General features: G+C 58.0%; 4 protein-coding genes across 10 annotated transcripts; 2 read left to right on the top strand and 2 right to left on the bottom strand.

Annotated features, from left to right (window-relative positions):
• The first annotated feature begins 6,106 nt into the window (after window positions 1–6,106).
• LOC112546280 (uncharacterized) lies at window positions 6,107–156,991 on the top strand. Of its 4 annotated transcripts, none has more exons than XM_075900788.1 (6): window positions 6,107–6,315; window positions 6,838–6,975; window positions 9,486–9,623; window positions 30,937–31,074; window positions 31,945–32,082; window positions 156,612–156,991. In XM_075900788.1, the coding sequence occupies exons 1-6, from the start codon at window positions 6,243–6,245 to the stop codon at window positions 156,641–156,643; spliced, it is 657 nt and encodes a 218-aa protein (XP_075756903.1). In that variant the 5' UTR covers window positions 6,107–6,242; the 3' UTR covers window positions 156,644–156,991. The 4 variants fall into 4 exon arrangements, with proteins under 4 accessions (XP_075756903.1, XP_075756902.1, XP_075756905.1 ...); XM_075900787.1 differs by lacking the exon at window positions 156,612–156,991 and adding an exon at window positions 32,863–33,229 and having other exon boundaries at window positions 6,108–6,315; XM_075900790.1 differs by lacking the exons at window positions 30,937–31,074; window positions 31,945–32,082 and adding an exon at window positions 10,516–10,653 and having other exon boundaries at window positions 6,109–6,315; window positions 156,612–156,988.
• LOC102448272 (actinia tenebrosa protease inhibitors-like) lies at window positions 46,987–72,720 on the bottom strand. 4 transcript variants are annotated; one of them, XM_075900783.1, is made up of 9 exons: window positions 71,314–72,720; window positions 63,655–63,828; window positions 59,666–59,833; window positions 58,904–59,077; window positions 54,412–54,579; window positions 53,651–53,824; window positions 51,914–51,979; window positions 51,327–51,500; window positions 46,987–47,935 (listed from the first exon to the last, which is right to left on the bottom strand). In XM_075900783.1, exons 1-9 carry the CDS (start codon window positions 71,609–71,611, stop codon window positions 47,898–47,900), a joined length of 1,434 nt encoding a protein of 477 aa, XP_075756898.1. In that variant the 5' UTR covers window positions 71,612–72,720; the 3' UTR covers window positions 46,987–47,897. The 4 variants fall into 4 exon arrangements, with proteins under 4 accessions (XP_075756898.1, XP_075756899.1, XP_075756900.1 ...); XM_075900784.1 differs by lacking the exon at window positions 51,914–51,979; XM_075900785.1 differs by lacking the exon at window positions 54,412–54,579.
• Window positions 72,735–132,793, bottom strand: LOC102448987 (papilin-like). The gene is made up of 18 exons (XM_075901107.1): window positions 132,354–132,793; window positions 131,378–131,551; window positions 129,842–130,015; window positions 126,960–127,133; window positions 121,054–121,392; window positions 118,545–118,718; window positions 116,989–117,162; window positions 113,854–114,008; window positions 99,919–100,381; window positions 94,577–94,750; window positions 92,215–92,388; window positions 90,276–90,443; window positions 89,390–89,563; window positions 82,613–82,786; window positions 78,382–78,555; window positions 75,405–75,578; window positions 74,008–74,138; window positions 72,735–73,848 (listed from the first exon to the last, which is right to left on the bottom strand). The coding sequence occupies exons 1-18, from the start codon at window positions 132,649–132,651 to the stop codon at window positions 73,843–73,845; spliced, it is 3,474 nt and encodes a 1,157-aa protein (XP_075757222.1). The 5' UTR covers window positions 132,652–132,793; the 3' UTR covers window positions 72,735–73,842.
• Window positions 156,992–195,776: 38,785 nt separating the features above from the next.
• On the top strand, window positions 195,777–207,699 carry WFDC2 (WAP four-disulfide core domain 2). Its single transcript, XM_075900791.1, has 4 exons — window positions 195,777–195,933; window positions 197,694–197,828; window positions 205,822–205,972; window positions 206,345–207,699. Exons 1-3 carry the CDS (start codon window positions 195,846–195,848, stop codon window positions 205,968–205,970), a joined length of 372 nt encoding a protein of 123 aa, XP_075756906.1. The 5' UTR covers window positions 195,777–195,845; the 3' UTR covers window positions 205,971–205,972; window positions 206,345–207,699.
• Window positions 207,700–214,865: the final 7,166 nt, after the last annotated feature.

The following is a 214,865-nucleotide window of genomic DNA, read 5'->3' as shown; positions in this document are numbered from 1 at the left end:
GAGGGGGCCCAGGCTGGCAGGTGGGTTGGGGTGCAGGAGGGGGTTCTAACCTGGGGCAGTGGGTTCACGCTTTGCCAGGGCATTGTCTTTTTTCCTGCATTTTATGGTGAAATTGACTAAAACGCCAGGAAGGAACGCGGTGTTAAAACGGTAACTCACGATCCCCCCCCCCCCCAACGTGCACGTTAAGCAAAGCACTGACGCCCGGCCCAGGAGTCGGGCTTTACCACTGGGCTGCGCCCCGCTCCCTGGCTGCCAGGACACACCAGCCTGTGCAGCGGGGGCGCGGGAGGGCCAAGGGCTGCCCTCTCATCCCAGCACAGAGCCGCCTCCCTCCCGGGGCAGCCGTTTGTTCCGTTGGACGCAGGAGAAGGGAGCCGTTGCTTCAGCTCCCACCAGTCTCCGGAAGGGGCCGGCCAGTTCTAACGCAAAATGTAGCAACAGGGGAACAACCTGGCCATGTGGCAACCAGCTCGGCTCAGTGTGTGATGGGGAACTAGGGGCCACCAAACAAACTGAACAGGTAGCAGGTTTAAAACAAACACAAGGAAGTTTTCCTTCATGCAGCGCAGTCAACCTGTGGAACTCCTCGCCAGAGGATGTTGTGAAGACCAGGACTTCAACAGGGTTCAAAAAAGAGCTAGATAAATCTACGGAGGAGAGGTGCAGCAATGGCTAGTAGCCAGGATGGGCCGGGGGGGTGTCCCTGGCCCTGTTTGCCAGAGGCTGGGAATGGGCGATGGGAGGGATCATGTGAGGATTCCCTGATCTGGTCACACCCTCTGGAAAATCTGGCAGTGGCCCCTGTCAGCAGCCAGGACTCTGGGCTAGATAGGCCTTTGGTCTGACCCGGTCTGGCCACTCTCATGTTAAAGGCAAGTTGGCGTGTGTGACGGCACGTTGGGGGTTTTCCCGTCTCCTGCACCCCCGTAGTGGCACTGACAGACTCCCCCAGCCAGTAGAACAGAGGGAGTTTATTGCTTCTCCAGGATACAGCCCAGCACAGATGGAATCTGGTTACAGGGCAGGCCTAGGATGCCTCAGCCCTTGAGATGGGGAGACTGGGCCCCTAAATTCCAGCCCCTTCCCCTAGGCTGTCTCCTCCATGCTCCCAGACAGAAACTAACTCTCTCCCAGCCCTGCCCCCTGCCAGGCTGGCTAATGCCTGCCCCAGCTGCTGTGGGCTCCGCTCTCTCAGCCCTCTCCCAGGGCTGGGGTTTAAACCCTAAGGCTGTGTCCACACTGCACCCCTTTTCCTCTTAAAATCAGGAATAAGGGACCTTTCGGAAAAGGCTTTATTTTCCGAAAGATCCCCGTCTAGACTGGCGCTTTTTTCCAGCAAAGCCCCGAGCTGGAAAAAAGCAGCAGCCATGTTTATACAAATGAAGCGGGGAAAATGTAAATCCCCGCTTCATTTGCAATTCCGACTTGTCTCATCTGCATCCCTTTTCCAGAAAAGGGGTGCAGTGCGGACACAGCCTATGGCTGCGTCTAGACTGGCATGATTTTGCGGAAATACTTTTAACAGAAACGTTTTTCCGTTAAAAGTATTTCTGCAAAAGCGCATCTAGATTGGCACAGATGCTTTTGCGCAAAAGCATCCATGGCCAGTCTAGACGCGATTTTGTGCAAGAAAACCCCGATCGCCATTTTAGCCATCGGGGCTTTTTTGTGCAAAACAGTTCTTCCCGTCTACACTGGCCCTCTTGCGCAACTATTCTTGCACAAGAGGGCTTTTTCCCGAGCGGGAGCGTGAAAGTATTTGCGCAAGAAGCACTGATTTTGTACATTACAAAGTCAGTGCTCTTGCGCAAATTCAAGCAGCCAGTATAGACAGCTGGCAAAATCTAGGATTGGCGTGAGCGCCAAGGTACCGTTTGCCTGGGAAAATGCCCAGCCCTTTGGTCCTGGCAGGAGGCGAATATTGCTGTGGTTGGTGGAGTAAGGAGCCAGCCCTCCCAAGTACGAGCCAGTGGCATAGGCAGACCATGCCATCTGGGTGGGCCCCGATTTACAGTGGGAGGGGACAGTGACAGGAGGGTGGGATGGTAGGAACCTTCGGGGCACCTCTCCTTCCCCTGCGGGTGGTAGATGCTCTGGACAGGAGCCCTGGAAAATAGAGGAGAAGGGGCTGAAGAGATGTGCACCCCCATCTGCCCCGCCTGGCACTCCAGCTGAGGAATGGGGTCAAAGACTTGCCCTGGGGAGCAGGAGGGATGGGGGCTTGCCCTGCAGCAGTGCTCCAGCTGGATGGTGGGGGTCAGGGGCTCACAAGCCCCCATGTGTCAATCCCAGTCCGCAGGAAGAGCGCCACGTGGACAGAGCGAGGTAAGGCCTGGGCCCTGTCCTCGCCTGGAGAGCCGGAGTGGGGCAAGCGCCCCGCTGTGCCCGCTGTGGCCAGGACGTTCAGCTCGGCTGCTCTGCGGGTGCACAGCAAAAGCCCTGGCTACGCGTGTGGCCAGCGTGGCGAGCAGGCAGCACCGAGCAGCACACCTGGCCGGGAGTGCCCAGGCTCCCCGACGAGCACCAGCGTGGAGCAAGCAGGAGGTCCCGGGCCCCAGTGCTGCCTGGGGAGAGGACTCGGTTCTCGCAGACTACGAAGCAGCACGAGAAACGCAGCTCTCTGACGTGGAATCCTGCTACCAGCGGGTGAGGGCGATTGGTGTGATCCGTGGCGGGCTGCGCGGCGGGGGCTCCCGGGACAGCTTGTCACCATGTCTGCAGATGGCGCGGGAATCTTCCCTGCACAGCCCATCACGCTCTCCGAGGAACTCGGTCACACTTCCCACAAGGTTGCTGGGGAGGCAGCCTGATGCCCTCCTCCCCGGTAGGCCGCCTTCCCGCGGCGAGCCAGCCACGAGGCCCCTGGCATCAGCGCAGCGCAAAGCATCAGTGTCAGAGCCAGGGCTCCGGCCACCTTCAGTCGGCATCGGCTCTGAGTCGAAGGAAATGGGCATCGTGCACGGCGACCCGGCTGAAGCGGGGGGAGCGACCGTGTCTGATACACCCGCAGGACACGGGTGGCTCATTCCCGACAGGGCGCCAATTGGGACCCTGCCTCGCTGCAACACCCAGACCAGCTTCCCCTCCCGCCTGCAGGTTCCCGTGGCAGGGGAAAGTTGCACTCTTCCAGCGAACGGGGTTGCCAGACACGTGGTCCTGCCCTGCTGCCACCGTGCCCCCGTTGCAGACGCTGACACTTGTCTAGCTGAGCAGCTGCTATTTGCATGCACTGTGTGGTGCATCCCTTCATAGCAGAAGCAAAAGAGGGATCCCCGACCTGTCCCTGCCACCAAACTACGTCTGGCTGTTCCCAGGTCTCTGTGCTCTACCGGCTGCACAGGGGGCCCTTGAAAGCATAACCTTGTTCAAGCCTGTTGTCTTGGACAGATGTCCCTGTATGTTACGAGATCGGGTTTTCTGCTCCCCAAGGTATCTCCTGTAGCGCCTGCCCTTCACTTTTCCGTGTCCGGCTCCTCCAGCTGTTTGGCCGTCACCCATCGGCAAGCGAAAGCGTACTCGCCATGACAATCAATGAGCAAAGGCGATCCGTCCCTCTGGACATGGCGCCATTCAGAGAGTGGAGGAAAACGCTGCTGCAGGCGATGTGAGCAGGGTGTGGGGAGAGAAAAGTGACCAGGAATTGCAAAGTAAAGACACAGGAGAATGTCTCGACGGTCCCGGGGGCGGGGGGCAGGGGAGAGTCAAGGGCGGTCTCACACTCAACCCCAGGGATGTGTCCCAGAACAAAAGGCTGTCACTCTCACACCTGTGCGATTGCTGAACGGGGGCGTAATGAGCCGCTTTCTCTTCTCCCCTCGCCCCCGAAGCTCCTGCCCTGAGCGTCTTTTCTGTCCCTGCTTCCTTGTGTCCCTAAATAAAAACTCAGGCTCTCGACCACCTGGCCTTTACTGCTCATGTTGCATGGGGAGGCGGGTGTGACTGCGCATCGGGATTTTCCCATCTCCTGCACCCCCGAAATGGCATGAACAGACTCCACCAGCCAGTAGAATGGAGGTTGTTTATTGCCCCTCCAGGATATAGCACAGCACAGATGTAATCTGGTTACAGGAACTGGGGGCTAAGAGGCCTCAGTGCTCCCCTTGAAATAGTCCCAGCCCCCTCCCCAGCTCCTTCTCCCGTGCTTTCCAGCCAGGAACCAACTCCCCCTCTCCAAGCCCTGCCCCCAGCCAGGGCAGCATTCCACCTTCCTTAGTTTCTACCAATGGGGGGTGGCTGGTTCAACAGGTTTGGAGTCACCTTTGCATAATGAGGTTTTCCCTGCTGGGTCTTGCTCCAGACAGCAGAGGTCACCACCGCCCAGCAAGTGCCCCCACTACGTCACAGGGGGTTCCAGGCAAGCACACTTATGGCAGGGTGCACTGCAATGAGGGGCAGGATGCATGGGGGTCAGATCGCTGTCTGGCCATTCTCAGATTAGCGCTGCCCCTCGATGTGCTCTGTATTGCCGTGTCTGCTCACAATGAGTGGCTAAGCGCTGTGCCTCGGCCACCCGCCCTGGGCCTGCGTGTCACAGACGTTATGGCGCACGCAGCAGGCTGCCACAACAATGCGAACAATCAGCAGACAGCGAAACCTTCCCTTGAATCCCCCAGCAGCCTGCTCTACCACCATGCGGTTCTGCCACTGACCGGCCCCTTGCCTGTGTACGGCTCCGTGAGCTGCGGGAGCAAGGGGCGGGCTGGCTCTCACTATTGGCCTCTCCACACCTCCCATGGGCTTTTTCTGGTTGGGGAAGGAAGTTCCATCATGCACCGTTCCCAGCCTCCTGGGGTCAGCAACGTGGCTGCTGTGGCCCCCCAGCGCCTGCCACACGCTGGAGAAGTCCCACTGGAGCTGTACATGTGCTGGCGGGTGCCAAGGTACTGAGGTGTGTGCCATGTATCGCCCCCCAGCGAGGGAACCCCATTGCGGCACAGCCCCCCGCTATGTCCTGCACATTCCCCAGAGGGAGCGCCTTGGCTACCTGCATCACAGCAACCCCCCCGGCTCCCACCCCATAGATTGCCCCACTGTGGGCTGATTCCAACTGACCGGTAGCGGTCCAGTGCTGCGTGCTTCCACAGTGCGTTACAGGACGCTGATGACGTGCACCCCGAACCAGCCGCTGCACGGTTTGGGTCCTATTGGGCACTGGGAAGGCGAAGGGCAGTAGGAATGATGGGACAGCTACCCACTGTGCATCGCTGTTGCGGCTGATGGCAGCACCCCCTGGTCACACTTCTGCAGCCCGGGGGAAGTGAGGGAGGGTGGGGGAGAGCAAGCGATGGAGGTAGGGGCAGGAGGGAGCAGGATGGGCCTGGCAGAAGAGGGCGGGTCTAGGCTGTTTGGGTTTGTGTGATTCGACCATTGGCAGCACTCCCTTCCAGGCAGAGCGACTGATCGGGGGAGAAAGGTGCCTCCCCCCCACCCTGAGTTGCTTCCCTCTCGGCTGCCACACACGGCATTGTGCACAAATAGCACGAGACGCTCCAGCCCCTGAGCCAAACAGTCCATGGGCTCCAGCTGGGGATAGGCCCGGCCTGGGGGGCAGGAGGCCAGCTGGGGGAGCTGAGGACCCACGTTCTCTCTCAGGTGGAGCTGGGGGTGGTTCCCAGCTCTCTCACATGCGCACGCCAGCTCTGGGGTGCTGGACGTGCAGCGCAGCCGGAGCCCGGTAGGGGTGAGGCCCCGGGTAGGGCCGTGGCTGTGTCCCCGGGTCAGCGCGCCCATGTCACCCCTCACCACAGCCCCACCACGGTTCTTGTCTCACGAGCTGGGTGAGGCCTGTCCAACGAGCCGGCATCGCCCCTCGAGCACCAAGTGTGGATGGAGCCGGTGGATCTGAGCTGCCAATCCAGGCACCAGCCCACCCCAGGGGGCATTTACACGCTGTGGGGCTGGGCAGAGCATGGCCTGGGGTGCGCCCCACTGAGCTGCTCCACGTGTGTGTGCTGCAGCCTCCCGCTCCAGGATCCCATCCCGCACGGCCTGGGCGTTTGCTGCCCACAAACAGGTTTTTGCTCCCCGCCTTCCAAGGGGATTTCTCAACAGCCGGCCCTGCCCAGAGGGGAGGGGCCTGCCCCTGGGGGCCAGGAGACGGGTTCTGTGGGGAAACGGGTCAGGAGGAGATTAGGTCCCTGTTGTTGAGCTGTGAGCCAGCCCCGCCCTCCCCCACCTGGGCAGGGTATAAATCCCAGCCCGGCTCAGCGCTGGGCAGAGACCTGGCTCCTGGCAGCAGCATGAAGTCAGGGACCATCTTCCTCCTCCTGGGGCTCCTGGCCCTCTGGGCCGAGCTGCCGCCTGCGGCTGGACGTGAGTGGAGAGCGCGGGGTCAGCAGAGAGGAGCCGCCGGCCCGCCCAGCCCAGGGTGCCGCGGCAGCGCCCTCCCCTGCCCTGCTCTGTTCTGTGGGGCGGGGGGCCTGCACTGGTGAGCAGGGGGCCTCCTGGCCGGGGCCTGGCCAGTGCAGGTGGGAGGAGAGGGGGCCGGGCAGGGCTCTCCCCACTAGACACTGTGACCCTCCTCTCTCAGGGCGCCCACGGCTCCCACCTCCTTGGCGGTGCCGGGTGAGGTTGGCCAGGGGCTGACCTGCCGAGCCCAGCAGCCCTCCCACCTCGTGCAGGCTCAGCAGCAGGGTCCCGCTGCGGGGGAAGGGACGGAGGGGCAGAGTCTCGCCCGGCGGGTGGACGCTCTGGGCACCGGGTCTCTCCCTGCGGAGCAGGACGCCAGGCGGGCAGAGGCCTGTCCTAGGCAGAAGCTGAGCAGCCAGGGGGGGACGGAGCCAGGGCGGGGTTAGGACACTAGACTGACGGCCTCGTGCCTGCTCTGCATTGCAGGGAGACCTGGGGTCTGCCCCACGGTCAAAGGCCCGGGACTCTGTGTGGAGATGTGCAACGGAGACGATTCCTGTCCTCCAGGGCAAAAGTGCTGCAGTAACGGGTGTGGCCATGTGTGCAGAGGAGTGATAACCAGAGGTGAGACCCGGGTCCCTGGGCAAGACCCAGCCCCAGGACAGGCACCTGGCCCCAGGCCCCAGCCGTGACCCCACAGAGGGGCCAGCTCTGCAAGCCCAGGCAGAATTTGCCTCCCGCTCAGAGCCCCCTGGGCCTGGCTGGACCAGCCCCTCCCCCACGCTGGAAATCAAAGTACCCCTGTGAGCATCCTGGGGAGGATCAGTTGGGGGTCCTGCTGGGACACCAGGGGGCTCTGTCGGGGCTCCCCGCACTCCCGGGAACTGCCCCGCGCTGACCGCGCCATTCCCGCCCCTCCTGGCGCACGCTCTGCTCCCGCTCTGGGCAGTTTCCCATCAGCTGTCCCCTGTGGCCTGGACGGCAGGAAGCCGCTTTCTTGGGAAGCCCAATTTTCCCATTTTACCAGGAGTCTCCCGCCATCGGGCTCCGTCCCCCAGCAGCCACCGCAGCCAAACTGGGTACTGTGAGGACGCTAGGAATCCTGCGGGACCACAGGGCTGAGCGGGGCTCCCAGTCTGCTCTGGCCTGGCACCGCTCCTGTCCGGAGCCCATGTCTGCGGCCCCTGAGAAAGCTGCGGGTCCCTGTCCTGCCACCCGCCCCCACACCGGCTCCGCAGCTCTAAGTGGCTAGGCAGGGGGCACTGCGGCCAGGGGAGCTGCAGGGGGGCGCAGCTCCAGGGTTGCAGCACGTGCCAGCCACTCCCAGAAGTGCTGGGGGACCAGGGCAGGCAGGGGGCGGCCTTAGCCCGTAACACCGCCGATTGGGAACCGCCCGAGGGAAGCTCAGCCCTTTTCTCAGCCCAGCCCCAGACCTGAGCCCCTCCCAGAACTGGCACCATAACCCCCCTGCCTCACCCAGAACCCCTGCCCCAGCCCTGAGTCCTTCCTTCCCCGATCTCCCTCCCTGAGCCCACAGCCTGCACCCCCACCTGTCCCCCAACCCTCTGCCCAGCCTCTGCTTGGAGCCCCCTCCCACAGTCTGAACCCCACTGCCTTCGTGTGACAGACCGGGCCGTGTCTGGGCACAGCTGAGGGCATCCACTCAGGGCGAATTGCTCAAATTTCGGGCTCCTTACAGCCCCCAGACTAGAGACCTCTCGAAACAGGCCACAAACCAGTCCCACAAAGCGCTTCAGCTGCCTGCCTGAAGCCTCACGAGCAAAACTCCTCCGACATCCCAGCAATATCCGTGCCCCAGATGGCCCCGGGCCTCATACACAGGTGGGGGGTCCTAGCACCCAATCCCACCTACCCCGAACAAGTTCTGTCCGGTTCCAAGAAACCAGCCACAGATCCCTGGTCAATTTACCCTCTGGACCTTACCCACAAATCACGCTGGGCCAATCCTTTAGCATCTAACAACTAAAGGTTTATTTTTACGAGAAAGTAAAGCCTGAGAGTGAGGTTGATAAATTATCATACATTACATGCACTGAATCTCCCAGTCTCAATGCAGGCTCCAGCAGCTGGCTTAAAAGTCCTTGTTGTACATTCTATGCCAGGATGGGTCCACAGTTCTTTCCGCCTCGTGATTCCCTGCGAAGCCGCATCTGGGGTTAAGAGCAGATCTGGAGACCAAGATGAAGTCGGCCACATGGCCTACTTATCCCCCCTCCTGGCTTCTTGCAAGCTGGAGGGAGTCACATGGCCAGTGGCCAGGGGTGTCTTTGGCCTCCAGAGGCCCATTGTTCCCGGGAGCTTTGCTCATTACCATGTCCATGGGCAAACATTCCCGGCCCATTGCTCTGCCTCAGACAGAGAATCTTTCAGCATCGACCCAGAGCACATCTTCATAACTCCACGCACAGACATCACACAGGTATATGAAGAGCATGTACAGAGTCAGTAGAAGGCAAGCTTTCATTTGACACCTCACGTGCCCCCTTTTACCACTTTTGGGGCAAAGAACGCCCCCCCCCCCATGGGTGCAGCAGTGATCTGGCTGCTTCCCTAAAATCCAATAATGTAACACCTCGCCCAGAGCCCGCACCCGTCCCACACCGGAACCTCCTACCCCAGCCAGGGGAAAGTGAGGGAGGGTGGGGCAGGAAGCGAGGGAGATCAAGCAGGCAGAGGGGGCAGTGGGTGGGGCTTCAGGGAAGGGGCTGGGTCCAGAGTGTTTGGGTTTGGACTCCAGCCAGGGATAGACCTGGCCTGGAGGGCAGGAGGCCGGCTGGGGGAGCTAAGAGCCACGTTCTCTCACCCGTGGAGCTGGGGGTGGTTCCGAGCTCGCACACGCCCATGCCAGCTGTGGGGTGCTGGACGTGCAGCGCAGCCGGAGCCCGGTATGGCTGAGTGTCCCGTGTATGGACGTGTCTGCGCCCCGCGGCTCTGCCCCACCACACTCCTTCCCAAAGCCTGTGGCGGTGTGGGTGCGGGGGAGGATGGAGGAGGTTGGATGGGGGAGGGGCGCAGGTGCTGGGCATCCTCGGCGGAAGAAAGGCAGTGAGGGGGGGCACAGTCAGGGCAGCTTTGGGACACGGCTTCCCTGCCTGAGCCTGTCTGTATTGCAGAGAGACCTGGGACCTGCCCCACACCCACGGGCCAGGGGGTCTGTGTGGAGAGCTGCCGAGGAGATGATTCCTGTCCTCCAGGGCAAAAGTGCTGCAGTAACGGGTGCGGACACGACTGCATGGGAGTGATACCCAGAGGTGAGACCTGGAGCCCTGGGCAAGACCCAGCCCCAGGACAGGCACCTGGCCCCAGGAGCCAGCCGTGACCCCACAGAGGGGCCAGCCCTGCAGCCCAGGCAGAATTTGCCTCCTGCTCACCCCAGCCCCCTGCCCCAGCCCTGAGCCCCTCCTCGAGCTGGCGCCCTAACCCCCCTGCCACACCCAGAACCCCTGACCCAGCCCTGAGACCTTCCTTCCCAGAGCCAACATCCTGCACCCCCACCTGTCCCCCAATCCCTTGCCCAGCCTCTGCTTGGAGCCCCACCCACAGTCTGAACCCCTCTGCCCTCGCTCGGAGCCCGCACCGTGTTCCACATCACAATCCCCTACCCCAGCCAGGGGAAAGTGAGGGAGGGTGGGGCAGGATGTGAGGGGGATCAAGCAGGCAGAGGGGGCAGTGGGCGGGGCTTTGGGGAAGGGGCTGGGTTCAGGGTGTTTGGGTTTGGGCTCCATCCAGAGATGGGCTTGGCCTGGGGGGCAGGAGGTCGGCTGAGGGAGCTCAGAGCCACATTCTCTCATCCCGGGGAGCTGGGGGTGTTTCCCAGCTCGCACAGACGTCCACGCCAGCTCTGGGGCGCTGGACGTGCAGCGCAGTCAGAGCCCGGTAGGGGTGAGTGTCCCGCGTATGGACGTGTCTGCGCCCCGCGGCTCTGCCCCACCACACTCCTTCCCAAAGCCTGCGGTGGGGGTGGGATGGAGGAGGTTGGACGGGGGAGGGGGACAGGCTCCAGGCATTCTGGGCACCATCGACATCTCCAAAAGCTGCCGACCCTGCCCCCCCTCGGCGGAAGCTGGGCAGCGAGGGGGTGGGGGGCACTGTCAGGGCAGCTTTAGGACATGGCTTCCCTGCCTGGACCTGTCTGTATTGCAGAGAGACCTGGATTCTGCCCCATACCCAGGGGTCAGGGGGCCTGTGTGGAGAGATGCCGAGGAGACGATTCCTGTCCTCCAGGGCAAAAGTGCTGCGGTAACGGGTGCGGCTTCGTCTGCAAGCGCCCGATACCCAGAGGTGAGACCCGGATCCCTGGGCAAGACCCAGCCCCAGGACAGGCACCTGGCACCAGGCCCCAGCCGTGACCCCACAGAGGGGCCAGCCCTGCAAGCCCAGGCAGAATTTGTCTCCCACTCAGAGCCCCCTGGGCCTGGCTGGACCCGCCGCCCCCAGCTGGAAATCAAAGTACCCTCGTGAACATCCCGGGGAGGATCAGTCGGGGGTCCTGCTGGGACACCAGGGGGCTCTGTCGGGGCTCCCTGCGCTCCCGGGAACTGCCCTGCGCTGACGCCGCCATTCCCGCCCCTCCTGGCGCACGCTCTGCTCCCGCTCTGGGCAGTTTCCCATCAGCTGTCCCCTCCGGCCGGGGCGGCAGGAAGCCGCTCCCTGGGGAAGCCCCAACTCCTGGATTTCCCAGGAGTCTACCGCCATCGGGCCCCATCCCCCAGCAGCCACCGCAGCCAGACTGGGCGCTGTGAGGCCGGTAGGAGTCCCGCGGGGCCGCAGGGCTGAGGGGGGCTCCCTGTCTGCTCTGGGCACCCGGCCCTGCGCTCGGACAAAGGGGTCTGAAAGGGGCCAACGTATCCCAGAGAACCAATGGCTGGAAGGTGCAGCCGGTCAGCAGGGTAGCTGCATGCCGTGCTAGGGAACGGCTCTCAGGCTACTCCGGTGTAACGTCGCTGAGCAACAGAGCTGGGTCAGCCAGACTCTAGAACGAAGGCTTTAGGAGCCCCAGCTCTGATGTCACGCTCTTCTGCTGGCCCAGGGCTAGTAGATTTTGTGGGGCTCCTCTAGGCTCTGGGGTGGGCTCAGAAATGAGGCATTCAGTGACTGGGAGGAGGTGCTGGGGAGTAGAATATGGATAAGGGGTCCAAGGTGGAAGTGGGGTGCAGGAGCAGGGTGGTGCTACAGGGTCTGGGGGCAGGTGGGGGTGCAGGAACAGGATGGGGGTGCAGGAACAGGGTGGGGAGGCAGCATGCAGGAGCTGGCTGAGGGTGTAGGCAGGCAGGGGAGTGCAGAAGTGGGCTGAGGTGGGGTCTGGCAGGAGGGGGTTGTGGAAAGGGGTTGGGGGCATCGGGTCACGTTGGGAGGGGATGGGGCGCGTACCTGGCACAGCTCCCAGGGGGTCAAAGGTGACTCCAGGCCACCTGCGCTGGCAGGCACCACACCTGCCACTCCTATTGGCTGGGAGTCCTGGCCAATGGGAGCGATGGGGGTGGACCCCGCACGCCAGCACGGACCATGGAGTGGCACAGAGCCACTTCCTTCCCCGGCCGGCAGAGCGCGTGGGATGGGTGCGGCACAGCTTGCCTGGACGTGTCCTGTGATGCTTGGAGCTCCGTCCCCCCAGCCATAGGGAGCCAGTGCAGGTGCCCCAGCCATGCCGGGCGGGGACCCTGAACCTCAGTGCCCCATGTGGCTGGAGTGCCAGAGCCGGCTCACCCTCTGTGGGGAAGGGGGAGCCCCGAGCCTCGTGAGCCGGATCCATGCAAGCGGCAGCCTCAGCCATCGATTCCCTGCCCCGTCTCTAACTCATGTCCCTTCTTCCTCTCTAGGGCATAAGTTCCCGCCTCTGCCCCAGGCCTAGGGGACCTGGGACCTCTCTGCTGGCCTCCCCATCCAGCCTGCCTGACGCCGGGGCCAGGCTGAGGGTCCTTCTGCTACGGATCGGGCTGGGAAGGATGCTCCTCACCCAGTCGCTCTCCCCTTCCGGTAGCTGCTCTCCCAAGCCCGCCCCTCCCCCCTGCATTAGCCACTTTGGGGTGCCCTGCTGAGGGACTGCTCTGTGTCCTGACTCTGGGGCCCCGGCCAGGGAGCCAGGAGCTGGTGCTGCAGCTTCAGGGTGTGTCCCTCTCTGGCCAGCTCAGCCCAGGCCACTGCGCTGGCAAAGAACCTTTTCTCTCAATAAACGTGTGATGCATGAACCCGCCTCTGCCCTTTCACTGCCGACTCGCAGCTCCCAGGCTCTGCCCGACTTGCAGCTCCATGTGGCCCCTGGGGACGCCCATATGCTGCGCGCAGGAGCTGGCAGTGCCTATGCGTCACACGCCTGCGGCCAGCGCCCATCCTGTGCCATGTGCCCAGGGGCGGGGACGCCCAATGCCACACGCCTGGGGCCAGCACAGCCCATGTACCGTGTGCCCGGGGGCAGAGCCACCCATATGCTGTGTGCCCGGGGCTGGCGCCGACCCTGTGCCACGCACCCGGGGACAGGGACATGGCCGGCCCCAATCACTCGGTGGGCGCACAGAAATGGCCTGGTGGGCGCCATGGCGCCCGCGGGCACCGTGTTGAGGACCACTGGTCTAGACGGTGCTTGGTCCTACCGGGAGGGCAGGGGACTGGACTCGGTGCTCTCAGGGTCCCTTCCAGTGCTGGTCTTCTGTGATTCTTTGATTCCATGATTCGAAGCCGACGAGAGAGTTTGCTCCTGTTGGCCTCCCACGGTGGAGACGTCGCGGAAGTTCAAGTTAAGACACGTTGACTCCAGCTACACAATGAATGTAATTAGCTGGAGTTGTGGATCTGAATTGGATCTTCTGCCTAAGTGTAGACAAGGCCTCCAGGGCCGGCCCCACCCGAGAACAGCCCCAGGGCCCCGAGCTAAGGCAGCCTATGAGCAGCTGCACAATCCCATTCCAGGCCCTTGTAGACAAATGGTGCGTCTCTTGTCCAGGGGCTCTCTAGGGCCGAGATGCAACATTGCCACCTCAGCGCGCCCCCTTATGGCAGATGCAGCAACTCGGCCTCAGTTTCCCCCACAGGCCTTTGGCCTGTCCAGCCTTGGAGCCCCTGGCCCTCTGGAGGAGCTAGTGGAGGGAGAGGTACATAGATTTTCTAGGACACCGTAGAACGGTCCCACCTCCGGTCAGCTGCCCCTGCGCTGTTGAGGAGGGGGAAAGGCTCAGGGAATGAGAACACCCATTGGGAGCAGAGGGAAATGATCCAGATGTGGGGACCTCCCTGCAGTTGAAACCTTGCACTGAGGCTCTCTCTCCAAGGGAGGGAACTCCCGTTGTTAGGAGGAAACAGGTGTTCCTAACAGGGTATCTAATCATTAGAGACACAGACAGCTGGGTTTGCGGTGAGCAAAAGAACCACATCTAGACAGACTTGTGTGTAGTGCTAGGGAGGAGCCGGTGGTGGTGGTAGGTGTGGGTACCAGTGACACAGGGGAGGAGAGGGGAGAGGTTCTGGAGGCCAAACTGAGGCTGTGAGGTGAGAGATTGAAATCCAGGATCTCTACGGTGGCATTCTCTGCAATGCTTCCAGTTTCACGCACAGGGCCGGGTAGGCAGGCCCAGCTGTGGGGTCTCAATGCGAGGACGAGATGATGGTGTAGAGAGGAGGGGTTCAGATCTACTAGGAGTTGGGGGAACTTTTGGGAAAGGAGGGGTATAGACGGGTATCCACCTAAACCAGAATGGAACCAGAGTGCTGGTACTTAACATTAAAAAGGCTGTTAGAGCAGATTTTAAACTAAGGGTTGGGAGAAAGCCAAGAGGCGCAGAGGAGCACATGGATTGGACAGAGACATCCCTTAGGGGCGAGTCTATTCCTAGAGATTCTCTCTGCCCTACTAAAGAGGAGAGGATAAATATGATAAAATACAGGTAAGATGTGAAGAGAAACAGTCCCTTTCAATCACATCTTGGAGTGGCAGACAGCTAAAAAGTGAAAAGGACATCTAGTGTTCATACACAAACGCTAAAAGAACAAATAAGAAGATGGGTGAACTAGAGTGACTCATGTTAAAGGGGGAAATTGACAGAGCACACAACACAGAAACTTGGTGGAATGAGGAAAATCAATGGGACAGTCATACCAAGGTGTAAGATTTCAGCTATCTCCACACTGACAAGGCACCTCCGGACGGGATGCAGAGCTATAGCTTCTTAACACCTTAAATGGCTGCTTCTTGGGGCAGCTGGTTCTGGAACCCACAAGAGGAGAGGCCATTCTTGATTTAATCCTAAGTAGAGTGCAGGATCTGGTCCAAGAGGTGACTATAGCTGGGCCACTTTGTAATAGTGACCATAATAGAATTACGTTTAACTTCCCTCTGGCAGGGAAAACACCACAGCAGCCCAACACTGGAGTATGAATTGCAGAAAAAGGGACAGCACAAACATCAGGAGATTAGTGAACAGAAATGAAAAGGTACAGTACCGTAAGTGACATCCTTACAAGCTTCATGGAAACTTTTTAAAGACACTAAAATAGAGACTCAAATTAAATGTAAACCCTAATTTAAAAAACATAATAAGAGAAGCAAAAAGGTGTCACTTTGGCTCAAGAACCAAGTCAAAGGGCTGGCAGGTGGGTTGGGGTGCTGGAGAGGGCTCAGGGCTGGGAGGTGGATTGGGGTGCAGGAGGGGTGTCACGTTACTGGAATTTGAGGGAAGCAGCCAGATCATGGCTGCACCCATAGGTGGGGATGTTGGCCCCAACAATGGTATAAAAAGGGACCATGTGGGGTATTGAATGGGAGCTTGTTGTTTTCTGATCCTGTGTACGCTAGTTATGTGAGTGTATAATGTCTGTGTGTGTAGGTAGGAATCTGTAATCTGTGTGGAAGCTGAATATTTCTGTGAATGTGGTTAAGCATTGCTATGGACAGGCTGATTAGCGAGGCCCTGTGGGACAATGGCACTCGATGGGCCAAGGACACACCTAAAGCATGAGGGCGGAGACCTAAGAGCTGCCAGCAGAGAGAGGCTGAGGACCAGGTGACCGGCTGAGACCAGAAGAGGCCAGGAAGGAGTATAAAGAGGCTATGTGGTCGATGCCATTTTGTTCTCAGCTCAGCACTTCATCCCAGAGGCAGCACTGCAGGGATTGAAGAGCCCGGAAGACCTGTGAACCCATCCTGGTGCTAGGATGCGCAACAAGGACTTTTAAACCAGCAGCTGTAACATCTCTGCTAGAGCCTGCATCGAGAACTGGGAGATTCGATGCACGTAATGTACTATCCTTTAACAAACTTGCTCTCCTGCTTTTCTTTCTTGTGATAATAAACCTTTAGATATAGATTCTAAAGGATTGGCCCAGCGTGATTTGTGGGTAAGATCCAGAGGATAAATTGACCAGGGATCTGTGGCTGGTTTCTTGGAACCGGACAGAACTTGTTCGGGGTAGGTGGGATTGGGTGCTAAGACCCCCCACCTGTATATGAGGCCCGGGGCCATCTGGGGCACGGATATTGCTGGGGTGCCAGAGGGGTTTTGCTCGGGAGGCTTCAGGCAGGCAGCTGAAGCGCTCTGTGGGACTGGTGTGTGGCCTGTTTGGAGAGGTCACCAGTCGGGGGCTGTAAGGAGCCCCGGATTGGAGCGATTCGCCCTGAGTGGAGGCCCTCAGCTGTGCCCAGACATGGCCCGGTCCGTCACAAGGGGGCTCAGGGCTGGGAGGTGGGTTAGGGTGCAGGAGGGGGCTCTGGGCTGGCAGGGGGGTTGGGATGCAGGAGGGGGCTCAGGGCTGGCAGAGGGGTTGGGGTGCAGGAGGGGCCCAGGCTGGCAGGGGGGTTGGGGTGCAGGAGGGGCTCAGGGCTGGCAGGGGGGTTGGGGTTGTGACGTAGTGGGGGTACCTGGCTGGTTTCTATGCTGCTGGCTCTGGGGGAACCCCCACTGGCTGCTGTGGGTACCACGACCCAGCAAAACAGGATGAGTCACTATGCAAACCAGTGGCCAGACACCCCCCATGGAGAGGAACAAAGGAAGGTGGAATGCTGCCTTGGCTGGGGGGCAGGGCTGGAAGTTAGGGAGTTGGTTGCTGGCTGTCGGAGGGCATGGATGAGACAGCCTAGGGAGAGGAGCTGGAGTTTAGGGGCCCAGTCTCCCCCATCTCAAGGGGGCCTGAGGCATCCTAGCCCAGTTCCTGTGACCAGATTACATCTGTGCTGCGCTGTGCTGGAGGAGCAATAAACCACCCTCAATTCCACTGGCTGGTGCAGTCTGTTTGTGCCATTTCGGGGTGCAGGAGACGGGGAACCCCCAACGTGCCGTCACACTGGTGTCAGGAGCGGGATGCACTGCACCCCGTGGATGAAGCTCCCAGCGGCAAGCGACAAGGCGCAGTAGAAGCAAGAGCCCTGGAGCCAGGCGTGCTGGAGACAGAGCGAAGCGGTTCCTGGGAATCGTGGGGCGCTGCAGCACTAGACTGGTGAGTCTGCACCGAGGGGCCCAGCGGGCAGATGGCCTACGCCCGACTCTTGAAGGCAGAGCTGGTGGGGCTGTGCAGAGAGAGGGGCTTGCCTGTGCGGAAAGCAACCAAGGCCCAGCTGATTACCCAGCTGGAAGAGAATGACCAGCCACAGGGCCAGGATCTTGTCCCCAGGGGAAGCAGCCAGACCCCCCCTGAGAGTGTGTCAGGCTCAGAGAGGGGGAGGAGCGCTGGAACCCAACGGAGAGATGAGACAGCGTCTCCCGGGAGGCCTGCAAGCCGTAGCCCATCTAGGGCAGGGGCCAGCCCAGCGGAGCTGCGGCGGCTGGAGATCCAGCTGCGGATCAGGGAATTGGAAGTAGAGGACCGAGAGAAGGAGCGCCAAGATCGAGAGAGGCAGCGACAGCATGAGCTGGCCATGGCAGAGCGGAGAACCGGCGGGGCACCGGCTGCGCCAAGTGCGGATGGGCCCCAAGGTCCCAGGGCTGCCAGCCACTTGGAGAGGCTCGTGGTGGCCCAATTGAAGGACATGGGTGACATAGACGGGTTCCTCAGCTCCTTTGAGAGGGCCTGTGGACTGCAACGGGTTCCCCCAGCTGACTGGCTGCAGGAGCTCATCCCCGCACTGAGCCAGGAGGCGGCCGGAGTGCTCAGTCAGCTGGAGGACCTACAGCCAGGGGATTACAACCGAGTCAAGGAGGCCCTGCTGCACAAGTTCGGGCTGACCCCCGAGATATACAGGAAGAAGTTCCGGGGGGTACAGAAAGGGCCACGGGAGACCTATGTGGACCTGGCCTCCCGCCTGGCGCAATACTGCCGCAAGTGGGTGTCTGGAGTCGGAGCCCAGACCGCAGAGGAGCTGCTCAAGCTGGTCATGATGGAGCAGTTCTATGAAGCGTGCCCACCCAAACGGAGGCTGTGGCTCAAGGACCGGAGACCAGAGAACCCCCAGGAGGCCGGGAGACTGGCGGATGAGTTCACGGAGAGCCGGTCCGGGTGTGAACGGGAGTCCCGGAGAGAAAGGGAACCGCGCAGAGACCGGATCTCGGCTGAGCGACGGAGGGAGTCAACTACGGGGCGAGACCAAGGAACAGGTCGTCTGCGCCCCAGAGAACCAGCCAGGGCCTGGACAGAGACAGCCCAAAGCCTAACTTGCCATCGCTGTGGGCAAAAAGGCCACAAGAGGGCTCAGTGCACCAGGTCCCAGGACCGGGGACTGTCCAGGGTTAACTGGCTGGGGCGGGAGGAAGGGCAGGCTGCCCCAGAGGCAGGGGCTGGCAGGCAAACCTCAGCTCAGAGAGAGGGGAAGGATGCTCAGTGCACCTCCCCTGGGAGGTCTGATTCTCAGGAGGCGGATTCCTCCGTGTACCGGGTGGGGGCAGGACGGCCCCTGCGGAGCGAGTGCCTCATACCCCTGGAGGTGGATGGTAGGAAGGTGACGGGCTTCTGGGACACGGGGGCGGAGGTGACTCTGGCCCGATCTGACATAGTGGCCCAGGAGCGGATACTACCCCACGCGCAGCTGACCCTGAAGGGCATAGACGGGTCCCCGTTTAAGGTGCCTGTAGCCAGGGTGCATCTGAAATGGGGGGCGAAGGAAGGCCTCAAGGAAGTGGGGGTGCACCCGCACTTGCCCACCGAGGTGCTGATGGGGAACAACCTAGAGGAGTGGCCCCATGAATCCCAGCGGGCTCTAGTCACTACCCGGAGCCAGAGCCAGCGGGGGGCTGACAACGTGGGTCCAGGGAAGGACTCCTGGCAGCGTCCTCAGGGTCCCATCCCAGTGGACACGGGGTCCAGCCAGGCTGGGACTCCGGACCTAGGCAGAGGTGGGGGACAGGTCCCGATCCCTGCCTCAGCAGCTGAATTCCAGGCTGAGGTGCAGGCAGACCCCTCCTTGCAGAGGCTGAGGGACCAGGCTGGCCTCCGTGCAGCTCAGCCCCGGGGGAGAGGTGGCCAGGAGAGATTCCTGCGGGAGCGTGGGCTCCTGTTCCGTGAGTGGCTCCCCCCCAGGAAGGCAAGGGCATGGGGTGTCCAGCGGCAGCTGGTCGTCCCCCGAAAGTATCGCCTCAAGCTGCTGTATTTGGCCCACGATTCCCCCGTTGGAGGCCACCGGGGGATCCGGAGCACCCGGCTGAAGCTGCTCCAGCACTTCTATTGGCCGGGAATCTTTACAGCCGTGCAGCGGTACTGCCGGTCCTGTGACTCCTGCCAGAGGGGCGGGAAGGCCCAAGACAGGAGGAACGCGGCTTGGGGGTCTCTACCCCAGATAGAGGACCCTCTGGGCTTGCTGAGAGAGTTATGGGAGGGGAAGTCCTCCCTGGATGGAGCATCGGGGGTGGAAGCCGCCCTGGCTGTCCAGAGAAGGCTCGCTGGGCTCATGGCCCTGGCCCGAGAGACCCCGGCCAGAGATCAAGGCCAGCGGAAGGGTGGGTGTGACCCCCGAGGACAGGCCTGGGCCAGTCACCCTGGAGCGGGGCGGCGAGTGGACAGAGGGAAGCCAATTCATGTGGGGCCTCGCCACGGCCGGCCCGAGTCAAGGGGAGCACCCATGTCCCCAGGGCGGGTTCCCACGCAGAGGACCCGAACTTCCCTAGGTCACGAGCGGAGTGACCCTGCTCAGTTCGCTCTCGGAGGGGGGAGAACTGTGACGTAGTGGGGGTACCTGGCTGGTTTCTATGCTGCTGGCTCTGGGGGAACCCCCACTGGCTGCTGTGGGTACCACGACCCAGCAAAACAGGATGAGTCACTATGCAAACCAGTGGCCAGACACCCCCCATGGAGAGGAACAAAGGAAGGTGGAATGCTGCCTTGGCTGGGGGGCAGGGCTGGAAGTTAGGGAGTTGGTTGCTGGCTGTCGGAGGGCATGGATGAGACAGCCTAGGGAGAGGAGCTGGAGTTTAGGGGCCCAGTCTCCCCCATCTCAAGGGGGCCTGAGGCATCCTAGCCCAGTTCCTGTGACCAGATTACATCTGTGCTGCGCTGTGCTGGAGGAGCAATAAACCACCCTCAATTCCACTGGCTGGTGCAGTCTGTTTGTGCCATTTCGGGGTGCAGGAGACGGGGAACCCCCAACGTGCCGTCACAGGGGTGCAGGAGGGGCCCAGGCTGGCAGGGGGGTTGGGGTGCAGGAGGGGCCCAGGCTGGCAGGGGGGTTGGGGTACAGGAGGGGCCCAGGCTGGCAGGTGGGTTGGGGTGCAGGAGGGGGTTCTGACGTGGGGCTGTGGGTTCACGCTTTGCCAGGGCATTGTCTGTGGGGGCGAGTTCAGGGCAGGGGCTGGGGTGGGTCTGGGCATGGGGAGGGCGTAGGAGGGAGTGGAAGGCGAGGGGTCTGGCCGGGCTCTACTTAGGGTGAGGGTCAGGCAGGTCCCAGGCTAACAGGGGCCGCGGGGGCAGGGCACAGACTCGGCGCTTCGCTGCTCGCCCATCGCTGCGCCTCGGGCAGTGCCACAGCCGACCAGCTTCCCCCTGCAGTGGGACGGGAGGGCGCCCGTGGCTCCAGCCCCACGCAGGGCACCGAGGCTCATGGCTTCCGGCCGCCGCGTGGAGATTTGCGGCAGTCCGGATCAAATTCCGCAGGGGCCAGATGCGGCCTGCAGCTCAGAGGATCCCTGCCTGGCCGGACACAGGCTGGCAGCATCACCCGGGTCTGGCCAGTCTGTGCATGGCGGCGGAGGCCAGGCCGGGCGGTGCTGCAAGCCGCAGTGCTGGGATGGGGAGCCGGGCCCACCCCGCAGCGCAGACTCTGCTGCTGAAGGGATGAGGGGCGCGGGGGCACCCCCCTCCCCCAGGGCTGATCTTTTTTCCAGCATCTTATGGTGAAATTGACTAAAACGCCAGGAAGGAACGCGGTGCTAAAACGGTAACTCAAGACCCCCCGCCCCTCCCACCAACGTGCACATTAAGCAAAGCACTGACGCCCGGCCCGGGAGTCGGGCTTTACCACTGGGCTGCGCCCCGCTCCCTGGCTGCCAGGACACACCAGCCTGTGCAGCGTGTGCAGCGGGGGCGCGGGAGGGCCAAGGGCTGCCCTCTCATCCCAGCACAGAGCCGCCTCCCTCCCGGGGCAGCCGTTTGTTCCGTTGGACGCAGGAGAAGGGAGCCGTTGCTTGAGCTCCCACCAGTCTCCGGAAGGGGCCGGCCAGTTCTAATGCAAAATGTAGCAACAGGAGAGCAACCTAGCCATGTGGCAACCAGCTCAGCTCAGCGCGTGATGGGGAACTAGGGGCCACCAAACAAAATGAACAGGTAGCAGGTTTAAAACAAACACAAGGAAGTTTTCCTTCATGCAGCGCAGTTAACCTGTGGAACTCCTCGCCGGAGGATGTTGTGAAGACCAGGACTTTAACAGGGTTCAAAAAAGAGCCAGATAAATCCACGGACGAGAGGTGCAGCAATGGCTAGAAGCCAGGATGGGCCGGGGGGGTGTCCCTGGCCCCTGTTTGCCAGAGGCTGGGAATGGGCGATGGGAGGTATCACGTGAGGATTCCCTGATCTGGTCACACCCTCTGGAAAATCTGGCAGTGGCCCCTGTCAGCAGCCAGGACTCTGGGCTAGATGGGCCTTTGGTCTGACCCGGTCTGGCCGCTCTCATGTTAAAGGCAGGTTGGCGTGTGTGACGGCGCGTTGGGGTTTTCCCGTCTCCTGCACCCCCATAGTGGCACGGACAGACTCCCCCAGCCAGTAGAACAGAGGGAGTTTATTGCTTCTCCAGGATACAGCCCAGCACAGATGGAATCTGGTTACAGGGCAGGCCGAGGATGCCTCAGCCCCCTTCAGATGGGGAGACTGGGCCCCTAAATTCCAGCCCCTTCCCCTGGCTGTCTCCTCCATCCTCCCAGACAGAAACTAACTCACTTCCAGCCCTGCCCCCTGCCGGGGGGGCATTCCCCCTTCCTTTGTTCCTCTCCCTGGGGGTAGCTGGTCGGACAGGTTGAGAGACCCTGGCCTAGTGACTCATCCCCTGTCCTGCTGGGCCGTGCTACAGACAGCAGCCAGTGGGGGTCCCCACAGCCCCAGCCTAGCACCCAGCAAGGTACCCGCACTGCGTCACAGCGTGGCCCTGGCACTCCAGGTCTAGCACATGGCAGAGTCCCACGTCTCTGGACCCGTGACAGACACGTGGCAGGAATCCGTCTGGCTCCCGTGTGCGCTAGTTCTGTTAACGCAGGCATCGGAACCGTAGGGTCTGTTCCGTGTTCAGAGTGCTGGGTGCTGGGTGTGTGCCTGCCTTCATCTCCCCGCTCGCCCCTGCGCCCGGAGCACAGGGTCATACTGGACCGGTGGTGGGCTCAGCCTGGGTGACGACCTCACCCCAATTAGCGGGAAGGGCGGCTCTCCTGCCGAGTGCTATGCCCGGCCCATTGCCACCAGGCCGGCTGTCGTGGGACAGGAACGGGGACAACAGACGTTTGTTGCTCTGCCCTGCCCACCCCGGGGAAGACGAGCTGTGTGGTGGATGCCTCGCCCCCCCCCCCCGCCCCGCCCCACTGTCCCCACACTCTGGGTCCTCCCCCTCTGGGAACCCCCAACCCCTACGCCCACCTTGCCTCAGTGTCCCACTGCCAGTCGGCATCCAGCCCCTGCCACGGGCAAACTGCAGCCTGAGGTGGCTGCTCAGCATTGGCAGGGGGTGTGGGCCAGCTGCCTTTGCCTGCCCCAGCTTCCTCCCCATAGCCCAAGGACCCGCAAGCCCTGCAGCCTGGACTTGCCCGGCCAGAGCTCCCCAGCCCTGCTCTACGTCAAGAAGCCTCCAGCTTCCCTGGCAGCCCATTCCCACCTGCTCCCCAGCCAGAGCAATTCTGAGTCTCCATCTCCTCCCCTCCAGGAGCCCTTATTATACAGTCTCAGCTGGGCCCTGGCTGGCTAATGCCTGCCCCAGCTGCTGTGGGCTCCGCTCTCTCAGCCCTCTCCCAGGGCTGGGGTTTAAACCCTAAGGCTGTGTCCACACTGCACCCCTTTTCCTCTTAAAATCAGGAATAAGGGACCTTTCGGAAAAGGCTTTATTTTCCGAAAGATCCCCGTCTAGACTGGCGCTTTTTTCCAGCAAAGCCCCGAGCCGGAAAAAAGCGGCAGCCATGTTTATACAAATGAAGCGGGGAAAATGTAAATCCCTGCTTCATTTGCAATTCCGACTTGTCTCATCTGCATCCCTTTTCCAGAAAAGGGGTGCAGTGCGGACACAGCCTATGGCTGCGTCTAGACTGGCATGATTTTGCGGAAATACTTTTAACAGAAACGTTTTTCCGTTAAAAGTATTTCTGCAAAAGCGCATCTAGATTGGCACAGATGCTTTTGCACAAAAGCATCCGTGGCCAGTCAAGACGCGATTTTGTGCAAGAAAGCCCCGATCGCCATTTTAGCCATTTTAGCCATCAGGGCTTTTTTGTGCAAAACAGTTCTTCCCGTCTACACTGGCCCTCTTGCGCAACTATTCTTGCACAAGAGGGCTTTTTCCCGAGCGGGAGCGTGAAAGTATTTGCGCAAGAAGCACTGATTTTGTACATTACAAAGTCAGTGCTCTTGCGCAAATTCAAGCAGCCAGTGTAGACAGCTGGCAAAATCGTGCCAGTCTAGTCGCACCCTAAGGGGCCCGTGCGGGGCAGACGCCCATCATAGGCATACAGAGCTTGCTCATGGTAGAAACCTCTAATTCCTCGTGGAAGCAGAGATTGTAACTCGCTTGTGTTTCTAGGTTACCTGCTTTAACCAAGTAAATAACTCGCTGGTTTCCGGTTCCTACTGAATACATCTTTAGCTAGTTTATTATAGGATTGGCGTGAGCGCCAAGGTACCGTTTGCCTGGGAAAATGCCCAGCCCTTTGGTCCTGGCAGGAGGCGAATATTGCTGTGGTTGGTGGAGTAAGGAGCCAGCCCTCCCAAGTACGAGCCAGTGGCATAGGCAGACCATGCCATCTGGGTGGGCCCCGATTTACAGTGGGAGGGGACAGTGACAGGAGGGTGGGATGGTAGGAACCTTCGGGGCACCTCTCCTTCCCCTGCGGGTGGTAGATGCTCTGGACAGGAGCCCTGGAAAATAGAGGAGGAGGGGCTGAAGAGATGTGCACCCCCATCTGCCCCGCCTGGCACTCCAGCTGAGGAGTGGGGTCAAAGACTTGCCCTGGGGAGCAGGAGGAATGGGGGCTTGCCCTGCAGCAGTGCTCCAGCTGGATGGTGGGGGTCAGGGGCTCACAAGCCCCCATGTGCCAATCCCAGTCCCCAGGAAGAGCGCCACGTGGACAGAGCGAGGTAAGGCCTGGGCCCTGTCCTCGCCTGGAGAGCCGGAGTGGGGCAAGCGCCCCGCTGTGCCCGCTGTGGCCAGGACGTTCAGCTCGGCTGCTCTGCGGGTGCACAGCAAAAGCCCTGGCTACGCGTGTGGCCAGCGTGGCGAGCAGGCAGCACCGAGCAGCACACCTGGCCGGGAGTGCCCAGGCTCCCCGACGAGCACCAGCGTGGAGCAAGCAGGAGGTCTCGGGCCCCAGTGCTGCCTGGGGAGAGGACTCGGTTCTCGCAGACTACGAAGCAGCACGAGAAACGCAGCTCTCTGTGCCAAGATCGCAAGGGGCCCAGTGGAGCCAGGCTACGCCAGGGACCCCAGCAGCACCCAGTGCAAGCCAAGGCGCCGGGGCAGGCATAGCAGAAGACAAAGGAGGCAAACAAAAGCTCTGGGTCACGGGTGCAAACGTGCCGCTTCTGTGAGCAGCTCCATGGGATTCTAGGGGGTGGGGAGGGACCTCTGGGGAGCTGACGTGGAATCCTGCTACCAGCGGGTGAGGGCGATTGGTGTGATCCGTGGCGGGCTGCGCGGCGGGGGCTCCCGGGACAGCTTGTCACCATGTCTGCAGATGGCGCGGGAATCCTCCCTGCACAGCCTGTCACGCTCTCCGAGGAACTCGGTCACACTTCCCACAAGGTTGCTGGGGAGGCGGCCTGATGCCCTCCTCCCCGGTAGGCCGCCTTCCCGCGGCGAGCCAGCCACGAGGCCCCTGGCATCAGCGCAGCGCAAAGCATCAGTGTCAGAGCCAGGGCTCCGGCCACCTTCAGTCGGCATCGGCTCTGTGAGTCGAAGGAAATGGGCATCGTGCACGGCGACCCGGCTGAAGTGCGGGGAGCGACCGTGTCTGATACACCCGCAGGACACGGGTGGCTCATTCCCGACAGGGCGCCGATTGGGACCCTGCCTCGCTGCAACACCCAGACCAGCTTCCCCTCCCGCCTGCAGGTTCCCGTGGAAGGGGAAAGTTGCACTCTTCCAGCGAACGGGGTTGCCAGACACGTGGTCCTGCCCTGCTGCCACCGTGCCCCCGTTGCAGACGCTGACACTTGTCTAGCTGAGCAGCTGCTATTTGCATGCACTGTGTGGTGCATCCCTTCACAGCAGAAGCAAAAGAGGGATCCCCGACCTGTCCCTGCCCCCAAACTACGTCTGGCTGTTCCCAGGTCTCTGTGCTCTACCGGCTGCACAGGGGGCCCTTGAAAGCATAACCTTGTTCAAGCCTGTTGTCTTGGACAGATGTCCCTGTATGTTACGAGATCGGGTTTTCTGCTCCCCAAGGTATCTCCTGTAGCGCCTGCCCTTCACTTTTCCTTGCAGCAGGTGCAACAGAGAGCCCGCGGCACAATCCGCCGTGTCCGGCTCCTCCAGCTGTTTGGCCGTCACCCATCGGCAAGCGAAAGCGTACTCGCCATGACAATCAATGAGCAAAGGCGATCCGTCCCTCTGGACATGGCGCCATTCAGAGAGTGGAGGAAAACGCTGCTGCAGGCGATGTGAGCGGGGTGTGGGGAGAGAAAAGTGACCAGGAATTGCAAAGTAAAGACACAGGAGAATGTCTCAACGGTCCGGAGGGGGGGGAGGGAGGCGGCAGGGCAGAGGCAAGGGCAGTCTCACACTCAACCCCAGGGATGTGTCCCAGAACAAAAGGCTGTCACTCTCACACCTGTGCGATTGCTGAACGGGGGCGTAATGAGCCGCTTTCTCTTCTCCCCTTGCCCCCGAAGCTCCTGCCCTGAGCGTCTTTTCTGTCCCTGCTTCCTTGTGTCCCTAAATAAAAACTCAGGCTCTCGACCACCTGGCCTTTACTGCTCATGTTGCATGGGGAGGGGGATTGCAAGCAAGCACACTTATGGCAGGGTGCACTGCAATGAGGGGCAGGATGCATGGGGGTCAGATCGCTGTCTGGCCATTCTCAGATTAGCGCTGCCCCTCGATGTGCTCTGTATTGCCGTGTCTGCTCACAATGAGTGGCTAAGCGCTGTGCCTCGGCCACCCGCCCTGGGCCTGCGTGTCACAGACGTTATGGCGCACGCAGCAGGCTGTCACAACAATGGGAACAATCAGCAGACAGCGAAACCTTCCCTTGAATCCCCCAGCAGCCTGCTCTACCACCATGCGGTTCTGCCACTGACCGGCCCCTTGCCTGTGTACGGCTCCGTGAGCTGCGGGAGCAAGGGGCGGGCTGGCTCTCACTATTGGCCTCTCCACACCTCCCATGGGCTTTTTCTGGTTGGGGAAGGAAATTCCATCATGCACCGTTCCCAGCCTCCTGGGGTCAGCAACGTGGCTGCTGTGGCCCCCCAGCGCCTGCCACACGTTGGAGAAGTCCCAGTACCGAGGTGTGTGCCATCTATCGCCCCCCAGCGAGGGAACCCCATTGCGGCACAGCCCCCCGCTATGTCCTGCACATTCCCCAGAGGGAGTGCCTTGGCTACCTGCATCACAGCAACCCCCCCGACCCCCACCCCATAGATTGCCCACTGTGGGCTGATTCCAACTGACCGGTAGCGGTCCAGTGCTGCGTGCTTCCACAGTGCGTTACGGGACGCTGATGACGTGCACCCCGAAGCAGCCGCTGCACGGTTTGGGTCCTATTGGGCACTGGGAAGGCGAAGGGCAGTAGGAATGCTGGGACAGCTACCCACTGTGCATCGCTGTTGCGGCTGATGGCAGCACCCCCTGGTCACACTTCTGCAGCCCGGGGGAAGTGAGGGAGGGTGGGGGAGAGCAAGCGATGGAGGTAGGGGCAGGAGGGAGCAGGATGGGCCTGGCAGAAGAGGGCGGGTTTAGGCTGTTTGGGTTTGTGCGATTCGACCGTTGGCCGCGCTGCCCTCCAGGCAGAGCGACTGATCGGGGGGAGAAGGTGCCTCCCCCCCACCCCGAGTTGCTTCCCTCTCGGCTGCCAAACACGGCATTGTGCACAAATCGCATGAGACGCTCCAGCCCGTGAGCCAAACAGTCCATGGGCTCCAGCTGGGGATAGGCCCGGCCTGGGGGGCAGGAGGCCGGCTGGGGGAGCTGAGGACCCACGTTCTCTCACACGTGGAGCTGGGGGTGGTTCCCAGCTCTCTCACATGCGCACGCCAGCTCTGGGGTGCTGGACATGCAGCGCAGCCGGAGCCCGGTAGGGGTGAGGCCCCGGTTAGGGCCGTGGCTCTGTCCCCGAGGCAGCGCGCCCATGTCACCACTCACCACGGCCCTTGTCTCACGAGCTGGGTGAGGCCTGTCCATGCGAGCCGGCATCGCCCCCCGAGCACCAAGTGTGGATGGAGCCGGTGGATCTGAGCTGCCAATCCAGGCACCAGCCCACCCCAGGGGGCATTTACACGCTGTGGGGCTGGGCAGAGCATGGCCAGGGGCAGGCCCCACTGAGCTGCTCCACGTGTGTGTGCTGCAGCCTCCCGCTCCGGGATCCCATCCCACACGGCCTGGGCGTTTGCTGCCCACAAACAGGTTTTTGCTCCCCGCCTTCCAAGGGGATTTCTCAACAGCCGGCCCTGCCCAGAGGGGAGGGGCCTGCCCCTGGGGGCCAGGAGACGGGTTCTGTGGAGAAACGGGTCAGGAGGAGATTAGGTCCCTGTTGTTGAGCTGTGAGCCAGCCCCGCCCTCCCCCACCTGGGCAGGGTATAAATCCCAGCCCGGCTCAGCGCTGGGCAGAGACCTGGCTCCTGGCAGCAGCATGAAGTCAGGGACCATCTTCCTCCTCCTGGGGCTCCTGGCCGTCTGGGCCGAGCTGCCACCTGCGGCTGGACGTGAGTGGAGAGCGCGGGGTCAGCAGAGAGGAGCCGCTGGCCCGCCCAGCCCAGGGTGCCGCGGCAGCGCCCTCCCCTGCCCTGCTCTGTTCCGTGGGGCGGGGGGTCTGCCCTGGGGAGCAGGGGGGCTCCTGGCAGGGGCCCGGCTAGTGCAGGTGGGAGGAGAAGGGGCCGGGCAAGGCTCTCCCCACTGGACACTGTGACCCTCCTCTCCCAGGGCGCCCGCGGCTCCCACCTCCTTGGTGGTGCCGGGTGAGGTCGGCCAGGGGCTGATCCGCCGAGCCCAGCAGCCCTCCCACCTCGTGCAGGCTCAGCAGCAGGGTCCCGCTGCGGGGGAAGGGACGGGGGGGCAGAGTCTCGCCCGGCGGGTGGACGCTCTGGCACCGGGTCTCTCCCTGCGGAGCAGGACGCCAGGCGGGCAGAGGCCTGTCCTAGGCAGAAGCTGTGCAGCTGGGGGGGACGGAGCCAGGGCGGGGTTAGGACACTGGACTGACGGCCTCGTGCCTGCTCTGCATTGCAGGGAGACCTGGGGTCTGTCCCTCGGTCAAAGGGGTTGTGGGGATCTGTTTGGAGAGGTGCAACGGAGATGAGTCCTGTCCTCCAGGGCAAAAGTGCTGCAGTAACGGGTGTGGCAATGAGTGCAGAGGAGTGATAACTGGAGGTGAGACCCCTGGGCAAGACCCAGCCCCAGGACAGGAGCCAGTCGTGACCCCACAGAGGGGCCAGCCCTGCAACCCCAGACGGAATTTGCCTCCCGCTCAGAGCCCCCTGGACCCACCCCCAGCTGGAAATCAAACTACCCCTGTGAGCATCCCGGGGAGGATCAGTCGGGGGTCCTCCTGGGACACCAGGGGGCTTTGTCGGGGCTCCTTGCGCTCCCGGGAACTGCCCCGCGCTGACCACGCCATTCCCACCCCTCCTGGCACACACTCTGCTCCCATTCTGGGCAATTTCTCATCAGCTGTCCCCTCTGGCCGTGGTGGCAGGAAGCCGCTCGCTGGGGAATCCCAAATTTCCCGTTTTGCCAAGAGTCTCCCGCCATCGGGCCCCGTCCCCCAGCAGCCACCGGAGCCAAAATGGGTACTGTGAGGCCTCTAGGAGTCCCAGGGGGCCGCAGGGCTGAGGGGGGCTCCCTGTCTGCTCTGGCCTGGCACCGCGCCCAGCCGGGGCCCATGTCTGCGGCCCCTAGGAGAGCTGCGGGGCCCCGTCCTGCCACCCGCCCCCACACCGGCTCCGCAGCTCTAAGTGGCTAGGCAGGGGGCACTGCGGCCAGGGGAGCTGCAGGGGGGCGCAGCCCCAGGGTTGCAGCACGTGCCAGCCACTCCCAGAAGTGCTGGGGGACCAGGGCAGGCAGGGGGGGCCTTAGCCCGTAACACCGCCGATTGGGAACCGCCCGAGGGAAGCTCAGCCCTTTTCTCAGCCCAGCCCCAGCCCTGAGCCCCTCCCGGAGCTGGAACCATAACCCCCGTGCCAAACCCAGAACCCCTGCCCCAGCCCTGAGTCCTTCCTTCCCCGATCTCCCTCCCAGAGCCCACAGCCTGTACCCCCACCTGTTCCCTAACCCCCTGTCTAGCCTCTGCTTGGAACCGCCACCCACAGTCTGAACCCCTCTGCCCTCGTGTGATGGACCGGGCCAGGTCTGGGCACAGCTGAGGGCATCTACTCAGGGCGAATTGCTCAAATTTCGGGCTCCTTACAGCCCCCAGACTGGAGACCTCTCCAAACAGGCCACAAACCAGTCCCACAGAGCACTTCAGCAGCCTGCCTGAAGCCTCTTGAGCAAAACCCCTCCGACACCCCAGCAATATCCGTGCCCCAGATGGGCGCGGACCACATACACAGGTGGGGGGTCCTAGCACCCAATCCCACCTACCCCGAACAAGTTCTGTCCGGTTCCAAGAAACCAGCCACAGATCCCAGGTAAATTTACCCTCTGGACCTTACCCACAAATCACGCTGAGCCAATTTATTTATTACTACGAGAAAGTAAAGCCTGAGAGTGAGGTTGCTAAAGTATCGTACGTTACATGCACCGAATCTCCCAGTCTCAATACAGGCTCCAGCAGAGATGTTATAGCTGTGGCTTAAAAGTCCTTGTTGCACATCCTATGCCAGGATGGGTCCACAGTTCTTTCCCCCTGTGATTCCCTGCGAAGCCGCATCTGGGGTTAAGAGCAGATCTGGAGACCAAGATGAAGTCGGCCACGTGGTCTATATACACCCCCTCCTGGCTTCTTCCAAGCTGGAGGGAGTCACATGGCCAGTGGCCAGGTGTGTCTTTGGCCTCCAGAGGCCCATTGTTCCCGGGAGCTTTGCTCATTACCATGTCCATGGGCAAACATTCCCGGCCCATTGCTCTGCCTCAGACAGAGAATCTTTCAGCATCGACCCAGAGCACATATTCATAACTCCACGCACAGACATCACACAGGTATATGAAGAGCATGTACAGAGTCAGTAGAAGGCAAGCTTTCATTTGACACCTCACGTGCCCCCTTTGTACCACTTTTGGGGCAAAGAACGCCCCCCCCCCCATGGGTGCAGCAGTGATCTGGCTGCTTCCCTAAAATCCAATAATGTAACACCTCGCCCAGAGCCCGCACCCGTCCCACACCGGAACCTCCTACCCCAGCCAGGGGAAAGTGAGGGAGGGTGGGGCAGGAAGCGAGGGAGATCAGGCAGGCAGAGAGTGCAGTGGGCGGGGCTTCGGGGAAGGGTCCAGTGTGTTTGGGTTTAGGCTGCAGCCAGGGATAGACGTGGCCTGGGGGGCAGGAGGCCGGCTGGGGGAGCTAAGGGCCCACGTTCTCTCACCTGTTGAGCTGGGGGTGGTTCCAAGCTCTAGCACGTGCCCACGCCAGCTCTGGGGTGCTGGACATGCAGCGCAACCGGAGCCCGGTAGGGGTTATTGTCCCATGTACGGAGGTGTCTGCGCCCCGCGGCTCTGCCCCCACCAAACTCCTTCCCAAGGCCTGAGGCGGGGGCGGGATGGAGGAGGTTGGATGGGGGAGGGGAGCAGGTGCTGGGCATCCTCGGCGGAAGCTTGGCAGCGAGTGGGGGCGCAGTCAGGGCAGCTTTGGGACACGGCTTCCCTGCCTGGGCCTGTCTGTATTGCAGAGAGACCTGGGACCTGCCCCACGCCCATTGCCCAGGGGACCTGTGTGGAGAGATGCCGAGGAGATGATTCCTGTCCTCCAAGGCAAAAGTGCTGCAGTAACGGGTGTGGACACGTCTGCATGGGAGTGATACCCAGAGGTGAGACCCGGATCCCTGGGTAAGACCCAGCCCCAGGAGCCAGCCGTGACCCCACAGAGGGGCCAGCCCTGCAACCCCAGGCAGAATTTGCCTCCTGCTCACCCCAGCCCCCTGCCCCAGCCCTGAGCCCCTCCTCGAGCTGGCGCCCTAACCCCCCTGCCACACCCAGAACCCCTGACCCAGCCCTGAGACCTTCCTTCCCAGAGCCAACATCCTGCACCCCCACCTGTCCCCCAATCCTTTGCCCAGCCTCTGCTTGGAGCCCCACCCACAGTCTGAACCCCTCTGCCCTCGCTTGGAGCCCGCACCGTGTTCCACACCGGAACCCCCTACCCCAGCCAGGGGAAAGTGAGGGAGGGTGGGGCAGGATGTGAGGGGGATCAAGCAGGCAGAGGGGGCAGTGGGCGGGGCTTCGGGGAAGGGGCTGGGTCCAGGGTGTTTGGGTTTGGGCTCCATCCAGGGATGGGCTTGGCCTGGGGGGCAGGAGGCTGGCTAAGGGAGCTAAGAGCCACATTCTCTCATCCCGGGGAGCTGGGGGTGTTTCCCAGCTCGCACAGACGCCCACACCAGCTCTGGGGCGTTGGACGTGCAGCGCAGCCAGAGCCCGGTAGGGGTGAGTGTCCCGCGTATGGACGTGTCTGCGCCCCGCGGCTCTGCCCCACCACACTCCTTCCCAAAGCCTGCGGTGAGGGCGGGATGGAGGAGGTGGGATGGGGGAGGGAGACAGGCTCCGGGCATTCTGGGCACCATCGACCTCTCCAAAAGCTGCCGACCCTGCCCCCCCTCTGCGGAAGCTGGGCAGCGAGGGGGGGGCACTGTCAGGGCAGCTTTGGGACACAGCTTAACTGCCCGGGCCTGACTGTATTGCAGAGAGACCTGGGTTCTGCCCCACGCCCAGGGGCCAGGGGGCCTGTGTGGAGAGATGCAGAGGAGATGATTCCTGTCCTCCAAGGCAAAAGTGCTGCAGTAACGGGTGCGGCCGTGTCTGCATGCGACCGATACCCAGAGGTGAGACCCGGATCCCTGGGAAAGACCCAGCCCCAGGACTGCCCCAGGACAGTGACTGGGAGGAGGTGCTGGGGAGTAGAATATGGATAAGGGGTTCAAGGTGGAAGTGGGGTGCAGGAGCAGGGTGGTGTACAGGGTCTGGGGGCAGGTGGGGGTGCAGGAACAGGATGGGGGTGCAGGGTTTGGGGGGGAGGCAGCATGCAGGAGCCAGCTGAGGGTGTAGGCAGGCAGGGGAGTGCAAAACTGGGCTAAGGTGGGTTCTGGCAGGAGGGGGTTGTAGAAAGGGGTTGGGCGCATGGGGTCAGGATGGGAGGGGATGGGGCACGTACCTGGCACAGGTCCCAGGGGGTCAAAGGTGACTCCAGGCCACCCTGCGCTGGCAGGCACCACACCTGCCACTCCTATTGGCTGGGAGTCCTGGCCAATGGGAGCGATGGGGGTGGACCCCGCACGCCAGCACGGACCATGGAGTGGCACAGAGCCACTTCCTTCCCCGGCCGGCAGAGCGCGTGGGATGGGTGCGGCACAGCTTGCCTGGACGTGTCCTGTGATGCTTGGAGCTCCGTCCCCCCAGCCATAGGGAGCCAGTGCAGGTGCCCCAGCCATGCCAGGCGGGGGACCCTGAACCTCAGTGCCCCATGTGGCTGGAGTGCCAGAGCTGGCTCACCCTCTGTGGGGAAGGGGGAGCCCCGAGCCTCGTGAGCCGGATCCATGCAAGCGGCAGCCTCAGCCATCGATTCCCTGCCCCGTCTCTAACTCATGTCCCTTCTTCCTCTCTAGGGCATAAGTTCCCGCCTCTGCCCCAGGCCTAGGGGACCTGGGACCTCTCTGCTGGCCTCCCCATCCAGCCTGCCTGACGCCGGGGCCAGGCTGAGGGTCCTTCTGCTACGGATCGGGCTGGGGAGGATGCTCCTCACCCAGTCGCTCTCCCCTTCCGGTAGCTGCTCTCCCAAGCCTGCCCCTCCCCCCTGCATTAGCCGCTTTGGGGTGCCCTGCTGAGGGACTGCTCTGTGTCCTGTCTGGGGCCCCGGCCAGGGAGCCAGGAGCTGGTGCTGCAGCTTCGGGGTGTGTCCCTCTCTGGCCAGCTCAGCCCAGGCCACTGCGCTGGCAAAGAACCTTTTCTCTCAATAAACGTGTGATGCATGAACCCGCCTCTGCCCTTTCACTGCCGACTCGCAGCTCCCAGGCTCTGCCCGACTTGCAGCTCCATGTGGCCCCTGGGGACGCCCATATGCTGCGCGCAGGAGCTGGCAGTGCCTATGTGTCACATGCCTGCGGCCAGCGCCCATCCTGTGCCATGTGCCCAGGGACGGGGACGCCCAACGCCACGCGCCTGGGGCCAGCACAGCCCATGTACCGTGTGCCCGGGGGCAGAGCCACCCATATGCTGTGTGCCCGGGGCTGGCGCCGACCCTGTGCCACGCACCCGGGGACAGGGACATGGCCGGCCCCGATCACTTGGTGGGCGCACAGAAATGGCCTGGTGGGCGCCATGGCACCCTCGGGCACTGCGTTGAGGACCACTGGTCTAGACGGTGCTTGGTCCTGCCGGGAGGGCAGGGGACTGGACTCGGTGCTCTCAGGGTCCCTTCCAGTGCTGGTCTTCTGTGATTCTTTGATTCCATGATTCGAAGCCGACGAGAGAGTTTGCTCCTGTTGGCCTCCCACGGTGGAGACGTCGCGGAAGTTCGAGTTAAGACACGTTGACTCCAGCTACACAATGAATGTAATTAGCTGGAGTTGTGGATCTGAATTGGATCTTCTGCCTAAGTGTAGACAAGGCCTCCAGGGCCGGCCCCACCCGAGAACAGCCCCAGGGCCCCGAGCTAAGCCAGCCTATGAGCAGCTGCACAATCCCATTCCAGGCCTTGTAGACAAATGGTGCGTCTCTTGTCCAGGGGCTCTCTAGGGCCGAGATGCAACATTGCCACCTCAGCGCGCCCCCTTATGGCAGATGCAGCAACTCGGCCTCAGTTTCCCCCACAGGCCTTTGGCCTGTCCAGCCTTGGAGCCCCTGGCCCTCTGGAGGAGCTAGTGGAGGGAGAGGTACATAGATTTTCTAGGACACCGTAGAACGGTCCCACCTCCGGTCAGCTGCCCCTGCGCTGTTGAGGAGGGGGAAAGGCTCAGGGAATGAGAACACCCATTGGGAGCAGAGGGAAATGATCCAGATGTGGGGACCTCCCTGCAGTTGAAACCTTGCACTGAGGCTCTCTCTCCAAGGGAGGGAACTCCCGTTGTTAGGAGGAAACAGGTGTTCCTAACAGGGTATCTAATCATTAGAGACACAGACAGCTGGGTTTGCGGTGAGCAAAAGAACCACATCTGGACAGACTTGTGTGTAGTGCTAGGGAGGAGCCGGTGGTGGTGGTAGGTGTGGGTACCAGTGACACAGGGGAGGAGAGGGGAGAGGTTCTGGAGGCCAAACTGAGGCTGTGAGGTGAGAGATTGAAATCCAGGATCTCTACGGTGGCATTCTCTGCAATGCTTCCAGTTTCACGCACAGGGCCGGGTAGGCAGGCCCAGCTGTGGGGTCTCAATGCGAGGACGAGATGATGGTGTAGAGAGGAGGGGTTCAGATCTACTAGGAGTTGGGGGAACTTTTGGGAAAGGAGGGGTATAGACGGGTATCCACCTAAACCAGAATGGAACCAGAGTGCTGGTACTTAACATTAAAAAGGCTGTTAGAGCAGTTTTTAAACTAAGGGTTGGGAGAAAGCCAAGAGGCGCAGAGGAGCACATGGATTGGACAGAGACATCCCTTAGGGGCGAGTCTATTCCTAGAGATTCTCTCTGCCCTACTAAAGAGGAGAGGATAAATATGATAAAATACAGGTAAGATGTGAAGAGAAACAGTCCCTTTCAATCACATCTTGGAGTGGCAGACAGCTAAAAAGTGAAAAGGACATCTAGTGTTCATACACAAACGCTAAAAGAACAAATAAGAAGATGGGTGAACTAGAGTGACTCATGTTAAAGGGGGAAATTGACAGAGCACACAACACAGAAACTTGGTGGAATGAGGAAAATCAATGGGACAGTCATACCAAGGTGTAAGATTTCAGCTATCTCCACACTGACAAGGCACCTCCGGACGGGATGCAGAGCTATAGCTTCTTAACACCTTAAATGGCTGCTTCTTGGGGCAGCTGGTTCTGGAACCCACAAGAGGAGAGGCCATTCTTGATTTAATCCTAAGTAGAGTGCAGGATCTGGTCCAAGAGGTGACTATAGCTGGGCCACTTTGTAATAGTGACCATAATAGAATTACGTTTAACTTCCCTCTGGCAGGGAAAACACCACAGCAGCCCAACACTGGAGTATGAATTGCAGGAAAAGGGACAGCACAAACATCAGGAGATTAGTGAACAGAAATGAAAAGGTACAGTACCGTAAGTGACATCCTTACAAGCTTCATGGAAACTTTTTAAAGACACTAAAATAGAGACTCAAATTAAATGTAAACCCTAATTTAAAAAACATAATAAGAGAAGCAAAAAGGTGTCACCTTGGCTCAAGAACCAAGTCAAAGAAGCAGTGAGCGAGAAAAGGGCAGCATTTTTAAAGTGGAAGTTAAACCCTAGTGAGGAAAATAGAAAGGAGCATAAACTCTGGCAGATAAAGTGTAAAAATATAATTAGGGAGGCCAAAGGTAATTTGAAGAGCAGCTAGACAAAGACTCAACAAGTAATAACTAATTTTCTTTTAAGTACGTCAGAAGCGGGAGCCCTGCTAAAACACCAGTGAGGCCCCTGGGCAATTGAGATTCAGTTTCTCATTGCGGAGAAACGTAATGTCTTTTTTGCATCGGTCTTCACAGTTGATGATGGGAGGGAGATTCCCAAACTTGAGCCATTTTTTTAAGGTTGCCAATCTGAGGAAGTGTCCCAGATAAAGGTGTCATTAGAGGAGATTTTGGAACAAATTGATAAACTGAACTGAAACAAGTCACCAGGACCAAATGAAAGAACGCCAATGTGAACTTGCAGAATTACTAACTGTGGTCTACAACCTATCATTTACATCAGCTTCTCTGTCAAATGACTGGAGGGTAGCTAATGTGACATCAATTCTTAAAAAGGGCTCCAGAGGAGATCCAGTAATTACAGGAAGGTAAGTCTAACTTCAGTATCAGGCAAACAGGCTGAAACTATGGAAAAGAACGGCATTGTCAGGCACATAGATAAACAGAATTTATTGCGGACAAGTCAACATGCTTTTTATAAAGGCAAATCGTGCCTCACCAATCTACTAGTATTCTTTGAGGGGACAAGGGGGATCCAGTGGATACAGTATACTTAGATTTCCAGAAAGCCTTTGACAAGACTCTTAGTCAAAGTAAGCTGTCATAGGGTAAGAGGAAAGGTCATCCCATGGCTTGGGAACCGGTTACAAGACAAGAAACAAAGGGTAGGAATAAATGGTCAGTTTTCAGAATGGAGAGAGGCAACTAGTAGTGTTCCTCAGAGACCAATCCTATTCTACATATTCACGAATGACCTGGAGAAAGTAGCAATCATTGAGGTGGCAAAATTTGCAGATGATACAAAATTGCTCACGATAAAATTCAATATTGATAAATGAAAAGTAGTGCATATTGGAAACCATAATCCCAGATAGACGTATAAAATGATGGGGACTAAATTAGCTATTACCTCTCGAGAGAGAGATCTCGGTGTCCTTGTGGATAGTTCTCGGGAATTATCTACTCAAAATAGCAAACAGATTGTTGGAATCATTAAGAGATACATAATAATACAGAAAATGCCACATTGCCTTTCTATAAATCCATGGCATGCCCACAGCTTGAATACAGTGTGCAGATGCGGTCACTTCTTCTCAAAAATGATATATTTGAATTGGAAAATGTTCAGAAAAGGACAACAGAAATGGTGAGGGGTATGGAACAGGTGCCATATCAGGAGACACTAAAAAGACTGAGATGTTTCAGCTTGGATAAGAGACAGCTAAAGGAAGATATGAGAGTAGTCTATAAAAGCATGACTAGTGCTGAGAAAGTAAATGAAGAAGAGTTATTTACTCCTTTCCATAACACAAGAACTAGGGACCACCAAAGGAAATGAATAGGTATCAGGGTTAAAAGAAAGCAAAGGAAATATTTCTTCACACAGCGCACAGTCAACTAGATACATTCATGGAGGACAGGTCACCAATTAATTGGGATGGGCAGGGATGGTGTCCGAAGCCTCTTCATTGCCAGAAGCTAGGAATGGACAACAGGGGAGAGATCACTTGATGATTGTCTGTTATGTTCCCCAATGCTTTGGGGCACCTGGCATTGGCCACTGGGCTAGATGGGCCTTTTGCCAGACCCAGTCTGGTTGTTCTTATGAGATTCATGCAGGGAGCAACGCCCCAGCATTCAATACAGTCTGAACACTGAACAGATCCCTACAATTCTGATGCCTGTTTTAACAAAACTAGCGTGCACGTGAGCTAGACAGATTCCTGCCATGTGTCTGTCACGGGTCCACGGGCATGTGCCAGACCTGGATTGCCAGGGTCACAGCAACCTGCTTTTGTCAGCGAGGGGCAATATAAAGCGCTGAGCCGAGCTGGTTGCCACATGGCTAGGTTGCTCTCCTGTTGCTACATTTTGCGTTAGAACTGGCCGGCCCCTTCCGGAGACTGGTGGGAGCTGAAGCAACGGCTCCCTTCTCCTGCTGTCCAACGGAATAAACGGCTGCCCTGGGAGGCGGCTCTTTGCTGGGATGAGAGAGCAGCTGTGAGGCGCCCTTGGCCCTCCCGCCCCCCCGGCTGCCCTGACAGCCAGAGGAGCCGGGCGCAGCCCAGCTCTAGGGAGAGGAGTCTCAGAGAAGGGGGCAGATGTTCCCTCCTGCGGGTTGGCCGGCCCCTCAGCCTCTCCCTGTGCCCCCCTCAGTGCCCTGTTTATCCAGCCTGCCCTAGCTGGAGCCCTGCGGCAGAATCCCTCACCCTGCCGAGCGTGGCTGCAGCAGGAAGTGGCTGTTTCTCTCCTGAAGGGCCCTCCTCCCTCCCCTGAGCTCTCACTGTCCCTGGGCCTGGCAAGGGAGCTCTGGCTCACCAGGCAAGAAGCCAGCGCTGCCCAGAGTGCAGCTGTGGGGAGGAAGGTTGTTTTCGATCAGATATCTAATCTCACATTAATTAGTGCGAGGGGCTGATCGTCAGCAGTGAGTGTTCCGGCCTTTCCAAAAGGCACAGTCCATTTCTGCCAGGCAGAGGCGTGGGGGGCTGTGGGAAGTTTTCTGCACAGAATCAACAAGAGGGATAAGAGTTGGGGGATTGTTGATTCTCAGCTCCATGGGGAGTTGTGCAGCGGACGCCTCCCAACAGGCAAGCGTTGCAGCTGCAAGCGTGTGGGCAGGAGAGAACAAACCCCACGGGCAAGAGGGAACTGAGGAGTGTCACCATCACCTTGCGAAATTTACGATGGTAACTCATGTGCAGATGTACGTTTAGCCACATTCCCCTTGTAAATAACGGTCTGGTTCCCCAGCCTAGTTAATACGTCTGGGAAGAATTTATTACAGGATTGGCCACAAGCGTCTCTGGTGGGAGAGCTGAGTGACAATTGTTCGTGAGAGCATCAGAACAGCCAAAGGTCCATCCAGCTCTCCCTGTGTGGGGCCGACCGTCTGTGGGATGCAGGGACCTGCCCAAACTGCCCCTCGCACGCCCCAGCCTGGCACCAGGGGGCCCTGCTCTGGCAGTGCCCACACACCCTCAGGCACCCGACCCCATGTCCCCATCTGGTCACGAGCCTCCCAGCCCAGCCTGCGAGGCCTTATGCCTGGGGCGTGTGGCAGTGCTGAGCCCCCACGTGCCTCCTACCAGCCACGGCACCCAGTTACAGATGGCCCCAGCCGCAGCCCTGCCCCATAGCATCTCCCCCCATAGCCACAGCTCAGCCCTGCCCCATAGCATCTCCCCCCATAGCCACAGCTCAGCCCTACCCCATAGCTTCTCCCCCATAGCCACAGCTCAGCCCTGCCCCATAGCATCTCCCCTCCCAGCCACAGCTCAGCCTGCCCCATAGCATCTCCCCTCCCAGCCACAGCTCAGCCCTGCCCCATAGCATCTCCCCTCCCAGCCACAGCTCAGCCCTGCCCCATAGCATCTCCCCCCATAGCCACAGCTCAGCCCTGCCCCATAGCATCTCCCCCCAGCCACAGCTCAGCCCTACCCCATAGCATTTCCCCCCATAGCCACATCTCAGCCCTACCCCATAGCTTCTCCCCCCATAGCCACAGCTCAGCCCTGCCCCATAGCATCTCCCCCCAGCCACAGCTCAGCCCTGCCCCATAGCATCTCCCCTCCCAGCCACAGCTCAGCCTGCCCCATAGCATCTCCCCTCCCAGCCACAGCTCAGCCCTGCCCCATAGCATCTCCCCCCATAGCCACAGCTCAGCCCTGCCCCATAGCATCTCCCCCCCATAGCCACAGCTCAGCCCTGTCCCATAGCATCTCCCCCATAGCCACAGCTCAGCCCTGCCCCATAGCATCTCCCCCCATAGCCACAACTCAGCCCTGCCCCATAGCATCTCCCCCCCCAGCCACAGCTCAGCCCTGCCCCATAGCATCTCCCCCATAGCCACAGCTCAGCCCTGCCCCATAGCATCTCCCCTCCCAGCCACAGCTCAACCTGCCCCATAGCATCTCCCCCCATAGCCACAGCTCAGCCCTGCCCCATAGCATCTCCCCCCATAGCCACAGCTCAGCCCTGCCCCATAGCATCTCCCTCCAGCCACAGCTCAGCCCAGCCCCATAACATCTCCCCTCCCAGCCACAGCTCAGCCCTGCCCCATAGCATCTCCCCTCCCAGCCACAGCTCAGCCTGCCCCATAGCATCTCCCCCCATAGCCACAGCTCAGCCCTGCCCCATAGCATCTCCCCCCCATAGCCACAGCTCAGCCTGCCCCATAGCATCTCCCCCCATAGCCACAACTCAGCCCTGCCCCATAGCATCTCCCTCCAGCCACAGCTCAGCCCTGCCCCATAGCATCTCCCCCCATAGCCACAGCTCAGCCTGCCCCATAGCATCTCCCTCCAGCCACAGCTCAGCCCTGCCCCATAGCATCTCCCCCCATAGCCACAGCTCAGCCCTACCCCATAGCATCTCCCCCCATAGCCACAGCTCAGCCCTGCCCCATAGCATCTCCCCCCATAGCCACAGCTCAGCCCTGCCCCCAGTTCCTGGCCCCCCAGCTCTGACTTCTGCCCCCTCAGACTCTGCCCTTAGCTCAGCCCCTCTGGCCCGGGCAGCCTCCCCTCACACGGAGGACGGGACCCCGGCTCCTGCCTGCCCCATTGGCCTGCCTGCCCTGTCAATCAGCCTGCCCTGGAACGCTGGCCCCTCCTGATTGGTCGTAGCGCCTGCCAGTCTTAGGACTCCCCTTTCCCTGGGCTCGCCCCTTTTCCAGACTAGACACTGGGGGGGTCAGCAGCTCCCCACTCGCCCTGGCGGGCCCCACTGAGCGGTGCCTGGGGGTGGGGCCGGGCTGCTCCCCAGGGCTTGGGGGGTCACCCCCCCGCTCCTCTCCCCCAGGCTGGGCAGGGAGGGCACAAGCTGGCCAGGAGCCGCTGCGGGGCCCTGCCTGCCTGGGGGTCAGCCCCCAGCCCCACTCCTGAGCCTTGGCCCCCGGCTGGGCCATTTCCGAAACCCTCCGGCCAGAGCCAGGGAACGGGGGGGTGTTGCCTGGGGACGGACTGTCCCTGCTGGGACAATCCCATCCCTCGCCGCTGATCAGGGGGACCCAGAGTGAAACCAGCCCAGCAACTTGGGGGGACCCCGGCTGGGGGGCCGTGGGGTGATGGGCCCCTGCGTGTGTCTCAGCGACCCCACACACTCCACGCGGCGTCACGCCAAGGGCGTCTGCACACCTGGCTCGTCATACAGCCAGAGGGCGGCTGCTGCGTCGGCTCCACGGAGAGCAGGGTCCCTGGGCCGAGGCAAACTGGGCTCCTGGGGCTCTCCCAGGGCTGGAGGGGAAATGCCCAGCTCCCAGGGAACTGTGAGAGCCATTCCCCAGTGTCTAGTCTGGGACACGCCTGCCCGTGAGCCCCGCCCCCGCTGTGCCCCAGACCAATAAGGCTGGGTTCAATACCTAGTGGTTCCTTGTTAACAATCCCAGCTCAGAGCAGTAACCCGGGAACGAACACACACACACACACACACACACACACACACCACACACACACACACACACACACACCCCTCTCCTCCAGTGCCGGGGAGAGGCAATGCTTCCCCACACACTAGCACAGGGCCAGTGTGGAAGAGAAATGTTTAATGAAAGCAGGCAAGTCACCGGGCAGTAATTAGAGAAAATGCCACAAGCAGTTTCACAATCGTAAACCAGTGAGCAGGACACACCCCCAGCATTCATGGGGCAGTGTCACCCGCCTCCTGGTCAGTTCTGCAACCAAAAGTTCCTTTTTTGAGCCCCTCTCTGCCCTCATTTGCAGGGGTTATCCTTGGTCAGTGGACGCAGGGGCCAGAGGTGCGTCAGTGTGAGTTCGTCTCCCACCAACGTTCCCTCGTTTTTTCCATGCATGTGCCGATTGACTTTTGGTACGTGCACCACCACCACCACCATGTGCGTTATCAGTACCAAAATCCCAGCCTGTGGTATATTTTTTAAAAGTTCATAGCTATGGAAGAATAGATTAAAACACGTGACAATTGACAAAGTGCACTGTGTATGATAGTTAATATGAAATCAAATTAGAAGAAAATTAACAATGCTTTTGGAATATCTGTATTTTATCATAGTTTCTAACAACTCAAGCTAGTAAAAACCCCAAAATGTGGCAGACTGAAAACAGCTACATAAATAAAACAGAGACATGGCCATTATGTGAATGCCTAAAAAGAATATGTACTGGAGGCCTAATGTAATAACCTGTTCCTATCAGAGATCCACTAGATCGTCAGGGAAAGCTGCCCCCCAAAAGCACTACTGGACCCCGCAACCCTGGAGCAGGGGCTTGGACATGAGAGGTTAGAAAACACAAGAGTGATACTGCAAATCACGCTTTCAAGCCACGATTCATGATCCCAGGTGTAAGGGGACTGTTAGCCCCTTACTAAAACTCTGTGGGAGTTTTTCGTTCGCCAGCTCCCAGTGTCAAAAGGGGAAGGGTCCATGAGAAACCAGGGCCCTGAGACTGACAGACCCCAGTGACAATGGAAAGCAGCCAACACTCCAGCTCGGCCTGATTGACAGGTTGGACAGGCCAGTGAGGAAAGTGAGAGGCCAGGCCCCGTCCTCCCTGTGAGCTGGGATTCTTCTCGGTCTCTCTGAGCAAGGAGAGAGCTGAGAGACAGCTAAAAGGAGCAAGCTGTGCTGAGGGGCAGTCCTGCAGCAACAGAGCCAGGCACACACAGCCCAAGGAGCGCAGACCCGGTGTTGAGCAGCAGACTGGCAGTGCTCAGAGAGCCAAAAGGGACAGAGAGCTGGAGACTGGCAAAGCAGCACAGCCTGCAGCTGGGTGTGGTGAGCAGCTGGGACCAGCAAAGTGTGGGGAGAGGCTCTGGGCAGGGAGATATCACCAGCCAAGAGGCCCAGCAGGCCAGACTGGGAGAGGGGTCTGGCCACTTAGAGCGTGAGGCTGTGTGGTCACTGCCAGAGCAAGCGTGTCCAGCCTGCAGCCCCCCTGCAGCACATCCGGGGCCTCTAAGGGGCCTATAAGGAAGAGACTGTGAACTGTCCTTACACTCTGCAGACTGCTGTTTTGATGTCCCCGTGCCACAGAGCAGGGCTGTGTGTTCTCATTTAACCATTCTCATTTTTTCTTATTCTTTTCTCTTTAATCAGTTGATGTTTAATAAATCGTATTTGCTTTGAACCTTATGAAATGATCACGGGGCCAAGAAGGCCTGCAGTGTAAAGAGAGCACCTCGGAGTGGGGACACCCTAACTCCTGCCCCTAGTGACTACAAGGTCGGGGATTAAGCCCCAGGAAACCTGGGCCCAGCCTTGTTGGGGTTTCGAGGGCTCTGCTACTCAGGAGAGTGGAGGGGGAGCCCTCAGGATCAGGGAGGCCGTGGGGTAAAGGAAGTGGGAGCGGGGACTCAGATCCTTTCGCTGGTTCATTTCACCGGGGTGTATAGAAGCCAGGAAAGTTCCCCACAATAGTGGGACCATTCCCCCGCTTACACAGGCAAAACTAAATGCAAATATTTTAAGGAGCTGGCCTTCGTGTTAGGAACTAAATGAATTAACCTGTGCACCAGTCAAGCAGTTCTGAAATGCCACCCAACGGCAAAGCGAGGCAGAAATATTCCTTGTCACTTTGTGATCATACAGGAGTTACGAAGTGCCATTTCCCATGGCAGGTCGGGGAAGGAGAGAGGGTTTATTTGGGTTCCTTGTTGTCAGGGACTCCAGCCCAGAAGACTCGGTTCATTGTCTGACCTCAAAGAGACAGTCAACACCAGCAAAGTCCAATCCCAAGCTCTTTATTGAAGAGTGCGCACAACAATAGAGAGCGGCCCATCTCCAAAGAGAACCAGCCCCGATTTTAGTAACAGGTAGGCTTATAAAGACAGTTCCGTCGCGTCATTAGCTCTTCACCCAAGCCACTTACCCACCTTTCTAAAACTTTTAATATCTATGCATATCTTGGCCAACCATTGATTGTGGCCAGAAGCGCTTCATGATGCATCAGCAACTTTCTTATCAATCACAAAATGCAGGTACCAGGAACAAGGAGACAAAGGAGTCGGGCACAAACAAAGGGCAAAACTAGGGAGGTAAGATTAGTGAAGGGGAACAGAAACAGGGAGGTTCTGACCAGCTCCCAAAGCAAGCCGCAGTAGGTACAAATCTGTCATTTAGCACTTATCTTACTTCTATAACCTAAGCCAGCATGGAGAGCGCCTCTGTTTGAACCACATCCCTGGTTCTGCTCAAGAATCCTCAGAGGCCTATGAAATGAGCCTTTGTTGGCTTTCCTTAGCATAAGGTTGACCGGCCTTGTTTTTCTGGGCCCCACATTGTTAAAGCAGTATCGGAGGGGAGCCGTGTTAGTCTGGATCTGCACAAGCAGCGAGGAGTCCTGTGGCACCTTACCACTAACCAAAGAGCAGGATCCCTGCTTCCCCTCCTGCACAATTCTCTCCCAGCCCCACAGCCCAGCTAGGGCTGAGATAGACCAAGAGCCTGACTCCCCACTCGGCCTCCCAGCGACCACCCACGGGGAGAGGAGTCAGTGGAACCCTCCTTCCCCCACTCGTCAGCAGGCTCACCAAGCTTTCCCTGTTGCCAAACGGGCTCCTCCCTTTCTTAAATTAATCCCCCTATTCCCAGTGACTCTCCCCCAGGGCTCTGCCACATTCAGCATCCGGCGGGGCTGTGAGCTGGCTGGTTTTATGCTCTCCCTAGGCCTCCCCCAGCTGAGCCATGGGGATTTAGCTTTTCTGTCCGCCAGTACCTGGGGCCCAGACCGGCAGCTGCTGCCTCAATACAGCACAGAGGGAGGCAGACTGTGGAGCAATTAGTCCTTTCCCCCCAGCCCAGCAGTTGGGTTTGTTCTCAGCCCCCTCTCAGCTGCAGCCACTGGAGCCTGAATGCTGGTACCACTCAGGCTAAGGGAGGGCACCTGAGCCATCCAGGAGCCACGCTTATAAGTGAGCTCAGCTGCCAGCCATTTTCAGTTGTGCAGGGGCCAGTGTGAACAGGAAAGGGTGTTCCCATCTCCTCGCAGGGGGATGTCTGTGCGGCTCCACTGCTTAGGGCAAGGCCCTGCGTTCCCTGGTGCACAGCTGTGCACCCGAGAGGGACACATGGCTCCCTGCTGGAAGAAGGCACCTTCTTCCTCCACCCTCTGAGCACTTGCCGTGGCTGGCTGCCCCACAAGCTACAGTTCCTCTCTGCTGGCTGCTCTTTCTGCACAAGGGTGCCATTGTGGGGGAGGGGCTAGGGAGCAGTAGCCCTTCTTTAAAATTTGAACCCCGGGATTTCAGACTTGTCAGGGAAAGCTGCTTTAAGCTTGTCTCTAGGGGCAGGGAGTTTGTTATAAAAAGAAGGAGGCCGGTGTAACAAAAGGCTGGGCATGCCAGCCACTGAAGGGTCCTTAGAGCATCAAGAAAACATTGCCAGGTACTTAAAAGATGGGGGGGGGGTGGGAAGAGTAGCCATGAGTGTTGTGCTGCTACACTTTGAATTTGGACCAGTGCTGTTAAACTTATAAGTGTTCTTGAAAAGGGGGTAAATAGGGAGGTGGCAAAATTTGCAGATACCACAAATTACTCCAAATAGTTTAGTCCAAAGCTGAGTGTGAAGAGTTACTGAGGGATCTCATAGAACTGGGTGACTGGGCAACACAAGGGAGATGGAATTCGGCATTGACAAATGCAAAGCAATGTCCATGGGAAAACAGAATCCCAACTATAGGTCAATATGTTGGGGTCTAAAGTAGCTGTGACCGCTCGAGAAAGAGATCTTGGAATCCTGGTGGATAGTTCCCTGGAAACATCTGCTCAGTGCGCAGGGGCTGTCTGAAAACTAAAAAACCTAACAGAATACTGGGAATGGAATAGATAAGACAGAAAATACTCTGTTGCCTCTCTCTAAAGTCATGGCACAGCGACAGCTTGAATACTGCAGGCAGATTTGGTCACCCCATCTAAAAAAAAGATAAATTGGATTTGGAAAAAGTACAGAAAAGGCAACTGAAATGATAAGGGGTAAGGAACAGCTTCCAGACGGGGAGAGATTAACAAGACGGGGACTTTTCAGCTTGGAAAAGAAATGACTAAAAGGTGGGGAGATATGTTGGAGGTCTAGAAAATCATGAACGGTGCGGGAAAATCCAGTAGGGAAATGTTATTTACTCCTTCGCTGACATAACTCTAGAAGCTCCTCCAAGTACATTTATAGGCAGCAGATTTAAAACAAATTATTTCTTTACCGTCAACCTGTGGAACTCCCTGCCGGGAGTTGGTGGAAAGGCCCACACTGTAACATGATTCCAATAACAACCAAATAAGTCCCACGGAGGTTCGGTCCATCAGTGGCGACTGGCCAGGACGGGCAGGGATGCTGTCCATGGCCTCTGTTTGCCAGAAGTGGGGAATGGGCAACAGGGGATGGATCATGTGATGATGCCTCTTTTGTTGATGCCTTCTGAAGCACCTGGCACTGGCCACTGTTGGGAGGCAGGACACTGGGCTAGGCAGGCCATTGGTGTGACTCAGTCTGGCCGCTCTGATCTTATATCAAGCCCAAATGTATCTGTCCCCTGCTGTAACCCCCTAGCCCCTCCCCTCCCAGAGCTGAGACAGGGCCCAGGAGTCCTGCCGGGGTCTCTCTCTGCAGTTAGTAAGGAAGTAAGACTAGACATTAACATGTTAAGGCTACGCAGGATCCCTTGTGACTTGCCACAATGTTAACATCAGAGCTGGGCTCCGGACCCCAGGGACTACATGGCAACTCACACTCTGGTGACACTGCCCGATGTCTGCCACCCCTGGGAGATGGTGTTTCACCAGGAACATTAGCCTGCGCACAGGATCCAGCTGGAGGGGGGTGTCCCAGAGAGGTCAGCTGAGCTGAGCTTGTGACAGGGTGGATCACAGAGATCCCCTTGGGACTGTGACCCAGTGTGCTGATGATGCCACTGAGCCTGCTGGGCCAGAAGCTCTGGTCTCCCCCAGGCAAGGCACAAAGTTGGGGTAACAGCCCCCCAGCATAGCAACATGGACACTGAACCACCTCCGCTCTGAGGGGGCTCAGATATAAGCTCATTGACAGCACCTAGGAGCACCCCCCAAGAGATCCAAACCCCCAAATAAATCCGTCCGACTTTTTACACAGAGCAAGCCCCTAAGATATTTGGTGTCTTTAACCGTGAAAAAGAGATGCACAGTGGTTGCTCCTCCCTCAGGTAACAATTATTTATACTGGGTTTGATATCAAACAGGTGTTTTTATTAAGCACAACAAGTAGGATTCAAGAGATTGCAAGTGAAAACAGACAGATCAAAGGAAGTTACTAAGACAAAATAAACAAAGTATGCCAGCTAAGCCTTATACACGAGGAGAAATTGCTTCAAAGTTTATGTCTCACCCTTGTCTCTATTTCAGGTAAAATCCTTCAAGACAAAAGTTGATCTTTTTCTCTGGCCTGGGTCTACCACTTCTCAGGGTTCTTTAGAATTCTTTGTTTTCAGGTTTCTTCATGTGTATCCTCTTAAAGTGGGGTGGCAATTTCAAAAGCCAGCTTCAGACAAAAGACTGATTGTTTTCCCTTCATAAAGAGACTTTCCTCAGGGCTGGAATCATTTGGCTAAAACGCTCCCCATGGAAAAATACCAGATTCAAGATGGATTCCTGTACCAGTTGACATAGTCACGTGTCTTTCTAAAACCAACCACAGTTTGGGCATGTAGGAAAAACAAACCAATTTGCAGATCATTGTCTTGAGCACTGGGCCATTAAGTTTCCATAAATACCACTCATGACTTTCGCTAGAAGACGTGGATTAATAAAACACATCTAACCTTCATATTTCTAACCTCACATACAAGGCCGATAGATGCAGAGAAACAGAATATACACATCCAGCAGATTGTCACTTTAAAATGATATGTCACATGATACATTTGGCCTAAAGCATTGTTGTGTTATGCATATTCATAAGCCCATTTTCATAAGCATGGGGGGCAGCCCATGACAGAGCGCTGTACTACACAGCCCTGGTGCTGGGGGAGATCAGGCCCCCAGGCGAGCCGGGTGGGACTCAGGTGTGGGCCATATTGGAGGTTCCCGTCCCATGTTAGCGCTGGCCCATCTGTCACACTCTTGGCTTTTCTCAGTCCATCTCTGGTTGGCCCTGTGGAAAGGGGGGCCCTGTGGAAAAGAGGGAGGTAATAGCAGCAAGGGCCTGTAACCCTGGCCTGCCTCACGCACAGGGGCAAGGCACAGAGATCCTGGCACCCAGGGCTCAGTGCTCCCCAGCGCTCAGCTGAGTTAGTCCCCCCTCGGTGTCAGGTGCAGTCAGAGCTAGGGATGGGAGCATGGAACCATGTACACGGTTAACCAATAAGCCTGGGCTTAGCAGTGAGCATTCATGGTTACACACAGGCTCCTGCCCCACTCCTGGGAGCCGGCTGCCATCCTCACAGCCTCTGTAGCGTGAGGCAGCAGCCAGCTCCTGCACACACTGGCTCCCGGAATGCTGCAGGGACATGGGGGCACAGACCCTCAGCTGATGCAGCTACACCAATCCCTTCCTGGGCAGTGGCTGTTCTGGCAGCAGGGCCAAGGGCTAGGGGCTGTGTGACCTCGGGACATAAGAACAGCCAGACGGGGTCAGACCAAAGGTCCATCCAGCCCAGGGTCCTGTCTGCCCATAGTGGCCAGCGCCAGGTGCCCCAGAGGGAGTGAATCAAACAGGGAATGATTAAGCCATCTCTCTGCTGCCATCCATCTCCACCCTCTGACACACAGAGACCAGGGACACCATCCCTCACCCAGCCTGGGTAACAGCCATTGATGGACTTAACCTCCATGAATTTATCTAGTTCTCTTTAAACCCTGTTCTAGTCCTAGCCTTCACAGCCTCCTCAGGCGAGGAGTTCCACAGGTTGACTCTGCGCTGTGTGAAGAAGAACTTCCTTTTATTTGTTGTAAACCTGCTGCCCATCAGTTTCATTTGGTGGCCCCTAGTTCTTATATTATGGGAACAAGTAAATAACTTTTCCTTATTCATTTTCTCCACACCACTCATGATTTTATAGACCTCAATCCTATCCCCCCTTAGTCTCCTCTTTTTTGAAAGCTGAAAGTCCCAGTCTCTTTAATCTCTCCTCATATGGGACCCGTTCCAAACCCCTCAGCATTTTAGTTGCCCTTCTCTGAACCTTCTCTAATGCAGTATATCCTTTTTGAGATGAGGAGACCTCATCTGTACGCAGTATTCCAGATGTGGGCGTTCCATGGATTTATATAAGGGCAAAAGATATTCTCCATCTTATTCTCTATCCCTTTTTTAATGATTCCTAACTTCCTGTTTGCTTTTTTGACTGCCACTGCACACTGCGTGGACGTCTTCAGAGAACTATCCACGATGACTCCAAGGTCTCTTTCCTGATTAGTTGGAGCTAAATTAGCCCCCATCATATTCTATGTATAGTTGGGGTTATCTTTCCCAATGTGCGTTACTTTACATTACATTACATTACTTTACATCCACATTACATTTCATTTGCCATTTTGTTGCCCAATCACTCAGTTTGGTGAGATCTTCTTGGAGTCCCTCACAGTCTGCTTCTGTCTTGACTATCCTAAACAGTTTGGTATCATCCGCAAACTTTACCACCTCCCTGCTTACCCCTTTCTCCAGAACATTTATGAACATGTTGAATAGGAAGATGGTCCAGAGCAGCCCCGGGAGGCGGCTGGAAACCCAGTTGGCAAGGCCGGCTGCGCAGATAACATGCCTGAGCCCTCCCCTCCCTGTCTGCTCGCCAGCTTCCCCCAGCCCTTCCCCTCCTCCCCAAAGAGCTGTGGGCTCACTCTAGAGAGTCCCTGCACGACGCTGAACCTCACGTGCGTGGGGGCAAGGCACATTTGGCAACACCCAACGCTGCAGCACTTCTGTGCTCCAGGGCAGTCATTGTCACTGGAGCACAACAGGGCGCAGATCCCAATGGTGTCTGGGGGGAACACAGGGCAGAGCCCAGGTTTCTCTGGAAGACAGAGCGTCCCAGGGTAGTGAGACACCTGGCTGATAAATCCCTGTCCCCACCCCGCTCCAAGTGGGGCAGGGCGGGGAGGGGCGGGAGAGACAGCAGTGAGAGATTAGCTACCAGATGGGACACTGGGCTCCCTCTGCAGGCCCAGAGTCCGGAGAGCTCAGGGTAGGGAGGAGGGAGAGAAACAGCCACTTCCGCCTGCAGCTCTGGGCCAGGTGAGGGATTCTGCCCCAGGGCTCCAGCCAGGGCAGGCTGGATAAACAGGGCAGAGGGAGGTGCCACGGGGCTGGCTGGCCCACAGGAGGGAACATCTGCCCCCTTCCTGTGACTCCTCTCCACAGAGCTGGTGTCTCACAGCTGGGCTGATGGGAGACCCTGGGCGGGCCGTGCCCGGCTCCTCTGGCTGTCAGGGCGGGAGGGCCACGGGCACCTCACAGCTGCTCTCTTACCCCAGCAAAGAGCCGCCTCCAAGGGCAGCCGTTTGGCAACTGGAGAAGGGAGCCGTTGCTGCATCACCCAACAGCCTTCGCCATGGCCTGTAAGTTCCTGTTCCAAAGGGAAATGCAGCAACAGGCTGGCGCTGTGACAAAGTGGGGGATTTGTGGGGGTGACATGGAGAGGGGAACTATGACAGCAGCGTGTGGCACTCTGTACTCACACCAGCGCCCTGACCCCCCCCCCCCCCCCAACGTAATTACTGTCTGTTGCATGCAAAGTGCCAGGTAAGCTAGCGAATGAAAGGTCATGATGTGTCCAGCCGGGCAGTTCTTGTCATTAGCGCCCCAGCCAGGACTCAGGGACCTTCCCTTTCTGATGTACTTAAAAACAGTTTGCTATTACTTTTGAGTGTTTGGCTAGCTGTTCTTCAAACTCCTTTTGGCTTTTCTTATTATAGTTTTACACTTAATTTGACAAAGTTTATACTCCTTTCTATTTTCCTCTCTAGGATTTGACTTCCACTTTTTAACAGATGTCTTTTTATCTGTCACTGCTTCTTTTACCTGGTTGTTAAGCCATAGTGTCACTTTTTTGTTCTCTTCCTGTGTTTTTTAATTTGGTTTATCCATTTAAGTTGGCCCTCTATTATGGTGTCTTTGAAAAGCTTCCATGCAGCTTGCAGAGATTTTATTTTTGTCACTGTACTTTTTAATTTCTGTTTAACTAATCTCCTCATTTTTGTCTACTCTGGAAATATACTGCACTGAAACTTTCTCACTCGGAGGTGTGAAAAACAAGCCCCTGAACACAGGACGTTTTTGTGCAGGAACTTCCAGCACTGGGCGCTACGCCCCTTGTGGAGATGGGTTCCCCAGAGTGCCCAGAGAGCTCGTCCAGCGCCGACATCACAACAACACTGTTGTGTTAAAGCTTCAATGTTGAAAGAGTAGACAAAGCCTTACTCTGTGTCTGTGCAGTGCGTGGGCAATGGGGCCATGGGCTGTGGTGGATGTTCTAGGGCTCTGTGGCCCCAAATCTTTGCAGAAAGGTCTCTATTACCGGGGCAGATGGGGACGCAACTCGCTGAGTCTCCCTCAGTCTCTTACCAGTCTGTCCACATGCCCGGAGACATTCCTCTTCAGTGGCAAACCTGTTCCCATTGCCCCCGCAGCCGCCATAAATGAACCTCTTACAGCTCTTGGAGGCTGGGTTGTAGAAGTAGTGGGGCATGTAGGCCTCACAAGGGCCAGGGTTTGCAGGGAGCTGGCAGACGTCTCCAGCTGCAGAACAAAGAGAAACAAGTGAGGGGAAAGGGAGGGATTCTGCAGAAGAGTGCTGGAGGTGGGGGTCTGGGCATGAGAGGGATAGAGAGTGCTTACCTGGGTCAGTGCCTCCTGCCGCTCCCAGGCACCACACCCTGCTGCTCCCATTGCCCGTGATTCCAGCCAATGGGAGCAGCAGGGAAAGCCTCCAGGTGAGTGGTTTCCTCTCTCCTGTACCCCTAGCGAGGAGGGGGGGAGCAGCAGCACATAGAGCTACTTTCTACTCCCACGACCCGGATCCAGCCCGTGAGGTGCAACCCCCACCCCACAGTAGGAAGTCAGTGCTGGTGCGTCAACCTCGTGGGGTTAGGTGCATAAAGGGGCAGGCTGAGCATTCTGGGGACTGGGATCCAAGTGCAAACATGACTGACCTTTGCCGGCGCCGTTCATGTTGTGTCTCTGGCCTGATTCTGTCCAGGGCACTCCCACTGGCTCCCCTGGGGATGATTAAAGTCAATGAACCCCAAGCCAGAGGGACACTCAGTGCAGAGGCAGGGCGTGCCCTGCTGGGCGAGGGGCGGGTGCAGCTGTGAAATCCTGAGGTGCTGAGCCAGGGAAAGGCCTGGCAGCTGCAGTGGGAGACCTGCCTGAGGAGGGACTGCTGGAGTTTTCCCCCGATATTGACAATCCCTTTCATTGCCGTGGACTGAAATCAGCCCAGCGACTTGAGGGGATCCCAGCTGGGGGGCCACAGGGTGACGGGCCCCTGCGTGTGTCTCAGCGACCCCACACACTCCACGTGGCGTCACGCCAAGGGCGTCTGCACACCTGGCTCGTCATGAAGCCAGACGACGGCTGCTGCGTCGGCTCTATGGAGAGCAGGGTCCCTGGGCCGAGGCAAACTGGGCTCCAGGGCTGGAGGGGAAATGCCCAGGTGCCAGGGCAGCTGTGTGAGCCATTACCCAGTGTCTGAGTCTGGGACACGCCTGCCCGTGAACCCCGCCCCCGCTGTGCCAGAGACAAGGGTGAGTCCCTGCGGCAGCCAGCGGGCAGGGCTGGAGACGTGTCCAGCCGGGCAGTTCTTGTCATTAGCTCCCCAGCCGGGGCGCCCAAAGGGGCTGGGACGCAGCTGCCAGGACTCAGGGACCTTCCCTTTCGTTTCAGCTCCAGCACGAGCTGCACCGTGGACCCCGCTCGCCGGCTCCTCCTCAGCCCCCTGCCCCTCCTCTGGCCAGGGGCAGAGTCCTCGGGGCAGGGCTGTCCCTTAGGCTACAGCTACACTTTAGCCTCCTTTCAGAAAAGCTTACGCAAACGAAGCGCGTCTTGGAATATCGCACCACTTCATTTGCATAATTATTTAGCAGCCGCTTTGCACAAGAGGCTTTTGCGCAAAAAGGAACTGTGGAGACCCCACTTGCGCAAGAGCCGTTCTTCCTCATCTTTTCATCCATCTCCACCCTCTGACAAACAGAGCCAGGCACACCATTCCTGCCCATCCTGGCTAATAGCCATTGATGGACCTACCCTCTATGAATCTATCTAGTTCTTTCTTAAACCCTGTTAAAATCCTAGTCTTCACAACTTCCTCCAGCAAGGGGTTCCACAGGCCAACCGTGCACTGTGAGAAGAGAAACTTCCTTTTTTTTGTTTTAATCCTGTTACCTGTTCATTTCATTTGGTGATCCCTAGTTCTTATGTTATGGGAGCAAGTAAATAATTTTTCCTTATTCCCTTCCTCCATAGCTGCCATGATTGTATAGACCTCTATCATATCCCTTCTTAGTCCCTTCTTTTCTAAGATGAAAAGTCCAAGTCTTTTGAATCTCTCTTCATATGGGACCCGTTGCAAAACCCTCATCATTTGTGTTGCCCTTTTCGGAACCTTTTCCAAAGCCAAAATATCTTTTTTGAGATGAGGCGACCACGTCTGTACGCAGTGTTCAAGATGTGGGCGGCCCATGGTTTTATACAGAGGCAATAAGATGTTCTTATTTTCTATCTTATTTTCTGTCCCCTTTTTAACGATTCCTAACATTCAGCTTGTTTTTTTGTCGGCCGTGGGCTGTGGTGGATGTTCTAGGGCTCTGTGGCCCCAAATCTTTGCAGAAAGGTCTCTATTACCGGGGCAGATGGGGACGCAACTCGCTGAGTCTCCCTCAGTCTCTTACCAGTCTGTCCACACGCCCGGAGACATTCCTCTTCAGTGGCAAACCTGTTCCCATTGCCCCCGCAGCCACCATAAATGAACCTCTCACAGCTCTTGGAGGCTGGGTTGTAGAAGTAGTGGGGCATGTAGGCCTCGCAAGGGCCAGGCTTTGCAGGGAGCTGGCAGACGTCTCCAGCTGCAGAACAAAGAGAAACAAGTGAGGGGAAAGGGGGGGATTCTGCAGAAGAGGGCTGGAGGTGGGGGTCTGGGCATGAGAGGGATAGAGGGTGCTTACGTGGCTCAGTGCCTCCTGCCGCTCCCAGGCACCACACCCTGCTGCTCCCATTGCCCGTGATACTAGCCAATGGGAGCAGCAGGGAAAGCCTCCAGGTGAGTGGTTTCCTCACTCCCGTTCCCCTAGCCAGAGGGGGGGGAGCAGCAGCACACAGAGCCACTTCCTACCCACACAAGCCGGATCCAGCCTGGGAGGTGCAACCCCCACCCCACAGTGGGAAGTCAGTGCTGGTGCGTCAACCTCGTGGGGAGGGGCAGAACTGGAGTGCCAGCCTAGGCTCCCGGCCGCGGGGACAAAGGGGGGTGAGCCCTGAGCCTCTGGCCCACCTGTAAGATGCTCATGGACCACTAGTGATCCACAGACAACACTGTGAGGACCAGTGCTCTAGGCACTGCTGAGCTGCAGCCAAACAATCATTATTTGCATGAGCATCCCTGTTGCTGGGGCCACTGACAACCCAACTAACTGGGTTTCCCCCAGTCTCTTACCAGACCGTCCACACGTCCGGAGACATTCCTCTTTAGTGGCAAAGCGGTTCCCATTGCCCTGGCATCCGCCATAAATGAACATCTGACAGCTCTTGGTGACGGGGTCATAGAAGTATCTGGGCATGTAGGCCAAACATGGGCCGGGTTCCTTGGGGAGCTTGCAGATCTCTGCCATTGCAGAAGGAAGACAGGCAGGTCAGGAAGAAAGAAGGGAAATGAGGAAAGCATCTATCCTTCCCGTTCCAAAGTGACGGGCACAGGCTGCAGGCTGGCGGGGAGATGGGGTCAGAATCCTCGTCATTAACCCACGGGAGCAGCTGGCGCGTCAGAACTCCATGGAAAGCCCATTCTGCAGCATTACACCACTGGCACCGGTAAGAGCAGCTGGGCCCGATTCTCAGAAAGATTGCGTAAGAGCGTAAGTGCGGCCAGACGGGGTCAGACCACAGGTCTATCCAGCCCTGGGTCCCGTCTGCCCACCGTGGCCAAGGCCAGGTGCCCCAGAGGGAGGGAACACAACAGGGAATCCTCACGTGATCCCTCCCATCACCCATTCCCAGACACACAGAGGCTAGGGACACCATTCCTGCCCAACTTGGCTCATAGCCACTGATGGACCCACCCTGACCTACCCTCCATGAATGGCAGGGAAAAGCACGTGCAGTTTTCCACGAAAATCTAGAAACATCAGTCAGGGCACTGAACACTCTCCGACCCGGGAACTGACCATAAATGTGCATCTGGCTCTGGGATGTTTTCGTACAATCGCTTTGTCGTTATTTTCTCCAGACCCTGATGCTGTGATAAGGTAACACGCTGACCCCACGTAGCCGCAGGCGATACTGAAATGTCAGAGCCAGGCAGTGAGACCCCTCACGCTGCTGAAGGGTGGCAAACGCCTGGACAGACAGAAGGGGCGCGCCCATTTCCATGCAGATTAGGTGCATAAAGGGGCAGGCTGAGCATTCTGGGGACTGGGATCCAAGTGCAAACATGACTGACCTTTGCCGGCGCCGTTCATGTTGTGTCTCTGGCCTGATTCTGTCCAGGGCCCCCCACTGGCTCCCCTGGGGCTGGTTAAGGTCAATGAGCCCCAAGCCAGAGGGACACTCAGTGCAGAGGCAGGGGGTGCCCTGCTGGGCGAGGGGCGGGTGCAGCTGTGAAATCCTGAGGTGCTGAGCGTGGGAAAGGCCTGGCAGCTGCAGTGGGAGACCTGCCTGAGGATGGGACTGCAGGAGATTCCCCCTGATATTGACAATCCCTTTCATTGCCACGGACTGAAATCAGCCCAGCGACTTGAGGGGACCCCGGCTGGGGGGCCGTGGGGTGACGGGCCCCTGCATGTATCTCAGCGACCCCACACACTCCACGCGGCGTCACGCCAAGGGCATCTGCACACCTGGTTCGTCATTAAGCTGGAATGCGGCTGCTGCGTCGGCTCCACGGAGAGACTGGGTCCCTGGGTCGAGGCAAACTGGGCTCCTGGGCTGGAGGGGAAATGCCCAGGTGCCAGGGCAGGTGTGTGAGCCATTCCCCAGTGTCTGAGTCTGGGACACGCCTGCCCATGAGCCCCGCCCCCGCTGTGCCAGAGACAAGGGTGAGTCCCTGCGGCAGCCAGCGGGCAGGGCTGGAGACGTGTCCAGCCGGGCAGTTCTTGTCATTAGCTCCCCAGCCGGGGCGCCCAAAGGGGCTGGGACGCAGCTGCCAGGACTCAGGGACCTTCCCTTTCGTTTCAGCTCCAGCACGAGCTGCACCATGGACCCTGCTCGCCGGGTTCTCCTCAGCCCCCTGCCCCTCCTCTGGCCAGGGGCAGAGTCCTCGGGGCAGACACTTTAGCCTCCTTTCAGAAAAGCTTATGCAAATGAAGCGCGTCTTGGAATATCGCACCACTTCATTTGCATAATTATTTAGCAGCCGCTTTTGCGCAAGAGGCTTTTGCGCAAAAAGGAACTGTGGAGACCCCACTTGCGCAAGAGCCGTTCTTCCTCATCTTTTCATCCATCTCCACCCTCTGACAAACAGAGCCAGGCACACCATTCCTGCCCATCCTGGCTAATAGCCATTGATGGACCTACCCTCTATGAATCTATCTAGTTCTTTCTTAAACCCTGTTAAAATCCTAGTCTTCACAACTTCCTCCAGCAAGGGGTTCCACAGGCCAACCGTGCACTGTGAGAAGAGAAACTTCCTTTTTTTTGTTTTAATCCTGTTACCTGTTCATTTCATTTGGTGATCCCTAGTTCTTACGTTATGGGAGCAAGTAAATAATTTTTCCTTATTCCCTTCCTCCATAGCTGCCATGATTGTATAGACCTCTATCATATCCCTTCTTAGTCCCTTCTTTTCTAAGATGAAAAGTCCAAGTCTTTTGAATCTCTCTTCATATGGGACCCGTTGCAAAACCCTCATCATTTGTGTTGCCCTTTTCGGAACCTTTTCCAAAGCCAAAATATCTTTTTTGAGATGAGGCGACCACGTCTGTACGCAGTGTTCAAGATGTGGGCAGCCCATGGTTTTATACAGAGGCAATAAGATGTTCTTATTTTCTATCTTATTTTCTGTCCCCTTTTTAACGATTCCTAACATTCAGCTTGTTTTTTTGTCGGCCGCTGCACACTGAGTGGATGTTTTCAGAGAACTATCCACAATGACTCCAAGATCTCTGTCTTGAGTGGCTACAGCTAAATTAGTCCTCATCATGTTGTATGTATAGGTGGGATTTTTTTTCCAATGTACCTTACTTTACATATACCAACATTACATTTCATTTGCCATTTTGTTGCCTTATCACTTAGTTTGGTGAGATGTTTTTGAAGCTCTTCACAGTCTGCTTTGGTCTTAACTACCTGGAGCAGTTTAGTATCATCTGCAAATCTTGCCAGCTCCCTGTTTACCCCTTTCTCTAGATCATTTATAACTAAGTTGAATAGGATGGGTCCCAAGACAGATCCTGGGGGAATCCCGCTAATTACTTCTCTCTACTGGGAAAACTTACCATTTATTCCTACCCTTTGTTTCCTGTCTTTTAACCAGTTATTAATCTACAAAAGGACCTCCCCTCTTATCTCATGACAACCTACTTTACTTAAGAGCCTTTGGTGAGGGATCTTGTCAGAGACGTTCTGGAAATCTAAGTATACTATGTCCACTGGATCCTTCTAGTCAACATGTTCATTGACCCCCCTCAAAGAACTTTAGTAGATTAGTAAGGCATGATTTCCCTTTACAGAAACCATGTTGACTTTCCCCCAACAAATTATGTTAATCGATGCGTCTGACAATTCTCTTCTTTTACTATAGTTTTAACTAATTTGCCCGGTGCTGACATTAGACTTACCGGTCTGTAATTGCCAGGATGACCTCTAGAACCCTTTTAAAATATAGGTGTCACATTAGCTATCTCCCAGTCATTAGGTATGGAAGCTGATTTAAAGGATAGGTTACAAACCACAGTTAATAGTTCTGCAATTTCACATTTGAATTCTTTCAGAACTCTTGGGTGAATGCCATCTGGCCCCAGTGAGTGGTTACTGTTAAGTTTATCAATTTGTTTCAAAACCTTAGTCTGGGAGAATGCCTCAGATTTGTCACTTAAGAAGAATGGCTCAGGTTTGGGAATCTCCCCGATATCCTCAGCTGTGAAGACTGAAGCAAAGAATGCATTCAAGTTCTCCGCTATGACTTTATTGTCTTTGAATGCTCTATTAGCATCTCGATCATCCAGGGCCCCCACTGGTTGTTTACCAGACTTCCTGCTTCTGATGTACTTAAAAACAGTTTGCTATTACTTTTGAGTGTTTGGCTAGCTGTTCTTCAAACTCCTTTTGGCTTTTCTTATTATAGTTTTATACTTAATTTGACAAAGTTTATACTCCTTTCTATTTTCCTCTCTAGGATTTGACTTCCACTTTTTAACAGATGTCTTTTTATCTGTGTCTGCTTCTTTTACCTGGTTGTTAAGCCATAGTGTCACTTTTTTGTTCTCTTCCTGTGTTTTTTAATTTGGTTTATCCATTTAAGTTGGCCCTCTATTATGGTGTCTTTGAAAAGCTTCCATGCAGCCTGCAGAGATTTTATTTTTGTCACTGTACTTTTTAATTTCTGTTTAACTAATCTCCTCATTTTTGTCTACTCTGGAAATATACTGCACTGAAACTTTCTCACTCGGAGGTGTGAAAAACAAGCCCCTGAACACAGGACGTTTTTGTGCAGGAACTTCCAGCACTGGGCGCTACGCCCCTTGTGGAGATGGGTTCCCCAGAGTGCCCAGAGAGCTCGTCCAGCGCCGACATCACAACAACACTGTTGTGTTAAAGCTTCAATGTTGAAAGAGTAGACAAAGCCTTACTCTGTGTCTGTGCAGTGCGTGGGCAATGGGGCCATGGGCTGTGGTGGATGTTCTAGGGCTCTGTGGCCCCAAATCTTTGCAGAAAGGTCTCTATTACCGGGGCAGATGGGGACGCAACTCGCTGACTCTCCCTCAGTCTCTTACCAGTCTGTCCACACGCCCGGAGACATTCCTCTTCAGTGGCAAACCTGTTCCCATTGCCCCCGCAGCCACCATAAATGAACCTCTCACAGCTCTTGGAGGCTGGGTTGTAGAAGTAGTGGGGCATATAGGCCTCACAAGGGCCAGGCTTCACAGGGAGCTGGCAGACGTCTCCAGCTGCAGAACAAAGAGAAACAAGTGAGGGGAAAGGGGGGGATTCTGCAGAAGAGGGCTGGAGGTGGGGGTCTGGGCATGAGAGGGATAGAGGGTGCTTACGTGGCTCAGTGCCTCCTGCCGCTCCCAGGCACCACACCCTGCTGCTCCCATTGCCCGTGATTCCAGCCAACGGGAGCAGCAGGGAAAGCCTCCAGGTGAGTGGTTTCCTCACTCCCGTTCCCCTAGCCAGGGGGGGGGGGGAGCAGCAGCACATAGAGCCACTTTCTACCCACAAAAGCCGGATCCAGCCCGGGAGGTGCAACCCCCACCCCACAGTGGGAAGTCCGTGCTGGTGCATCAACCTCATGCGGAGGGGCAGAACTGGAGTGCCAGCCTAGGCTCCCGGCCGCTGGGGAAGGGGGGGTGAGCCCTGAGCCTCTGGCCCACCTGTAAAATGGTCATGGACCACTAGTGATCCACAGACAACACTGTGAGGACCAGTGCTCTAGGCATTGCTGAGCTGCAGCCAAACAATCATTATTTGCATGAGCATCCCTGTTGCTGGGGCCACTGACAACCCAACTAACTGGGTTTCCCCCAGTCTCTTACCAGACCGTCCACACGTCCGGAGACATTCCTCTTTAGTGGCAAAGCGGTTCCCATTGCCCTGGCATCCGCCATAAATGAACATCTGACAGGTCTTGGTGACGCGGTCATAGAAGTATCTGGGCATGTAGGCCAGACATGGGCCGGGTTCCTTGGGGAGCTTGCAGATCTCTGCCATTGCAGAAGGAAGACAGGCAGGTCAGGAAGAAAGAAGGGAAATGGGGAAAGCATCTCAGCCTTCCCGTTCCAAAGTGACGGGCACAGGCTGCAGGCTGGCGGGGAGATGGGGTCAGAATCCTCGTCATTAACCCACGGGAGCAGCTGGCGCGTCAGAACTCCATGGAAAGCCCATTCTGCAGCGTTACACCACTGGCACCGGTAAGAGCAGCTGGGCCCGATTCTCAGAAAGATTGCGTAAGAGCGTAAGAGCGGCCAGACGGGGTCAGACCACGGGTCTGTCCAGCCCTGGGTCCCGTCTGCCCACCGTGGCCAATGCCAGGTGCCCCAGAGGGAGGGAACACAACAGGGAATCCTCACGGGATCCCTCCCATCACCCATTCCCAGACACACAGAGGCTAGGGACACCATCCCTGCCCATCTTGGCTCATAGCCACTGATGGACCCACCCTGACCTACCCTCCATGAATGGCAGGGAAAAGCACGTGCAGTTTTCCACGAAAATCTAGAAACATCAGTCAGGGCACTGAACACTCTCCGACCCGGGAACTGACCATAAATGTGCATCTGGCTCTGGGATGTTTTCGTACAATCGCTTTGTCGTTATTTTCTCCAGACCCTGATGCTGTGATAAGGTAACACGCTGACCCCACGTAGCCGCAGGCGATACTGAAATGTCAGAGCCAGGCAGTGAGACCCCTCACGCTGCTGAAGGGTGGCAAACGCCTGGACAGACAGAAGGGGCGCACCCATTTCCATGCAGATTAGGTGCATAAAGGGGCAGGCTGAGCATTCTCGGGACTGGGATCCAAGTGCAAACATGACTGACCTTTGCCGGCGCCGTTCATGTTGTGTCTCTGGCCTGATTCTGTCCAGGGCCCCCCACTGGCTCCCCTGGGGCTGGTTAAGGTCAATGAACCCCAAGCCAGAGGGACACTCAGTGCAGAGGCAGGGGGTCCTCTGCTGGGCGAGGGGTGGGTGCAGCTGTGAAATCCTGAGGTGCTGAGCGTGGGAAAGGCCTGGCAGCTGCACTGGGGGTACGTCTACACTACAGCGCTAGTTCGAACTAACTTAGTTCGAATTAGTTAATTCGAACTAAGCTAGTTCGAACTAACGCATCTAGAACTAAAAACTAGTTCGAACTAGCGTTTTGCTAGTTCGAACTAGTAAGTCCACATTGAGTGGACTCTGAACAGGGCTTAATGATGGCCGGAAGCAGTGCCGGCAGGGCATAAAAGGAGGACTTAGAGCATGGAGATACTGTCTCAGGCTAGCCGAGGGCTGTGCTTAAAGGGTCCCGACCCCCACCCCGGACACACAGTTCTAAGGGGTGCCCCGCTTGCAAAGAAGTTCTGGCTTGGAGTGCCCTGAGTGCCCACACTGGGCACATCACACCACTCGGCCATCAGCCCGGCTGCACTTGCCGCAGGCTGCCATCTGGGGAGAGGGAGTAATTGGGGGGCTGCAGGAGAGCTTCCACCCCCAGAAGCCCGCAGAGCCAGCCCAGTCCTCCCCATCGGGGGCTCGTACCCCATTCCTCCCTCACCTCCTTCCACTTGCCCTTCCCTAGCCCCCCTTCTTATTGATGTACAAAATAAAGATAACGTTTCTTCCAACATTGACTCTGTCTTTATTGAAAAAAACTGGGGGAGACTGGGAAAAGGAGGTGGGAGAGGGGAAGAGAAAGGCTGGGAGAGGGGAGGGCAACTAACATGATCAGGGGTTGGGAACAGGTCCCAGATGAAGAGAGGCTACAGAGACTGGGACTGTTCAGCTTAGAAAAGAGGAGACGGAGGGGGGACAGGATAGAGGTCTCTAAAAGCAGGGGTTGGGTGGAGAGGGTGCATTCAGAAAAGTTCTTCATGAGTTCCCATAAAGAAGGACTAGAGGACACCAAAGGAAAGAAATGGGTAGCAGGCTTCAAACTAGTAAGAGAAAGTTGTTCTTGACAAGGCAAATAGTTAACCTGTGGAACTCCTTGCTGCAGGAGGTTGTGAAGGCTAGAACTAGAACAGAGTTTAAAGGGAAGTGAGATCAAGTGATGGAGGTTGGGTCCATGGAGTCCTATTAGCCAGAGGGTAGGAGTGGTGTCCCTGCCCAAAGTTTGTGGAAGGCTGGAGAGGGATGGCACGAGACAAATGGCTTGGTCATTGTCTTCGGTCCATCCCCTCCAGGGTCCCTAGGGTTGGCCGCTGTCGGCAGACAGGCTACTGGGCTAGATGGACCTTTGGTCTGACCCAGGACGGCCATTGTAAGCTCAGGGCTCAGGGTCGGGGGTCTCAGTGGACCCCCTTGATTTTCATGCACACCTGGTCCTGGGTGGCCAGGCTGGCAGCTCTCCTGCCCTAGCCGGCCACTTTCCTGTGCCTAGTGCGGAGATCGTGGACGAGGTCCACAATGTCCGCACTAGCCCAGGAAGGTGCCCGCCTCTTGCGGTCCAGGGCAAGCTCCCGGGAGCCGCCAGCCTGGTCCCGGCAAGAGGGGGTGGGCTGGGGGGCATCGGGTGGGTGGCTCTGTGCCGTGCCAGGTGCAGGGTCTGCTAGCTGGGTGCTGGCAGGCTTGCACCTGGCACGGGCACCGTAGCCAGCCCGTGCCCCTTTAAGGGGTCCGGGGCCGGGAGGGGGGCATAGAGTTTCCCTGGTGTTGGCCAGAGTGGCCACCAGGGAAACCTGGGGAGGGCTAGCCTCCCACTAGTTCGAACTAAAGGGCTACACAGCCCTTAGTTCGAACTAGCTAGTTCGAACTAGGCGTTAGTCCTCGTAAAATGAGGTTTACCTAGTTCGAACTAAGCGCTCCGCTAGTTCGATTCAAATTCGAACTAGCGGAGCGCTAGTGTAGCGCATAGGAAAGTTAGTTCGAACTAACGTCCGTTAGTTCGAACTAACTTTCTAGTGTAGACATACCCTGGGAGACCTGCCTGAGGAGGGACTGCAGGAGTTTTCCCCTGATATTGACAATCCCTTTCATTGCCGTGGACTGAAACCAGCCCAGCAACTTGAGGGGACCCCGGCTGGGGAGCTGCGGGGTGACGCGCCCCTGCGTGTGTCTCAGCGACCCCACACACTCCATGCGGCATCACGCCAAGGGCGTTTGCACACCTGGCTCGTCATACAGCCAGAGGGCGGCTGCTGCGTCGGCTCCATGGAGAGCAGGGTCCCTGGGCCGAGGCAAACTGGGCTCCTGAGCTAGAGGGGAAATGCCCAGGTGCCATGGCCAGCCATGTCCCTACAAGGGTTTGGGGCCCCTCAAAGTGCAGAACATGGTGCGACCGCCCCAACCATCCTGTGGGCAGGACAGCTCTGCCCATGGCAGCTCTGGAGCCATTTCACCCACCCTGCAGTGTCTGAGTCTGGGACACGCCTGCCCGTGAGCCCCGCCCCCGCTGTGCCAGAGACAAGGGTGAGTCCCTGCGGCAGCCAGCGGGCAGGGCTGGAGACGTGTCCAGCCGGGCAGTTCTTGTCGTTAGCTCCCCAGCCAGGGGCTCCCAAAGGGGCTGGGACGCAGGTGCCAGGACTCAGGGACCTTCCCTTTCGTTTCAGCTCCAGCACGAGCTGCACCGTGGACCCCGCTCGCCGGCTCCTCCTCAGCCCCCTGCCCCTCCTCTGGCCAGGGGCAGAGTCCTCGGGGCAGGACTGTCTCCTGCCCTGTGCCTGCGCAGCACCTGGGCCATGGGCCGTGGGCCGCGGTGGGTGCTCTAGCACTGCTGGGATGCAGCCAGTCCACAGTTATCATGGAGGTCAGACTCTGTGGCAGGAAGGTCTCTGTTACCAGGGCAGATGGGGACCCCACTCGCTGAGTTTCCCTCAGTCTCTCACCAGGCTGTCCACACGTCCACAGACATTCCTCTTTGGTTTCAAACCTGTTCCCGTTGCCCCCACAGCCACCATAAATGAACATCTCACAGCTCTCGGTGATGGGATTGTAGAAGTAGCTGGGCATGTAGGCCTTGCATGGGCCTTCCTCCGGAGGGAGCTGGCAGACGTTTCCAGCTACAGAACAAAGAGGAACAAGTGAGTTCCTCAGCTAGTGTGCACTAGTGCAGCCTGTGCATGTCCTCCCCACTGCCCATACTGCCCCTCGCACACACTCAGGTATTGTCAGTGCCTGGTGCACAGCTAGTGTGCACTAATGCAGCCTGTGGCTCTGAGGGGCGCCCCGGTTGGGGGGCTGCTGGGTGACGGGCCCCTGCGTGTGTCTCAGTGACCCCACACACTCCATGCGGCGTCACGCCAAGGGCGTCTGCACACCTGGCTCGTCATACAGCCAGAAGGCGGCTGCTGCTTCGGCTCCATGGAGAGCAGGGTCCCTGGGCCGAGGCAAACTGGGCTCCAGGGCTAGAGGGGAAATGCCCAGCTGCCTTGGCCAGGCCTGTCCCTACAAGGGTTCGGGGCCCTCGAAGAGCGGAGCCTGGTGCAACCGGGAGTCCTGCTTCCACAGGCAGCAAGGGACGTCACAGGGCAAGTGTTCTCCCTTCGACTTCCCGCAGTTAAGCTACTTGGACTTCAGCTGCACCATGAACGTCACTGGAGTCACGTCGCTTAATTCGACCTTGTCCCGTGGCGCAGACATACCCCTGGTGGCTGGGTTCTCGCAGTGGTGGGGCAGGCACGCCCTACATGGGGCCAGTCTCCACAGGGAGACTGCAGCCCTCGTTCGCTGCAGAGCCAAGGCAGACGGGTTAGGAGGAAAGGGGGGCTCCGCAGGGCTTCGCTGCTGCCTCGTGCTGCACTAAGGGGGCCGGTGGAAGGAGCAGAGGCTGGGGAGGGAGATGGGGAAGGGGACTGCCTCCCTACGCTGTAAACCTGCTGGCTGCTGTCCTTGCCCACCAGCCTCTCGCTTCCACGCAGGGCACAGCACACGATCCGCTGTGTACGCCAAGCCCTAAGGTACAGCCGGGTCGGCTCCCACCCACAGACAGGGACAAACACCTACCAGATCTCTCTCAGGCATTCTTAAAACACAGATACCCACCTGGGGAAGTGGGCAAACAGGTTGACAGAGCCAGACAAGTACCCAGAAGGCATTAGCTTCAAGACAGGCCCCACAAGGAAAATAACAGAACCCCACTGGTCATCACCTATAGCCCCAGCTCAAACACCTCCAGCGCCTCATTGACAATCTACAACCTAGCCTGGAAAACAATCTCACAGGCCTTGGGAGACAGGCCAGTCCTCACCTACTGACAACCCCGCAACCTGGCGCAAATATTTACCAGCAGCCACACACCACACCCAGATACACTCACTCAGGACCCTGCCCCTGCAACAAACCCTGTTGCCAACTCTGTCCACACATCTACACAAGTGACACCATCACAGGCCCTAACCACACATGCCACCACATCATGGGCTCTTACAACTGCATCATGTCCTCTAATGTGATCTATGCCATCAAGTGCCAGCAATGCCCCTCTGCCACGTACATTGGCCAGACCGGACAGTCTTTGTGACAAAGGATAAATGGACACAAATCAGACATCAGGAATGGGAACACACAGAAACCTGTACGCAAACATTTTAACCTGCCTGATCGCTCAATCGTGGATTTAAAAATAGCCGTTCTTCTACAAAGGAATTTTACTAACCAATTACAGAGAGAGTTCAGAACTGGAATTCATTTACAATTTGACACTGTCAAGCTGGGCTTGAATAAAGATATTAACTGGTCAACACACTACAAAGCCAATTTTCCCTGCCTTTGACATTCACATTTTCACATCCAAAGCTATGAATGGGACACATCCAGCCCACTTAATTAGCTTTATTAACAGGGGTCGTACATTAGACAGGTAACTGCTTTTGCTGTTTTATGTATCTTGGACTGTGTTGTTTCCACTCCAACTCATCTGATGAAGTGGGTTTTACCCACGGAAGCTCATGATCCTATATATTTGTTAGTCTCTAAGGGTACGTCTACACTAGCTTGTTAATTCGAGCTAGGTAGGCAAATCAGGCAACCGGAATTGCAAATGAAGCCCGGGATTTAAATATCCCGGGCTTTATTTGCATGTTCCCGTCCGGCCACCATTTTTAAATCCCCCTTAGTTCGAACGAACTGCCCACAGCTACACGCAGCGGTTTAAAGTTAATCCAAACTACGCCCTTAGTTCGGATTAACTGTTACTCCTCAGTCCACCAAATGCTGTTGGTGAGCATTTCAGCCTGCCTACCCACAGTCTGACAGACCTGCAAGCAGCTGTCTTGTCACAAACCAGCCCCACAAGCCAGATCCACAGGGAAGCCCTGGAATCCCAGTTCACCCTCAAATTCAATTCACATGCGAATGGACTCAGTGTGATATGGGCTGTTGGGGACTCTACCCACTTAACAACCACTGAAGGTGCTAACAGCTCTCTGAGTGGCGTCCTGTCATGGTCTTTGGGCCGATCCAGTTCCTTTACATGCCCCGTTTTCCTGCTCGCTGGTACGACCAGGGCAGTTTCCCAGGAACATATCGCACAGATGCATTGTGTTATCCTTTCCCCAGCAGGGCCAGAATCCAGCTCCCAGGGCTAATGAGCAGTTTTCACTGAGTGTCATTTTCCACCTACATCTGGGCTCTTCCTGGAGCTTCTGGTGACCAGGCTGTGGCAGCGCATCAGGGACCCCCCTCCCCGATCCTGCACCCCATCTATAGCAAGATGAGACTCTGCCAGCCAGTAGAACAGAGAGGGGTTGTTACCTTAGCAAGTTAGAGAAATGGTCAGAGGTAAACAGGATGAGGTTTAATAAAGAGAAATGCAAAGTGCTCCACTTAGGAAGGAACAATCAGTTCCATACATACAAGATGGGAAGCGACTGTCTAGGAAGGAGCATGGCGGAAAGGGATCTAGGGGTCATAGTGGACCACAAGTTGAATATGAGTCAACAGTGTGATGCTGTTGCAAAAAAAGCAAATATGGTTCTAGGTTGTATCAACAGGTGTGTTGTAAGCAAAACTCGTGAAGTCATTCTGCCGCTCTACTCTGCACTAGTTAGGCCTCAGCTGGAGTACTGTGTCCAGTTCTGGGCACCACATTTCAAGAAAGATGTGGAGAAATTGGAAAGGGTACAGAGAAGAGCGACAAGAATGATTAAAGGTTTAGAGAACATGACCTATGAAGCCAGGCTTCATGAACTGGGCTTGTTTAGTTTGGAAAAAAGAAGATTAAGGGGGGACATGATAGAGGTTTTCAAATATCTAAAAGGGTGTCACAAGGAGGAAGGAGAAAATTTGTTCCTCTTGGTTACTGAGGACAGGACAAGGAGTAATGGGCTTAAAGTGCAGCAGGGGAGGTTTAGATTGGACATTAGGAAAAAATTCCTAACTGTCAGGGTGGTCAAATATTGGAATAAATTGCCAAGGGAGGTGGTGGAATCTCCCTCTCTGGAGATATTTAAGAACAGGTTAGATAGACATCTGTCAGGGATGGTGTAGACGGAGCTTGGTCCTGCCTTGAGGGCGGGGGGCTGGACTCGATGACCTCTCGAGGTCCCTTCCAGTCCTATTATTCTATGATTCTATGATTCTCCAGGACACAGCCCAGCACAGATGTGATGTGGACATAAGGAGTCAGGGGCTGCCCTAGACCCCTTGGGGCAGGTGCATCGCCCCCTGAACTCCCAGCACTCCGCTTAGTCTGTTCTCTCCATGGTTTCCCAGCCAAAAAACTGCCCAGCTCCGCGGCCCTGCCCCCCAGCCAGGTGGCGTCTCCCCCTCCCTTCCTTTGTCTCTCCCCCTGGGAAGAGCCTTGTTACCTGCCCAGGCTGGGCCTGGGTGTCTGGGCCAATCCACATGTGGGTGAGTCAGTGGGAATCGCACAGCCCAGCGCAGGGACCCCGGGTTACAAAGCAGACAACCCCCCTCTATATCACCAAGGCCAAAGGAGTTGATATAATCCAGTCCCCAGGGCCGGCTCGAGCCATTTTGGCTCCCCGGGCCCGGGCGCACGGCGCATGCGCGGGCCCACCCCTGGGGTGCAGGCCCGCCCCCCTAGGGTGCACGGGCCCGCCCCAGGGTGCACGGCACATGCACTGCCTGGCCACGGCCGCTGGAGCACAGCCTGGGGCCCGCCCCTGGGGCACACGGCGCATGCGCTGCTCAGCCCGGCCTGGCCACTGCTGCTGGCGCACAGCCCGGGGTGGGCCGTGCCTGGCCGTGCAGGGCCCTGCGGCCGTGGGAGGAAGGGCGCTGCTGGCCGGCGCCGCGGTGATGGGGGGCTGGCGCTGCGGGAGCTGGGCGCGCAGCTCCTGATGGCAGCTATAAGGGCCACCGCCCGCCCCTTATAGCTGCCATCAGGTGCCCCCCATCAGTTGGCGCCCGGGGCAGCTGCCCGGCTCGGCCCCCCTTAGTCCGGCCCTGCCAGTCCCTGTCCAACATGAAATCATGTTTACAAGCTTTGGGGCTTGGAGCACAGGGTCTCTACTGCTCACACCAGGGCAAACACCCCAGTAAAGAGCGTTTCAACCTTCCATGACATACGGAAAAGCAGGAAGAACAGTTGAAGCCCTGAAGAGGGGAAGCAATGACTCAGGGTTTCATTTAACCACATCCCATGTCCCCTCGCTCTGTAGCTGGAGAGAGTCTGAGAAGGAACCCCCCTTCTCCGGTGTGTCCTAGCTGGCACTGCTGAGGCCCTAGCTGTCCTGGTGGGAGACAGAGAAGACGGTAGCCGAGATGGGCGAGAGCTGCTGTTGCTGTTGGAGCGGGTAATGATTGCCATTCAGCTGAGGCTGATGGAGCAGGGATGTTCCTGGGTCCCTCTCTCTTGGTGGTGGGGACATCTCCCATGGCCAGGCTGGCAAAGGGCAGGAAATGGGGAAGAGGCTGGCAATCATGGTGGTGCAGCTCATTCCAGTTGTCTTCCATCTCCTCCCCAAAGCCTCGCTAGGCACGTGAGAATGACCATAGTGGGTGTAACAGGCAGCTCAGAAGGCTGAGCTGCCTAGTGGTTAGAGAGCCTGGCCCTCAGCCCCCTGTGTGGTTGAGGCTACTCAGTCTTGAAGGCCAAAGGGGTAGGGGGACCTGGGCCCTCCCTCTCCAGCATGTCCGCACCCAGAGTCCTATGCACATCAACCCTTGAATGGGGCCGCGAACCCTCCGCTGAGTCGGAACCTGCTGCCGCGGCTGCTTCCTACCAGTTGGGTCAATCTGGGGCCTCTCTAGTCCCGCGTGCAGGACAGCTGCTTCCCGCAGGTCCCGTTGGGTGGCGCTTGCCACGGGGCCAGGGCTGCCACCACGTTTCTGGGTTCTTCTCAGCCGTCACCTCAGAGACTGGGGGCTCCCTGACACTGGCCCTGACTCCCAGACGCCTGCCCTGCCTCGTGGTCTTGCCTCTTGGCCAGTCAGCCCCATACTGGGTCAAGCTCTCTCCTGTTCTCCTGCTCCCCAGGCCTGGCATCCACGGCAGGTACCATGGGGCTGGGCTGCCTGGGCCCCTCGGCTCTCCTTTACCCCTCCGGTGCTGGCTGGCAGTCTCTGCTTCGTCCTGCTGGGGCCGACCACTCGCCCATCTAGCCCAATACCCTTTCGCCAGGGGCCAGGGGCAGATGTTTCAGAGGGTGTGAGCAGAACAGGGCATCCCTCTCCTGCCGTCCAGTGCCAGCTTCTACCAGTCAGATGTTTGGGGACACCAGAGCATCCCTGAGTTGCACCCCGGCCATCGTGGCCAACAGCCATTGAGGGACCTGCCCTCCAGAAACTTATCCAATTCTTTGTGGAGCCCCTTTGTACTTTGGCCTCCACAATATGCTCTGGCAATGAGTTCCACAGGTTAACGCTGTGCTTATGTGAGGAAGTACTTCCTTATGTTTGCTTTAAACCTGCTGCCATTACATTTCATTGGCTGACCTGTTTCCTTAAGGGGTACAGAACACTGCCTTGCTCACAAAGGGAGTGCAGGGGAGACTAACCCATTCCCCTTCTTATCTTGTCCACCAACTAGGTCAAATATCGGATGCTCCAGTTTTGGCTCTCTAGTCACCGTGTGAACTCCCGCGGCCTTGGAGCGCTTCTGCTCATGAGAGCACGTCTGCAGGCGCCGCTATGGCAACAGTGCCATGATCCCAGCTCTGCTCCTCAGGGATCAGTGGCCCAGCCCAGGCGCAGGGCAAGGGAGGCTGCTGGGTTCCTTCTCCCTGCACTGCACTTGCTGCGGCCACCCCACGCTCCTGGGGAGCCTGCACGTTGCTCTGGCAGCTGCCCCAATAGATTCTGGCCCCTCCTGGAGGCCGGTTGCAGCGCCGGCAAGGAGATGGGTTACAGAGCTCTCCCAGGGAGCACAGATGGGGGTCCCAGCAGGCGGGCGGGGAGACGAGGCGTTCTGGGGAGCACATTTCGGGGGCCAGGCAGTCAGTAAAGCAGCTGTTCTGGCTGGAGGGACCCCCCATGGTCACCCACATGCCCAGTGCCTCACGGCTCCAGTGCAAGCAGGCCCTGGGCAGCCAGGCAGCGGGAAGGCTGCGCACAGCAGGGGGTCGCTGCTAGAGGCTCGCCGCGGGGAAGGACAGCGTTTGGTGTGTGGGGTGAGCAGCCATAGACAACTGGAGCCTCCCCGCTAGCTAAAGGGGAGGACACGTGACCCCCCCCCCCAGTCTCCTCCATGCCCTGGTCCCAGCCCGGCCCCCTGCATCCTCCCCCACACCCCACATTTCCTGTGGCTGGGAGGGGCCCTGGCCTCCTGCTGCCCCCTCCCCCCACCCCAATGGCAAAGGAGCCCATGGCAGGGCAGGGGGAGGGGGAGGCTGAGAGGACGGAGAGGCTGGGGAAGGAGCCAGGGCAGAGCTCTCCAAACGCCATGAGCAGGGACAGTGCAGAGGAGGAAGATTCTGGGGGATCGTTGGGGAGGGGGCAGGGGGCGGCTGTGGGAGCGCAGGGACCGTCGTCCAGACAGTCCATCTCCCTGGGCCGGGTGCCTGCAGGTGGCCGAACTGGGGCTGCCTGAGCACAGGAAGGCACCTGCCTTTGCAGCTGGGCAACGGGTCCAAGGTGCCCCGAGCTGTGATGGGGGCTCTGGGGAGGGGGGAGGGGAGCGCTCACACTGAGCCGAGCCCAGCAGCGAGGTACCCAATGGCCCAACCCAGAGCCAGGCTGCGACAGGGCCCCGAGGGAGACGGGTCCAAAGGGGAGGGCGTCGGGGAGTCCATGGGCATGGAGGGCTCCCCAGGGGGAGCCGACAGGTAGAAGGCTCCGGTGTGGAGAATCGGGAGGCTCAGTGTCCTGGACCCCAGGTTTGGAGGGGTGCAGCAAAACTTTAGGGGCTGGGCAAGGAGGCCTCTGTGGGGTGAAGTGGGGGTCCAGGATCAGAGCCTCTCTCAGGGGGCTAGAGACCCTGGGGCAGGAGGCAGGGCTGGGGGCAGCTGCAAAGGGCCATGACACGTGGGGGATACAGGCAGGGCTGGGGGCAGCCTGTGGAGGGAGGAGCCAGGAGCCGGTGGGGGGCAGGCAGGAGGGAAGCGCTGGCTGCCAGGCTGGGAGGAGGGGCAGGGAGCCCTCACCTTGACGGAGCTGCCCAGAGGCAGGCGACAGCTCAGCCCAGAGGGCGAGGAGCACCGGGAGGAGGAGGAGGCCTGACTTCATGCTGCTGCTGTGCCAGATGCCCGGCGCCGATCTGCACCCGCTTATATGCCGCCTGCCAGCCCAGTGCTCCAGTCCCGGGCGGCACATTGCACAAGATGCAGCGCCAGGGACTGCCCCTCCCGAGAGATACGGAAGCAGCAGGGCCCTGCGAGAGCCGGGGAACGGCCCTGGGCGGGCGGGTGGAAGTGTAATAACAGGCTGCAGAGGTGAGTTCATGTGTCCGGGCGGCACCGTGCGCTGGCTGAGGCATCCGGCAAACAGCTGAGCCAAGAGGCCACTGGGCACTGGCCTTGCAGGGGAGCGAACCTCTGGGGATGCCCAGCCAGCGCCGGCCCCTGGACCATGGCAGAGACCTGGCTCCCCTGGAGCTGAGCTGCCCCCCTCTCCTCCCACACACACACGTCTTCATTCACCGCCAAGCCCCCTGCCCTTGGCGGCTTCCCACGAGGCGTGGCCAGGCCCACACCTGCCAAGCGGCAATTACTGAGTCTGGGCGCACAGGCCTGGCAGCGCCCCAGCCCCAGGGAGCAGGACTCATGGGTCCTCCCCTCCCTCGAGGTACCGCTCCAGAGCCTACCCCAGCACCTCACCCTCTGTCCTGTGGGCGGGAGACAGGGCGGGGTCGGTGTCTCCTTCTCGCTCTCCCGCTGGGTCCCTCTGACGCCCTGCGGGGGGCCAGGATACGGCCCCCCAAAGGCCTGGGTGACCCGTGTCTGTCATGAGCTCCAGAGCACACCCAGTCCCGCTCCATAATTGCAAGGCTGCCATTTATGGAGGAACAGGGGTGTGGTAGCCCCCTCCCCATGTTTGAACCCCTGGATTTCATACTTGAGGTCTGCTTACAGCCTGTTGCCCTGACTCCAGAGGCAGCTTTTAACTGCAGCTCGCTGCTTTGCCTTTGGGGCAGGGACTTTGTCATAAGAAGAGGGAGGCAGGTGACTAAGAATAGCAAAAGGCTGGGCATGCCAGTCACTGGAGGGTTGTTAGAGCATCAGGACAAGCTTGCGGGGTACTCCACTCAAAAGATGGGGGGGAGTGAATGTTGTTTTAGGGATTTGCATTTGCATTACTGTGTTACATTTACAAATGTCCTTGAAAAAGGAGTGAACGGGAACGAATCCAAAACTGACTGGAAAGAGCTAGAAAGGGACGTCACAACATTGGTGGCTGGGCAACACAAGGGCAGATGGAGTTCAGTGTTAAGTGCAAAGTGACGCACGTGGAAAATATAATCCAAACCATAGATACAAGAATCGCTGTTAGCACTCAAGAACGAGATCTTGGAATCCTTGTGGAAATCCTTAGGGGTTTGGAACGGGTCCCATATTAGCAGAGGCTAAAGCGACTGGGACTTTTCAGTTTAGAAAGGAGGAGACTGAGGGGGGATATGATAGAGGTCTATAAAATCATGAGTGGTGTGGAGAGGGTGAATAAAGTCCCCCCGGTTAGAATGCCTCTCCCCACCCCTCTGCGCTCACCGGGCCCTGGCACGGGAGCCCCTGCCTTGACGAGGCCCTGTCAGCGGAGGGCAAGCCCCTATCTGGGGCAGGTTAGGTGCAGTTCTGCTCCCTTTATCCACGCAATGAAGACCGCGGCGTTTCGCTCCCCTGCACTCAGCACTGCAGTGATTTGTAACCCAGCACCAGGCAAGCTTGGCCGCAGCGAGCAACACCCTCTGTCTGCCGCACGGCTGGGCAGAGAGCTGTGATCCGCTTGCTCCTGACCTTCCTCCCCCTCACTCCGGCTCTTTCCATAGGTCGGCTCCTTTCCATGGCAGCCGGGGGATCTCTGCGCCCGCTGCCCATCCCTTTGCAGGCTGCTTGGCTGTGCCGCATGGCCACTTCAGGTCTGGGCCTCACTCCCCCACCCCACCCAAGCTCAGAGCAGACCCGGGGTCTCTGCCTAGCTCCCGTCTCTCCCTCCCAGGGCTCAGAACCTGTAGGGAGCCTCTGGGGTCTGGAGCAGGAAGGCTGGAGAAAGCCTCTTCCCCTGGGAGCTGGAGCCTGGCCGTAGGCTCTGGTTGCTCCACAGGGGATGGGGGAGCGAGCCGGAGTGTGGAAAGGGAGAGGGCCCATCAGATCACACCGCTGTGTCCTCACCAGCAGGCCCTCTCCTGCCCCCAGGGACAGTCCAGCAGCCCCAGCGTCTGTGGGAAGTCTCGGGGGCAGAGCCAGGCTGCCCTGCTGGGCCAAGCTGTGTTTATCTGGCTGAAGCTCCCGTCCCCGGGCACTGGCAGCAGCTCGCTGCGCTAGGGAGACACAGTGAGACATGGACGGTAACGAGGCAGGGCAGCATGATCCTCTTGTGGCGAAGGTCCTGTAAGGCGGGGGACCGTCATCCTCAGGGTCTCCAGCACACAACAGCTGGGCCCTCGGCCCCGGGGACTACATGGCAGCTCACGTTCTGGGGGCCCCACCGGCTCTCAGCTCCTCCTGGTCAGTCTCTCATCAGCCCTGTGGAAAGGGGGGACTCGGTCAGGCCAAGGGCTGGCCCTGAGGCTGCGGGGTAGGGAGAGAGGGGACCAGCAGCAAGGGCCTGCAACCCTGGACTGCCTCATGCCCGTGCAGCCGGGCTCACACTACGGAGCCTGCCCGCACGTTGCTGAACCTCACCTGCACGGGGGCTTGGCACGTCCGGCCACACCCGTTACTGCAGCACTTGTCTCCTCCAGCACAGTCGTCATCGTCATTGCACCCCAGAATGCAGAGCCCTCCTGTTGTCGCGGGGCAGGACCCAGGTTTCTCTGGAAGACAGAGCGTCCCAGGGCAGTGAGACACCTGGCTGATAAACCCCCGTCCCCACCCTGCTCCAAGTGGGGCAGGGCGGGGAGGGGCCGGGGAGACAGCAGTGAGAGATTAGCTACCCGATGGGACACTGGGCTCCCTCTGCAGGCCCAGAGTCCTGAGAGCTCAGGGTAGGGAGGAGGGAGAGAAACAGCCACTTCTGCCTGCAGCTCTGGGCCAGGCGAGGGATTCTGCCCCAGGGCTCCAGCCAGGGCAGGCTGGATAAACAGGGCAGAGGGAGGGGCCACGGGGCCGGCCGGTCGCAGGAGGGAACATCTGCCCCCTTCCTGTGACTCCTCTCCACAGAGCTGGTGTCTCACAGCTGGGCTAATGGGAGACCCTGGCTGGGCCGCGCCCAGCTCCTCTGGCTGCCAGGGCAGCGGGGGGGCAGGAGGGCCAAGGGCGCCTCACAGCTGCTCTCTCACCCCAGCAAAGAGCCGCCTCCCAGGGCAGCCGTTTGGCAACTGGAGAAGGGAGCCGTTGCTGCATCACCCAACGGCCTTCGCCATGGCCTGTAAGTTCCTGTTCCAAAGGGAAATGCAGCAACAGGCTGGCGCTGTGACAAAGTGGGGGATTTGTGGGGGTGACATGGAGAGGGGAACACTCAGTGCCCCTGGATGTTACTGGTTTAATGAAGGGAGGGGATGGGAGGGGAGAGGGAGTTTGTTGTTACAGGAACAGCACGCAACTGGAGACCCCAGCGACTGGTGCCCTGCTGCCCAGGAGACTAGCTCGGAGGGCACAGCCAGGTCTGGCCAGTGGGAGGCCAATGGGCTGCAGAGAAGGCTCCCAGCTGGTTCCAGCCAGGGAGAACAAAGGACGGAGGAAGGGAGGCGGAGAAGAGGGGTCCAGGTGACCCTGTTACCTGGAGAGGGACAATGGACGGGGAGGGGCTGTAGGGGATATTGGAGGCTCAGCTGGAGGAAGGAGGCTTCGGAGCTGGGCAGAGGCTGCAGCAGGGGAGACTCAGACGTGTGGGGCTGCGGGCCCAGGCCGACGGGCCTGAGGGATCCGTTGCTGCGTTCAAAGTGCAATAAATCCCCGTTTGGTTCTGGCTGGGGGTCGCTCCGGGCTGGAGAACGGGGCTGCGCTATTCCCTCCGGGAAGGGAGGCCCCAGGGGTCCGTCAGTACCAGGAGCTCAGCCCCCCCTGGACCGCCCCAGAAGATCTCCAGCCCCACCCCTCTGAGCCTGGCCCAAGGAACAGCATCCCGGTGCCTCTCTCACCTGCACTTCCGCAGGTCCTGAGACATTCGTCTATGGAGGCAAACCTGTTCCCGTTGCCCTCGCAGCCGCCATACGTGAACGCCTCACACTTCCTGGTGAACCAGTTGTAGAAGTAGCGGGTCTGGTAGGAAAAACACGAGCCCGAGTCCATCGGGAGCTTGCAAACTTCATTAACTGCCGAGAAGGAAAGGGAGAAATCTGTGAATGGACTTGGCCTCCTCATTGACAACTAGCCAAGTCCCAGGCCCCCTGGGGGTGAGACGTGCAGCAGGTGCGGCGGGAGCTGGGACTAAACGAAGACTCGCTCCAAGTGCGTGAGCTGCGGGTGTGCCAGAGCCCCATGTGAAACCCGGCCAGGGGTTGCACCATTTGCACTAGTCTCAGAAGCACAGTTAGGGCCAGCGTTTTGTGAACATTAGGCAGCCAAACGGGCAGACAAAATGCACGAGCAATTCCCAAGCAAACTGAATGCCCAAATTCACAAGCTGAACATTCTCGGGACGGGGAATTGTCTACAAAACCGACTTTCGCTTTTCTGCTGTTTTCACATAATTCGAGTTTAATTATTTTGTCTGGCTCTTAAACAAGCCTGACAAGCCTCACGCTGCCTGAGGGATGGTCTGGACATCCTGAGCCAGGGTCACTCTGCATTGCGGATCATTGCGGATCAAACAGGGGATGCATTTGGGAGGACCCTGTTTTACGGTGTTGCCAGCTTTCACGCCTTTGTCCCGCCAATGGTCAGGATCAATGGGCCAATGGGCCTGGTCCCACCAATGCTTGAGCTGATATTTCCCAAGCTGTCCGGTGCAGAAGACAGACTGGGGCAATGGTCCCACACCCTGCACTTTAGAGAGCTCTGTGCTTCAGGTGGATGCGGGGCCCAGGGCTGCTTAGCAAGTCGGGGGGGGGGGGGAGGGCTTGGCGCAGGCAGCACAGAGAAACCCTGCCCTGCCCTGCCCTGCTCCAGGCCGGCCTCTTCTGTGCCAGGGAAGAGAATGGAGCAGGTAATTAAGGAATTCATTTGCAAACATCTGGAAGACAATAAGGTGACAGGTCACAGCCAGCATGGCTTTGTAAAGAACAAATCATGTCAAACCAACCTGATCACTTTCATTGATAGGATACCAAGCCTTGTGGCTAAGGGGGAAGTGGTGGATGTGGTATACCTAGACTTTAATAAGGCATTGGATATGGTGTCGCATGATCTTCTTATCAATAACCTAGGCAAATACAACCTAGATGGGGCTACTATAAGGTGGGTGCATAACTGGCTGGATAACCGTTCTCAGAGAGTAGTTATTAACGGTTCACAATCCTGCTGGAAAGGCAGAACAAATGGGGTTCCACAGGGGTCTGTTTTGGGGACAGGTTCCGTTCAATGTCTTCTTCAATGATTCAGATATTGGCATAGAGAGGATGCTTATTAAGTTTGCAGATGATACCAAGCTGGGAGGGGTTGCAACTGTTTTGGAGGATGGGTCAAAATTCAAAATTATCTGGACAAACTGGAGAAATGGTCTCTGAGGTAAACCGGAGGAAGTTTAATAAGGACAAATGCAAAGTGCTCCACTTAGGAAGGAACAGTCGATTTCACACACAGGATGGGAAGTGACTGTCTGGGAAGGAGTACAGCAGAAAGGGATCTAGGAGTCACAGTGGACCACAAGCTAAATATGAGTCAGCAGTGTAACACTGTTGCAAAAAAAGTAAACCCCATTCTTGGATGCATTAAACAGGAGGATTGTGAGCAAGACATGAGAAGTCATTCTTCCACTCTACTATTAGGCCTCAGTTGGAGTCTTGTGTCCAGTTCTGGGCACTGCATTTCAAGAAAGATGTGGAGAAATTGGATACGGTCCAGAAAAGAGCAACAAAAATGATGAAAGGTCTAGAAAGTATGACCCATGAGAGAAGATTGAAGGAACTGGGCTTGTTTAGTTTAGAAAAGAAAAGACCGAGAGACATGAGAGTGGATTTCAAGTGTCTATAAGGGTGTCACAGGGAGGAGGGGATAATTGTTCTCCTTGGCCTCTGATGACAGGACAAGAAGCAAAGGGCTTAAACTGCAGCAAGGGAGGTTTAGGTTGGTCAGTAGGAAAAAGTTCCTGCCTGTCAGGGTGGTCAAACACTGGAATAAATTGCCCAGGGAGGTTGTGGAATCTCCATCAGTGGAGATATTTAAGAGCAGGTTAGACAGACACTGTCAGGGATAGTCTAGATGGCACTGGGTCCTGCCGTGAAGGCAGGGGACTGGACTTGATGACCTCTCGAGGACCCTTCCAGTTCTAGTGTTCTAGGATTCCTGACCCTGCTCTGCCCCCATTCCACCCCTTTTCCCTGAGCCTCTGAACACCCCTTTTGGCTTCTTCCCCCTGCCCCAGAGTGATGCCAGGGGCTGGCTGGGCACAGCGGGGTGGGCTGGGGTCAAGACATTTGCTGCTGTCTGCACCAGGGCCCATACTACTCTCCAGACTGCCCTGGACTCCACATCCCCTGGAGCACAGGGACCCCAAAGTGCAGGGACCAGGGAAGTGGCCCTAGTCCACCCTAAGGATGGCACAGTTGTGCTTGGATTCATTCTAGGAACCACCAAAAACTACACAACCTGCTGGCCCTACCCCCTCGGTCTCAGGGATGGACTGGGTAGTTTTGCTGTGTATGGGATCCCGGAGCCAAAGGCAAAGCTGGGCTCCTGGCTGCTCTCCTGGCTGGGGTTCATGAGGAAATGCCTAGCACCCATTGCAGCTATGTAGCCATTTCTCCAGCCCTGAAGAGTCTGAGTCACACCTGCCCCTTGAGCCCCACCCGGCAGTGCCAGAGACAAGCGTGACTCCCCTGTGCCCACCGGCCGGCTGCGTCCTGGGTGAAAGGCTGTAGCCATGGTCAGCAGGGTTGGTCCCAGCATCTTTGCATGAACATCTCTATTGTCTGGCAGCTGCCGCCCCAACTAGCTGCATTTCCCTCAGTCTCTTACCTGGGCGTACGCAGGTCTCAAGACACTCCTCTTTGTTGGCAAACCTGTTCTCGTTGCCCTGGCAGCCGCCATACCTGAACTTCTCACACTTCTTGGTGACCGAGTTGTAGAAGTAGCGTCTCACGAAGGCCTGGCACGGGCCGGGCTTCATAGGGAGCTTGCAGATGTCTATGTCTGCAGAATAAAGAGAGGTGGGTTAGGAGGGACAGGGGATCTCTGCGAAAGCTCTCAGCTTCCTCATTCAACACTAACAAGGCCCCGGGCTCCATGGGCGGTGCAAGATGCAGCAGCTGGAGTCAGACCTTGAGTCTAACAGAGACCTTGTCCCTAAAGAGCTTTGTGTGTCTGGTGTCCAGCACCCATGTGCTACCAGGTCCCAGCAATGCCATCGTCACAATGATAAGCTGCGGAAGGTTGAGGGCCAGGTTTGTGGATGCGTCAGACAGACGTAGGGGCAAACAAAATGCACGTGCTGTTTGCTTTTCATACTAGGCGCCTACACTGGCAGGCAGAACATTCTGGGAATCAAGATCCAACTGCAAAAATGACGGTTTGCCTGCAGTTCGGATTGTATTTCTTGTAAGTGATTTTGTCCAGTTCTCGACAAAACTCTCCGCTCTCGCTGGAATAAAATGTAAGGCCGACCCACGTCAGTGAGCTCCAAGCCAAACGGAAAGCTCAGGGCAGAGGTTGAAGGACTGGTGCGGCTTTGAAATCCTGACATCCTGACCCGGGGAAAGGCCTGGAGGCTGCAGCTGGAGCTTGGTCTGGGGAGGCACAGTAGGGTCTTGTCCCCCAGATTGACAGTGCCTTTTCATTGCGCATCAAACTGGTGGGGATGAAACCAGCCCAGTAGCTCTCAGTGGAGTCCCCAGCTCTTGGTGACTCCGTGCTGCGTCATGCTAAGGGCGCCTGCACACCTGGCTTGCAACAAGTAACGCCGGACGGTGGCTGCATGTCGGCTCTGTGACAGCGGTGTGTGGCACTCTGTACTCAGACCAGCGCTCTGGGCCCCACACATGCCCATCATGTAATTACAGTCTGTTGCATGCCAAGTGCCAGGTAAACTAGCGAACGAACTGCCGAAGCCCGTTGTTCTGTGAAAGCTCGTACAGCGCGAGTGTGGATGGAACGAGGAGATTTTGCTGCATGGTCGTTCCTGAACGATGTTGCACATTTGAGAGGCATGCAGCGGTAGCTCTCCAGTGACACAAAGAAGGAGATCCACTCCCAGGGGTGTTGAACAGCGGCTCATCAGCACGCCAGGGCTGAAGAGGACTGGGTGTTGGGCAAGCAGCACACATTAGAGGATTGCTCCACTCTGTGACTCAGCAGAGCCCACCGGGATGGGTCTGGACTCGTGGTTTCCAGGCACGTTGATTGAGGATATAAATCAGGGGATGGCGCATCGTGCTCTTACCATTCTCCTCCCCACCTGTGCTGGAAACAGCAAGAATGCAGGAAGGACAAAGACTTGAGCCGCGGAGACGGGTCCTAGGCCCAGAGGAAATCTGCGTAGTCAGGGCTGTAGCCCATTGAAGAGTTTGGCAAATCGCAGCTCTCAAAGGCTGGTGTGTGTGCCCAATCTCCTGTGAGGAAGGGGCAGACTGGGTAATGAATGGACACCCCTCAGGCTTCTGACCAGAACAAAAGGGTTCATGTTCGAGTGCTGCGCCAGGAACTGGAGGATTTGGCTGGTGCCTTTCTCGGTGTGATTTGTGCGAGGGTTCGTGCCATCGAGCGGGGCGTGGGGCTCCACATGCTCTTGTGCTGAGCGATCCCAGCCCCTGGAGGGGTTTGCTGCTTGTTGCTAGTAAAGCCTTGTGAGAACCAGGCCAGGCTGTGGGGTTAAGGGGGCCCAGCAGTCCCATAGTCCCACGGTCCCATCACCAGGCCAGACTGCAGGAAAGGAGGCACAGCAGTCATAGAATCATACAAGCATAGAACTGGAAGAGACCTCAGAAGGTCAAGTCCAGCCCCCTGCTCTAGGCAGGACCAATCCCAACTAAATCAACCCAGCCAGGGCTTTGTCAAGCCGAGACTTAAACACCTCTAGGGATGGAGACTCCACTACTTCCCTAGGGAACCCAGCCCAGCGCTTCCCCACCCTCCTAGGGAAATAGTTTTGCCTAATATCCAACCTGGACTTCTCCCACCACCTTCAGGAAGTTGAAGGCTGCTCTCAAATCCCCCCTCACTCTTCTCTTCTGCAGACTAAACAGACCCAACTCCCTCAGCCTCTCCTCATAAGTCATATGCTCCAGCCCCCTCATCATTTTGGTTGCCCTCCGCTGGACCCTCTCCAGTGCGTCCACATCCTTTTTGTAGTGGGGGGCCCAGAACTGGACACAGTACTCCAGATGTGGCCTCACCAGACCCGAATAAAGGGGAATAATGACATCTCTGGATCTGTTGGCAATGCTCCTCTTAATGCAACCTAATATGCCATTAGCCTTCTTGGCTACAAGGGCACACTGTTGACTCATCTCCAGCTTCTCATCCACTGTAACCCCAGGTCCTTTTCTGCAGAACTACTACTTAACTGGTTGGTCCCCAGCTTGTAACTATGCTTGGGATTCTTCCGTCCCAACTGCAGGACTCTCTACACTTGTCCTTGTTGAACCTCATCAGATTTCTTGTGGCCCAATCCTCCAATTTGTCTAAGTCACTTTGGACCCTATCTCTTAACCTCAAGCATATCTACCTCTCTCCCTAGCTTAGTGTCATCCGCAAACTTGCTGAGGGTGCAATCCATCCCCTCATCCAGATCATTAATAAAGATATTGAACAAAACAAGTCCTAGAACCGAACCTTGGGGCACTCCGCTAGAAACCGACCACCATCCTGACATCGAGCCATTGATCACTACCCGCTGGGCCCGGCCTTCTAGCCATCTTTCTATCCATCTTACCGTCCATTTATCCAATCCACATTCCCTTAACTTGCTGGCAAGAATATTGTGGGAGACCGTATCAAAAGCCTTGCTCAAGTCAAGGTCTATCACATCCACTGACTTTCCCACGTCCACAGAGCCAGTTACCTCATCATAAAAGCTAATCAGATTGGTCAGGCACGACTTGCCCTTTGTGAATCCATGCTGACTATTCCTAATCACTTTCCTCTCATCCTAGTGCCTCAATATGGATTCCTTAAGGATCCCTTCCATGATTTTCCAGGAACCAAGGTAAGACTGACCGGCCTGTAGTTCCCTGGATCGTCCTTTCCCCCTTTTTTGAAGATGAGCACTACAGTCCCCCAGTTCCAGTGTGTATCCTGGGATGCCAGCACAAGGAGTCCTGAACCAAAGGGAAACATCCTGGGGGCTCTCCCGGGATTAGTGCAGAAATGCCCAACATCCCTGGCAAGAGTGTGAGCCGTTTCTCCAGCACTGGAGTGTCTGAGCCTCACCCCTGCCCTCTGAGCCCCCAGCCCGGCTGTGCCAGAGACAAGCATGTACCCTTGGAGCCAGCCAGCAGGCCTGAGGCCCTGGGTGCCAGGGGATGGACGTGTTCAGCAGGGTTGTTATTGCCATGGACTCTCCAGTCCCGGGTTTCCAGGCTGGAACATAGAGACTGCGCGACCTTCAGCTGAGTTGCAGTTCCCACCGTGAGCTGTCCCTTGGACTCCTCTCGCACGCTCAGTCTAGACAGACTGTGACTCCTTGTGCGGGGCTCAGCATGGTGGGCAGAGTCCTCAAGGCATTGCCATAATACAACTGTGATGACGCGTCGGGGTCCCCCGACTCCTGCACCCCCGTAGTGGCACAAACAGACTCCACCAGCCAGTAGAACAGAGGGAGTTTATTGCTTCTCCAGGATACAGCACAGCACAGATGTCATCTGGTTACAGGGCAGGCCTGGGATGCCTCAGCCCCCTTGAGATGGGGGAGCCTGGGCCCCTAAATCCCAGCCCCTTGCTTAGGCTGCTTCCTCCATGATACCAGCCAGAAACTAAAACTCTCTCCCAGCCCTGCCCCCAGCCAGGTGCTGCTCTCCGCCCCCCTCCCTTTGTCTCTCCCTGGGAGGCTGAGCCTGCGTGTCTGGGTTAATCCACATGAGAATCTCCCCTCACAGCACAGGGGGACCCCGGGTCACAGAGCAGACAGCCCCCCACTGCGCCACAACAACGCAGAATGGAGATCAGCTCCTCTAACCCCAGGAGCTTAGCCCTAATGTTTCCGTTGCCTGGACAGCTCCCAGGCCAAGCCGCTGAGTTTCTCTCGCTCTCTTACCTGATCTTCCACAGGTCTTGAGACATTCATTTTTAGTGGAAAACCGGTTCTGATTGCCCTCACAGCCCCCATAAATGAACTCCTCACAGCTGTCGGTGACTGAGTTGTAGAAGTAGCGGGTCATGTAGGAAAAACACGAGCCAGCGTCCACAGGGAGCTTGCAGATCTCGTTAACTACAAAAGAAAGACAGATGGGTTTGGGGAAAAGCGGGGTCTTCTGCAAAGAATCTCAACGTCCTCGTTCTGAACTCGCAGGCTCTTGGGCTGTAGGCGGGGTGCGAGGTGCAGCATCTAGAGAGGGCAATGGGGCTAAAGGAAACCCTGCCCCTAGCACATGAAAACTGTGCGCATGCGCGCGCTTGTAGTGTCAACACCCTTTAAAACCCATGCTCAAGAATGACACCATTTGGGCTGTGCCCACGACAGCTCTGATCCCAGCTACATGTTTTGTGAGTCTATACAGTGCTACCAGACCATTTACCATTGACATGATGAGCTGAAGAGTGTTTAGTGCCAGGATTTCAGAAACATCAGGCAGACAAATGGGCAAGCAAAAGGCATGTGCAATTTTTCAGGTGAAGTAGGTGCATGAATTAGACTGGTGGGAGAAAAAAACAGAATAAAGACAATGGAGTTTCAGAATTCACACTTCAGCAAACTCAGAGAATTGATAGATACCATCGTATGGGATGCAAGTCTAAGGAGGAAAGAGTTCATGGCAGGTGGCTTTTTTAATTAAGAGCACAAGTGCAAACTATCTTAGTGCACAGGAATGACAGGAAGTATAGTACAAGACCACCCTGCCTGAACCAGACCGTTCATAACCGGAAACTCAAAAAGGAGCCATACAAAGAGTGGAAACTGGGTCAAATGATGAAGGATGAATATAAAAAACACCACCACAAGCACATAGGGACAAAACTAGAAAGGCTCCCGGCACAAAATGAGATTAAACTAGCTAAGGACATCAAGGATATCAAGGAAACATTTTACAAATACATTAGAAGTAAGAGGTCGCCTGAGGCCCATTACTCATGTAAGAGAGAAAAACAATAACAGAAGACACAGCAGAGGCTGAAGCATTAAATGCCTTTCTTTCAGTTTTCACTAAAAAGGTGAGCAGTGACTCATCTAGTGAGCATTGGTGCCAATGGGGCAGGCCCTGAAGCTGCAATGGGGGGAAGAACAAGTTAAGAAGTAATTAGACAAGTTAGATATATTCATCTTGGCAGGCCCTGATGAAACACAGCCTAGAATATTTAAGGAACTGGCTCGAGATGTATGAGCCATTAGCAATTACCTTGGAGAACTTACCACGGAGTCCGAACTAGCGGACATTTAAAAATGGCGGCGCCCGGCAACATGCAAATGAAGCCCGGGAAATTCAAATCCCGGGCTTCATTTGCAAGTTCGTATGACTACAGTAACCACCCTAGTTCGAACTAGGGGGGTAGTGTAGACATACCCTAATAGAGTTTAAAGAGAAGCTAGATAATTTCATGGAGGTTAGGTCCATAAAAGGCTATTAGCCAGGGGATAAAATGGTGTCCCTGGCCTCTATTTGTCAGAGGATGGAGAGGGATGGCAGGAGACAAATCGCTTGATCATTGTCTTCGGTCCACCCCCGCTGGGGCACCTGGTGCTGGCCACTGTCGGCAGACAGGATACTGGGCTAGATGGACCTTTGGTCTGACCCAGTACGGCCGTTCTTATGTCCTTATGTTCTTATGATGCATTTTGACTTTTGTAAGGCTTTTTGATATGACCATATACGCGTTACCTTCTCATAAGCAAACTAGAGAAATACACCTCCAGGCCACCCTATTATAAGGTAGTGCACAGCATGTTTGATAACTGCTCTCTAAGTATGGTTTACCATGGTTCACAGTCAAAATGGAAAGGCATATTAAATGGGGTCCTGCAGAAATCTCTCCTGGATCCGGTTCTGTTTGATATCTTCATAAATAATTTGATAATGGCATAAAGGGTACTCATAAAATTTGCTGACAATAGCAAGCTGGGAGGGGTTGCAAGCACTTTGAAACACAGGCTTAAAATTCAAAATGCTCTTGACAAACTGGAGAAATGATCTGAAAGCAACAGGATAAAATTCAACAAGGACAAATGCAAAGTGCTCCACTTAGGAAGAAACGCTCAAGTGCACACACGGAACAGGAACGGAGTGCCTGGGAAACAGCACCGCAGAAAGGGATCTAGGGATTATTACAGTGGAACACTGTTGCAAAAAAGCGAACAGCGTTCTGACTTGCACAGCAGGAGTGTGGGAAGCAAAGCACAAGGGCTGTGTCTACACTGAGCCACTTATTCCGGAAAATCACCCACTTTTCCGGAATAAGCTGCGAGCTGTCTACACTGGCCCTTGAATTTCCAGAAAAGCAACGACACTCTACTGTACAAAATCAGCTGCTATTCCGGAAAAACTATTCTGCTCCCGCTCGGGCATAAGCCCTTATTCCGGAACACTGTTCTGGAAAAGGGCCAGTGTAGACAGTCCAGTAGTCTTTTCCGGAAAAAAGCCCCTATCGCGAAAATGGCGACCGGGGCTCTTTTCCGGAAAAGCACGTCTACATTGGCCACAGATGCTTTTCTGGAAAAAGGGCTTTTCCGGAAAAGCAGCCTGCCAATGTAGATGCTCCTTTTTCAGAAAAACTGAAAACGGAATAGTATTCCGTTTTAAGCAGTTCCGGAAATTCATGCCAGTGTAGACACAGCCAAGAAGTAATTCTTCTGCTCTACTCAGCAATGATAAGGCCTCTGCCAGAACACTGCGTCCAGCTCTGAGCACCACAGTGTGGGGAAGATGTGAATAAGTCGGAGAAAGTCCAGAGGAGAGCAACAAAACCTGATTAAAGGCCTAGAAAACATGACCTACAAGGAAAGACTGAAAAAAATTGAGTTTTAGTCTGAAAATGAAAAAACTGAGCGGGAACATCATAACAGTCCTCAAGTGTGCAAAAGGTTGTTATAAAGAGGAGGGCGATAAATTGTTCTCCTTATCTACTGGGGACAGGACAAGAAGCAATGGGCTTAAATTGAAGTAAGGGAGGTTTGGGTCAGGCATTGGGGAAAACCTCCCAATTGTGAGGGTGGTGAAACACTGGAATAAGTTGCGTATGGGGGTTGTGGAGTCTCCATCCCTGGAGATATTTAAGAGCAGGTTGGACAGACACCTTGCAGGGATGATCTGACGGTGCTTGGTGCTGCTGTGAGGGCCAGGGACTGGACTTGATGATCTCTCGAGGTCCCTTCCAGTTCTAGTGTCCTATGAGTCTAGTCCCTGTTTGTCAGAGGCTGGGAAGGGGCGACAGGGGACGTCTCACTGGATGATTCCCTGCTCTGTTCACTCCCTCTGGGGCACCTGGCACTGGCCTGTTAGGAGACAGGACACTGGGCTGACCCAGGCTATGTCTAGACTCCCCCTTCCCCGTCCACACACGCCTTGTTCCGAGAGAGCTTTCAGAAAAAGGCTTCTTCCTCGTTTTACCAATGTCAGAAAACCCCGCTGCTCTTCTGATTGATTTTCAAAAGAACACAATTGCAGTGTGGATGTACCTGGAGTTTTTTCAGAAAAACCTCTGCAGGGTAGACATACCCCAGTCCAGCCATTCTTATCTTTTAAAGCAGTGGTCCTCAACCTTTTGGAGCTGCCAGGCGCCCGGGGGCGGGGCACTCCTGTGCCGGGCACACAGAGGTGGGGCCGCTCGCACGCCCGGGGGTGGGGCCATACGTGTGCCGTGCATCCGGGGGCAGGGCCGTCAATTCGCTGCGCGTCTAGGGCCAGCACCCCCCAGCAGTGTGCCCGGAGCCAGCGCTCCCCATTCATCGCACGCCCGGAGCCGGCGCATGTGCTGCGCACCCAGGGTGGGGCCGGCCCCGAGCACTTGGCAGGCACATGTAAATGCCCCGGCGGACGCCATGGTGCCCGCAGGCACCACGTTGGGGACCAGTGTTTTAAAGGCAAAGCTGGGCTCCTGGGCACTAGCCTGAGGTTTGTGAGGATATGCCCAGCGCTCATGGGAGCTCTGTAGCCATTTCTCCTGCCCTGAAGAGTCTGAGGCTGCCTGGAACTCCTGCCCCTTGAGCCCCGTCTTGGCTGTGCCAGAAGTGAGCTTGACTCCTCCGCACCAGGCCAGCAGATCTGCAGTCCTGGGTGAAAGGCTTGAATGTGTCCTGCAGGCTTGTCAGTGTCATTAACTCCCCAGCCAGGGGCTTCCAGAGCAGGCTGGAATGCACCTGCCTGGCCTAGGGGGCCATGGCCTCCTCTCACCCTTCTCCTCCGCAGGCCCTGCCACACTTTGCCTGTGCAGCTTCTGAGCTCCTTGGGGCATGGTCTGCGCCCACTGTGCCTGTGCAGTGCCCGGCACGATGGGGTCCTGGCCTCTGCTGGTTCCTCAGGCTTTGGGGCGATGCAGCCAACCAGTCATTCCAACAGCCATTCATAGACTCTTGGGGTACGTCTCGACTACATGGCTCTGTCGACGGAGCCATGCAGATAAGTTTACTAGACAGAGGAAAATGAAGCGGTGATTTAAATAATCGCCGCTTCATTTACATCAAAATGGCCGCCGCGCTGTGCCGATCAGCTGTTTGGCAGCACAGCGGGGCAGTCTGGACGCGCCGCGGTGGACAAGGGAAGCCTTTGCCAACAGCTCCGGTATCCTCGTGAAATGCACACTAGAGAGCTTCCACCTCAACCCTTGGTCACATGTTCCAATGGCAAACACCTTATTCCAGTGAAATATGCACCTTACTCCAGGCTGAATGTGTCTAGCTTCTACTTCCAGCCATGGGATTATGTTACACCTTTCTCTGCTAGATTAAAGAGCTCATTATTAAAGGCTTGTTCCCTGTGTTGGTACTTGGAGATTGTCATCAAGTCAACCCTTAACCTTGTCGTTTTTAGGTTAAATAAGTCAAGCTCCTTGAGTCTATCACCCAGTTATGGAGAGAGACTGCAGAACTAGAAGTCATCTACAAATTTGACACTGTTACCCTGGGCTTGAACAAAGATATTAACTGGTTGGCCCATTACAAAGCCAATTTCCCTTACCCTTGATTTCTGCATTTTCACATCACAAGCTATGAATGAAACATATCCAGACCATGTAATTAGTTTCATTATCATGGGTCCTGCAATTGACGGGTACTTTTGCTGTTACATGTATCTTCCACTCCTACTCACCTGATGAAGTGGGTCTGATCCAATACATTCTCTATATTTTGTTAGTCTCTAAGGGTCTGTCTACACTACCACCCTGCTTCGAACTAGGGTGGTTAATGTAGGCAACTGGAGTTGCAAATGAAGCCCGGGATTTGAATTTCCCGGGCTTCATTTGCATATTGCCGGGCGCCACCATTTTTAAATGTCCGATAGTGCGGACTCCGTGCCCGCAGCTACACGCGGCATGAACTAGGTAGTTCGGATTAGGCTTCCTATTCCGAACTACCGGTACACCTCGTTCCACGAGGAGTAACGGTAGTTCAGAATAGGAAGCCTAATCCGAACTATCTAGTTCGTGCCGCGTGTAGCCGCGGGCACGGAGTCCGAACTATCGGACATTTAAAAATGGCGGTGCCTGGGAACATGCAAATAAAGCCTGGGATATTTTAATCCCGGGCTTCATTTGCAAGTTCGAATGACTACATTAGCCACCCTAGTTCGAACTAGTGTGCCTAGTGTAGACAGACCCTAAGGTGCCACAGGACTACTTGTTTTTAAAGTCACAGACTAACACAACAACCCCCCTGAGACAGTCAGGCAGGTTTTGTAACCCTTTTATCATTCTCCTGGCTCTTCTCTGCACCCTCTCCAATTTATCACCTTTATTCTTGAATTGTGGGCACCAGAACCGGACACAGGAATCCAGCAGCAGCCAGACCTGTGCTGAGCACAGGGGTAAAAGAGCCTCTCTGGTCCCACTCAAGATTCCTGTTTACCCCAGTGGTGTAGCCAGAAAAACCCACTTGGGCGGGCCCCGACTTTGAGTGGATGGCAATGACAGGGCAGAGATTATGCATGCTTTTTTAAAATGCATGTTATTTGTTTGTATCCTGCTTCCCAAAGGACCCAGAACTCTCAGTATCCCTGACCTGGCCCCTTCGTTACTTACCACTCCCCAATTTCTGTGTCATCTGCAAATGTTCTCAGTGCTGTTTTTATGGGTTTTTTCAGATCATTAGTGACAATGTTAAATAGTGTAGGGAGAAGAACTGATTCCTGTGGACCCTCACAAGAAAAACACCAGTTAAATGATGATTCCCCATTTGCAGTTACGTTTTGGGACCTATCTGTGAGCAGCTTTAATTCACTCAATGCACTGGGCTTGTTTTATAGCTATCTCACTTTTTAGTCAAAATGTCAAACACGCTGCTGAAGCCCAAACAGACTGCATCCACATTATGATCTTTTCCAGTCAAACTTGTAATCTCATAAAAAAGCTATCAAGTTAGTTTAACAGGGTCTATTTTCCATGAACGCATTGTCATTAGCATTTATTATATTACCTTCCTTTAATTTTTTATTCATTGGGATCCTGAGCCGTTGCGGTATCTTTCCCAGGATCCTCAGGTGAGGTAGTTATCCCGATCGTTGTATTTACCCTGATAAAATACTGGTAAAATATTCATTTTTGGAACACTTGAGATGGCCCAAAGATTTACTGAATATCACCCCTGTAGCTCTGGCATCTTTCTCTAAAGCGCCTTTGGCCTGGGCAGCTCACAACCCAGCAAAGTGAGTTTCCACCATCACGTTACCTGGGCGTCCACATGTCTGGAAACACTTCTCTTTGGTGGCAAATCTGTTCTCGTTGCCCTGGCAGCCGCCGTACCTGAACTCCTCACACGCCTTGGTGGCCGAGTTGTAGAAGTAGCGGCTCACGAAGGCCTGGCACGGGCCGGGGTCCCGTGGGAGCTGGCAGACATCTATATCTACAGAACAAGGAGAGACAAGGTAGGAATGCTGCGAAGGGGTTCATTCAAAGTGAACGGGGCCCAATCTTGTGGAAGGCGAGGGTGCAAGGTGCAGCAGCATGGAGTAAGGGTTACAGGAGACCTTGTCCCCAGTGTACGAGAGCTGGGGCTACCTCAGGACCCGCGGTGAAACCCCGTCTCAAGAAGTGAAGGCTGTTCCACAGAATTGGCATTGTTGTTATGTCCCTAGTCAGGGCTTCCAGAGCACTCTGGACACAGCTACCGGACTCGGGACCTTCCTATGAGTTCCAACCCCTCATGAACAGTGCTATGGACTCCTCTCACACACTACCCCTCAGCACCCCCTTGTCTATTCAGGCTGAGCACCCCCGGGCACAGGTTGTCTGGGTGAGTCTGCGCCTGGTCTCTCTCAGAGCCTACGGTGTAATGCCAACCGGCGGAACCGAACCTGGGACCTTCGTGAGCTAGAAGCCTGCTGGCTCTCAGCTAAGGCAGCAGAGCAAACACATTCACTCGCTCTGTAAGTGGCCTACGTGCCACTAGATGGGGCAGTGACCCACACCCAGCTGGCATGGGTAGTTACATAGGCACTGCTGTGATGCAGCCAAGGAATCACTACCATGGCTATCAGCCCCAGCATCACTGCATTAATGTCCCTCTCGCCCCCGCAGCTCACAACCCAACTAGCTGACTTCTCTTGCTCTCCTACCTGAGCTTCCACAGATCTTCAGGCATTCATCCATATTAGGAAACCGGTTCTCGTTGCCCTGGCAGCCGCCATAAATAAACTCCTCACACCTCTTGGTGACTGAGTTGTAGAAGTAGTTGGGGACGTAGGTAAAACATGGGCCGGGTTCCACGGGGAGCTTGCAGATCGCTGCCATTGCAGAAGGAGACAGGCAGGTTAGGATGAAAGAAGGGAAATTGACAAAGCATCTCAGCCTTCCCGTTCCAACTGAACAGGGCAGCAGGCTGCAGGCTGGCTGTAAGCGGGAGATGAGGTAAAGGCCTTGTCCTTAACGCATGGGAGCTGGGGATGAAAGCCCACTCTGAAGAGCTAGGCCAGAGTCTCAGAACAGGGCAGGCACATGCACGTGCAGTTTTCCACGAAAAACTGAGAGCATTAGTCAGGGCACTGAAAATGATCAGAAATGGAACCTGACTGCAAAAATGACTAAGACAAATTCTGTGTAACTATTGTATCTAGGGTACGGCTAGACGACGCGCCTCTGGCGACAGGCATGTGGAGTAGACTACCCGGCATAGGAAAATGAAGCGGCGATTTAAATAATCGCCGCTTCATTTAAATTTACATGGCTGCCGTGCTGAGCTGATCAGCTGTTTGTCGGCTCAGCGCGGTAGTCTGGACGCGCGGGGGTCGACGTCAAAGGCATTTGTCGACCCCCCAGGTACGCCTCATCCCAGGAGGCATACCTGGGTGGTCGACAAATGCCTTTGACGTCGACCCCCGCGCGTCCAGACTACCGCGCTGAGCCGACAAACAGCTGATCAGCTCAGCGTGGCAGCCATGTAAATTTAAATGAAGCGGCGATTATTTAAATCGCCGCTTCATTTTCCTATGCCGGGTAGTCTAATCTACATGCCTCTGTCTCCAGAGGCGTGTAGTCTAGACGTACCCTAGCTCTTCACGTAAGAGTGGCCTGAAGCCATGAGAAATGTAACATGCACTGAGGTCACTTAGCGCCTGGCAATGCTGAAATCTCAGAGCCGAGGCAGCAAGACCCCTCATGCTGCTGCAGAGTTTGTGCAGCTCTGATACCCTCCTGGAAAGAGCCAGGGAATGGGCAGGAGGCTGGAGTGGGGCTGGAGACAGGGGAGGACGTGGGGGGGCTGGGGATGGACTGTCCCTTCTGGGACAATCCCATCCCTCACCATTGATCAGAAGGACCCAGAATGAAACCAGCCCAGCGACTTGAGGGGATCCCGGTTGGGGGCTGCTGGGTGACGGGCCCCTGCGTGTGTCTCAGCGACCCCACACACTCCACGCGGCATCACGCCAAGGGCGTCTGCACACCTGGCTCGTCATGAAGCCGGAAGGCGGCTGCTGCTTCACCTCCATGGAGAGCAGGGTCCCTGGGCCGAGGCAAACTGGGCTCCAGGGCTAGAGGGGAAATGCCCAGGTGCCAGGGCAGCTGTGTGAGCCATTCCCCAGTGTCTGAGTCTGGGACACGCCTGCCCGTGAGCCCCGCCCCCGCTGTGCCAGAGACAAGGGTGAGTCCCTGCGGCAGCCAGCGGGCAGGGCTGCAGACGTGTCCAGCCGGGCAGTTCTTGTCATTAGCTCCCCAGCCAGGGGCTCCCAAAGGGGCTGGGACGTAGCTGCCAGGACTCAGGGACCTTCCCCTTCGTTTCAGCTCCAGCACGAGCTGCACCGTGGACCCCGCTCGCCGGCTCCTCCTCAGCCCCCTGCCCCTCCTCTGACCAGGGGCAGAGTCCTCGGGGCAGGGCTGTCTCCTGCCCTGTGCCTGTGCAGCCCCTGGGCCATGGGCCGTGGGCCGCGGTGGGTGCTCTAGCACTGCTGGGATGCAGCCAGTCCACCGTTATCATGGAGGTCAGGCTCGGTGGCAGGAAGGCCTCTGTTACCAGGGCAGATGGGGACCCCACTCGCTGAGTTTCCCTCAGTCTCTCACCAGGCTGTCCACACGCCCGCAGACATTCCGCTTCAGTGGCAAACCTGTTCCCGTTGCCCCCGCAGCCGCCATAAATGAACCTCTCACAGCTCTTGGTGACGGGGTTGTAGAAGTAGCAGGGTAATTTTGCCTTGCATGGGCCGGTCACCTTAGGGAGCTGGCAGACGTCTGTAGCTGCAGAACAAAGAGAAACAAGTGAGGAGAAAAGGGGGGTGTGATGGAGCCCCGCCCCCCCCCCCGCCCCCCCGCTTTCTGAAATGGACTCATGGACATGAATATACAGAACTCGAAGGTGGTTTGAGCGAATTATTTCATGTCACCCAGGGATCTTCATGTCCTGACCTGCTGGTTCTGTTTCTCTTACTCTTGTATGGATCATTTGTGAGTGTGACATTAGACTCTGACTTTCCCGCCTGCGCACCGGACGGACCCTGGTGGGGGCAGGGGTGCGGCTCGAAGGCGGGGCCACGATCCGCGCTAGGAGCCTGTGATTGTGCAGAAGCCTGGCGGGGGTGGAGGAGCCACACCCCCGCCCCCGCCAGGCTCCCAGCGCTGATTGTGGCCCCGCCTCCCAGCCAGAATTGGGAGGGGGGGAGTTATTATCCTGTGTTCCTTTTGCGTGTCCGGTATTTTTTGGGACACCATCTGGCAACCCTGGGTGCACATCTCCCGCATCCGGACCCCGTGTCAGGCCCATTCTCAAGCTCTGCAGCATTTGAACGATGAGCAAGAGCACAGCTGGGGCCAGATGTTGAGACCCTTTGTGCAAACCCCTGGACAGACAGAAGGGGCGCGCCCATTTCCATGCAGATTAGGTGCATAAAGCGGCAGGCTGAGCATTCTGGGGACTGGGATCCAAGTGCAAACATGACTGACCTTTGCCAGCGCCGTTCATGTTGTGTCTCTGGCCTGATTCTGTCCAGGGCCCCCCACTGGCTCCCCTGGGGCTGGTTAAGGTCAATGAGCCCCAAGCCAGAGGGACACTCAGTGCAGAGGCAGGGGGTGCCCTGCTGGGCGAGGGGCGGGTGCAGCTGTGAAATCCTGAGGTGCTGAGCCAGGGAAAGGCCTGGCAGCTGCACTGGGAGACCTGCCTGAGGAAGGACTGCAGGGCTGTGTCTACATAGGCCAGTTTTTCCGGAAAATCAGCCGCTTTTCCAGAAAAACTTGCCAGCTGTCTACACTGGCCGTTGAATTTCCGCAAAAGCACTGACTTCCTACTGTCTGAAATCAGTGCTTCTTGCAGAAATACTATTCTGCTCCCGTTCAGGCAAAAGTCCCTTTGCGCAAAAGGGTCAGTGTAGGCAGCTCAGATTTGTTTTGCGGAAAAAAAGCCCCGATCATGAAAATGGCCATTGAGCTTTTTTGCGCACAAGCGCGTCTAGATTGGCACAGACGCTTTTCCGCAAAAAGTGCTTTTGTGTGAAAGCGTCCTGCCAATCTAGACACTCTGTTCTGAAAATGCTTTTAACAGAAAACGTTTCCGTTAAAAGCATTTCCAGAAAATCCTGCCAGTCTACACGCAGCCCAGGAGTTTTCCCCCGATATTGACAATCCCTTTCATTGCCGTGGACTGAAACCAGCCCAGCGACTTGAGGGGACCCCGGTTGGGGGGCTGCAGGGTGACGGGCCCCTGCGTGTGTCTCAGCGACCCCACACACTCCACGCGGTGTCACGCCAAGGGCGTCTGCACACCTGGATCGTCATCAATAAGGCCAGAAGGCGACTGCTGCAGGGTCCCTGGGCCGAGGCAAACTGGGCTCCAGGGCTAGAGGGGAAATGCCCAGGTGCCTTGGCCAGCCCTGTCCCTACAAGGGTTCGGGGCCCCTCAAAGTGCGGAGCCTGGTGCAACCGCCCCAACCGTCCTGTGGGCAGGACAGCTCTGCCCATGGCAGCTCTGTGGCCATTCCGCCCACCCTGCAGTGTCTGAGTCTGGGACACACCTGCCCGTGAGCCCCGCCCCCGCTGTGCCAGAGACAAGGGGGAGTCCCCGCGGCAGCCAGCGGGCAGGGCTGGAGACGTGTCCAGCCGGGCAGTTCTTGTCATTAGCTCCCCAGCCGGAGGGTGACCAGGTTGAGCCCCTGGTAGGGGCAGGTCCCGGTGAGAAAGGCTGGGCTGGGGCGAGCCTGCCCTTGTCAGCCCTTCAGGGTGAGCTGGAGCACACTTGCTCCAGTGGTTGGGGCTCCAGCTGCTGCAGGGGAACCGGGAGCCAAGGCCCGCTGCTCTCTCTGCCCCAGGCCTGCTCCAGGCACTGCTGGGACGCAGCCAATCCATCATTCTTGCCTCCATGGCCAGCTGCTTTTCAATCGCATCCCTCAGACCCGGGCAGCTGGTGACCCAACTAGCTGAGCTTTTGCTGTCTTACCTGAGCTTCCGCAGGTCTTGAGACACCTGTACATCGTGTCAAACCTGTTCCCGTTGCCCTGGCAGCCGCCATAAAGAAACTCCTCACACCTGTTGCTGGCTGGGTTGTAGAAGTAGCTGCGAGTGTAGGTAAAACACGGGCCGGAGTCCGCAGGGAGATTGCAGATGTCCTTAGCTACAGAGCCAAGAAAGCGGGGTTAGGAGGAAAGGGGAACTCATCAGGGGAACTCTGCTGCCTCGTGCTAAACTCATGGAGTCATTTAAAGGTGCAGCTGCAGGGTGGGAGATGGGCCTAAAAGGGGACCTTGCTGCTCGTGGGCAAGAGCCGTGTGTTCTTCTGGCCTATCGGTACCCCGGGTAAAGTCCATTCTCACGGGTTATGTCATTTAAACTAAACGTTCTTCAGCTACGTTCAGGGCAGGATATGGGACGATTTAAACAGAAAAGCGGGCAGGGGAATCGTTGCCCAATTGCTCACCTACACTGAATGCACAGTTACTGAGTATGTAAGTACACAGTCTACCCACATGTTGACTCTCTCCTATGCGACCAGCACTCCTAGCTGTCTTCGCACACTACTGACTTCCTGAGGATACTACAGAGCATCAGTGATCTTGCTGAAAACGCCATCCTGGCCACCGTGGATGTAGATGCTCTACACCACCATTCCGCACAAGGATGGACTACAAGCCATCAGGAACACTGTCCCCGATGGTGCCACTGCACACCTGGTGGCTGGGCTCTGTTACCGTGTCCTCCCCCACAACTCTTTCCACAGGGACACCAATCGCTGAAGAAGTTACTCACCAGGTGCAGTAACGATGGTTCTTCGAGATGTGTGTCCCTGTGGGTGCTCCACTACCCTCCCATCCTCCCCTCTGCTTGGAGTCCCCAGGGACCTCAGGTAGAAAAGGAACAGACGGGACTCGCGCCACACGCACACTCCACAAACGGCAGGGGCGCGAGACGCCAGGTGTGCAAGCGCGGCGCGAGGGGCACTGCTCTACAAAACTCTCTGATCCCCAGCGCAAGGACGCACCGAGACCTGAGTGGAGCGCCCACCGGCACACCACTCGCTGAAGAACCTGGGCTTGAATAAAGATATTAACTGGCTAACACACTACAAAGCCAATTTCCCCTGCCTTTGACATTCGCATTTTCACATAAGTAGTTATGAATGGGACACGTCCAGCTCACTTAATTAGCCTCACTAATACGGGTCTTACAATTGACAGGTAACAGCTTTTGCTTTTATATTTACCTGTGTTTTCCACTCCAACTCATCTGATGAAGTGGGTTTTGCCTACGATAGCTCCTGATCCTTTATATTTGTTAATCCCTAAGACTAGGCAATTAGCCCGTCATAAAACGGGATTTTCAGGTCTCTCCTCCACGTCGGTCTTCTCTCCTGAGCCTCCGGTCTCTCTCTCTCTCTCTCCTCCTCTTGCCTCCCTCTCTCTCTCTCTCTCTCTCTCTTCTCCTCCCCCTCCTGCCTCTCACTTGGGCACCATGGAGCCCAAACGGCCATTTGGGCTCCGCACTCCCCGTGCTGCATGGGGAGCGCAGATCCTAACTGGTTGCTTGCGCCACTTGCTCCCACGCGGCAGCCTGGCTCAGCAGTGCAGAACTCAGCCGAGCACCACGGCAAGAGGCGAAGGGGGCGGGGCCTGGAGTCACGCTGCACATCACCGCCCCGCCCCCCTTCGCCTCCTGCCGTGGCGCTCGGCTGACTTCAGCGCCACTCAACAGGGCAACCGCGGGGGAGCAAGTGGCCGTTTGGGCCCCGCGCTCCCCATGCAGCACAGGCTGCCCAGAGAGAACAGCCAGCATTTCAGGCAACAGTGCCCCCCCAGAGGGAACAGCCAGCATTTCAGGCAATAGTGCCCCCCCAGAGGGAACAGCCAGCATTTCAGCGTCACAGACTCACAGACCCGGGGCTACTTTATATATGATGCTGCTAGACTACTTCTTGTGCTTGGTGGTTCTCAAAGGGTCTGCTGTACTGACCATCTGCACAGAGCAGAGGCAGCACAAAGAAGGAGCACACACACACACACACAGACACACACACACAAGCGAACAGTTATCAACACATGACGGAGAGATTCCTGTCAGGACACCACTTGGCTGGCACCTGCCTACAAGGGTAAATGGCGCTGCCATGCTCACCTTCTTAGAGAACACAAACGGAGTGAAGGGCGGTGTGAACTCACAGGGCCAGGGCCCAACAGGGTTTTAGATTTGCTTCAAGACAGAGTCAATTAGGGATTGTTGCTTTTATTAATCTCACTATGGATGGATACGCAGCTACTGCAAAGTAATAGGTCAATAAGCACAGACAGAGCAGTGCATAAAAGCAAGCAAGAGGCACTTGGGAATGCTTACCCCCCCATCAGTCCCATTCCAGTCCCCTCGCACCAGGCCTCAGTGGATGTGGCTCCAGCTAGGGGATCCAGGGCACCCTCCAAGGTCTAGGTCCCTGGTGAGACTCATGGGGCACAGGACTCTCTAGCCTAGTTATACGACGGTTGTTTATGGGTGTGCACGTACTGGCTCAACACCATTCTTATTGCTCTTATGAGCTGAGGCCGAGGTCAAACTTATTTACCGCTTAATAGTTTCCCAGCTCAAGGCATGGGCTAAAGCTGATAAAACCTGCAGCTGCTGTTTGTGCTTGCAGGGTCCCAGGCTGTGCCAAGCTGGGTACAGCAGGGATAGAAACTTCCATCCCAGGCCTGCTAAGCTGCAGGATCCACATACGACTTTTTATGTGACAGGTAGAATAACCCATTCTCCTCATTATATTGTTCTCCAATTAGGTCAAATATCTGATGCACCAATTTGGGGTCACTATTTTCCGGTTCCACACCTGTTTTTACCAAGCATGATTTCAACACAGCCCTTGAACCACAGCATACGACTTTTTGTCTCCGTTAATTCAGTCTTCCTGTTTCCGTTTCTGACTCCACCCCCATCAACATTTCTTGTTGTAGGACAATGTTCCTTCTAATGTTTTCCAGCCATGTATGGAATATATTTTGCCATGTGCACCAAGGCATGTGCAAATGTGCACCACTATAGTGAGCTGGGTTGGCCGCTCACTGACCCCGAGGAGGAGGAACCCTTCAGTAGGGCCCCAGCTGCTGGAGGGAGCAGAGGCCTGCCCTGAACTCTCATGCCAGGAGGACCCTGAGGATCTGGCCGAGGTGGGTGACTGGCCCAGGCCTTGAGGAGGAGAAGACCCTTTCTTCCCTTTCCCCGAACTTGGACTACGCAGACCCCGTGAGCCCACTGCCGCCTTGAGCCAGGTCCGGACTGAGGGAGCGGGGAGGGAGCGGAGGATGTGGCCCCGACAGCCCTTTGATGTGTCAGCGTGTTTCGGAGAGGATTCCCTGCTGACCCCAGTGGCCGCCAAGGCAGCTACTGCTTGGGCCCTGGGCTGGGATGCAGTGGAGTAGGGAGGGCCCGTGTCCCCCCTGCCCCCTCCCATACTGGGTGGCAGTCTCCCCCTCCCCCTCCCCACTCGTGCTGAGACCTGTGTTTGCCAGCCCACCCTGAGCCAGGGTCGGGCTGTGCTGCCGTTCAGGCTGCCCCGCCCTCAGGCCCCACTGTCTCAGAGAGGGCTGCTGGGTGTCTGGTATTGAACCCGACAGCCCGATATTTGTGTCTTCTGTCCAGTAAAAAAATGATGAAAATCCCGGACAGTTTACAGTCTGGCAGTTTCTGCTTTGCCAAGGCCCATCTCGAGTGCCCAGTGGAAGGGGGGAGCTGCCTGGGGGGAGCGCGGCCTGGGAATTAAAGGGGCTGCAACTGCAGTGTGGCCTTGGTCCCTCTTTTTTTTTTTTTTTTGCTCAGCGACTTTTCCTGCTGGTTTTTTTGGGCTCAACAGAATTTTTTTGGGGGGGGCGGTTCGGTATTTTTTGTGAAACCATCTGGCAACCCGAGTCTTAAAGGGGCTGCCAGACTAATAAGTATCGGCCTGAGCACCAGCCAGAGGCCCAGGCCCGAGTGAGAACGCTAGAAACACACGCTGCTCTCTGTGGGCGCTCTGCTAATCCGCCGGGCCGGCCCCGAACCTCCCCGGGCGGCCGCCCACGCGCTCAGCTTCCACCGCGCATTGTCATGGAGCATTGCTACCGCCTGTGCACTCCCACAGCCTTCCAGCGCTTGTGCTCACCACGGGAGAACGTGTGTAGGCGCCGCTATGGCAACAGTGCCATGATCCCAGCTCTGCTCCTCAGGGAGCGGCGGCCCAGCCCAGGCGCAGGGCAAGGGAGGCTGCTGGGTTCCTTCTCCCTGCACTGAACTTGCTGCGGCCACCCCACGCTCCTGGGGAGCCTGCAAGTTGCGCTTGTTGCTCTTGTTGTTGCCCCAATAGATTTTTGGTGGCCTCTTGCACCCACATTTCCTGTGGCTGGGAGGGGCCCTGGCCTCCTGCTGCCCCCCCCCACCCCAATGGCAAAGGAGCCCATAGCAGGGCAGGGGGAGGGGGAGGCTGAGAGGACGGAGAGGCTGGGGAAGGAGCCAGGGCAGAGCTCTCCAAACGCCATGAGCAGGGACAGTGCAGAGGAGGAAGATTCTGGGGGATCGCTGGGGGGGCGGCAGGGGGCAGCTGTGGGAGCGCAGGGACCGTCGTCCAGACAGTCCATCTCCCTGGGCCGGGTGCCTGCAGCCCAGCAGCCAGGCCAGCAATGGCCAGGCTGGGCCGCTGTCTGGGCAGCCAGGAGACGGGAGCAGTCGACCGCCCCCAGCCTGGGCTCAGCTGTCAGCCTGGGGAGTCTCTTGCCCTGGCTCCCCTAGGGGAGACCCCGCTCCTGGGCAATCTCCCTGGGCCTGGCCAGAGAGCAGCTCAGCCCTGGGGCTCTGGCTGGAGCCCAGCTACGGTTCACCTGGCTGCAGCGCCAAGACCCGCTCCCTGGGTCAGAGGCAGCCCACTAGGGCCCTTGTGCCTCAGCCTCCGACTGCCAGTCCGCCCCAACCTGTGTGTGTGGGGGGGGCACTGCCTCAGCCTGGGCTCCCCTCCTGCCCCAGACCCCCAGCAGGTCCAAGCAGCCTCCCTGCTCCCAAGGAATCCTCTCCCCCTCCCCTGCGGCCACCAGCGGTCGGCAGCTCCCTGCTCCCGGGCAGCATGTCCTGCAGGTGGCCGAACTGGGGCTGCCTGAGCACAGGAAGGCACCTGCCTTTGCAGCCGACCCCATTGCCCAGCTGCAAAGGGCCATGACACGTGGGGGATACAGGCAGGGCTGGGGGCAGCCTGTGGAGGGAGGAGCCAGGAGCCGGTGGGGGGCAGGCAGGAGGGAAGCGCTGGCTGCCAGGCTGGGAGGAGGGGCAGGGAGCCCTCACCTTGACGGAGCTGCCCAGAGGCAGGCGACAGCTCAGCCCAGAGGGCGAGGAGCACCGGGAGGAGGAGGAGGCCTGACTTCATGCTGCTGCTGTGCCAGATGCCCGGCGCCGATCTGCACCCGCTTATATGCCACCTGCCAGCCCAGTGCTCCAGTCCCAGGCGGCACATTGCACAAGATGCAGCACCAGGGACTGCCCCTCCCGAGAGATACGGAAGCAGCAGGGCCCTGCGAGAGCCGGGGAACGGCCCTGGGCGGGCGGGTGGAAGTGTAATAACAGGCTGCAGAGGTGAGTTCATGTTTCCGGGCGGCACCGTGCGCTGGCTGAGGCATCCGGCAAACAGCTGAGCCAAGAGGCCACAGGGCACTGGCCTTGCAGGGGAGTGAACCTCTGGGGATGCCCAGCCAGCGCCGGCCCCTGGACCATGGCAGAGACCTGGCTCCCCTGGAGCTGAGCTGCCCCCCTCTCCTCCCCCACACACACATGTCTTCATTCACTGCCGAGCCCCCTGCCCTTGGCGGCTTCCCACGAGGCGTGGCCGGGCCCACACCTGCCAAGCGGCAATTACTGAGTCTGGGCGCACAGGCCTGGCAGCGCCCCATCCCAAGGAACAGGACTCATGGGTCCTCCCCTCCCTCGAGGTACCGCTCCAGAGCCTACCCCAGCACCTCACCCTCTGTCCTGTGGGCGGGAGACAGGGCGGGGTCGGTGCCTCCTTCTCGCTTCCTGGGCAATGTGAGCTGCAGAGACAGTGCTCAGCGGGGCAAGGCCCCTCCTGCAGGGGGACCCGGGCGGGGGAATGTGCGAATGTCCGTCACAGCGCTGCTTTCCAAGGCAGCACTTTGGGAAGTTGTGCTTTTCAGGTAGTTATAGGCTGCAGGGACGTCCTCTGGGCAGGGGTGACGTATTGCAACAGGAGCCACACGGGGAAAGCGTTGGAGGCATCTGCTCGTTGTCTGAGATGATGGTGCACAGGAACAAGGGCTGTGCGGAACCGGGAGGGGGTACTGACTAAACAGGTTGAATGAGGAGGGCGTACACAACCACACGGCGTGTGCAATAAACAGGTTGAACTGGGAGGGTTATCCCAAAGGGAAATTCTTACTCAACTGGCATCATTGCACCTTGGGAGGATGAATCTCGTGGCTGGGATGTTGCTCCAGAGGGGTGTGGCTGATCCAGGAGGCCAGGCCGGGAACAAGAGAAGAGGCATTGCTTGTGCCTCAGGATTGCATACGGCTCTTCTGTGGCGCAGCAGGAGCGAGAGGCCGACAAGCGGAAAGGCTCTGGATGACCCTAGCACAGCACTGCAGCCCGTGTGTGTTCTCTGCCTTTCCACGGGGGAGAAGCCCTGGCTCTCCTTGGCGCATTGCCACCCCCAGCAGCCAGTGCACCTGCTGAAATGAGAAGTTGGTACCCAGGCTGGCAGGGGCTGCCTGGCCATCGTCCCCACTTGCGACTGCTCTTTGCAGACGTACGACTGTCTCTGCCATTGCCAGAATCGCTGGGTACAGTCTGAGGAGACAGACGCAGCCTGGCCACGGAGCCCGGCCCTCTGGACAACTCCTGGCCCAGCTGGCACAGGTGTGGGAGGCTCCAGCGCTGAAGAGAGGTTGCAGAGCTCACTGAACACTGAGGTTAATTTTCCATCCTCTTGGTGCAAAGGGACGGTTCCGGAGGACGAGAAGAAAGCTGAGGTTGCACCAGTTTTTCAAAAGGGTAAATGGGATGGCCCTGTTTATTATAGGGCTGTCAGCCTGACACTGGTCCCAGGCAAGGTCATGGAGCAGCTGGTACATGACTCAGGCAATAGAGAACTGAATGCGGGCAATATAATTAAAGCTTATCATGGCTTTCTGGAGAATAGATTCTGTCCAATGAGCTGGTTATCTTTGTTTGATGAGATGGCAAGTTTGGATGATAAAGGTAAGAGCATTGGAGTAATGATGGGGGCTTAATTATCTATTGCCCCTCAAGAGAGATCTTGGAGTCGCTGTGGACAGTTCTCTGAAAACATCCACTCCATGCGCAGCAGCACTCAAACAAGCAAACATCATGTTAGGAATCAAGAAAAAGGGATAGAGAATAAGAGAGAATATCTTATTGCCTCTATAATCCACAGTAGACGTGGTCACCTCATCTCAAAAAAGGTAGCTTAGCATTGGAAAAAGGGCAACAAAAATGATGAGGGCTTTGGAACGCCTTCCATGTGAAGAGAGATTAAAAAGACTGGGGACTGTTCAGCTTGGAACAGAGGACACTAAGGGGGGCTAGGATAGAGGTCTGTAAGATCATGACAGCCATGGGGAAAGCGAAGAAGGAAAAGTGATTGTCTCGTTCCCATAACATAAGAACTAGGGGTCACCAAATGAAATGAATAGGTAGCAGGTTTAAAACAAAGTTTTTCTTCACTCACTGCACAGTCAGCCTGTGGAACTCCTTGCCACAGGATGTTACGAAGGCCAGGACTTTAACAGGGCTCAAAAAGAGCTAGATAGATAACTGGAGGTCGGTCCATCAATGGCTATTTGCCAGGATGGGTGGGGATAGTGTCCCTGGCCTCTGTTTGGGAGGGGCTGGGAATAGGTGACGAGAGGGATCACTTGATCATTCACTCCCTCGGGGGGCACCTACTATTGGCTACTGCCGGCAGACAGGACACTGCGCTGGATGGACCTTTGGTCTGACCCAGGCTGGCCGCTCTGATGTTCTTACGTTCCTACAAGGTATTTGACTTACTGCCACATGCAATAGAGCAGCTTTTCTGGGGGCCCGGCTGAGAAGGTCAAATTCTATGATTCTATGATTCTGTGCCTCAGGACCCCGGGCAGCCCCAGGGAGCACGGAGCAATAGACCCTGGCCATTTCCCACCACTGCCTAGACCTGGGCCAGATGCAGCTTAGCCAGCTCAGAGACTCTGCGCCAGTGTGTGCAGAGCAGGGTGCCAGCCGGGCTCCCCCCCAGCTTCCCACTCTGCCCACCGCCCCGAGATGCCTGCAGCACTTGGCCTGTCAATGAATAGTCCTTTTGCTATTCACTCCTGAATACAAGTGAGACAATGGTAGAAAGACGTAAGTGACTTTCTCTTCCCTTTTCTGCCATTCACCAAGCACAGGAGATATATAGATATAAACTACTGAACTTTGGAAACATCCTAGGAGGGCAAGGTCGTGTCCTGGGGCTGTCGGGGTCTTACCTCAATACAAATCAGACAAGAAACTGACCTTAAAGAGAAGTGAAACTGGCACTTTCAATACTTACAGGGTGTGTCTACACTGGCCGCTTGAATTTCCACAAGAGCACTGACAATCTCATGTAAGATCGTCAGTGTTCTTGCGGAAATACTGTGCTGCTCCCGTTCGGGCAAAAGCCCTCTTGCACAAATCATTTGCTCAAGAGGGCCAGTGTAAACAGCACAGAACGGTTTTCCGCAAAAAAGACCCAATCGTGAAAATGGTGATCGGGGCTTTTTTGTGGAAAAGCGCGTCTAGATTGGCCACGGACGCTTTTCTGCAAAAAGTGCTCTTGCGGAAAAGCGTCCTGCCAATCTAGACGTGCTTTTCCGAAAATGCTTTTAACGGAAAACTTTTCCCGTTAAAAGCATTTTCGGAAAATCATGCCAGTGTAGACGTAGCCACACAGTATTGTCAATCCTAAATGTTAAAAAAAACTGTGAGTCAGTGGGATGGGCTGGACTAGGCCCCGACGCCCCCTCCAGGAGGCTGGTGCCCTTGCTGCACCCATCCCAGCAGGAGGAGCGGAGAAGAGGTCCTCCAGACACTACAGAGTGGCTGTCTCAGCTGCAGCCAATCAGGACCCAGAAGAGGGGTATAAAAGAACCTGCAGGGTTGGGACCTACCAGTTCCCTTCAGGAGCTTGACCCAGCCAGATCTAGACTCTGACTGGGAGGGGGTGGATCAGCACTACGGCTAGCTCCCAGTGTGAGCTGAGCCTAGATCTGGGGGAAACTCAGACCCACAAGCCAAAGACCAGCCACAAGCAGAGACTTACTAGCACCATGGACAGGGCTAGTCAGGCCTGGTTCCAGGACTTTGAGGGCAACTGGACAACCAGGCAAGGATCCGGCACAGAGCCACTTGGCCGCAGCAGGGCGCTCACCAGCCGGTGCACCCGTTACAGTCAGGATCCCCAGAGATCATGAGACTGGCTTTCAAATCATGAGATTATAGAAAATACTCAGTGTGGGGTCTTTGGGTTTGCCTTTAGCTTCTGGAGCCTGTAGGGAGCACTGGGATCACGGCTGGGAGCTTTTTGCACAGCCACAAGGGCTAGAAACGTCCCTTTTCTTTAACAGCAAAGGCAGAAATCCTCACAGATCACTTGCGTCCAGGAGCTGGGCTCTCGGGAAACCGGTCACTCTGACGAGACTCGTGACAGGGCCGTGAGAGCTGGGGCACTGCTGTCACTGCTGCTTCTGAGACCGGGGACTCTCCAGGAGGCTCGCAGGCTGCACACGATGGTGATGGAGTTGCAGGCCTCACAGGAGACTGTTTCATCCCAAACAGCAAGAGAACAAACTGAGCCGCCCAAGGTAGCCTGGGGGCGTTACAGGGAGGAATGGCAAAGAAACAGGCATGGGAGCTCTAGGCAGCTCTCCCTCTTGGAAAAAGGAGGAGGGTTGTGATAGAGAGGAAACAGGGGAGCCAGGAGCGGAGGGGTAAATGGAACTGCTTTATTGCCCACGCATGTTCACCTCGCACATTCAACACAACAGCCAAGTGGCCACAAATTGGCAACACTTCCACCCTTTTATAGAATGACAGAATCCAAGGGCTGGCAGAGCCTGCAGGAGTCATCGAGTCCAGCCCCCTGCCCAAGGCAGGACCAACCACAACTCAATCGCCCCAGCCAGGGCTTGGTCAAAGTTAAAACCTCTAGGGATGGAGATTCCAGCACTTCCCTAGGGAACCCAGCCCAGCGCTTCCCCACCCACCTAGGGAAATAGTTTTTCCTAATATCCAAGCTAGACCTGCCACACTGCAACTTGAGACCATTGCTCCTTGTTCTGCCACCTGCCACCACTGAGAACAGCCTCTCACCAGCTTCTTTGGAACCTCCCATCAGGAAGTTGCGTCCATGTCCTTTCTGTAAGGGGGGCCCAGTTCTGGCTGCAATACTCCAGATTTGGCCTCACCAGTGCTGAATAAAGGCGAATAATCACTTCCCTAGATCTGTCGGCAATGCTCCTCCTAATGCCCCCCAATACGCCATTGGCCTCGGGAACTATAGGCCGGTCAGTCTTACTTCGGATCCTGGAAAAATCATGGAAGGGATCCTTAAGGAGTCCATTTTGAGACACTTGGACGAGAGGAAAGTGATCAGGAATAGTCAGCAGGAATTCACAAAGGGCAAATCGTGTCTGACCAATCTGATTAGCTTCTATGATGAGGTAACTGGCTCAGTGTACATGGGAAAGTCAGTGGATGTGACTTTAGCAAAGTTTTTGATACGGTCTCCCACAATATTCTTACCAGCAAGTTAAGGGATTGTGAATTGGATAAATGGACAGTAAGATGGATAGAAAGATGGCTAGAAGGCCGGGCCCAGCGGGTAGTGATCAACGGCTCGATGTCAGGATGGTGGTCGGTTTCTAGCGGAGTGCCCCAAGGTTCGGTTCTAGGACCGGTTTTGTTCAATATCTTTATTAATGACCTGGATGAGGGGATGGATTGCACCCTCAACAAGTTTGCGGATGACACTAAGCTAGGAAGAGGGGTAGATACGCTTGAGGTTAAGAGATAGGGTCCAGAGTGACTTAGACAAATTGGAGGATTGGGCCACAAGAAATCTGATGAGGTTCAACAAGGACAAGTGTAGAGAGTCCTGCACTTGAGATGGAAGAATCCCAAGCATAGTTACAGGCTGGGGACCAACCGGTTAAGTAGTAGTTCTGCAGAAAAGGACCTGGGGGTTACAGTGAATGAGAAGCTGGAGATGAGTCAACAGGGCGCCCTTGTAGCCAAGAAGGCTAATGGCATATTAGGTTGCATTAAGAGGAGCATTGCCAGCAGATCCAGAGAAGTGATTGTTCCCCTTTATTTGGCTTTGGTGAGGCCACATCTGGAGTATTGTGTCCAGTTCTGGGCCCCCCCACTACAAAAAGGATGTGGACGCATTGGAGAGGGTCCAGCGGAGGACAACCAAAATGATGAGGGGGCTGGAGCATATGACTTATGAGGAGAGGCTGAGGGAGTTGGGTCTGTTTAGTCTGCAGAAGCGAAGAGTGAGGGGGGATTTGAGAGCAGCCTTCAACTTCCTGAAGGGAGGGTCCAAAGAGGCTGGCGAGAGGCTGTTCTCAGTAGTGACGGATGGCAGAACAAGGAGCAATGGTCTCAAGTTGTGGTGGGGGAGGTCCAGGTTGGATATTAGGCAAAACTATTTCCCTAGGAGGGTGGTGAAGCACTGGAATGGGTTACCTAAGGAAGTAGTGGAGTCTCCATCCCTAGAGGTGTTTAAGTCTCGGCTTGACAAAGCCCTGGCCAGGTTGATTTAGTTGGAATTGGTCCTGCCTAGAGCAGGGGGCTGGACTTGACCTTCTGAGGTCTCTTTCAGTTCTATGGTTCTATGATTCTCATCCAGCTTCTCATCCACTGTAGCCCCAGGGCCTTTTCTGCTGAACTTCTGCTTAAAGAGTCAGTCCCCAGCCTGTACCAATGCCTGGGATTCTTCTGTCCTGCGGGCAGGACTTTGCACTTGTCCTTGTTGAACCTCATCAGATTTCTTTTGGCCCCATCCTCCAGTGTGTCTAGGTCACTTTGGACCCTATCCCAGCCCCCCACCATATCCGCCTCTCCCCTTGGCTTGTCATCTGTGAACTTGCTGAGGGTGCAACCCATCCCCTCATCCAGGTCATGAATAAAGATGTTGAATAAACCCAGCCCTAGAACCGTACGTGTGAGCAGAGCTTTCAAATAACTTCTCACTGCACTGGCCCTAGCTGGTGACAGGGAGCCAGGGAACTGGAATGCAGTAAAGAGGCTGGGCACTTTCTTTTTTGCTTCTTTGGGAGCTCTGAAGCACAACTTGGGACTGGCCAGGCAGACTAACTGCAGTGTTTCCCACAGTGCTAGGCGGCTCTTCCTGCTGTAACCTCAGCTCACACGTACAAAATATTCTTCTGACATCTGACCCTACATTGCTGGGTGACTAGAGATCTGCATTTTACTCCCAGTCCCGCTGTGGTGTAGTGGGGGGCTGTCTGCTCTGGAACCTGGGACCCCTGCGCTGGGCTGTGTGCTTCCCACTGACTCACCACATGTGGCTTAGCCCAGACACCCAGGCCCAGCCTGGGCAAGTGTGACGTAGTGGGGGTACCTGGCTGGTTTCTATGCTGCTGGCTCTGGGGGAACCCCCACTGGCTGCCGTGGGTACCACGACCCAGCAAAACAGGATGAGTCATTATGCAAACGAGTATGGCCAGACACCCCCCATGGAGAGGAACAAAGGGAGGTGGAATGCTGCCCTGGCTGGGGGGCAGGGCTGGAAGAGGGTTAGTTAGTTCCTGTCTGGAAAGCAGGGGAGAAGGATCTGGGGAGGGGGGCTGGGACTCCCCTATCTCAAGGGGAGCACTGAGACCTCTTAGCCCCAGTTCCTGTAACCAGATTACATCTGTGCTATGCTGTATCCTGGAGGAGCAATAAACCACCCTCAATTCCACTGGCTGGTGGAGTCTGTTTGTGCCATTTCGGGGTGCAGGAGACAGGGGACCCCCAACATGCCGTCACAGCAGGTAACAAGGCTCTTCCCAGAAGGAGAGACAAAGGGAAGGAGGCGGAGACGAACACCAGGTTTCGGGAAAAAGGTCAGTTTCTGGCTGGGGAACATGAAGGAAACAGCCTTTACTGAAGGCTGAGGGTCTAGGGGTGACAATGGACCCCCTAACCCAAGAGGTCTGGGGCATCCTGGCCCTGACTCCTGAAACCCCATCACGTCTGTGCTGGGCTGTGTCCCACAGAAGTAATAAACCCTCCCTGTTCTACTGGCTGGTGGAGACTGTTCTTGATGCTACAGGGCTGCAGGATGGGGGGAACCCTGTGTCACGTTATTGGATTGTGAGGGGAGCAGCCAGGTCACTGGGGGGGGGTTCGCCCCAAAGGTGGCACAAAGGGGGTCATGGGAGGGGTCAAACAAAAGGTTACTTTCTTCTGATTCTGTATCTGCTCTTCATAGATCTGTGTAATGTCTGTGTGTGGAGTCAGGAATCGGTGATCTGTGTGGAGACTGGAAGTCTCTCTGAGTGTGGTTGAGCACTGGGCAGAGCCCGGCCTATGGACATGCTAATTAGCGCGGCCCTGTGGGACAATGGCTCTCAATGGGCCAAGGACACACCTTGGGAATGGTGACCGACGCCTAAGGGCTACCAGCAGGGAACACAGTGATAGGCCGCTGGCCAGGTGACCTGCTGCAGCCAAGAAGAGACCAGGAAGGAGGGATAAATAGGCCATGTGGTGGACTCCATCTTGGTACTCAGCTCAGCACTTCATCCCAGAGGCAGCACTGCAGGGATCGAAGAGCCGGAAAGACCTGTGAACCCATCCTGAACCTAGGATGCGCAACAAGGACTTTTAAGCCAGCAGCTGTAACATCTCTGCTAGAGCCTGCATCGAGGACTGGGAGATTTGGTGCATGCAATGTACTATCCTTTAACAACCTTACTCTCATGCTTTTCTTTATTGTAGCAATAAACCTTTAGATGTTAGATGCTAAAGGATTGGCCCAGCGTGATGTGTGGGTAGGGTCCAAAGGGTAAATTGACCAGGGATCTGTGGCTAGTTTCTTGGAACCGGACAGAACTTGTTCGGGGTAGGTGGGATTGGGTGCTACGACACCCCCCCCCCCCCCCCGTGTATGAGTCCCGGGGCCACCTGGGGCACGGATATTGCTGGGGTTTCGGAGGGGGGCTCCTGGCTGGGGCCCGGCTAGTGCAGGTGGGAGGAGAGGGGGCCGGGCAGGGCTCTCCCCACTAGACACTGTGACCCTCCTCTCCCAGGGCGCCCACGGCTCCCACCTCCTTGGCGGTGCCGGGTGAGGTCGGCCAGGGGCTGACCCGGCGAGCCCAGCAGCCCTCCCACCTCGTGCAAGCTCAGCAGCAGGGTCCCGCTGCAGGGGAAGGGACAGGGCAGCGGAGTCTCGCCCGGCGGGTGGACACTCTGGGCACCGGGTCTCTCCCTGCGGAGCAGGACGCCAGGCGGGCAGAGGCCTGTCCTAGGCAGAAGCTGTGCAGCCAGCGGGGGACGGAGCCAGGGCGGGGTTAGGACACTAGACTGACGGCCTCGTGCCTGCTCTGCATTGCAGGGAGACCTGGGGTCTGCCCCACACCCACAGGAATAGAGATCTGTGTGGAGATGTGCGGTGGAGACGAGTCCTGTCCTCCACGGGAAAAGTGCTGCAGTAACGGGTGTGGCCATGTGTGCATGGGAGTGATAACTGTGACGTAGTGGGGGTACTTGCTGGGCTGTGGTGACCCCTGCTGTCTGGAGCAAGACCCAGCAGGGAAAACCTCGCTAGGCAGAGGTAATGCCAAACTTGTTGAACCAGTGGCCAGACACCCCCCATGGAGAGGAACAAAGGAAGGTGGAATGCTGCCCTGACTGGGGGGCAGGGCTGCAAGGGAATTTAGTTAGTTACTGTGGGAGAGCATGGAGGAGAGCCTAGGAGAAGGGGCTGGAGTTTAGGGGCCCAGTCTCCCCCATCTCAAGGGGGCCTGAGGCATCCTAGCCCAGCTCTGTGACCAGACTACATCTGTGCTGTGCTGTATCCTGGAGAGGCAATAAACTTCCTCTATTCCACCGGCTGGTGAAGTCTGTTTGTGCCATTTCGGGGTGCAGGAGACGGGGAACCCCCAACGCGCCGTCACAATAACAAGAAGTGAAACCCGGACCCTGGGCAAGACCCAGCCCCAGGACAGGCACCTGGCACCAGGCCCCAGCCGTGACCCCACAGAGGGGCCAGTCCTGCAAGCCCAGGCAGAATTTGCCTCCCGCTCACAGCCCCCTGTGTCTGGCTGGACCCAACCCCTCCCCCCCCAGCTGGAAATCAAACTACCCCTGTGAGCATCCCGGGGAGGATCAGTCGGGGGTCCTGCTGGGACACCAGGGGGCTCTGTCGGGGCTCCCCGCGCTTCCGGGAACTGCCCGCGCTGACTGCGCCATTCCCACCCCTCCTGGCGCACGCTCTGCTCCCTCTCTGGGCAGTTTCCGATCAGCCGTCCCCTCCAGCCCGGGCAGCAGGAAGCCGCTCCCTGGGGAAGTCCAAACTCCCAGATTCGCCAGGAGTCTCCCACCATCGGGCCCCGTCTCCCAGCAGCCACCACAGCCAAACTGGGTGCTGTGAGGCTGCTAGGAGTCCCGCAGGGCTGAGGGGGGCTCCCTGTCTGCTTTATCCTGCCACCCGCCCCCACACCGGCTCCGCAGCTCTAAGTGGCTAGGCAGGGGGCACTGTGGCCAGGGGAGCTGCAGGGGGGCGCAGCCCCAGGGTTGCAGCACATGCCAGCCACTCCCAGAAGTGCTGGGGGACCAGGGCAGGCAGGGGACGGCCTTAGCCCGTAACGCCGCCGATTGGGAACCGCCCGAGGGAAGCTCAGCCCGTTTCTCAGTCCAGCCCCAGCCCTGAGCCCCCCCCAGAGCTGGCACCGTAACCCTCCTGCCACACCCAAAACCCCTGCCTCAGCCCTGAGTCCTTCCTTCCCCGATCTCCCTCCCAGAGTCTGTGGGGCTGTTACGGCACCTGAGGAGCTCGCCCTCGGGAACTGGCTGGTGAAAGCTGGGCACAGAACTGACAGCCGGTTGCGGGTTTGTGCTCTGGTTCCCAGCACAGCCCTGAGCCTGGCTCTCATTCTGCTGCTCAGTTCAGCAAAGCAGCAAATTGTGACATGACAACCCTTGACCATGGGCTGGTGGAGGTGGGGGTTGGGGGCTGAGATAGATGGGGCAGTCAGTGGCCATGGAGTCCCTGGGAGTCAGGATTCTTTCTCTCTCTGTCCCATCCACTGGGGCATGGTTAGGGCGGAAGCCCTGGTCGTCTCTGGATAGCATGTGGGAGAAAAATCAAAGAACTCCAATTGTGTCTAAGGGGGGACTGTGGAGGAAATCAAAACTCTCTAAAAGAAAACTCCTGCAAGGGTTAAAAGTTTTCCAGGCCTCTCTCTGTAACAGAGAGAAATCATCTTAACTCTAATCAAGACCCTTGCAATGACTCCTATCTCAACTTCATGGAGACTCCTAGTCTGTCACAATTTGTCATGTAAACTCTTATCTTTGTCACTGTTTGCCTTGTAGACTCCTCACTCAGGTTCTCATGTGCCTTTGTACTGTGAAACTGACTTGGAGCAAACCTGGTGTGAACAGAAACGACTCAGCGTACTTCTGCTGAGACTTTGATATGTTAAGAAAAACAATCAACAACTAAACTGTCTGAACATACTGTATAAAGGATCCCTGAACCTCTCTCTCAGGGCTGCTGCTGCTCTCACTCTGGTAGCTGTCAGCCTGCATGCATGCATAAAAAAGTTTTCCTTTTGGATTTCTCTTCTGCCTCACTGGTTTGACCTCCAGCCTCGGACCCTTCTAGGGACTCTGTACCCCAGGGGAGAGGGGTTTCCCCGACAGTATCCTCTTAAGTGGGGTGGCAATTTCAAAAGCCAGCTTCAGACAAAAGACTGATTGCTTTCCCTTCCTTAAAAAGACTTTCCTCAGGGCTGGAATCATTTGGCTAAAACGCTCCCCATGGAAAAATACCAGATTCAAGATGGATTCCTGTACCAGTTGACATAGTCACATGTCTTTCTAAAACCAACCACAGTTTGGGCATGTAGGAAAAACAAACCAATTTGCAGATCATTGTCTTGAGCACTGGGCCATTAAGTTTCCATAAATACCACTCATGACTTTCGCTAGAAGACGTGGATTAATAAAACACATCTAACCTTCATATTTCTAACCTCACATACAAGGCCGATAGATGCAGAGAAACAGAATATACACATCCAGCAGATTGTCACTTTAAAATGATATGTCACATGATACATTTGGCCTAAAGCATTGTTGCGTTATGCATATTCATAAGCCCATTTTCATAAGCATGGGGGGCAGCCCATGACAGAGCGCTGTATTACACAGCCCTGGTGCTGGGGGAGATCAGGCCCCCAGGCGAGCCGGGTGGGACTCAGGTGTGGGCCATATTGGAGGGTCCGTCCCATGTTCACGCTGGCCCATCTGTCACACTCTTGGCTTTCTCAGTCCATCTCTGGTCGGCCCTGTGGAAAGGAGGCACTCAGTCAGATCAGGGATTTGCCCCAAGGCTGGGGGGGCAGGGAGGGAGGTAATAGCAGCAAGGGCCTGTAACCCTGGCCTGCCTCACGCACGGGGGCAAGGCACAGAGATCCTGGCACCCAGGGCTCAGTGCTCCCCAGCGCTCAGCTGAGTTAGTCCCCCCTCGGTGTCAGGTGCAGTCAGAGCTAGGGATGGGAGCATTGAACCATGTACACGGTTAACCAATAAGCCTGGGCTTAGGAGTGAGCATTCATGGTTACACACAGGCTCCTGCCCCGCTCCTGGGGAGCCGGCTGCCATCCTCACAGCCTCTGTAGCGTGAGGCAGCAGCCAGCTCCTGCACGCACTGGCTCCCGGAATGCTGCAGGGACATGGGGGCACAGACCCTCAGCTGATGCAGCTACACCCAGCCCTTCCTGGGCAGTGGCTGTCCTGGCAGCAGGGCTAGGGGCTGTGTGACCTCGGGACATAAGAACAGCCAGACGGGGTCAGACCAAAGGTCCATCCAGCCCAGTGTCCTGTCTGCCCCCAGCGGCCAGCGCCAGGTGCCCCAGAGGGAGTGAATCAAACAGGGAATGATCAAGCCATCTCTTCTGCCATCCATCTCCACCCTCTGACACACAGAGGCCAGGGACACCATCCCTCACCCAGCCTGGGTAACAGCCATTGATGGACTTAACCTCCATGAGTTTATCTAGTCCTGCCTTCACAGCCTCCTCTGCAAGGAGTTCCACAGGTTGACTATGCACTGTGTGAAGAAGAACTTCCTTTTATTTGTTTTAAACCTGCTGCCCATTAGTTTCATTTGGTGGCCCCTAGTTCTCATATAATGGGAACAAGTCAATAACTTTTCCTGATTCACTTTCTCCACACCACTCATGATTGTATAGACCTCAATCCTATCCCCCCTCTGTCTCCTCTTTTCCAAGCTGAAAGTCGCTGTCTCTTTAATCTCTCCTCATATGGGACCTGTTCCAAACCCCTAGTTACTCTTCTCTGAACCTTTTCTAATGCAGTATATCCTTTTTGAGATAATGAGACCACATCTGTACACAGTATTCCAGATGTGGGCGTTCCATGGATTTGTATAAGAGCAATAAGATATTCTCCATCTTATTCTCTATCCCTTTTTTAATTATTCCTAACATCCTGTTTGCTTTTTTGACTGCCGCTGCACACTGCGTGGACGTCTTCAGAGAACTAGCCACGATGACTCCAAGGTCTCTTTCCTGATTAGTTGGAGCTAAATTAGCCCCCATCATACTGTACGTATAGTTCGGGTTATCTTTCCCAATGTGTGTTACTTTACATTTATCCACATTATATCTCATTTGCCATTTTGTTGCTCAGTCACTCAGTTTGGTGAGATCTTTTTGAAGTTCTTCACAGCCTGCTTTGGTCTGAAATACCTTGAGCCATTTAGTGTTGTCTACAAACTTACACCTCCCTGCTTACCCCTTTCTCCAGATCATTTATGAACATGTTGAATAGGAAGATGGTCCAGAGCAGCCCCGGGAGGCGGCTGGAAACCCAGTTGGCGAGGCCGGCTGCACAGATAACGTGCCTGAGTCCTCCCCTCCCTGTCTGCTCGCCAGCTTCCCCCAGCCCTTCCCCTCCTCCCCAAAGAGCTGTGGGCTCACTCTAGACGCTGAACCTCACGTGCGTGGGGGCAAGGCACATCTGGCCACACCCAACACTGCAGCACTTCTGTGCTCCAGGGCAGTCGTTGTCACTGGAGCACAACAGGGCACAGATCCCAATGGTGTCTGGAGGGAACACAGGGCAGAGCCCAGGTTTCTCTGGAAGACAGAGCGTCCCAGGGTAGTGAGACACCTGGCTGATAAACCCCCATCCCCACCCCGCTCCAAGTGGGGCAGGGCGGGGAAGGGCGGGAGAGACAGCAGTGAGAGATTAGCTACCCGATGGGACACTGGGCTCCCTCTGCAGGCCCAGAGTCCCGAGAGCTCAGGGTAGGGGGGAGGGAGAGAAACAGCCACTTCTGCCTGCAGCTCTGGGCCAGGCGAGGGATTCTGCCCCAGGGCTCCAGCCAGGGCAGGCTGGATAAACAGGGCAGAGGGAGGGGCCACGGGGCCGGCCGGTCGCAGGAGGGAACATCTGCCCCCTTCCTGTGACTCCTCTCCGCAGAGTTGGTGTCTCACAGCTGGGCTGATGGGAGACCCTGGCTGGGCCGTGCCCGGCTCCTCTGGCTGCCAGGGCAGCAGGGGGGGCAGGAGGGCCAAGGGCGCCTCACAGCTGCTCTCTCACCCCAGCAAAGAGCCGCCTCCCAGGGCAGCCGTTTGGCAACTGGAGAAGGGGGCCGTTGCTGCATCACCCAACGGCCTTCGCCATGGCCTGTAAGTTCCTGTTCCAAAGGGAAAGGTAGCAGTAGCCCCCCTTTAAAGTTTGAACCCCTGGATTTCAGACTTGTCAGGGCAGGGTGCTATAAGCAGACCTCCCCTGACTCCAGGGGCAGGTTTTAAGTGCAACTGAGTTGGAGCTGCTCACAGCTCTGCCGTTGGGACACGGAGTTAGTTATAGAAAGAGGGAGGTAGGTGGTTAAGAATACCAAAAGGCTGGGCATGCCTGTCACGTTGCTGAATTGGAGGGAAGCAGCCAGATCGCTGGTGCACCCCTAGGTGGGGGTGTTGGCCCCAGAAATTGGTGTGGGGGGAGCCATGTGGGGTGTTGAGTGGGAGATTGTTGTTTGTTGATCTTACGTACGCTATTTATGTGAGTGTTTAATGTCTATGTGTGTAGGTAGGAATCTGTAATCTGTGTGGAAGCTGAATATTTCTGTGAATGTGGTTAAGCATGGCTATGGACAGGCTGAGTAGCAAAGCCCTGTGGAACAATGACTCTCAATAGGCTATGGACACACCCAAAGAATGGGATTTGTCACCTGAGGGCAGCCAGCAGGAAACATAGAGATTGGCCTCTGACCAGGTGACTTGCTGCATACAAGAAGAGGCCAGGAAGGAGTATAAAGAGGCCATGTGGTCGATGCCATTTTGGTTCTCAGCTCAGCACTTCATCCCAGAGGCAGCACTGCAGGGATTGAAGAGCCCAGAAGACCTGTGAACCCATCCTGATCTCAGGATGTGCAATAAGAACTTTTAAACCAGCAGCTGCAACACCTCTGCTAGAGCCTGCATCGAGAACTGGGATATTCGGTGCATGTAACGTACTGTACTTTAATAACCTTACTCTCATGCTTTTCTTTCTTGTGTTAATAAACCTTTAGTTTTAGATTCTAAAGGATTGGCCCAGCGTGATTTGTGGGTAAGGTCCAGAGGGTAAATTGACCAGGGATCTGTGGCTGGTTTCTTGGAACCGGACAGAACTTGTTCGGGGTAGGTGGGATTGGGTGCTAGGACCCCCCACCTGTGTATAGGCCCGGGGCCATCTGGGGCACGGATATTGCTGGGGTGTCGGAGGGGTTTTGCTCGGGAGGCTTCAGGCAGGCAGCTGAAGCGCTCGGTGAGACTGGTTCGTGGCCTGTTTGGAGAGGTCGCCAGTCGGGGGCTGTAAGGAGCCCCGGATTTGAGCAATTCGCCCTAAGCGGACGCCCTTAGCTGTGCCCAGACATGGCCCGGTCCGTCACAATGCCAGTCACTGAAGGGTTGTTAGAGCATCATGAAAACATTGCCAGGTACTTAAAAGATGGAGGGTGGGGAAGCAAGAGTAGCCATGTGTGTTGTGCTGCTAGGCTTTGAATTTGGACCAGTGCTGTTAAATGTATAAATGTTCTTCAAAAAGGGGGTAAATAGGGAGGTGGCAAAATTTACAGATTCCACAAATTACTCCAACTAGTTTAGTCTAAAACTGAGTGTGAGGAGTTATTAAAGGATCTCACAGAACTGGGTGACTGGGCAACACAAGGGCAGATGGAATTGGGTGTTGACAATGCAAAGCAATGTACATGGGAAACCAGAATCCCAACTATATATACAATATGATGGGGTCTAAACTAGCTGTTAACACTCAAGAAAAAGCTCTTGGAATCCTGGTGGATAGTTCACTGAATGGCCACTGCTTTTTTACCTGGTTGTTAAGCCACGGTGTCACTTTTTGGTTCTCTTCCTGTGTTTTTTAATTGGGGGTATACATTGAAGTTGGGCCTCTATTGTGGTGTCTTTGAAAAGTTTCCATGCAGCATGCAGAGATTTTACTTTGGACACTGTACTTTTTAATTTCAGTTTAACTAACCTCCTCATTTTCCTCCACTCTGGAAAGATACTGCACTGAAACTTTCGCACTCTGAGGCATGAGAAACAAGCCCTTGAACACAGGAAGTTTCAATGCAGGAACTTCCAGCTCTGGGTGCTACGCCCTCCTGTGTAGATAGGTTCCCCAGAGTGCCCAGAGACAGTGGCGGATATAGGGCAGGGAGAGTGGAGCGGCTACCGTGGGCCCAGCACTTCAATAGTCCCCCGTGCATGCGCCATGCACACGCTACTTCCGGTTGGCTGCTCCCGAAGTGCATGCGCGAAATTGTGCCACCCCGGGTCTCGCGGCGCTGTCCTGGGCCCCGCAAAATTATCATCCTCCCCTGCCCAGAGAGATTGGCCAGTGCTGACACCGCAACAACACTGTTGTGTTAAAGCTTCAGTGTTGAAAGAGTAGACAAAGCCTTACTCTGTGTCTGTGCAGTGCGTGGGCAATGGGGCCGTGGGCTGTGGTGGATGTTCTAGGGCTCTGTGGCCCCAGATCTTTGCAGAAAGGTCTCTATTACCAGGGAAGCTGACGACCCCACTCGCTGAGTCTCCCTCAGTCTCTTACCAGGCTGTCCACACGCCCGCAGACATTCCTCTTCGGTTTCAAACCTGTTCCCGTTCCCCAGGCAGCCGCCATAAATGAACGTCTCACAGCTCTTGGTGACGGGGTTGTAGAAGTACATGGTCATGTGGGCCTCACAAGGGCCAGCGTCCGGAGGGAGCTGGCAGACGTCCCCAGCTGCAGAACAAAGAGAAATAAGTGAGGGGTAAAGCGGGGATTCTGTACAGAAGCTCAGCTCAGCCTCCTATTCCAAGCCAGCAGAGCTCTCGCTCCAGGCCTGGCGGGATGTGCAGGGGCTGGAGCTGGAGATGAGGGACTGGCCCTAGTGCATGAGAAGAGTGTGCGGTGCATCCGAACCCTGTGTCAGGCCCATTCTCAAGCTCTGCAGCATTTGAACAATGAGCAAGAGCACAGCGGGGGTCAGATGCTGAGACCTGTTGTGCAAACCCCTGGACAGACAGAAGGGGCGCGCCCATTTCCATGCAGATTAGGTGCATAAAGGGGCAGGCTGAGCATTCTGGGGACTGGGATCCAAGTGCAAACATGACTGACCTTTGCCGGCGCCGTTCATGTTGTGTCTCTGGCCTGATTCTGTCCAGGGCCCCCCACTGGCTCCCCTGGGGCTGGTTAAGGTCAATGAGCCCCAAGCCAGAGGGACACTCAGTGCAGAGGCAGGGGGTGCCCTGCTGGGCGAGGGGCGGGTGCAGCTGTGAAATCCTGAGCTGCTGAGCCAGGGAAAGGCCTGGCAGCTGCTCTGGGAGACCTGCCTGAGGAGGGACTGCAGGAGATTCCCCTGATACTGACAATCCCTTTCATTGCCGCGGACTGAAACCAGCCGAGGGATTTGAGGGGATCCCTGGATAGGTGCTGCTGGGTGACGGGCCCCTGCGTGTATCTCAGCGACCCCACACACTCCAAGCGGCATCACACCAAGGGCGCCTGCGCACCTGGCTCGTCATACAGCCAGAGGGCGGCTGCTGCGTCGGCTCCATGGAGATCAGGGTCCCTGGACCAAGGCAAACTGGGCTTCTGGGCTGGAGGGGAAATGCCCAGGTGCATGGCATCTGTGTGAGCCATTCCCCAGTGTCTGAGTCTGGGACACGCCTGCCCGTGAGCCCCGCCCCCGCTGTGCCAGAGACAAGGGGGAGTCCCTGCGGCAGCCAGCGGGCAGGGCTGGAGATGTGTCCAGCCGGGCAGTTCTTGTCATTAGCTCCCCAGCCGGGGGCTCCCAAAGGGGCTGGGACGCAGCTGCCAGGACTCAGGGACCTTCCCTTTCGTTTCAGCTCCAGCACGAGCTGCACCGTGGACCCCGCTCGCCGGCTCCTCCACAGCCCCCTACCCCTCCTCTGGCCAGGGGCAGAGTCCTCGGGGCAGGGCTGTCTCCTGCCCTGTGCCTGTGCAGCCCCTGGGACATGGGCCGTGGGCCGCGGTGGGTGCTCTAGCACTGCTGGGATGCAGCCAGTCCCTTGTTATCATGGAGGTCAGGCTCCGTGGCAGGAAGGCCTCTGTTACCGGGGAAGCTGACGACCCCACTCGCTGAGTTTCCCTCAGTCTCTTACCAGGCTGTCCACACGCCCGCAGACATTCCTCTTTGGTGGAAAACCTGTTCCCGTTGCCCTTGCAGCCGCCATAAATGAACCTCTCACAGCTCTTGGTGACGGGGTTGTAGAAGTACATGGGCATGTAGGCCTCACAAGGGCCAGTGTCCGGAGGGAGCTGGCAAACGTCCCCAGCTGCAGAACAAAGAGGAACAAATGAGGGGAAAGGGGGGATTCTGTAGAGAAGCTCAGCTCAGCCTCCTCTTCCAAGCCAGCAGAGCTCTCGCTCCAGGCCTGGCGGGATGTGCAGCGGCCGGAGCTGGAGATGAGGGACTGGCCCTAGGGCATGAGAAGAGTGTGGGGTGCATCCGAACCCTGTGTCAGGCCCATTCTCAAGCTCTGCAGCATTTGAACAATGAGCAAGAGCACAGTGGGGGCCAGATGTTGAGACCCTTTGTGCAAACCCCTGGACAGACAGAAGGGGCGCGCCCATTTCCATGCAGATTAGGTGCATAAAGGGGCAGGCTGAGCATTCTGGGGACTGGGATCCAAGTGCAAACATGACAGACCTTTGCCAGCGCCGTTCATGTTGTGTCTCTGGCCTGATTCTGTCCAGGGCCCCCCACTGGCTCCCCTGGGGATGGTTAAGGTCAATGAGCCCCAAGCCAGAGGCACACTCAGTGCAGAGGCAGCGGGTCCCCTGCTGGGCGAGGGGCGGGTGCAGCTGTGAAATCCTGAGGTGCTGAGCCAGGGAAAGGCCTGGCAGCTGCACTGGGAGACCTGGCTGAGGAGGGACTGCAGGAGTCGGGTCCTAGCGTTGACAGTCTCATTTCATTGCCATGGACTGAAACTAGCCCAGTGACTTGAGGGGATCCCGCCACTGGGGGCTGCTGGATGACGGGACCCTGCGTGTATCTTGTCTGTTGTTACCGACCAGCCCTGTGCTTCTGGGATCCAGGGAGTGACATTCATGGAAAACCATCTCCCCTCCGCCCTTCCCTTAAGCCTTTGCTGGAATCAGACAAAGCCATGAATAGGCCAGACAAGACACACCTCAACTAATTAAGGAAACACCCCAGCCTCATCTGCATTGAAGATAAAACTCATTAGCATACAGAATGGAGACCAGCTCTTCCGAGGCAGGAACCACAGTGAACTATGGGATACCGAAAGCTGAGAAGCACGGCCTGATGGGAAATCTCTACTCCAGACGCTAATGAACCCAGGCCTGCTCACACCCAAATTAGTCATTATCAGACCTGTTCTAGTAAAGATCCTACACGCTGCACGGAGTAGCTAGTTCGGATTAGGCTTCCTAATCCGAACTAGCTGGACTCCTCGTGGAATGAGGAGTACAGCTAGTTCGGATTAGGAAGCCTAATCCGAACTAGCTACTCGGTGCCACATGTAGCCGCGCGGCACGGGGTTCGAACTGCCGGTATTTAAAAATGGCGCCAGCCGGCTTCATGCAAATGAAGCCCGGGAAATTCAAATCCCGGGCTTCATTTACAAGTGCGGTGTGCCTACATTACCCCCCTTATTTCGAATTAGGAGGGTAGTGTAGACATACCCTCTTTCGCTCCCATCAACTACCTCTCTAAGCATAGCCTCCTGACCCTGCCCTCTGTAAACTGTTCTATGGTTACCTAACATTTGTAATCAGTTTCAATTTAGATTTAATTTTGTAACTGTTAGATTTAATCCTGTAACTTTTTGTATTCACTACTCAGAAATAAATCACTTTCATTGGTAAGCTGGTTGCTTCTCTCTCTTTCTTTCTCTTTCGCTCACTCTTCCTTAAGGGGTGTTGTTCTGGCTTCCCCATTTGCTTTGTGACAACGCTTCATGTCCCCAAGCTAAAGATCCCTGGAGTGCCCCAAATCCTGTGGGGTTTGCTCATCGTGTGGTTTCCCAGTGAATGACTGTGGTGTGAGAGTGAGGATTGGGGGGGGGGCTGAACCTGGGGGTTTATGAGGATGGCAGCTTAAAGTGCTGTTTAATCCAACCCACTAAGTCCCAAGGCACGTGAGGGTGCAGTGTGGCACTGCTGTTAACCCAGCCTGCTGAGTCCAGGGTCATATGAGGGGTCAGCGTGTGAGTGCTGATTCCCCAGTCCTCTCAGGCATGCTCTGGTAGTGGGGGTGAGTGTCTGGGTGTGTTGCTAAGGTGGCAAGAACCCCGTCCTGAGGAACCTAGTTCCTATAGGAGAGCTCCAGTGGGAGGGGGAATTGGCAGAAGGGAGAATTCAGCTCCATATGAGAGCACAAGTAGCACAAACAGCACACGGATAGAATTGTGAACCTCCCCCCAGCCCCATCAGAGTAACCCTGATAAATGGGCGTAACCCAGAGTATTGGGCAAATCTGGAAACACTGCGCAGCCCCTGGGCCGTGGGCCGCGGTGGGTGCTCTAGCACTCCTGGGATGCAGCCACTCCACCGTTATCATGGAGGTCAGGCTCTGTGGCAGGAAGGCCTCTGATACCAGGGTAGATGGGGACCCGACTCGCTGAATTTCCCTCAGTCTCTTACCAGGCTGTCCACACGTCCGCAGACATTCCTCTTTAGTGGGTGCTCTAGCACTGCTGGGATGCAGCCGGTCCGTCGTTATCATGGAGGTCAGGCTCCGTGGCAGGAAGGTCTCTGTTACCAGGGTAGATGGGGACCTGACTCGCTGAATTTCCCTCAGTCTCTTACCAGGCTGTCCACACGTCCGCAGACATTCCGCTTCAGTGGCAAACCTGTTCCCGTTGCCCTTGCAGCCGCCATAAATGAACCTCTCACAGCTCTTGGTGACGGGGTTGTAGAAGTAGCTGGGTATTCTTGCCTTGCATGGGCCAACCTCTGGAGGGAGCCGGCAGACGTCTCCAGCTGCAGAACAAAGAGGAACAAGTGAGGAGAAAGGGGGGATTCTGTACAGAAGCTCAGCTCAGCCTCCTCTTCCAAGCCAGCAGAGCTTTCACTCCAGGCCTGGCGGGATGTGCAGGAGTTTGCAGGGGTTGCAGCAGGAGATGAGGGACTGGCCCTAGTGCATGAAAAGAGTGTGGTGTATCCGAACCCTGCCGGCATTTAACAATTCTCTAGCACTGCAGCATTTGAACGATGAGCAAGAGCACAGCGGGGGCCAGATGTTGAGACCTGTTGTGCAAACCCCTGGACAGACAGAAGGGGCGCGCCCATTTCCATGCAGATTAGGTGCATAAAGGGGCAGGCTGAGCATTCTGGGAACTGGGATCCAAGTGCAAACATGACTGACCTTTGCCGGCGCCGTTCATGTTGTGTCTCTGGCCTGATTCTGTCCAGGGCCCCCCCACTGGCTCCCCTGGGGCTGGTTAAGGTCAATAAGAACATAAGAACGGCCGTACAAGGTCAGACCAAAGGTCCATTTATCCCAGTATCACGTCTGCCGACAGTGGCCAGCACCAGGTGCTCCAGAGAGGCTGGACCGAAGACAATGATCAAGTGATTTGTCTCCTGCCATCCCTCTCCAGCCTCTGACAAACAGAGGCCAAGGTCACCATTTAATCCCCTGGCTAATAGCCTTTTATGGACCTAACCTCCATGAAATTATCTAGCTTCTCTTTAAACTCTGTTATAGTCCTAGCCTTCACAGCCTCCTCTGGCAATGAGTTCCACAAGGTGCCTACACACTGTGTGAAGAAGAACTTTCTTTTATTAGTTTTAAACCTGCTACCCAATCATTTCATTTCGTGTCGTCTAGTTCTTCTATTATGGGAACTAAGAAATAACTTTTCTTTAACAGCCCTTTCCACACCACTCATGATTTTATAGACCTCTATCATATCCCCCCTCAGTCGCCTCTTTTCTAAACTGAAAAGTCCCAGTCTCTTTAACCTCTCCTCATATGGGACCCGTTCCAAACCCCTACTCATTTTAGTTGCCCTTTTCTGAACCCTTTCCAAGGCCCAAATATATTTTTTGAGGTGAGAAGACCACATCTGTACACAGTATTCTAGGTGTGGGCATACCATAGTTTTATACAGGAGCAGTAAGATATTCTGTGTCTTATTTTCTATCCCTTTCTTAATCATTCCTAGCATCCTATTTGCCTTTTTGACCAACGCTGCACACTGTGTAGAAGTTTTCAGAGAACTGTCCACGATAACTCCAAGATCTCTTTCCTGATTTCTCGTAGCCAAATTAACCCTCATCATACTGTACGAATAGTTGGGGTTATTTTTCCCGATGTGCATTACGTTACACTTATCCACAGTAAATTTCATTTGCCATTTTTTGCCCAATCACTCAGTTTGGTGAGACCTTTTTGAAGTCCCTCAGAGTCTGCTTCTGTCTTGACTAACCTAAACAGTTTTGTATCATCCGCAAACTTTACCACCTCACTGCTTACCCCTTTCTTCAGATCATTTATGAATAAGTTGAAAAGGATTGGTCCCAGGACTGATCCTTGGGGAACACCACTAGTTACCCCTCTCCATTCTGAAAATTTACCATTTATTCCTACCCTTTTTTTACTGACTTTTAACCAGTTCTCAATGCAAGAAAGGACCTTCCCTCTTATCCCATGGCCATGTAATTTACACAAGAGCCTTTCATGAGGGACCTTGTCAAAGGCTTTCTGAAAATCTAAGTATACTATATCTACTGGATCCCCCTTGTTCGCATGTTTGTTAACCCCTTCAAAGAACTCGAATAGATTAGTAAGACATGATTTCCCTTTACAGAAACCATGTTGTCTTTTGTCCAACAAATTATGTTCTTCTACATGCCTCACAATTTTATTCTTTATTATTGTTTCGATTAATTTGCCCGGTACTGAAGTTAGACTTACCGGTCTGTAATTGCCAGGATCGCCTCTAGAGCCCTTTTTAAACATTGGTGTCACATTGGCTACCTTCTAGTCATTACGTACAGAAGCCAATTTAAAGGATAGGTTACAAACCACAGATAATAGTTCAGCAATTTCCCATTTGAGTTCTTTTAGAACCCTTGGATGAATGCCATCTGGTCCCGGAGATTTGTTAACATTAAGTTTTTCTATTTGTTCCAAAACCTCCTCTAATGACACTTCAATCCGGGACAGTTCCTCAGATTCATCACCCACAAAGGACGGTGCAGATTTGGGAATCTCCCCAACGTCCTCAGCCGTGAAGACTGACGCAAAGAAATCATTTAGTTTCTCCGCAATGGCTTTATCGTCCTTGATTGCTCCTTTTATAGCTCGATCATCTAGGGGACCCACAGGTTTTTTTATCAGGCTTCCTGCTTCTAATGTACTTAAAAAACATTTTGTTATTTCTTTTTGAGTTTTTGGCTAGCTGTTCCTCAAAATCTTTTTTTGCTTTTCTTATTACATTTTTACACATTGATTTGACAGTGTTTATGTTCCTTTCTATTTATCTCATTAGGACTGGACTTCCACTTCTTAAAAGATACCTTTTTGTCCCTCACTGCTTCTTTTACATGGTGGTTAAGCCACAGTGACTCTTTTTTAGGTCTTTTGCTATGTTTTTTTAATTTGGGGTATACATTTAAGTAGGGCCTCTATTATGGTGTCTTTAAAAAGTTTCCATGCAGCTTTCAGGGATTTGGCTCTAGTCACTGTGCCTTTTAATTTCTGTTTAACTAACCTCCTCATTTTTGTGTAATTCCCCTTTTTGAAAGTAAATGCCAGGGTGCTGGACTGCTGAGGTGTTCTTCCCACCACTGGGATGTTGAATGTTATTATATTATGATCACTATTCCCAAGTGGTCCTGTAACGGTTATTTCCTGGACCTGATCCTGCGCTCCACTCAGGACTAAATCGAGAATTGCCTTCCCCTTGTGGGTTCCTGCACCAGCTGCTCCAAGAAGCAGTCATTTAATCCATTGAGAAATTTTCTCTCTGCTTCTCTTCCTGAGGTGACATGTATCCAGTCAATATGGGGATAATTAAAATCCCCCATTATTATAGAGTTCTTTATTTTGGTAGCCTCTCTAATCTCCCTCAGCATTTCAATGTCAGTATCGCTGTCCTGGTCAGGTGGTCGGTAATATATCCCTACTGCTAATTTCTTATTATTGGAGCATGTTATTACTATCCATAGCGATTCTAGGGAACATGTTGATTTATTTAATATTTTTATTTCATTTGATTCTACATTATCTTTCACATACAGTGCCACTCTGCCTCCCACCCGGCCTGCTCTATCCTTTCGATATATTTTATATCCCGGTATGATTGTGTCCCACAGATTTTCCTCATTCCACCAGGTTTCAGTGATGCCTATTATGTCAATCTCCTCCTTTAATACGAGGTACTCTAGTTCTCCCTTCTTATTAGTCAGACTCCTAGCATTTGTGTACAAGCACTTTAAAAATTGGCCACTGCTTATTTGTCTGACCTTCCCTGATGCATTGGATTCCTTTATATGCCGTTGTTTGTCTGCTCTGGCCCATGGTTTGTCCTCTCCCCTCCTCTCTTTCTGACTACAGCTTAGAGAATCTCTATCAATGGATTCTCCTCTAAGAGAAGTCTCCCTCCGATTTACGTGCATATCCGCTCCAGTCGGCTTTCCCTCATCTCTTAGTTTAAAAACTGCTCTACGGCCTTTTTTACTGTTTAGTGCCAGCAGTCTGGTTCCACCCTGGTTTAGGTGGAGCCCATCCTTCCTGTATAGACTCCCGCTCTCCCAAAAGTGTCCCCAGTTCCTGATAAATCTAAACCCCTCTCCCTACACCATCGTCTCATCCCTGCATTGAGACGCTGAAGCTCAGCCTTCTGACCTGGCCCTGCGCTTGGAACTGGAAGCATTTCCGAGAATGCCACCATATTGGTCCTGGATTTCAGTCAATGAGCTCCAAGCCAAAGGGACACTGAGTGCAGAGGCAGGGTGTGACATAGTGGGGGTACTTGCTGGGCTGTGGTGACCCCTGCTGTCTGGAGCAAGACCCAGCAGGGAAAACCTCATTATGCAAAGGTAATGCCAAACTTGTTGAACCAGACACCCCCCATGGAGAGGAACAAAGGAAGGTGGATGCTGCCCTGGCTGGGGGGCAGGGCTGGAGGAGAGTTAGTTAGTTTCTGGCTGGAAGGCAGGGAACAAGGAGCTGGGGAGGGGGGCTGGGACTCCCCTATCTCAAGGGGGGCACTGAGGCCTCTTAGCCCCAGTTCCTGTAACCAGATTACATCTGTGCTGCACTGTGCTGGAGGAACAATAAACAACCTCCATTCTACTGGCTGGTGAGACGGGGGACAGTGTGACGGCGCGTTGGGGGTCCCCCGTCTCCTGCACCCCGAAATGGCATGAACAGACTTCACCAGCCAGTAGAATGGAGGTTGTTTATTGTTCCTCCAGCACAGTGCAGCACAGATGTAATCTGGTTACAGGAACTGGGGCTAAGAGGCCTCAGTGCCCCCCTTGAGATAGGGGAGTCCCAGCCCCCCTCCCCAGCTCCTTGTTCCCTGCCTTCCAGCCAGAAACTAACTAACTCTCCTCCAGCCCTGCCCCCCAGCCAGGGCAGCATCCACCTTCCTTTGTTCCTCTCCATGGGGGGTGTCTGGTTCAACAAGTTTGGCATTACCTTTGCATAGTGAGGTTTTCCCTGCTGGGTCTTGCTCCAGACAGCAGGGGTCACCACAGCCCAGCAAGTACCCCCACTACGTCACACAGGGGGTCCCCTGCTGTGCGAGGGGTGGGTGCAGCTGTGAAATCCTGAGATGCTGAGCCGGGGAAAGGCCTGGCAGCTGCAGTGGAAGACCTGCATGAGGAGGGACTGCAGGAGTCGGGCCCTAGCATTGACAGTCCCACTTCATTGCCACGGACTGAAACTAGCCCAGAGACTTAAGGGGATCCCCGGCTGGGGGCTGCTGGGTGACGGGACCCTGCGTGTATCTCAGGATGTTGTTACTGACAAGCTCTGTCCTTCTGGGAGCCAGGGAGTGACATTCATGGAAAACCATCCCCCCTCCCCACTTCCCTTCAGTCTTAGCTGGAATCAGACAAAGCCATGAATAGTCCAGGCAAGACACACCTCAACTAATTAAGGAAACACCCCAGCCTCATCTGCATTGAAGATAAAACTCATTAGCATGCAGAATGGAGACCAGCCCTTCCCATCATCACCTGGGAACCTAGTTCCTGCAGGAGAGCTCCAGTGGGAGGGGGAATTGGCAGCAGGGAGAATTCAGCTCCATATGAGAGCCCAAGTAGCACAAACAGCACACGGATAGAATTGAGAACCTCCCCCCAGCCCCATCAGAGTAACCCTGATAAATGGGCGTAACCCAGAGTATTGGGCAAATCTGGAAACACTGTGCAGCCCCTGGTCCATGGGCCGTGGGCCGCGGTGGGTGCTCTAGCACTGCTGGGACGCAGCCAGTCCACCGTTATCATGGAGGTCAGGCTCTGTGGCAGGAAGGTCTCTGTTACCAGGGCAGATGGGGACCCCACTCGCTGAGTTTCCCTCAGTCTCTCACCAGGCTGTCCACACGTCCGCAGACATTCCTCTTTGGTGGAAAACCTGTTCCCGTTGCCCTTGCAGCCGCCATAAATGAACATCTCACAGCTCTTGGTGACGGGGTTGTAGAAGTAGCTGGGCACGTAGGCCTTGCATGGGCCAACCTCCGGAGGGAGCTGGCAGACGTCTCCATCTGCAGAACAAAGAGGAACAAATGAGGGGAAAGGGGGGATTCTGTGGAGAAGTTCGGCTCAGCCTCCTCTTCCAAGCCAGCAGAGCTCTCGCTCCAGGCCTGGCGGGATGTGCAGCGGCCGGAGCTGGAGATGAGGGACTGGCCCTAGGGCATGAGAAGAGTGTGGGGTGCATCCGAACACCATGTCAGGCCCATTCTCAAGCACTGCAGCATTTGAACGATGAGCAAGAGCACAGCGGGGGCCAGATGTTGAGACCTGTTGTGCAAACCCCTGGACAGACAGAAGGGGCGCGCCCATTTCCATGCAGATTAGGTGCATAAAGGGGCAGGCTGAGCATTCTGGGGACTGGGATCCAAGTGCAAACATGACTGACCTTTGCCGGCGCCGTTCATGTTGTGTCTCTGGCCTGATTCTGTCCAGGGCCCCCCCACTGGCTCCCCTGGGGCTGGTTAACCTCAATGAGCCCCAAGCCAGAGGGACACTCAGTGCAGAGGCAGGGGGTCCCCTGCTGGGCGAGGGGCGGGTGCAGCTGTGAAATCCTGAGGTGCTGAGCCAGGAAAGGCCTGGCAGCTGCAGTGGGAGACCTGCCTGAGGAGGGACTGCAGGAGTTTTCCCCCGATACTGACAATCCCTTTCCTTACCACGGACTGAAACTAGCCCAGTAACTTGAGGGGATCCTGCTGCTGGGGGGCTGCTGGATGACGGGACCCTGCATGTATCTCAGGCTGTTGTTACTGACCAGCCCTGTGCTTTTGGGAGCCAGGGACTGACATTCATGGAAAACCAACCCTCCCCCCTCCTTCCCTTAAGCCTTTGCTGGAATCAGACAAAGCCATGAATAGGCCAGGCAAGACACACCTCAACTAATTAAGGAAATACCCCAGCCTCATCTGCATTGAAGATAAAACTCATTAGCATACAGAATGGAGACCAGCTCTTCCGAGGCAGGAACCCCAGGGTACGTCTAGACTACAGGGTTTTGTCGACAGAAGTTTTGTTGACAGATACTGTCGACAAAGCTTCTGTCAACAAAGAGCGTCTAGACTACATCCAGTTCTGTCGACAAAGCAAGCCACTTTGTCGACATAACAGTGTGGACGCAAAGGACAGTGTAGATACAATAATGCCTTCTATCAACAGAACTCCTTTGATAAAAGGTGTTATTCCTCGTAAAATGAGGTTTACATACGTCGACAAAACTGCTGAGTGTTGTCGACGTTATGTTGACATAACTCAAAGGCAGTGTGGACACAGGTATAGTTTTGTCGACAAAACCCTGTAGTCTAGACATACCCCCAGTGAACTATGGGATACCGAAAGCTGAGAAGCACGGCCTGATGGGAAATCTCTACTCCAGACGCTAATGAACCCAGGCCTGCTCACTCCCAAATTAGTCAATATCAGACCTGTTCTAGTAACGATCCTATTGACATCTAAAATACTGAAACTGCCCAGTTGCATTGTGAGCTCGTTCAAGGAACATTCCCCGTAGCCAGGCGTGATCAGTCTCTATTGTCTCTCCTCTTTCTCTTTGAACTATCCCTGTAAAAACTCCTGTCCTTCCCCAAGAAAACTGTTCTGATACCTGGACTTAAACTGCATCAGTTACATTGAGACTTTTTCATCTCCTGTCTGATCATGCTGGGAGCTCTGTTCTGCTCGTCTCCTGCCCTCTGGACCCCTGGCTCCCATCATCACCTGGGAATCCCGATCAGTGCAAGCTCCATGGAGTGTTGAGTTCCCTTTCTCTCTTCCTCCCATCAACTACCTCTCTAAGAATAGCCTCCTGACACTCCCCTATGTAAACTGTTCTATGGTTACCTAACATTTGTAGTTTCAATTTAGATTTAATTTTGTAACTGTTAGATTTGATCCTGTAACTTTTTTTGTATTCACTACTCAGAAATAAATCACTTTCATTGGTAAGCTGGTTGCTTCTCTCTCTTTCTTTCTCTTTCGCTCACTCTTCCTTAAGGGGTGTTGTTCTGGCTTCCCCATTTGCTTCGTGACAACGCTTCATGTACCCAAGCTAAAGATCTCTGGAGCGCCCCAAATCCTGTGGGGTTTGCCCATCGTGTGGTTTCCCAGTGAATAACTGTGTTGTGAGAGTGAGGATAGGGGGTGCTGAACCTGGGGACTTAGTGGGTTGGATTAAACAGCACTTTAAGCTGCCATCCTCATAAGTCCCAAGGCACGTGAGGGTGCAGTGTGGCACTGCTGTTAACCCAGCCTGCTGAGTCCAGGGTCATATGAGGGGTCAGCGTGCGAGTGCTGATTCCCCAGTCCTCTCAGGCATGCTCTGGTAGTGGCGGTGAGTGTCTGGGTGTGTTGCTAAGGTGGGGAGAACCCCGTCCTGAGGAACCTAGTTCCTATAGGAGAGCTCCAGTGGGAGGGGGAATTGGCAGCAGGGAGAATTCAGCTCCATATGAGAGCACAAGTAGCACAAACAGCACACGGATAGAATTGTGAACCTCCCCCCAGCCCCATCAGAGTAACCCTGATAAATGGGCATTCCCCAGAGTATTGGGCAAATCTGGAAACACTGCGCAGCCCCTGGGCCATGGGCTGTGGGCCGCGGTGGGTGCTCTAGCACTGCTGGGACGCAGCCAGTCCGCCGTTATCATGGAGGTCAGACTCCGTGGCAGGAAGGCCTCTGATACCAGGGTAGAGGGGGACCCGACTTGCTGAGTTTCCCTCAGTCTCTCACCAGGCTGTTCACACGCCCGCAGACATTCCTCTTCAGTGGCAAACCTGTTCCCGTTGCCCCCGCAGCCGCCATAAATGAACCTCTCACAGCTCTTGGTGACGGGGTTGTAGAAGTACATGGGCATATATGCCTTACATGGGCCAACCTCCGGAGGGAGCTGGCAGACGTCTCCATCTGCAGAACAAAGAGGAACATGTGAGGGGAAAGGGGGGATTCGGCTCAGCCTCCTCTTCCAAGCCAGCAGAGCTTTCGCTCCAGGCCTGGCGGGATGTGCAGTGCCCGGAGTGGGAGATGAGGGACTCGCCCTAGTGCATGAGAAGAGTGTGGGGTGCATCCGAACCCCGTGTCAGGCCCATTCTCAAGCACTGCAGCATTTGAACAATGATCAGGAGCACAGCGGGGGCCAGATGCTGAGACCCGTTGTGCAAACCCCTGGACAGACAGAAGGGGCGCGCCCATTTCCATGCAGATTAGGTGCATAAAGGGGCAGGCTGAGCATTCTGGGGACTGGGATCCAAGTGCAAACATGACAGACCTTTGCCGGCGCCGTTCATGTTCTGCCTCTGGCCTGATTCTGTCCAGGGCCCCCCCACTGGCTCCCCTGGGGCTGGTTAAGGTCAATGAGCCCCAAGCAAGAGGGACACTCAGTGCAGAGGCAGGGGGTCTCCTGCTGGGCGAGGGGCGAGTGCAGCTGTGAAATCCTGAGCTGATGAGCCAGGGAAAGGCCTGGCAGCTGCTCTGGGAGACCTGCCTGAGGAGGGACTGCAGGAGTTTTCCCCCAATATTGACAATCCCTTTCATTGCCGTGGACTGAAACCAGCCCAGCGACTTGAGGGGACCCCGGCTGGGGGCTGCTGGGTGACGGGCCCCTGCGTGTGTCTCAGCGACCCCACACACTCCACGCGGCGTCACGCCAAGGGCGTCTGCACACCTGGCTCGTCATTAAGCTGGAATGCGGCTGCTGCGTCGGCTCCATGGAGAGCAGGGTCCCTGGGCCGAGGCAAACTGGGCTCCTGAGCTAGAGGGGAAATGCCCAGGTGCATGGCAGCTGTGTGAGCCATTCCCCAGTGTCTGAGTCTGGGACACGCCTGCCCGTGAGCCCCGCCCCCGCTGTGCCAGAGACAAGGGGGAGTCCCTGCGGCAGCCAGCGGGCAGGGCTGGAGACGTGTCCAGCCGGGCAGTTCTTGTCATTATCTCCCCAGCCAGGGGATTCCAAAGGGGCTGGGACGCAGCTGCCGGGACTCAGGGACCTTCCCCTTCGTTTCAGCTCCAGCACGAGCTGCACCGTGGACCCCACTCGCCGGCTCCTCCTCAGCCCCCTGCCCCTCCTCTGGCCAGGGGCAGAGTCCTCGGGGCAGGGCTGTCTCCTGCCCTGTGCCTGTGCAGCCCCTGGGCCGTGGGCCGCGGTGGGTGCTCTAGCACTGCTGGGATGCAGCCAGTCCCTTGTTATCATGGAGGTCAGGCTCGGTGGCAGGAAGGTCTCTGTTACCAGGGCAGATGGGGACCCCACTCGCTGAGTTTCCCTCAGTCTCTCACCAGGCTGTCCACACGTCCGCAGACATTCCTCTTTGGTGGAAAACCTGTTCCCGTTGCCCAGGCAGCCGCCATAAATGAACATCTCACAGCTCTCGGTGACGGGGTTGTAGAAGTAGCGGGGCATGTAGGCCAGACATGGGCCAGGCTCCGGAGGGAGCTGGCAGACGTCTCCATCTGCAGAAAAAAGAGAAGCAAGTGAAGGGAGGCTGCTGGGTTCCTTCTCCCTGCACTGCACTTGCTGCGGCCACCTCACACTCCTGGGGAGTCTAAAAGTTGCGCTTGTTGCTCTTGCAGTTGCCCCCATAGCTTTTGGTGGACAGTTGCCCCCCATGTTACCTGTGGGTGGGAGGGGCCGTGTCCTCCTGCTGCCCCCCCCCTCCCCCGCCCCAAAGGCAAAGGAGCAAAGTGCCAGAGCAAAGGTTTCCAAATGCCATGAGCAGGGACGGTGCAGAGGAGGAAGATTCTGGGGGATCGCTGGGGGGGCGGCAGGGGGCGGCTGTGGGAGCGCAGGGACCGTCGTCCAGACAGTCCATCTCCCCGGGCCGGGTGCCTGCAGCCCAGCAGCCAGGCCAGCAATGGCCAGGCTGGGCTTCTGTCTGAGCAGCCAGGAGACGGGAGCAGTCGACCGTCCCCAGCCTGGGATGAGCTGTCAGCCTGGGGAGTCTCTTGCTCCAGGTCCAAGCAGTCTCCCTACTCCCAAGGAATCCTCTCCCCCACTCCTGCAGCCACCGGCGGTCGGCAGCTCCCTGCTCCCGGGCAGCATGTCCCGCAGGTGGTTGAACTGGGGCTGCCTGAGCACAGGAAGGCACCTGCCTTTGCAGCCGACCCCATTGCCCAGCTGCAAAGGGCCATGACACGTGGGGGATACAGGCAGGGCTGGGGGCAGCCTGTGGAGGGAGGAGCCAGGAGCCGGTGGGGGGCAGGCAGGAGGGAAGCGCTGGCTGCCTGGCTGGGAGGAGGGGCAGGGAGCCCTCACCTTGACGGAGCTGCCCAGAGGCAGGCGACAGCTCAGCCCAGAGGGCGAGGAGCACCGGGAGGAGGAGGAGGCCTGACTTCATGCTGCTGCTGTGCCAGATGCCCGGCGCCGATCTGCACCCGCTTATATGCCGCCTGCCAGCCCAGTGCTCCAGTCCCAGGCGGCACATTGCACAAGATGCAGCACCAGGGACTGCCCCTCCTGAGAGATACGGAAGCAGCAGGGCCCTGCGAGAGCCGGGGAACGGCCCTGGGCGGGCGGGTGGAAGTGTAATAACAGGCTGCAGAGGTGAGTTCATGTTTCTGGGTGGCACCGTGCGCTGGCTGAGGCATCCGGCAAACAGCTGAGCCAAGAGGCCACTGGGCACTGGCCTTGCAGGGGAGCGAACCTCTGGGGATGCCCAGCCAGCGCCGGCCCCTGGACCATGGCAGAGACCTGGCTCCCCTGGAGACGAGCTGCCCCCCTCCCCCTCCACACATGTCTTCATTCGCCGCCAAGCCCCCTGCCCTTGGCGGCTTCCCACGAGGCGTGGCCGGGCCCACACCTACCAAGCGGCAATTACTGAGTCTGGGCGCACAGGCCTGGCAGCGCCCCAGCCCCGGGGAGCAGGACTCATGGGTCCTCCCCTCCCTCGAGGTACCGCTCCAGAGCCTACCCCAGCACCTCACCCTCTGTCCTGTGGGCGGGAGACAGGGCGGGGTCGGTGCCTCCTTCTCGCTCTCCCGCTGGGTCCCTCTGACGCCCTGCGGGGGGCCAGGATACGGCCCCCCCAAAGGCCTGGGCGACCCGTGTCTGTCATGAGCTCCAGAGCACACCCAGTCCCTCCACAGATGCCCCCTTAGTGGGTTTCCTCAGCTGACGTCTGATGATGTCTCAGTGCTGCTGAGATCCTCTTGACCAGAGGGGGCTGCATGGGGAGGTTTTGGGCTCCCACGACAACCTCCCCCTCAGGGTGTGAGGACCCCAGCACTGCTGTTGGCCCCGTCTGAGTGGCTCAGGCACGTTCCCCTGAGGCTGTGATGACCCCGGTCTGACAGAGCTGCCACTTGCAGGGCAGTAGAGCATCGCTCAGCGGGGCAAGGCCCCTCCTGCAGGGGGACCCGGGCGGGGGAATGTGCGAATGTCCGTCACAGCGCTGCTTTCCAAGGCAGCACTTTGGGAAGTTGTACTTTTCAGGTAGTTATAGGCTGCAGGGACGTCCTCTGGGCAGGGGTGACGTATTGCAACAGGAGCCACACGGGGAAAGCGTTGGAGGCATCTGCTCGTTGTCTGAGATGTCGGTGCACAGGAACAAGGGCTGTGCGGAACCGGGAGGGGGTACTGACTAAACAGGTTGAATGAGGAGGGCGTACACGAGCACACGGCGTGTGGCATAAACAGGTTGAACTGGGAGGGTTATCCCAAAGGGAAATTCTTACTCAACTGGCGTCATTGCACCTTGGGAGGATGAATCTCGTGGCTGGGATGTTGCTCCAGAGGGGTGTGGCTGATCCAGGAGGCCAGGCCGGGAACAAGAGGAGAGGCATTGCTTGTGCCTCAGGATTGCATACGGCTCTTCTGTGGCGCAGCAGGAGCGAGAGGCCGACAAGCGGAAAGGCTCTGGATGACCCTAGCACAGCACTGCAGCCCGTGTTTGTTCTCTGCCTTTCCACGGGGGAGAAGCCCTGGCTAGAAAGAGGCAGGTGTTAGTAGTGGGTGATTCGATATTAGAAACATAGACAGTTGGGTTTGTGATGACCGGGAGAACCGTATGGTCACTTGCCTGCCTGGTGCGAAGGTTGCGGATCTCTCGAGGCATCTAGACAGACTTATGTGTAGTGCTGGGGAGGAGCTGGGGTCGTGGTACATGAAGGTACCAATGACGCAGGGAAGGGTAGGAGAGATGTCCTGGAGGACAAATTTAGGCTGCTAGGAAAGAGACTGAAATCCAGGACCTCTATGGTGGCGTTCTCGGAAATGCTTCCAGTTCCACGCGCAGGGCCAGATAGGCAGGCAGAGCTTCAGAGTCTCAATGCGTGGATGAGACGACGGTGTAGGGAAGAGGGGTTTAGATTTATTAGGAACTGAGGACACTTTTGGGAGAGGGGGAGCCTATACAGGAAGGATGGGCTCCACCTAAACCAGGGTGGAACCAGACTGCTGGCACTAAACAGTAAAAAGGCCTAGAGCAGTTTTTAAACTAAGAGATGGGGGAAAGCCGATTGGTGCGGAGATGCACGTAAATCAGAGGGAGACTTCTCTTAGAGGAGAATCCATTGATAGAGATTCTCTAAGCTGTAGTCAGAAAGAGAGGAGGGGAGAGGACAAACCATGGGCCAGAGCAGACAAACAACGGCATATAAAGGAATCCAATGCATCAGGGAAGGGCAGACAAATAAGCAGTGGCAAATTTTTAAAGTGTTTCTACACAAATGCTAGGAGTCTGACTAATAAGATGGGTGAACTAGAGTACCTCGTATTAAAGGAGGAGATTAACATAATAGGCATCACTGAAATCTTGTGGAATGAGGAAAATCTGTGCGACACAATCATACCGGGATATAAAATATATCGAAAGGATAGAGCAGGCCGGGTGGGTGGCGGAGTGGCACTGTATGTGAATGATAATGTAGAATCAAACGAAATAAAAATATTAAATGAATCAACATGTTCAATAGAATCGCTATGGATAGTAATTCCATGCTCCAATAATAAGAAATTAGCAGTCTTGGGGCCTTCAAAGTATTTGAAGGCTTCAATATCTGAGACACAGGTGAGAGAATTATTCTAAGAGGGGTGGGTGAGATTCTGTGGCCTGCACTGTGCAGGGGGTCAGACTAGATGATCATAATGGTCCCTTCTGACCTTAAAGTCTATGAGTCTATAAGTAGGGATATATTACCGACCACCTGACCAGGACAGCGATACTGACATTGAAATGCTGAGGGAGCTTAGAGAGGCTACCAAAATAAAGAACTCTATAATAATGGGGGATTTTAATTACCCCCATATTGACTGGATACATGTCACCTCAGGAAGAGAAGCAGAGAGAAAATTTCTCAATGGCTTAAATGACTGCTTCTTGGAGCAGCTAGTGCAGGAACCCACAAGGGGAGAGGCAATTCTCATTTTAGTCCTGAGTGGAGTGCAGGATCAGGTCCAGGATATAACCGTTACAGGACCGCTTGGGAATAGTGACCATAATATAATAACATTTAACATTCCTGTGATGGGAAGAACGCCTCAGCAGTCCAGCACCCTGGCATTTACTTTCAAAAAGGGGAATTACACAAAAATGAGGAGGTTAGTTAAACAGAAATTAAAAGGCACAGTGACTAGAGCCAAATCCCTGCAAGCTGCATGGAAACTTTTTAAAGACACCATAATAGAGGCCCTACTTAAATGTATACCCCAAATTAAAAAACATAGCAAAAGACCTAAAAAAGAGTCACCGTGGCTTAACCACCATGTAAAAGAAGCAGTGAGGGACAAAAAGGTATCTTTTAAGAAGTGGAAGTCCAATCCTAGTGAGATAAATAGAAAGGAACATAAACAGTGTCAAATCAAGTATAAAAATGTAATAAGAAAAGCAAAAAAAGATTTTGAGGAACAGCTAGCCAAAAACTCAAAAAGAAATAACAAAATGTTTTTTAAGTACATTAGAAGCAGGAAGCCTGCTAAAAAACCTGTGGGTCCCCTAGATGATTGAGCTATAAAAGGAGCAATCAAGGACGATAAAGCCATTGCGGAGAAACTAAATGATTTCTTTGCTTCAGTCTTCATGGCTGAAGACGTTGGGGAGATTCCCAAATCTGCACCGTCCTTTGTGGGTGATGAATCTGAGGAACTGTCCCGGATTGAAGTATCATTAGAGGAGGTTTTGGAACAAATAGAAAAACTTAAAGTTAACAAATCTCCGGGACCGGATGGCATTCATCCAAGGGTTCTAAAAGAACTCAAATGGGAAATTGCTGAGCTATTATCTGTGGTTTGTAACCTATCCTTTAAATCGGCTTCCATACCTAATGACTGGAAAGTAACCAATGTGACACCAATATTTAAAAAGGGCTCTAGAGGCGATCCTGGCAATTACAGACCGGTAAGTCTAACTTCAGTACCGGGCAAATTAGTCGAAACAATAATAAAGAATAAAATTGTGAGGCATGTAGAAGAACATAATTTGTTGGACAAAAGACAGCAAGGTTTCTGTAAAGAGAAATCCTGTCTTACTATTCTGTTAGAGTTCTTTGAAGGGGTTAACAAACATGCGGGCAAGGGGGATCCAGTAGATATAGTATACTTGGATTTTCAGAAAGCCTTTGACAAGGTCCCTCACCAAAGGCTCTTGTGTAAATTACATGGCCATGGGATAAGCGGGAAGGTCCTTTCTTGGATTGAGAACTGGTTAAAAGACAGGAAACAAAGGGTAGGAATAAATGGTACATTTTCAGATTGGAGAGGGGTCACTAGTGGTGTACCCCAAAGGTCAGTCCTGGGACCAGTCCTTTTCAACTTATTCATAAATGATCTGGAGGAAGGGGTAAGCAGTGAGGTGGTAAAGTTTGCGGATTGTACAAAACTGTTTAATGTGGATAAGTGTAAAGTAATGCACATCAGGAAAAATAACCCCAACTATACGTACAGTATGATGAGGGCTAATTTGGCTACGACAAATCAGGAAAGAGATCTTGGAGTTATTGTGGACAGTTCTCTGAAAACTTCCACACAGTGTGCAGCGGCGGTCAAAAAGGCAAATAGGATGCTAGGAATTATTAGGAAAGTGATAGAAAATAAGACCCAGAATATCTTACTGCCCCTGTATAAAACTATGGTACGCCCACATCTTGTATACTGTGTACAGATGTGGTCTCCTCACCTCAAAAAAGATATTTTAGCCTTGGAAAGGGTTCAGAAAAGGGCAACTAAAATGATTAGGTGTTTGGAACGGGTCCCATATGAGGAGAGGTTAAAGCGACTGGGACTTTTCAGTTTAGAAAAACTCAGGCTGTGTCTACTCTTGCGCAAGAACACGTCCACACTGCCATGTGTGAGCTGTGCTTTTGTGCAAGTGCATCCATGGCCGTGTGGATGCTCTCTTGCACAGGAAAGCTCTGATGGCCGTTTTAGCCATAGGGGTTTCTTGTGCAAGAAACCCCTGCCATGCGTCCACACTGCCCTCTTGCGCAAGAGCCCTTGCGGAAGGGAGCTTACACTTGTAAGAAAAGAGCGTCGCTCTTGCACAGGAAGCCCTCACTTCCGACGCTGTACTGTAAATTTTCTTGCACAAGAGCAGACGGGCAGTGTGGACACTCTGCAGGTTCTTGCACAAGAACAGCCATACTTACACAAGAACCCGCCAGTGTAGGCATAGCCTCAGTGTGCAGCAGCAGTCAAACAAACAAACATCACGTTAGGAATCATTAAAAAAGGGATAGAGAATAAGAGAGAACATCTTATTGCCTCTGTATAATCCACAGTAGATGTGGTCACCTCATCTCAAAAAAAGTAGCTTAGCATTGAAAAAAGTTCAGAAAAGGTCAACAAAAATGATGAGGGCTTTGGAACGTCTTCCGTATGAAGAGAGATTAAAAAGACTGGGGACTTTTCTGTTTGGAACAGAGGACACTAAGGGGGGCTAGGATAGAGGTCTGTAAGATCAGGACAGGTATGGAGAAAGTGAAGAAGGAAAAGTTATTGTCTTGTTGTCACGTTACTGAATTTTAGGGAAGCAGCCAGATCACTGCTGCACCCATGGGGGGGCGGGGCAGGTGTTGACCCCAAAAGTGGCACAAAGGGAGCCATGTGAGGGGTCAAATAGAAGCTTACTTTCTTCTGATTCCATATATGCAATTCATATAATTATATAATGTCTGTGTTATAAGCATGTATTTTGTGTGGATACAAAATCTTTCACTGTATGTGGTTGAGTGATGGGCTCACCCTATGGACATGCTAATTAGCAAGGTTCCAGGGACACGTGGCAGTTATTTCGGGCTAGTGAAATTTCAAAATGGCGACTGGACGGGAACATGCAAATAAAGCCCAGGATATTTAAATCCCAGGCTTCATTTGCAACTCTGGTCGCTTCATTTGTCTACCTAGCTTGAATTAAGGAGCTAGTGTAGGCATACTCTCGGCCTGTGGATGTTATGAAGGCCAGGACTTTAACAGGGTTCAAAAAAGAGCTAAATAAATTCACAGAGGTTTAGTCCATCAATGGCTATTAGCCGGGATGGGTAGGGATGGTGTCCCTGGTCTCTGTTTGTCAGGGGACTAAAGACTCTTTATTAGTATCTTGGACTCCATTTTGTCTTACTAAACCCCATCTTGGACTGTGCCCTGCGCTGGAAAACCAGCTCCTTCCGGTTTTTCCCGCCAAAACTGAAATTACCTCAGGGTGCACTCCGCTGCACACGGCACGGGACATTTTGCACACGGCACAGAGGCAGTGCACTCAGCCCCCTTGCTGCTATTCCCACCTAGGGAAAGGTCAGGCTGAGGGGTGGGGCTGCCCCTCCTGAGCACCTGGCTGCTGCCGCTTCTTGGCCGTCCACCGCACAACAGGCGGGTGGTCTGCTCTGTCCGTGGCGAGGGCCGGAGTGAGGCTGCGGATCCAGCCGCAGCAAAGAAGCTGCCTGAGTGACAGAGTCCTTTGAACCGCTGTGGGGTGTGGGGACTTGTGTGTAGGGGACACTCAGCAGGGCTCTCTGGTTCCGCCCACTCGCCCCGGATCCTCCCCTTGTGGTGAAAGCCCTCGGCAGCTCAAGGAGTCCGCGATTGGCCTGGAGCCCTGAATCACATCGCGGGATCGCCGCTTCTTCCCCCCAGACAGCACATTCCCTGCTGAATGGCAGAAGGTCCTAGGTCTCTTTCCCTGCGTCTGCCAAGCGTCAGCTTCCATCTAAGCCGGACAGACACTTGTAGAGTCTTTGAATACTTACCTCGTTGTGTTTGGGGCATCATAGAACACTAGGACTGGAAGGGACCTCGCGAGGTCATCAAGTCCAGTCCCCTGCCCCCATGGCAGGACCAAATACTGGCTAGACCATCCCTGATAGACATTTATCTTAAATATCTCCAGAGCTGGGGATTCCACAACCTCCCTGGGCAATTTATTCCAGTGTTTGACCTCCCTGATAGGCAGGAACTTTTTCCTAATGACCAACCTAAACCCCCCTTGCTGCAGTTTAAGCCCCTTGCTTCTTGGCCTATCCTCAGAGGCCAAGATGAACAAGTTTTCTCCCTCCTCCCTGTGACACCCTTTTAGATACTTGAAAGCAGCTCAGTGGTGTCCCAGGAGGACCCCCGACTGATCCTCCCCGGAATGCTCACAGGGGTAGCGGATTTCCAGCTGGGGGGGCGTGTCCAGCCAGGCCCATGGGGATGTGAGCGGGAGGCAAATTCTGCCTGGGCTTGCAGGGCTGGCCCCTCTGTGGGGTCACGGCTGGGGCCTGGTGCCAGGTGCCTGTCCTGGGGCTGGGTCTTGCCCAGGGATCCGGGTCTCACCTCTGGGTACTGGTCGCATGCACTCGTGTCCGCACCCGTTACTGCAGCACTTTTGCCCTGGAGGACAGGAATCGTCTCCGTTGCACATCTCCGCACAGATCCCCATTCCTGTGGGCGTGGGGCAGACCCCAGGTCTCCCTGCAATGCAGAGCAGGCACGAGGCCGTCAGTCTAGTGTCCTAACCCCGCCCTGGCTCCGTCCCCGCCTGGCTGCACAGCTTCTGCCTAGGACAGGCCTCTGCCCGCCTGGCGTCCTGCTCCGCAGGGAGAGACCCAGTGCCCAGAGCGTCCACCCGCCGGGCGAGACTCTGCCTCCCCATCCCTTCCCCCGCAGCGGGACCCTGCTACTGAGCCTGCACGAGGTGGGAGGGCTGCTGGGCTCGGCGGGTCAGCCCCTGGCCGACCTCACCCGGCACCGCCAAGAGGAGGGTCACAGTGTCCAGTGGGGAGAGCCCAGCCCGGCCCCCTCTCCTCCCACCTGCACTAGCCGGGCCCTGGCCAGGAGGCCCCCTGCTCACCAGGGCAGGACCCCCACCCCACAGAACAGAGCAGGGCAGGGGAGGGCACTGCCGCGGTGCCCTGGGCTGGGCGGGCCGGCGGCTCCTCTCTGCTGACCCCGCGCTCTCCACTCACCTCCAGCCGCAGGCGGCAGCTCGGCCCAGAGGGCCAGGAGCCCCAGGAGGAGGAAGATGGTCCCTGACTTCATGCTGCTGCCAGGAGCCAGGTCTCTGCCCAGCGCTGAGCCGGGCTGGGATTTATACCCTGCCCAGGTGGGGGAGGGCGGGGCTGGCTCACAGCTCAACAACAGGGACCTAATCTCCTCCTGATCCGTTTCTCCACAGAACCCATCTCCTGGCCCCCAGGGGCAGGCCCCTCCCCTCTGGGCAGGGCCGGCTGTTGAGAAATCCCCTTGGAAGGCGGGGAGCAAAAACCTGTTTGTGGGGAGCTAACGCCCAGGCCGTGTGGGATGGGATCCCGGAGCGGGAGGCTGCAGCACACACACGTGGAGCAGCTCAGTGGGGCTCTGCTCCAGCCGCCGAGCGATGGAGAGCAGCGTTTCACGTGACTTAGGGCTGCACTAGCGCCAGAGACATGATCCACAGGGAGAGCGCGGGAATCGCAGCGTCTGGGACCAGATTGGAAACGAAAACACTTGTCCAGTTTACAATTTGGGGTGCTGGTGTGGGCGGCTTGGGAGCCCGGGCCGTGTGTCTGATCTCCCAATGCAGCGAGCCCCAGGGGCGTGCCCCTGAACACACCATCCATCCCATCTGCTAACAGTACACGATGGGTGTGGGACAGAGCTGAGCACAGCATGTTGGCCAGAGCCATCAGCTCAGGCTCACTTGAGCCTCTAACTCATGTCTCTTCTTCCTCTCCAGGGCCTTGGTAGCTACCTCTGCCCCAGGCCTAGGGGACCTGGGACCTCTCTGCTGGCCTCCCCATCCAGCCTGCATGAAGCCGGGGCCAGGCTGAGGGTCCTTCTGCTACGGATCGGGCAGGGGAGGATGCTCCTCACCCAGTCGCTCTCCCCTTCCAGTAGCTGCTCTCCCAAGCCTGCCCCTCCCCCCTGCATTAGCCACTTTGGGGTGCCCTGCTGAGGGACTGCTCCGTGTCCTGACGCTGGGGCCCCGGCCAGGGAGCCAGGAGCTGGTGCTGCAGCTTCGGGGTGTGTCCCTCTCTGGCCAGCTCAGCCCAGGCCACTGCGCTGGCAAAGAACCTTTTCTCTCAATAAACGTGTGATGCATGAACCCGCCTCTGCCCTTTCACTGCCGACTCGCAGCTTCCAGCCCTGCCCGACTCACAGCGCCATGTGTGGGCCGTGCTGGGTCGCATTGACAGCCCTGTGTGGGGCCGCAGCTCACAAGGGGAGAAAATTCATTCAGCCCATGTCTTCAGTTTCCGGAAGATGGATGCCGCAGCAGGTTGATCTTCCGGAGTTTGATTTAGTGGGTCTAGCAAAGACCCATTCAATCCAATGCTGAGGGCACACCTGTCGACACCAGTGTTCCTCAGATCACGAAGAGTAAGGCACGTCTGATCTGCTCTGTGCTGACTAGGCCTCAGCTGGAGTCTTGTGTCCAGTTCTGGGCACCATGTTTCAGGAAAGATGCGGAGAAATTGGAGAGGGTCCAGAGAAGAGCAACAAGAATGATGAACGGTCTAAAGAACATGACCTATGAGGGAAGGCTGAAAGACTTGGGTGTGTTTAGTTTGGAAAAGAGAAGACTGAGGGGGGATGTAATAGCCGTTTTCAGGTATCTAAAAGGGTGTCACAAGGAGGAGGAAGAAAAATTGTTCTCCTTGGCCCCTGAGGACAGGACAAGAAGCAATGGGCTGAGACTGCAGCAAGGGAGGTTTAGGTTGGACATTAGGAAAACCTTCCTGCCTGTCAAGATGCTTAAACACTGGACTAAATTGCCCAGGCGGGTTGTGGAATCTCCATCCCTGGAGATATTTAAGAGCAGGTTGGACAGACACCTGGCAGGGATGGTCTAGAGGGTGCTTGGTCCTGCCGAGAGGGCAGGGGACTGGACTCGGTGCTCTCAGGGTCCCTTCCAGTGCTGGTCTTCTGTGATTCTTTGATTCCATGATTTGAAGCCGACGAGATTTTGCTCCTGCTGGTCTCCCACTGAGGAGACGTCAGGGAAGTTCGAGTTAAGACACGTTGACTCCAGCTACACAATGAATGTAATTAGCTGGAGTTGTGGATCTGAACTGGAACTTCTGCCTAAGTGTAGACAGGGCCTCAGAGCAAACACGCTCCAGGGCCGCCCCCACCCGAGAACAGCCCCAGGGCCCCGAGCTAAGCCAGCTGCACGATCCCATTCCAGGCCTTGTAGATGAACCGCGCGTCTCTCTTGCCTAAGGGCTTCCTAGGGCCCAGCAGCAACGTTGCCACCCCAGCGCATCCCCTTGTGGCAGATGCAGCAACTCGGCCTCAGTTTCCCTCACCGGCCCTTGGCTTGTCCAGCCTTGGAGCCCCCAGCCCCTCTGGCCAGGCCCCTTCCAGGGCCACAGCATCCTTTACCTAAATCCAGCAGAAATGCCGAAACCACCAACCCATCAGCAGGCTCCATCTGACCGCAGCCCCCGCTTGTGCCAGCTCTCAGCCAGCAGGGCCCTGCCTGCCAGCCCCTTCCACTGGCCCTGGCTGTCAGCGGCTGTGGCTGGGCCGTGTGGGCAGCCGGCTACGACTCTCGCTGGCCTCTCTCTGCTTTGCCCCTTCTCCCCACCCTGCTGCTCTGCCACAGCCCCCCAGCACAGGGCATTCCTTCCCCCCCCAGCGCGTGCAGGGACCAGCCCCAGTCCGAGCACTCGGCTCCCCACCAGCCTGTTCGGCAGGCGCCATCTCCCCCCTTCCTCCGCCTCCGCTGGGCCAGCGCCTGCAGCTCTGATCGCCGGCCAGGAGCCAAGCCCCAGTGCCAAAGGCCCCGCAGCGCTGGCACCGGGAAGCCTCTCCGCCCCCCTGCGGAGCTCTGCAGAGGAGAGGGGAGGGGAGGGGCGGAAGCAACTTCTAGCCTGTTTGCACCACACACACACACAGCACATTCAGCACATACATGCACACAGACACACACAGCGCACACACACACAGAGCGCGCTCACACACACAGCATCCACGCACACAGCACACATACACACATGCGGATGCACACAGATCGCGCACACATACAGAATACGCGCCCACACAGAACACATGAACACACACGCACACATACAGCGCGCGCGTGCACACACACACACACACACACAGCACAAGGCCACTCTGTCTCCTAGGCACCCTTCCCTACTGAGCTCCCTCTCTGGCTGAAGCCGATAGGGCCGGGCTCCCTGGGCCCTGGTGCACAAGGCATTCTCAGGACTGCTAAAAGCCCCCTCCCACGCAGCCTGGGGCAGGAGGAGAGGAGGCAGCCGGGTGCTGTGGGTGGCCAGCAGCAGCCTGGAGGTGTGAGCTGCCTTGTGACGTGTGCGGGCGGAGGCACAGAGGCGCGGGGAAAGACCCAGGACGCGTCGTTCCCTCCCCTGCAGCTGGCGGTAGCGCCTGTCCCTCCCTCCCACACGGCACCACAGGCTGCTGCTGGCCGCATTCTGCTGTGAACTCTGGCAGAAATCTGCGTGGGTCTGGGGGCATATGACCCGACGTGCTCCCCGCAACGTGTGGCCTTGGGCAGACAGTGGCAGGTGCCGGGGGCCCACGGAGAGCCAAGACGAACACGTTTTCTCCCTCCTCCTTCTAACACCCTTTTAGATACTTGAAAATGGCTCTCATGTTGTGACAGACCGGGCCGTGTCTGGGCACAGCTGAGGGCATCCGCTCAGGGTCTTAGCACCCAATCCCACCTACCCCGAACAAGTCCTGTCCGGTTCCAAGAAACCAGCCACAGATCCCTGGTCAATTTACCCTCTGGATCTTACCCACAAATCACGCTGGGCCAACCCTTTAGCATCTAACAACTACAGGTTTATTACCACAAAAAAGAAAAGCAGGAGAGTAAGGTTGTTAAAGGATAGTACATTACATGCATCGAATCTCCCAGTTCTCGATGCAGGCTCTAGCAGAGATGTTACAGCTGCTGGTTTAAAAGTTCTTGTTGCACATCCTAGCACCAGGATGGGTTCACAGGTCTTCCTGGCTCTTCGATCCCTGCATTGCTGCCTCTGGGATGAAGTGCTGAGTGCCCAATGCTCAACCACATTCAGAGAAATATTCAGTATCCACACAGATTACAGATTCCTACCTACACACACAGACATTATACACTCACATAAATAGCATACACAGGATCAGCAGACAGCAAGCTCCTATTCAACACCCCACATGGCCCCCCTTTTATACCATTCTTGGGGCCAACTCCCCCACCTATGGGTGCATCAGTGATCTGGCTGCTCCCTTCAAAATCCAGTAACGTGACACATGTCCCCCCTCAATCTTCTCTGTTCTAAACTTAACAAGACCAATTCTTTCAGCCTTCCCTCATAGGTCATGTTCTCTAGACCGTTCATCCTTTTCTCTCTTCTTCTCTGCTCTGCCTCGAGGGGGTGGGGTTGGTTTACTGTTTTCTGGTTGTACTGGGGTTCCTTTGTTCTGTGTTGTCATATACTGTGTACTGTTCACATTCTTTCATAGATTGGTTACACTTATATTTGAGTCGTGTTTTTAGTCGGGCCATAAGAGTCACTGGTGATAGATCCAGTTGTCAGGGGACCTGTGCTTCTGGTGTCAGCAACAAAGTCAAGATCAGATCCTGGTCTACATTTTCAGTTCTATTATTGTTACCGAGTTCCTGGGTGACACTGGGAATAGGCGACGGGGGAGGCATCACTTGGCCATTGCCCGTTCTGTTCACTCCCTCGGGGGGCACCTTGTATTGGCCATTGCCGGCAGACAGGACACGGGGCTGGATGGACCTTTGGTCTGACCCAGGCTGGCCGCTCTGATGTTCTTACGTTCCTACAAGGTATTTGACTTACTGCCACATGCAATAGAGCAGCTTTTCTGGGGGCCCGGCTGAGAAGGTCAAATCAGGGCAAATGGCTTAGACCCAGGGCTACTTACAGCTCAAGACTGGGGGTCCCCACTATCAGCACCAAACCTGTCACAAAGAGCACTTCTGTTTGCCACCCCGACTAGCCAGAAGTTGAACCAGCAAATCCCCTTAGAATCTCCCGCTTCTCCTGTGCCACAGCCAGCGCCCATCCTTGCACAGATGAGAGGTTCTGAAAACCAATCTCACCAGATCCAACAGGAACTAGCCACATTCCCGGGTCAATTTGTCCCTCCGATCTTACCCACTAGAGCACGCGGGGCCAGTCCTTCAGAATCTAACGTCTAAAGGTTCAGTAATAAAGGAAAGAACTGAAAGGTTGAGAGTAAAATTGCGAAAGGAAATAAATTACACACCCTGATTACAAAGTTCCTGGAGCAGGCTTGTTGCTGAGATGGCAAAGTCGGCTATCTTACACATCTCTGCAATACATGCTGCATTAGGGCTGGGTCATCACTCCTTCCCAGCTCAGTTCATAATTAACATGCTCCTGAACTCATGAGCTGGAACGAAGGCGAAGATGCAGGAACCCCCCAGAGTCTCTCTCACCAACATTTTGACACCAGGACGGTGCGAGAGCCGGAGCCGCTGACAGAGGGCGAGGGAGAGGAAGGGGGCAATTTCCCAGGGCTCTGTCGATTATTGTGCCCGTGGCAGCAGCCAGAGCTCTGAGCCCCGACAGTTGCCGCGGAGCCCTGGGCAGCGCTGTCTGGGAGCTGCTGAGGTTTGGCTGTGTTAGCTCAAGGGGACGAAGGGGACTCCTTTTTAACCTATATAATGGGGGAGAGAATAACAATAGGAAAGCCCCTTTTCTCAGCAGGTGCAGAGCCACCTGATCTTCAGGATCGATCTTCTGTGGAATAACCCAGCTAACCTAAATAGAAATAGCGAGGAGACAGCAGGTAAAGGATAAAGAAGAGAATTGCATTAAGGGTACTAATGCAGCACTGGGACAAGAGGGGGACATAAACACACATGCTGCAGTGACCAGTGACCCAAGCATGACGCTCAGTTCCCAGCCTTACAAAACTTGCCCGTGGCTCTTCAACAGGACAGCCAGTGCCCCAAACGGGCACCTATCTCTCGTGCAAAACGCAGGTGCTGATAGAATGCGGCAGCGAGGCCCAGGGCCTACGTCTCCCCGGCTCATGTGAAGCCTTCGAGGAGGAAACGGGCGGGCCCTTGCGCAAACCCATCTCTGAGGCACGGCAGCGCACAGGCGCGGGTGAGGCCCCCTGCCATCCCTGTGGCAGGAGGAGCCCTGAGGTGAGGGAACGTCGGGGCCCAGCTTTGGCGGGAAAACCAGTTCCAGCCATCCAGAGCCGGTGCAGGCCCAGCGCCCTGGCTCTTTACAGGCCCGGTGACAACATGGAGCCAGGGGTCAGAGTTCACAGACTCCATATTGGCCCGCGGAACACAGTGGTTTACCTTAGAACTGTGTGTGGAAGACCAATGCTCTGCTTCCGGCACGCCTCAATCGTCCCTCCATGACCCTCCTGGAGCTGAACTGCTGCTAGCAGCCACTGGGAATGCCCCGCGCAGAGAAGAGAAAGAGCCCACTTTGCAGAGGCAGGTCGGGCCAGCGATCCCCCCTGCTCCCAGCTCCTGAAGATTCACTTCCCGCCGGTCGAGTTCCCCGCAGAGCTGGCGTTGGGGAGTGTAGACTGAGATTTAACATCTTTGACTTTGACTTCTTTCCCCCGACTGAGCGTGTTTCCCCCGACTACTGCAGGGAATGGAGTCTCCTCCACACGCTGACAAGGCCATTCCGAGGGTCCCCAAGAGAGACGACAGCTGTCCCTGCCCGGGCACACACAGCCTGGGCTGAGCCTTGCAATCTTTGGAGCAGGCACGGGCTTGGTTGTCTGTCTGGTGGGCCCACCGAGTGCAAAGATCGCAAGGTTCTGGCTCACAGCAGTAGGCTCCGAGGGTGAAACATCACCCCAGGTGGAGCTGCTCACGGCTTCCTGGGGATGTATTTTAGGGTTGCCAGGGCTGGCTGGACGTATTCCTGGAGGTTTCATTACATGACACAACCTTTCATTAAAGATTTATCTGTAGCCTCTGGAGGCTGGTAACCCTGTGCTTTCCCATGCGGCTCTGGCAAAAACCGAGACAACACGGAAGGTGAGTGAAGCCAGGCGTTTGGCTCTAGCCTGCCTATGGCAGCAAAGTGACTCCAGGGCTCCAATACCCCCTGACTCAAGGGCTGTGACTCACATACCCTTCGTTGGTTTACACCAGTGGTTCCCACCTTTTGGCGCACACAGGCCCCTTTTCAGTCTAGGGGAATGTCAAGGATCCACCTCCCGGTGGGAGGGAAAAGACAAATAATGCTCGGGCACACCTTACTTATAACGATCCACGGAGCCCCGGCAGTACCATCGCGGACCAGCAGGGGTCCTCAGGCCACAGGTGGGAACCACTGATTTACGCCAGAACATGCCTCAGGACCCCGGGCAGCCCCAGGGAGCACGGAGCACCAGGGCCTGGCCATTCCCCACCGCTGCCTAGACCTGGGCCAGACGCAGCTTAGCCAGCTCACAGACTCTGCGCCAGTGTGTGCAGAGCAGGGTGCCAGCCGGGCTCCCCCCCAGCTTCCCACTCTGCCCACCGCCCCGAGATGCCTGCAGCACTTGGCCTGTCAATGAATAGTCCTTTTGCTATTCACTCTTGAATGCAAGTGAAACAATGGTAGAAAGACGTAACTGACTTTCTCTTCCCTTTTTTGCCATTCACCAAGCACAGGAGATATATAGATATAAAATACTGAACTTATTGTCAATCCTAAGAAAAGGCGTGAGTCAGTGGGATGGGCTGGACTAGGCCCCGACGCCCCCTCCAGGAGGCTGATGCCCTTGCTGCCCCCATCCCAGCAGGAGGAGCGGAGAAGAGGTCCTCCAGACACTACAGAGTGGCTGTCTCAGCCGCAGCCAATCAGGACCCAGCAGAGGGGTATAAAAGAAGCTGCAGGGTTGGGACCTGCCAGTTCCCTTCAGCAGCTTGACCCAGCCAGAAGGGGGGTGGATCAGCACTACGGCTAGCTCCCAGTGTGAGCTGAGCCTAGATCTGGGGGAAACCCAGCCCCACAAGCCAAAGACCAGCCACAAGCAGAGACTTACTATCACCGTGGACAAGGCTAGTCAGGCCTGGTTCCAGGACTTTGAGGGCAACTGGACAACCAGGCAAGGATCCGGCACAGAGCCACTTGGCCGCAGCAGGGCGCTCACCAGCCGCTGCACCCGTTACAGTCAGGATCCCCAGAGATCATGAGATTGGCTTTCAAATCACGAGAGTATTTAAAATACTCAGTGTGGGGTCTTTGGGTTTGCCTTTAGCTTCTGGAGCCCGTAGGGAGCACTGGGATCACGGCTGGGAGCTTTTTGCACAGCCACAAGGGCTAGAAACGTCCCTTTTCTTTGACAGCAAAGGCAGAAATCCTCACAGATCACTTGAGTGCAGGAGCTGGGCTCTCGGGAAAGCGGTCACTCTGACGAGGCTCGTGACGAGGTGTGAGAGCTGGGACACTGCTGTCACTGCTGCTTCTGAGGCCGGGGACTCTCCAGGAGGCTCGCAGGCTGCACACGATGGTGAGGGAGTTGCAGGCCTCACAGGAGACTGTTTCATCCCAAACAGCAAGAGAACAAAGTGAGCCGCCCGAGGTAGCCTGGGGGCGTTACAGGCAGGAAAAAGGTGGAGGGTTGTGTTAGAGAAGAAACAGGCGAGCCGGGAGCGGAGGGGTAAATGGAACTGCTTTATTGCCCATGCAAGTTCACCTCGCACATTCAACACAACGTCCGAGTGGCCACAAATTGGCAACACTTCCACCCTTTTATGGAATCATACAATCCTTGGGCTGGCAGAGCCTGCAGGAGCCATCGAGTCCAGCCCCCTGCCCAAGGCAGGACCAACCCCGACTCAATCATCCCAGCCAGGGATTGGTCAAAGTTCAAACCACTAGGGATGGAGATTCCACCCCCTCCTTGGAGAACCCAGCCCAGCACTTCCCCACCCTCCTAGGGAAATAGTTTTTCCTAATCTCCAACCTAGACCTCTCCCACCACAACTTGAGCCCATTGCTCCTTGTTCTGCCGTCTGTCACTACTGAGACCAACCTCTCTCCAGCCTTTTGCAACCTCCCTTCAGGAAGTTGAAGGCTGCTCTCAAATCCCCCCTCGCTCTTCTCTTCTGCAGACTAAATAATCTCAAATCCCCCTGCCTCTCCTGACACGTCATGGGCTCCAGCCCCCTCAGCATTTTGGCAGCTCTCCGCCAGACCCTCTCCAATGCGTCCACATCCTTTCCGTAGTGGGGGGCCCAGTTCTGGATGCAACACTCCAGATGTGGCCTCACGAGTGCTGAATAAAGGGGAATAATCACTTCCCTAGATCTGTCAGTAATACTTCTCCTAATGCCCCCCAATACGCCATTGGCCTTCTTGGCTACAAGGGCCCCTGTTGACTCATCTCCAGCTTTTCATCCACTGGAACCCGCGGGGCCTTTTCTGCCGAACTCCTGCTTAACTAGTCAGTCCCCAGCCTGTACCAATGCCTGGGATTCTTCTGTCCCGCGGGCAAGACTCTGCACTTGTCCTTGTTGAACCTCAGCAGATTTCTTTTGGCCCCATCCTCCAGTGTGTCTAGGTCACTTTGGACCCTCTCCCTGCCCTCCAGTGTATCCGCCTCTCCCCTTGGCTTGTCATCTGCGAACTTGCTGAGGGTGCAACCCATCCCCTCGGCCAGGTCATGAATAAAGATGTTGAATAAACCCAGCCCTAGATCCGTACGTGTGAGCAGAGCTTTCAAATAACTTCTCACTGCACTGGCCCTAGGTGGTGACTGGGAGCCAGGGAACTGCAATGCAGTAAAGAGGCTGGGCGCTTTCTTTTTGTCCCGCTCCTTTGGGAGCCCTGAAGCACAACTTGGGACTGGCCAGGCAGACTAACTGCAGTGTTTCCCACAGTGCTGGGCGGCTCTGCCTGCTGTAACCTCAGCACACGTGCAGAATGGGCTTCTGACCCCACATTACCGGGTGACTAGAGGCCTGGATTTCACTCAGAATCCCACACGCTGCCAGCCAGCGCTTTGATGTCCGAAAGGAAGGGGAGAGCAGTCTGAGTTGCCCCAGGAAAAGGGGGCCCCCACCTTAGCCAGGGGTGCGTGTGTCACACACAATGGCTCGGGGGCACTATGTCTGGCATATTCTGAACAGTGTGGAGTGCACAGATTGTGCCCAGAGAAGAACACAAATCGGGCAATAATAGTCACTCCCCCGTCTGCACCCCGGTTCTTGTCTCACGAGCTGGGTGAGGCCTGTCCAACGAGCCGACATCGCCCCTCGAGCACCAAGTGTGGACGGAGCCGGTGGATCTGAGCTGCCGATCCAGGCACCAGCCCACCCCAGGGGGCATTTACACGCTGTGGGGCTGGGCAGAGCATGGCCAGGGGCAGGCCCCACTGAGCTGCTCCACGTGTGTGTGCTGCAGCCTCCCGCTCCGGGATCCCATCCCGCACGGCCTGGGCGTTAGCTCCCCACAAACAGGTTTTTGCTCCCCGCCTTCCAAGGGGATTTCTCAACAGCCGGCCCTGCCCAGAGGGGAGGGGCCTGCCCCTGGGGGCCAGGAGACGGGTTCTGTGGGGAAACGGGTCAGGAGGAGATTAGGTCCCTGTTGTTGAGCTGTGAGCCAGCCCCACCCTCCCCCACCTGGGCAGGGTATAAATCCCAGCCCGGCTCAGCGCTGGGCAGAGACCTGGCTCCTGGCAGCAGCATGAAGTCAGGGACCATCTTCCTCCTCCTGGGGCTCCTGGCCCTCTGGGCTGAGCTGCCGCCTGCGGCTGGAGGTGAGTGGAGAGCGCGGGGTCAGCAGAGAGGAGCCGCCGGCCCGCCCAGCCCAGGGCACCGCGGCAGCGCCCTCCCCTGCCCTGCTCTGTTCTGTGGGGCGGGGGGTCTGCCCTGGTGAGCATGGGGGCTCCTGGCCGGGGCCGGGCTAGTGCAGGTGGGAGGAGAGGGGGCCGGGCAGGGCTCTCCCCACTGGACACTATGACCCTCCTCTCCCAGGGCGCCCGCGGCTCCCACCTCCTTGGCGGTGCCGGGTGAGGTCGGCCAGGGGCTGACCCGGAGAGCCCAGCAGCCCTCCCACCTCGTGCAGGCTCAGCAGCAGGGTCCCGCTGCGGGGGAAGGGACGGGGAGGCAGAGTCTCGCCCGGCGGGTGGACGCTCTGGGCACCGGGTCTCTCCCTGCGGAGCAGGACGCCAGGCGGGCAGAGGCCTGTCCTAGGCAGAAGCTGTGCAGGCAGCGGGGGACGGTGCCAGGGCGGGGTTAGGACACTGGACTGACGGCCTCGTGCCTGCTATGCATTGCAGGGAGACCTGGGGTCTGCCCCAAGCCCACAAGAATGGGGATCTGTGTGGGGAGATGCCGAGGAGACGAGTCCTGTCCTCCAGGGCAAAAGTGCTGCAGTAACGGGTGTGGACGCGTCTGCATGCGACCGGTACCCAGAGGTGAGACCCGGATCCCTGGGCAAGACCCAGCCCCAGGACAGGCACCTGGTCGCAGGAGCAGCCGTGACCCCCCAGAGGGGCCAGCCCTGCAAGCCCAGGCAGAATTTGCCTCCCACTCAGAGACCCCTGGGCCTGTTTGGACCCGCCCCCCCAGCTGGAAATCAAACTACCCCCGTGAACATCCCGGGGAGGATCAGTCGGGGGTCCTGCTGGGACACCAGGGGGCTCTGTCGGGGCTCCCCGCACTCCCGGGAACTGCCCCGCGCTGACCGCGCCATTCCCGCCCCTCCTGGCGCACGCTCTGCTCCCGCTCTGGGCAGTTTCCCATCAGCTGTCCCCTCGGGCCAGGGCGGCAGGAAGCCGTTTGCTGGGGAAGCCCCAACTCCCGGATTTGCCTGGAGTCTCCCGCCATCGGGCCTTGTCCCCCAGCAGCCACAGCAGGCAGACTGGGCGCTGTGAGGCCGGTAGGAGTCCCGCAGGGCTGAGGGGGGCTCCCTGTCTGCTCTGGCCTGGCACCGCGCCCGGCCGGGGCCCATGTCTGCGGCCCCTAGGAGAGCTGCAGGGCCCCGTCCTGCCGCCTGCCCCCACACCGGCTCCGCAGCTCTAAGTGGCTAGGCAGGGGGCACTGCGGCCAGGGGAGCTGCAGGGGGGCGCAGCCCCAGGGTTGCAGCACGTGCCAGCCACTCCCAGAAGTGCTGGGGGACCAGGGCAGGCAGGGGGCGGCCTTAGCCCGTAACGCCGCCGATTGGGAACCGCCCGAGGGAAGCTCAGCCCTTTTCTCAGCCCAGCCCCAGCCCTGAGCCCCTCCCAGAACTGACACCGTAACCCTCCTGCCACACCCAAAATCCCTGCCCCAGCCCTGAGTCCTTCCTTCCCTGATCTCCCTCCCTGAGCCCACAGCCTGCACCCCCACCTGCACCCCTGCCCAGCCTCTGCTTGGAGCCCCCACCCACAGTCTGAACCCCTCTACCCTGGCCCAGAGCCTCCACCCCGTCCCACACCAGAACCTCCTGCCCCAGCCGGGAGAAAGTGAGGGAGGCTGGGGGAGAGGAGAGGAGGAAGGAGGGGGTCCCCGGGGAAGGAGGCGGGTCCAGGGTGATGGGCTCCAGCTGGTGTTAGGCCTGGCCTGGGGGGCAGGAGGCCGGCTGGGGGAGCTAAGGGCCCACGTTTTCCTTTTCAACTTGTTCATAAATGATCTGGAGAAAGGGGTAAGCAGTGAGGTGGTAAAGTTTGCAGATAATACAAAACTGTTTAGGATAGTCAAGACAGAAGCAGACCGTGAGGGACTCCGAGAAGATCTCACCAAACTGAGTGATTGGGCAACAAAATGGCAAATGAAATTTAATGAGGATAAGTGTAAAGTAATGCACATCGGGAAAAGTAACCCCAACTATACGTACAATATGATGGGGCTAATTTGGCTACAACAAATCAGGAAAGAATCATAGAATCATGGAATCATAGAATAATAGGACTGGAAGGGACCTCAAGAGATCTTGGAGTTATCGGGACAGTTCTCTGAAAACTTCCACACAGTGTGCAGCGGCGGTCAAAAAGGCAAATAGGATGCTAGGAATTATTAGGAAAGGGATAGAAAATAAGACCCAGAATATATTACTGCCCCTGTATAAAAATATGGTACGCCCACATCTAGAATACTGTGTACAGATGTGGTCTTCTCACCTCAAAAAAGATATTTTGGCCTTGGAAAGGGTTCAGAAAAGGGCAACTAAAATGATTAGGGGTTTGGAACGGGTCCCATATGAGGAGAGACTAAAGAGACTGGGACTTTTCAGTTTAGAAAAGAGGAGACTGAGGGGGGATATCATAGAATCATAGAATCATAGGACTGGAAGGGACCTCGAGAGGTCATCGAGTCCAGCCCCCCGCCCTCAAGGCAGGACCAAGCTCCGTCTACACCATCCCTGACAGATGTCTATCTAACCTGTTCTTAAATATCTCCAGAGAGGGAGATTCCATCACCTCCCTTGGCAATTTATTCCAATATTTGACCACCCTGACAGTTAGGAATTTTTTCCTAATGTCCAATCTAAACCTCCCCTGCTGCACTTTAAGCCCATTACTCCTTGTCCTGTCCTCAGAAACCAAGAGGAACAAATTTTCTCCTTCCTCCTTGTGACACCCTTTTAGATATTTGAAAACCGCTATCATGTCCCCCCTTAATCTTCTTTTTTCCAATATGATAGAGGTCTATAAAATCATGAGTGGTGTGGAGAGGGCTGATAAAGAAAAGTTATTTATTAGTTCCCATAATAGAAGAACTAGAGGACACCAAATGAAATTAATGGGGAGCAGGTTTAAAACTAATAAAAGAAAGTTCTTCTTCACACAGCCTGTTGTCAACCTGTGGAACTCCTTGCCAGAGGAGGCTGTGAAGGCTAGGACTATAATAGGGTATGTCTACACTACCCCCCTAGTTCGAACTAGGGGGGTAATGTATGCATACCAAACTTGCTAATGAAGCTCGGGATTTGAATTTCCCAGGCTTCATTAACATAAAGCCGGCGCCGCCATTTTTAAAAGCCGGCTAGTGCGAACCCCGTGCCGCGCGGCTACACGCGGCACGGGCTAGATAGTTCGAACTACGTAGCCATTCCGAACTATCTGTACTCCTGGTCGTGGAATGAGGAGTACAGATAGTTCGGAATGGCTACGTAGTTCGAACTATCTAGCCCATGCCGCGTGTAGCCGCGCGGCACGGGGTTCGCACTAGCCGGCTTTTAAAAATGGCGGCGCCGGCTTTATGCTAATGAAGCCCGGGAAATTCAAATCCCAGGCTTCATTAGCAAGTTCGGTATGCATACATTTCCCCCCTAGTTCGAACTAGGGGGGTAGTGTAGACATACCCATAGAGTTTAAAGAGAAGCTAGATAATTTCATGGAGGTTAGGTCCATAGAAGGCTATTAGCCAGGGGATAAAATGGTGACCTTGGCCTCTGTCTGTCAGAGGCTGGAGAGGGATGGCAGGAGACAATCGCTTGATCATTGTCTTCGGTCCACCCCCGCTGGGGCACCTGGTGCTGGCCACTGTTGGCAGACAGGATACTGGGCTAGATGGACCTTGGGTCTGACCCAGTACAGCCGTTCTGATGTTCTTATGTTCTTATGCACGTTCTCTCACCCGTGGAGCTGGGGGTGGTTCCCAGCTCTCGCACACGCCCAAGCCAGCTGTGGGGTGCTGCACGTGCAGCGCAGCTGGAGCCCGGTAGGGGTGAGAGTCCCGCGTCGCATCCTTCCCAAAGCCTGCGGTGGGGGCGGGATGAAGGAGGTTGGACGGGGGAGGGGAACAGGCTCCGGGCATTCTGGGCACCATCGACATCTCCAAAAGCTGCCAACCCTGCCCCTCCTCGGCGGAAGCTGGGCAGCGAGGGGGGGCACTGTCAGGGCAGCTTTAGGACACGGCTTCCCTGCCCGGGCCTGTCTGTATTGTAGAGACCTGAGCTCTGCCCCACACCCAGGGGCCTGGGGGTGTGTGAACGGCCAGAAAGGGGACGAGTCCCGTGCTCCAGGGGAAAAGTGCTGGGGTACCGGGTGCAGCCGGGTCTGCATGCGACCGAGAACCACTGGGGGTCAGACCAGGCTCCTGTGGGTTTGCCCTGGCTCAGACACACTGGGAGCCTTGGGGGATGTGGCCCTATCTGAGCAGGGTCACCAGGCCCTGGATGGGTCACTGCCCCGGGCGCCGGGCTGGCTCTGCTCAGACGGGCGGTGACGGTTTCTTTCCTGGACTCTCTGCCCAATGGTGAGCTCCCAGGCCCAGCTCGCGACGCCGGGGGCAGGAGGCAGAGGAGTCTCTTCGTCCCTGGCCCGGTCCCTTGACCTCCAGTCGCACCCTGGCTCCCGGGGAGCTGGCAGGGCTGGGCTGGTGTCCCTGGGAACGGACAAGGGGTGTGACAGCCGGGGGTTGTTCTTTGCTGCAGAGAACCCCGGCTAGTGACAGCCAGAGAACCTGCCTCCTAACTTCATGCGCGCTGCAGATGGACAGATGGACAGACGGAGTGGTGTGACAGCGAGTCGGGGTCCCCCCGATCCTGCACCCCCGTGGCAGCAAGAACAGGCTCCGCCAGCCAGTAGAACGGGGGGGTTATTGCTCCTCCAGGATACAGCCCAGCACTGACGTGACCGACGTGGGTACAGGAGTCAGGGCCAGGCTGCCTCAGACCAGCGGTGGATGTAGGGAAGGGCGAGCGGGACGGCTGCCCGGGGCCCTGCGCTTCCAGAGGCCCCACACATGCCTGTCCCCCTGTCCTTGTGCTCCATGTCTGCAGAGCAGGGCTGAGGCGGGGGGAACACGCAGCCAAGTGGCTGCAATCCCAAGCATGGACATAAGTGACTCAGAGAAGGCCTCCCCCACCAGCATCTCTGCAGAGCTCGGGAGAAGGCACCCAGCAGAGCAGGGCAGCCTTCCCTGACGTAGATCCACAGGGAGAGCGCGGGAATCGCAGCGTCTGGGACCAGATTGGAAACGAAAACACTTGTCCAGTTTACAATTTGGGGTGCTGGTGTGGGCGGCTTGGGAGCCCGGGCCGTGTGTCTGATCTCCCAATGCAGCGAGCCCCAGGGGCGTGCCCCTGAACACACCGTCCATCCCATCTGCTAACAGTACACGATGGGTGTGGGATGGAGCCGAGCACGGCATGTTGGCCAGAGCCATCATCTCAGGCTCACTTGAGCCTCTAACTCATGTCTCTTCTTCCTCTCTAGGGCATAAGTTCCCACCTCTGCCCCAGGCCTAGGGGACCTGGGACCTCTCTGCTGGCCTCCCCATCCAGCCTGCCTGACGCCGGGGCCAGGCTGAGGGTCCTTCTGCTACGGATCAGGCTAGGGAGGATGCTCCTCACCCAGTCGCTCTCCCCTTCCGGTAGCTGCTCTCCCAAGCCTGCCCCTCCCCTCTGCATTAGCCGCTTTGGGGTGCCCTGCTGAGGGACTGGTCCGTGTCCTGACGCTGGGGCCCCGGCCAGGGAGCCAGGAGCTGGTGCTGCAGCTTAGGGGTGTGTCCCTCTCTGGCCAGCTCAGCCCAGGCCACTGCGCTGGCAAAGAACCTTTTCTCTCAATAAACGTGTGATGCATGAACCCGCCTCTGCCCTTTCACTGCCGACTCGCAGCTCCCAGCCCTGCCCGACTCACAGCGCCATGTGTGGGCCGTGCTGGGTCGCATTGACAGCCCTGTGTGGGGCCGCAGCTCACAAGGGGAGAAAATTCATTCAGCCCATGTCTTCAGTTTCCGGAAGATGGATGCCGCAGCAGGTTGATCTTCCGGAGTTTGATTTAGTGGGTCTAGCAAAGACCCATTCAATCCAATGCTGAGGGCGCACCTGTCGACACCAGTGTTCCTCAGATCACGAAGAGTAAGGCACGTCTGATCTGCTCTGTGCTGACTAGGCCTCAGCTGGAGTCTTGTGTCCAGTTCTGGGCACCATGTTTCAGGAAAGATGTGGAGAAATTGGAGAGGGTCCAGAGAAGAGCAACAAGAATGATGAACGGTCTAGAGAACATGACCTATGAGGGAAGGCTGAAAGACTTGGGTGTGTTTAGTTTGGAAAAGAGAAGACTGAGGGGGGATGTAATAGCCGTTTTCAGGTATCTAAAAGGGTGTCACAAGGAGGAGGAAGAAAAATTGTTCTCCTTGGCCCCTGAGGACAGGACAAGAAGCAATGGGCTGAGACTGCAGCAAGGGAGGTTTAGGTTGGACATTAGGAAAACCTTCCTGCCTGTCAAGATGCTTAAACACTGGACTAAATAGCCGGGCTTCCTAGGGCCCAGCAGCGACATTGCCACCCCAGCGCATCCCCTTGTGGCAGATGCAGCAACTCGGCCTCAGTTTCCCTCACCGGCCCTTGGCTTGTCCAGCCTTGGAGCCCCCAGCCCCTCTGGCCAGGCCCCTTCCAGGGCCACAGCATCCTTTACCTAAATCCAGCAGAAATGCCGAAACCACCAACCCATCAGCAGGGCTCCATCTGACCGCAGCCCCCGCTTGTGCCAGCTCTCAGCCAGCAGGGCCCTGCCTGCCAGCCCCTTCCACTGGCCCTGGCTGTCAGCGGCTGTGGCTGGGCCGTGTGGGCAGGCGGCTACGACTCTCGCTGGTCTCTCTCTGCTTTGCCCCTTCTCCCCACCCTGCTGCTCTGCTACAGCCCCCCAGCACAGGGCATCCCCCCCCCCCCCCAGCGTGTGCAGGGACCAGCCCCAGTCCGAGCACTCGGCTCCCCACCAGCCTGTTCGGCAGGCGCCATCTCCCCCCTTCCTCCGCCTCCGCTGGGCCAGCGCCTGCAGCTCTGATCGCCGGCCAGGAGCCAAGCCCCAGTGCCAAAGGCCCCGCAGCGCTGGCACCGGGAAGCCTCTCCGCCCCCCTGCGGAGCTCTGCAGAGGAGAGGGGAGGGGAGGGGGGGAAGCAACTTCTAGCCTGTTTGCACCACACACACACACAGCACATTCAGCACATACATGCACACAGACACACACAGCGCACACACACACAGAGCGCGCTCACACACACAGCATCCACGCACACAGCACACATACACACATACACATGCACACAGATCGCGCACACATACAGAATACGCGCCCACACAGAACACATGAACACACACGCACACATACAGCGCGCGCGTGCACACACACACACACACACACAGCACAAGGCCACTCTGTCTCCTAGGCACCCTTCCCTACTGAGCTCCCTCTCTGGCTGAAGCCGATAGGGCCGGGCTCCCTGGGCCCTGGTGCACAAGGCATTCTCAGGGCTGCTAAAAGCCCCCTCCCACGCAGCCTGGGGCAGGAGGAGAGGAGGCAGCCGGGTGCTGTGGGTGGCCAGCAGCAGCCTGGAGGTGTGAGCTGCCTTGTGACGTGTGCGGGCGGAGGCACAGCGGCGCGGGGAAAGACCCAGGACGCGTCGTTCCCTCCCCTGCGGCTGGGGTAGCGCCTGTCCCTCCCTCCCACATGGCACCACAGGCTGCTGCTGGCTGCATTCTGCTGTGAACTCTGCCTGAAATCTGGGTGGGTCTGGGGGCATATGACCCGACGTGCTCCCCGCAACGTGTGGCCTTGGGCAGACAGTGGCAGGTGCCGGGGGCCCACGGAGAGCAGGGATTGCCATTTTAGCCATCAGGGCTTTTCTGCGGAAAACAGTTCTTCCCTGTCTACACTGGCCCTCTTGCTCAGTTATTCTTGCGAAAGAGGGCTTTTTCCCGAGCAGCAGCGTGAAAGTATTTGCGCAAGAAGCACTAATTTTGTCCATTGCAAAGTCAGTGCTCTTGCACAAATTCAAGCGGCCAGTGTAGACAGCTGGCAAGTTTTTGCGCAAAAGCACATGCTTTTGCACAAAATCTTGACAATCTACACGCATCCGTAGAGTCATTGAATACTTACCTAGTTGTGTTTGGGGAATCATAGAATCAGAGAACACTAGGACTGGAAGGGACCTCGAGAGGTCATAGAGTCCAGTCCCCTGCCCCCATGGCAGGACCAAATACTGGCTAGACCATCCCCGATAGACATTTATCTAACCTGCTCTTAAATATCTCCAGAGATGGGGATTCCACAACCTCCCTGGGCAATTTATTCCAGTGTTTGACCACCCTGACAGTCAAAAACTTTTTCCTAATGTCCAACCTAAACCTCCCTTGCTGCAGTTTAAGCCCATTGCTTCTTGTTCTGTCCTCAGAGGCCAAGACGAACACGTTTTCTCCCTCCTCCTTCTAACACCCTTTTAGATACTTGAAAATGGCTCTCATGTTGTGACAGACCGGGCCGTGTCTGGGCACAGCTGAGGGCATCCGCTCAGGGTCTTAGCACCCAATCCCACCTACCCCGAACAAGTCCTGTCCGGTTCCAAGAAACCAGCCACAGATCCCTGGTCAATTTACCCTCTGGACCTTACCCACAAATCACTCTGGGCCAACCCTTTAGCATCTAACAACTACAGGTTTATTACCACAAAAAAGAAAAGCAGGAGAGTAAGGCTGTTAAAGGATAGTACATTACATGCATCGAATCTCCCAGTTCTCGATGCAGGCTCTAGCAGAGATGTTACAGCTGCTGGTTTAAAAGTTCTTGTTGCACATCCTAGCACCAGGATGGGTTCACAGGTCTTCCTGGCTCTTCGATCCCTGCATTGCTGCCTCTGGGATGAAGTGCTGAGTGCCCACTGCTCAACCACATTCAGAGAAATATTCAGTATCCACACAGATTACAGATTCCTACCTACACACACAGACATTATACACTCACATAAATAGCATACACAGGATCAGCAGACAGCAAGCTCCTATTCAACACCCCACATGGCCCCCCTTTTATACCATTCTTGGGGCCAACTCCCCCACCTATGGGTGCATCAGTGATCTAGCTGCTCCCTTCAAAATCCAGTAACGTGACACATGTCCCCCCTCAATCTTCTCTGTTCTAAACTTAACAAGAACAATTCTTTCAGCCTTCCCTCATAGGTCATGTTCTCTAGACCGTTCATCCTTTTCTCTCTTCTTCTCTTCTCTGCCTCGAGGGGGTGGGGTTGGTTTACTGTTTTCTGGTTGTACTGGGGTTCCTTTGTTCTGTGTTGTCATATGCTGTGTACTGTTCACATTCTTTCATAGATTGGTTACACTTATATTTGAGTCGTGTTTTTAGTCGGGCCATAAGAGTCACTGGTGATAGATCCAGTTGTCAGGGGACCTGTGCTTCTGGTGTCAGCAACAAAGTCAAGATCAGATCCTGGTCTACATTTTCAGTTCTATTATTGTTACCGAGTTCCTGGGTGACACTGGGAATAGGCGACGGGGGAGGCATCACTTGGCCATTGCCTGTTCTGTTCACTCCCTCGGGGGGCACCTTGTATTGGCCATTGCCGGCAGACAGGACACGGGGCTGGATGGACCTTTGGTCTGACCCAGGCTGGCCGCTCTGATGTTCTTACGTTCCTACAAGGTATTTGACTTACTGCCACATGCAATAGAGCAGCTTTTCTGGGGGCCCGGCTGAGAAGGTCAAATCAGGGCAAATGGCTTAGACCCAGGGCTACTTACAGCTCAAGACTGGGGGTCCCCACTATCAGCACCAAACCTGTCACAAAGAGCACTTCTGTTTGCCACCCCGACTAGCCAGAAGTTGAACCAGCAAATCCCCTTAGAATCTCCCGCTTCTCCTGTGCCACAGCCAGCGCCCATCCTTGCACAGATGAGAGGTTCTGAAAACCAATCTCACCAGATCCAACAGGAACTAGCCACATTCCCGGGTCAATTTGTCCCTCCGATCTTACCCACTAGAGCACGCGGGGCCAGTCCTTCAGAATCTAACGTCTAAAGGTTCAGTAATAAAGGAAAGAACTGAAAGGTTGAGAGTAAAATTGCGAAAGGAAATAAATTACACACCCTGATTACAAAGTTCCTGGAGCAGGCTTGTTGCTGAGATGGCAAAGTCGGCTATCTTACACATCTCTGCAATACATGCTGCATTAGGGCTGGGTCATCACTTCTTCCCAGCTCAGTTCATAATTAACATGCTCCTGAACTCATGAGCTGGAACGAAGGCGAAGATGCAGGAACCCCCCAGAGTCTCTCTCACCAACATTTTGACACCAGGACGGTGCGAGAGCCGGAGCCGCCGACAGAGGGCGAGGGAGAGGAAGGGGGCAATTTCCCAGGGCTCTGTCGATTATTGTGCCCGCGGCAGCAGCCAGAGCTCTGAGCCCCGACAGTTGCCGCGGAGCCCTGGGCAGAGCTGTCTGGGAGCTGCTGAGGTTTGGCTGTGTTAGCTCAAGGGGACGAAGGGGACTCCTTTTTAACCTATATAATGGGGGAGAGAATAACAATAGGAAAGCCCCTTTTCTCAGCAGGTGCAGAGCCACCTGATCTTCAGGATCGATCTTCTGTGGAATAACCCAGCTAACCTAAATAGAAATAGCGAGGAGACAGCAGGTAAAGGATAAAGAAGAGAATTGCATTAAGGGTACTAATGCAGCACTGGGACAAGAGGGGGACATAAACACACATGCTGCAGTGACCAGTGACCCAAGCATGACGCTCAGTTCCCAGCCTTACAAAACTTGCCCGTGGCTCTTCAACAGGACAGCCAGTGCCCCAAACGGGCACCTATCTCTCGTGCAAAACGCAGGTGCTGATAGAATGCGGCAGCGAGGCCCAGGGCCTACATCTCCCCGGCTCATGTGAAGCCTTCGAGGAGGAAACGGGCGGGCCCTTGCGCAAACCCGTCTCTGAGGCACGGCAGCGCACAGGCGCGGGTGAGGCCCCCTGCCATCCCTGTGGCAGGAGGAGCCCTGAGGTGAGGGAACGTCGGGGCCCAGCTTTGGCGGGAAAACCAGTTCCAGCCATCCAGAGCCGGTGCAGGCCCAGCGCCCTGGCTCTTTACAGGCCAGGTGACAACATGGAGCCGGGGGTCAGAGTTCACAGACTCCATATTGGCCCGCGGAACACAGTGGTTTACCTTAGAACTGTGTGTGGAAGACCAATGCTCTGCTTCCGGCACGCCTCAATCGTCCCTCCATGACCCTCCTGGAGCTGAACTGCTGCTAGCAGCCACTGGGAATGCCCCGCGCAGAGAAGAGAAAGAGCCCACTTTGCAGAGGCAGGTCGGGCCAGCGATCCCCCCTGCTCCCAGCTCCTGAAGATTCACTTCCCGCCGGGCGAGTTCCCCGCAGAGCTGGCGTTGGGGAGTGTAGACTGAGATTTAACATCTTTGACTTTGACTTCTTTCCCCCGACTGAGCGTGTTTCCCCCGACTACTGCAGGGAATGGAGTCTCCTCCACACGCTGACAAGGCCATTCCGAGGGTCCCCAAGAGAGACGACAGCTGTCCCTGCCCGGGCACACACAGCCTGGGCTGAGCCTTGCAATCTCTGTCTGGTGGGCCCACCGAGTGCAAAGATCGCAAGGTTCTGGCTCACAGCAGTAGGCTCCGAGGGTGAAACATCAGCCCCAGGTGGAGCTGCTCACGGCTTCCTGGGGATGTATTTTAGGGTTGCCAGGGCTGGCTGGACGTATTCCTGGAGGTTTCATTACATGACACAACCTTTCATTAAAGATTTATCTGTAGCCTCTGGAGGCTGGTAACCCTGTGCTTTCCCATGCGGCTCTGGCAAAAACGGAGACAACACGGAAGGTGAGTGAAGCCAGGCGTTTGGCTCTCCCCTGCCTATGGCAGCAAAGTGACTCCAGGGCTCCAATATCCCTGGCTCAAGGGCTGTGACTCACATACCCTTCGTTGGTTTACACCAGTGGTTCCCACCTTTTGGCGCACACAGGCCCCTTTTCAGTCTAGGGGAATGTCAAGGACCCACCTCCCGGTGGGAGGGAAAAGACAAATAATGCTCGGGCACACCTTTCTTATAACGATCCACGGAGCCCCGGCAGTACCATCGCGGACCAGCAGGGGTCCTCAGGCCACAGGTGGGAACCACTGATTTACGCCAGAACATGCCTCAGGACCCCGGGCAGCCCCAGGGAGCACGGAGCACCAGGGCCTAGACCTGGGCCAGACGCAGCTTAGCCAGCTCAGAGACTCTGCGCCAGTGTGTGCAGAGCAGGGTGCCAGCCGGGCTCCCCCCCAGCTTCCCACTCTGCCCACCGCCCCGAGATGCCTGCAGCACTTGGCCTGTCAATGAATAGTCCTTTTGCTATTCACTCCTGAATGCAAGTGAGACAATGGTAGAAAGACGTAAGTGACTTTCTCTTCCCTTTTCTGCCATTCACCAAGCACAGGAGATATATAGAGATATAAAATACTCAACTTATTGTCAATCCTAAGAAAAGGCGTGAGTCAGTGGGATGGGCTGGACTAGGCCCCGACGCCCCCTCCAGGAGGCTGGTGCCCTTGCTGCCCCCATCCCAGCAGGAGGAGCGGAGAAGAGGTCCTCCAGACACTACAGAGTGGCTGTCTCAGCCGCAGCCAATCAGGACCCAGCAGAGGGGTATAAAAGAAGCTGCAGGGTTGGGACCTGCCAGTTCCCTTCAGCAGCTTGACCCAGCCAGAAGGGGGGTGGATCAGCACTACGGCTAGCTCCCAGTGTGAGCTGAGCCTAGATCTGGGGGAAACCCAGCCCCACAAGCCAAAGACCAGCCACAAGCAGAGACTTACTAGCACCGTGGACAAGGCTAGTCAGGCCTGGTTCCAGGACTTTGAGGGCAACTGGACAACCAGGCAAGGATCCGGCACAGAGCCACTTGGCCGCAGCAGGGCGCTCACCAGCCGCTGCACCCGTTACAGTCAGGATCCCCAGAGATCATGAGATTGGCTTTCAAATCACGAGAGTATTTAAAATACTCAGTGTGGGGTCTTTGGGTTTGCCTTTAGCTTCTGGAGCCCGTAGGGAGCACTGGGATCATGGCTGGGAGCTTTTTGCACAGCCACAAGGGCTAGAAACGTCCCTTTTCTTTGACAGCAAAGGCAGAAATCCTCACAGATCACTTGAGTGCAGGAGCTGGGCTCTCGGGAAAGCGGTCACTCTGACGAGGCTCGTGACGAGGTGTGAGAGCTGGGGCACTGCTGTCACTGCTGCTTCTGAGGCCGGGGACTCTCCAGGAGGCTCGCAGGCTGCACACGATGGTGAGGGAGTTGCAGGCCTCACAGGAGACTGTTTCATCCCAAACAGCAAGAGAACAAAGTGAGCCGCCCGAGGTAGCCTGGGGGCGTTACAGGCAGGAAAAAGTCAGAGGGTTGTGTTAGAGAAGAAACAGGCGAGCCGGGAGCGGAGGGGTAAATGGAACTGCTTTATTGCCCATGCAAGTTCACCTCGCACATTCAACACAACGTCCGAGTGGCCACAAATTGGCAACACTTCCACCCTTTTATGGAATCATACAATCCTTGGGCTGGCAGAGCCTGCAGGAGCCATCGAGTCCAGCCCCCTGCCCAAGGCAGGACCAACCCCGACTCAATCATCCCAGCCAGGGATTGGTCAAAGTTCAAACCACTAGGGATGGAGATTCCACCCCCTCCTTGGAGAACCCAGCCCAGCACTTCCCCACCCTCCTAGGGAAATAGTTTTTCCTAATCTCCAACCTAGACCTCTCCCACCACAACTTGAGCCCATTGCTCCTTGTTCTGCCGTCTGTCACTACTGAGACCAACCTCTCTCCAGCCTTTTGCAACCTCCCTTCAGGAAGTTGAAGGCTGCTCTCAAATCCCCCCTCGCTCTTCTCTTCTGCAGACTAAATAATCTCAAATCCCCCTGCCTCTCCTGACACGTCATGGGCTCCAGCCCCCTCAGCATTTTGGCAGCTCTCCCCCAGACCCTCTCCAATGCGTCCACATCCTTTCCGTAGTGGGGGGCCCAGTTCTGGATGCAACACTCCAGATGTGGCCTCACGAGTGCTGAATAAAGGGGAATAATCACTTCCCTAGATCTGTCAGTAATACTTCTCCTAATGCCCCCCAATACGCCATTGGCCTTCTTGGCTACAAGGGCCCCTGTTGACTCATCTCCAGCTTCTCATCCACTGGAACCCGCGGGGCCTTTTCTGATGAACTGCTGCTTAACTAGTCAGTCCCCAGCCTGTACCAATGCCTGGGATTCTTCTGTCCCGCGGGCAGGACTTTGCACTTGTCCTTGTTGAACCTCATCAGATTTCTTTTGGCCCCATCCTCCAGTGTGTCTAGGTCACTTTGGACCCTATCCCTGCCCTCCAGTGTATCCGCCTCTCCCCTTGGCTTGTCATCTGCGAACTTGCTGAGGGTGCAACCCATCCCCTCAGCCAGGTCATGAATAAAGATGTTGAATAAACCCAGCCCTAGATCCATACGTGTGAGCAGAGCTTTCAAATAACTTCTCACTGCACTGGCCCTAGCTGGTGACAGGGAGCCAGGGAACTGCAATGCAGTAAAGAGGCTGGGCGCTTTCTTTTTGTCCCGCTCCTTTGGAGCCCTGAAGCACAACTTGGGACTGGCCAGGCAGACTAACTGCAGTGTTTCCCACAGTGCTGGGCGGCTCTGCCTGCTGTAACCTCAGCACACGTGCAGACCCCACATTACCGGGTGACTAGCGGCCTGGATTTCACTCAGAATCCCACACGCTGCCAGCCAGCGCTTTGATGTCCGAAAGGAAGGGGAGAGCAGTCTGAGTTGCCCCAGGAAAAGGGGGCCCCCACCTTAGCCAGGGGTGCGTGTTTCACACACAATGGCTCGGGGGCACTATGTCTGGCATATTCTGAACAGTGTGGAGTGCACAGATTGTGCCCAGAGAAGAACACAAATCGGGCAATAATAGTCACTCCCCCGTCTGCACCCCGGTTCTTGTCTCACGAGCTGGGTGAGGCCTGTCCAACGAGCCGGCATCGCCCCTCGAGCACCAAGTGTGGACGGAGCCGGTGGATCTGAGCTGCCGATCCAGGCACCAGCCCACCCCAGGGGGCATTTACACGCTGTGGGGCTGGGCAGAGCATGGCCTGGGGTGCGCCCCACTGAGCTGCTCCACGTGTGTGTGCTGCCGCCTCCCGCTCCGGGATCCCATCCCGCACGGCCTGGGCGTTTGCTCCCCACAAACAGGTTTTTGCTCCCCGCCTTCCAAGGGGATTTCTCAACAGCCGGCCCTGCCCAGAGGGAGGGGCCTGCCCCTGGGAGCCAGGAGACGGGTTCTGTGGAGAAACGGGTCAGGAGGAGATTAGGTCCCTGTTGTTGAGCTGTGAGCCAGCCCCGCCCTCCCCCACCTGGGCAGGGTATAAATCCCAGCCCGGCTCAGCGCTGGGCAGAGACCTGGCTCCTGGCAGCAGCATGAAGTCAGGGACCATCTTCCTCCTCCTGGGGCTCCTGGCCCTCTGGGCTGAGCTGCCGCCTGCGGCTGGAGGTGAGTGGAGAGCGCGGGGTCAGCAGAGAGGAGCCGCCGGCCCGCCCAGCCCAGGGCACCGCGGCAGCGCCCTCCCCTGCCCTGCTCTGTTCTGTGGGGTGGGAGAGCCGCCCTGGGGAGCAGGGGGCCTCCTGGCCAGGGCCCGGCTAGTGCAGGTGGGAGGAGAGGGGGCCGGGCAGGGCTCTCCCCACTGGACACTGTGACCCTCCTCTCTCTGGGCGCCCGCGGCTCCCACCTCCTTGGCGGTGCCGGGTGAGGTCGGCCAGGGACTGACCCGCTGAGCCCAGCAGCCCTCCCACCTCATGCAGGCTCAGCAGCAGGGTCCCGCTGCGGGGGAAGGGACGGGGAGGCAGAGTCTCGCCCGGCGGGTGGACGCTCTGGGCACCGGGTCTCTCCCTGTGGAGCAGGACGCCAGGCGGGCAGAGGCCTGTCCTAGGCAGAAGCTGTGCAGCTGGGGGGGACGGAGCCAGGGCGGGGTTAGGACACTAGACTGACGGCCTCGTGCCTGCTCTGCATTGCAGGGAGACCTGGGGTCTGCCCCACACCCACAGGAATGGGGATCTGTGCGGAGATGTGCAACGGAGACAAGTCCTGTCCTCCAAGGCAAAAGTGCTGCAGTAACGGGTGTGGACACGTCTGCATGCGACCGGTACCCAGAGGTGAGACCCGGATCCCTGGGCAAGCCCCAGCCCCAGGACAGGCACCTGGTCGCAGGAGCCAGCCGTGACCCCACAGAGGGGCCAGCCCTGCAACCCCAGACAGAATTTGCCTCCCACTCAGAGACCCCTGGGCCTGTTTGGACTCGCCCCCCCCAGCTGGAAATCAAACTGCCCCTGTGAGCATCCCGGGGCTCCCTGCGCTCCCGGGAACTGCCCTGCGCTGACCGCGCCATTCCCGCCTCCTGGCACACGCTCTGCTCCCTCTCTGGGCAGTTTCCCATCAGCTGTCCCCTTCGGCCGGGGTGGCAGGAAGCCGCTCGCTGGGGGAGCCCAAATTCCCGGATTTGCCATCCCCACACAGCTCTGTCCCACCGGGGGGGGGTGAACCCCGGCTTCCAGTCTGGGGAGAACAGGTGGCTTGGGTTCCTTGGGAGCCCGGCGGTGTGTCCGACCGCCCCGTGCAGAGACTCCCCAGGGCAATTCACTTCTGCAGCCTATACCACACAATGGGGCTGTGTCTAGACTGGCCAGTTTTTCCGGAAAATCAGCCGCTTTTCCAGAAAAACTTGCCAGCTGTCTACACTGGCCGCTTGAATTCCCGCAAACGCACTGACTTCCCACTGTAAGAAATCAGTGCTTCTTGCGGGAATACTGTGCTGCTCCCGTTTGGGCAAAAGTCCCTTTTGTGCAAAACTTTTGCGCAAGAGGGCCAGTGTAGGCAGCTCAGATTTGTTTTGCGCAAAAAAGCCCCCTATGGCGAAAATGGAGATTGGGGCTTTTTTGCAGAAAAGCGCGTCTAGATTGGCACAGACGCTTTTCTGCAAAAAGTGCTTTTGTGGAAAAGCGTCCGAGCCAATCTAGAGGCTCTTTACCGAAAATGCTTTTAACGGAAAACTTTTCCTTTAAAAGCATTTCCGGAAAATCATGCCAGTCCACACGTAGCCTGGGTGCGGGACAGAGCTGAGCACGGCATGTTGGCCAGAGCCATCAACTCAGGTTCACTTGAGCCTCTAACTCATGTCTCTTCTTCCTCTCCAGGGCCTTGGTAGCTACCTTTGCCCCAGGCCTAGGGGACCTGGGACCTCTCTGCTGGCCTCCCCATCACAGCCTGCCTGACGCCGGGGCCAGGCTGAGGGTCCTTCTGCTACGGATCGGGCTGGGGAGGATGCTCCTCACCCAGTCGCTCTCCCCTTCCGGTAGCTGCTCTCCCAAGCCTGCCCCTCCCCCTTCCATTAGCCGCTTTGGGGTGCCCTGCTGAGGGACTGCTCTGTGTCCTGACTCTGGGGCCCCGGCCAGGGAGCCAGGAGCTGGTGCTGCAGCCTCGGGGTGTGTCCCTCTCTGGCCAGCTCAGCCCAGGCCACTGCGCTGGCAAAGAACCTTTTCTCTCAATAAACGTGTGATGCATGAACCCGCCTCTGCCCTTTCACTGCCGACTCGCAGCTCCCAGCCCTGCCCAACTCACAGCTCCATGTGGCCCCTGGACTAAATTGCCCAGAGGGGCCATGGAATCGCCATCACTGGAGAGACTGAAGAGCAGGTTGGACAGACACCTGGCAGGGATGGTGTAGACGGTGCTTGGTCCTGCCGGGAGGGCAGGGGACTGGACTCGGTGCTCTCAGGGTCCCTTCCAGTGCTGGTCTTCTGTGATTCTTTGATTCCATGATTCGAAGCCGACGAGAGATTTTGCTCCTGTTGGCCTCCCATGGTGGAGACGTCAGGGAAGTTCGAGTTAAGACACGTTGACTCCAGCTACACAATGAATGTAATTAGCTGGAGTTGTGGATCTGAACTGGAACTTCTGCCTAAGTGTAGACAGGGCCTCAGAGCAAACACGCTCCAGGGCGGCCCCCACCCGAGAACAGCCCCAGGGCCCCGAGCTAAGCCAGCTGCACAATCCCATTCCAGGCCTTGTAGATGAACCACGCGTCTCTCTTGCCTAAGGGCTTCCTAGGGCCCAGCAGCAACGTTGCCACCCCAGCGCATCCCCTTGTGGCAGATGCAGCAACTCGGCCTCAGTTTCCCTCACCGGCCCTTGGCTTGTCCAGCCTTGGAGCCCCCAGCCCCTCTGGCCAGGCCCCTTCCAGGGCCACAGCATCCTTTACCTAAATCCAGCAGAAATGCCGAAACCACCAACCCATCAGCAGGCTCCATCTGACCGCAGGTGCCTGTGCAGCTGCAGACTGCCCGGCGGCCTAGCTGCGCTCAGCCCCCTATCCTAGGGCTGGCACATTCCCCCCTCGCTGGCAGGCTCCAGCTCCCCAGAGCTCCCGCCGCCAGGCAGCCTTCCACTCCGGGGTGGGCTGACCGGGCGCCCGTTTTAAAGGGGCACTCCTGGGTTCAAGCCTTCCTGCAATTGGCCTGATTTTTTCTTAAAAATGGGCAAATTGTCCCCTATTTTCTGTCTGCCCCCATCAGTGCTGGCTGGTCCTGCTGCTGGCCAGATGCCTGCTGGCAGCCACCCATCCACCGTGGGGTTGGGCGCGCCAGGCTCGTGGCAGGGTAAACACGCCGCACGTGGGGCTGGTCGCTCAGCGCAGCCCCCGTTTGTGCCAGCTGTCAGCCAGCAGGGCCCTGCCTGCCAGCCCCTTCCACTGGCCCTGGCTGTCAGCGGCTGTGGCTGGGCCGTGTGGGCAGGCGGCTACGACTCTCGCTGGCCTCTCTCTGCTTTGCCCCTTCTCCCCACCCTGCTGCTCTGCCACAGCCCCCCAGCACAGGGCATCGCCCCCCCCCAGTGTGTGCAGGGACCAGCCCCAGTCCGAGCACTCGGCTCTCCACCAGCCTGGCCGGCAGGTGCCATCTCCCCCCTCCCTCTGCCTCCGCTGGGCCAGCGCCTGCAGCTCTGATCGCCGGCCAGGAGCCAAGCCCCAGTGCCAAAGGCCCCGCAGCGCTGGCACCGGGAAGCCTCTCCGCTCCGCCCCCCCTCCCCCTCCGTGGAGCTCTGCAGAGGAGAGGGGGAGGGGGGAAGCAACTTCTAGCCTGTTTGCACCACACACACACACGCACACAGTATATTCAGCACACAGACACACGCACATACAGCATACTCAGCACATTCAGCACTCATACAGCACACAGACACACACACATACAGCACACCTACAACACACATGCACATACAGCACACCTACAACACACATGCACATTCAGCACTCATACAGCACACAGACACACACACATACAGCACACCTACAACACACATGCACATACAGCACACACATGAACACAAAGCACACACACACACATTCAGAACACACACACAGAGCGCGCACACATACAGCAGACGCGCACACACAGCTTGCTCATACACATGCACACAGAGAGCACACACATACAGAATACACGCACACACAGAACACATGAACATACACACACACATACAGCGCACACGGGCACACTCACACACACACACACAGCACAAGGCCACTCTGTCTCCTAGGCACCCTTCCCTACTGAGCTCCCTCTCTGGCTGAAGCCGCTAGGGCCGGGCTCCCTGGGCCCTGGTGCACAAGGCATTCTCAGGACTGCTAAAAGCCCCCTCCCACGCAGCCTGGGGCAGGAGGAGAGGAGGCAGCCGGGTGCTGTGGGTGGCCAGCAGCAGCCTGGAGGTGTGAGCTGCCTTGTGACGTGTGCGGGCGGAGGCACAGAGGCGCGGGGAAAGACCCAGGACGCGTCGTTCCCTCCCCTGCAGCTGGCGGTAGCGCCTGTCCCTCCCTCCCACACGGCACCACAGGCTGCTGCTGGCCGCATTCTGCTGTGAACTCTGCCTGAAATCTGGGTGGGTCTGGGGGCATATGACCCGACGTGCTCCCCGCAACGTGTGGCCTTGGGCAGACAATGGCGGGTGCCGGGGGCCCACGGAGAGCAGGGACCGCTGGGCAGGGAGAGCTGGGCTGGCTGGTCTGACTCTGTCTGCCTGACACACACACGCCCCCATGAGAGAGACGTCCGGGCGTGCATGCCTGCGTCACCCTCCCCATCTGAACACCGAAGCCGTAAGAACACGGAGGTAAATCGAAGGAACCCAACTGGCCGGTGTTTCTTTTCAACAGGGGCCCACTCCACTTGAGGAGAGTGTGAACATTTGTATCGCTGCTTGCCACCGACCTCGCCTGGACCCGGGTAATTGTACCAGGTGTCACGTATTCAGCACAGGGAAGTATGGGCAGCCTGCTCTGCAGCCAGACCGACCACCTTGCCGCGGCGGGTGTATCGAGGCAGGTGGGAGAGCTACTGGAGGAGGCGGATGTTGAGCCTCCAAGCCCACGAGGAATTCCTGCAGCCACCACTCCCAAGAGGAACCAGTTAGTGGTGCTTGGAGGCGGACGGAGGCACCCATCTGTCATCCTGGCATGACATCCCGGGAGGTTTGCTGCTGGCCAGGGGCCCGTATCCGAGATGCTACAGAGGCATTGCCGAGGTGTGACGGAGTGGGGGTACCTGGCGGCTTTCTATGCTGGCTCTGTGGTAACCCCACTGGCTGCTGCCGGTACCACAGCCCAGCAGGGCAGGGGATGAGTCATTATGCAAAGGGTCTCTCAACCTGTCTGACCAGCTACCCCCCATGGAAAGAAACAAAGGAAGGTGGATGCTGCCCTGTCCGGGGGGGGGGGGGCAGGGCTGGAAGAGAGTTAGTCTCTGTCTGGGATCATGGAGGAAGCAGCCTCAGCTACAGGCTGGGGGGGGTTAGAAGCCGAGACCCCCCACCATATCGAGGGGGGCTGAGGCATCCTAGGCCGGCCCTGTAACCAGATGACATCTGTGCTGTGCTATATCCTGGGGAAGCAATAAACTCCCTCTGCTCTACTGGCTGGGGGAGTCTGTCCGTGCCATTTTGGGGGTGCAGGAGACGGGAAAACCCCAACGCGCCGTCACACTGGTGTCAAAAAATGAGGAGTAACATTAGTTCAGACTAAGGGCTTTAGTCCGAACTAACGTGTCCCAGCGCGCACTTCCTGGGTCGAATCAGCTGTGATTCGAACTAGCGCGCCGGCGAGATCATGTTAATGGAGCGCGGGATATTTAAATCCCCGCTTCAATAACTACTTCGGTTGTCTCCATTTGCATCCCTAGTTCGAACTAGGGATGCAGTGTAGACGTACCCTAACTTGCCAGCGCTGTGGGCAAAAAGGCCACAAGAGGGCTCAGTGCACCAGGTCCCAGGACCGGGGACTTTCCAGGGTGTGACGTAGTGGGGGCACTTGCTGGGCGGTGGTGACCTCTGCTGTCTGGAGCAAGACCCAGCAGGGAAAACCTCATTATGCAAAGGTGATTCAAAAACCTGTCTGACCTGCGGCCTCCCATGGGGAGAAACAAAGGGAGGTAGATGCTGCCCTGGCTGTGGGCAGGGCTGAGAGAGGGGGAGTTAGTTCCTGTCTGGAAGGCAGGGAAGAAGGAGCTGGGGAGGGGACTGGGACTCCCCTATCTCAAGGGGGTCACTGAGGCCTCTTAGCCCCAGTTCCTGTAACCAGACTACACCTGTGCTGCGCTGTGCTGGAGGAACAATAAACAACCTCCATTCTACTGCCTGGTGAAGTTTGTTCATGCCATTTCGGGGGTGCAGGAGATGGGAAAATCCCGACGCGTCGTCACACAGGGTTAACTGGCTGGGGCGGGAGGAAGGGCAGGCTGCCCCAGAGGCAGGGGCTGGCAGGCAAACCTCAGCTCAGAGAGAGGGGAAGGATGCTCAGGGCACCTCCCCTGGGAGGTCTGATTCTCAGGAGGCGGATTTCTCTGTGTACCGGGTGGGGGCAGGACGGCCCCTGCGGAGCGAGTGCCTCATACCCCTAGAGGTGGATGGTAGGAAGGTGACGGGCTTCTGGGACACGGGGGCGGAGGTGACACTGGCCCGATCCGACATAGTGGCCCCAGAGCGGATACTACCCCACACCCAGCTGACCCTGAAGGGCATAGACGGGTCCCCATTTAAGGTGCCTGTAGCCAGGGTGCATCTGAAATGGGGGGCCAAGGAAGGCCTCAAGGAAGTGGGGGTGCACCCGCACTTGCCCACTGAGGTGCTGATGGGGAATGACCTAGAGGAGTGGCCCCATGAATCCCAGCAGGCTCTAGTCACCACCCAGAGCCAGAGCCAACGAGGGGCTGGCAACCTGGATCCAGGGGAGGCCTCCCAACAGGGTCCTCAAGGTACCATCATGGTGGACACAGGGTCCAGCCAGGCTGGGACTCCGGACCTAGACAAAAGTGGGGAGCAGGTCCCGATCCCTGCCCCAGCGGCTGAATTCCAGGCTGAGGTGCTGGCAGACCCCTCCTTGCAGAGGCTGAGGGACCAGGCTGGCCTCCGTGCAGCTCAGCCCCTGGGGGGAAGTGGCCAGGAGAGATTCCTGCGGGAGCGTGGGCTCCTGTTCCGTGAATGGCTTCCCCCCAGGAAGGCGAGGGCATGGGGGTTCCAGCGGCAGCTGGTCGTCCCCCGAAAGTATCACCTCAAGCTGCTGTATTTGACCCACGAAGTCCCTGTTGCGGGCCACCGGGGGATCCGGAGCTCCCGGCTGAGGCTGCTCCAACACTTCTACTGGCCGGGGATGTTTGCGACCGTGCAGCAGTACTGCCGGTCCTGTGACTCCTGCCAGAGGGGCGGGAAGACCCAAGACAGGAGGAAAGCGGCTTGGGGGTTCCTACCCCGTATGGAGGAGCCTCTGGGCTTGCTGAGAGAGTTATGGGAGGGAAAGACCCCCCCGGATGGAGCGTCAGGGGTGGAAGATGCCCTGGCTGTCCAGAGAAGGCTCGCTGGGCTCATGGCCCCGGCCCGAGAGATCCTGGCCAGAGATCAAGGCCAGCGGAAGGGTGGGTGTGACCCCCGAGGACAGGCCTGCGCCAGTCGCCCTGGAGCGGGGCGGCGAGTGGACAGAGGGAAGCCAGCTCATGTGGGGCCTCGCCACGGCCGGCCCGAGTCAAGGGGAGCACCCATGTCCCCAGGGCGGGTTCCCACGCAGAGGACCCGAACTTCCCTAGGTCACGAGCGGAGTGACCCTGCTCAGTTCGCTCTCGGAGGAGGGAGAACTGTGACGTAGTGGGGGTATTGGGCTGCTTCCTATGCTGGTTCTGTCGTAACCCCCACTGGCTGCTGCCGGTACCACAACCCAGAAGGACAGGGGATGAGTCATTATGCAAAGAGGGTCTCTCAGCCTGTCTGACCAACTACCCCCCATGGAGAGAAACAAAGGAAGGTGGATGCTGCCCTGTCCGGGAGGGGGGGGCAGGGCTGGAAGAAAGTTAGTCTCTGTCTGGGATCATGGAGGAAGCAGCCTCATCAAAGGCTGGGGGGTTTAGAAGCTGAGACCCTTCCCCCATATCAAGGGGGCTGAGGCATCCTAGGCCAGCCCTGTAACCAGATTACATCTGTGCTGTGCTGTATCCTGGAGAAGCAGTAAACTCCCTCTGTTCTACTGGCTGGTAGAGTCTGTTCATGCCATTTCGGGGGCGCAGGAGACGGGAAAATCCCAACGCGCCGTCACACTAGGGTCACCCGATGTGACGCAGTGGGGGGCTGTCTGCTCTGTATCCTGGGGTCCCCTGCACTGTGATGTGTGATTCCCACGGACTCACCCACATGTGGATTGGCCCAGACACCTAGGCCCAGCCTGGGAAGATAACAAGGCTCTTCCCAGAGGGAGAGACATAGGAAGGGAGGGGGAGACGGCCACCGGGCTGGGGTGGGAGGGGGAGGAGTGGCAGGGTCTGTGAGAGGCAGTTTCTGGCTGGGAAACATGAAGGGAACAGACTAAGCTGGGGGCTGGGGGCTGAGGGTTGAGGGGGGCGATGGATCCCCTAATCCAAGGGGCCTGAGGCTGCCTGGCCCTGATTCCTGAAACCACATCACGTCTGTGCTGGGCTGTACCCTGGAGAAGCAGTAACCCCCCCCCTCCCCTGTTCTACTGGCTGGTGGAGTCTGTTCATGCTGCTACGGGGGTGCAGGATCGGGGGGACCCCCGACGCGCTGTCACACCCGGCCCTCTGACCACTACACCTGCTACTTGGGCACTAATGGTTCTGCCAGGTGTGACCTTGAGAGATAAAGTGTGGTTGGGAGTGCGGGTGAGTGAGTTTGCGGCCCAAGAGCTGTTCTCTTGGGGTACTGTGGCGGCGCGTCGGGGTCCCCCGCCTCCTGCACCCCCATAATGGCACGAACAGACTCCCCCAGCCAGTAGAACAGAGGGAGTTTATTGCTTCTCCAGGATACAGCCCAGCACAGATGGAATCTGGTTCCAGGGCAGGCCTAGGATGCCTCAGCCCCCCTTGAGATGGGGGAGCCTGGGCCCCTAAATCCCAGCCCCTTTCCTTGGCTGCTTCCTCCATGATGCCAGACAGAAACTAAAAAGTCCCTTCCAGCCCTGCCCCCCAGCCAGGGGCTGGCCTCCCCTCCTTCCTTTGTTTCTCTCCCTGGGAGGTAACTGGTCGGACAGGTTGGGAGCCCCTTGCATAATGACTCATCCCCTGTCCTGCTGGGCCGTGCTACAAACAGCCGCCAGCAGAGGTCACCCACAGCCCACCGCCCAGCATAGCAACCAGCAAGGTACCAACACTACATCACAGCTAGTGTAGATGTACTCTTGGACCCTTCTGGTCAAAGGTTGGGGAGCAGGAGAGTCAGGTTCATCCTGGAAGTGAGTGCCTGGCTGCAGAGATGGTGTCGCCAGGAGGGCTTTGGCTTCCTTGACCTCGGGATGATGTTCCAGGAAGAGGGACTGCTGAGCAGGGATGGGGTTCACCTGCCGAGGAAGGGGAAACAAATATTTGGATACAGACTGGATAGCCTAGTGAGGAGGGTTTTACACTAGATTTGATGTGGGCAGGTGACCAAAGCCCACAGGTAGATCAAAAACAAGGAGGCCTGAGTCAGAAACTGGGGGAATATGGGATGTAATAGCAGAGATAAAGGAGAGACAAGGCAGAACGGGGGGACAAAATCAAATCAGTGCCTTAGTTGTCTGTGTACTAATGTGAGAAGCAGGAAGAACTTGAAATATTAGCAAATAAACACAACTCTGGCATAGTTGGCATGATAGAGACTAGGTGGAATAATACGCATGACTGCGTTATTGGTATAGAAGGGTACAGCTTGTTCAGGAAGGACAGGCAGTGAAAACAGAGGCGGTGTTGCCTTGTGTATTACAAATGTACACACTGGGACTGAGGCGGAGACAGACGTAGGAGACAGGCGTGTTGAGAGTCTCTGAGCAAGGTTAAAAGGGGTGAAAACAAGAGTGACGTCATGGGAAACGTCTAAGAGGGACAACAACTGAAGACGGGTGGCAGTTTTTCAAAGGGTGCAAGAGCAAACTATTCTGCTGCGCAGGAAAGATAGGTAGTCTGGCAAGAGACCACCCTGGCTTGACCAGAAGGTTCTGAATGATCTAAAAATCAAAAATGGAAACTAGGTCAAGTTACAAAGGATGAATATAAACAAATAACACACGTTTGTAGGAGCAAAATTAGGAAAACGAAGGCACAAAACCAGCTCAAATTAGCTAGAGACGTAAAAGGTAACAAGAAAACATTCTACAAATATAGTAGAAGCAAGAGGAAGACCAAAGAGAGGGTAGGCCTGTTACTCAATGATGAGAAAAACAATAACAGAAAATGTGGAAATGTCAGAGATGCTTAATGACTTCTTGGTTTCGGTTTCCATCATGAAAGTTGGTGGTGACTGGACACCTAACAGTGAATGCTGGTGAAAATGAGGTAGGTTCAGAAATGAAAATAGGAAGAGAACAAGCTAAAAATTACGTAGACAAGTTAGATTCCTTCTAGTCACCCATGCCTGATAAAATGTATCCTAGACTATTCAAGGAACCGAGAGAGGAGATATCTGAGCCAATAGCTATTATCTTTGAGAAGTCATGGAAGACAGGAGAGATCCCAGAAGACTGGAAAAGAGCAAATCTAGTGCCCATCTATAAAAAGGGAAATAAGGACAACCCAGGCAACTTCAGACCAGTCAGCTTCACTTCTGCACCAGAAAAGATAATGGACAAAATAATTAAGGAATCCATTTGCAAAGATCTAGAAGATAATAAGATGTTAAATAACAGCCAGAATGGATTTGTAAAGAACAGACCATGTCAAACCAGTCTGGTAGCTTTTATTTGACGGGATAACGATCCTTGTGGATAAGGGGGAAGTGGTAGATGTGGGATACCTAGACATTAGGAAGACTTTTGATACAGTCTCGCATGGTCTTCTCATTAACAAACTAGGGAAATGCCACCTAGATGCCAGGTTTCAGAGGAGTAGCCATGTTAGTCTGTTTCAGCAAGGAGTTCTGTGGCACCGTAAAGACTAGCACATTGATTTCGGCATACGCTGCAACTGACAAAGTGCACTCCAGCCCACGAAGGCTGATCCTTTTGTTATTCTTTAAGGGGCCACAGGACTCGCTGCTGTTTTGGCTGAAGCAGCCTAACAGGGCTACCTCTCTGAAACTTGCAGATCCCCCTGGTGACGTCCAGCCCCCAGCAGCTGAGTGCAATGACCCATTCCTCGGCACAGAGCTTGTGGGGGTCGTCTCCTCTCCTGTGCACCCTGCTCCTCCCATTCCTGACAGGCTCTGGGTCTTGCTGCATGGGGCTCTGAGCATCCTCCGCTTAGCTGAGTAGGGCTCCCTTGGGGCATGTGCAGGCTCCCAGCCTTCAGCACACAGGCCCTGCTGCTTAGTTTTCAGGTCAGTGCTCCTGCTCACCAGCCTCCCATTGCCCCACACAGGGAAATCCCTGCTTGTTAAGGTACTTGGGTTCTGCCTGTCTGAGCTCCCTGACAGCCGACCCTGAGATCCAGGTTCCGGAGGGCTGGCAGCCCTGATGGGTTGAGCCCTCGCTGCCGGTGGGAGTCCCCAGTTCTGATGCTCCCAGTTATTGTCCAGAAGGCTCTGGGGCTGCTTCTCCTACAGCACTCAGCCCTCGGCCCCCCAGTGACTGGGCTTCCAGGGAGCACCCCCGCATAAGTCTCCAGTGGGTGGGAGTCTGGGATGGTCCCTTGCAGGCCCTGCTCACTGAGCCAGGTAGACACCTTGCCTGGGATCCTTTCCCAGATGGGCCAAGGCTCGCCTCTCCTGTAGACAAACCTCTGCAAGTTGCTTCTCATTAGCAATTTCTACTTATTGGCTGCCCTCCGGACTCCAGCCTCTGCTGCGCGTCTCTGGCCACGCAAGGTTCTCAGTTCTGGAAGTGTGGCTTTCTTCCTAAGATGGGCACGCCCGGCTTCCAAGCGCCACGGCCCGGGATGGGCTGTGCAGAGCCTGCTCGCAAAGCCGGGAAGAGGCAGGACTGCGGCGTCGCTCCGTGTCGAGATCTGCAGCCATTTCCACAGACAGCTCTGCAGCCACCTGCGCCCTGGGCATGGCCTCTCCCAGCCCTTCCCCGCACCCCGAGGTGGGGCAGGAATGTGCAGCAGCCTTGCCTCCCAGCTCATCCGGCTGCGTCACAGGCAGTGCACTTCTGGCTGCTTTATTGGGGCCCACCCTGCCCGTTCAGTGTCACATCAGGGCTGTTGTCTTGGCCGCCTGACAGCCCCTTGGCTCGGGGCTGGCTGTGGCACTAGGGAGACGCGTGGTTGCTGGCTGGTGTGTGGGGACAGGCCACACGGGGACCCTGTCAACTCCCCCTCAGCCTCCCAGAGCCGTGTGCCTTGGGTCGGGTCTGTATTGCTGGCGGGTGCTCCCAAAAGACCCCCCCATTCAGCACCTGGGCACCTCCACTGTCTTGTCACAGCCCCCGCCCAGCACCTCGCAGAGCTGGGCCCTCCTCCAGCGGCCGCAAGGCAATGGGCCTCACTCCTGCTGCACCTCTGCTTCCCCCCCGCTCTCTCCCCTCGCGCAACAGCCGCCCCTTGTGGTGCAGCTGGGAGGGAGGGCCCATGGCACAGCCGTGGGGCAGAGCTCAGATCTTCCGGGGCCCCCCGTGGGGCTGCTCCCGCATGCACCGGGCAGCACAGGAGTTCAGAGCCGCAGGATGGGGCCGAAGGCATCAGCGAGCCAGAGCTGGCAATAGCACCGTGCAGGACGAGCAAGGGCAGGCGGAGTGGCCGCTCTCAGACAAATCTGGTCCACAGGAGTCGGTGACACCCCGCTCTCAGCCCTGGGCCCCCCCAGCCGAGGTGGTTCCCGACCTCCCACGGTGGGCGACGAGGCTGCCCCAAACCCTCCTCAAAGCTAAGACGAGCACCTGTGCCGCAGGGAGAAACGCGGCAGCCAGGCGGTGAGAGGCCGCATCCTGCTCCGTGGGCACAGGTCACCGCGTCGCCGCCTGAGCGCAGGCACGCAGAGGGAGAACCCTTGGCTCTTGGCTCCAAATGCCCAGGCATGGGACAGCACATGAAAGGCCTGGCCGGGCTGCTTAACGCCTCCGCTGGGACAGCTGCATTCCCAAGGGGATCAGAGAGACCCTGGCTGGCCGATTGGGCAGCACAGTGGGCGATGGGTGGGGAACATTCCAAAGCGGCTGTGATGCCGGGCACCAGGAAATGATCCAGGCAATGATCCATGTGCAGAATACAGTTTGTTCTGTGCTCTGAAGCATGAGTAGATGTGCACCACCACTAGGAACACCTGGTGCCGGCCGTGGGTGCTGTGGGCTCTCTGCTAATCAGCTGGGCAGCACTGAAATCTCTCCTGGCGGCAGCCCGAGCACTCAGTTTCCAGGGGACACTGGAGATAGGTCTGGTGGAGAGCTGCTGAGACATCGCAGGGCCTCCCTTACGTCTCTCCAGCCAGCCAGCTCAGAATCGGATTGGCCCCCACAGCCACTCACCCGCCACAAGGCTGTGCTCCGCTCCAGCTCGGGGATGGCACCGATCCCACCCAGCAGCCCACGTGAGCCACGCTGTCAGCGCTCACTCCCTGTGCCAGCCCCACCCCGGCACTGAACGCCCCGGCCCCCGGCATCCCCAGGTGGATGCTCCTGTGGATGGGGGATTGACACAGAAGCTGCTGGAAGCTCGTGGCTGCTGTGCCACGCTGTCTCGCCGAGCTCCGCCACGGGAGGGCCACAACGGCCAGCCTCCAGCTCCCAAAAACCAGGCCTCAACCCCTGAGTTGAAGCCACCTCTCCATTAGATTCTAACAGTACTGGGCCCATGACACGCAGGCGGGGTGCGGACGAAGGCATGCTGAGCACTTAGCAACCACATTGAAAGTGGGGCTAGACCGGGTCCCACCTCTGCCTGGCTCCAGCTGTGACGGCGTCTTGGGGGTCCCCCTCTCCTGCACCCCGAAATGGCACAAACAGACTGCACCAGCAGGTGGAATAGAGGAAGTTTTAGATTTATACTCCTCCCTAGTCATCTGTCCAAGTTTCCACTTCTTGTAAGCTTCCCTTTTGTGTTTAAGCTCACCAAGGATGTCCCCAGTAAGCTAATCTGGTCACCTACCATATTTGCTTTGCGTGCTGCGCATCAGGATGGTTTCTTCCTGTGCCTTTAATAAGACTTCTTTAAAATATTGCCAGCTCTCCCGGACTCCTTTCCCCTTCATGTTACATCCCAAGGAATCCTGCCCATCAGTTCTCTGAGGGAGTCACAGTCTGCTTTTCTGAAGTCCAGGGTGTGTATTTTGCTACTCTCCTTTCTTCCTTTGGTCAGGATCCTGAAATCGACCATCTCATGATCACTGCTTCCCAGGTTGTCACCCACCTCTACTTCCCCTACTAGTTCCTCCCTGTTTGTGAGCAGCAGGTCAAGCTGCACATGGCCCCTGGTCAGTTCCCTCTTGTGCCAAGAAGTTGTCCCCAACATTCTCCAAAAACTTTCTGGATTGTCTGTGTCCTGCCCTACTGGTCTCCCAACGGATGTCAGGGTGGTTAAAGTCCCCCACAAGAACCAGGGCCTGCTTCTCTCAGTTGTCCAAAGGAAGCCTCGTCTACCTCATCCACCTGATCCAGTGATCGATAGCAGATACCAGCTACAACATCACCCCTGTTGCTTCCACCTCTAAACTTAATCCGTAGACTCTCAACAGGCTTTTCTCCCTCTAAGAACTGGAGTTTTGAGCAATCCTACTGCTCTTTTACATCCAAAGCAACTCCTCCTCCTTTTCTCCCCCGCCTGTTCTTCCTGAACAGTTTATCCCCTTCCATGCCAGTGCTCCAGTCATGCGAGTCATCCCACCAAGTCTCCATTATTCTGATCAAATCATAGTTCTTTGACTATGTTCTAATTCTTCCTGTTTGTTTCCCAGCCTTCTCGCATTGGCGTACAAACCCCGCAGGTAGCCAGTTGCTCGCCCTGCCTTCTGCATCCAAATCAGGGGTCCTCCTTTGTCGCTCGTTCCTCCTTGTGATTCTTCCCCGGGTCCGACTTCCTCACTTACCTCAGGGCTTTGGTCACCGTCCCCCAACGAACCTAGTTTAAAGCCCTTCCCACGAGATTTGCAAGCCTGCCCGCGAAGATGCTCCTTCCTCTCTTGGTTAGGTGGGTCCCATCTCTTCCTACCAATCCTTGTGCCTGGAACCAAAGCCCTCTCTCCGACACCACCTGCGCAATCATGCGTTTACGTCCTCAATTCGACGATCCCTACCCGGACCTTTTCCTTCAACAGGGAGGATGGTCGAGAACACCACTTGCACTTCAAACTCCTTGATCCTTCTTCTCAGCGCTACGTAATCTGCTGTGACCCGCGCAAGGTCAGCCTTGGCCGTATCGTTAGTTCCCACATGGAGAAGCAGGAAGGGGCAGCGATCCGAAGGTTCGGTTTTGGAAGAGTCTCGGTCACAGCCTGAATGTAAGATCCGGTAAGCAGCACACTTCTTGAGACTGCAGGTCTGGACGGCAGATGGATGACTCAGTCTCTGTTAGGAGGGAGTCCCTGACCACCACCACCCGTCGTCTTCTTTCAGATTGTGGAACCCCCGTCCCTAGGACTGCACATCCCATGCCTTCCGGTAGATGGTGTTTGTGACGTAGTGGGGGGGCCTTGCTAGGGCTGTGGCAACCTCTGCTGTCTGGTCATTATGCAAAGGGGGCTCCAAACCTGTCTGACCAGCCACCCCCCATGGGGAGAAACAAAGGAAGGTGAATGCTGCCCTGGCTGGGGGGCAGGGCTGGAGGAGAGTTAGTTTAGTTCAGGTCTGGGAGCATGGAGGAAGCAGCCTCAGCGACAGGCTGGGGGGTTTAGAAGCTGAGACCCCTCCCCCATATCAAGGGGGGCTGAGGCATCCTAGGCCTGCCCTGTAACCTGGTGACATCTGTGCTGTGCTGTATTCTGGAGAGGCAATAAACTCCCTCTGTTCTACCAGTTGGTGGAGCCTGTGCGTGCCATTTCGGGGGCACAGGAGGCGGGGGACCCCAACGCGCCGTCACAGTGCTCCCTTCTGATTTCTTCCTTGAGAGGTCCCTGGCAAAGCATTCTCCACCGCAGTGCCTGTGCAGAGAGCCTGAAAGCGGTTACTTACCTCTATCGGGGTTGGGGGATACCTGAGTTGGCCACCTTCTTCTTGTAGAGGTTACATGCTGCCAGTTCTCTTCCTTGCCCTGAACTGCCCTCCCTGGCTCTTCAGTGCCTGCAGGACTAAACGCTGCCTTCTAGCGAGGAAGTTTTCATCCTCTCTGATGACGTAGGGTCGACACTTGAGCCTCAAGTTCTCTCAATTTTTCTTCCAAAAAGGCGACCAGCTTGCACTTAGTGCAGATGCAATCCCTTCTGTCTTCTGGGAGGAAGACAAACATGGCACATGCTGTGCAGGTCACAGCAGCAGAGCTATCACTAGCCATACCTGCCTTCCCTCGGAGAGATTCCTCAGATGGTCTTAAATGCCTCCTTGATTAGAAGCTCACAGCTTCCAGCTGCCAGCCACAGCACACACTCCTGGGGGAAAAATAAATAAATAAAAAACCAGACAGACAGACAAAGATCAGCGAGAAGGAGTCCTGTGGCACCTTAGAGACTAACAGATGTATTGGAGCAGGAGCTTTCGTGGGCAAAGACCCACTTCGTCAGATGCATGTAGTGGAAATTGCAGAGGCAGGTAGAAACGTGCAGGCAGAACAAGGCTAGAGAAAAGGAGGGTAATTCAGTATACATATTCAGTAAACAGAAGCTCGGCACACAGCAAGAAACCCCAAACACAAGCACACGCTACAGACAGCCACTTCCCTCAAGGGTCCTGTATTAGCTCCACCTCCACCTGGAGAACTCCCTCTGGATACTCCCTGTTTGCAGCCCCTGTTCCCTGACGGGCAGCCAGACAATCGCCAGCAAAGGGTAACTCTGGACAACACAGATTGACCCGTCCTAGGGATGGATGAGTGCGGCATAACACTGCGAAACCCACACACCCCAATGGGAACTGACATGGTGTGACGTAGTGGGGGGGAACTTGCTGGTTTCTATGGGTCTGTGGTAACCCCACTGGCTGCTGCCGGTACCACAGCCCAGAAGGACAGGGATGGGTCACTATGCAAAGGGATCTCTCAACCGGTCTGACCAGCTACCCCCATGGAGAGGAACAAAGGAAGGTGGATGCTGCCCTGGCCGGGGGGCAGGCCTGGAGGAGGATTAGTTAGTTTCTGTCTGGGAGCATGGAGGAAGCAGCCTCAGCAACAGGCTGGGGGGTTTAGAAGCCGGAACCCCCCACCTCATATCAAGGGGGGCTGAGGCATCCTAGGCCTGCCCTGTAACCTGGTGACATCTGTGCTGTGCTGTATTCTGGAGAGGCAATAAACCACCTCTATTCTACCGGCTGGTGGAGTCTGTGCGTGCCCTTTTGGGGGTGCAGGAGGCGGGGGACCCCAACGCGCCGTCGCACATGGATAAGAAGGGGGGCTCTGGCCATGGGACTCTGGGTTCAGGCCTGCAAGCCGAGCCTCAGGCTATGTCTAGACTACAAGCAGATTTTTCGAAAAAGCGCCGTTCGCATTCAATAGCACCTTTTGGAAAGAGTGCTTGTGAAAAAGGCGTTATTCCGCAGAAAATGAGCTTTACTGTGATGGAAAAAACTGCCACGTTCTTTCCTTTTCCTTTCGAAAGAACGTGGCTGCCGTCTGGATGCAGGTGAAGTGTTTGCGAAAAAACCCTGCAGGCTAAACACGCCCTCAGAGGAGCCTGGAGTCACGATCGCCAAGAACCCGGCTCCTCGCTCCGTCAGCCTGGCCTGCACCACGACGGCGTGGTGCCTGTGCTCCGCCTTCGGGGGAGGGGCGCGCGTGGCTGTAATTCAGTAAATGCGGCGTATTGCCTTTCCCCCACAAAGTTCCCGTGTGCTACCGAGAGCCTTGGGGCAGAGGCTGCTGCAGCCAGGCAGCCAAGGTCTAGTGCCCCTCAGCACAGCACAGCACAGAACCATCCCCACCATCACGCCACTGCCAGCACCCGGCTCCTACAGATCTCCCGGGGCCGGGCGTCGTGGGCTCTGCTCATCGCTGCTCCCTGGAGCCACAGGCAGCTGGCTGCACGTTTGCATGACGCCCTCATTCGCACAAGAGAGCCATGAACACGTGTGTGCACGTGCAGGCACAGTGAGCGTGCACATTGTGGGGCAGCAACGCCTGGGCACGGGGATCTTTACAGCAGAGAATGGGGGCGAGGGCAGCCCCGCCCCCACGCAGACACCCTGGTCCAGCGGCAATGGTGCCGTGGTTAATGATTCCTCACATCATGGCCCTGCCCGGAGCAGGGTTGGGCCAGGACTGTCCTCTGGCCAACGGTGAAATGAAACGACACCTATCGGCACCCAGGGGCCCCAGGAGCCAGCCCTGCCCCCGCCCACCCAGTCAGCCCCTGCTGCGTATAAAACCAGCCAGGATCGGCATCGGCGCTCACACCGACTCTAGATCCAGCCGGGATTGGCGCCAGGCACTCGCTCCGAGTCTAGATCCAGCCGGGATTGGCGCCAGGCACTCGCTCCAAGTCTAGATCCAGCCGGGATTGGCGCCAGGCGCTCGCTCCAAGTCTAGATCCAGCCGGGATTGGCGCCAGGCGCTCGCTCCAAGTCTAGATCCAGCCGGGATTGGCGCCAGGCGCTCGCTCCGAGGGTAAATCCAGCCGGGATCGGCGCAGGAGCTCTCACTAGCGGTACCATGAAGCCAGGCACCATCCTCCTCCTCATGGGACTCCTGGCCCTCTGGGCCGCGCTGCAGCCTGTGTCTGGACAAGGTAGGTCAGGCCAGTGCAGACAACAGCAGCCAGGCGGGTGGCCTCTCCCAGACCAGCCCCCTAGCGCCATGTGCCTGGCGGAGAAGCCAGGGACTTGCCCAGAAAGCTCGAGGGTGGGCTGGGGGCCGTGGCTCCCTGCTGTGCGTGCCGGAGCTCAGAGCCACGGGGCTGGTGCTGATGGGAGGGCTGCGCGTGGAGCGCTGGGAGCTGGTGGAGGGCGGGAGGGCCGCCCTGGCAGAGATCGCTGCCCTGGCCAGAGCTCACATCCACAGACCGACTCCGGTAACTGCCCCGGCCCTGGCTCCCAGCAGAGACCAGCTCGGGAAAGTGCCGTAGGGCTGAGCGTGGCACTGCCCCAGGCCCTGAGCCCCGGGGAGCCGCGTCGGGCCACGGCCGCTGAGCGAGGGGAATGGGGCAGGAGGCATCGAGTGGGGTGCAGGGGAGGGGGGCCCCCGCTGGACAGCGATGTATCCACCTGCCAGCTGCATGGGAAGTCCTGGGCCGTGCGGGTCCTGCAGCCGGTGGGAGGGGGGGAGGTGGCACCCTGGAGCGGAGCTGCTGCCTTGGTGCTTGGAGCACAAGCTGCAGCATCGTGGGCGGCTCTCCCACCGACCAGGACAGCACCCGCCAAACAGAGCCCCAGCCCCAGGGGTCCCCTCGTCCCTCCCCCCACCCCACAGCACCCGGTCAGCCTCCCCACGCCCAACAGCACCTGGTCAGCCTCCCCACGCCCCACAGCACCCGGTCAGCCTCCCCACGCCCAACAGCACCTGGTCAGCCTCCCCACGCCCCACAGCACCCGGTCAGCCTCCCCACACCCCACAGCGCCTGGTCAGCCTCCCCACACCCCACAGCGCCCGGTCAGCCTCCCCCACGCCGCACAGCGCCTGGTCAGCCTCCCCACGCCCAGCACAGCGCCTGGTCAGCCTTCCCACGCCGCACAGCGTCTGGTCAGCCTCCCCACGCCCAGCACAGCGCCAGGTCAGCCTCCCCACACCCCACAGCGCCTGGTCAGCCTCCCCACACCCCACAGCGCCTGGTCAGCCTCCCCACGCCCCACAGCGCCCAGTCAGCCTTCCCACGCCGCACAGCGCCCGGTCAGCCTCCCCCACGCCCAGCACAGCGCCTGGTCAGCCTCCCCCACACCCAGCACAGCGCCTGGTCAGCCTCCCCACGCCCCACAGCACCCGGTCAGCCTCCCCACGCCCCACAGCGCCCGGTCAGCCTCCCCACGCCCCACAGCGCCCGGTCAGCCTCCCCACGCCGCACAGCGCCCAGTCAGCCTCCCCACGCCCCACAGCACCCGGTCAGCCTCCCCACGCCCCACAGCACCCGGTCAGCCTCCCCACGCCCCACAGCGCCCGGTCAGCCTCCCCACGCCGCACAGCGCCTGGTCAGCCTCCCCACGCCCCACAGCGCCCGGTCAGCCTTCCCACGCCCCACAGCGCCCGGTCAGCCTCCCCACGCCGCACAGCGCCTGGTCAGCCTCCCCACGCCCCACAGCGCCCGGTCAGCCTCCCCACGCCCCACAGCGCCCGGTCAGCCTTCCCACGCCCCACAGCGCCTGGTCAGCCTCCCCCACGCCCAGCACAGCGCCTGGTCAGCCTCCCCACGCCCCACAGCGCCCGGTCAGCCTCCCCACACCCCACAGCGCCTGGTCAGCCTCCCCACGCCCAGCACAGCGCCCGGTCAGCCTCCCCACGCCCCACAGCGCCCGGTCAGCCTTCCCACGCCCCACAGCGCCCAGTCAGCCTCCCCACGCCCAGCACAGCACCTGGTCAGCCCCCCCATGCCCTGCACAGTGCCCAGTCAGCCCCCCCATGCCCAGCACAGCACCCAATCAGCCCCCCCAACACACACAGAGCACAGCACCCGGTAAGCACACCCGACACTGAGCACAACACCCAGTAAGCCCCCCCATGCCCAGCACAGTGCCCAATCAGCCCCCTCCACACTCAGAGCAGTGCCCGGTCAACCCCCCACACACCCAGCGCAGCGCCCAGGCATCCCCCCTCCTGACACCCTGCAGAGGCAGGCAGGCTGGTGGGCGGCGAGGCGGGGGCCAGCCAGGCACGCTGCCAAAGGAGGAGAGGGGTCGCCTGGGGTCGCCGCCCTGGGACCGGCAGCAATTCGAGACGCTGCAGCTCGTCCTCGTTCCCCGCTCTCCCTCCCAGCTGGGGGGTCGCCCCGAGGGGTGCCAGACGGCTTCAACACAACCCCTGACGCCCAGTCCCCACTGCGCCCGCTGGAGACACCACCCGACACTCCTATTGCCTCCGTGTTTCCCGCACAGAGAGCTCCGAGAGCAGACTGAGCGGTTCAAAACTGGATCCCTGGCAGCCCCAGCTCGCCCCGGGGAACCCCCCTCCCCCTTCCCACGGGGCTGCAGCCGGGAAGGAGAGACAGCCTGGGCGGCCGTGGCCCCATCCCATGCCTCAGAGCCCAACCCGCCTCCCTGCCTCGTGGGGACGGCCCTGGGGAGGGGAGCCCCTGGTTGGAGCCGGGGGCCGGGCCACACCGACGCCTGCCTGCCACGGGGGCGGTGGGAGATGGGCATGGCTCGGGGAGGTCTCACTGGGGGGCCCTGCGGGCTGGGCGGGTCTGCGCTGTCAGCCCACGCCTTTGGGTTCCTGGTCCGGCGCCCTCGGAGCAGCCAGCCTGGTTCTCCAGGGCGGGCCAGAGTGGGGGAACTGTGCTCCAGGCACGTGGGGGCTCAGCTGGCAGGCCCCCCCCACCCTTCACATGCTCCCCTCAGCTGGGGCAGGCGGAAGCGCCAGCGCCTTGGGGAACGTGCCGCACACAACAGGCAGGCCGGTTCCGGCTGCCCGGTGCCACTGCGAGGCTCTGGCCGGAGGCCAAGCAGGAGTCCAGGCTCTGCGCTCAGAGCTGAGCCAGCCCGCGAATTCCCCGCGCGCCGGGCGGCTGGAGGCGGCTCCAGCCAGAGCAGCTTTGGGAGCAGTTAATCGCCCCGGGGCACAGGCCCGGGCTCAGCACAAACCTGCCAGTGACCCCGGCGGGGGAGCTGCCGCTCCCTGCTGGTCCCTGAGGGGCCACCTGGCGTCTGGGCGCAGGCACGTGAGCGCTGCCCGCTGACCCAGCCGCCAGCCCCGGGGCAGCCAGGCCCAGCGCCGGGGGCAGAGAGCAGGGGGCCCACTGCACCCTGCCTTTGCCTCACGCCCCTGCTGCGGTGCTGCCTCCAGCCGGCTTCTTCGCGTGGGGGTGGCTGTGTCACCGCGTGGTGATTCTCAGGTGCGGGTCCCCCGGGCCCCTCAGTGTCAGCCGCAGGGGGGCAGCCCCTGAGACCCTTCGCTGCTAACTGGGATGCCTCCCCAGCCCCCGGGCGGCTTCAGCTGCCCCGCCCCAGCCCTCAGCCTGGCGAGCTGCCCGTCCCTGCGCTCACCAGCCACCCAGGCACTTCTCAGGGGAGCCAGCCAGGTGGGTACCTCAGCAGCCGGCGGTGCCCGGAGGCAGGAGCCCGGCTCCGTACCAGGGAGGAAGCGTGTCCCCGGAGGGGCGGCGCAGGCCTGACGATGTTCGAGTGCCCCCTCTTGGTCCTGCCTCGGGGTGTCTGCTCGGCACCACGGTCTCTCCTTGTCTCCTCGTGCTCCCCCATCATGCCTGGCCCGCCCGGGTTTGCTGGGCAGCCATCTGGGGCGGGGCTGGCCTGTTGTGTGCGGACAGCGCCCGGGCCCCCAGGCGGCTGCTGGCACGATGGTAAGATGGGGGGTGATGCTGGGTCCCCCAGGGCCTCCGGAGCGAGCCGCAGCCCTTCTGAGCCAACGGGCGGCGAGGAGCCAGGCCGCAGGCGGCAGCTGGACAAGCCTCACGGCAGGCTGGGAACGCGAAGCGTCGGTCGCTGGCAGCCCCCTCCCCGGCCGCCGAGGTGAAGACGCAGTTTCGTGGACGCTGGCCAGGAGCAGCCAAGGAGGAGGCCAGGGGCTGATTTCTCCTCCTTTCCAGCCAGCAGGCAGTGCAGCTCCCAGCGTCCCTGGGCAGCGTCCGGCCGCCGGCTCGGAGCCCTTGGAGACGCTCCGGGGTTCTGCGCTGGTCTCCCAAGGCCGTACCAGCCGGCCCCGACTCCCTCCTGCCGAGGCAGCCGGATCGGCGAGTTCCCCTCGCTCTCCTTCCCAAGAGCCTCTGCTTAGGGCGAGGGGGCAGGCTCAGCACGGCCTACGGCCTGGGGCTGCCATGGGAGGGGTTAGACAACGTGTGACGGGTCAAGTCCTGGGCTCCATGGGAGAGCAGCTCCAGGGACCTGGGCGGGCGCAGGCAATGAGCTAGTGACCCACCCAATGGCCCTGCCATTTCGCCCAGAGCCTGCTCATCTCTGGCAGGTGCATTATCGCAGCACCGTGGAGCCCCCAGCATGAAGCACAGCCCCACAGTGCAGGGCGCTGTACACGGAGCACAGCCCCACAGTGCAGGGCGCTGTACACGGAGCACAGCCCCACAGTGCAGGGCGCTGTACACGGAGCACAGCCCCACAGTGCAGGGCGCTGTACACGGAACACAGCCCCACAGTGCAGGGCGCTGTACACGGAACACAGCCCCACAGTGCAGGGCGCTGTACACGGAGCACAGCCCCACAGTGCAGGGCGCTGTACACGGAGCACAGCCCCACAGTGCAGGGCGCTGTACACGGAGCACAGCCCCACAGTGCAGGGCGCTGTACACGGAGCACAGCCCCACAGTGCAGGGCGCTGTACACGGAACACAGCCCCACAGTGCAGGGCGCTGTACACGGAGCACAGCCCCACAGTGCAGGGCGCTGTACACGGAGCACAGCCCCACAGTGCAGGGCGCTGTACACGGAGCACAGCCCCACAGTGCAGGGCGCTGTACACGGAGCACAGCCCCACAGTGCAGGGCGCTGTACACGGAGCACAGCCCCACAGTGCAGGGCGCTGTACACGGAACACAGCCCCACAGTGCAGGGCGCTGTACACGGAGCACAGCCCCACAGTGCAGGGCGCTGTACACGGAGCACAGCCCCACAGTGCAGGGCGCTGTACACGGAGCACAGCCCCACAGTGCAGGGCGCTGTACACGGAGCACAGCCCCACAGTGCAGGGCGCTGTACACGGAGCACAGCCCCACAGTGCAGGGCGCTGTACACGGAGCACAGCCCCACAGTGCAGGGCGCTGTACACGGAACACAGCCCCACAGTGCAGGGCGCTGTACACGGAGCACAGCCCCACAGTGCAGGGCGCTGTACACGGAGCACAGCCCCACAGTGCAGGGCGCTGTACACGGAGACAAGCCGCAGTGCACAGTGCTGTACATGGAACACAGCCCCAATGCACGGTGCTGTACATGGAGACAAGCCACAATGCACGGTGCTGTACATGGAACACAGCCCCAGTGCACGGTGCTATACATGGAACACAGCCCCAGTGCACGGTGCTGTACACGGAGACAAGCCACAGTGCACGGTGCTGTACATGGAACACAGCCCCAGTGCACGGTGCTGTACACGGAGACAAGCCGCAGTGCATGGTGCTGTACATGGAACACAGCCGCAGTGCACGGTGCTGTACATGGAACACAGCCCCAGTGCACGGTGCTGTACACGGAGACAAGCCGCAGTGCACGGTGCTGTACATGGAACACAGCCCCAGTGCACAGTGCTGTACACGGAGACAAGCCGCAGTGCACGGTGCTGTACATGGAACACAGCCCCAGTGCACGGTGCTGTACACGGAGACAAGCCGCAGTGCACGGTGCTGTACATGGAGACAAGCCGCAGTGCACGGTGCTGTACATGGAACACAGCCCCAGTGCACGGTGCTGTACACGGAGACAAGCCGCAGTGCACGGTGCTGTACATGGAACACAGCCGCAGTGCACGGTACTGTACATGGAGACAAGCCGCAGTGCACGGTGCTGTACATGGAACACAGCCCCAGTGCACGGTGCTGTACATGGAACACAGCCCCAGTGCACGGTGCTGTACACGGAGACAAGCCGCAGTGCATGGTGCTGTACATGGAACACAGCCGCAGTGCACGGTGCTGTACATGGAACACAGCCCCAGTGCACGGTGCTGTACACGGAGACAAGCCGCAGTGCACGGTGCTGTACATGGAACACAGCCCCAGTGCACAGTGCTGTACACGGAGACAAGCCGCAGTGCACGGTGCTGTACATGGAACACAGCCCCAGTGCACAGTGCTGTACACGGAGACAAGCCGCAGTGCACGGTGCTGTACATGGAACACAGCCCCAGTGCACGGTGCTGTACACGGAGACAAGCCGCAGTGCACGGTGCTGTACATGGAGACAAGCCGCAGTGCACGGTGCTGTACATGGAACACAGCCCCAGTGCACGGTGCTGTACACGGAGACAAGCCGCAGTGCACGGTGCTGTACATGGAACACAGCCGCAGTGCACGGTACTGTACATGGAGACAAGCCGCAGTGCACGGTGCTGTACATGGAACACAGCCCCAGTGCACGGTGCTGTACATGGAACACAGCCCCAGTGCACGGTGCTGTACACGGAGACAAGCCGCAGTGCCCGGTGCGGTACACGGAGACAAGCCCCAGTGCACGGTGCTGTACATGGAACACAGCCCCAGTGCACGGTGCTGTACACGGAGACAAGCCGCAGTGCACGGTGCTGTAGACGGAGACAAGCCCCAGTGCACGGTGCTGTACATGGAACACAGCCCCACAGTGCAGGGCGCTGTACACGGAGCACAGCCCCACAGTGCAGGGCGCTGTACACGGAGACAAGCCGCAGTGCACAGTGCTGTACATGGAACACAGCCCCAATGCACGGTGCTGTACATGGAGACAAGCCACAATGCACGGTGCTGTACATGGAACACAGCCCCAGTGCACGGTGCTATACATGGAACACAGCCCCAGTGCACGGTGCTGTACACGGAGACAAGCCACAGTGCACGGTGCTGTACATGGAACACAGCCCCAGTGCACGGTGCTGTACACGGAGACAAGCCGCAGTGCATGGTGCTGTACATGGAACACAGCCGCAGTGCACGGTGCTGTACATGGAACACAGCCCCAGTGCACGGTGCTGTACACGGAGACAAGCCGCAGTGCACGGTGCTGTACATGGAACACAGCCCCAGTGCACAGTGCTGTACACGGAGACAAGCCGCAGTGCACGGTGCTGTACATGGAACACAGCCCCAGTGCACGGTGCTGTACACGGAGACAAGCCGCAGTGCACGGTGCTGTACATGGAGACAAGCCGCAGTGCACGGTGCTGTACATGGAACACAGCCCCAGTGCACGGTGCTGTACACGGAGACAAGCCGCAGTGCACGGTGCTGTACATGGAACACAGCCGCAGTGCACGGTACTGTACATGGAGACAAGCCGCAGTGCACGGTGCTGTACATGGAACACAGCCCCAGTGCACGGTGCTGTACATGGAACACAGCCCCAGTGCACGGTGCTGTACACGGAGACAAGCCGCAGTGCATGGTGCTGTACATGGAACACAGCCGCAGTGCACGGTGCTGTACATGGAACACAGCCCCAGTGCACGGTGCTGTACACGGAGACAAGCCGCAGTGCACGGTGCTGTACATGGAACACAGCCCCAGTGCACAGTGCTGTACACGGAGACAAGCCGCAGTGCACGGTGCTGTACATGGAACACAGCCCCAGTGCACAGTGCTGTACACGGAGACAAGCCGCAGTGCACGGTGCTGTACATGGAACACAGCCCCAGTGCACGGTGCTGTACACGGAGACAAGCCGCAGTGCACGGTGCTGTACATGGAGACAAGCCGCAGTGCACGGTGCTGTACATGGAACACAGCCCCAGTGCACGGTGCTGTACACGGAGACAAGCCGCAGTGCACGGTGCTGTACATGGAACACAGCCGCAGTGCACGGTACTGTACATGGAGACAAGCCGCAGTGCACGGTGCTGTACATGGAACACAGCCCCAGTGCACGGTGCTGTACATGGAACACAGCCCCAGTGCACGGTGCTGTACACGGAGACAAGCCGCAGTGCCCGGTGCGGTACACGGAGACAAGCCCCAGTGCACGGTGCTGTACATGGAACACAGCCCCAGTGCACGGTGCTGTACACGGAGACAAGCCGCAGTGCACGGTGCTGTAGACGGAGACAAGCCCCAGTGCACGGTGCTGTACATGGAACACAGCCCCAGTGCACGGTGCTGTACACGGAGACAAGCCGCAGTGCACGGTGCTGTACATGGAACACAGCCGCAGTGCACGGTACTGTACATGGAGACAAGCCGCAGTGCACGGTGCTGTACATGGAACACAGCCCCAGTGCACGGTGCTGTACACGGAGACAAGCCGCAGTGCACGGTGCGGTACACGGAGACAAGCCGCAGTGCACAGTGCTGTACATGGAACACAGCCCCAGTGCACGGTGCTGTACATGGAACACAGCCCCAGTGTACGGTGCTGTACACGGAGACAAGCTGTAGTGCACGGTGCTGTACACGGAGACAAGTCGCAGTGCACGGTGCTGTACATGGAACACAGCCCCAGTGCACGGTGCTGTAGACGGAGACAAGCCCCAGTGCACGGTGCTGTAGACGGAGACAAGCCGCAGTGCACGGTGCTGTACACGGAGACAAGCCGTAGTGCACGGTGCTGTAGACGGAGACAAGCCCCAGTGCACGGTGCTGTAGACGGAGACAAGCCGCAGTGCACGGTGCTGTACACGGAGCGCAGCCCCCGTGCCCGGATCCCCACTGGCCTGCTACCCTCCCCCTAGGGCTCGCTGCTGGCTGCCCCTCTGGCCGAGTCCCGGCGCAGGGGCGAGCGATTTGAAAGCGTTCTCTCCGCCCGATGGCTGGGCGTCTGCGGGGGCGCTAGCTATTGTGTAGCCAGTGATGTGCGGCCCCTCCACACCCCATCGCGCTGTTGGCTCTGCGCTTTGACAATCTGCGCGGGGACAGAGCTGCCAACCCGCGCATGACTGCAGAGCCAAAGCCAGCACCATGCCCAGCGACACCTCTGCCTGTGAGCTGTGCCTCAGTTTCCCCACCTGCAACTTGGGGATAAGGGGGGTGGCCTGCCACAAGCAGGGAGATGGTGACAGTCTCCCTCACCTCCTGAGTGTACTGAGAGGCTGGGTCCATCAGTGCTTCAGCACGGCCCCTGGAGAGGCCCAGCGTCTGTCCTGCCGATCCCAGCGCTCCAGGGCCTTGGCGTCAGACAGGCTGCTCCACTTGCCCTGGAGAGGGCTCACTGGGCCTGCTGGGATCACTGCACGGAGTGAGCCAGCGCCCGGGGGCTCCGTGGGGCTCCAGGCCTTCAGCTCCTGTAGGTGCCGCAGTCTCCGCAGCAGCGCAGAGCCCTGCCATGCCCGGGCAGGAGGGCTGCTGGCGTGGTGGCCGCTGCTGACAGTGAGCAGTTCTGTGGGTGCCCCCCGCTGCCCCGGCACAGGCCTGCCCGGTCCTGCCGGGCTCTGTCGCTCTTGGATTCCCCGCCAGTGATCATGGCGTGGCGGGAACCCACGGCCCGGACATGGGGAGTGCGGTGGGTGCTCGCCAGCAGCGAGCGTGCGAGCCAGGCGCTCCCCGCAGCCAGGCCCAGCGCTGCTCCGGCTCAGGCCGCCCACCTGCAAATTCTAGGCACACGCGCGGTGAGCACAAGTGCCCTGTCCTGGCTCGGGCTGCGATCGGGGAACTGGAGACCCCGTAAGCACCTTCACGGGTGAGGCTCGCTGGCTCCCCGCCCGCCCCAGGCAGAGGGCTGCTCCAGCCCGCGGGGCCGCCAGGGGCTGGGGCTGCTCTGCCGGCCAGAGAGCCGCTGTTCGTGCCAGGCCCGGCCCCGCCGCAGGTAACCTGCCAAGGAGCCGGCTGCAGAGTGCGCAGCGAAGCCACCCCGGGACGGGGACCGGGACGGGGACGGGGACGGGGCGCTCGGTGTCAGGGAGCTCAGACTGGCTGAGCTACAGGCTCATGGCGAAACCGCCGTCGCTGGGTTTGTGTGTCCAATCTGCTGCAGTTTGGGGGTCCGGGGCTGCGCCCTGCCCCTGGGGCCCAGCTGTTCAGAGCTGCTCAGCCTGTGATTCTCACCCTGCCCTGGACACGGCGCCCCCAGAGATTTGCCACCCCGGGAAGCTGCCCGCCCCAGGGGAAGCAAGGTCCTGAGCCTCCCAAGCGAGCCCCCTGCGTCCGGGGGCTGGAGACGGGGGCTGCCCGGGAACTGCAGCTCCCTGTGCCGGCGCTTACATGCTGGGTCCCTTTGGAGCTCACTTCCTGGTTCGCGGGCGGGCCAGAGCGGATACCTGACACGCAAGGCTTGTGCAATGGAACGAAGCGAGCGAGCGGGACTCTCCTGGGAGCCAGGCCCCTCCCCCCACCGCTGGGAACGCATAAAGCCCCGCCTGGGCCAGGGCCGGACATTCGGAGCCGCTCCCCACAGCACCATGGGGAAGTCCAGCAGCATCCTGCTCCTCGTGGGGCTCCTGGCTCTCTGGGCCCAGCTGCCGTCGGGGGCTAGCCAGAACGTCACAAGTGAGTAGAAGCGCCGCGCCCCACCCCACGTCCCCGGCCAGAGTGGCCGCCCACGTGTAGCACCAGGCCCACGGACACAGCCCACGTGGAGCACCGGGCCCACAGACACAGCCCACATGGAGCACCAGGCCCACAGACACAGCCCACGTGGAGCACTGGGCCCATGGACACAGCCCACGTGGAGCACAGGGCCCACGGACACAGCCCACATGGAGCACTGGGCCCACAGACACAGCCCACATGGAGCACAGGGCCCATGGACACAGCCCACGTGGAGCACAGGGCCCACGGACACAGCCCACATGGAGCACAGGGCCCATGGACACAGCCCATTGGCTGCAGGGAGCCCACATGTAGCACCAGGCTCATGGACACAGCCCACGTGTAGCACCAGCCCCACGGACACAGCCCACATGGAGCACAGGGCCCACAGACACAGCCCACGTGGAGCACTGGGCCCACAGACACAGCCCACATGGAGCACCAGGCCCACAGACACAGCCCACGTGGAGCACTGGGCCCATGGACACAGCCCACGTGGAGCACAGGGCCCACGGACACAGCCCACATGGAGCACTGGGCCCACAGACACAGCCCACATGGAGCACAGGGCCCATGGACACAGCCCACGTGGAGCACAGGGCCCACGGACACAGCCCACATGGAGCACAGGGCCCATGGACACAGCCCATTGGCTGCAGGGAGCCCACATGTAGCACCAGGCTCATGGACACAGCCCACGTGTAGCACCAGGCCCACGGACACAGCCCACGTGGAGCACTGGGCCCACAGACACAGCCCACATGGAGCACCAGGCCCACGGACACAGCCCACATGGAGCACAGGGCCCATGGACACAGCCCATTGGCTGCAGGGAGCCCACATGTAGCACCAGGCTCATGGACACAGCCCACGTGTAGCACTAGCCCCACGGACACAGCCCACGTGGAGCACCGGGCCCACAGACACAGCCTACGTGGAGCACTGGGCCCACAGACACAGCCCATTGGCTGCTGGGAGCCCACGTGGAGCACTGGGCCCATGGACACAGCCCATTGGCTGCAGGGAGCCCACGTGGAGCACTGGGCCCATGGACACAGCCCATTGGCTGCAGGGAGCCCACGTGGAGCACTGGGCCCATGGACACAGCCCATTGGCTGCAGGGAGCCCACGTGGAGCACTGGGCCCACAGACACAGCCCATTGGCTGCTGGGAGCCCACGTGGAGCACTGGGCCCATGGACACAGCCCATTGGCTGCAGGGAGCCCACGTGGAGCACTGGGCCCATGGACACAGCCCATTGGCTGCAGGGAGCCCACATGGAGCACAGGGCCCACAGACACAGCCCACGTGGAGCACAGAGCCCACAGACACAGCCCACGTGTAGCACCAGCCCCACGGACACAGCCCACATGGAGCACAGGGCCCACAGACACAGCCCACGTGGAGCACAGGGCCCACAGACACAGCCCACGTGGAGCACAGGGCCCATGGACACAGCCCTTTGGCTGCAGGGAGCCCACATGGAGCACAGGGCCCACGGACACAGCCCATTGGCTGCAGTGAGACCACCGAGGGAGAGGGCTTGTGCATCAAGAACCCGGCCAGCACTGGGAGCCAGCCCCACGGTCTCTAGGTTTCAGGTGCTCCCGGGCTCTCTCCGTGAGCAATGTCTGCGGGCCCTGGTGCTCGGGGCAGGAGACGCGTCCGCGCCCCTGCAGGCCCTCTCCTGGCGACACTGTGGGCCTCTCCCGTTTCAGAGACAGAGGACGGGTGCCCGGGCCCGGTGGGGAAGGCAGCTAACTGCTCGGAGGAGTGCCAGGCCGACAGCGACTGCGCAGAGACCCTCAAGTGCTGCCCCACGACCTGCGGCTGGTCCTGTCAGACCCCCTACGGTAACGCCCCGCCGGGCTCCCTCTGGCCCTGGCCCCCGGAGCACTTTGCCCTGGGCTCCCGGAAATGGCCGGAGGTGCTGAGCGGCCGCGGCGAGCAGCGAGGGGAGCCCAGGGACGTGGCTCCGAGACGCGGGGATGTCTCTGTGCCACGGCCCCGGGCTCCTGCTCAGCAGAGACCTGCCTCCTCTCTGGTGGCAGCACCTACAGGCCGGGCGGGGGGAGGGCCCCACGGGGGAGCTGCAGCTCCTGGGCTGGCCCAGTGTTCATGCCCACGTGCAGAACACATGGTGCTGGTGCCCAGTGGGGAGGTGCCATGTGACACGAAACGTCCAATTGGTTCCCCCCACAAAACTCACTCTGCACACGCGCGCTGTGGGGCCAGGCGGGGGCCACGGGGAGGGGTTCGGGGGGGGCTCTAGCTAGTGGTGTGAGCTGCCACGGCTCCAGCGGGGCCTGCCAAGGAGGGACGGCGCCACGGCCAGGCAGGGCCAGGCCAGGCTGGGAGGGGACCAGGGAAGAGACACTGCTCCCCGGGCCATGGCTGCTCCACGCTGGGCCACAGGCAGAGCCACAGCAGCTGGGGCTTAGGAAGAGGCGTCTCTCCCCAGCGCAGCCCTGGCCCTTGTGCAGAACCCAACGGGCAGCGGCGCGGCGAGTGGGCTGGGACCGGGATACAGGCTGAGGCCAGGCACTGCCCAGTCCCTGAGTCGGGGTGCATGGGGGGGGCTGCACCAGGCACCGCCCAGTTCCTGAGTCGGGGTGCATGGGGGGGGCTGCACCAGGCACCGCCCAGTTCCTGAGTCGGGGTGCATGGGGGGGGCTGCACCAGGCACTGCCCAGTCCCTGAGTCGGGGTGGGGGGGGCTGCACCAGGCACCGCCCAGTTCCTGAGTCGGGGTGGGGGGGGGGGCTGCACCAGGCACCGCCCAGCTCCTGAGTCGGGGTGGGGGGGGGGGGCTGCACCAGGCACCGCCCAGTTCCTGAGTCGGGGTGGGGGGGGGGCTGCACCAGGCACCGCCCAGTTCCTGAGTCGGGGTGGGGGGGGCTGCACCAGGCACCGCCCAGTTCCTGAGTCGGGGTGGGGGGGGCTGCACCAGGCACTGCCCAGTTCCTGAGTCGGGGTGGGGGGGGGGCTGCACCAGGCACTGCCCAGTTCCTGAGTCGGGGGGGGGGGGGGGGAGCTGCACCAGGCACCGCCCAGTTCCTGAGTCGGGGTGGGGGGGGCTGCACCAGGCACCGCCCAGTTCCTGAGTCGGGGTGGGGGGGGGCTGCACCAGGCACCGCCCAGTTCCTGAGTCGGGGGGGGGGGGGGGGAGCTGCACCAGGCACCGCCCAGTTCCTGAGTCGGGGTGGGGGGGGCTGCACCAGGCACCGCCCAGTTCCTGAGTCGGGGTGGGGGGGGGCTGCACCAGGCACCGCCCAGTTCCTGAGTCGGGGTGGGGGGGGGGCTGCACCAGGCACCGCCCAGTTCCTGAGTCGGGGTGGGGGGGGCTGCACCAGGCTCTGCCCAGTTCCTGAGTCGGGGTGGGGGGGGGGCTGCACCAGGCACCGCCCAGTTCCTGAGTCGGGGTGGGGGGGGGCTGCACCAGGCACCGCCCAGTTCCTGAGTCGGGGTGGGGGGGGCTGCACCAGGCACCGCCCAGTTCCTGAGTCGGGGTGGGGGGGGCTGCACCAGGCTCTGCCCAGTTCCTGAGTCGGGGTGGGGGGGGGGCTGCACCAGGCACCGCCCAGTTCCTGAGTCGGGGTGGGGGGGGCTGCACCAGGCACCGCCCAGTTCCTGAGTCGGGGGGGGGGGCTGCACCAGGCACCGCCCAGTTCCTGAGTCGGGGTGGGGGGGGGCTGCACCAGGCACCGCCCAGTTCCTGAGTCGGGGTGGGGGGGGGGGGCTGCACCAGGCACTGCCCAGTTCCTGAGTCGGGGTGTGGGGGGGGGGCTGCACCAGGCACCGCCCAGTTCCTGAGTGGGGGGGGTGATTCCCACACTTGGGCTCTGACCCAAAGCAGCCCCCTTTGCAGCATGGGCGCTGGAAAGGAGACCGGCCCCAGCAAGGGACGCTGGCGATGGGGATGGAAAGGAGACCGGCCCCAGCAAGGGACGCTGGCGAAGGGGATGGAAAGGAGACTGGCCCCAGCAAGGGACGCTGGCGAAGGGGATGGAAAGGAGACTGGCCCCAGCAAGGGACGCTGGCGACGGGGATGGAAAGGAGACCGGGCCCAGCAAGGGACGCTGGCGACGGGGATGGAAAGGAGACCGGCCCCAGCAAGGGACGCTGGCGACGGGGCTGGAAAGGAGACCGGGCCCAGCAAGGGACGCTGGCGACGGGGATGGAAAGGAGACCGGCCCCAGCAAGGGACGCTGGCGATGGGGATGGAAAGGAGACCGGGCCCAGCAAGGGACGCTGGCGATGGGGATGGAAAGGAGACCGGCCCCAGCAAGGGACGCTGGCGACGGGGCTGGAAAGGAGACCGGCACTAGCAAGGGACGCTGGCGAAGGGGATGGAAAGGAGACCGGCCCCAGCAAGGGACGCTGGCGATGGGGATGGAAAGGAGACCGGGCCCAGCAAGGGACGCTGGCGAAGGGGATGGAAAGGAGACCGGGCCCAGCAAGGGACGCTGGCGAAGGGGATGGAAAGGAGACCGGCCCCAGCAAGGGACGCTGGCGACGGGGATGGAAAGGAGACCGGCCCCAGCAAGGGACGCTGGCGAAGGGGATGGAAAGGAGACCGGCCCCAGCAAGGGACGCTGGCGACGGGGATGGAAAGGAGACCGGCCCCAGCAAGGGACGCTGGCGAAGGGGATGGAAAGGAGACCGGCCCCAGCAAGGGACGCTGGCGAAGGGGATGGAAAGGAGACCGGCCCCAGCAAGGGACGCTGGCGATGGGGATGGAAAGGAGACCGGCCCCAGCAAGGGACGCTGGCGATGGGGATGGAAAGGAGACCGGCCCCAGCAAGGGACGCTGGCGATGGGGATGGAAAGGAGACCGGCCCCAGCAAGGGACGCTGGCGATGGGGATGGAAAGGAGACCGGGCCCAGCAAGGGACGCTGGCGAAGGGGATGGAAAGGAGACCGGCCCCAGCAAGGGACGCTGGCGATGGGGATGGAAAGGAGACCGGGCCCAGCAAGGGACGCTGGCGACGGGGCTGGAAAGGAGACCGGCCCCAGCAAGGGACGCTGGCGACGGGGCTGGAAAGGAGACCGGCCCCAGCAAGGGACGCTGGCGACGGGGCTGGAAAGGCCGCTGCACGAGTGCGATGTCTGGGCCCTGCTCGGGCCCGTTCCACCCCCCAGCACGGAGGCACAGATGAACTGTCCCCCCGGAGAGGCGGGCAGGCTGGAGAGCGCGGCGCCGGGCAGGGAGCCCTGCGGAGGACGGACGGGCCAGACGCTCTGGCACGTCGGGTGCGACCGCGGCCTGGGGCGGGGCAGGAAGCATCCGAGGAGCAACTAGCCAAAGCCGCCAGCGCCAGCAGCAGGGGGGCGCCGGGCGCCGGACGCGGAACCTGCCAGGCGCCGGGGGGGCCCTGGACGCTGGGGGCGCGGACGGAGCCGTCCTCGTGGGGCACTAAGTGGCCTTTGCCTCGGCCTGCTCGCGAGGGCGGGTCCCAGGGCGCTGCCAGCGGCCGGGCCCGGGCGAGGAGGTTGGGAAGCCGGGCGGGATTCCCCAGGAGCTCGGAAGGAGGCGGGTGTGAGACCGCAGACCCCGTCCTCCCTCGGCCCCTGCCCAGGGAACGGGAGAGCAGCCAAGGCCGGGCACTTGGAAAGGGCCCAGCCGATCCTGGCAGCTACAGGCCAAGAACCTCATTGAAATACCCGGCAGTAGAGAGCAGCGACGGGGCAGGAGGAGTTCGCAAGGCGCCCTCGCTACCGACTCTGTAAGGAGACCTCCCCGCCCGGCCTGGGGGAACATAACATCAGAGCGGCCGTGCGGGGTCAGACCAAAGGTCCATCTAGCCCAGTATCCTGCCTGCCGACAGTGGCCAGCACCAGGTGCCCCAGAGAGGCTGGACCGAAGACAATGATCAAGCGATTTGTCTCCTGCCATCCCTCTCCAGCCTCTGACAAACAGAGGCCAAGGTCACCATTTTATCCCCTGGCTAATAGCCTTTTATGGACCTAACCTCCATGAATTTATCCAGCTTCTCTTTAAACTCTGTTCTAGTCCTGCCTTCACCCCTCCTCTGGCAAGGAGTTCCACAGGTTAACTACAGGCTGTGTGAAGAAGAACTTCCTTTTATTAGTTTTAAACCTGCTCCCCATTCATTTCATTTGGTGAACTATTGGCCGGCGAGCAGCAGGGAGAGCCGGGCGATGGATCGCAGGGAGCTTGCACAAGGGCTCGGAAGCGGAGCCGTCACGGGGCAGAGGAAATGGCCCCTCCCGGGCCAGCAGCCCGTTAAAGACGAGAGCCAGGGCGTAACTGGTCAGTGCTCCGGACGGGGAGCGGCCTCGCGGGGCTGCCCAGCGATCGGTCCTGGAGCGGGCGCCTCTCCTCGGGGTGGGGAGTGAGCTGGAGACGGGGGAGCGGTGCGGGGGGGCTGCGGGGTGCGAGCGGGCGCCTCTCCTCGGGGTGGGCGATGAGCTGGAGACTGGGGAGCGGTGCGGGGGGGCTGAGCGGTGCGGGGGAGCTGCGGGGTGCGGGCGGTGCGGGGGGGCTGCGGGGTGCGAGCGGTGCGGGGGGGCTGCGGGGTGCGGGCGGTGCGGGGGGGCTGCGGGTGCGGGCGGTGCGGGGGGGCTGCGGGGTGCGGGCGGTGCGGGGGGGCTGCGGGGTGCGAGCGGTGCGGGGGGGCTGCGGGTGCGGGCGGGCGGCCCAGCGTTAACGGGCACCGCGCAGGGCTGGGCGAGACGGGGCAGATGAAATCAGACGTTGGAAATTCCTTCCCCTGTGGCCCATTCCCAGCTGCTGGCACATTGACACTAGGGCCGCATCCCTGCCCCGCCGGGCCAGTCGCCATTGAGGGACGCATCCTCCTGGAACTCATGTTCTTATCGGATCCCTGCTACAGTCTGGGCCTTTCCACCGTCCCCCAGCAGTGAGTTCCACAGGTTCACAGCCCATTTCTTCTGTTTGTTTTAACTGTGCTGCCTGTCGGTGCCGCTGGCTCTGCTCCGGTTACCTTGGCGAAGGAGTAACTAACATTTCCTTCCTCTATTGTCCCAGCCCTTCGCAAGTTTCTAGACCTCTAGCATATCCCCCACCCGAGTCCTCTCTTTTCCAAGCCCCCCGGCTTGTGACTCTCTGCTCCTGTGGAAGCTGCTCCTTCCCCGAGTCATTCTTTGCCCTTTCTGTACTTTTCCGATTCCAAGAGATCTTTCTGAGACAGCGCGCGGGGACCCCCGATCCTGCACCCCCGTAGCAGCAAGATGAGACTCCAGAGCCCGTGGGGGGGGGGGTTATTGCTTCGCCAGGATACAGCCCAGCACAGATGTGAGGTGGGTACAGGAGTCAGGGGCTGGCAGCCTCAGACCCCGTGGGGGAGGGGTGCCTAGGCCCCTGGACTCCCAGCTCTCGGCTTAGCCTCTTCTCTCCATGTCTGCCCGGCCAAACCGACTCCAACCCCCCCCCCCTTTGGTCAGCCCCTCCCTGGACAGGCGAGAACCGGTCGGGTCCCTGTCTAGGTGACCTGAGGTTCCTCAGGTGGCCCCCCACCTGCAGCGCTTCCAGGCGCAGGCCAGTAGGGGTCACCACAGCCCAAGCCGAGCGCCCAGCGATGTCCCGGCACCGCGTCCCGGGGGGACCGGATCCGCGCGCAGTGTTCTCCGCACGGATGTCCCGTGACTTTCGAGAGCGGCAACAGGAGATTTTCTGTCTTCTGGGCTCTTCCTCCCTCGCGATTCCCAATGTCCCTTTGCTCCTTAGGCGGCCAGGCCTTTGAGGAGACGCTTTCAGGAAACTACCCGCGGTGGTTCCAAGGGCTCTGTTTGGGTTTCCATTTTCCACGCGCATTTCTCAACCCTGAATCCCTCTGCCTGTGCTGCCCCGTCGCCCCGCTTTGCGAGATCCCCTGGTAACTCTTTGCAGTCAGCTCTGGTGCGAGGGGTGCACCAACCCCACACTGGACCAGCAGGGGTTAACCAGAAAGCTCCGCCCCCACAGCCTTGCTGGGCATGCGCCAGCTGGAGGACAGGTATAAAGGCCGGGGCAGCCGCTCAGTCCGGGCTGATGGTCGCTGGGGAGGGAGGTGTGAGCAGGGCTCTGCGGGAAGAGCGAGGCTGGATGGCACCGTGGGGGCTGGTCAGCAGGCACTGGCCGGAGAAGCTTCCAGTCCGGAGTCGGGGAGGCAGTAGCCCGCGGGGGTTCGACCCTGGAGAGTTTGGTGCGTTTAGGGCAGATTCCCTGCGAGCTAATGGTAGGACGCTCCCGCCACCGAGAGCCCGGCTGGCACCCAGTGAAGGGGGTGGGCGTGTCAGGGATTGGGGACCGTGGACAGATGTGAGGTGTCGCTATGAGGCAGGCTGGGCTGCTCCGGCTGCTCGTCTCCCTGCTGCACCCCAGCCTGGCCCTCGAAGTTGCAAGAGCCTCCTCCAGGCGCTGGCCAGGGGAGGAGGATGCTGGACGAGGTGCTCGGCTCTGTGGGACTGGTTGCTGCTTGTCCGTGGGCAGAGCTCCCTTGGGCCCCCGCCAAAGGCTCCTGGGAGCCAGGCGCTGTCTGGGGCTCTCTGCTCGGTGTCCCCTGGGCCTCTGAGCCAGCGCCCCTCTCTCCCATCCCCAAACGGGGTTCAGACCTGGCTCCGGTAGCTCCTCCCCTTAGGCTGGGGGGCGGGGCCATCCGATGTGGGAGGGGACAAGAGCCGCCATAGATGCCCTGAATCAGCCGTGGGGCGCAGCCTGTCTGGGGAACTGACCCTGCAGCTCCTGTCAGTCTGGGCACCAGGGCTGCGGGCTGCCCCTCCCGCGGCTTTCAGCCCTGCAGACACTGCAGCTTGCACAGCCTGTGCCCAGGGCCCGCCTGGCACCCGCCCAGCCCCCATCCAGACTCTGGCCCCTCCGCCCCATCCCGGCTGCACAGCAGGCTCCAGCCCCCGGCCCTTGGCACCGCCCCCGGCTCTGGGCACAGGCTGCCCAGCTGCAGTTAGGACGCCTGCCTCTGCGGGACCCTGGGGCCTGCCCATAGTGGGAGCCCAGAGCGTGGTCCAGAAGGGCCTGGCTGGAGCAGTTCAGCAGGCGGTTACCAGGCCCGGCCCTACGAGCCCCGCACGCCGCTGGCTCGCTCAGGAGCCGAATGCTGCCATGAGGGCCGAGCCGGGTGCGGTCGATTCCCGCGGGCGCTCGGCTCCCAGCACACGGCGCCGGGCAGCAGCCGCCCAGACACCGCGGGCAGGCCGGCAGTAGGAGTGAGCTCTGGTGCTGCTCCTGGGCGCTGGGTCCCGTGGGCTCCGCTGATGCCCCCAGTGTCAGTGCCGGGGTGAGGCCGCTCTCCAGAGCACTTACCCCCGAGGGGCCTGGGGCCACAGCCAGGGCCGACTCAGCCCTGGGGCAGCACAGAGGTCAGGCTGGAGCTCGGGGCCGGTTTGTGCCAGGTCTGGGGCTGGGCCCCTCGGCCCCAACGGCTTCACTCCGGGGCACAGACAGGCCAAGCTTGGGGGGCTCTGCCCCTGCGAGCCCAGGCCATTGGGGCGGTGCACCCAGCGAGGGATCGGGGCGCGCTCTGGGCGCGGGGTCCCTGGCTCTGCAGGGCCCGTGCAGCTCGGCTCGGGGGCTTGCTGTGCCGGGGGCGCCCTGGCCCACCCTGTGTCCCTGCCGCCGGCTCTCTGGGATGGGCTGTTCCTGGCCAGCCCCAGTCCCGCCAGGCTGCTCCCCCCGGTGCGCACTGCTCTGGGCCTGGCGGGGAGCTGGGCTCCTGGCCCCGCGGGTCCCTCGCTGCGCAGCTCGGCCGAGCGCCCGACTCCCTGAGCACGGCCAAGGCGGGGCCAGGCACCGGGCCAGGCGGTGCCGTGGGGCAGGGACCCCAGAGCCGGGGGCTCCAGTGACTCACGTGGCCTCTTTGCTCCCCAGAAAAGCCCGGGACGTGCCCCGTGGTGAGACGAGGCTTCCCCTTGCTGGGGCTGTGCCGGCACCAGTGCCGGGTGGACTCGCACTGCCCCAGCAACCGCAAGTGCTGCCGCAACGGCTGCTCCAAGATGGCCTGCGTCTCCCCGCAGTGACGGTGAGCGGGGCGGGGGGCGTCCGTCCGTCTGTCCGCCCCCGGCTGCGGGAGGGGGAGCCTGGCCGCGCCGTGCGTGCGCTGGATCTGGCCCTCGGGGCTCAGCGGCACTTCCCCCGGGGGCTCCAGGCGGGGGGCAAAGGTTCAGCCAGACACCGGGCAGCCTCCCAGCTGCGGGCCTGGCCCCAGTGTCGCGGAGCAGGGCTGAGGCTGCGAGCCAGTCCCGCCTCGGAGAGCCCCGCGGGGCGCAGCCTGGGCCAGAGTCCCCACCCGGGACACGCTGCAGGCTCAGCAGCACCCCGAACCCAGCGCTAGTGGGGCAGGTCCTGCTCCCACCTCCGCCCAGCCCCTCATCGCTTGCCCTTCCCTTCGCAGACCGGCCGGCCTGGCCCCAGGCCCAGGGGAGCGGCTCTGAACAGCCCGGCGCTGCACGTGGGTCCCAGCGCCCCGCACGGACCAGCCCCGCCCTCCTGCCGCTGCTCACGGACCAGCCCTGCGCCCCCCCCGCCCTCCTGCCGCCGCTCACGGACCAGCCCTGCGCCCCCGCCCTCCTGCCACTGCTCATGGACCAGCCCTGCGCGCCCCCCCCCGCCCTCCTGCTGCTGCTCACGGACCGGCCCCGCCCCCCCGCCCTCCTGCCGCCGCTCATGGACCAGCCCTGCGCCCCCCCCCCCCGCCCTCCTGCCGCCGCTCATGGACCAGCCCTGCGCCCCCGCCCTCCTGCCACTGCTCAGGGACCAGCCCTGCGCGCCCCCCCCCCCGCCCTCCTGCTGCTGCTCACGGACCGGCCCCGCCCTCGCCCCTGCCCCCGCCCCCATCCTGCCGCTGCTCACGGACCAGCCCTGCCCCCGCCCCCATCCTGCCGCTGCTCACGGACCAGCCCTGCGCCCCCCGCCCTGCCGCTGCTCACGGACCAGCCCTGCGCCCGCCCCCATCCTGCCGCTGCTCATGGACCAGCCCAGCCCCCCCCCCCCGCCCTCCTGCCACTGCTCACGGACCAGCCACACCCCGCCCTGCCACCGCTCATGGACCAGCACAGCCCTCCTGCCTGCCCCGCTCTCCTGCCCTAGGCTCACAGACCAACCCAGCCCCGCTTGCTCTCCTGCACCCCAATAAAAGTGGCGTTTGTGCAGCTCTGGGCTCCTGTCTCCACCTTCCCAGCTCTCTGGGCCGGGTCGCTGGCCGGCTCTGATCCTGCACGAGCGTTTCACCCTGAGCCCTCCCTCACCCGTAGGGCCAGGTGCCCAGCTGGGCTCCCATCCTGCAGCCCAGGCCCTCAGCCGGCACATGTCCCACGGGGGCTCACGAGCTCCCTCGCCACCGTGCACATGGCTGTTTGTCTTGCACAGTGTGTGCACGTCCCACCCACGGCTACCCCGCATGGCCACCGTCTGCGCACAATCCAGGGCCCTGTGGCTCTCCAGGCCCCCCCTGACCACATGAGGGCTCCCCACTGCCAGGGCCCCCCAGCTCCCCAAGGCCAGGCCCCTCCACAGCTGGGCTCCCCAGGGCCACCTGACCCTCCCCCCGCCATGGCCAGGCCCCCCATTCCTGGCACAGTGTGCGTCTCTGTGCGAGGGCCCGGCTGGTCCCGGGATGCACCAGGGTCTCAGCCTCAGGCCTGAGCAGCTACCCAGGGCGTCTCGCCGGCCCTGCCCCGCCCCCACTGTGCCCAGCGGGGCAGCCGCTCGCTCTGCCTGCGCTCACTCCAGGAGCGGCCGGGGCCACATGAGCTGTGCCAAAGGAATCGGACCCGACCTCCCCCCATGACCGGCCCTGGGCCCCGCAGCCCGGCAGGGCCGCCTGCTGCAGAGCTCGGGGTGCAGGTGGCTGGGAGCTCAGGCCCCCCAGGAGCAGGGCTGCTCTGTCCCTCCCTGGCTGGGCTCTGCCTGGGGGCATCTCTGCAGGGCTGGAGCTCGGGCCCAGGCGGCCTCTGCGCTCAGGAGCCCTTGGCAGGGGCAGCACCTGCTGCTCAGGACCCAGCTGGACTCGAGTGTCGGAGCTGTCCTGCCCCCAGGGTGGGGATTCCCCCGGGGGGTGGGTGGAAGGCACCTGGCCTGGAACAGGGAGGGGGGCTGCTCTAGCCCCATCCAGGGGGCTGGGCTGGGCACTGCCCTGTGCCGGCGCGTCGGGGTCCCCCCGATCCTGCAGCAGCAGGAACAGACTCCGCTGCCAGTAGAATGGGGGGGGGGGGGGGTTATTGCTTCTCCAGGACACCGCCCGGCACAGACGTGACGTGGGTACAGGGGCCAGGCAGCCTCAGCCCCCTTGGATTGGGGGATCCGTCGCCCCCCAACCCTCAGCCCCCTTGGATTGGGGGATCCGTCGCCCCTCAGCCCCCAGCTTAGTCTCTTCCCTTCATGTGTCCTAGTCAGAAACTGCCCAGCTCCCAGCCCTGCCCCCCAGCCAGGTGGTGTCTCCCCCTCCCCCCTTCATCTCCCCCGGGAAGAGCCTTGTTCCCTGCCCAGGCTGGGCCTGGGTGTCTGGGCCAGTCCCCATGTGGGTGGGTCAGTGGGGAGCCCAGCGCAGCGCAGGGGACCCCGGGGTGCAAAGCAGACCCCCCCACTGCGTCACATGCCAGAGGCCCTCCCTTGCCAGGCTGGCCACTGTGGGTCTGACCCATGCCCAGGGCTGCCCTGCTCAGCCACACTGCCCAGAGCTGCCCCCCATGCACAGACCCCACTGCCCTGCTCAAACCCCCCCCCCCCCAGACACAGAGGGCTACTCCTGGCTCTGCAGGCCTGGGGGTCAGTGTGTGGGGGGGGGGCTGGTGTCCTGGCCCAGAGCAAGGGCAGAGCCCAGAGAGCCCGGGGCAGGGAGGGCCCGGCAGGCTGGCAGCGCTGCACTGCCCGGGTGAACGTTGGCGTCCATCAGGCTGCCGGAGAAGCCGGGACTCGCTGCTGGAGCGTGGGCCCTGCACCCGCCTGGCCGGCGCTGGGTCAGGCCCTGTGCGAGGGGCCTAGTGGGCGTCTTCAGCCAGTGGGGTCACTCTGGGCCTGGGAGCCTGCCCGTCGCCCAGGGCCCTTTCCTTAGCCGGGGGGGGGGGGGGTCATGGGGCACCCGGGGCCCTTTCCTTAGCCGGGGGGGTCACGGGGTACCCAAGGCCCTTTCCTTAGCCGGGGGGGGTCACGGGGTACCCGGGGGCCCTTTCCTTAGCCGGGGGAGGGGGGGTCACGGGGTACCCGGGGCCCTTTCCTTAGCCGGGGAGGGGGGGTCACGGGGTACCCGGGGCCCTTTCCTTAGCCGGGGAGGGGGGGTCACGGGGTATCCGGGGCCCTTTCCTTAGCCGGGGGGGGGGTCACGGGGTATCCGGGGCCCTTTCCTTAGCCGGGGGAGGGGTCACGGGGTATCCGGGGCCCTTTCCTTAGCCGGGGGGGGTGTCACGGGGTACCCAAGGCCCTTTCCTGAGCGGGGGGTTGGTGGGCTGTGAGGTACCCAGGGCCCTTTCCTTAGCAGCAGGGGAGAGCTGTCGCGGGATGCCTGGCTCCCTCCCCTTTCCCCTGTGTAGCTGGGGGCAGGGTCACATCTCTGCCCCTGTCCAGGGCCCCCCCAGCTCACATGGCCCGTGCTGCCAGGCGTGGGGGGCTCAGCCGGCCCTCCCCTCCACAGGGCCCAGCAGAGCAGCGGGAGCTGGTGTCACATTACTGGATTTTAAGGGGAGCAGCCAGATCACTGCTGCACCCAAAGGGGTGGGGGGGGGTGTTTGCCCCAAAGTGATACAAAGGGGCCATGTGAGGGGTCACGGGAAAGCTCCTGTTCTGGTTCTGTGTGTGCTACTCCTGTGCCGGAGTGGGATCTGTGAATGGGGTTAGAAACAGGGAGGCTGGAAAATCGGTCTGTGGCTGAGCACTGGGCCAGGACAGCTCGGCCAGTGGCTGTGCTAATTAGCAAGGGGACAGCTCGGCCAGTGGCTGTGCTAATTAGCAAGGGGACAGCTCGGCCAGTGGCTATGCTAATTAGCAAGGGGACAGCGAGGCCAGTGGCTGTGCTAATTAGCAAGGGGACAGCGAGGCCAGTGGCTGTGCTAATTAGCAAGGGGACAGCGAGGCCAGTGGCTATGCTAATTAGCAAGGGGACAGCGAGGCCAGTGGCTGTGCTAATTAGCAAGGGGACAGCGAGGCCAGTGGCTGTGCTAATTAGCAAGGGGACAGCGAGGCCAGTGGCTATGCTAATTAGCAAGGGGACAGCGAGGCCAGTGGCTATGCTAATTAGCAAGGGGACAGCGAGGCTCTCGGGGCCAATACACACCCCAGGAATGGGACTGATGCCTGCGGACCAGCCAGGGTAACGGTTGCTGACTTGGGACATGGGGATAGGTCGATGGACCATGTGATCTGCTCAGGCCAGGAAGATGCCAGGAGGGGTCTCTAAGTGCCACGTGGCCCCTCCATCTGGTCTGCAGTTTTGCTCCTGATCCCACAGGCAGCCTTGCAGGGAACCACAAACCGGGAAGAACCGTGGACCTGTCCTGACATAGGATGCGCACCAGAGACTTTTCGGGTAGCAGAGATGTTGTAAACTGCTGCGAGCTGCATCGAGAACTGGGAGAGTCGCTGCATGTAATTGTGATGTAGTGGGGGTACTTGCTGGGCTGTGGTGACCCCTGCTGTCTGGAGCAAGACCCAGCAGGGAAAACCTCGCTAGGCAGAGGTAAGGACAAACTTGTTGAACCAGTGGCCAGACACCCCACATGGAGAGGAACAAAGGAAGGTGGATGCTGCCCTGGCTGGGGGGGCAGGGCTGGAAGGGAATTTAGTTAGTTACTGTGGGAGAGCATGGAGGAGAGCCTAGGAGAAGGGGCTGGAGTTTAGGGGCCCAGTCTCCCCCATCTCAAGGGGGCCTGAGGCATCCTAGCCCAGCTCTGGGACCAGACTACATCTGTGCTGTGCTGTATCCTGGAGAGGCAATAAACTTCCTCTATTCCACCGGCTGGTGAAGTCTGTGTGTGCCATTTCGGGGTGCAGGAGACGGGGAACCCCCAACGCGCCGTCACACTGGTGTCAGAAGTGGGATGCACTGCACCCCGTGGATGGAGCTTCCAGCGGCAAGCGACAAGGCGCAGTAGAAGCAAGAGCCCTGGAGCCAGGCGTGCTGGAGACAGAGCGAAGCGGTTCCTGGGAATCGTGGGGCGCTGCAGCACTAGACTGGTGAGTCTGCACCGAGGGGCCCAGCGGGCAGATGGCCTACGCCCAACTCTTGAAGGCAGAGCTGGTGGGGCTGTGCAGAGAGAGGGGCTTGCCTGTGCGGAAAGCAACCAAGGCCCAGCTGATTGCCCAGCTGGAAGAGAATGACCAGCCACAGGGCCAGGATCTTGTCCCCAGGGGAAGCAGCCAGACCCCCCCTGAGAGTGTGTCAGGCTCAGAGAGGGGGAGGAGCGCTGGAACCCACCGGAGAGATGAGACAGCGTCTCCCGGGAGGCCTGCAAGCCGTAGCCCATCTAGGGCAGGGGCCAGCCCAGCGGAGCTGCGGCGGCTGGAGATCCAGCTGCGGATGAAGGAATTGGAAGTACAGGACCGAGAGAAGGAGCGCCAAGATCAAGAGAGGGACCGCCAGGATCGAGAGAGGCAGCGACAGCATGAGCTGGCCATGGCAGAGCGGAGAACCGGCGGGGCCCCGGCTGCGCCAAGAGTGGATGGGCCCCAGAGTCCCGGGGCTGCCAGGCGCTTGGAGAGGCTCACGGTGGCCCAATTGAAGGACGTGGGCGACATAGACGGGTTCCTCAGTGCCTTTGAGAGGGCCTGTGGACTGCAACGGGTTCCCCCAGCTGACTGGCTGCAGGAGCTCATCCCCGCACTGAACCAGGAGGCGGCCGGAGTGCTCAGTCAGCTGGAGGACCTACAGCCAGGGGATTACAACCGAGTCAAGGAGGCCCTGCTGCACAAGTTCGGGCTGACCCCCGAGATGTACAGGAAGAAGTTCCGGGAGGTACAGAAAGGGCCACGGGAGACCTATGTGGACCTGGCCTCCCGCCTGGCGCAATACTGCCGCAAGTGGGTGTCTGGAGTCGGAGCCCAGACCGCAGAGGAGCTGCTCAAGCTGGTCATGATGGAGCAGTTCTATGAAGCGTGCCCACCCAAACTGAGGCTGTGGCTCAAGGACCAGAGACCAGAGAACCCCCAGGAGGCCGGGAGACTGGCGGACGAGTTCACGGAGAGCCGGTCCGGGTGTGAACGGGAGTCCCGGAGAGAAAGGGAACCGCGCAGAGACCGGATCTCGGCTGAGCGACGGAGGGAGTCAACTACGGGGCGAGACCAAGGAACAGGTCGTCTGCGCCCCAGAGAACCAGCCAGGGCCTGGACAGAGACAGCCCAAAGCCTAACTTGCCATCGCTGTGGGCAAAAAGGCCACAAGAGGGCTCAGTGCACCAGGTCCCAGGACCGGGGACTTTCCAGGGTTAACTGGCTGGGGCGGGAGGAAGGGCAGGCTGCCCCAGAGGCAGGGGCTGGCCAGCAAACCTCAGCTCAGAGAGAGGGGAAGGATGCTCAGTGCACCTCCCCTGGGAGGTCTGATTCTCAGGAGGCGGATTTCTCCGTGTACCGGGTGGGGGCAGGACGGCCCCTGCGGAGCGAGTGCCTCATACCCCTGGAGGTGGATGGTAGGAAGGTGACGGGCTTCTGGGACACGGGGGCGGAGGTGACTCTGGCCCGATCCGACATAGTGGCCCCGGAGCGGATACTACCCCACGCGCAGCTGACCCTGAAGGGCATAGATGGGTCCCCGTTTAAGGTGCCTGTAGCCAGGGTGCATCTGAAATGGGGGGCCAAGGAGGGCCTCAAGGAAGTGGGGGTGCACCCGCACTTGCCCACCGAGGTGCTGATGGGGAATGACCTAGAGGAGTGGCCCCATGAATCCCAGCGGGCTCTAGTCACTACCCGGAGCCAGAGCCAGCGGGGGGCTGACAACGTGGGTCCAGGGAAGGACTCCTGGCAGCGTCCTCAGGGTCCCATCCCAGTGGACACGGGGTCCAGCCAGGCTGGGACTCCGGACCTAGGCAGAGGTGGGGGACAGGTCCCGATCCCTGCCTCAGCAGCTGAATTCCAGGCTGAGGTGCAGGCAGACCCCTCCTTGCAGAGGCTGAGGGACCAGGCTGGCCTCCATGCAGCTCAGCCCCGGGGGAGAGGTGGCCAGGAGAGATTCCTGCGGGAGCGTGGGCTCCTGTTCCGTGAGTGGCTCCCCCCCAGGAAGGCGAGGGCATGGGGGGTCCAGCGGCAGCTGGTCGTCCCCCGAAAGTATCGCCTCAAGCTGCTGTATTTGGCCCACAATGTCCCCGTTGGGGGCCACCGGGGGATCCGGAGCACCCGGCTGAAGCTGCTCCAGCACTTCTATTGGCCGGGAATCTTTACAGCCGTGCAGCGGTACTGCCGGTCCTGTGACTCCTGCCAGAGGGGCGGGAAGGCCCAAGACAGGAGGAAAGCGGCTTGGGGGTCTCTACCCCAGATAGACCCTCTGGGCTTGCTGAGAGAGTTATGGGAGGGGAAGACCTCCCTGGATGGAGCATCGGGGATGGAAGCCGCCCTGGCTGTCCAGAGAAGGCTCGCTGGGCTCATGGCCCCGGCCCGAGAGACCCTGGCCAGAGATCAAGGCCAGCGGAAGGGTGGGTGTGACCCCCGAGGACAGGCCTGCGCCAGTCGCCCTGGAGCGGGGCGGCGAGTGGACAGAGGGAAGCCAGCTCATGTGGGGCCTTGCCACGGCCAGCCTGAGTCAAGGGGAGCACCCATGTCCCCGGGGCGGGTTCCCACGCAGAGGACCCGAACTTCCCTAGGTCACGAGCGGAGTGACCCTGCTCAGTTCGCTCTCGGAGGGGGGAGAACTGTGACGTAGTGGGGGTACTTGCTGGGCTGTGGTGACCCCTGCTGTCTGGAGCAAGACCCAGCAGGGAAAACCTCGCTAGGCAGAGGTAATGCCAAACTGGTTGAACCAGTGGCCAGACACCCCCCATGGAGAGGAACAAAGGAAGGTGGAATGCTGCCCTGACTGGGGGGGCAGGGCTGGAAGGGAATTTAGTTAGTTACTGTGGGAGAGCATGGAGGAGAGCCTAGGAGGAGGGGCTGGAGTTTAGGGGCCCAGTCTCCCCCATCTCAAGGGGGCCTGAGGCATCCTAGCCCAGCTCTGGGACCAGACTACATCTGTGCTGTGCTGTATCCTGGAGAGGCAATAAACTTCCTCTATTCCACCGGCTGGTGAAGTCTGTGTGTGCCATTTCGGGGTGCAGGAGACGGGGAACCCCCAACGCGCCGTCACAGTAATGCAGGATCCTTTAACAGCCTCACCCTCGTGCTTTTCTTTCTTGTCGTAATAAACCTTGAGATTCTAAGGACTGGCCCAGCGCGCTCAGGTGGGTAAGAGCCAGAGTGTACATTGACCTGGGCCCGGTGGCTGGTTTCTTTTGACCGGAGAACCCGTTGGGGGTGGGTGAGATCGGGTCCTATAACCCCTCACCCGTGGGAGGCCTGGGACTGACTGTGGCACAGGGAGAGCTGGGGCGTCGGAGGGGCTTTGCTCATGAGGCTTCCTGCTGGCCAGGCTGGCAGCTGAGCGCTCTGGGACTGGTGTGTGGCCTGTTTGGGAAGGGCTCGTCGGGGGCTGTATGGAGCCCCGAGTTTGAGCAATTCGCCCTGAGCGGACGCCCTCAGCAGTGTCCAGACCCGGCCCGGCCCGTCACTGCTGGCCCTTGGGGTATTGACCGGTGCTCCCTGCGAGCCGGGTGCGTGTGGCCTGTTGGGAGCGATTCCAGAGCCTCCCCGCTGATCGGCAGAGCACCCACGGCTCCATGTGTTTCTCCTGGTGGTGCACTTTCCCGCATGCCTCGGTGCACAGCACAAAACCGCATTCCGCACACCCATGGGACCATTGCCATGGACGCCTTGTGAACGCCCTGCTGGGGCGTCGTCTCCTC

The sequence above is a fragment of the Pelodiscus sinensis genome, chromosome 18 (assembly GCF_049634645.1).
Source record: "Pelodiscus sinensis isolate JC-2024 chromosome 18, ASM4963464v1, whole genome shotgun sequence".
Classification (NCBI taxonomy): Eukaryota; Metazoa; Chordata; order Testudines; family Trionychidae; genus Pelodiscus; species Pelodiscus sinensis.
The sequence above is the reverse complement of the archived record's forward strand: the minus strand, read 5'-3'. Positions and strand labels throughout refer to the sequence as shown.

Coding starts and splice junctions, on each gene's coding strand:
- LOC102448272 (XM_075900783.1), bottom strand. CDS start 71,611: ATGAACTCACCTCTGCAGCCTGTTATTACACTTCCACCCGCCCGCCCA. Junction 53,825..54,411: donor CCGGACGTGTGGACGGTCTG/GTAAGAGACTGG, acceptor TTTGTTCTGCAG/CTGGAGACGTCTGCCAGCTC. Junction 47,936..51,326: donor CCGGGCATGTGGACAGACTG/GTAAGAGACTGA, acceptor TCTTTTCCACAG/GGCCCCCCTTTCCACAGGGC.
- WFDC2 (XM_075900791.1), top strand. CDS start 195,846: ATGGGGAAGTCCAGCAGCATCCTGCTCCTCGTGGGGCTCCTGGCTCTC. Junction 195,934..197,693: donor GGCTAGCCAGAACGTCACAA/GTGAGTAGAAGC, acceptor CTCCCGTTTCAG/AGACAGAGGACGGGTGCCCG. Junction 197,829..205,821: donor GTCCTGTCAGACCCCCTACG/GTAACGCCCCGC, acceptor TTTGCTCCCCAG/AAAAGCCCGGGACGTGCCCC.
- LOC102448987 (XM_075901107.1), bottom strand. CDS start 132,651: ATGAACTCACCTCTGCAGCCTGTTATTACACTTCCACCCGCCCGCCCA. Junction 130,016..131,377: donor GCGGACGTGTGGACAGCCTG/GTGAGAGACTGA, acceptor TTTGTTCTGCAG/ATGGAGACGTCTGCCAGCTC. Junction 74,139..75,404: donor CAGGACCTGCGGAAGTGCAG/GTGAGAGAGGCA, acceptor TCTGTCTTCCAG/AGAAACCTGGGTCCTGCCCC.
- LOC112546280 (XM_075900788.1), top strand. CDS start 6,243: ATGAAGTCAGGGACCATCTTCCTCCTCCTGGGGCTCCTGGCCCTCTGG. Junction 31,075..31,944: donor CATGGGAGTGATACCCAGAG/GTGAGACCCGGA, acceptor ACTGTATTGCAG/AGAGACCTGGGTTCTGCCCC. Junction 32,083..156,611: donor CATGCGACCGATACCCAGAG/GTGAGACCCGGA, acceptor CTTCCTCTCTAG/GGCATAAGTTCCCACCTCTG.